General features: G+C 40.6%; 2 protein-coding genes across 5 annotated transcripts in view; both read right to left on the bottom strand.

Moving 5' to 3' along the window:
- Positions 1–37,161: 37,161 nt before the first annotated feature.
- STIM2 (stromal interaction molecule 2) lies at positions 37,162–167,541 on the bottom strand. The gene is made up of 12 exons (XM_067562548.1): positions 166,969–167,541; positions 109,714–109,844; positions 71,242–71,356; positions 54,074–54,185; positions 53,218–53,333; positions 50,176–50,353; positions 48,461–48,638; positions 47,539–47,706; positions 47,175–47,275; positions 46,637–46,875; positions 42,853–43,081; positions 37,162–38,538 (listed from the first exon to the last, which is right to left on the bottom strand). The coding sequence occupies exons 1-12, from the start codon at positions 167,168–167,170 to the stop codon at positions 38,058–38,060; spliced, it is 2,250 nt and encodes a 749-aa protein (XP_067418649.1). The 5' UTR covers positions 167,171–167,541; the 3' UTR covers positions 37,162–38,057.
- Positions 167,542–198,057: 30,516 nt separating this feature from the next.
- Positions 198,058–288,358, bottom strand: part of TBC1D19 (TBC1 domain family member 19) — a 92,996-nt gene continuing 2,695 nt past the window's right edge. The window contains exons 2-21 of one of the 4 annotated variants that reach the window (XM_067562549.1): positions 281,399–281,471; positions 275,909–275,954; positions 272,901–272,976; positions 267,097–267,171; positions 260,603–260,666; positions 259,528–259,574; positions 256,029–256,139; positions 253,942–254,014; positions 253,063–253,101; positions 248,650–248,762; positions 225,400–225,474; positions 219,843–219,905; positions 215,207–215,291; positions 210,539–210,583; positions 209,091–209,123; positions 206,918–207,027; positions 204,835–204,926; positions 202,299–202,414; positions 200,471–200,541; positions 198,058–199,445 (exon numbers count right to left, since the gene is read on the bottom strand). In XM_067562549.1, coding sequence (XP_067418650.1) covers positions 199,371–199,445; positions 200,471–200,541; positions 202,299–202,414; positions 204,835–204,926; positions 206,918–207,027; positions 209,091–209,123; positions 210,539–210,583; positions 215,207–215,291; positions 219,843–219,905; positions 225,400–225,474; positions 248,650–248,762; positions 253,063–253,101; positions 253,942–254,014; positions 256,029–256,139; positions 259,528–259,574; positions 260,603–260,666; positions 267,097–267,171; positions 272,901–272,976; positions 275,909–275,954; positions 281,399–281,471 — 1,482 coding nt within the window. In that variant the 3' untranslated portion in view covers positions 198,058–199,370. Of the gene's footprint in view, positions 199,446–200,470; positions 200,542–202,298; positions 202,415–204,834; positions 204,927–206,917; positions 207,028–209,090; positions 209,124–210,538; positions 210,584–215,206; positions 215,292–219,842; positions 219,906–225,399; positions 225,475–248,649; positions 248,763–253,062; positions 253,102–253,941; positions 254,015–256,028; positions 256,140–259,527; positions 259,575–260,602; positions 260,667–267,096; positions 267,172–272,900; positions 272,977–275,908; positions 275,955–281,398; positions 281,472–288,358 lie in introns of those variants that run through there. The other 3 variants (XM_067562550.1, XM_067562552.1, XM_067562551.1) reach the window with 3 other exon arrangements.

A 288,358-nucleotide genomic window follows, 5' to 3' on the forward strand; every position in this document is an offset into this window, starting at 1 on the left:
ATTTCCCTCAGTAAACACTCTTAGACATGAACAACAGAACACTAAGAGCTAATAAAACCTGTATTGCTCATACAAGCTGTGAAGAAAGAAAGGGAGCCACTTATTGGCATTTTTTTTAACTACTTAGAAAGCACTCAGATACTATGGTGATGTAGGTCAGGTAGACAGATGAAAAATAGCACTAATAAAATGTTTTATATACTTTTTCTGTAAAATACAAGGCAAATACAGAATTCATGGTAACGCTGTGTGGCATAACCTTTTCTTTGACACCTTGTCAGAGGGTAGAGCTCACTGAAAATGAATTTTTTTCCAGATATCTTCATTAACAGAGAAAGGTTCTAAAACATAACCCCCTCTGGCACAAGTAAAGCACCACAGGGACTATAACCTACACCTCCGGAAAACACTATGCATTGTTACTATGCACTATCTAGTCATCCTACATCATACAGAGCAAAATGCCAATGTGTGGAAATTAGGCCCCATAGGAGGGAAGAAGATTGTCAGGAAGGTAAAGCTACCTAATTTTAAAGGAAAAATAGCAATATATATTCTATAATTCTAGAAGAGAAAAAAATACATGAATTATAGTAAGAACCAAAAAAGAGGATCAGGGCTAATAAAATTGTTTTACTACTATCAGAAGTGTTGTTTAAAAATAACAGTAGCCACAAATTAAGAAATATTATTATGTTAAGCAGAATTCAGTCCTGTATGACCTTTCCCATTGATGGCATGGTTTGAGTAATCTAAGGAAACACTAGTCTTGTCATATTAAGTGGTCCATGACAGCATTAGTACTGTAGACCTTCAAGGTTTCCGTAATGATAAATGGTTAGATTGCAGTAGCACTAGTTAGCATGCAGAGTGACAAAATCCCTTGAGTCACAACATTCCCACAACCATATCTCATTGATTACACTGTAGTAAGGCAAACATAACAGATTTCAGTCAAATAAACTGCACAATTGGAAGACAGTTTTAAATTCCATTCAGTAATGAGAGCTGCTTTATTATTTTAGATACTGTAAGAAGACAAATTCACTAGATTTCTGGTCATTAAAAATGCTGCTTTTATAGTCTATAGAAATGCTAAACCTCAGCTTTCGAGGATTTATGTGTAAATCAAGTTAAAGCTCACAATAAGTAAACTGCATTGCTCTGTATTGTTTCTATTTAGAAATATTTATAGGCGTCTTTGAACCAAATCCAACTTCAATGAGTTGACTGGAACATAGAATTTGCATAAATCTATTAAAGATTCAGTTCCCCATTTTTCTAACCTAATATTTTATGCTCAAAAAATTATGTTTATGCCAACTTCCTTTCACTTTCCATGGGAAGAAACTCAGCAGCATGGAACCCCCTACAATTTAAAGTTCTTCTGGGGAAAAAATATAAACAGTATCAAATATACCTGCTTCAAAACTTACAAACTGAGACATTGCTTTAGGACTTCTGTACAGTCTATCCTGGCTTTAGAGAAGCTCAGTACCCTTACACACAGTAAAAGTACTCTAGGAATGGCCCCACTTTATTCAACGAGACCAGTCCATAAGGTGCTACTCAGTATGATTAAAGAATTCAGTCTTAAAGGTCTAGGCACAGTGCACTAAAATTAGCCATAGTGTTTAAAAATGGTTGGGAATTTTCCACATTTTCCACATTTCAAGTTTGCTTAAATACTTTAAAAACTCAGTTTTAAATGGGGAAGAAAACTCTTGGGAGCTTTCAATCAGTTATATAGCTGCTTGAAATTTTTCAAGCAACCAAAAGAATTCATTGACATTTTGAAAAACCAACATGAGATTTAACCAAAGTTTCCCCTTTTTAAAAAAAAATAGTGATATGACCAGCTCTAATTGAGTGTAATACTAACAGTCTTCTCCATACAATTAAAGAGAAAACATAATACTCCAGGGAAGCACTGTACAGTAGTGGAGACTGAAGTCCTATATTTAAACATACAAGAACAGCAGCAGTTCAAAATTCACCACACAGTCTTGTCAAGATGCTCAATCCTTTCCTGAAGAGACGACTTCTAGGACAGGATCCATGCATAATCTTTGGCCTCTATGTTGATACTGTCACTTACACCAGGTGTTTAGTGATATTGTGGTAGTTTGGGGTTTGGGCAACTAAAAATTAGGCGTTGATCAGAGCAATTAACCTCATTAAAACCTCTGGAACCTCACCAGCTGAGAAATCTGGACTGGATTTGAAGGAACTGAGGGACAATCTTTTTGTGTATTGGCAGATCCCTGTATGGAACAGGTTAGTAGGTAGTGGTAACACTCAACTTTCTTCTCCCCACCCCGTTTGTTAATTGGCAAAATATAATAGAGCTGAGACTTTATTAACATTTGAATGGAACTCCCTCCACTCTTAAGTTTTATTCTTTATGTCTTTCAGGGATAGCAGGAAACTGGTCTCAATGATCAAGGAGGCAACGTCCAGGCTTATGTTCCTATGTGCAGCTTCAGGAGAGGAAACCACTGCTAGGGATTCAGTGGAGATGGTATGACAAGGGTCCCCCACCTGGAAGTGCCTTGTCCTTCTATGGAGCCCATGAGGTCTGCGTACTCTGGAGGCTGAAGTCAGTGCTCGTGCCATAAGGTGGAGTGTTGGTGGCCAAGAAGGGGCAGGAAGACTCCCCACCCTACTATAACTCCTGGGAAAAATACACAGGGGAACCTCAGAGGGGAACCCCCTATTCCATCTGTTTCCCCCTTTACTGAAGAGAGAGATGTAATCAAAAAGACCTTGTTAGAGCTTCCCTCTCCTGGAGCTACCTATTGTTTTAACATAAACCAAAGGACAGCAAGGAAATGTAGTTATACCATTGTGAAGATAAATATTAGACACTCATCTGAATCTATGTGTGTCATATACCAAGGCAAATTAAATCCAATGTTCTGTAAAGTGAAATATTTTACTATGCTCTAGAATGGAACTGTTCTCAAAATGTTAATTAATCTAAATTTACACACATCTAACAAAAGGTTGTATAGCAGCTCCACATTTTCCATTTTTACATAATGAAGCTGACAGATCAAACTCATAGTTGCCTTGTTTTTTATATTTTTATCCAAGAGATCTTTCCTTGTCTTACAAATGTTTTTTTCAGCTCTTCTGCTCCCTGCATTTATGGGCAGTATCCATTATCTGTCAGAAATTAATAAATTGTTCCAAATGAAAAGTGTTTGACATTTTAACTTGTTTTAAGTTTCCCTTCCTCCCCCCCAACACACAGAGCAAGCCATATTTGTAGCTGTTTTGTACACCCTCCCAAAAAATATGCTTCAAGAACTAGTGTTATGGCAATTATACTTTACAAAATACGATATGGCTTCTCAAAGTCAGGCAGCACCTATGAACAAAAGATTATTTTTTATTCTTTATTTTTAAAATGTAGCTTATGGATTCTATCGGCTTACTGATACATTTGACACTATTGGAAAAATAAGGCAGCTGATTTAAGAAATAAAAATTATTCACGTTGAGAAAAGTATATATCATGAACCATTTTCTTGTTTTCAAATTCCTTCCTCGTATATTGTACACAACGCAATTGTGCCACCTAACGGCCAACACAGGAATGACGCATCTGACTGTGGTGTGCACTTTTGCTGTACTTATTTACAGAGTCACTAATTGATACTTTTCATGTCAGGTAATTAAATGCAAATATTTTATGATTATATTCATATTTGATGTCATACTACACACTAGATAGTAGGCGGCACAATATTCATGTCAGATAGCTGAACTGCCAGGAGAAAAAAAATATTTTTATATTACATACACACAGTAAATTCTGTGCTGTGATGATTACTTTAATCATGAAGGATCCTAACATACGTCCCATACTCCATACAGTAGAACTTCATTTACCCAAAGGATCTAGTTGAATTCCTACAGACAAGGTTTCAAATTAAGGATTTGTTTAATTTGTGGACATTGGGGGATGTAATCTATTTTCACAGAAGAGGGGTTCTGTATTGTACATACAGATGTGTGAAATGCAGCTGCTTCTGTGGCAGATGGTTACAGCCATTTAGTGCATAAAGCACTACATAGCAGCCTGGGGAAGGGATATTTTGGGTGACTCCATGGCAAGATATTACTTTGGGGAAGTGTGTCATGGGATATAAAATTTCAGAATATAGTAGGAAAGATCTCGGTGTCATCTGAAAATCCACACAAAGTAATCTGCATAGAACTCAAGTTATCCAGCTCACAGAGATGAAAGGCTGATGACTATTATACTGGGATTTGAACCTGTGGTTTCAGGGAGTCTAGGCATATCAAATATTCAGCTTAGACCAATAAGCCATCCCACTCCAGGGGAATAAAACAGTAATGCTGAGTTCTCCCATAAAAAGAAGTGCCGAGATACCAAGGAGGGTATTATAATACATACATTTATTTATTTCAGTATTTGCAGAAAAAAATACCCATCTATTTTCAGAGTCAATAGAACTTAGCCACCATAACTAATAGACTGAATTTACATACTGTTTTCCTCTAGGCCCCCTATTCCCTTTTACACAGGAGAAAACTACAGGGACTGCAACCAGCATTAACCCCTTTGGCTCCCAGCCCACAAAGCTTTCAAGTGCTGCTTGACAAGGCCTGGACAAGAATTCCCTTCCGAGTTTATCAATGCCATTCCTAAAGCATCACTGCTGCACAGCAACAGCCTCACCCTTCTCAGCAGTAAGATACTTTTCACTTAACATGTACAGCAAATTTCTTCCAAAGATCTCTACGTGTTTGGCAAGCATTAATTAAGCTTTGCACAACCCTTATGAAGGCAACTATTATACCTAAGGGATAGTGTGCATGAGAGAGAGGAGACTCAGCCGAAGCACAGAGAAGGTAGTTGAATCCTTGGAAGAAGAAGAAGGTTATTCACCCTGTGAAGTAACTCTAGTTCTTTGAGATTATCTCCCTACAAGTGCTCCACTCATGCTGGGTGCACATGTGCCTCATGCACCCTCGATGGGAGATTTTCATTAGCGGCATCCATTTGGCCTGCACATGCTCTGCGCAGAGTCTATATCAGGCTGCATGGACAAACCACCGTCTGAGTCCCTTCTACGCCATCGAGTGTAAGCAGGAACTCCACAGCAGAGGAGAAGGAGGGCAGGTGATGGAGCACTCATAAGGACACACATCTCAAAGAACTAGTTGCTGCACAGAGTGAGTACCTCTTCTTTGAGTAGTGTTCCAATGAATGCTCCACTCTGCGTGACTCCCAAGCAGCACCTGCAGGAGGAGGAGGAGAAGGGGGCTTTGGAATGTAGTCCATTACCTAAGAAAACTGCATTGCCAACTGCAGCATCAGATGTGGAGGTTTCAACCAAGGCAGAGAGTGTCTAGAGAAAGTGTGTTCCCAAGTCCACATAATGGCCCTGCAGATTTCTGAAATGGAAATATTTTTAAGGAGAACCATAGATATAGATTGTGATCTAGTCGCACGTGTGGAAATGCTGATGGGGGTGAATAGTGACAGCCTAGTAGCGAGCCATAATACAAATCAGAAATCTATGTAGAGAGTCTCTGGGCAGAAATGGCAAAACTCTTAGATCTGTTTGCAATTGAAAGAAATAGTCTATTGGATTTGTGAAATGGTTTAATTCTGTTCAGGTAGCAAGGTAATGCCCTCCTGACATCTAGAGAATGGGGAACAGTCTCCCAGTTGGAAGTATGCAGTTTCAGGAAGAAAACTGGCAAACATATGATCTGATTCAAGTCAAATTCAGAAGTCAATTTAAGAAGAAACTTGGGATGTGGCCATAAGGACACCTTAATCTTTGTGAAACGTTATGAAAGGGGACTTTGCCATTAACATCCCAATCTCTCCAAGCTGAGGTAATGGCCACTAGAAAGGCTGTTTTCCTCAAGAAGTTCAAGAGGGAGTAAATGGCCATTGGTTCGAATGGGGGCTCTTCTAAGGCTTTTGGGAACCAAATTCAGGTCCCAAGTAAGAGTAAGAACCTTCAACTGTGGGAAGAGATTCCCCAAGTCTTTCATAAATCTTGCAGTTGTGGGGTGAGCAAAGAGAGAAACCTTCAATAGTAGTATGAAAGGCTGTCAGGGCTGCCAGGTGAACTTTGATGGAATTGAGGGACAGTCCCAATTTCTTAAACAGTAGCTTACATTAACTGTAGTAAATTCCAGAATGAGGAAGTGCGGTAGATTCAAGAGCAATATTGTGGAGCTCACACCGGTGACCAAATCTTGTCCACTTCTGGAGGTAAGTGGGTCTGGTGGAAACTTTTCTACTATTTAATAGTACATGTTGTACTTCCACAAAGAAGGATGACTCTAGCCCCGTGAACCATCAAAGAACCTTGCCTTGACGTGAAGAACGCTCAAGTTGGGGCTGCGTTAGGAGTCCTGAGACAGGAGTTGAGAGATAGTTGGAAAATCTATCGGAGGATAGAGTACAAACTAAAATAGATAAGGGAACCATGCCTGCCTTGACCACATTGGAGCTCAGAATGACTCTGGCCTTGTCCTGTAATGGAAGAGCTCCCAAAGAATAGGAGGGCAACAGTACAAGGATATAAAGGGATCTAGAGACCAAGAGTACTGAGGTACTGAGAAGTGCTCTGTGCCTGCTAACAACAGAGGCTATGGTTCAGCAGTCACCACCAATTCCCTCTAGTATATGAAGTCCTGCAGTACCATGAGATGTTGCAATGCCCGATGTTTGTCCTTATCGGACAGCAACGGAGCCTCAGGGCAGCGGTTCTCATCCAGGGCCTCAGACCCTTACGGGTCCATGAGCTGGTTTCAGGGAGTCTACAGGGCCGCTGAGCCCCCCTGAGCTGCAGGGCTGAAACCCAGAGCCATGAGCCTGGGCACGCCCCCACATGGGATGAAGCCCAAGCCCAAGCCCTGCCACCCAGGGCTGAAGCCCAAGCCCCACTATCCCAGGCTTCAGCTTCAGCCCTAGGGTGGTGGGGGTCATCTTCAATCCCTTGCAACCTCTCCCAGCCTAGCCTATGTGGGCAGCAGGCACATTCAGCAAGCACAGGTCTTTTCAGTTCACTAGGACAGTGGGGCACAGGGCTTAAGCCCAAGACCATGCCCCAGCTTCAGCCCTTGAAGGTGGGCTCAGATTTCAGCATCAGTCACTGGAGTGAGGGCCACCCAGCCTGTTGGTCAGCCTCAATGCCTTCCAGTCCAGCACAGGCTCCGCCCCCAGAGAGACCATCGCTTGGTGTCTGCCTAGGCCCAGTGAGCCTAACACCTGCAGGTTACCTAGCTCCATGTACTGGGTGTAAAGGAGCTATTTCAGTGGGAGCAGGACAAGTTACACAGCACATGGAAAATTGTTGTAAATATAAACAAGAAATATCCAATATGGATACATTTTTTAATTCGACCATCAGCTTCAAAACAGCAAAACCCACAGAGTGATGATACCAAACTTTCTTCAATAAGTTCAGCCATCCGAAGGGCTGAAGAACACTGAGGAGGTGATGTGAATAGGAAACAAAGCTGTTAATAACCCTGCAAAATTTAGGAAATATAAAGACAGCTATTTGAATTTTGGTTTTATTTGTTCTGGAAGTGGATACATACCTCAACCGCAGTGTGTAATTTGTCCAATGAATGTTTGAAACCGTGCAAATGACAGACATTTAATTACAAAGCATGAAATCTATAAGAACAAGCAAAAGGCCAAGGAACTGCTTGGTACTAAAGCAGTAATGAAATCCACAACTACAGCAGATAAAAAGCTTTTAAGGTCATCCTACATAGTGGTGCAGAAAATTGCTAAAACAAAATAATCACATATGATTGCTCAGACTTTGATAATGCCATGTGTTATTGAAATAACAAAAGGAAATGTTTGGAAAAGAGAACATACTGACAAAAATACCAATATCAAATGACACTGTCAAACGACGGATCACTTCTATGTCAGAAGACAGTTTCGTGACAATGATGTTGCTATACAAGTAGGTGAATCCACAGACGTTTTGAAAATGTCCCATTTACTTGCCTATGTTTGGTATGTGTGGAATAAGGAAATAAAGGAGGACTTTTTGTTTTGCAAAGAGCTCAAGACAACAACAAAGTCGGGTGACATTTTCATAGAATCATAGAATATTAGAGTTGGAAGGGACCTCAGGAGGTCATCTAGTCCAACCCCCTGCTCAAAGCAGGACTAACCTCAGCTATATCATCCCAGCCAGGGCTTTGTCAAGCCTCAGCTTAAAAACCTCTAAAGATGGAGATTCCACCACCTCCCTAGGTAACCCATTCCAGTGCTTCACCACCCTCCTAGTGAAAAACTTTTTCCTCATGTCCAACCTAGACCTCCCCAACTGCAACTTGAGACCGTTGTTCCTTGTTCTGTCATCTGCCACCACCGAGAACAGCCTAGCCCCATCCTCCCTGGATGGTAGTTAAAGGTAGTTAAAGGCTGCTATCAAATCCCCCCTCATTCTTCTCTTTTGCAGACTAAACAAGCCCCGTTCCCTTAGCCTCTCCTCATAAGTCCTGTATTCCAGCCCCCTAATCATTTTTGTTGCCCTCCGCTGGACTCTCTCCAACTTGTCTACATTCTTTTTGTAGTGGGGGGCCCAAAACTGGACACAATACTACAAATGCGGCCTCACCAATGCCGAATAGATGGGAATAATCACTTCCCGTGACCTGCTGGCAATGCCCCTCCTAATGCAGCCCAGTATGCTATTAGCCTTCTTCACGACCAGGGCACACTGCTGACTCATATCCAGCTTCTTATCCACGGTTACCCCCAGGTCCTTTTCTGCAGAACTGCTGCCTAGCTTGTCGGTCCCCAGTCTGTAGCTGTGCTTGGGATTCTTCCTTCCTAAGTGGAGGACTCTGCACTTTTCTTTGTTGAACCTCATTAGATTTCTTTTGGCCCAATCCTCCAGTTTGTTTAGGTCCTTCTGTATCCTATCCCTACCTTCCAGGGTATCTACCACTCCCCCCAGCTTAGTGTCATCCGCAAACTTGCTGAGGGTGCAATCTACCCCATCCTCCAGATCATTAATGAAGATGTTGAACAAAACCGGCCCCAGGACCAACCCCTGGGGCACTCCGCTTGTGACCGGTTGCCAGCTAGACATGGAGCCATTGATCACTACTCGTTGAGCCCTATGCTCTAGCCAGTTCTCTATCCATTTTATAGTCCATTCATCCAACCCATACTTCTTTAACTTGCTGATAAGAATACCGTGAGAGACAGTATCAAAAGCTTTGCTAAAGTCAAGGTATATCACATCCACCGCCTTCCCTACATCCACAGAGCCAGTCACCTGTTAGATGATTTTATGATTTCAACAGAAGCCAGTTGGACTAATTGCATTAGGATCTGCACTGATAGAGCCACAGCAATGACCAGAAAGCATTCTGGGGTTGTGCAAAAAAAAAAAAAAAAAAATTGAAGCCGCTGCACCTTGTGCTATTTGGACATGCTGCTTTTTACATGAAGAGATGCTTGCTGCGAAAGATATTGAACCAGGACTTCACAGTGTTCTGAACACAGTGGTAACGCTCGTTAAATTTATTAAATTCAGAGCAAAAAACTCCAGGTGTTTTGTTGCACTTGTGAGGGAGTTGGTACAGAGTACCATTCCTTTTTCATGCATATAGAGGTGAGATGGCGATCTCAAGGCAGAATGCTTGCCTGTATATTTAATCTCAAGGAAGATTTATGAACTTTCTTAGAGGATCAGAAACCTGAACTTGCCTGCTATGGTGCTGAAAGATGATGTTCGACTGGCAAAACCGGGTTACCTCGCAGACATATTCAGTGAATTGAATAAGATGAATAAAACCATGTAAGGTGGGAGCACTAATTTTATAGCCCAGTGTGAAGGAATTGAAGTATTCAAAAGAAAACTACAACTGGTCTGCTTAACAAATTTAATGCTTTCCCTGAACTCTCAACAGAACAAGTTGCTACCCATGTGTGGACTACAAATCCCTTTAGTAAGAACACTGAAGCTAAACTTCCATCTAATGTCCCATCAAAACCATTAGAAGAGCTCATTGACATTTCATTAGACAGCTACTCAGAACCAGGTTCAAAGAAATGCCGCTGGAGACATTTTGGTGTGTGTGTTCCAATGAATACATCACTGCTTTTTCTGCAGCACTGAAAGTTTTGATCCCCTTTAGTACCACCTACTTATGCAAAGCTGGATTTTCAGCCAGGATAGCAAAGAAAACAAATTACCAAACCAGGATGAATATTGACCATGAGACGTGACACACGTATGCTTGTCAAAGCTACCCCCACATCTTGATAAAATTGTTGTTCACTACCAGCAACATATTTTACACTGAGTAAATTAAAAAAAAAATCAATTTATTTTTGTATCCATATTGTCCTTTTCTTTTTTTATATTCTAGATGTGTGTGTGTGTGTGTGTTTAACTGTATAACTATCCAATTAATACAGCTTTTAATCTACTGGACATGCAAAAAAACAATTGTGGCACAGGTGGTCCATGGAGTTTTTATAGCATGTTGGGGGTCAGCCTCCGAAAGAAAAAGATTGAGAACCTTGGCCTATCCCATACCCGGATATACATACTGAGAAACTTAGGGGTTTTATGGTCAAATTTTACACATTGTTCAAAAGATATTTAACCAAAAAAGTCAACATTTTGCACTTTCATGTACTATAAAACATTTCTATATTAATTTACTCCATCGCCCTCTTTCTGCCATGGTGTCTTTCCTTTTCTGTTATATTTTCCCCCTTTTGGCATTTTCAGCATCTATTTACCTTCAGACTAATTTGTTGTCATACATTTTGTTCTCACTCAGTGTTTTCTCCCCTCCTAACTCCTCCTCCATGGGATGTGGAGGATCCTTCACTTCCTTCAGCGATCATTTGCCTCTCTCTCGTTCCCCATTCTCCTATCTCAATTCCCTATTTCTCCCTTATTTTCTCTTCACCATCTCTTCCTCATTCTTTCCATTACCCTCAATCTCACGTCCTCCACTCTGCTCACACACAACTCACTCTGCCACGAGATTACCCTCAGACACCTATGTGCCTCCCATAACCACTTCCTCATATATCTACACTCACTGTCCCACCCTCCACTCACACCCATGCTCGCACCATTGACTAAAACTCCTTGCTCACCCCCACTACTTCACTCCCTCCCCTCATATACCCATGCACTCAATACGCACTATCTCACTTCTCCTACAAACTCCGTGAACCCACCACTCAGCACCCTCTGGTGCAGTCAGACCTACCATCTTTATCCATTCACATCCATTAACCCACCACTCATCTATCCACACCCCCTATTCTCTCACTTTCTGATCCTTGCAATCACATCTCCTCAGACTCATGTCCCCGCCGCTCATCTGGGCAGCCCCCCAAGTCATACACCCCATTTCTTATGGGTCCCTGAACCAGCCCTTCTGAATATTTCGTGACCTTCCCAAAACCCTTCCCCCTTTTGGGTGCATCACGTTTCCTTCAAACTCTCCCACTCCCAGGTCTTCATGCTCCCCAGGCAGGCATCCCTACCAGACTAATCATTGAAACAAACACACTCCTCCGCAACCACTCCAACCCTTTCCCTGTTTCTCAACCTCAGCCCCCACTGCACACTACCTCACCTCTCGTCCCAGCAGTGTTTTTAGGGAATTGACAGATAAGAGAAAGCAGCTCTGCCACTTTCCCTGCCCACGGCCCCCAGCAAGTGGAAGGAGAGTGTGTTTTAAGAAATACCCTCAATTATGTTTTCCTGTGTTATTTGTTTTTTTGTACTGTAGCTCCTAGGGGCCCCAATCAGGGTCTCTTTGTTGTAGGTGTTATGCAAGTAGGTAACAAAAGGACAGTCTCTGCACCAAAGAGTTTACAAGCTAAGCATGAAAGCCCACAGGTGGATTAACAGATTGGGGAGCACAAAGTAACAATAAGAAATTAGCACTGTTCACAGGTTTTTAAGCCACTTGAGTTCTGAGCTAGAATCAAACCTTAGAGCACTTTTGAAAGGTCAAGTGGTACCAGGGTAGCATTTTGTACCAACGCAGCTTAGCTGTTCTTTTGGAACAGAATGTAGCATCGTTAGTGCCAGCTCCAGGACTGGAAACGTGCCATAGCCTTAACATAATGTGAGTATAATACATGTAAGACGTTCAATACCTTGAGCTAGTTAGCGCTGATGGTGGAAAACCCCAGAAATCCTCCTCTTCTTTCTGCAGTCCTCATTAATTCAGTTGCAGAGGAACAAACACTCAGAAGGAAAACCACAACCAATATAGAATAAATACAACATATCTTTACTGATACCAATTCTTACAACCTTTGGGGTGTTTGACTCATTTATGTTTCATAACCTTCATGCCTTCCTGTTTCATCCATCCCAAACTACCTCCATGTGTCGCATTCTCATCCACTGGCATGGCCCAACCTCCATTTTCTAAAATGTACTGTGCGTTTGTTTTTTAACACACGATTTACTTTTTCTAGTTTCTGTTATCTGTTATACACTGGTTACTTGATTTTAGTTTAGGTGCATTTTCTTGCCTTCTCTCTTTTAATAAGAGAATAAATTTGAAATGCTGCAATTGTGTTGCAGAACACAGAGCAGTCACACAGAGCAGTTTGGACATTAGGACTGGCTTTGTTGAGAGAAAGAGGTTAACCACTGAAAAAGGGTTATCCCCTTGAGTGCTAAGTATCATTACAAAGGCACTTTTACCTACTTCAAGATCTTTATAAACATTCATTTCAGCCTCTGCATCCCTCTGAAGCAATTTTCCCCATTTTACAGGAAACGTAAGAGTCTTGCTCACGGTCACATAGTCAGTCAGTGGCAGCTCCTCCCAGATCTCTGTCATGTGCTTAATTCACCCCCCTATGTTGCCTGTTCTCCAACAGGATGATGAGAGGTCCAGAGGTACTATAATGATAACACTATAATGTAATCGAGGTGCCAATAGATATCCAAGGGCCAGGGATCAGCACAGTGAACCTCAAATTAACATCACACTTTAATGATAACTCCCTTCTAAGCTCCGCTAACACCTTATAATTAAATGTTCTTATTCAATGAGTTCTAGTAGAGTGCCAAGAGCACAGATTGGGTCAAGAAGAAATGTGTCCTCATTACCTCATTATCGCCTACATGTACTAATGGGAGTTTATCCAGGGCTCTGGCACCAGCCAGTTTCAGAGAAGTCTCCTGTGCAAGCTTTAGCAAAATATTTTATAGAAAATTATATGCTTTTACTAAACCTACCATAATGGAACACACAAGATGGCAAGAAGAAACATCTTAGCTCCAGGTGAGGTGGGAGCAGACAGAGGGACATCTGACAATGAAATATGAAAACAAGGTTACTTACCAGTAACTGTTGTTCTTCGAGATGTGCTGTTCATATCCATTCCAATTTAGGTGTGTGCGCGCCCCGTGCACAGATTCCCGGAACCTTTTTCCTTAGCAAGCCCCGCAGGGCCAGCTCAGGCGCCCCCTGGAGTGCCGCGCTCATGTCGCGGTATAAAGGGCGCTGCTGGCCCCGCGGGCCCCCAGTCCCTTCTTTCTGCCGACTCCGACAGCGGGGACGGGGGTGGGTTTGGAATGGATATGAGCAACACATCTCGAAGAACAACAGTTACTGGTAAGTAACTTCGAGTGATTGCTCATATGCATTCCAATTTAGGTGATTAAGTAGCCATACCCTTGGAGGCGGGTAGGAGTCACTGACGAGCGGCTCTACTCAGCACGGCCCTGCCAACCGCCGTGTCATCTCTTGCCTGTTGAACAATGGCATAGTGGGTCATGAAAGTGTGAACTGACGACCAGGTGGCTGCTCTGCAGATATCCTGCAGTGGCACGTTCTCTAGGAAGGTCGCCGATGAGGCCTGAGCTCTGGTCAAATGTGCCGTTACCGCTCCTGGTAATGGCACCTTCACTTGCTCGTAACACACCTTAATACATGACGTGATCCAAGAAGAAATTCACTGGGTGGAGATGGGAGAGACCTTCATACACTCTGCCACTGCTACGAACAGCTGTGTCGACTTTCGGAAGGGTCTGGTTCTTTCCACGTAGTGTGCCAGGGCCCTCCTGACATCCAGCGAATGCCATCTCCGTTCCTCATCCAAACCATGCGGTTTTGGGAAGAACACCGGAAGGAAAATATCTTGGTTACAGTGGAATTGGGACACTACCTTGGGCAGGAAGGCTGGGTGGGGTCTCATCCTGACCTTATCCTTGTAAAAAACAGTATAGGGGGGTTCCGAAGTTAACGCTCTTAACTCAGAGACCCTCCTGGCCGAAGAAATGGCCACCAGGAATGCTACCTTCCAAGAGAGGAGGAGCAGGGAGCATGTAGCCATAGGCTCAAATGGGGGTCCCGTTAACATGGTGAGTACCAGGTTTAAATCTCGAACCTGTGGGAACACTCTCTCCACCCCTTTCAGGAATCTAACCGACATGGGGTGGGAAAACAACGACCTCCCTTCCATCGGCTGGTGAAACACCGATATAGCCGCCAGGTGTACCTTCAAGGAGGCCAAGGTCAGGCCTTGGAGTTTAAGATAGAGAAGGTATTCAAGGATCACCTGTATGGGAGAGCAGGTAGGAGTGATCCCCCTAGTCACCGCCCAACACGTAAAGCGCCTCCACTTTGCCTGGTATGTAACCTGAGTGGAGGGTTTTCTGCTACCGAGCAGAATCTGTTAGACCTGTAAGGAGCAGGCCCTTTCACGCTCTGTCAGCCAGAGAGTCTCCAAGCTGTCAGATGGAGGGAGTCAAGGTCCGGGTGCAGCAGGCGCCCCTGGTCCTGGGAGAGCAAGTCATACTGGTTGGGGAGAGTGAGCGGCGAGGCAATGGATAGGTCGAGCAGCGTACTGTACCAAAACTGCCTCAGTCATGCCGGGGGCGATCAAGATGACCTCCGCCTTGTCCCTCTTGATCTTGAGGAGGATTTGAGGGAGGAGTGGGATGGGGGGAAAGGTTTACATCAGGGACCCCGACCATTCTATTAAGAACGCGTTGGACAGGGAGCCCGGCTCGCGACCTCTGAGCGAGCAGTATCTCGGGCACTTCGTGTTGCATGCGGACGTAAAGAGGTCCAGACGGGGAGTGCCCCACACACGGAAGATTGAAGTCACTAACTCGTGATGAAGGGACCACTCGTGCTGGGGAGAGAACGACCTGCTGAGGCAGTCCGCCTCGTCATTCCTGATCCCCAGGAGGTGAGAGGCAAATAAATGAAAATCGTGTTTCACTGCGAAATCCCACAGGCACGTAGCCTCCTGGCACAAGGCCGTGAAGCGCGCTCCCCCCTGCCTGTTCATGTAGAACATGGCTGCTGTATTGTCCGTAAGGACCCGAACCCCCTTGCCCCTCAGGAATCTGAGGAAGGTCTTGCAGGCCAACCGGACCGCTCTGAGCTCTCGAACGTTGATATGAAGAGCTCTCTCCTCCGGTGACCATAACCCTTGGGTGCTCAGATCTCCGCTGATGTGGGCTCCCCATCCCACATCCGAGGCATCCGTGATAAGGGTCACGGACGGAGTCAGGTCTCTGAATGGAACTCCCTTGAGCACCTCTCCCGGATTCCTCCACCAATTGAGGGAGGACAGCACCTGTGGGGAAACCGTAACCACCTTAGTCAGTGAGTGTCTAGAGGGTGCATAGACCGAAGCTAGCCATGCTTATAAAGGCTTTAGTTTAAGACGGGTCAGCCTTACCATGTACGTGGAGGCTGCCATATGTCCCAACAGTTGCAGACAGCATCTGGCTGTCGTCATGGGGGACGTCTGTAAGTCTGTGATAAGAGAACCCATTGCCTCAAAACACGGGAGAGGTAGGAAGGCTCTGGCCTGTATGGCAACCAGGGTAGCCCCTATAAAGTCTATGTGTTGCACCGGGGCGAGTGTAGACTTCTGCTCATTAATGAGCAGCCCCAGTCTGGTGCATGTGGCACAAACCAGTTACAGGCTGTCCTGCACATGCTCCCATGATCTACCTCTGATGAGCCAGTCATCCAAATAGGGGAAGATTTGTACCCCATTACGGTGCAAGTAGGCCGCTACTACCGCCATACACTTAGGGCTGAGGCATACACTCGGGGCTGAGGACAGACCAAATAGGAGTGCCGCAAATTGGTAGTGGCCTCCTTGTATCCTGAACCTCAAAAACCTCCTATGACCGGGTAAAATGGAGATATGGAAATAGACATCTTTTAGGTCGAGGGCAGCGAATTATGGAAGCAAGGGAAACCATACGGAACCTAGTACGTCTGATATATCTGTTCAGGCGATGGAGGTCCAAGATCGGTCTCAATCCCCCCTTGGCCTTGGGGATCAGAAAGTATCTAGAATAAAACCCCTTTCCCCTTTCCGCTTGCGGAACCTCCTCCACCGCTCCAAGCTCCAGGAGTGAGTGGACCTCCTGTAACAGGAGCTGTTCGTGCGTGGGGTCCCCCATATAGGATGGGGTGGGGAGCGTCTCTGGAGGAGAAGTCGTAAGCTGTAGGGCGTAACCCTTGAGGACAACTCCAAGGACCCAAAGGTCCGTAGTGATTGCTTCCCAAGCATGATAGAATGGCCGAAGCCTATCCGCGAAAGGTTGGTTAGGGCCCAGGGGGAAGAAAAAAGCGCCACCCTCATAATCGCTGACAAAAGCCTTTATTACCAGTCGCTCCGCCGGTCTTTCCACCCGGCTGTGCCCGCACTGAGGAGCCCTGCCGATCCCAGCGGTTGGGCCCTCAAAAACGGTCCCGCCCCCTTCTTTGCTGAGTGGGTCTAAGGGCTGGTCTGGGCGGGGGAGGTGGCTCCCGCTGAGGCTGTGGGCGAGACTGGCGTCTTGCTGCCTGAGGGGTATACAGCCCTAAGGACCTCAGGGTGGACCTCGAGTCCTTAAGGGCATGCAGCTTCTCATCCGTCCTCTCCGAAAAGAGGGCGGAGCCGTCAAAGGGGAGGTGCTGGATGGCTTGCTGGACCTCCAGTGATAGCCCCAAGGCCTGTAGCCAAGAACAGCGGCGCATGACGATGGCCGAAGCCATCACCCTGCTGGCAGTGTCGGCCGCATCACTGGCCGCCTGCAAAGCCGCCTGGGCCACAGCCTCTCCTTCTTGTGCCACCATGGCCAGGTCTGCTGTCTTGTCCGGGGGAAGGGTGGCAGTCAACCGCTGTAGCGAGGCCCATAAATTTTGGTTGTATTTGCCCAAGAGGGCCTGGTGGTTAGTCACCCTCAATTGTAATGCTGCTGTAATGCTTGCGGCCAAACAAATCTAACTCCCCCCCCTCCTTATCTTTAGGGGTACTCCCCTGGCCACCCTGGCGATCCCTCTGATTCACCGCATCGACCACCAGAGTTCCTGGGGCCGGATGGCTGTAGAGGAATTCGAAATTTTCCTTGGGTACATAATATTTCCTCTCCGTTCCCTTGGATGTAGCGGGGACGGAGGAAGGAGTTTGCCATAGGGCCTTGGCAATACTCATGACCCTGTCATGGACCGGGAGGGCCACCCATGAGGGGCCTGAGGACCCCGAAGGGCCAAACAATGGATCGTCCTCCTCGGACATCTCCTTAAGCGGTAGCCCTAGATTATTAGCCACCCGCTTAAGGAGTTCTTGGTGCGCCCTAAAAATCAAAAAGGGGCGTCTTATGGTCCCTGGAAGTCCCTTCATCAGGGGATGAAGAGGAGGACAGGGGGATGGGCCCTGTGGAGGGACCTTCCTCCGGGTCTGATTCCCCCTCAGAGGGAATGTGAGGTGGCAGCTGTGAAGGGGGAGGTGGAGGCTGCACCACACCAGAGTGGAGCAAATCAGCCCCTTGAACCGGCTGAGCTGCCCATGGACCCCAGTATGGCCAGTGCCATGGTCCTTGCTGCCACCCTGGCACAGGCAACTGCAGTGCGTCCCCCTGGCGACCTCGGCGCCCCGAGTCCCAAGACCGTCTCTTACGACGCCTTTGCGGGGAGCGGCTTCGAGACAAGGAGGAAGAGTGGCGTCGATGCCTACGATGCCTCCTGGAGGAGGACCGGCTAGACAAGCTAGTGGACCTCCTTCGTCTGCGGCCCAATCTCTTGTAACTGCATTTCCCGCCCCGGGTGTGGGAGCGATGGCTTCTGCGGCTACTCATCGATGACATGGATCGTGGACGTTGCGCTGGTCCCAGCGCAAAGCTCGGTGCCGAAGCCGTCGGGGCGAGCGGTGCGTGCATCGGTGCCGGTAGGCTCGGTGCCGCATACAACGGTGCCGACAAGGTCTGTACCGGTGGTGCTGGTGTCAGTAGAGTAGGTGCCTGAAGTCCAGGAGTCGACATCTGGGTCAAGAGCGGTCGGGACACCAGAGGAGCCAGAGGCATGGACGGCGTCGACCACGTCAGGGAAGCCTGCTCCTGTTGGTTCTGGCAGAGTTGACAACCCCGGTGTCGGTGCCTCCACTATAGCCACACCAGACGGTGCCGATGTAGTCAGTGCCGTCTTAGGGGAGGTCTCCCAAGCAGCGCTACGGCGCGACCTTTCATGCTCCGGAGAGCTCGAGCCCAACCTTGGGGTACTAGAGTCAGTGCTAACCCCTCTGCACCGGCTTTTCGGGCCTCTGGACCGTCCCTGGTGCCACGGTGCCGAGGCGCTCGACGACCTAGAGTTGGAGCTCGGAGGGAATGCGCTCTCCACCCTCCATGACCGTCTGGGTGAGGGTTGAGAGCGTTGGTCCCTCCACCCACCGGAGCTACCCAGCACGGGTTTGCCCCGAGACTCGGCCGAGGGGGGGACGGAGGCGTGGGCAAGGCCATGAGAGCCCTTGCCGCATCGAACGCCTCCGGCATCGACGGCCCTTGCAGGGGCGCTCCCCCACCCTTCAAAGTCGGAGGAGGCTCCCTGCGAGGAGACACCGGTGCCGGAGGGACCTCCATGGCACATGGCTGGGGTGTCTCCTGCTCCTTCTCCTTGCTTCGATGGTCGGGAGGAGTCTCTGGAGGCGGTGCTGGTCACCTTGGTCTTCTTCGGCACCGAAGCCTTCGGTGCCGGCGGTGCTCTCTGCACCGAGCGTACACTCGGTGCCGGTGATCAGGACGGCTCGGATGCCGGTCGGAGCGCAGCCTCCATGAGGAGTGCCTTCAGTCTCGTGTCCCGTTCTTTCTTGGTGCGGGATTTGAAGGACTTGCAGATCCTGCATCTCTCCTTGCGATGCTGCTCTCCAAGGCAATGGAGGCAGGGATCATGGGGGTCGCTGACAGGAAACTGCTTGGTACAGAGCGAACAGCTCTTGAAGCCCGCGGAGCCTGGCATGACTCCGGTCAAAAGCCCTAAAGGGCCCTTGAACTCAAGTTCAGCGGCTTCACTAACTGTCCTTTTGTCTTGAATAACAATAGCTTGTACTTAACTGATCTGGATAACTCTAGAAGACTGAAAAGGCTAGGGACTGCTGCTTGCAACGGCAAGTGGCAGAAGTTCCAGCAACCGTCAGAGGTGGAAAGAAGGAACTGGGGGCCCGCGGGGCCAGCAGCGCCCTTTATACCGCGACATGAGCGCGGCACTCCAGGGGGCACCTGAGCTGGCCCTGCGGGGCTGGCTAGGGAAAAAGGTTCCGGGAATCTGTGCACGGGGCGCGCACACACCTACATTGGAATGCATATGAGCAATCACTCAAAGAGAGAAGCACGTTGTCACTGCATCATTGTTGTGAAGTTTGCCACGCATATGAAATAGCTGTTTCATTAGGCTCCCTGGTATGGGCTGAGTTACTCTTGGTTGAGTGCTACTGACTAAAGGTCCTAAACGTGGATGAAAAACCACAGTCAATAGCAAATTAGCCAGAATGACCAAAAACAGAATGGGCCCACTGGTAAGGCACAGGCTGAGGAAGATTGCAGTGCCAGTTCCTGTGCTTTATCAGTTCTACAGTAGAGAGACTGGGCTAGAGATTAACTGAATTCTAATGGTTCCTTAGCGCTTGCTAAAATTTCATCTCAGGAAGCAGCCGAGAAAAGCCCTTAGTTAAGCAGCTCATCTCCAGAGTGAAAGCGAAGCCTACCATGTGAAAAGTAGTCATTTGCGTAAAGGTTCATCAAGCAGGCCCATCAGCATTGTATACAGGAGAACATGGACCAGGGGAGAGAAGATACATTTGTTAGGAGGATGAGGCATCCCTATGCATTTTATTGTTTAACCCGCAGCCCAATGCAGCACTTCAGCTCTGTTCAGAGGCATACCACATTTCTTTAGAAAAATCTGCTGGTGGGGAATGTTGTGAAGTGAAAATGAAGTTATACCTTGCACTACAGAAGACACAAAGGAATCGCAGTGCTTAGCCTTGGAACTGAGTGAGTCATTTCCTAAATACTTTTAGATGCTTGATTTTATGGCATTGTTGAGTACACAGAAAACAGGTTGGAAGTTCACATAGTGTAACACTTCTAAAGCAGCATTTTCTGCAGATGTTAAGTGATTCTCAATGGAGTTTGAGATTTTAGTTGGACCTGAAATTACATAGTAACTGAGATGCAGAAAGGAGTTTAATGAAAAAAAATCAGAGTATTGAGAGTGTGGGTAGAGTACGACTTTCCATAAAAATGGGGTGTTCTTCCAAATTTGCAGTGCTGGGCTAGATCCTCAGCTGTGTAAATCAGCATAGATCCATTTAAGTCACTGATATCTGTGGAATTACATTGATTTATAGCAGCTGACAATCTAGTCTTTTTTCTGTAATATTTCTAGTGTCCCAATAATGTATTAAATCCAATGGGCAATCCAAGACTGACAGCATGAAAACCTGAAAATGAGTTTAAGCTCTGATTTCCTTTTACTCCTCCTGATATCCAGAGTTTTACAGAATCATAGAAATGTAGGGCTGGAAGGGACCTCAAGAGGTCATCTAGTCCAGCCCCCTGCACTGAGACAAGATACCTAAACAAACATCTTTCAGTAGTCTAACCTGCTCCTAAAAACATCCAATGATAGGGATTCCACATAATCTCCCTTAGAAACGTTTTCCAATGCTTAACTAACTTTACAGTTAAGAAGCTTTTCCTAATATCTAACCTAAATCTCCCTTGCTGCAGATTCAGCTCATTACTTTTTGTCCTACTTTCCATGGACATGGAGAACAAATCATCATCACAATCTTTATCACAACCCTTAACATATTTGAAGACTTATATGGTGGTCCCCCCTGAATCTTCTTTTCTAAAAGACTAAATCTGCCCAGTTTTGGTTTTTTTAACCTTTCCTCATAGGTCAGGTTTTCTAAACATTTTATCATTTTCGTTGTTCTCCTCTGGACTCTTTCCTATTTGTCCACATCTTTCCTAAAGAGTGGTGCCTAGAACTGAAAACAGCACTCAAGCTGAGGCCTCAGCAGTACTGAGTAGAGTGGGACAGCTACCTCCCATGTCTTGCATATGACACTCCTGTTAATGCATCCCTGAATAATATTAGCCTTTTTCAGAACTGCATCACATTATAGATTCATATTCAATTTGTGATCCACTATACTTAGATCCTTTTAATCAGTATTACCATTTATCCAGTTATTTCCCATTTTGTAGTAGTGCATTTCATTTTTCCTTCCTAAGTGAAGTACTTTGCACTTGTCTTTACTGAATGCATTGAGGTGATTTCAGACAAGTTTTCCGATTTGTCAAGGTCATTTTGAATTCTAATCATGTCCTCCAAAGTACTTGCAACCTGTCCCAGTTTGGTATTATCCATAAATTTTATAAACACACACTGCTTCTCCAAGTCATTAATGAAAATATTGACTAGTATTGGACCCAGGACAGACCCCGGCTGACCCCACTAGATTCGCCCTCCCAGTTTGATAGTGAACCATTAATAACTACTCTTTTAATATGGTCTTTCAACCAGTTGTGCACCCGCCTTATAGTGATTTCAACTAGACTACATGTCCCTACTTTGCTATTGAGAATGTCATGCGGACCTGTATCAAAAGCCTTACTAAAATTGAGATATGTTTACAGTTCCCTGCCCCACAACTCCCATCCACTAGCAAATAACTCAGTCAAAAAAGGAAATCAGAATGGTTTGGCATGATTTGTTCTTGACAAATCCATACCGGCCTATTCTTATAATCCTATTATCCTCTAGGTGCTCACATGTTGATTGTTTAATAATTTGTTCTACTATCTTTCCAGGTATCAAAGTTAGGCTAGCTGATTTATAATTCCCTTTGTTCCCCTTTTTAATGATAGGTACTATGTTTGCCCTTTTGTTCCCATGGCCCTACCAAATCACAGCCAGCTTCTTGGGTGTTACCTTTGAGTTAACAAAGCACGTACCTTTTGCCCCCCTTCTAACTCTCACCAGAGGCCAGCAATTTGATTTCCTTGTTTTCAAAGATTGACCAGAGTGACTAACCCAAGAAATAATCTCAGACTTGCTTTTAGATTCAAAAACCTTGACAAGATGTGACAGTGTGCAGAACTCCTGGGATACAGTCTGGGACCTGTGGGTACCCTTATCAATTATTTAGTTTCAAGTGGGCTCTCCACCATATTCTGGCTGATGACACAGGCACTCCAGACCCTGTTATCACCCAACCCAACATCAGGTGGCACCAAACACTCAACTTAGTTCAATGAATGCAGATCCAGACTTTTAAAATGATACCAAACAAGGCATACCGTGTACAGAACATATTATAATTACATGACATTACATGATTGGCAATCATTACTAGCATTCTACCTATCTGTGTTGAAGTGAGGCCCAACAACACAATGGTCCCCTGAAACTCCAGACTCAGGAGCAGTGTCCAGACCTAGCAGAATGCTGTTCCTCACCAAAGGCAGTTTAGGAGATTTATCAGGAACATTATCTACAATGATGGGTTGCTGAGGTAGAACGATACCAACAGTACTTGGTTCTTAAAATGGCATTGGTGAGGAATAAAGCAAAGAGCTAAAGCAACCTCTGTGTTCATTCCTCAAGATCAAAAGCCAGGCAAAGCCACACCAACCTGGCAGCATTCCACAAAGATCAAGACAATTCATTAAGGCAGGAAAAACAAGGCAATAATTGAAGTTGCTAGGAATTCAAATGATTGGAACCAAACTTCTAGAAGAGTTTGAGCTGGTTCCGATTTTTAACACTTTCTTCCAGCCTTCTCACCACCTATCCTCATTTATTTCTAGCACAGGCCTAGAGAACCTTCTAGCTACCAAATGGCTAGATTTTTTGTCCTCCAGCTGCAGTGCTAATGTACTTCATTTAACCTATTTACAAATAATTTAATCATTTCATTTAATTTAAAAAGTGAAACCATCTTTCCGCCTCGTTTTTAGTATGGAAAATAATCTATTGTTCGAAGACTCCGATTTCCCTAATGCTTTCCTTTCAACAGACTGTGATTACCTTGAATATTGTACATTAGGAGCCTGTAGCATTAAATCAGCAGGTATCTGTAGTGCTTCACTGATGCTACCCACTCAACAATAAAGGGAACAGCTAGTATTTCAAAAGAACTCATACTGCGAGTAAGTGCAGGAATGATTTGTTTAACTTCCAAGTCTTTTTGGTCAAATGAATGTTAGACTTCCCCCAGAGAGGGAATACAGAAAAGAAAAAAAATCTCTCTCACACAAACAATTTGGAAACCAAGCCGTCCCCCTGGTTTACATTATTTTTTGTAAAGAAGCCATCATTAGATGTGCATACTAATTTTCCCTTGAGAAAAGAACAGCAGCATTGTCAACTAAGTTGAACACTTTTAATGTATTTGTGACCCAGCTGTCAAATCCATGTGTGAATTACAGAGCTGCCTCTTCCATTGATGTTCAGAGTTTTGTAATAGATACTGGCATACACAATATTTAGAGACTAGCACCATCTTTAGAAAGAGGGTATGTCCCCCCTCCCTCTGGAGCAAAGGGGGTAAACTGCCCTTTGATTGTAATGCACAAAATCACTCACAGCCTCTTTGATAATGGATTCTTCCAGGGCTACCCTGAACCATAGAACACTGGAGTATTCTTAATTACAGTAGACAGAGGATCTAAATTACTTTTCGCAGCTGTAGCAAGGAAGTTAGTGCAAAGTACAACTGAAGTATTGCCATTAAAAACCTCAGTATGACCATTTGGTGCATCAGGTACAAGGAAACAGCTGGCAGAAGCCAAAGAGAAGCAGAAGCTTGGATGGACATATTGGATGCACTTCTTTCAAGTAGGTATGCCTTTAGTCGGAGCAGCATGGATAAAGAAATAGCTGAAAACCAGACCCCCCGTTTGGTAGGGAGTGAGTATATAAAAATATTTCAGAAAACAGAAAGAGCACACTCTCAGAGAGCTCTTGCAGAAGATGCAAGGAAACTTTCTTCCACATAGCACTAGAAAATGCAGAGGAAGCTAGCCGGAGGAGGGACTGACAAGCAGAGTAGGGAAAGTAATACTGTCTCAGAAAAAGCAAACATCATTCTGGGATGTATTAGCAGGAGTGTCATAAGCAAGAGACAAGAAATAATTCTTCCACTCTATTCAGCACTGAATAGAGGCCTCAGCTAGAGTAATGTGTCCAGTTCAGGAGACCACACTTCAGGAAAGATGCGGACAAATTGAAGAAAGTCCAGAAGAGAGCAACAAAAATGATTAAAGGTCTAGAAAATATCACCTTCAAGGAAAGATTAAAATATGAGTTTGTTTCATCTATTTGTTTAGAAGAGAAGACTGAGGGAGGGGGCATGATAACAGTCTTCAAGTATGTAAAAGGTTGTTATAAAGAAAAGGGTGATAAATTTCTCTCCTTAACCACCGAGGACAGAACAAGTAATGTGCTTAAATTGCAAAAAGGATGATTTAGGTTAGACATTAGGAAAATTTTTCTAACTGTCAGGGTAATTAAGCACTGGAACAAATTACCTCGGTTGTGGAATCTCCATCCTTGGAGGTTTTTAAGAATGGGTTAGACAAACACCTCTCAGGGATGTTCTAGATAATACTTAGTCCTGCCTCAGTGCAGGCGACTGGACTAGATGTCCTACTGAAATCCCTTCCAGTCCTACATTTCTCGGATTTTGTGCTGGAGCTCGTTAAATAGTATAGCAGAGGGGTTTGCCTGTGGTTAGGGAAATGCCACTTTGGTGCTGCTACCGGCAGGCAGCCACTTCTCACCACACTTCAGATGGTGCTTAAAAGACACAGCCTAGCCTTTTACCTTTAAGTAATAACATCTCCCCAAAGACCCCCTTAAAACCTGGCTCTGACTCCTGGCTGTTACTTCAGAAGACTGGATATGTCCAGAGAGGCCTTCTCTCTTCTGTCAATTCCAGTGCCCTTCAAATCAGAATAGTAATTGTGCCAAACTTGTCCTAACAGTGTATTAAAAGAATCGCTTATGATCAGTTTGACATGCGAAAGAAACATTGCCCCTGAGCAATTACCATGACAACTGATGATTATCTTACACCACATCCAGCCTCATCATAGTTTAATATAATAGCATATTTTCCATATTATTCTCAATCCTGTTCTTTATGCATCTTCTAACATCTTGTTTAGTTTTGAGAGTGCCGCTGCACTTTGAGCTGCCCAAAGTGATGTCCACGACCCTTTCCTGAGTTGATTTAGAACACTATCAAGTCTGAATAGCTTAATCTTTTCATTCTAGTGTGCATTACTTTGTATTTATCAACAATGAACTTCATCTCCTATCATATTGCCTATTTATCTACCTTGGTTAGGTCCCTCTGATGTTCCTCACAGTCTTCTCTGGTCCTGATTAACCCAAATAAACTGGGTCATCTGCCAATTTTTGATTCCTCATGCTCACTCCCCTCCACATCATTAATACATTAAACACTAACAGATGTAACACAGAACCTTGAGGTACCCTGGCTGTTAACTTTTTGTGATGATAAATATTGGCCATTTATTCCTGCTCTTAGTTTCCTATCTCAGCCAGTTTTTGATCCAAGACCATACTTTTCCATTCACTCCATGACTACTTAGGTTTGTTGGGGTTATTTTTAGTAGCCTGTAAGGAAGGACCTTTTGTCTAAGTAAATTATGGTTATTGGCTCTCCTTTATCCTCTTCACCAATATCTCCAAGGAATTCTAATATATTAGTGAGATACTGTTTCCCTTTACAGAAGCCATTTTGGTTAGATACTATCATAATATGAGCGAAGACAATAGGGTTGCAGAAGTATCTGAGCTTAACTGAGGCCCCTGGTCTGTATTGCCGGCAGCATGGACAGGAGATATGCAAGCTACATATGAAACTTACATATCCCTGGCAACGTACTGACGTTCCCTTACCGCAGCGTCTCCACTGCACTGCATTGACAGAGAATGCCCTCCGGTCAATGCAGCATTACTCTTTGGGAGGGGTGGGGACGGATTTACTGCCTCAGACAGAGAGCATTTCTGGGATCAATTGTGCGGGTCTCCACTGCCCACTCAATTGATCCCACTGCATCGATCCGTGGAGCCTGATGCAGCCTTGGCAGTGTAGATATACCCTGAGAGAACAGAGATGTAACTAAGGGCATAATTTAACCTGCAGAACCCTTATTGTTGTGCAAATGTTGTGCAAGAGAAGAAAATAAATCAGCTTTAATACCTGAGCCCCATTTGAGGTTGCAGGACTGGTAGGTGATTGGATGGGAGCCTCTCTTTTTCCTATAGGGATTTTACTTCTCCCTATATCACCATGGGATAAGGAAATTATAATTATAATTTTTCTCACAATATACCAAGGAAAGAGGGGAAGTGAAGAAGCAGAAATATTCAGAATTGCAGCATACTGAATTAAAATCTTCAGCTATGACCAAACCCTTGAGCGGTAGGTACATTTTTACAGGCTATCCAGGGATATAGGAGACCTTATTAGAAGAAATTTAGATTCAAAATGATTTTGCCTTGTTACCCATGTAGTCTGCACTAGCTTCTTTTAAAAACTTCAGAGTGATGACCTTCCTTCTTTGTCTTTCCCGCACAATCCTAAACCAAAGCTGTTATAAATTACAGATTATTCGGTCAGTATCTGTGTCAAAGTATACAATTCCTAACCAGGTTGTTGACATATTCTGTGCCTAGATGACAATGAACTAAAAGATACAATCCTAAAAAATGATCACATGCTTGTTTACAGATAAAGGATATTGATCTATTTCAATGCATTTCAGCTGAATATAGATAACATGAAAACTAAGCAGCATTTCTCCATTCGATGCACAGGGCTTTTTTTTTTTTTTTTTTTAACTGCTACAAAAATAAATTTAAAAAACATCTTCCTATAGAGTTTGAGCAAGCAACAGGGAAAGAAGATTCCTTATTCAAAACTACATTTTCATTCATCCTTTAGCTGCTCATTTTTTGAACCGCAAAAGTATGTTATTTCTGGTTGGGTACCAATGATCAAACGTTGGCAATTCTGATGATTAAAAGGCCACCAGTCTTATTCCTGTATTTCTCTGTCACTCACTTCACAGTACAAAGGTAAGCTGTTGTAGTTTATGTTGCATTTCTCCCCAGAATACATACACACTTGTTAAAGAAGCAATCCCCTTCTTTAAAACCCGGCCTTGAAAGGGGGTCAAAAGTACTTGGGTATTCAGTGTTCAAATTCACTATACCTAAAAATATAATTTTGATGTTAATGGGTCGGTACATGCTGTGTAAGTATAGGAATGTGTGTAATACCTTGCAGGACTGGAGGTTAACCAGGTAATTTGAATGAATAGTAATTAACAGTGATACATTTCATCTTTGGGGGTGGGGAGCTGAAAGTATTAGGAGAATAGCAGCCCACTAGCAATTTGTTTTTACATTAATTGAAAGACAAAGCTCCCCAGGTACTGGAAAACAGAAGACTACCAGCTTTTAACAGGGGGTAAGTAGCTGTACTCAGATTTATAAACCAATTGTTTAACTTCACAGCTCGGTAAACAAATAGAACAATAAAGCACTATTTTTTTAAGCACCTAGAAGGGGAAAAAAAGAGGGAGCGAGGAACAAAGTTGGTAAGAAACAAATTATGCTTAATTTAAAATTTCTCTTTGGTTAGGGTAACAAGCTTAGTGGGTAAAGAAATTGACTCCAAATAGCCTACTTCAGTATGGCAATCCATTCAACAATACATCTCTATTCAGTAAAGCATTTAAACACTAAGTCCCATCGGATACTTTGCTGAGAGGGAATGGATTGAATCACATGCTTAAATGCTTTGTTGAATTGGGGCCTCAAGCATTGGCTATAATTTCACTTGCCCATTCTCAGAGACAAAGTAGCTTAGACTGAACTATTATAAAATTGATACGAAACTGGCTAAAAAATTGGAGCACAGTCATTATTTAGGATTCACAGGTGGAATCCTGGAAGTGGTCAGTTCTCTGGATTTAGTTATGTTCAACAACTCTCTTTTGATGGAGCAGGCAGTACACTACTCAATTTCACTAGTCAACACTTTGTCACTTAAATTTAAAAAATAGCATAAACTTGATAAATTAGGGAAACAGGTGGAGGTTCAATAAAGACTAAATTTCAAGCAGACCATGTAGAAATAAAATAAAATACAACTCTCAATTACTGAATCCCAATTTACTGAAATTCTGATTTAATCGAAGTTCAGTTATATCCCCTGGAGCTGTACTCTGCTGCATTCCTCTGGGTTCCCCAAGCCCTGAGTTGAATGAGAAATGTCTAGCCATCTTGCTCAGGTCTAGCTCACAGTCACAGTTAGTAGGAAACTGTACACCAGTGGTGAAATCATGGCCTCCCAACATGCAGTATTGCTTTGCAGGTCAGCCTGCTTTAAAGAGACCATTAACCATCAAACAAGGTATTTATGAGTCCCCCTCATCACCATAGTATCCGAGAAACTCCCAAATATTTAAAGGTTGGGAATAATACCTCTCAGATAGATTGATTTTACTCTGCCATGTGGCCCCTTCAGAAGCCAGCCATGTCTGCAAACTCATCTAGGAGAGGCCGTCTGAATGTTCCCATAGGGTTACTTTCCCTCATTTTCCTTCAGGGGAAACACAAAACAAAAAACTCAGGGCCGTATGGTATTGAAGTACATTAATATAAAAAAATGAAAGCACAATGGCTATGGAAAATGATGGGAATATAGTACAAGGTATCTTGAATATATCAACAAGCTGATCCCCCAAAACAAGTGTCATATTGAGTTGTATTAATAAGCATATCATGTGTAAAATATTCAGTTCTAAGTCACCTTGGCCTCTACAATTATCTTCTAGTTTGATATTTTTCAAACAAGCAACTGGACCAAGTTCAGATGAGAGCAATAAAAATTTTTTAAAAAGTGTGCAAAAATAGTATCTAGGAGGAAAGGTTATGAAAACAGGACATACAGTCACAAGGGTGAAATGCCTTCAAACTGAATGAAGACTGTTTAAAAACACATAATAGAGGCTCAAACTAAATCAATACCCCAAATTTAAAAAAAAGCATACTAAGAGGTCCAAAAAAATGCCACCATGGCTAAATAGCAGAGCAAGAGAGGCAGTAAGAGGCAAAAATGCATTCTTTAAAAATTGGAAGTTACATTCTAATGAAGAAAATAGGAAAAACAGTTACTAACCTTCCATAACTGTTGTACTTTGAGATGTATTGCTCATGTCCATTCCATGTCAGGTGTGTGTGGGCACCACATGCACCGGTGCTGTAGATTTTTCCTCACAGTGGTATCTGTAGGACTGGCTCTAGCACTCTCTGCAGTATGAGGGGTGCTGCTGATCCCACTTCCTCAGTTCCCTCTGCCAGAACTATGACAGAGAGGAAGGAGGGTGGGTCATGGAATGGACATGAGCAACACATCTCAAAGAACAGTTACGGAAGGTTAGTAACCCTTTTTTCTTCTTTGAGTGCTTGCTCATGTCCATTCCATGTCAAGTGACTCAGAAGCAGTGCCACTGGAGGTGGTCCAGGAGTTCATGGACATGCTGATTGCAATACTGCTCTGCCAAAGCCCGCATCATCCTGGGCCTGTTGCGTGATGACAATGGAATGTGAAGGTCTTGATGTTTCAAGTGGAATAAGTACTCCAGAATGGAGTGCAATGGCATCTGGTTTGGGGAGAGGTTGCGTTCAACTGCCCAGTAGGAGAAGTGTTTACACTTTGCCAGATAAGTAGTTCTTGTAGACAGTTTTCTGCTTTCCAGTACGACTTTCTGCACCTAAGTGAAGCAAGCTCGCTCCTCAACATTTAACCATGCAGCATCCACGCCATCAGATGTAAGGAGGCCAGGTTCGGATGTAGCAGCCAACCATAGTCCTGTGAAATCAAGTCTGGACGGTCCATGAATGTCTAAGGGGCTACCACTGCCAGGTCCAGCAACATGCCCAACCAGTGTCGATGGGGCCATGCCGGAGTGATCAGTATCTCCCGCGCTTGGTCTCTCGATCTTTATGAGGACTTTGTTGATGAGAGGGATAGGTGGAAAGGCATACCAGCATTGATCAGGAGGCCTGAGGAGGATTGGGTCAGAAAGTGAGATGTCGATGTTCTGCTTGGTCGCAAAGAGGTCCATATGGGGCGATACCCACTTCTGGAAGATAACTTTGCCTATCTCTGGGTGCAGGGACCACTCATGGCAAGAAGAGAAGGACCTGCTGAGGTGATCTGCCAATATGTTCTTTTGACCCCCATGAGGTGTGAGGCTTCAAAATGGATCACACGTTGCATGCAGAATTTCCAAATGCGGAGTACCTCTTGGCAGAGGATCTTGCTCCTCCTTGCTTGTCGACATAATACATTGCTGCCATATTGTCTGTCAACACCTATACTACCTTTCCTGACACCTGGGAAAGGAATACTTTGCAGGTTAGTCAAATTGCCCTGAGGTCTCTGACATTTGTGTGTAATGTCAGCTCCTCTGCGGACTAAAGACACTAAAGCAAAGTAAGCAGTCATGGAATAAGAAAGAACATCCTCTCCTGGATCAGTAACTGGTTAAAAGTTAGAAAATAAAGGGTCAGTTTTCAGAATGGAGAGAGGTAAATAGAGCGATCCAAGGATCAGTACTGGGGCCTGTGCTGTTCAACATATTCATAAATGATCTAGAAAAGAGGTAAACAGTGAGGTGGCAAAGTTTGCAGATGATAGCTATTTTCAGTAATTTTGTAAGTCCAAAGCTTATGGGTCACAATCCTATATTCCAGGTGTCCCTAAATTTCCGATTGCCAGAAACTGGGACTGGACGACAGGGAATGGGAACAGTGAAAATGGGCCTGTTCTGTTCATTCCTTCTGAAGCACTTGGTACTGTCCATTCCCAAAAGACAGGATACTGGGTGAGGTAATCCATTGGTCTGACCCTGTTTGGCCCTCATGTTCTCTATGATCCTGATTTCTGCACTTGTTACTGAACAATTTGGCCTATGGCATTGGTTGCATGCAAAGCAATCACTGATTTGTTACTTTTAGTGTGTGATTGGTATTTCTCCTCAATTGGAACTACAAACTTAAGACAGGAAAATAAGCAACAAATACGTAAGAATTAAAAATTGAATAGTGAATGCTCATTCACATATGCATAGCCAGTGTGATATCAAAGGGAACATTCACACTCTGAAGTACTGGACTACCCAAATGGCTGTTTAGAAAGGCTTTCCTTTGAATGAGGGGGAAAAAGTCTGCAAAATTTGTGGTGAGAAGCAAAAAACCAGAGACAGTGACTAACTTGCTCAGTCACACAGCAGGTCAGTGGCACAGCTGGCAATGGGACCCAGGATTTCTATTCCCCAACTAGTGCTGGACAAAACTGCCTCAAGGTCCATCTCTCCAGCATTCATGGTATCAGTGAAGCAGAAGAGGGTAAGCAGTGAGGCACTGGCCAAACATTTTAAGCACATCAGTCAGGTCCTTTCATCCTTCACTGGGTTGAAAAGACAAAAAGTTTATACTGTACATATTATGGGGTAACCTAAGAACGCATACAATATTGACAAGTAAAAATATCTGTGTAAAAGTTCAGATTTATTCAGACATTAAATGTGACACCACATTAAAAATCAATACCCACTTACAAAATGAAGCAAAACTGTGTGAATCAAAACAGGAAGACACTGTACAGCAAATCTCCAAGAGTAGCAATTCTCCTCAGTAGACTCTCAAAAAAGAAAGTGACTGTAAACGTGAACAAAGATTTAATTCCCAAAACTCAATTTCTTCCAGGGGTAAACCCATCACACTAATGGGAGACAGAGTAAACTTGTCATGGGGAATGAAATGTGAAATGCTGCACAATGCCAAATAAATAATCCAGCTGCATTTTTTAAAGCAATAGTGACATGCAGTGGATAATGAAGTGAAATACAAGTTCCGTATGTGAATATATATAAGGGGGTGGGGGGAATCTCAGACCTTGTTGCTTGTTTTAACTTAGTGAGTGAAAATTTACAGCCTCCAGGAGCTAAGAGCAAGTACAGTAGCAGCAGTGTTCGCACTTGGTATCTGGAGGGAAACAACAGCCCAGCATGGCAGCGTTCAGAGTATTATGAATTAAAGTGCGTACACAGTTAACTTGTCTAGGGCTTTGTTAGTTGCTATTGCACTGAAAAAAAGATTTATGTTGGGATCCAAGGACTGGCTATGTTTCAGCTTTCCACAAATATTTACATTTTTACAGGGTTGAGATAGGGAACACGGTCAGGCTTTAATGGTGCTTGTCTTCCACTCAGACATTAATACATTTAGATTCAATCCACCATTCAATCTGATTTAGTAAAATACATATATAAATGTGTACACACACACACACTCTCTCTCTCTCTCGCCAAAGAGACTTGCTGAAAATATGTATATCTGCACTGTGCCATTCAGGAGAGTGGGCTGGAAATACACAAGGCAACTAAAGTAATTTACTTCATCCATTCAGAGGTAATAAACAAGCTTTTAAACCAATGGGTGGGATGTATCTGCCTTGGTTCAGGTCAGTTCACAATCTGATAGGTTTTCATCTGTATGTCACTAACAAAACAAAAACTGCTCTTGATTAAGTTTATACATTTCTCCCTCAAGATCCTCCATAGCTCCTATCATAGCAATTGGAAAGCAAGTGTAACACATGGAAAAAATTAAGATTAGGTCTGAATAAGAAAGCCTTTTGGGAGAGGTCTTCCACTCCAAAGATGAAAGCTCAAGGCAATAAATGGGGGTGCATGAACTCTTTGGGGTTTGGTCCACCTGAGAGACCAACTGGACTTGCCTCCCCACCCCCTGCATGTTTGGTTGGGATGTTAAGTTTTTTATCTGAATCACTCTGGAAAGCTCCATACACCTTCGATGTCACCCTAAATCCCTTTCTATTAGTTAACAAGGTCATGAGCATGGTATAAAAATGTCTGGAAAAGCCATGGCCCATCTTACCCATCCCTCCTACAAAAGTTTAGTAGCCCTGTTGAGTTTAGGAGTAATGGACTGATGTTTATAGGATCAAAAAGACCTGCCTGAATTTTGGATGGATTCAGGTTTCTATCCAAACTATTTGCATTAACGCCAAGTACTGAGACACATTATTATAGAGAATGAATATAAATTATATAGATTTTAAGACTAGAAAGAATTATAATATAATCTGACCACATGCGAAAGAGAATTATACCCAGTGGTCCCTGCATTAAGCCCAGTAATTTAAGGTTGAACTACAGCAAATTTTTTAGAAAGGCATTCAACCTTGATTTAAAGACTCCATGTGATCAGAATTTATCATACCCCTTGGTAACCCATATAAGGAGAATTCAATATATTTTAAAAGGCACACATACATGGAATCATTATCAAATATATTAGTGCCCTTACTGCCTCATTTACTACAGTAGATGTATTACTGTGAACTGAGCTGAACTAAGTGAAAGGAATGCCATTTCCAAGTAAAAATGGTCTTCTCTTATTGGTTCAGATCACTTCATCACTTACAAAACTCCAAAAGCAGCCCCAACACACACACACACACACACACACACACACACACACACACACACACACACAGTCACGTTACCCAAAACTACCTCGAGGATTCTGCAACCACAGGTTGTCATAAATATCAATTTCTTTGATGCCAGGTGGAGAAAAGAATAGAAGACCAGGTGGGAGCCCCGCAGAGTACTTCTAAGGCGACTTTTCTTCCGTATGTCCAAGAAGCACAGGTTGATCTAGTTGAGTGTAACAGGAACAGGCCTGTCTCACCCCAGGCAGCATGTACCACTTTAATTCATAAGACCAACTTGGAGACACTTTTGAACCCATTTTTGCCCTCTGGAATGAGAAAGATAGGCAGTTTCTCTCCTCCAACTCTTGTGTTCTACTTATATGCACCTTCATAAGCCCTTTTAACAGCCAAACAGTGTGACTGACTCTCCCACTGCATTAGAGGGACGGGCACACACAACTCTGGTTCTAGCAAAATTCAGTTTCACAGTTGTACAGAAACAATGGAATAGCACGTAAAGCCACCTTGTATTTGTGAAAGATGTCAAGAATGAGCTGACAAACAAGCATTACCATCTTGCTTATCTTGTCTGGCAGACATAAGAGCAACTGGAAACAACACGTTAAAGGTTAATATTGCTAAAGTAACAAAACGCACAGTTTCAAAATAAATCTTATCTCAGATCTAAAGGACTAGGTGCAGCTTCAGATCAGATCTATTTTCATGAGGAGTTTAAAGAGAGGGTCTTAAAAAATGTGCATTAATGGGTGAACGCCTTCTACTGAAACCTCCAAGATTTGAGCCATAACCTCTGAGCATGATAACCACCAGCCCAACATCAACTCCTTGCTAGAGAGAAAGAATTATTTGGAGGTATACCAACAGCAGTGTGTTCTTAGGCTGTCTGTCACCAGTAGAACGTTTTTGTCCATACTATCCATAAGAAGTAACAGAAACTACAGGCTCTCTCAAATTAGCAGGGTATAGCTACCTCTCAGAAACTCCTTTCTCTTGGAGTGTTAAATTCTCATGCAACCAGCTATTGGGAACATAATTTGAGGGATTTGGCCTTGAGTAGGAAGGCACCTGAAGTAGTGGCATAGTCTATCTAGGAACAGTTGGGAAAGGTCGGCAAACTTGTTTGTACTTTTCTTCCAACAACCTTGAACAATAAGGGAAGCAAATACAAATACACAGGTGGTCCCTAGAGAAGTAGATTGAGCAGTTATGTGGCATCAATTGATTCTCTCTATTGGCTCTAGCAATATTTGGAGGTAAGTAGTTCTGAATGCCTCTCCCCATCTAACCACTATTAATTGAAAATGACAGGACAAGGCACAACCTACTGGAAAACAGCATTTTAATGTAACCTGCCTGGCAGATATTTGTGTCTATAAAAATGTATTTAGGACTATAAAATGGCATATATTTGACCTTCTCCCCCACCCTTTATATCTTACTTGAGTTCTTGGATTGTAAACTTTTTAGGAGTGCCTACCTATGTACAGGGCCTAGCGCAATGGGCCCTCAATCCTGATCATGGCCTCTGGGCTCCATCAGAATATAAATATTCCATAAAAAGCCCCTTATCTCCTACTTCAGATAATCCTCAGTCAGAGCATGATTTTAGACAGAAAGCCGAGGAGCCACTCTGATCATTGACACATCGTGGGCTGAGAGATACAGAGTCATTTGCCATTCAAGTGCGACTTTTGGAAACTGTATCTAGGAGGGTGGCAAGTCTCCAAGAGCACTTCAATGGTTGGCTTCCCAGTTGGACTTATTTACTGTCAGCCAATCCAAATAGATGAAGTGGAGAGACATAGTTAGCTGAGCACAGGAAAACCTACAGGTCATTTTAAGTACACCGCACTCCTCTATCTACAGGATGTTGACATATGCCATATCCCGCAACAGGAAGGTTGGATTTGCTGAAGCAGTTTGCCAAGGAGAATCCATCTTGAAAGCCAGTAACCAAAATTGAGCTTTTTCTCCTAGCAAACAACTTCTAAAGTTTGGTTGCATTATCTTGGAGAGCAACCAATGCTCCAAGAGCCACCCATCTGATCAGATATTTAAATTATGAGCTTTAGCAGGATGGCATCATTCAACTTCTTCTTTAGAAGGATCAGGATAACGCCTCCAGAGTAGCCAGGTTAAAGGCACGGGTAAGTCAATTATATTCTGGATAGGTTGGAGATGGCAAGTTGCATAAAAGCAATTTCAAAATGATAAACAACCAGTAACTAAAATCTGAAGTAACTATGCTTATACCTCCAACATAGAAGAGACTCTTCTTTTTTGGACATATTAAATTCAGCTGGTAATTTCGATATTCTTTGTTTATTATTTCAAAAGAAATAGTAAAGGTTTCTGCTAAAAATACCACCACTGCCTCACAAAGGCATATAAACAAACAGAAATCTCATATAGTGGGATCTTGGTGCAAAAATAGGAAAGCTATGTATTGCTTCAAGTTTAAACAAATGGTTAAAGGTTTTGTTAACGTCTCACCAGCAATCTATTTAGGCAGTCAATGAATTCACTGTTTTCTACAGTACAGTGTGTGTGTACTGGCAAGGTTTGAACTCCTAAACACAGAAGTCCAGTCACTGGAGCAGCAGCTACTGAAGCCACTAATGTATCCCCATAGCAGAACTGAAGAGATCTAGTCATCACAGCATAAATTGCTTGTGTTCACTAGAGCAAAAATATTTCTTTGGAATTCACCTCAAAGAAAACTGTTGCTTAGCATTAAATGTTTTCAGACAAACTGAATAAAAAAGGCACTGTTACTCAAGAAGTACATTTCCCCCCCTCTAAACGGGGAAAAAAAAAAAAAGGTGATCGTTTTGAACAACTTAGCCACTGTTTTCCTAAGAAGGCTGCTTTGTTACCCAATGGTAATGTAATGCCTTATGATAAAAGCTTTGTTTAATGTAAAAGCTGCTTTATCTGATGTCTTGATTCTCATTTTAAAATCTTTAAATTACACTAGTTCATAAGTCTATGTACATTGTAAAATTAATAGACCATTTACTTCAACGAAACATGTCTGAACAGCTAACTGCTCAAACTATACAAAAATAAATAGTATGAAATCCTACAAAGGGGCATAAAGACATTGTTAAAAGCTAATAAAAATAATTTATACACTTATAGCATAAGCAATGTAGTCTGTAACAAGTTCAACAAACAGAGCCTCAGGAATATATCTGAAAGGGAATATCAGCTAAAATCAGAACAATCCCAAGCACAAGAATGTCTTCAATTTATTATCTTTACCACAGTACAAATTTTGATAAATCAAACATCCTTTGTCTGTCAAAGTCTGTAAACAAGTGCCCATATTCTCCCCTTCCCCATTGTAAGCATGTGAATGTTTTAAGTCCTTCAATCAAGTTTCACTCCATCGCTTGCATAAGGAATCAAGAGCCTCTTCTCTTGTTAAATTATCTATATATTTTATCATACAGCCTGCAATGCAGTAAAATCACAGTGAAAGCCCTGGGAAAAACATGATCTTTACAGCAGGACTTGAACCGTTCTAATGATAAATGCATCTAATGAAGCCTCCCATAACAAAAGTGTGGGGTTTCCATTTCCAGAAATCAAGTCAATTAGAAATCCTAGGTTCTACTTAAAAACCCTAAAAGATCTAAAAGCGTAAAGACCCATCTCCTCAGTCTTTTATAAATCCTACAGTTTCACTTGCAGAGATACTTTTCCAGTCTGGAAAACAGTAGTGCAATTTAATTAGTTTTACTTCTTTTAAGTTACTTAAGTCCAGTAGGTAAATGTCATAGCTCTGTGGAAAGATAAGAAGATGATCTGGTAAACAAGAAATTTTGGCAAGCCCATGCAGGCTTACTAGTCCATTAAAGCTTGTAAGTCCAAAGTGGCATTTTTAAAAAGTTATATGTAACTAAAAACAAAGCAGAAATAAATAGGCAGAAATGACTGAACTGTCAACTTTTGATTTCTCATTAACAGCTGGCATGATCTTTTAACTTTAGAGTCATTTAAATAGTAGAGAGTTGACCTATCAGGCATTCCACTATGACTTTCAGTCTGGAAGATCCAAATCCAACTACATTCTAAAGTTTAGAAAGCCTAACGCTGCCACTGTTATGGGTTACTTCCGTATGTGTCACTTAGATTTTTTCTTAAAGAGGCTCTTTATTTTTGATGGCTTCTTGTTTTTCTCACCATTCTGGCATAGGTCCTGCGGGATGCTGCTTATCCTAGGGACAGTGGAGACTTCATGAATGGGTTTAGTTTCACTGCTGGCCGAGGAAGAGGAGGTGTGGCGAGGCTTTGGGATTGGGATCCCGCTAGAAAGCTGGTTCATGCTGCAAGACTTCTCCAGGATACCATTGTACACTTTGTTTACAGGACTAAATATCATGCTCTTAGTTTCTGTTAGGCCTGTGCAGTCAGGAGAACCCCTAGAAATATCTGCAGTTAGTGATGAGGAGTCTCCTGTGGATGATTCCTCTAGCGACAGTTCCTCCCGGGATATCTTTTGTGCAGACAGAGTTTGGTACATCTCAAGATTTGAAGGAGGAGACTGTTTCCTCCCAAAGGACGAGTTTAAGGAATCACACTCCGAACCTGCATCCTGAACTTCCCTAGGTAAAAACAAAGAGAGAAGGGCAGAAACTGTAAGATAGAAATTGCCTTAATGCAATTAAGAGGGAGGGGGGAAACAGTTTAAAATCTATGCCATTAGATTGCAACCACCCACTGAACTCATTTCACTAGGAGCGACAGGTAAATAATAAGCTGGTAAAATGTATCAACTAGTCAGCTGAATAGTTTAATTTACAACAACAAACCCAGATAAAAAACCCAGATAAATTCATATCTCAGATCCAAGAATGGCAATTTTATATATGTAACTTTGTAATCTTATGTACTTCTGATACAGGATGAGACAGTAATCTTATGCATGTGTCACACTGCTACCAGCTGGGGGAAAAAGCAGAGTAAAACCATCAGAGACCATAATACAATTGCATTACTTATTTGATTGCCAATAGATAAAAGAAGCCGAATGATTTCAATCTCAGCGAAACATAAGCATCAAGCTCTGTTCAGTCAGTTGCAACTCACTGTAGAAGAGCAACAGCCCGCATCCAAATAAAGCATCAAAATAAGTCTCTTAAAAAAAAGATTGTTCTGGAAGAGTCATAGTGAGGAGTTCCCTAAGACCTACAGAACAAAGCAGAAATCCCCCTTAAGTAGCTCTTTGTTTTACTAAAATCTAAGTGAAGTCTGACTGTAGGGAAAAAAGGATAAAGGGACAAGAGGAAAAAAATAGAATCAATGACAAATGTTAGAAGCAGCAGACACATGCAGTGGTGTTTCTTTCCACCCAAATCAGAATGGATTGATTTAAATCATCAATTTAAATCAAGTGGAAAGTCTTGATTTAAATCATTGATTTTAACCAACCTTTCCATTTGTACTTCAGTTGTTTTCTAAAGAAAAAGTGCATTCTCACTGGTTGATATAACCATTACAATATTTTGATTTACAAATAAATAGAGCCTTTACACTAGATAAGGTACATCGTTTCGCTATTAGGAGGGTACCTTATAACTATATACGTTTAGTTAAGCATTAATATAGCTTACCATTTTAGGATTCTTATTATTTAAACATTTTTAGTATGTTACATAATGGTGAGTGATACATTGCTTATTTACTAGATAATTAACATTTTGCTCATGATTTGTGTCAAGCCATTAGGATGGTAACTGAAATTTAATTGAACACAGAACGGCATAGCTAGTTTTTATTTAAATGTTTTGAGAGATTATAAGTACTTTAGGCCTTAACATATTTTGTACTAAATTTAGATTTTATTTTAAGCAGATTTATTTTTAAAAAGAAAAATGTAAACAAAATATAAAATAAAAATCTGGTTTAAAGAAGAAAGCATCAATTTCTAGCCATCCTGCCCCAATTTCTATTATCGAAGGCACTTGTATGGCCCCATTACTGTAGTAATCTGAAGATATGGCTACAATGCAATTAAACATTCACAGCTGGCCCATGTCAGCTGATTAAGGCTTGTGGAGCTTGGTATTTGTGGCTGTTCAACTGCGGTGTAGATGTTGGGGCTTGGGCTGGAGCCCGAGTTCTGGGACCTTGTGGGGGCGGAGGTTCACAAAGCACAGGCTCCAGCCTGAGCATCTACACTGCAACTAAACAGCTCCATGGCCCAAACCCCACAAGCCTGAGTTGGCTGACATGGGCCAGCCACCTGTGTTTAATTGTAGTAGAGACATACTCTGAGCGCCACACAATCTAAGGTTTTTACCCTCAAATGCTGGCCTTAGGGAAGAGTTGTTATCCCCAGATGGGGCACAAAGACTAAGTCCAGGTCTATGCTACAGACTTCATTCCTTAACTGACACAGCTTTGCAGGCAGATGAGGTGTGATCCCACAGCAAGACAGCTGTGCCAGCAGAAGTCCCTAGTGCAGATGCATCTGTACTGGCAAAGCTGCTATTGTACTGGTATCATTTGTTTTGCTCATGGGGCTGGTTTTACTATACTGGTACAAAACACAGTTTTGCTGGTATAGCTGTGTCTACATCAGGAGCACTCTGCCAGTATAGTACAGGTGTATTCTTATGCTGGGAAAGCACTCCTAGTGTAGATGTGGCCTAAACGATTTTCCTAAGCTTTACCACACAAGAAGTCTGTGGCATAGGAAAGAGATAGATAATAAGACAGAAAACATCATATTGCCTTTTTATAAATCCATGATACACACACATCTTGAACACTGTGTATAGATCTGGTCTCCCCATCTCAAAAAAGATATACTGGAATCAGAAAAAGGCAACAAAAATTATTGGGGTATGGAAAAGCTTCTATATGAAGAGAAATTAATAAGTCTGGGACTTTTCAGCTTGGAAAAGAGACGACTAATGGGGGGATATGATAGAAATCTATAAAATCATGACAAGTGTGGAGAAAGTAAATAAGGAAGTGTTATTTACTCCTCATAACACAAGAACTAGGGGTCACCAAATGAAATTAACAAACAACAGGTTTAAAACAAACAAAAGGATGTATTTCTTCACACAGTCAACCTGTGGAACTCCTTACCAGAGGATATTGTGAAGGCCAAGACTATAACAGGGTTCAAAAAAGAACTAGATAAATTCCTGGAGAAAGATCCATTAATGGCTATTAGCCAGAGTGGGCAGGGATTGTTGTTTGCCAGAAGCTGGGAATAGGCAACGGGATGGATCACTTGGTGATTGCCTGTTCTGTTCATTCCCTCTAAGGCACCTGGCATTGGCCACTGTCAGAGGACAGGGGATTGGGCTGGATAGACCATTGATCTTACCCAGTATGGCCATTCTTATGTTCTGAAAGCAAGGAACCCAGGTCTCCTGATTCCCAGGCCACCACCCTAACCACTGGACCATCATTCTTCTCTATGTAAACCTGTATGTATTGATACAGTACAGCTATACTTTTAAAGAAAACCCCAACACCCTTTTATATGAGAAAACTTTTATCCTTCAGCTCATATTTTACTAGTAGGTTTTTCCAAAAAAGTAATTAATTACAATCAGTGGCCTGAAGTATCTACATTATAAACGGTATTTTCACATTGACATAAGCTTGAAAAAAACATTTGTACAATATGAAATTTACTTGGCCACTGTTGTGTTCTCTTTGCTGTTAATGAAGCCAATGCTTTTGATAACCATAGCCCTTCTCATCGACTCTACATAAATATGCAATTATTCTTTCACTTGCATATTTATGAGGTGATAAGATGATGTCCTCGGAATGGTTGTGATGTTACAAATTATCAATGATTTCACTACAGAAACAAACAGGCAGAGAAGACTGATTGTGAAGGAATAAAACCTCACAACAGAGTAAGTAAAGTTATAAAAGCCACAGAAGAAGCGGATTCAAGTCTAACATGCTTGAAATTTTTCCCCAGGGCAGACATCCCCACCTTTCAATATACAATCTAAGTAGTCCATGTGTTACATTACTAAAGGAACTTATACTTCCTCCTAGGAAAAGTTAGCAACAGCAGTGAGCACTGAAGTCTGCTTTTGGTCCCAGTTGAAGCTATAAGCATACACTATTGCAAGAAGCTGAATTAGCTCAATATACCCAGGATTATGGGAGAACTGAATTAAACCTTTTGCACTTGCTAATCAGATTCTCAGACTTTAAGGCCAGAAGGGACCATGATAATTTAGACTAACCTTCTGCACATTGCAGACCATAGAACTTCACCCACTCACTATTATAATAGAACCATAACTTCTGGCTGAGTTACTGAAGTGCTCCAACCATGATTTAAAGACTTCAAGTTATGGAGAATCCACCATTTACAATAGTTTAAACCTGCAAGTGACCCATGCCTGATGCTGCAGAGGAAGGTGGAAAAACCCCAGAGTCTCTGACAAACTGACCCGGGGGAAAAATTCCTTCCCAATCCCAAATATGACCATCAGTTAGACCCTGAGCATGTGGGCAAGACCAGCAGTCAGGCACCTGGGAAAGAATTTTCTGTAGTAACTCAGAGCCCTCTCCATCTAGCATCCCATCACCAGCCATTGGGGATATTTACTACTAGCAGTTGCAGATGGGCTACATGCCATTTTAGGCACTCTCATCAGACCATCCCCTCCATAAACTTATCAAGCTCAGTCTTGAAGGCAGTTTGGTTTTTTGCCCCCACTGCTCTCCTCGGAAGGTGTTCCAGAACTTCACTCCTTCATGTTCACACAGCAGCATGAACAGACACTTTGGTGTTCCATATGGGTCCAATAATTTAATTTATACTTTTCAGGTAGCTACTCCATTGTTTGGCATAGTTCCACATCTAACACTTCATAATTATTTATAGTAATCCACCCAAAGTTCTCATAACGTTTTGCTGTTCTTCATACCATTGTTTGTCAGCAGTGAAGTAAATAGCCTCTTCCTCCTCCTCAGTACGATAAAGAGCAGGGCAGCTTGACACGGACAGGATGTCAGGGTCAGGGGAGTGCAAGGTATGCTGCGTATGCTGAGCATGTTGAGTATGCTGAGGTTGTGGAGATGATGGCACAATGGTGCGCCTTGAGCGACACAAACTACTACTTCTTGCTAATGTGCTGGGAGGCTTTACAGTGGACCCTGCAGGACAAAAAAACAAATGGTGTTAATTCAAAATTAACATAATCTACTCTGAAAAATCCTATCAGCAGATTCCCTCGCAGAGGACAGGTACACCAGGTTAATGATTCTGAGGGGCAGTCTGCCCAGCCGCAATGATTCTTAAGAGCCAATATAAGGCTACTCAGTGGCTGGAAAAATCAGGGAGCAAGTCCTCAAGGAATCCATTTTGAGGCACTTGGAAGAGAGGAAGGTGATCAGGAACAGTCAGCATGGATTCACCAAGGGCAGGTCATGCCTGACCAACCTGATTGCCTTCTATGATGAGATGACTGGCTCTGTGGATGTAGGGAAAGCAGTGGGCGTGATATATCTTTACTTTAGCAAGGGCAACAAAAATGATTAGGGGGCTGGAGCAGATAGTTTATGAGGAGAGACTGAGGGAACTAGGCTTGTTTAGTCTGCAGAAGAGTGGGGCGGGGATTTGATTTCACCCTTTAACTACATGAAGGGGGGTTCCAGGGAGGATGGAGCTAGGCTGTTCTCAGTGGTGGCAGATGACAGAACAAGGACCAATCGTCTCAACTTGCAGTGGGAGAGGTCTACATTCAAGATCAGGAACAAGATCAGATTTTTCACTAGGAGGGTGGTGAAGCACTAGAATGGGTTAGCTAGGGAGGTGATGGAATCTCCATCCTTAGAGGTCTTTAAAGCCCAGCTTGATAAAGCTCTGGCTGGGATGATTCAGTTGGGGTTGGTCCTGCTTTGAGCAGGGGGTTGGACTAGATGTCCTCCTGAGGTCCCTTCCAACCCTAGTATTCTATGATTCTATGCTCTCAGCTGACTTTTAGGGTATAAATCTATACTACAAAATTAAGGCAACGTAAGTCGACGTACAGCCACAGCATTAGTTAAAGCGGTGTTTCATGTCCATATTATGCTCCTTCTGTCAGCACTGCGCATCCTTTCCAGAAGTGCTTCCACCAACTTAACTCTGTAGTGCATTGTGGGGCTCTGACAGCTGCGTCACTCTAACTACCACGACCTAAGCACTATGCCTCTCCTGGAGGTGGAGTTATTAAGTCGATGCAGTGGGCAACTTACATTGGTGTGAACTACATTTTAGTGTATACGCTTACAGAGCTAGGTCAACGTAGGATGATTTACATCAATGTAAGTGTAGTGTACTCACATATGGCCTCACATATGTAGTGTACTCACATAGGCCTCACGTATGGTCCTTAATGGATGACAGGTGTAACAAAGATCTGCTTTGTTGCACCCTCTATACTGGGACAGGACAGTTAATGCAAGACCCAGCTGCAGCACGGTCATGCCAACGGAGCAGTCCTCTGACCATCTGCATCCAGATTCGGACTTCTGTGCCTCCTGGGCAGCAAAAAGAGGCCAAATCTCATTTAAGAATCTGGCTCTACATGTTTAGAGACCAAAAGTGCTGGTGCTGCATTAGTATGAAGTACATAATTATTCTCATCTATTCTACCTTTATGGTCATTAAAATCTTGCAAAAGTGAGAAGCTTTCTCAATGAATACCAGTTTTTTTAAGATAAGTTCATCTAACCAAAAAGGAAAGTTGGAAGTAAACAATACTAAATTACAACCATGGATGCTACAGTCATTAAATCTTTTTTTTTTCTTTCTAGAATTACATATTACTGCAATCTCTCGGCAGAGGTGCCAACAGCAAAGAAAGCCATTTTTTCTAAATATCAAGCAAAACACAACATTTGACAAACTTCATTTGTAATGGGACATTGTAGTGACATTTCATTTTTCAAGATCTGCTATGCCAGTCCAGATACTTTGGGTACAATTTCTCCCTGCCAGCAGATGGAGAGAGCAAAACAAAAGTTGACTGAAGAAGAGCCTGACAGAAGGCTGCAGACACTGCAGTTTCTGGAAACCTTCCAATCTGGTTTCAGTTTGGAAAGCATGCAGGTTAACAACGCTCTCGTGTGGAAGTGAGCCCTTGGAACTACTTCCAGACTCTCAGTTGTAGACTTCAGAATTTGTAACCTTCCCTTTACCAAGACTACTGTACTTTGCACTGCCTGTCTTGGACAAGAAAGGCCACCCCCAGCCAGGTGTTGTTTGCTTACCCAACTAAAAGAATATGCCAAGAAATCAAAGAATTTTGCAGACAAAAGTCTGGACTGACACCATATGCACTTTTCCTCATGGAATGCTGTGTCAACCTTGGATAAACTATATTCTTCCTTCCTGTGCATGTAACTAGATCGAAGTCTATATATAAACACGTAAGCAAACAAGACAGGCAAGGACAAGGCACATTGACCTCTACTTGCTGGAATCGCACGTTCAGTTTAGTTATCTTACTCTCAGTGGAGAAGGTCATTGAGGAAGTCACAGTTTATGATGCAAGTAGCAGCACATGACCTAACCATAACAAACACATATGCTCCTCGCTGGAAGATGATGACAGCATGCAAGCCAGATGTCAACCCAGACCAGAGAAGCAAGTTTGGGTCGAGAGGTGAAAATGCCCTTGTTCACGACTGACCTGTCTGCAGCACCATGAACAAAGTGAGCGTCAGATAGAACCTACTTTTCATTTCTATCCTCTAACTCCTGTGCAGCTAACTCTATTAGGAACCTTTTAAAAAAACAGTGCTGGTATTTTCAAAGGACATTAGAGTCAACAAGAAATTGTAGAAGTTCTATCCCTTCTTCAATTCTTCAGTTTGAGTTTTGTGTGCGCACGCGCACACACGCCGAAACAATCAGGTGAGAGCTCACCTCAATTCATCTTCACTGCCTAGTTAACTCCAGCTACAATAAGATGGCCTCTCTTGCTGATGCAGTGACTTAAGACATCAGAGTGGGCTGACTCTCCAGTGTATGCATTTCAGCCATAGTTTCATTTAAGCTGGAACTTTTCCATTTTTGGCTCTTATCACCTCTTCACAGACAATCAATTGCATCCCAGCACAAATACTATGTTTGAAAGCTTCCTCGGACAACAATACTTTTTTGTTTCAGGCATTAAAGGATGCTTGGAAAGCTAAGCAGCACACATCCTCCCACGGAAAGACCAAGTGTCATCTTTCTTCCTACCTGCTCCTCTGACCTGACAGAAACTCTGGCCCTTCCATAATGGTAAAGCAATGGGCTAAGAGCAAAGTTATAGGGTAAAATTAGCATTATGGGTATTATGGACAAAAATCTGTAATCTATTTATGATGATCAGACTGAGGTTATTCTTTTTTTCAGTATAAGGAGTAGGAGGAAATAGTTTTTATTGCTTCATGTTACCTTTATTTCAATCCCAGCCCATTTACTGTGCTTTCTATCTAATTAATAGGCAGACTCATGGAGGGGGCTTACTTTGTTTTAAGATGTCCACCAATGAGTATTACCTAATGTTTTGCTCCACTCCTGTCTACTTCCTGCACGCCTCTTTCTGAGTTTCCTTTTGTTCTGAATTTCTGTGCTTTTGGTCTCCTTCCTTCTAAATTTCCCCTTTACTGGTAACTCTTCTCTCCCACTCCTACTTCCCTTTCTCAGTATTTCCCTTTGAAGTACATACCACATACCATGAAACTGTGCAACTATTGGAGGGGTATCTTCATCTAAGTCATCAACTCCCCCAGCAATTGGGTAAGGTGGAATGGAGACTCGGGGCATCACCACCCAACTGTGATCAGAGTAGAGAGAGGAAGTCAGGCTTGGTAACCCTGAGTTGTGTGCTATCTGAAAGCCACAGATCTTTTCAATCTGCTGCCATCGATAGAGACGCTCTCGTAAACATGTTGTCAATTCAGAGAGTGCTTTCCTGGAAAAATAAACACAATATTGAAGTTAGTTATGTCACTGGACTTAAACTTGAATGCTGGACATAGTATGGAAAAGTAACAGTATAATTAATGTAGCATAACAGAAAGCAATCACCTAGTCCTTAGAAGTGTGCAAAAACCTCCCTATTACAATATCTTCTAACAGTGGATTTTTACTTGAAGTTCAATTAAAATTAAAATGCTAAATTCCTTCATATCATTTTCTTAGTGACCTTCATTCATTGTTGCTGTCATAAAAGAAAGCAAGGGACAATATACATCTAGTTGATGCTCTTACTTTGCTTCAAGGATTTTGTGGTCCACCTCATCTAGCGAGGAGCTGTGTGCAACATGTAATGTTCCAAATACAGTGCTTCTCTTCTTTTTAATTTTTTCTGCCTAAAATGCAGGATAAACATGAAGCCAAATGCCGTATAAATAATGCAGATAACAAAAAATAATTTTTGAGAAGACATAAAGGTAATAAGTATCTGAATTAAACAGAACCTTTGTATTCTGACTGTAGAAAAGATAAGTAACCAACATTCTATCCTATCACAATATCCTATATCCTTTGGTTCATTTATCTAGCAACAAAATGGACTGGTCTACGAGTCTTTAGCACATTAATATACTGAAGTAACTCAGAAGTAAATAATTACCTCATCTTTAGCAATCGCTAGTTGCATTTCTGCATTTTGTCTTTTAATATTGTAGTACTGTACTTCAACCTCATGTGTCAACTGGAGCCATTTCTGCAATGCATCAGGAACAGACCAGTTACTTCTCAGCTCAAACTCCTTCTCGGCCTTCTTTAAAGCCATGCGAACCTAGCAGTCAAAAGAGATGCAAAAGTCACTGAGATAATTTTCCTGAGATTGAAGGTAAAAATCAGTCAGTCTCAAATACTGCTTTAATTGCCTCTAAAACTCATTCTTCATAGAACCACACTCTGGGATCATGTAGCTCTGGCATGTGGTTCCATGCTATCAAGTGTAAATTTTGAGAGGTTTCTGAAAATTCATGTTGTGGATTTGCATATACTGTACCAGCCTCAAAATTCTCTGTTCCTATTTTACCTTGGTGACCAAGCTGCAACTAACACTGATGTGCCGCAGCTAATTTCTAATACTATAAATTAGATTACACTAAAGAAAATATAAGCAACAGTCTGGTAAAGACAGCTCCTGTTTCTGTTCTGGTAGCAAGAAAGGGACTGAGGTACGATTATTTCCCTCCTCTATAGGTCTAAGTCTTGCCACTGTTTGGCCCATGTACATTATGTACAGGTACTTAAAATATGAATAATTGTTCTTTTAAGTATGTTTTAGTAGCATTTAATTACGCAGTGTAGCTACACAGCCCACATGTTTCACAAGTTTTAACAGTGGTCAGTGTAAATGCTTTTTCTATGGTCATAAAGAAATGAAATAATCAGAGGCTTATAGGATGCTTCCAGATCAATAAACCTAGCATCACAGAAATGCCACTTTTAAAAAAAATACATCACCCTATTAAAGTAAACCCCAATAAAACCAGGAAATTAAGTTAAGAAAACTGAAATGTCCCCTAGTTCATAAATACCTGTACTAGTTCCTCTTCTGCATATTTGAGTCTGCTCAGTTCACATTCGGCTCCCTCCCTCAACTCCCTTAGTCGATAAGCTTCCCGTTTTGCATCATTAATTTCATCCATCATTTTGCGCTCCAGGTTTTGCTTTTCTACAGCAACATTTCTGTTTTCTTCCTGTGCCTTTTCAAGCCTTCAGAACAGAATTGAACAAAAAGTGAGAAGCTACTCAAAGAACAGTGGTTAATGATGCAGTGTCCTAGTGAAGAATGAAGACTGTATAGACTGTATGTAACACTTCAGTAACAATTTGCAGCATTTACTTTCAAATTTAATCATAAATCAGCCTCAGATCAATACTTCAGATCTAATTTACTAGTTTTAATGATAATCTCCTTCGTATATACTTTAAAGGTGTGAAAGTAGACAAAAATACCAGGCTAATAATAAGAAAGAGTTAGTGCCTTAACTATGGAGAAGGCACTATTTCTCCATAATACTTTAAAAAAAAAAAAAAAAAAAAAAAAAAAAGTGAACAATTTGCAGTGAAGGCTTGTCTTGATGTCATGAGCTCAAAAAGCAATGAGGAAGATGCTACAAATTTTCTTCCAGTTCTGCAGTTTCTCTCTGAAGTCTGTTTTTGAAGTTTTTTTTGTAGAAGTATGGCAATTTTCAAGTCAGCTACAGAGTGTCCTGCAAGACTGAAGTGCTCTCCGAATGGTTTATGGATGTTACCATTTTTTATGTCTGATAGAAACTGCAGAACTGGAACTCATCTGCAAACTTGATACAATCAAACTGGGTCTAAATAGGGACTTGGAATGGTTCTCTCATTACAAGAAGTAATTGTCACTGTTCACATATTCTCACCTCCTAATCAATGGTTGTGAATAGGCCTCAACTACTCTAACTGAATGGACTTTGCTTATACGTAACTTCCCCATTGTTGTTCCTTACCGACCGACTGACCGACCAACCTCCTATCTGATTTCTATTCCTTACATCTGACGAAGTGGGTTACAGCCCACAAAAGCTTTATGCCTGCAGAAATTAAATTTGTTAGTCTTTAAAGCGCTACAGGACTCTCGTTTTTGCAGTAATAAATCTTGTTTCCTACATCAGGAGATAAGGTAACAGACACAGGCTTGGTCTACATTTACCTTGGCGATTTGGTGGCAGTTGACAGGAGTTACGCAAAGTACACAAAAAACTTGCGTAATTCCCGTCGACTTCTGTGCGTCTCTTCTGCGCGCGGTCTTCACTGCACTGTGCCAATGGGAACTGTGTTCCCATCGACACAGCACTATGCCACTTGAGGAGGTGGTTTTAGAACGTCAACTACTGGATCGACTGAGCAGGCCTTTACTGACCACTCAGTCGATCCAGATAAGTCAATCTGACAGCAGTGACTTTGCCGCCGTCAGTGTAGACATAGCCTAACTCAGCCACTGTCCCTTTTATATTCATCTGACTCACCTCTGTATCCACTTCTCTTTCCTTTCCATTGCTCAGCTCTCACATTACCATTTAAATTTTTAAAGAGATATTTCAATGTCATTAAGACTGCCATTAAATGTGTGCAATGAATGGAGAAAGGTGCACAAAACCCAATCCCTGTTATAGTCAACTTATTATCTTTCACTTTATTGCTTTCAATATTAAACATCATTATCTCAAAATATAAAGCTTACACAAATCACTGAACACTTAAAGCTTTTTAGTTCACATACCTCTCCTGCACATCAAGAAGGCTTTGCTCTGCTGTCTGGAGGCTTTCAAGGTCTTTCATCATTTTTGTAATGTGCTCTTTTGAGGTCTTGTTCTGAATATGTGCAAACCAGCAGCCTCCAAAACCAATCACTATAGAAATTGCTAGTACAAAATCCTTCATCCAGTTGTGAGATGGGCCTGTACAGATAGTTATAACCATCAAGTATTATGCAGATTTAAAAGGTGCATTATTGAAATCACTTTTTTTGGGCACATAAAAACAGTGGAATTTGGAGTTCAGAGCGAGATTCCAGATCATTTAACCAGTAAGATCTCTCCCACATCCCCCTTTTGAAATTATTTTGGCGGCAAAATGAACAACTCTGTTGCCAACACCATATTCCATCTACAATTTAAATGCATACTGAAAAGTTAGCAAATCTTCTCCATGACAATTACATATTGAATCTTCATTAAGCATTTCTATTTCACGGGCTACAACACAGCTTAATCCATTATCAAATTATGAAGATCATGAGAGTGTTGGGTCTGATCCTATAGTCCCTCATCTCCATGCAAAACTGTCCTTGATTTCCATAGGAGTCCCTCAAGGTAATGGGTGAGGATGAGGCTCATACTAAAAATTAAACATAAAAATTAAAGTGAATTGTACAAGGACAGTATGAATCTAAACTTCAGTTGCCCAACTAAAATGGTTGCTCAATGGTTGTCAATTTCTTTTACATTAATAAGTATTTAAAATATCCAAAAAAAGCATTTAATAAAATGAATTGATGATGTATGCTGCATCCTCAGGAATAAAGTAGTGATCTAACCTGAATTTTAAAATATTGCATATTAATAGTAATAGACTCGGAATAGTAATAGTAATAGACTCGGAAACAACATTGGGTATCCAGCCAAGGATTCAACAGTGTAAAACACACATTATACCTTTCACTGTATACTCTATACTTCTCACATACACATTTCAATAGGGAAATGTTTCAAACAATTCCTGGGGACACTGTGTGTCCACTTTAAGGCCAAAGATGACAACGAGCCTCCTGCCTCAGTTACCTTGTAAAAAAAATCAACCAACAAGTTCTGACATCCCATACTGCACTTGAGATTGTACATTTAATTTGGCACTCACATTCTTCTGAGTGCAGACTGGGTGCAGCTGCTTCATCAGCATTTCAAAGAAGGAAGTTAGTAAAGTAGCAGGATGGGACAGCAGATCATCTGTTCTTCAGCCATGCTTAGGAGGAAAGACGGGAGTCTAGTTTTCACATGCAGCCTCCTGTCTCAGTTAAGGCACCCAAGATTTTTAACTGCTGGTCAGCAGCTTGCCAATTTGAAGGGAAATAATTAAATTTCACTTGCCCAAACTGAGCTTTGGTGCTTGTGAACAAGAATAATTTTCCTTACCTGGCTGGGTCCTGGGCTTGTGAAGTCCGCTGTATGTGTGTGTAAAATATTTTATATAAGATTTTACAATACCTTTTAAATAATTATGTATGGCATTTCTAATTTGTATTAGTTGTGGTATTGTGCAGGAAGGACAGATATAACTGCATACCTGGAGACTTTGGAGTGTCTTAACAGATGCCCGAGATTCACAGATGAATCTATATGAATGACCGTTCTCTAACACAAACTTGTTCTAGATAGCACCTGGCAGATTACCTTCCCTGGAGGACACTATCCTTCAGAATTGCAGTATCATCCACAAACAGAATGGATAAAAGGATAAGCCTCAGCAGTCAATCCAATGAAGCCTGTATATGTTTCACAGCAAGCAGTAACGTGGTATGTTTAAAAAGATCATCTGCTTACCAGATGGAACCAAAACAAGATTACAGAAAGGTGGAACTCATGCTGGAGAGGAGATATATCTGTACAAATAAAGGAGTTTTGCAATAATTGTTGCTGCACTGGTAGTTAATGTTCCATCTAATCCCACTTTTAAGAATACAATTGCAAGAGTCCTTTATCCATATGCAGTTCTAACATGTCCATCTGGTTAAATGTGCATATTATCTAGTATTTCAGAAAGTGAGCAATCTCAGCACCAATAGGTTGCTGCAATCCTTGCATCAACAGGCAACACAAGAATAAGTGTTTACAGAAGCACAAGACAGGTTCCAGGTAATTTTCTCAAATTTAGGTCTATGACATACCGTGTAAAGAAAATAAGCTTGGGTACTATGATGAAGGCCAAAATGAAACTGATTTTTATTTTTACAAAATGCATAGGAAAATGGATAATAAATCAATAACACTTCTTTTTAAATGAGACACTACCATAAATCTATTGTATTCACTCCTTTCTTAACAATTTTTCTAGGATCCACCAGAAGCAAAGTGTAATGTTTCTATTAACTTAAATTATTAACTTTATTAAAACTTCCCAGACCTGAAGCCTTGGGCTGCATCCATTATCCTATTTGACAATTTAACAGGGCCTACACGCTTTTGAAATGTCAGTGTTTTCACTAGTGGTTTTGTCTTGTCTAAGGAAAGTGGCTGATTTTAAGTCAAGCTTAGCTAACACGTATTAGCTGAGTCCAATTTAAAACTTAACTTTTTTCCAAGTGTTGATTCAGGATAACAATTTTAATTATAACAATTTTAATCATACTGGCTACATTAAGCAAAATATTACCCTGCCTCCCAGCCAGGGAAAAGTCAAGTTTAAGTTGGGCTTAACCAGCACATTAACTAAAATCCAACAAACAAAACCAAAGAAGATTCAGAACACTATCATAAGGTGATCACAAAAAACATTTGAAGAATTTATTAGACCACTGGGTAGCACACTAAAAATAGTGTTCTCGACTACCATATAAAGAAGGCCAGTTAGATTGCCTATTTTGGTGCCTTAATTCTACACTCTTCTGGGTCCCTCAACTTTGAGCCAAATAATGAACCAAGGTGCTGACCAAGTGGAGTGAGGTGTCCCACCTACTGGATATAACCTCATTACTGTCTTTAAATCTAAAAGCAAAAAGGTGTTTGAATTCTTACAACTACAAGGTAAAAAACTAGACAGTACTAACGTGTGAGAGGTCCGAATAAAACAACATCCAACGCCTTTAGCTGAAGTTTCTGTCTGTGGCTCCGTTCAATGATTTTCAGATGAGAGATCATAAAAGCAGGTTCATTTACTGCTATCCTGTTCATAAGACATCAAATGTTATTCTCACATAAATTTTCATGTGAGCTATATGCAGAACTATAGAATTACTGTAGTGTGTTAATCTGTTTGCCATTTATATGGATAATATTTATACGGTTAAACCAGAGATAGCAAGAGATATGACTCATAATTTAAGTCATAAAATATTAGAGGTATCAAAAACATTCCACTATGTAGTAATGGTTTTCCTATTTTCTTTCCACTTTGCAACCACCACTAATTAAATCCATTTGGAAGAAGTTAAATGTGAAGTTTATGTGCAGCCTGATGGCATCAAGTCTCCTAAACATACTTAATATCTGTAAAAATCCAATAGTTAATATTCAAGGGCAAGAGTTCTGCAGAGTCTCCAGGCCCATACTGGCAATGTTAAGCTGAATACATCTGTAGCTTTTCAACAGAAATTAGCCACCACAAAGTTAAGTGATTGTCACCGAAACACTCTGGTAGCACATTATTTGTAAAAGAAGAAAGTAATGAAACTGAGGTAGGGAATATGGGCTGGAGACAGATGATTTTCAGGAATATTTCAGTAAAAGGAAATAGAAATTCTGGTTCCCTGACCTTTCAGAATTGCTCGTGTAAATCAGTTCTCTTATACTAGAGCAAAATTTGTCAGTATTAAATTTAGATAATTACCCTGCACAGACAAGTTAGAGGGGACACTGCCCAAAAGAAAACAGGTATTTTAAACTAATCCAGAAGAAAAGGTTCACCTGGGAAGCGTTGTTCCTTTGACATTACTGTCTTTAAAATTCTTCTCATACTGGGGCAGTTCGACAAATTCTACCAGCCACTGAAGAGTCTCCTCTTGAGTCCAGTTGTGAACTGCAAGACAAAAGATGGACTCTGTCACACACATCTGAGTTTCAGGAATACAAGAGTAAGCAGTACCACAGCTGTAAGTAAAATAAATATAGTAGATTGGCAGGTTACACAGCCAGCATAAGAAAGTTCATCTGGATGGAACCGTAGAGAAATCAGTATTTACATTTACTAAAAAGAATGGTTTCTGGCAGTTTGCCCTTTTCATTATATGCTCATTAGAGACCAAGCTTAAGTAAGTATAAGTAAACATGTGTTTAACCACAGAAACATCTATTAAAAATTCCATAACATAATTTAGAATTTTATATCAGGGCAGCATCTTGTGACCTATTTTAAGTGCTCTCTCAGCCCCAATTCTATTGTCCCTCACTCTTACAGAACTTAACATATGCCAGCTGGTGCAGTAACCATGCAAGGTAATGTACCAAGATTTAGCCCACTGTCCAGGGAGACACCTTTTTTGCTGTAATTGTCATGCAAGCTCATGCCATTCAAATAACAGAAATTGTGGGGGTGGAAGGTTGGGAGGGCATAAAAAGAAAATATGAGGGGCAGAAATGATGTACGATGGGTGAGTGTGTTTTTACCATTTCTTTATTTAGGAAGTTAACAGGTTTACAAATCCTAGCCATGTAAGAATCAGAAACAATACAATAATCATTACAATAATGAGCTTTTGTTTAGAGAAACTATACAGTCATATAATCAGCGGATCTCTCTATTTAACAGGATGATGTTCCAGAGTGAGCATCTTTACATTACCTGTGACTTGTCTAATCTAGTGACATTATTAAATTGAGTGAAATCTTTGATTACGTATATTTAACAAACCACATGTTTACCAAATGTTAATATTAAAAAAAAAACTGGATGAGTGTGCTGGGGTCTTTTGTTTGTTGGTTGGTTGGGTTTTTTTACAGGTGAATTTACATTGTCTGAGTGCTGAATGAATGGTGCACAATTTTTTTTTAAAAAACCTTTCAAATGTTCCTGGGACATCTTGTGCTATGTCGAATTATTTTTCTTATTAAGGAGATTATTGAAGTGAATGTGGACAACAGAAGGTTTAACCCCTCCCTCCCCCCCGCATTTTCCCCTTATATTTATTCACAGTGGCGGTTGTTACTATTGAAGCTGTCAGCCAGCAGTGTGTACATGGTCCTCTGGTAATTAAAGAGGTCTCCGCACACAAAGAAATATACTTCCTGGAGCTTTTAGTTTAGATAAAACTGCTGCCTCAGCCCAGGGCAGAGCTTCAGGCACTGTATGCCACTGCTAGCCAGTTTTGCGACTTGTAAGGCAACCTTTTCCCACTCTAAATGCCCACCTTCACCGTGCTTGCAAAATTTATCAAGACCACTGCTCTATGGAGCAAATCACAAGTAATTATCTTCCTTTGTACATACATAACTTCACACGCACAAACTCTGGCAGGCTTTTCAAGCACTATCACTTGGGCATGGAAGTGATAGACCATTACCTGTATGTGTTTCTCCATGAAATTGTATCTGGATAAGTGTAGGTTGGATTGAGACTCCTTTGAAAAATCTGACACTAAAGGTGCATTCACTGTTGAATTTTGTCAAGGACCCCTTTACAAAAAACTGCAGAAAAATTGCAAATACCTTCCACTTGTAAACCGCAGACATAGCAGAATGTTTTATCGTTTCATCAGTACCCATTTCAGACTATTTAACATATGAGTTGAAGTTTCAACTGGAATACCCATAGATTTACTATTTACATTTAGTACATAACTGAAAATCCAGTTTAAACATTCTTAGATATTTTCATAGCAGTTTATAGACTGTTTCAGTTTTACGCTGCTGTTTTCAATGTCACTAAATTAGCTTTTAAAACAAATAGTATTCAAGCATTAAAAATTCTTTCCACCCTAACTGGATTTTTGTAATGACTGTTCCAAACTCTTTAGTCTTTTAGGGACTAATTTGCCAGTATATAGCACCCTATAGTAATTTATTTTCACCAGTTTTGTCCTTTTCCTCTTACACTATAAATTGTGATAAGGCAAGACTAACTTACACCCAATACCCTGAGACACTTTATAATGAAATAACAAAAGGTTCCCTATTGCAAGGAATTAGAACACAGTGCTTTTTAAAATCCATAAGCTATATACTTTGAAAGGGGTAATGGGAAGAATCACAATTTACAGAAGTAGAACATCTCTAGCATACTCTATTCCATGCACCAGAACCAAATAGAGAGAAAGCTACAGGGGGAAAAAAAAGTTATTTGATCTCATGATTAAAAACAAGACATTTGGCCATTACCAGAGGTGATTTAGATGACCTTCAAGATACATCACCACTTGATAAGGACAGTGAATGCTAAGAGATCTATGAGCTGTTTCCTGTGGGAATGCTTGATGGAAAATGAAGACATTTTAAAATCATTGTGTTATCTACAAATCTCATCTCAATGGCCCGAACTCTGATTCAGACAAATACCATTTTAATGTATTTTGGAAGAATAAAACGATTTGTGAATCACAGAAGTGTAGGACTGGAAGGGACCTCAGTAGGTCATCTAGTCCAGTCCCCTGCATGCAAGGCAGGACTAAATTATTACTAGACCATTCCTGACAGGTGTTTGTCTTAAAAGCCTCCAGTGATGGATATTCTGCAATCTCCCTAGGTAATCTGTTCTTGTGCTTAACTACCTTGACAGTTAAGATGACTTTTCTAATGTCCAATCTAAACTGCCCTTGCTGCAATTTTAGCCCTTTACTTCCTGTCCTATTCTCAGAGGTTAACAACAACAATTTTCACCCTCTTCCTTGCAACAATCTTTTATGTACTTGAAAACTTACTACATCTCCCCACCACCACCCCAGTCTTTTCTCCAAACTAGACAAACTGAATTTTTTCAATTTTTCCTCAAAGGTCATGTTTTTTAGACTTTTAATAATTTTTGTTCTCTCCTCTGGACTTCCTCCCATTTGTCCACATCTTTCTTGAAGCACAATACTCCAGTTGAGGCTGTATCAGAAGATACAGGTCAAGAAAATTTTGATTAGATGTAAGAAGGTAAGTGGATTCAGATAAATACAGATAAAATTGGAAGGACCCTGAGTGGGTTGTACACATTCTCAGCACAGGGCACTTCTGTCTTGAAACTTTCTCACTCATGGATAAGAACAGACAGTGTGATCCAAGAACCTCGATGCCCACTAGCAGAGGGCACAGGGGTACACAGGGCAATAGGGATCTCTTGGGTTCACAAAAAGTGGTCATATAAGATCTCTGTTGAAAGCCTATATCACAATGATCATCATAATCATTGCAAAATATATGTGCAGATAATGTGTAGCAGTTATGCATGTATGCTGAAAATTATTTTCTTAAAGCCCTGTAGTTAAAGGCAGGTAACTTAGAGGTAGCATGCACTGAGACAGATTTCTCTAGACAGGAGATGGGAGACCTTTGTGACCACTGGTTGACCATTGTGTATCTTACTCTTTGCATATTGAGTAAAACTCTAATGAAGCGATTATGAGTGCTACTAGAAGAAAACAAAATCAGCAATGGTTTTCCTATTTACAGATAAAGACAATGAATTTGGAAGGGTTCTGAGCTGCACTGAGGATTCTTCAATCTGGAAAGAAACTGCTGATGGGCTTGATTTTATGAAAGGACGATCTTAGCCATTCTTGTTGAAAACACTGGGAAAAGGACTTGGGGTCTTGTAGGACAGTGGCTCTCAACCTTTCCAGACTTTCAGGAGTTTGTTTCTTCCATGTACCCTCAAATTTCACCTCTCAAAAACTACATGCTTACAAAAATCAGACATAAAATTACAAAAAAATGTCACAGCACACTATTCCTGAAAAAGTCTTACTTTCTCATTTTTACCAAATAAATACAAAATAAATCAATTGGAATAGGAATATTGTACCTACATTTCAGTGTATAGTACAGAGAGAAGTATAAACAAGTCTTTGTATGAAATTTTAGTTTGTACAGACCTCACTAGAGCTTTTTATGTAGTCTGTTGTAAAACTAGGCAAATATGTAGATGAGTTGCTGTACCCCCGGTTAAGAACCACTGCTGCAGGAGACAGGGAAGTGTCTTGTGAGTTACATTTAGGCTCTGGAACAGTGGTTTTCAACCTTTTTTCATTTGTGGATCAACCTTTTTTCATTTTTAAATTAACGTGCAGACCCCTTTGGAAATCCTACACATAAACTGTGGACACCCAGGGCTCTGAGGACCACAGGCTGAAAACCACTGCTCTAGAAAGCATGTTATAATTTTGTTTTATATGTAACCATTTGTTTCCAATGGGTTTACCTACTTTCATTTCCCCCAGCCTCCCTTTACCCAGCTCCCCCAAGCCTCTGACCAGTCTCTCATTATTCTCTACCCTGACCCCACAACCCACCTTCCACTTGTCCGGCCACCCCTGGGACTCTACCTAGCTCTCCCCAGCCACTCATATCCAGTTGCTCCCCCTTTATTTGTCATCCCCTACAGTTCTCCATTACCTTCCTTTACCTGTCCCTGGGTCTCCCACTCTGTCCAATACCTGGTCTCTGTGATAGTGGAATGGGTGACTGGGTCTGGCAGGTGGCTCAGTCAGGATGGCACAGCTGTGGCCCAGATGCTCCCCAGGCTGTGGGGAGGACATCAGGGGAGTCAGCCTAGCATGGGCAGAGCAGCCAGAAATGGGCAGCAGCAGCTGCTTTATATTAGACTCCTCAGGAACTGCTTCCACTTCCACCCCCTGGGCTTATTAATATGCAGAGCGACAGAGACGAGAGGGATGGTGCATAGCCAATGCTGCCACATGTCCACTGGCTACCCTGCTGCTGGAGCAGCAGTTCAGCAACAAACCACATGGAGCGTGAGTCTGGCATGAGTGGATGCCTGCTTCTGCCTCACCCCCACTTCTGCCCCACTGGAAAAAAAACACAGTATTAGGCTATTTTTGCAAACTTCTGTGAAATTGTGGTTGTCTCAGGGCTCAACGTATGAGCAAAGTTTCAAAGAAAGTTTGAAAATTGACAAATAAAACAAGTCAAAATGCATATACAACCTTTTCCTTTGTTTTCAAGTCAAAAGCCCCCAGAACTGTACAATATTACCTCTGTGAATCAGTCAGCATACAAATCTAAATATTTCAGGCTGCAGAACCGGTAATGTTTTCTCATGCCTTTTGGACACATGGGTGCATTTGGCTATGGTCCAACTTAAGGCCCCAAGCATTTGGCAGAAAGTCTGCATCTCTAAAGCTCTGTTCATGCTGCGGGGATTTTAACTCCACTCTAAATACTGTACTGGCCGTGGGTTACCAGTACACCGTTCTCAATGTTAACTGAAACGATCTCACTGGGTTACATTTTTCTTTTACGTTTCAGGAAACAAGTGCTCATCTGTATTTTCAAAAGTTTGCTAATCCAATGCTTTTAGGACAAGTACATTAAGACCAACAAATCTGACAAATCAATACATCATGAACTCTTCTCACTTCAAAATCATTTCAATAATGCATGTCACTTATTCTTTGAAGCCCTAGAAACAGTTAGGCTTGCAGATCAGACAAAAATCTTGTTGATTCAAAGCAATTTGTGCTGAAGGGTTCTTTACTGAAAAATTCCTTACTATAGCCCCCTTGTCATTAAACCAGGAATTCCAAGCTCTGTTTGCCTGTTAGGAAGGACTAGGAAGTGAGAGAAGACATCTAGAACTTTTAATCACCCTGGTGGGTCTCAAAATGAATTCAGTGAAGTTAGTTTGTTCACATTAGTTACAAACCCATTCTGAAAGGGCCTTAGCAACATCTGGGTCTGAAAGAGTCAGCATTTAAACTGAGATCAGCGGGGCTGCCATACAGAGGTCATTACACACAATCTATATGCATCACAGATTAGACTAATCTGTCTTGGCAGATTTATCTTTGAATGCAAGGTCCTAGGCACAAAAGTCCAGTCATTTAAATCTTCCCACTCCACAGCCTTGAGCGTTGCTACATATAATCTACACATCCAAATCAGAGGATCTGGTGAACACAAAAAGTATACCTATAAATTCTAGTTCCTACCTATAAATTGTTCTTCATATAAAGCAATTTGAAAGCCTGAATTTGCTGATCCCTTTCTCCTGCGGTTCTTAAAAGTTTTGGGTATATTGCTGCCTTGTCCAGTTCTCTTGTTACAGTTCATAAATAACTTTAAGTTAGCTACGGAAAAACTCCCAAGTATTCCCTACTGAAACCTAAAGCATCTCCTCTTACTAGGAAGGAAAAGCTTCAACAGCTGTTTGTCTACTTGTCAAAACAAGTGGCAAATGACAAGTCGGTTAAGACTGGAGAACATGATCAGGAGAAAACCAGTTTACAGAGAAGGGAGAAATTACCTTGCTACCACAGACTAGAACCATCTATGAAACACAGCATGCAATATTGGTCACCATATAGTGGAAAGGACAATACCACCTGGAAAAGGTGCAGCAATAAAGAGGATGATGTGTTTGAACAATTTAAACAAAGGAAAGTTTAAAGAGACAGGTTATTCATCTGGAAGTCTCGTTTTCTTATGAACTGAAGTTTTCAAAATTATGAAACTGATTTACATAATTTTTCTCATTTGAGCTTAAAAATTAAGACCGATGTACAAATAGGAAACCAGGAACAAAGAATTTTCAGCAGCAAGAAGGTAAAAAAATGCATGAAATAAGAGAAGGGGGAAATAAGGCATTTAGTCAGAGTATAAATGAGGTCAGACAATTCAGCTTCTAGATAAAGGAAAAGAATGAATATAGGGAAAAAGAAAAAACTCAGAATATAATGAACTAAAAGAAGTCCAGCATTCTGGCTCGGACATTTTATCTTGCTTTTTATAGAATGAGAAACAGGCCCTGTCCTTATCCAGGATGAAGGAGAAAGACTCACAAGAAAGGGCTGTTGCATCTAAACCCTCTACGCACACACAGGTCTTGTATAGATGAGGTAAAAGATGCATTTTTAATTTAAAAAGTGTACTAGCTATTATATTTTAAGTGTTGTTTAAAAGTATGTTAGCACTTAGCATAGACAGGTTCTAACCTTTTAAAATGTGTTGGCAGGCTTCTCTCAATCATCATTTCTTTAAACCCTATGAAATAAGAACATCCTCTGACTAAAGTCCTAGAAACTGGAAATTTTGACCACTTCATTGGGTAACTTTTGAAGACAAAGCCACAATCCTTTGATAAAGAGAAAAAACCCATAATTCATTTCCTATATAGTCTATCTACTATAGATAAACCTTGTATAGCCTAGAAGAAGTCTCCCTTATGGTCACATTAGCTATTTATTAGGAGTTCATGGAGTTCACATTCCTTGGATGACCTGGATAAAAAGTCTAATTCCTTTCACAACCTTTAGATTCTGAAGCAGGTCTGACACAAAACAAAAACCGCAACAAAAACCAATCCTAGGTTATAGAGTTATCCATCATGCTAAGCAACTTAAGGCAAGTCACAAAGTAAGTTGCACAACAAGAGTTTATTAATCAGTAAAACCCCGATGGTTCTATTTACCATAAAATTAATTTTCTGTGGAATCCGCTGGAGACTTTGCAGGGATTACCTATTTGGCACTCATGACAACTAATCCTGCTTCAGTAAAATTCCAAACTCAGGCTGTAAAGAACAGATTTTCCAGTTGGGGCAACACCCCTTTCCTCGAAAAGCCTCCAAGACAGGCTATGGAGTGTGGCCCATGCACAAGATCACATGATCATAACTGAACATTCTTGGATGGAAAACATTTATTAATAAAAGAAAAAGCTTACTGCTTACTGACACCATTGCTGAAAGATAAGTCAAACAACAGTCTGCTCAGTACACAAGCTCATTCTTGCACCTCATATTGCACTCAACTCTTCCTGTAAATTACATTTTTCAGCTAGCACAGAGGGCCAAGCACACTGGAGCATGAGGGGATAAAAGAAGTGACACATACAGGGCTCATCCAGTTCTGTACTGAAAACCAAACAGTGAATGTTGGCTGAAATTCATCTCAGTCTGCTTCACTTGCCATACTACAGTGGCTGCTATTATAACATCAGCATTTACAGACAGTTATCATACCACAGAAGATGAGGTTGTTCACAAATAACAGGGTTTCTCCTATTGCACACTATTTTAGCAACTAGAAGATGTGGACATTAATGGCAACTACTATAAAGAATTAGATAAGCCTTAAGGATATGTTCATAGCACTGAAATATTAATCCTCAGCGTACTGAGCAGCATTATACCAATTTCACAAATGAGGGGGAAAGGATAAGTGATTTGCCCAAGGCTATATGGCAAATCATGGGCAGATGTAAGGTTAGATCTCATGAGTTCTCAACTCCCAGAGTGCTCAGAACCATGCTGGCTGTGAGGTCAACATGTTTGAAGGGGACCATGCTGTGCAAAATGAAACGATGCCTTTATGAGCAACATGTCTCCTATTAGCCAGTCCTAAACATTTGGTATGGTTTCATATGCCAAACAGACTGACAACAGATAAAGAAACATTTGCAGAATACATTAAGAAGCTGGATATGGATAAGAAGCTGGATATGAGTCAGCAGTGTGCCCTGGTTGCCAAGAAGGCTAATAGCATATTGAGCTGCATCAGTAGGAGCATTGCCAGCAGATCCCGGGAAGTGATTATTCCCCTCTATTCAGCATTGGTGAGGCCACATTTGGAGTATTGTGTCCAGTTTTGGGCCCCCCACTACAAAAAGGATGAGGAGAAGTTAGAGAGTCCAGCGGAGGGCAACAAAAATGATTAGGGGGCTGGAGTACAAGACTTATGAGGAGAGGCTGAGGGAACGGGGCTTATTTAGCCTGCAGAAGAGAAGAATGAGCGGGGATTTGATAGCAGCCTTTAACTACCTGAAAGGAGGTTCCAGGGAGGATGGAGCTAGGCTGTTCTCAGTGGTGGAAGATGACAGAACAAGGAGCAACGGTCTCAAGTTGCAGTGGGGGAGGTCTAGGTTGGACATTAGGAAAAAGTTTTTCACTAGGAGGGTGGTGAAGCACTGGAATGGGTTACCTAGGGAGGTGGTGGAATCTCCATCTTTAGAGGTTTTTAGAGGCTTGACAAAGCCCTGGCTGGGATGATTTAGCTGAGGTTAGTCCTGCTTTGAGCAGGGGGTTGGACTAGATGACCTCCTGAGGTCCCTTCCAACTCTATGATTCTATGATTAACTTTCTGCTCTCTTTTGCTTCATCATGTATTTTTGCTCCTTCTAGCTAGCCAAGAATTGTGGCCATTTTCCTCAGGAGCCAGTGCAAAAGTGTCTTGTGTTGTCAACACTAGCGTTTCAAGCCCGACCTGCGTCTTTCCCTCTACTTTCTGGGACAAGACTTTAAACTGGATGGTGTCAGTATGTAGCAAGAGGAGAATGACACCAGAAACATGTGAAGCTTTAAAAAACTGTCTCCCACATCACCCCAAAACTCTAGGCAGAGTACCAGAGAAACATGAACTTAATCTGATATACGCCATGTATATCACAGGACTTTCAGTAGAATTTACAGAGCATGTTTTCATTTAGCAAGCACTGCAATCAAGAGCACCAGTACAGTACATGTTGCTACTACTAGCGTATGTTCTAATACCAAGAGCAAAGAAAATGACACAAAAGGGAGTGGAATGGAGTAATTATTTACTTTAAGTGACCCTGAAATATCATATATTCAATGGCTTAATATTACAAAAGATTGTTCTGTTTCCTCTTCCCGGGAATGGGGTTTTGAAATACTGTATTAGTCCTGTTTGGAATGGAGTTCATTGTCATGTAACATTCTTAGCAATGTTTGGCTTGTGTGCATTTCCACTGTCTGGATATTTAAAACCCAAGACCACCAATGATCAAGAATGTGAAATACAACCATAGCCTCTCTCTGGTATGTCATTTATTCCCAGTTGCTGCAAGAGTCCAAAGTAAGGCAGCCTATCGCAAATCATGACATTTAGCCAGCCCGCCTCTTTACCCTCTAAAAAAAAGCTCTACTACTTACTTCCAGACTTGATATAATCTCTGAGTATCAACAAAAGAGAAAAAATCTAAATGAAGGTTGATTAGAACTGTTGCAATTCCCTATAGTTAAGAATGAAGTCCAATGCCTAGAGGGAATTACAGCTGTTACACAATGCAACAGGTTGCCTGATCACCAGTACAGGTTACCAAGAACATATCACCCTGCACTGCTCAGTGCACCTGGCTCCTCATTAAGCAGTATCCAGTTCAAGGCTGCTGTACTGATTTTCAGAGACCTACTTGGAACTAGCTACGTAAGAGATCACCTCTTTTTCTATGACAATGACCACATACAACAGTAACTTGATTCAATTAGAAAAAAGAAGCTGACAAAGAGGGAAGGATTTATCTGCTGGAGACTTAACTTTCACAGCAATTACACCAAGACTGGAACTCATGGCCAGATAACTTGGTTCAAGCCTACTACAGGCTAATGTTAAATTTCAAACTCCTGAGCAAGCTCAAGGAGAAGCCCGCCAAAGGCCAATTACAAGATCATCTAATTGAAGTTAACGTTCTAGACTTTGAACAATCTGGATTCAGACCAGGATATGGAACTGAAATTACTTTAGTAGCGCTGATGGGTGATCTCCTCCTGTCAACGGATAGAAGTCACACATTCATTCTCATCCTCCTGGATCTCTCTGCAGCGTTTCTCCTGAGGAGGTGGCAAAAATCCAGGGTAACATGCTAAAATGGTATGAGCCGCTCTTAGAGGAACACATCCAATTCCCAGTGATAGGAAACTGCATCTCCACCTTAAGTCCACTGACCTGTGGAGTTCTACAAGGATCAATTTTTTTCCACCAGTCCTATTCAACAGCTACATGCAACTACTAGGTGAACTGATCAGACATGAACTCAAGTGCCACCATATGCAGATGAGACACAGCTCTGCTTACCCTTCACCACATACAACCACACCACTATCACTAAGATGGCCCAGCGCTTGCACGAGGTCAGCTCACGGATGAACAGCAGCTGGCTGAAGCTGAACAGTAAGAGAGAGATGATGGTGGGCAGAGAAATGCATTTTGAGAAGTTTGCTGCCATTGTGTAATTTCCTTTGGCTAAAGGTACACACACACACCTGGTCAATCTCGTCAGAGGTTTAGAAGTAGTCGTGGATTCCTTTTTGACACAAAGCTCTTGCATAGCAATAAGCACAAGTAACACTTGCCATCATCTCTGGTTGGCTTGTGGACTCCATCCCTTCCTTGCAAACAATGACCTGGCCTTGGTTATTCACGCCTTTGCAATGCTGTAGTATGGCAGAGCAGTGACAATGGAAGTTGGTATGAAAACTTCTGCACTTAGGAAATTCCAAATAGTTCAAAATATCACAGTGCATCTCCTCAGCAACGTGGGCTTCTGTGAGCACATCAAACCTGTCCTCCTCTCTACATTGGCTTCCTGTAGGTTACTGAATCAAGTTCAAGGTCTCAGTCTTTAACTTCAAGGCACTCCATTGTCTGATCCCAAGATACTTAAAGGCACAGTTGACAACTTCGCTCCTCTGCCACAAAGGAATTCTCCACAATTAGGGTAAAGTTCATCTGTGCAGGACTGAGAACTTTCTTGGGGACTGGTTTGAGACTGTGAAATGAAGTCCCCTAGCAACTAAGGATTATCACAAACCTCTTCACCTTCTGCTCCAAATGCAAAGTGCATTTCTTTGATCTTATCTTCTCTTCAATTTAGTTTCCCACTAATAACCCTGCAAACATAGTAGCAACTTCACATTTTATATATTTATTTTTTTTAAAAACTCACAACAGTATCTGTCAGCTTGTTCATGCTGCAAGGATTGAAAGAAAAGTTTGTTACATCAGTGGAAGGTGCCCAGACACCACCCGACTGTGAAACCTTAAAAGGTAGAGGGATATTATGCAGGGTCTGTATGAATCCTGCCTGGTGTTTGAGAACAAGGATATGATGGAATAGTATCTTTAGCATGCAACAGAAATATAATGACTTATATAGTGGGGAATTATGTATTTCAAGAAAAGCTGAAAACATACAATGTTACCCACACCCAGATTCGTTTCTGGGGAATAATGCACAAATAATGGGTAAAATGACAGAAGCAACAAGTAGCCTGGGTTCCTGCCTATCCTTAGAGATGTAATATGGTACTGATTTGGATGAATGTCACGGGAAGGTTGTGGTGATCACACAGAAAGGCAGACAGCCTCAACCAGAACTCAAGTTAACCCAAAAGAAAACAGTCTTTTTCTGTTGCCTAGGGCAAGCTATAAAACTGTACAGCAACACCGTCTGTAACTGGATAGCTAGAGATAGCTTACAGCAGCAGCATCCAGCCAGGGTGCGTGTGCTGTGGTCCTTGAGGGAGACTGTTGGGGAAAATAGGTATTTGACAATGAATGGAAAATGTGTTCCCTAAGCAACAGCCTCTGATTTTTCAACTGAAGTGGTAGAATCAGCATTTTAGCACTGGGAGAAGTAGGGATATTGTGATAATTGGGTCTATCAATTTACTCTAATTGTGAAATCAACTATAAAGAGTACACAAGAGCTCATAAAATGTCACAATAACCTACAAGAAATGTTAATGGGAAAAGGTACGAAAGGGAGGCAAAAAACTAAATTAGTCTAAACAAAAAGGCCTACTGATAAAAAATTCAAGTACTACATTAAAATCATGCTTGATAAAATCAGAAGACGTGGAACCAGAAATTAATGAACCAAAATTGGTGTGTTGGATATCAGGCCCATTTGATGAACAAAATAACTAAGGGATGGGCTATTCCACCCTCCGCTCCCTTTGTAAGTCCTTAAAGACAGACTTTGAGGGAAGACTATGAAAGACCAGACAGACACTACTGAAGTGATCTTCACCATCTTGGCTGCCACCCCACCATCACCCAGGACCCCAGGACTTCATCGCCCTAATCCTAAAACGTCCTGGCCAGATCAGACCTGAGAGTGGGATCCAGATGACACTGCCACCACTACCATATCCAGCCAAATCCGCAACACCAACACCACCTTTAATGGTAGCGACAGCTCATCTCAACTAACTTCTCTTTTGCCCAAAAGAACAGTTATCACCATCTGTGATACTGTCTAAGAGACTATCAAACAAGGAGGTTTCTCCATCTAAAAACTCTCTCCAGCTAAAGGGAAAGGGAACAAAAAAACCACTGTTAAAATGAAAGCTTCAAATGCTTTAACTGTTTTTTTCTTCTCTCTATCTTTAATAAAAGGTTAAAAGGATTTTTAGTGGGTGTGTTTGCCAAGCAGGCTGAGGTCTCTGTGTAACAAATCCAGACCCTGTTTAACACTATTTAATGTTGGATGGTGACTGAGTTATGTTAACACCTTTGCTGATATATTTCACTAAATCAATACAATAGGGTAAACATACCTGTAGGAATGCCAGGGGACAGTAAGATGGGAGCCTGACTGGCTCTGCTTGAACATAGGGGGTGGCTAGCAAAGGTGGTTCTCTATCACCACACAGCCATCCAAGGCATCTCAAGGTAAGAGAGAGAAACAGGAGAAGTGGTGAATTACCAACCCATTATGGTTCTCTGGTGCTCTGCCCCAACCCAAGCAGACTGGGGTTGTACTGGGTGACAATGGTTTCCCAAGGACTATACCGCCAGCTGAGGATACCGAAAGCACATCATGGGACAACCATATCCAGTATACTCCCGATTACCCAAATAGCACAGAGGACATGGATTTTATTCAGATAATCAGGGGTTTGGACAATCGAGTGGGTAGAAGCCATTCAGCAGTGGGGTGGCCTCCCCCACACCTGGGGGCTCATATGCATTGTCCTCCTCACCGACCTGGCTGGGAGTCTCTGCTCTGCCCTGAGAGGACCATAGTCTCCCCCGCCACACCTTGGGCCTTCTTCCCCCATGGCCGGGGATCCGTCATCCTCCTCCTCGAAGTCCTGGCTAGGCATCTCTGCTCTATTAGCCAAATCTCCACAGCACATATCATGCTGGAAGGGATTTAGATAATGCAGAAATTTGGATATCAGGGTCTTGGCTGAACTAGAGTATACCATGCCTCCCCACCTTTGACAGGCCTTTCATGCCAGGGACTTTGGGAATGGATGTGCTACAGTTCCCAAAGTAATGTACCTTAATTTCCTTTGTGGACTTCTTGAGGGCACCCCACTCAGGTTCCAGGCCTCCAGCAATCACCTTTCTCAACATGGGATCCCACAACCCTCTCCCTCAAGCATACATATTTAGGGTGCAGACTCCTGGAATTCTCTTTGGTTAACTCAGGTCTAACCTTAGGTCAGCACCTGCAGTCCCATTTACTCAGTGCTACTGACAGGTTTAACCAGTGACCAGCCAGCTTCCATAAAGCAAAGTACTATTTATTCAGAACGAAAGCATTGCAGAGCAAATAAATAGAAAGCCATAAGCAGCTTATATACATGGCTGCCTTACCAAGTGTCATCCATATTCCTTACAAAGACCCTGGCAGGTTTCAAAGTACTTCATGCCCTTTCTGCAGGGTCTGTCTTTGAGACAGTTTATCAGTTCCTGGACTGAGTAAAAGTGACCTCTCTCTCTTCATGTCAGGGTGGTCACTTTATACACAGTTAACAGTTCTGTGTGTGCCAAGCCCTTTGAACCAGGTCAAACTAGCATATGCAATTCCAGGGGCTGAGACCTCTCCAGATGTGTTAACTGCCTATGGATTTGTATTAATTACCCCTCAGCAATTTTAGTCCCTGAAACTTCTCCATTGAGTCAGGAATACAAACACTAGTCCATGTAAAGGTGCATATAAACATTTATAAATCTGATACCATAGTACCTGAAAATTCCATGTGTCCACAGCATCTATCACAGAAGCTTGCTGTACCTATTCTAGCCTCCACCCAAAAGAAAAGAATCACATCTTTGTGACTGATGCAATCCTTCATACATCCTCTGTGTAGACAGCACATTCTTCACTAAACCCTGATTAAAGAAGCCAGACCTGATGAAGAGCTCTGTCAGCTCAAAAGCTTGTTTCTCTCACCAACAGAAGTTGTTCCAAGAAAAGATATTACCTCAGCCACTTTGTGTCTTCAACTAAAGAACAGCATCTAACAGGAGACAGCATAACACAGCAAAGGAGTGCTTCGTACTCCATAAAATGTTAGCACTTCATCAAAATTGTTTGTATTCTTAGGCAAGCCGAACTTCTAGGAAAATTAGAATTCCTACTGTCCAACAGAGCAGCATCCTAGTATCTCTACAAGAGAGAAAAACTAATTGTGATGTTTTCTATATTCACAAATGTAACATCAACTAATAAGTAATTTCAGCTGTACTTTAGGATTTACAGTTTAAGATGAGGTTCCAAGATCTGCCTTAACTAATGGATTCAAGCAGAAAACCCTAAAGCAGAGCACCATCATGGAGAATGCATGAGAATTAAAAACCCTGAATTTGCTTCATTTTTTGTTTTATTGCGAATTATTTTTAAGTTTACATCTATATTCCAAAACAAAGAACTATTTTACGTGGAGTACAAGTCAAAGTATGTATCAGTAATTTAAGGGGCTGCAATTATAATAAAAGTATTACAAGCCCAAGAATTCAGAGTTACGGTTACGCCTAAAAGAATCCAACTAATTAAGATGTGGAAATTGACAATGAAAATATCCAAACAACATTGACTTTGTCCTGTAGTGACACCATGAGAGGATAAAAAGGCAAGAAAAAAACCTAACGAGTCCTTTAAAAAGATCATTTAATCTAATCTGGGACCACAAAGACAAAAATGCCTTAATCGTAAGCACATTATCATCATAGGGCATTCATCAAACCACAGGTTACAGTGAAGGTTGTTTGAGTACCTCATTTTTAAGGGATTCCTTATGCTTGTTCCCTGGCAGGGCTGTCTCAGTGCACAGAGGAACTATGACAGTAGTACAATGGGGAGCTTTTCACGCACTGATGCCTGTATTGGAATATAGCAACTTTTGGGCTAAGTAATCTACCGGTGATATCTCTTTGCACACATTTCCAGTCTTGTTCAGACCTCTGATTTGTTATAATCAAAAGATTTGTTTTCAATAATATGGCCCTACTTAGCTATTAATATCAATAGTGACTAGTGTCACCATAATTTTGTTACTGATTTGACAACTGTGTTTTTTAAATGTATTTTTGTAAAGGTCTTTTTGAGTTCACCATTAACATTTCAATGGCCAGAAGAGGCCAGAAGAGGGGTGAGATTGTTTTAATTTTTATTCTAGTAGTCTGAGCTGTTTTCTAATATCCTGCTTCCATTCAGTGTATTTGTCATCATACATATTGATATGTATACTTTCAATTGTATATAAATATCACTATCAGTAAAAATTACTAATACTGTAATGCTCATGTAGCAGAGTCCTTTAGTACTTATGGGTATTTACATCAGAGTACTGACTCAGATTAGTTTGAACTTCCTACTCAAAGCTAGGAAAAAAATGGAGCAGCTACTATTCCAATATCCTTTAACCCTCAATAGAGAGAAATTAATCCCAGTGTTTAAGAAATATATTCCTTTACACTACAAACAAAATAAGTTTTGAATTAAAAAAAATCAGAATGAATTGGTCTTTCCCATTTTAATACACTGCACACAGAATGCTTATGACTACAGTAAAACTTGGTTTCAAGGTTTAATCAATCAAAATCATGCAGTGCAACAATGATTGTGTAATTGTAAGTAAACACTTTAAAAAATTAGAACACTATTATTTTAATTGGCAGTGTAAATTGACACCATTTACACAGAACTACCTGATTATGCCAAGCGGAAGTCATAACTAGCTGAATTTAATGAACCTTTAGTTACACTTACAGGTTAATCTGTAAACAAGAGTTGCCACAGGTGTTCAAAACAGGTCATCTTTCAAGTACCGCATGTCATTTAATGCCAATAGTTGCACCACATTTACTTCAAGCAAGCCCGGATTTAGTACTGGGCCATCTGAAAAACCATGACATGGATCTGGAAATGGTATATTTCCTGATTCCTACCTTCAGAGGTTTTCCAGCGTTTCCACAGGTCCTCAATGGTGATATGTTTGTCTTCTCTGTGCAGATGACTGTGTTTATTGGAAGCATCTTTATATTTCATGTCTTCTCTGATGAACTGAGGAAGACAAAGAACATTCAGTTAAATACTATCAGCAAACAAGCCAATTTCTTAACATGAAAGTTGGAAGTAGATCAGCACCGATGCTCTTTACATATGCCCTGAACAAATGGCTTAATTTAGTTAAGAGTCTAAAGTAGTCAACCTACATAATGAATTCAACATTCTTATACATTTTCAATTGGAACATAATAAACCTGGAAAAACTATGTTGCACTTGTGAGGCTATTTAACAGTGTGGCTAACACACTCCAAAGATTAACAACTATTCACCATAAACATCCCAAACAAGTTGTATCACATGCTTCTACATTCTATGGACATTTAAACAGCTTCACCTGCTTGAAGGCAACCCTACATGATAGGGTTTGAAAGTGTGCCAGTGCTTTATAAATCAGCAATTATTTGTCAGTCTTGAATCTGGCTACACCAGTTAAATGAAACTGCTTGAGGGATGGGAGAAAGGTGAAGGTGGCTAACTACTGAAGACTTCTGGACTAGATAGCAAAAGGTCAAGTTCTGCCTCATTAAAACTAGTTATTGTTAACACAAAACTGATTCTCAGCCTTGGGGTTTGTTATTTTTTTGCGATGCCTCATCAAGAGCACAAATAGTACATAATAAACCTACAATTTGCAATAACATACAGGAAGCTTTTGGCAAAATCCAAAAATGTGAATGTTAATAAGCACATAAAATTGATTAAAAAAGTGGAATCATGTGTATCAGTGTATTTTGCTCATTTATATGTACCACAGTAATTTAGTTTAATACTTCAAAGTCACTAGTAAAAAGGTACTGAAAACATTTACCAGATATCTACAAGCCAGAAAAATTAAGGTGAGGGCTGTTGTATAATTGGACCTATACATTTACCCTAATCGTAGGCTCATCTTTAAAAGTATATGAAAGTTCATAAAATGTTACTATAATCTACAACAACAAATGCTAATGGGAAAATGTATGAAAGGGAGACAGAAAGACTAAAGTAGTCAAAACAAGAAGAGCCATGTTAATGATTCAAGGACTATGTTAAAATCATGCTTATTGAAAACAGAAGATATAGAAAATTAAATCAATGAGCCAAAATTGCTGTGTTGAATATTAGGCCTAATTGGTGCACAAAATAATGCAGGGATGAGCTATTCCAACCTCTGTTCCCTTTATGGGTCCTTAAAGAAAGACTAAGGGGGAAGAACAAGGGGGAAGAAGAGACAGAGGCTACTGAAGCAAGCTTCACCATCTTGGTTGTTTTGAATGGGACATTTGTCCTCTTCCAAAAGTGCTGACGAAAGTGAAGGAGCACAAGGCAGAGGTGATTGTTGAACTCCAAATCAAAACCCATAGCTATATTATGTATCAAAGTAAAAACTAAGCGGCTTTATTTTTAAAGCACAAAAGCCTACAGCAGTTTTATATTTAAGGAATAAAAAAAATGTTCTTTAGAAATGTGCCATGATGTAGCAAGTACCTAATGGCAGCTGCCTTCAGGAGGTCAGTTGTTTCAGCCTGAACTACACTAAGCTCAGTGACAGATTGTTTAAGACAGGTTGTCAAACGTTTGCCTTTTGTTAACAACTTCTTAAGGGCAGCTATCCTCCTGTGGAATCCTCCTTTCCCAATCTTCTAACCACTACCCCACAGCTTCCATGAGAAAAATACAATGCTTGATTAGACAAACATGTAACCTTTGGTAAACTGTACAGAGAAAATAAACTGGCATTATTAATGTGAAGGGTGCGGCTGCTTGGATAAATCCTCAGTTTTCCATTTGGGCTGTTTATTTCTTCTCCTAGGGTGAGAGGACTTTACTTCAGTACTTATTCCCCACACCTTGCCTGCAGCAGCCTGTGCTTTAATCTGCTATTTTGTAGGTTGCTTCTGCCTTGGGTGTTTAGTACTACTCCAATTTGGTGCCACCCACAAAATATAAACACAGTTGATCTAAAAAGGACAAAGGCAGCTGCATGAAGAGTAGAGAGTGGCCTGGTGTGTTGGCCTGTTAGGGTTCTACGTTGTGTTTGTGGGTTGAGACAGATTTTGTTTTTGCATGTGACAGTCGAGAGGACAGATGGGTTTGTGGGGACTATTTTTAAAGTGTGGTTGATCAAAAGAGCTACTGGGTAAGGAGCCAGGAGAGAGTGACAAAGTTCATGATTGCTCTGAGCTCCAGTATGAAACTGGAGATAAGCCAGTTGAGAGTCTCTGGGTTAAGCTTAGAAGCAAGAACAAAAAGGGTGATGTCGTGGTGGGTGTCTGTTATAGACCACCAGACCAGGAGGATGAGGTAGATGAGGCTTTCTTCAGTCAATTAGGGAAAGTTTCCAGTTCACAGGACCTGGTTCTCATGGAGGACTTCAATCACCCTGACATCTGCTGGAAGAGCAATACAACAAAACACAAACAATCCAGGAAGTTTTTGGAGAGTGTTGCAGACAACTTCCTGGTGCAAGTGCTGGAGCAACCAACTAGGGGCTATGCTCCTCTTGACCTGCTGCTCACAAACTTGGATGATTTGGTAGGGGAAGTAGAAGTGGGTGGCAACCTAGGCAGCAGTGACCATGAGCTGGTCGAATTCAGGATCCTAACAAAAGGAAGAAAGGAGAACAGAAGGATACGGATCATAGACTCAGAAAAGCAAACAGACTCCCGAAGGGAGCTAGTAGGCAATATCCCCTGGAAGGCTTGTATGAGGGGAAAAGGAATCCAAGAGAGCTGGCTGTATTTTAAAGAAACCTTATTGAGGGCACAGGAACAAACCATCCCGATGTGCAGAAAGAATAGCAAATATGGTAGGTGCCTGGCTTGGCTTAACAAAGAAGTCTTTGGTGAGCTTAAACACAAAAAAGAAGCTTACAGCTATTATCTCTGAAAGCACGTGGCAACTGCGGGAGGTCCCTGATGATTGGAAAAAGGCAAATATAGTGCTCATCTTCAAGAAAGGGAAGAAAGAGGATTCAGGAAACTACAGACCAGTCAGCCTCACCTCAATCCCTGGAAAAATCATGGAGCAGGTCTTCAAGGAATCCATTTTAAGACACTTGGAAGAGAGGAAGGTGATCAGGAACAGTCAATATGGATTCATGAAGGGCAAGTCATGCCTGACCAACCTGATTGCCTTCTATGAAGAGGTGACTGGCTCTGTGGATGTGGGGAAAGCGGTGGACATGATATACCTTGACTTTAGAAAAGCTTTTGATAAAGTCTCCCACAGTATTCTTATCAGCAAGTTAAAGTATAGGTTGGATGAATGGACAGACAACTGGCTAGATCATTGGGCTCAATGGGTAGTTATCAACGGCTCCATGTTTAGCTGGCAGCCGGTCACAAGCGGAGTGCCCCAGAGGTCGGTCCTGGGGCTGGTTTTGTTCAACATCTTCATTAATGATCTGAAGGATGGGGTAGATTGCACCCTCAGCAAGTTTGCAGATGACACTAAGCTTGGGAGAGTGGTAGATACCCTGGAAGGTAGGGATAGGATACAGAGGGACCTAGACAAATTGGATGATTGGGCCAAAAGAAATCTAATGAGGTTCAACAAGGACAAGTGCAGAGTCCTCCACTTGGGACGGAAGAATCCCATGGAAAGCTACAGACTGGGGACCAACATGCTGGGCAGCAGTCCTGAAAAAAAGGACCTGGGGGTTACAGTGGATAAGAAGCTGGATATGAATCAGCAGTGTGCCCTGGTTGCCAAGAAGGCTAATAGCATATTGGGCAGCATTGCCAACATATTGAAGAAGTGACTATTCCCCTCTATTTGGCATTGGTGAGGCTGCATTTGGAGTAGTGTGCCCAGTTTTGGGTCCCCCATTACAAAAAAGAAGTGGAGAAGTTGGAGAGAGTTCAGCAGAGAGCAACAAAAATGATTAGGGGGCTGGAGCAGAAGACTTAGGAGGAGCGGCTGAGGGAACGAGGCTTGTTTAGTCTGCAAAAGAGAAAAACGATGGAGGATTTGATAGCAGCCTTTAACTACCTGAAAAGGGGTTCCAGGGAGGATGGAGCTAGGCTGTTCTCAATGGTGTAAATGACAGAACAAGGAGCAATGGTCTCAAGTTGCAGTGGGGGAGGTCTAGGTTAGATATTAGGAAAAGGTTTTTCACTAGGAGGGTGGTGAAGCAGTGGAATGGGTTACCTAGAGAGGTAGGGGAATCTCCATCTTTAGAGGTTTTTAAGCTGCGGCTTGACAAAGCCCTGGCTGGGATGATATAGCTGAGGTCTGCTCTGCTTTGAGCAAGGGGTTGGACTAGATAACCTCGTGAGGTCCCTTCCAAATCTAATACTCTCTGTTTCTTTTTTTTTTTTTTTTTTTTTTTTAAACAGCCAGAATTTTTAAAAGAAATTGTTTCTAGGGATATTCTTACACATACTTTTAAAAACTAAAGCTTGAATTTACAGGCATGTGTGTCACCATAAACTATAGTTATTTAAAAATATGGATGTTTGTCTTCCCCAGCCAGTTCAATTTACTGAGAACATACCCAGCACTGCTCATGAATATCACTCATCACAGCATGATTATTGTATACTTTACAGAATTACAGCCTATTTTACAGACAACTACAAATTAAGTTTAAAAATCTCATATCCTGGATATAAGGCCACTAAGAAACAATTTTGAGAAAAATTTCGAACTGGATACTAGAAAGAATAGGGAGCGAATGGAAATGTTTGAAGTGGAGAGAGACGTTATCAGGCTACTTGAGAGAACCAAACACCTCTCTACATGTCATGGAGTACTGAGGTCTAATGGAAGCAAGCTGCATTAAACCACCAGGGGATAGTAAAAACTGATGAGGATTTCGGAGGTACTGAGACAATGACTTCAACAAAAAGAATTACACCATGCCAAAAATACAGAACTGGTGACTGGCACATATGCAGATGACAGTGCAGGCAAGTGCAAACTATCAGCTGAGAAGGGAAACAGATAAAGTTAGGGGCTGACGTGCAATCGGTTTCTCAAATTTATTTCAGGAGGCTGACCTACAACTTTCACCAGTTCACGGGTTATGTTTACTTTAGGAAGTCAGCACTAAATGCATGCTTTTGCAATGGTTCTGCAGTAGCCCTGAAATGGATTATGGGTGCTATGACAGATGAATAACGAAAAGATGCCTATGTCAAAGCCACATCTGCCTCTCTAGTAGTTAACATTTCTTCTCTCATGTTAATCTGCTAGCCCTGATTTATTGAAGAAACTCCATCTCAGTGAACATTTTACCAATTTAAAATGCTCTCTCTAATTTCAACTGGGGAAGTTATTTTTTCTCTACTTCCCCTTCTTTACAACACAACAGAGCCTTGTATGGTGCTGCTAATGTGCAATCAGTGCTACACCCCAAACCTAGAGATCGCTACATTTCAGTGCTTAATGAGTGATCCCAATACAGCAAGTATACAGTTCTCTGGGAAACCTCCTTGAAAGGAAAGTGTTGTATAGTTATTTGCACCTACATTCATGACTTTAAATCCCCCATACAACTGTGCAGATTTTGCTGCTTCCCCCCCGAAAGCCCCGCAATTCTTGATCTCCCCAAATGGCAGAGTCCCCCTCAGAGAAAATAGCCTGGAGGCAACAGTGAGTAAACTCTGCCACTTCTCCAGTCAATTCAGTTCATGGATAACCAAGGTGAGAGGCATCTTTTAAAATACACAGAGAGCTGGAAATGCTGGCCTGAGGAAGCTGTTGGGGCAGGAGCAGCTTCAGAAGGTCTCTTCCAGCATCAATGCCCAGCCATTCTAAGGGGAAGTTACCAATGATTTCTCTATTCCACTGTATCTATATCCACACAGAAAATCTGCCTATGATCTAGGCACCTTTTACAAAAAAATACATAACAAATACAGGGGGAAAAAAGATTCAGCAGCTGTTCTCCCCTCCCCCCATAATCAATCAAAGAATTAAAAACACAACCCACCCTTCCCATATACATATTAGCCCTCAAGCGTCCTTGGCCTCAATGGCACCGCAAACTTGTGCCATGTCACAGTAACAAAAAAGGGTGAAAAGCATTCTTGCCATTTCACTGACAAGGCTGAAACATTTAGGGCTCAAGCACTGCAGGCAGAGAATAGAACTCTGTCCCCTCTACATCACCACCCAGTAGCTTGTATAGCCTATCTTCAAAGTGCAAGCGTTCCGCTGATCCACTAGGTTCTGGGCAACAGCGTCTTAACTCTTTGTGCCATAACATCAAGCTTCCCCATCACTAGAAGTCTATCCTCCTCTCATCCCTCAATCCTTAACCTACGATGACTATTAACCAAAACATCTAATTCTGTTACTTCCACCTCTCTTCAGAAGGCAACGGTGTGAATCGTCTGTCCCCGCAAGGCACCCAATTCTACAGATGAGGATTCAAGTGATCTAGATACAAGGAGGATCCATGGAGAAGGTGACAGGAGTAAGATATCATGCAGAGCCCTCCATTTAAAATGACCCATTAGCAGAAATTAAGCTAGAACACTTTACTTATATTGCTTGCCACTTCTGCCTCAGTAATAGTCCAAAAGATAACCCTACCTGTTGAATTCAAGTTGCAGTGGATTTAAACAAGTAAAATGTAAGTAATTTTAAAGCTCCATTGGTCTTTCGCAAAGAAAACCAACTAAGATTTCTTTTTATTAAAGACTAAAGCTCAAATAGTTACACATTCTTTTCGTAGGTAGATCAAGAAATATAGTATTATGCAAAAACCACTACACTCAGTTTCAGTACAGCAAAGCCTAAGAGCAGTAAATCTCTTCAGGCTGGTATCTGGTTTCTACTGAAATGGGTACAGTAGGTTCTTCCTTCTATAGCAAGTCTAAAACAACCATTATATTGTATTATGAAATGTCCCTGTTCGACGCAAGCAATCATCTCAATTTTCAGTTTTGTTTTTTCAGACAAAGTAATCAAATATACACAAACTAAGTAGCTTGATTTCAGGACAGTAGTTTAAATGAAAAATGCTCAAATATACAACTTGCTCAAAGGTGTACAAAAACAGCATTACCTTTTAAAGAAGTTATTAAAGTTCACTGGTGAATAGTTTTGAAAGAGTACATGAATCTGTGTGCACTCACTGACTCCCTATATTCTTTGTGCATCATTTCCAAAATGACACAAATATTTACCCAGAGCTGCCTCTAGCAAGCATCATCCTAAAACAAAGGTGAGCTAGAACTGCAGGGCATGCAATCTCAGAAGAGAAATTTACAAGGAAAGGGGACAAATTTCTAATTTTCAAAAAAGAGCATGTCTGCAGTCCTTGAGAATGGAATTAACTATTAAGAGAAAGGAAAGAAGAGAAAATCTACTAGAAGTATAAAGAGTAGAACAGTGAAATTCCACACTCTCCAGATATGACCCACATTTGGGATATTTTTGTTCCTCTAATCAGCGTTGGGAGATTGAAAGGTAAGATTCTGTGAGACCTAAAATACCAACCAGTTGCCCAAGAAAGCTAGTTTAATCGCTGCAGGAACGATTATTTCAGGGGACTCAATCCTCAGAAACAAATACAAATCCAGGGAGCCGGTCTAGTAGGCTTGAAGTCTACACTGTGAAGTGCATATGTTAAAGGTTTCAGGGTCAGCATTCTCTCTCCACTTCCTTAAGTCCTTCTAGTACCAAGACAGCTTAAATGGGCTACACTTTAAAGCCAGCTACCATTGAGGAGGTTCTCTAGCCCTAGGAAACTTACAGGGCAACAAACAGAGAAAATAAGTTGGCCCATACTAAGCCTAGCACAATGGGATCCTGGTCTGTCAAGTGGGGCTCCTAGGTGCTCCAGTAATACAAATCCAGGCTATATCTACACTTACCGCAGAGTAGAGAGTACAGACACTGCATGCCCCCTAGGATGGGATATAAGTAGTATAAACAGTGAGGCTTGGCTTAGGTGAAAAAAGACACACCTGAATCTTGTGGATAAGTACTCTACACGGCGCTCTGCATATCCAAACAGTGCCATCTTCACTGCTATTAGTATCCTGCTGCCTGCCTGCTTCTGGAGCCTTTCCTTGCCACAGTGAAAGGCTCTGGCAAGGGGAGGCAGCAGGGAAAGGCTCTCGCAGTTCCTAGCTACTGAAGACTTTCCCTGCCACAGGTCGCTGCTAGAACCTTTCCCCCCTGCAGGTAAACGCCCTAGCAGCAAGTAAACATTCTTGCAGCTCCCCACTGCCAGGACATTTCCCTGCTGCCACCCTGCTGCCAGAGACTTTCACTATCACATGTAGCTACACACCACAGTGTGGACACAGCCTGGTTTTCAATTCAGAGTGTAGATACATGTACCCTACATGCCGTGCAAGTGTAGACAACTAATTTTATTGTTCAAGCCCTCCACTTATCTCAAACTCTTCTTCCCATCAAAACAAGTTGGGATGTACACTTGTTTGGGTACCTCGCTCATGTTTCTGAAGAATAAGAACAGCACCATATACAAGAACTTTGTATATCCTTGTGTTACTAGGCAAAAATGCAAAACTAGGCAAAAAAATCTTCATGGTGCAGGTGCTCACATGAACTACACTGTAATTATAGAGAAGTCCTTGAGTGAAATCCAACTCTTGTTTTCCTTTCACTTTAGATTACATGCAAAGTAGGGAAATGTTTGCAGCCTTTATTCTTCTGATGTATCAAGGAGACCTAAAAGGTTTGCCTAAAATAAAGTGGGATAGGGGAGAAGAGATCCTAATTTTTTCCACTAGAAATATCTGCTCTACATTCCTTGTTTTTTCTACAGGACTTGTTAGATTATAACAATTTGAGAAAATGAAATCTGAACAAGGCAAAGAGACAATTAGTTGAATTAAAGGTTATTTAGGAGGAAAAAGCAGGAGCTCAATTTCAGCCATATTAGCTTCAAATGGTAAGTGAGTCTTCTAAAAAGAACAGTTAGGATAAAACGTAGGACTTGACAGAGAGACACAGGTCAGACAGAGATCGGTAACTCTTAAATCTACCAAAACAAAGAGGATAATTGAAACGATGCAAGTGAATGAAGTCACCCAAGGACAAGACGCAGAGTGAGAGGAACAGATAGAGGAGAGTGCTTCGAGGGATCTTCACAGAGTGAAGTGGAAGAAAGATTAAAAACGAGACACACTGAAGGATTGATCAGAAGGTGATGCTGGACTACAGACTGCACAGTAGATGTTCCATTCTGGCATGGCAGTTACTATGTCCCACTCACATAAGTGAATCAGAAAAAGTAACTATTAGTCTACTATACAGATTTGCATGGCACTGTGTCAGTTTACACTTTACGATATTAACAGGTAAATAATATTTTAAAAGGTTTAAGACAAAGCAGGAAGAAGATTTGAAAATATTTTTTAAATTTTATAATTGATTGTTCAGCCTTATGCCCTAAACATCTGCAATGTTCTTTTAAAGCAACTGTTTGGGCCAAAAGGGAGTAATTAAGGTTCATTTTCAAGTTCTGCTTTTTGGAACTAAGCTCTTACACCCATACAGACTGTTTTCAAAATTCTCTCATGGGTCAAGACCATGCCTGCTACACTTCTAGCATAAAGTTCGAGTTTTATGGTCATGTTTAACAGCAAAATAAGTTTCAGTGCTCCAAGTGCTCCACAGAATGATTACACACTTTTAAAAAGATTTTCATTCATAGCAGGAACTGTTCAAATTGAGGAATGAATCTGAGGAAGTATGTTACTATGGTGATAGGAACAAATAAACCGTGTTCCCAATGTTCCTTCACACCCACCCTGTCAGGATAGTCTGGTTTTTAAAAACAAAACAGCCATACTGCTACATGCAACAGCAATTAAGTGCAGTGCAATTTGCTAATAGCTATTCAAAACTAAAACCAATTGCAAAGGTACAGAATTCTGGAATAGCCATGGACTTTAAAAGTTGCAAAGTTTTACAAACACATATACCAACTTTTTCTCTGCTCTAAATCCATCCCTCTGAAAGCTCGTCTTTGCACATCTATCCCACACCACTGAAATCATTTATACTACCTATGAAGCAGAGCTGCAAATTGTGACCCCAGTGTTTCTACTTTGTTCCTTTGTACTGTGTGCACAATTAGTGCAAAATTAAATTTAGAATTTCGTAACTGCAAAGCCACTTCACACAATTCAACTGACTACAGTAATGTGGAAGTCAAGGTGAGGGAAGCCTGAAAGTTATGAATATATGTATTCCAGTAAGGCCTGTAGGTCCCATTATGCTAGAAACTGCATAGAGTAAGATGGCCTCTGCCCTAAAGAGCTTATAGTATAAATACACAAGCCAGATAAGAACAGGAGAAAATTATGTAACATACAAGCAAGGCAAACAAGTTGGTTTCCAAAAGTCATTAATTTTACAGGGTTTTTTAAATTTTATTTGAGGGGTATTTTACTTTCTTTTTATTTATTCTGACATCCCGAGCACCACGCATCCAGTGGCAGCAGTGAATCCCTCCCACATCTCAGAAAAAATTCTTGTATGAGACACAGACACATTCTCCACAGAATACTGTCTGTCCTATGGCGAGTGTACTGGGCTGGTACACAATAAGCCCATATATTTTCATCCTGCCTCTTCTACTGGATACAGCTAATATTGCTGTGCAGTTCACAATTCTTCTTACTGTCCAAGTCGTCATCTCCCTATCTCAGAAGGCAGATGACTATCATTTCCTTAATTTTAAAAGAAATACAAAAACTGCATCTGAATATAAATGGTACAAATATAAAACTAAGCAAGCCATCTACTCCAGGAAGCAGGGCCTGTCATCTAGCAGCTTAAAATTCCTTCTGTCTTTATTTCTCTAGATTCTCTCTCTTAACTTGCTATGTCCAATTCAACAGAATTAAGAGAGATGGAAGGAACAGTGGAATGTGTTAAACTTATCAAAACATTTCTTTTCTGGATTCCCCTGTCTTCTCATCCTGCCAATCCTTACCATGCTTTGGCACTGCAGGCTCCATCTACCTGGATTTTAATGATTCAGGTGTATTATAAGAGTGATGTATATCATACAGTTGTTACCTTTTACATGAATTTATATTATTTTCCACAAGATAATGTCTTGAAAAATTTGGAAAAATTCTTCTGAAATAGCCAACTGGTCATTACTTAGCTCCTGAGGGCCATCCAACAGCACTGAATTGCCCTGGTCTACAAGCAGGAAGGAAGGCAACCCATTCAACAGGATTAGCAGAGATGACAGTCAGGGAAAGAGAATTATCAACTATTACACAAATATCAATGTAAAATTTATTTCTATATAACTTACATTATTTAGAAAGACTAAGCAAATATTTATAGTGATGGTGCACTAGTGGTGCGCAGCAAATATTTATAGTGATGGTGCACTAGTGGTATGCCAGTTAAAGTTGTACCAGAATTTCCTTTTAATAGGACCCTTCTAACCTTCTAGTTCTGCTCTGATTTGATAATTTCTGGAGGAAATAATGGAAATGAAAAATTTGAGCGTGTATGAAATTCCTTAAATGCTTTTGGGTTCCAAAGTTATTGGAAAGTCAAAGTTTCCAACTCCCTCCCTCCTCCACCCCCGCCGATATCCACCTTTTCCAGAAGACTTTTGGTGAAAAACGACAAAAAATATAATCCAGAAAATACAAATCAATTAAAAAACGTTATTCTCTGATATTATTGAAAAAAGTAAAAATTATTAACAATTAACTAGTTAATTCAGTGATGTTTGATCAGTTTGCAATAGTATAGCAAAACTGACACGGGTGGATAGAATCTACATAAACATTTCCTAGCCTCCTCAGTTTCCTAGCCTCCTACGGCCCCTCAGTCCCTTCTTTCTGCCAACTCCGACACCAGGAACGGAGAGTGGGTGTGGAATGGACATGAGCAAACAAACAACAGTTACTGGTAAGTAACCTTGTTTTCTCCTTCAATTGATTGCTCATGTCCATTCCAATATAGGTGATTAAAAAGCAATACCTCGGAGGTGGGTAGGAGTTACCGGTGAGCTGTCCTCAGCATGGCTCTGCCGAATCCCGCATCCTCTCTCACCTGCTGAACGATGGCATAGTGGGACATGAAGGTGTGCACTGACGACCAGGTGGCGGCCTTGCAGATGTCCTGCAGGGGCATTCCATCCAGGAAGGCCACAGAGGAGGCCTGAGCTCTGGTTGAGTGCGCTGTGATGACACCCAGAAGCGGCACATTCGCCTGCTCATAGCGGCACTTGATGCAGGATGTCCTCCATGCGGAGATGCGCTGGATGGAGACAGATGATCCTTTCATTCTGTCCGCCACTGCGACGAAGAGCTGCATAGATTTCCGGAGCAGCTTTGTATGCGTGATGTAGAATGCCAGTGCTCGTCTCATGTCCAGCGAATGCCACCCCCTCTCCTTCTCCAACTTGTGCAGTTTGGGAGAAACATGGGAAGAAAATTATCTTGGTTACAATGAAACTGGGAAACCCCATTTGGCAGGAGGGCTGGATGCAGCCTCAACTGTACTTTATCCTTATAGAATACTGTATAAGGGGGCTCCGCGTTTAAGGTCCTAATTTTGGAGACCCTCCTGTCCGAGGTAATGGCCATCAGGAAAGCTAACTTCCATGAAAGCATGAGCAGAGGGCATGAAGCCCTGGGTTCAAAGGGGGCCCCATGAGTCTCGAGAGGACCAGGTTGAGATCCCAGGAAGGCACCGGGTCGCGGACCTGCAGATAAAGCCTCTTCACCCCCTTGAGTAACCTGACCGATATGGGATGGCAGAACAGGAATCTCCCCTCTAGCAGCTGATGGAAGGCTGAAATGGCCACCAAGTGAACCTTCAACGAGGTTAGCGCCCAACCCTGGCGCCTTAGTTGGAGCAGGTATTCCAGGATCGCCTGCAGAGTCAAGAAGCAGGGCGGAATGCCCCAGGACTCCGCCTAACAGGTAAACTCTCTCTACTTAGCCCGATACACGACCTGTGCAGAAGGTTTTCTGCTGCCCAGCAGGACTTGTTGGATCTGCACCAAGCAGGCTCTCTCTCCCTCCATCAGCCACAGGGCCTCCAGGCCGTGAGGTGCAGGGAGTCCAGGTCCGGGTGCAACAGGTGACCATGGTCCTGGGAGAGAAGGTCGTGCCACCTAGGGAGCTCAATGGGCGGGCGATCGAGAGGTCCAGCAGCATGCTGAACCAGTGCTGTCTCGGCCAGGCCGGAGCGATGAGTATGATGTCCGCTCTGTCCCTCTTTATTTCCAGTAGGACCTTGGGCAGGAGTGGAATGGGTGGGAGCACGTACATGAGGGTCCCAGCCCAGTCAGTGAGGAATGCATCAGAAATCAACTCGGTCTCATGAGCCCGGAACGAGCAGAACCTCGGGCACTTCGTGTTCCAGGCCGACACTAATAGGGCCATTTCGGGAACACCCCACTTTTGGAGGATCGTAGTCACCACCTCTAGGTGCTGCGACCAGTCGTGGCAGGGTAGAAATGACCTGCTGAGGTGATCCACCTCATTGTTCTTCACTCCCGGGAAGTGAGAGGCAGTCAAGTGGAAGTTGTGCTTCATGGCAAAATCTCGCAGACAGGGAGCTTCCTCGCAGAGAGCCGAGGAGTGCGCCCCTCCTTGCCTGTTTTATATAAAACATAGCTGCGGTATTGTCCGTCAGCACCTGCACCACTCTGTCAGGAATCGGAGGAAAACCCTTCACGCTAGGCAAATAGCTCTCAGCTCCTTTACGTTGATGTGCAGGCGCCTGTCCTCCCCCCAACCAGAACCCGAGTGCTCAGGTTGGCGCTGATGTGGGCTCCCCATCCCACATCCGAGGCGTCAGAAATTAGGGTGACCGACAGGACCAGTTCCCTGAACGGAACACCCTTCAACACTGCCCTGGAAGATCTGCACCACTCTCGAGGAGCTCGGACAGCCGGGGGAAACTGTGATCACCCAATTTAGTGGATGTCTGCTCGGCACATACATCGAGGCCGACCACTACGTACAGGCCACCATATGGCCTAACACTCTAGGCGGTGCCTGGCTATTGTCGTAGGGCATCAGTGCAGCTGGGAGATGATAGAGACCATTGCCTTGAAACGTGGCTGAGGCTGGAAGGCTGTGGCCTGGGAAGCGTCCAGGGTTACCCCAATGGATTCTATGCATTGCACTGGGTTTAGTGTAGTCTTCTGCTTGTTTATGAGCAGTCCCAGCCTGCTGCACGTGGAGCAAGTGAGGGTCACGCTCCCCTGCACTTGGAACCTGGACTGCATGTGGTGAACACCCTTGGAGCTGAAGATAGGCCAAAGGGCAGGGCTGTAAATTGGTAGTGGGATCTGTGATATATGATGAACTGCAAAGCTACTATGATGTAATGGTGACCTGCAAAGCAAAGCATGGTTGTACCCTTCACTGCTTCTATGTTACTTCTGAAGATAACCTCAAAGTTTTGACTTCCATATTTATTGTAAAAAACACACAGTAAAACATAGACATGTTATGTCCCAGCTTCTCTCTCTCTCTTTGCTGACTGGCTTTGGTGATTTTTCAGAAGACATGAATGATTTCATTTTAAATAGTCATAATCGCCCTGATTTTCAGGAATGCTTAATACTCACAACTCCACTTGAAATCAGTGAAAATTGCAGATACTCAGCATCTCTGAAAATCAGGGCGTAAACTTGTATATTGGGAGTGATTATTTACTGGCCATTATGCGCCAAAACTTGTAACAAGACTGGAATGCAACAGAACAAGTACTTTTAACTTTATCCCAAAGTGAATCCCTACTACAGAAGTTTACCAGAAATAACAATTTATAGACCTCACTCTTGGTGCACAGATGAGTTCGGTGCACAGATGAGTTTGTGGAGAAATTACCACATTGGCACAACTACTGCGATGCTGGAAAATCGTCACAACAAATATGCGGCAATATGTGCACAGACTTGGGCCAAATCTCTCATTCTCGTCCATCCCATTCCATCCCACTTTTAATGAACAAATTATTGTAACAAGAGAAACAACAACAGGAAACATTTTGCTCTCTACCACCACCAATGTCTTCTTAATTCTAGACAAGATTATATGAAATGGCCTCATATTCTGGAGTAGTGTGGCCTTCTTAGTCTAATATCAGCCCCTCAAAGCTTGCTTTCCTCCTGTTGGCAACAAATATATTATTTTATATATTATATATTTATAATTTCACACACACACACACACACACACACACACACACACACACACACACACACACTTACTTTTAATTCTCTTGAAAACAATAATCAAGGACATTTTTCTGTATGGTCACCAAAAGTAACTACTGTAAAAAAGTAGCAAAACTACAGGAAAAATACATCTAAGTGCCTTATAATACTACAGTAATTTGGTGAAAATTGACACCATGGGCAAATGTAATTGGCATGCTAATGTTATTTTCTAAACAATCAGCACCTAGTTTGGCAGCCTCTGCAAAGAGAAGGGCACTAAAAGAACATGGAGGCAAATGATCAGTACCTGCCTTCTTCCACCTAGAGATAGCGTGTCCCCCAGACAAAGGCACAGGTTAAAAATCTACTCACTAACTTGACACTGGGAAGTGGAGAGCTAGGAGAGTGGAGACCCAAGACATCAATTTATGCAGAATCATTTAAAAATGCAGGATTTCTAGGCCCTTATGACTGTGATAACCTTTTAAACATGAATCAAATATAAACCAATCCAGTGTCACATTCCTGAGTCTGAAGACAGCGCCGGCATGTCTGCCACAGCTCATAGTTTTCTCAAACAGCTGTAGAGAAAAAGAAACAAGTCTCTGATCAGCCTCTTTGCTGCTATTCAGAACCTTGTGGACAGCAAACTGACAAGAATATCTACATATCTATTTCATGATGCTCCTTTAAAAAAGTACAGTGCAGCCACAAAGGGAGACACTGGAATTATCCAGTAGAAAGGCTCAATCAATATACCTCTATGCACATCCATGCACACACAGTCTTTGTATAGGGGGAGAAAAAGCTCAAATTGCTAAGAAACTCAATGAGCATGTGGTCAAGTGCACTGAGATCCTGCAAGTCTGTATTCTTGTACTATTTTTAAGCTAATCACTGTTCGGCTGCCTTGTGCAGATCTGGTTTGTTTTTAGTCAAACAGAATCCAGACCACAATACTCAGGGAAGAAGAAACTAACTGTGACATAGTATGGTACTAGTTAGAAAGCACAGCCTCAGGTGTACACTCATCTTGGTTCACATCGATCTATATACAAATGAGACTATAGCCTAAAAGATGCAGTATAAATAACAGGGAACCTTCCAATTCCATCCATGGAACTACCATCCCTCTACTTTATTCTTAAGGAAAAAAGAGATGCCAAGTCAGTTAAAGAGAAACATAAGAACTTCTGGTTCAAAGTCTTGCCCTACAATACTTTAGTTCACTACAAGGGAATGCTCTCCTGATTCTAAACACTTACAATAAACCACTTGGCTCATCAAAAAACGTGGAGAGTTTGAGACCTAAAATATTTTTGCTTTGCTGTTGCAGAGCCAGCAGAGGGAGCAGAAGTTAAATTATATTCCCAGAAATTTGCTGAAAACATGGACAATGCTAACACACAAAGGAGAAAATGAGCAGGAAAGCCAGATTAATTTCCATTATAATTAGAGGAAATAAATTTGACAAATGAATAAAAATGAGTAGGGAAAAAACTAATTTATTTTGAGAGACTATTACAAATAATCAGGAGTACTGGGCTGCACTCTTTTACAAAGGAAATAGTGTATCAGCACAGAGAAGAGCCTTTTGAACAAACTACTTAAATTTATTTACCTTTCATATTTTCAATTTAAATAAGTGTTATTACTGTTTACTAACTAGATATGTTTAAATAAGGGCTTTAAATAATATATGATATAATTTAAATAAAATATGCTTAAATAAAAACACATGCAAATCCCACTTACTCTGATCCTATATAATACTGTCCTCATATTGATTGAGAGATATAATGACCTTCATAGCAAAAGTATATTAAACCCAGGATTGTCAGATAAGTACATAATGAAACCTGGAGTACTATTTAGCCTAGGAAGAAAGACCTAACACACAAGTACATTCATTAACAACAGAACAAAACATACGGTGAAAGTACATTTGTTTAAAGTACTCTTGTTTCCAAGTTGGCTCCACTATGGAAATTCTTCTTGAGAGCGGGAGACACTGGTATCCTAAAAAAGGCTCTGATTAAAAATAAACCAACAGAAAAAAAAAAGATATTTTTGTTCCTTGCTATGGTAGCTAACCTCTCTCCTTTGTTGCCCTGGTCATTATGTACATCTGGAAGAGGTTAAGAGAATAACTCTAAATAAGGAGGTAGAAAGAGTAAGGTCTAACAGACTAAGCATTATCATCTTAGCCAATGCAATTGCTCAACAGAAATAATGTCTTCTAAGATGTTACTAGATTTGCCCGTCACCTTGAGGTATACTCATTTATTAGGGTTACCTTCCTGGAAGGAGGGTGTGAGATTCTATTAATGTACTGCTTGTGTTACTTGTGTGTTCATATGGCTACATAGCTCATAGTCCCAATGGAGCTATCCCTGCAGGACCTAAGGTTTCCAGGACTGGGTTCCTCCAGCCCCAGATTCAAATAAACCCCCCACAGATGCACACACACATTCCAGATTAACCGAGTGCGTCTGAGCGGACCAGGCTATCAGCACTCTCAGCTGATCCCTTATATGTCCCTGAACTCAGCAAGCTGGGTGACAGCACTTTCAGCGGCCACCCTTATATGCCCCTTTACAACACACCAGAATAGAGCACACTCTTTGAGCAGGCTGGGTCCAAACAGCACTTTTCAGCTGCACCCTTATTTGCCCCTGGACTCCATAGGCTAGGCAGAGCAGCACTTCTCAGCTGCCTCCCCCCCTTCACTCTACAATTGTTCTAGCAGTAACCCCCTTGATGAGCAAATCCCATAGGATTTTTGGACACTCCAGGGATCTTTGGTTTAGATAAAAGAAGCGTTGCTGCACAGCAAGATAGGGAAGCCAAGAACACAAAGGAGTAAATGCAGTTTGGGGAGAGAGAGAGAGGCAACCAGCTTGATTATAACAATTATTTTATTGCCAAGTATATAAAACTTATGATACTAATAGTGATACCATGCAAGGAGAGAAAAACAACCAAACGCTTACAATACTACATAATTACAGTTGGGGTATTGGAGAGAGCTATCCCAGGTTTGATTATAAAAGTAGAAAGTTATGGCTGGACTAAAAGAGAGAGAGAGAGAGAGAGAGTTGGGGGCAGGGTGCCCTGGTTCCCCAAGAATACAGAGCTGCCGGGTAACAAAGACCATGAAACTGAGATGGGAAGGGGGGGAGGAGGGGGGAAAGAAATTGACAACTCACAAAAAAATTCAATGTGAAAACCAAAGAGAAAGAAAACTAGTCAACTGGGAACTGCAAGCAAAGAGATCAGGTATCATACCTGTGATCAAGCCCCAGCTATAAACGAAATTTTCATCTATGATCTACTTAAAGACCTACGTTCCTCTGGGACAATGCAGATCACAAACCCCACGCTGATGCATGTGACAGCAGAGGGCAAAGCATTTTCTGTTGAGGGCATCCCGCTAGGGGAAAATCTTCTAGAAGACATCAAGTGAATCCACAGTTGTTAGTACTGCAGAACTTTCCTCTTTGAAAAGGCTTTTCACCACAAGAATGACATCAAATTCTAGCCAACAAACCCCAAATAAACAAAAAAATGGACACAAATCAACCAAAAAAGTAAATTAATAAAGAAATTGCCAAAGGAATTGAAAAATAAACATTTCCTACTAACTGTAGAACAGTGGTTCTTAACCTTTCCAAACTACTGTACCCCTGAAGCCTGAGTCCCACCCCCACGGGGCTGAGGCATGTAACTTAGTTTCATGGCGCCCCTGTGGCTCCAGGCAATTGCCTTTCTTGCCACCCCCAATACCAGCTCTGCACTTGTGACCCATCTAAAACCCCAGGTTAAGAAACACTGCTGTAGAAGCTGGCAATTCTCATACGTAATATTGTATTGGCCCAAGGCTTTTAAATCCAAGATTTACAGCTTCATATAAACCTGCAAGGTAAAACAACAAACCCTTATAGTGATATGATCACCTTTAAGAGCAGTTGATAATAGCAACGTTAAATCCTTTATATTATTCCATGCATTTTAAAATTGATCCTTAAGTGGTTTTCAATTTCTTTCTAATGGACTATTTCTTTAATTCAAACAGTTGCAACAACGGATATTTAAAAGGGATAGTGTCTTTTAAGTCTCTTGCACCTCATGTGGCCACACACCTTGTCAGACTCATAATGGTCACTATTAAAAGATCATCATTTACCATGTTACCATTCATTGGTTTCAAAGAACAGGTTTGGTGGCAATTTCTGTCAGCAAATACTGACTTTTTAATACCAATCACACCATGTCAGGAGAAAGCTCACACACAGAGGTTTACAGACATTAAGCAAAAATAGTCTGGCTTTTGTTTTCATTTCTTGCTGCTGTAATTATATTTAAAGTTTTTAAAAGCAGCACACTGGGACCTGAAACTAAAACCCATAAAAAAGTAACATCTAGAAAGCATGTCAGTGTTTAAATATCCCTTTCAAGAATTGGTTTTAAGTATGCCACATACTAAAATAAGATACCATATTTAGATATCATTCAAGATGTATTACTAGAAAATGTAAATGTCTCTGAAAATGGTGTTTAAGATTTATCTTTAGGAGCATACAGATTCTATTGTTCTGAAAGACCACGTTCATATGGCATGGCATGAGACAATTTCCTTCTCTCAATCTGGCCTTTTCCACATAAAATATTTGGTTACCAGGTCATTCATTAATTTTGGAGCATTTAGAAAAACTCCTATCTGGATTAGGTAGCATAATGGAATAACTTTGTAGATCTTCAACCTCTGAAGACTAACTAAAAGTTGAAGTGGACATTTTATTGTAGCACTGGAGTCCAACAATGCTGCAAGTAGCAGTCTGCCTCTTGAACTAGCCTTAGCCCTCTCATTGGCATCATAAATACAACTTTCCTCAAAAATGTTTTCATAAGTTAAAAATACAACTAACATTCAACCTTGACTACAACATGGAGTTCGAAGCACAGAACATCAGAGTTCTAGTCCTGCCCCAACTTGCTGTGTGGCCTTAAGCAGTGGGATAAGAATACTATTTCATTGGAATGCCAAGCACTGATTAACGTTACAGCACTGGGTAGTTCTATTCAGTGTTTTAAAAGTACAAAATGCTACACATGATTGCTCCTCACAACTTTTGGTACAGAAGATCAGAGAAAAACTCAGGAAAGTGCTCCTTTAAAAGTAGATGCACTCGCATGTAAAAAAAACTAACAACTTGTGCCTATAAGACAACTCCCACCAAGCACCTGATGTGTATGGCAGCTATGAGTAATATTTGAATGCTTCAGATTATCTTTCATTTCCAAACAAACCAAAAATTTGTATTAAAATTCAAAAATGAGGGAAAACAGGTATATTAGCTGGTTAATCAGAATTAAGTAGACTATGCAATAGCCATTGACATAGCAATTGATGTCAGCAATTTGAAACCATTAGTGTCTGAGCCATCAGCGCAGACATAAGTAGGTACTATAACAAACAAGTTCAGCTGGCAGGGTATTTCATCAGGAACATTTACTTGTCATGGGCAAAAGCTGTAGTGTTTATAATGAAGTCAAGTACCCCTATAAAATGTAACTTACAAAATTTGGGATATGGCAGGAGTTTAAAGACATGAGTATGTGAAACTACACATAGAACACAAAGAACAAAACATTGAGTCTAGTGATGTTCAGTGCAAACAACACATCTTTTGTGAAGAGCAGAGATGAAAAATCTTTTCATTTACAGCCCTTAAATTCTAAGAGAACATGTAGCAGTTTACCTTGCCAAAAAAAAATCCAGAGATCAGAGTCCAATCTTAAAAGAATGTCATTATTTCATCTTAATACTCTAGCACATCAAAAGAGATTTATAACAACCTTACATTAACATGATTACAGAAAAAACACTGGTACTTTAATGCAATACAGTATGTTTGTGTAAAGAGTTCATTGCATTGGGTGGAAAATAATTCAACCTTTTAAATTCTTAAAAGAGTCAAGGAGTGAATATTAACAGAAATTTCTTTGGCACCATACTGTAGAATGGAACCAAAGATCTGTTAAAAAACTATGCACAACAAATTAGTGCTACAATACTAAACCCTCTTAAACAGCGAAGTAAATCTGTCTACCATACTTTAGAAAAATTCTGTGTAACAGATTTTTATTGACACTAGGTCGTAGCATGTGGGCTTTGGATCAGACGTGCCGTGAAAGGGAACAGGAAAAAAAAATCAATAGTCCAATGAAATATAGAAAATACGGCATTTTTAAAGATCCTGTAAGAATCATGTTAACTTATCAAATTCCAATAGCAAATTTCTTATGAAACTAAACACCCTCTTGAAATCCCTCTAAGGCAGAAATACTTGTAATTTAAACCTTTCACTGAAATCTTCCAGTTCTATGTCCCAATTTGGGCTGAACTCCTAACCCAAACTAAGTTTCTCAACAGTGGAATAAGGTCCTAAAGTTAAGGTTCTGAGCTAAGCTAACTCCAAGCCTAGAGCTATGCCACATGCCCAAGCTAAAGCAAGTTCCTGAGCTATAATAAACTCCCATGTTGGAATAAGCACCTCAGGGCTGAAGTAAACTTCTGACCAAGCTTTGCAATCTTTATCCGCAGCCTTATAAATTCTAACCTACCAGCCCCTCCACTTGCATAAAATGAAATCTCAGCTAGAATCAAACACTGCAGCTCCTCCCAGCACTAAAGAAACACCACCACGAAAATACTGTCCCCCAGATACATTTACCTCAATCTTTATTCTTTCAAAACATGAACAATTAGAAAGAGGAAAAGAGAAGCCAACCCTGTAATGTATATGCCCTGCAGTTGGGTTGTATGTGCGATCAAAAACTGAGCAAGATTCAAAGAGGGATTGAACATTTACATGGATAAATATAGCCAAAATTGTTATAATTTATAACAAATTTTGGAAGGGATATTAAACCTCGTATTACAATCTAACTATTGGGGATTAGAATGAGACCTTATCCCACATCCTGTTACTGTGGAGGTTCTGTAGCATCTGGTGTTGACGACTGTCTGAGACAGGATCCTGAACTAAATGGACTTCTGGTATGATCCAATGTGGCAATTCCTATGTTCCCAAGTCCCACCCTCCATTTCTCCTCATGACTCACTAAGAAATAAAGAATAAACTTAATATAAAGAATAAACAACCACTATAATCCTATCATAAACATACCTCCATACACTGACCAGCTGCCTTGTCATAGAGAGCTACTCCATTTTGAAAAATTATGTTGTCTCTTTAATGGCAATAAAGAGACAACAATTATTGATTTTAAAGGTTAATTAACTGAAATACTAGAAACAGCTAGGTTGTGGTAAAGATTATAACTATTTCTCATTCATTTTCATTGCTAACAGATTACAAAGGAAGAGGAAATAACCAAACAGTTTACATACACGAAGAAGGGAGCATGAACTGGTCTCTTCCACCATAAAAACCAACCTTGATCCTGTTGGGGTGCCCCAAGAATTCAGTTTGACTCCAGTCTCATCACTCAGGTTCCTTTATTTGGCATACAGCAAAGCTTTGCTAAGTCCATCTAACACAAGCATAGGGAGGTGGGTATAGAGTGTACCTACCACACCCGAAGTTACAAAGCAAACCTCCTTCTTTATATACATCCACACATTACATTGTTTACACTTTATATATTGCACCACAAGTTTTGGGATTGGCTTGGTCACTTTGTGGAAACCGATCCCTGTACAACACGCACTGTCCATGCACAACTTACTCTTTACCTCATTTTATGTTCCAGGTTTATCTATTCCATTGTAAATGATTACTTGGGTGTTTTCTTTATCTTCGCTAGTACAGACAGTCTGTTTCCAGCCTGCTGATCTTTTTACCTCCCTAATCCTCTCTCCCATGTCCAACTATTCATATCAAGCCAGGCCTACATTCCACTTCTTTTTTAAAAATAAATAAATACATAAATTACACACACACTTACTTGTTATATTTGCATTATATTTTTGATTTTTGTGCTTTCTTTTCTAAGTTTACTACCCAGCAACACATTCCAAAGACCACAGTAGTTGTGATTATCTGAACTACCATTAATACCAGGCTCCAAGTACAAACAAGGGCAGGGAGGCTAGCACACCTGCTCCAGTACAGCCCACCAAGGTGTAATTTCACATTATAAACTTGCTCTGCCTTTAAAGCATCCTTCTGTAATTTTAACTTTGCTTTTATTTTAATTACATTATTAAAAAACTGGTACAAAATATAAAATCTTTCTATTTATCATCACAGGAAATTTAGGTGTGAAACAGAACACAGACCAATTAAAACAACATTCCCTGGGTCTAAACCAGAAGTAGTACTCTTTAGCAACAACACAATATTCATCATCACTAGCACAAGTAGCTTATACTTTACCAACATCCCAACTGCACTATGCAGTTTGGAGACTGTTCCCCTAGAGCAGTGTTTCTCAATTAAATTTGGCCACGGAACCCTTTTGAACTCGAATAAATAATTGCGGAACCCCCCAAACTCTTAACGGTATTTTTACACATGGGGCCAAAAAAAATGTCGAAATAAGCAAATTATATACAAACAACTAGGTCAGCGTTTCTCAGTTAAATTACACTTAAATTACACTTACACTCAATACCTTCCGCCGAAAAATCCAGGACATCTTCCCTTTTTCGGTGGTGCGGAGAACAGCTGCTCGCGAAACCATAACAGTGTTCCCACGGAACCTTGGGGTTCCGTGGAACACCAATCGAGAAACTCTGCCCTAGAGTGAACCCACATGCTAGCAACTCTGGTAAAACATTACACCTGCCATATAAGTGTCTCCTAGGTGCAAATAATGGTACAAGTCTGGGGCTTTCCAGACCTTATATTGTCTTGCAACAGAACAGTATGAGAGATGGGGAACCAAATTTCTTCCACACCACATGAGTTGTAGTGGTTTCACATTTAACTTCATGGTACTGGACTTCGTTAATTTTCTTACTCTGAATCAACTGCTGTCACTCCTCTTGTACCAAATTGTTAACTTTTCTGTGGTGATTAAAAGAGGGCTACTTTTCTTGCTTCATTATACATAAATTTGTTTTTACTTTGAATGCCCACACATTGGCTCTTGACATTGTCCTGGGATGGATTCTGCAATCCATGTCCTTCAGTCATTGTCTTTACCTTGGCCTTGCCTCATCAATCAGAGGTGGCAGCTGTTGTTCTTCGTCTCCAAGTATTCTTGTAAAGCTTACACCAATCTCCCTCGTGTCCACCTTCAGCATCTCAAACCTCCTTTTTCTAGATTTTCCTCCCATGGTCTTTGTCCTATAACTACTAGTGCTTCTACCCTCTGGCCAACATATCCCACATCTGGTCATCTCACATGAACAAACCATCTCAGTAGCTATTCCCTCAACTTTTCCATGATAGGGGCTACCTGCATCATGGCTCATACCATTTCATTGTGCAGTTTATAAGTTCTTGTCTCATTCTGGATCCACTTGAACATTCTCTTTTTGGTAGTGTGAAGTAGTCGCTCTTCTCTCTTCCCCATTGGTTAGCATTCCGACCCATACGACATGGCTGGCTTAATCATGCTCTTATACACTTTGTTCTTTAAGTTACTTAGCATATATTTATCACAGAATTCCCATCAATCCATTCCCTTCAATATCTTTTCTAATTCCATTACAGAACACCTTCCAATCTGGCTTCCACACACTATACCTCTCCTTGAACAGTTCTCACCAAGCTCTCCAGCGATCTCTTCCTGACCAAATATTTGAGCTGGTACTCCATCCTCATCCTCCTTGACCTGTTGACTTACATTTGACATGTTGACCATACTCTCAAAAAACAGGGTTACTTACCAGTAACTGTTGTTCTTCGAGATGCGTTGCTCATATCCATTCCATTATAGGTGTGTGTGCGCTCCGTGCACAGTTTCCTGGAACTTTTTTCCCCTTAGCAGTCCCTGTAGGGTAGGCTCAGGCGCCGGCTCAGGCGCCCCCTGGAGTACCGCGCCCATGCCATGGTACATAGGGCACTGCCGACCCCACGGGCCCTCAATCCCTTCTTTCTGCCGACTCCGACAGTGGGGACGGAGGGTGGGTGTGGAATGGATATGAGCAACACATCTCGAAGAACAACAGTTACTGGTAAGTAACCCTGTTTTCTATCTCCGAGTGACTGCTCATATCCATTCCAATATAGGTGATTAAATAGCCATACCTGGAGGTGGGTAGGAGTTAGCGTTGCGCCGCCCTTGCCAGGACGGCTCTGCCGAACCCCGCGTCCTCTCTCGCCTGCTGCACGATGGCGTAGTGGGACGTAAAGGTGTGAACCGATGACCAGGTCACTGTTCTGCAGATGTCCTGCAGGGGCACTCTTCCCAGGAAAGCCGCCGATGAGGCCTGGGCCCTGGTTGAGTGCGCTGTTACAGCCCCTGGAAGCGGTACCTTTGCCTGCTCATAACAGGTCTTGATGTAGGCGGTGATCCAGGTGGAGATGCGCTGGGTGGAGACAGGTGAGCCTTTCATTCGGTCCGCCACTGCCACGAACAGCTGCGTTGACTTCCGGAGCAGCTTGGTCCTCTCGATGTAGAAGGCCAAGGCTCGTCTGACATCCAGGGAGTGCCATCTCCGCTCCTCCTCCGAACAGTGTGGTTTGGGAAAAAACACGGGGAGGAAGATATCCTGGTTATAATGAAACTGGGACACCACCTTCGGCAGGAAGGCCAGGTGGGGTCTCAGTCGGACCTTATCCTTGTAAAAGACTGTATAGGGGGGCTCTGAGGTTAAGGCCCTTATCTCAGAGACCCTTCTGGCTGATGTAATGGCCACTAGGAAGGACACCTTCCAGGAGAGTAAGAGCAATGGGCATGTCGCCAAGGGCTCAAAGGGGGGTCCTGTCAACATGGCGAGGACCAGGTTCAAATCCCAGGGAGGCACCGGGTCACGGACCTGGGGATATAGCCTCTCCACCCCCTTAAGGAATCTAGATGACATGGGGTGTGAAAACAGGGATCTGCTCTCCATTGGCTGGTGGAAAGCCGAGATAGCCGCCAGTTGCACCCGAAGAGAGGCCAGGGCTAAGCCCTGCAGCTTCAGGTGAAGGAGGTACTCCAAAATCGCCTGAATTGGCAAGGAGCACGATAGGATGCCCCGGGACTGAGCCCAACAGGTAAACCACTTCCACTTGGCTCGGTAGACCACCTGGGTGGAAGGTTCCTGCTACTAAGTAGGACTTGCTGTACTTGCATGGAGCAGGATCTCTCTCCCTCCGTTAGCCACAGAGTCTCCATGCTGTCAGGTGGAGAGAGTCCAGGTCCGGGTGGAGCAGGCGACCCTGGTCCTGGGAGAGCAGGTCGTGATGCCTCGGGAGCGGCCAGGGCGTGGCTATGGACAGGTCCAGCAATATGCTGAACCAGTGCTGTCTCGGCCATGCTGGGGCGATCAATATGATGTCTGCCTTGTCTCTCTTGATTTTCAAGAGAACTCTGGGTAGCAAGGGAATGGGGGGAAACGCATACATGAGGGTCCCCGCCCAGTCTATCAGGAATGCATCGGAAATGGAGCCCGGTTCGCGACCTTGGAGCGAACAAAATCTCGGGCATTTCCTGTTCCAGGCTGATGAGAACAGGTCCAGATGGGGAACCCCCCACCTGTGGAAGATGGAAGTCACCACCTCTGGGTGCAGTGACCAGTCGTGCCGGTGAAGGAACGACCTGCTGAGGCGGTCCGCCTCGTCGTTCCTGACCCCCGGGAGGTGAGAGGCAGATATGTGGAAGTTGTGCCTCACCGCCAAGTCCCAAAGTAATGTAGCCTCCTGGCATAGGGCCAAGAAGTGCGCTCTGCCTTGCCTGTTCATATAGAACACGGCTGCCGTGTTGTCTGTTCAGACCTGTACCACTCTGCCCCTGAGAAATCGGAGGAAGACCTTGCACGCAAGGCAGACTGCTCTGAGTTCCCTGACATTGATATGCAGGGATATCTCGCTTGGTGACCAGCGCCCTTGGGTGCTGAGGCTGCCCGTGATGTGCGCTCCCCACCCCACATCGGAGGCGTCCGTGATCAGGGTCACTGACAGTATTACCTCCCTGAAGGGAACTCCCTTCAACACCTCCCTTGGGTCCTTCCACCAGAGGAGGGAAGTTAGTATTGGGGTGGGTAACGTGACTATCCTGTGGAGAGGATGTCTGATTGGGGTGTACACTGAGGCTAGCCACATCTGAAGAGGCCTGAGTCTGAGGCGAGCCAACCTGACCACATACGTGCTGGCTGCCATATGTCCCAACAGCTGGAAGCACCGCCTGGCTGTCGTCATGGGGGACCTGTGAAGGTCGTCTATTATGGCAGCTATCGCCTCGAAGCGAGGCCTCGGGAGGAAGGCTCTGGCCTGGGTGGCATCTAGCGTGGCCCCAATGAACTCAATGCGCTGCACCGGGGTGAGAATGGATTTCTGCTCGTTGATGAGCAGCCCCAAGTTGGTGCACGCTGCACACGTGAGTTCCAGGCTGTTCCTGACATGGGCCCGGGCCCTGGACCTGTCCCGGATCAGCCAGTCGTCCAGGTATGGGAATATCTGGACTCCCTTTCGGCGCCAGTGTGCCACCACTACCGCCATACATTTCGTAAAAACCCTGGGGGCAGACGAAAGGCCAAACGGCAGGGCTGTAAATTGGTAGTGTGCACCAGCTACCATAAACCTTAGGAACCTTCTGTGTCCTGGGAGGATAGAAATATGAAAGTATGCGTCCTTGAGATCAAGGGCAGCATGCCAGTCCCCTGGGTCTAGGGTAGGAATAATAGAGGCTAGGGAGACCATCCAAAACTTGAGGCGTCTGATGAACTTGTTCAGACGGCGGAGGTCTAGAATGGGCCTCAGGCTCCCCTTGGCCTTGGGGATTAGGAAATACCGGGAGTAAAACCTGTGTCCCCTTTCCCCTGGAGGAACTTCCTCCACCGCTCCCAGCTCGAGGAGGAAGCACACTTCCTGAGTGAGGAGGTGCTCGTGCGAGGGGTCCCTGAAGAGGGACTGTATAGGAGGGGAGTCCGGAGGGAAGGCTGTCAACTGTAAGGCATAGCCCCTGTGGACTATACCAAGGACTCATTGGTCCGAAGTGATACTTTGCCAGTGGGCCTAATACGGCCGCAGTCTGTGAGCAAAGGGTCGGTTGAGAGGCAGGTGGTAAGTAAGAGTACCACCCCCTTGCGCACCGTCAAAAAGACTTATTATTTTGGCCCTTATTCGAGCCTTGCTGGGTATCCGCCGAAGACCCTGAGCGGTTGCGGCGGTTAGGGCCTCGGAACCTCTCCCGACCCCTCCTGGGTTGAGCGGGTCTGGGGTTTTGCCTCGGAGGTGGCTGAGGCTGCAGCTGGGCCTGAGGCCGAGGCTGTCGCCTCAAGGAGTGAGAGGTGTAGATCCCTAGGGACCGCAGCGTGGCCCTTGAGTCTTTCAGGGTGTGCAGTTTGTCAGTTTTGTCTGAGAAGAGGCCTGCACCATCGAAGGGAAGATCCTGGATGGTGTGCTGGGCCTCCTGAGATAAACCCGATGACTGAAGCCACGAGGCCCGTCTCATTGTGATGGCCGATGCCATGGCCCGTCTAGCGGCGTCCGCCGCGTCACTGGAGGAATTCAGTGCTGCTCCTGCCACTGCAGCACCCTCCTCATTCACCGCCATAAAATTCGCCGTCTTGTCCTGAGGTAGGACCTGCGGAAGGATCTCGGCAAGCCTCTGCAGCGAGGACCACAGGTTGAGATTGTACCTCCCCAGGAGCGCCTGATGGTTGGCGATCCTCAGCTGAAGCGAGGCCGTCATGTAGACCTTTCAGCCAAAAAGGTCTAACTTTTTGGCCTCCTTGTTTTTGGGGGTGTTTCCCTGACCCCCCTGTCTCTCTCTCTCGTTGACTGCATCCACAACCAAGGAGCATGGTGCAGGGTGATTATATAGGTACTCCACCCCTTCAGCAGGGACAGAGTACTTCTTCTCGGCTCCCTTGGCAGTAGGTGGAACCGAGGCTGGAGTCTGCCAAAGGGACTTTGCCACCTTGAGCACCCTCTCATGGATGGGGAGGGCTACTCTCGATGGGCCTACGGTCCCCGAGACCCCGAATAGTGGATCCTCCTCCTCCGAGAGCTCTTTCAGGTCCAAGCCCAGGTTGCCTGCAACTCTCTTAAGCATGTCCTGGTGAGCTCTGAAGTCTGGCCATGGGCCCTTGTGACCCCAGGAGGTGACATCGTCCGGGGATGAGGAGGAGGAGGACTGAGGAAGAGGCCCTGTGGAGGGGCCTTCCTCTGGATCAGATCCTTCATCCGAGGGATGATCCTTCCCCAGGTGGGGCACCGGAGGAGGTGGCGGCTGGGCCGCAGAAGACTGGAGCGAAGCAGTCGCCTGTCCCACCTGTGTGCCCCAGGGGCCCCAATAAGGCCACTGCTAATGTTCCTGGGGCCACGCTGGAGCTGGCATCGGTGCCGAGTGGGCCCCCCGGTGCCGCGATCTAGAGCCGGGGCCACTAGATCTATGCTTGCTCCTGGTCTTAGGGGAGCGGCTTCGGGAGGAAGACGTCGACGATGAACATCGGTGCCGACGGGAACGGTGCTGGCGCGGAGAGGAGCTGCTCAAGCCCGAGCGTCTCCTTCCCCGTGAAGACTTTCGTCGACGTTTGCCCCCAGGAGATCTGGAGCGGTACCGTCGGTGCCGGCGGGAGGATCGGGACCAACCGCGGGATGGAGCGCGTGTCGGTGCCAAAGCCCCTGGCGGTGGCGGTGTCAGTAGCAGTGCCGCCGTGGAGTGCACCGGGATCCGCGCCGGGCTAGATGCTGGGGATCGAGACTGGTGCAGAGAGCTGCGGTGCCGAGCCGGGCTGTCGACAGAGGACGGAGTTGTGGTCCTCCGCGAACTCCTCAACCTCCCGCGGTGTCGAGGAGCTGGACTCGGTGCCAGAGCTGGGAGGGAAGCCCGCACTCTCAACCCTCCTTGACCGTCTGGGGGGGAGACTTGGACTCCTATCTCGTCCACCCAGCGCAGGTTTACCCCGGGACGCAGGTCCCCTAGCCCTTGGCCGAGAGGGGGACGGAGGCGTGGGCAGGCCCATGAAAGCGCGTGCCGCGGCGAACGCCTCCGGTGTCGACGGTCCTTGCAAGGGCTCTGCCCCACTCCGGGGAGTCGGGGAGGGCTCCTTGCGTGGAGACGCCGGTGCCGGAGTATTCTCGACGGCACGTGGCTGGGGCATCTCCTGATTCCCCCGGTGCCGGGTCGGCGGTGCGGAGGAGTCTCGGTGCGCGGTGTCCTTGCGGCGCTTCGGTGCCGGGCCCTTGGTGGAAGACATCGGTGCCGGTGGAGCGCTCTGCACCAAGGAGATGCTCGGTGCCGCAGATGACCACGCCGGCTCAGAGTCCGGATGGAGAGCGGACTCCATCAAGATAGCCTTCAGGCACGCTTCTCTCTCCTTCTGGGTATGCGGCTTGAAGGCTCTGCAGATCTTACACTTGTCCCTGAGGTGCTGCTCCCCGAGACATCGGAGGCAGCGAGAGTGAGGGTCACTCACAGGGACAGGCTTAGCACACTCGATGCAGGGCTTGAAACCGGTTGAGCCAGGCATGTCCCAATGCGGAGAAAAAACCCCTGAGGGTTTCTAAACTAAACTAATTACTGACTGTTTTGTATAACAAACGACTACTAAGGGTCTGCGACTTGCAAAGCAAGAGGCAATGTTCCAGCAACCGTCAACGGGCGGAAAGAAGGAACTGGGGGCCCGTGGGGTCGGCAGTGCCCTATGTACAACGGCATGGGCGCGGTACTCCAGGGTGCGCCTGAGACGACCCTACGGGGACTGCTAAGAGGAAAAAAGTTCCGGGAAACTGTGCACGGAGCGCGCACATACCTATATTGGAATGGATATGAGCAATCACTCGAAGATAGAATCCGCTCTTCTCTGGTCTCTCAGGATTCCATCCTCTTCTGGCTCTCCTATCTTTTAGTTGCCTCATTTGGTTGGTCTTGCTTCTCCTCCTCCTTCTCCTTTCTGTGGGTACTCCCCCTTAAAGGATCTATCCTCTGCCCCCTCCTCTTCTCCTTTCATATTCTACCGCTGGGCAACCTCAGTTTCAAACACGGGCTTGAATACCATCTTTATGCTGATGACTCAAAACTGTCCATCTACTCTGGACCATCTAACTAAAATCGGAGCCTGTTGTTCTGACACCTCCTCATGGCTCATCAGTCATCAACTGAAACTTAATATGACCAAAATTGAACTCTTGATCTTTCTTCCTAAGGCCACCTCCTTTCCCCCATTTTTCTATCATGATGGACAACTATCCTCCCTGTTACTCAAGTAACACTGGCTTCATCTTTGACCTGGCCCTCTCCTTTGACCCACACCTCCCAAAAAGTGTTAAAGTCTTGCCACTTCCTTCTACACAACATCTCCATAAAGCACCTTTCTTCTCTGTCCAAACTTCCAGAAACTCTTGTCCAACTCCTGATCAAATTTGTGCCTTGCCTACTGCAAAGTACTTCCTCTGAGGTCAATGTCTGCAACCCCGAATCACACCCTTCAAGTAATATTCAAAATACTGCTGCTAAAATAATCTTGTTAATTCATCACTGACCACATCAACCCCTCTAAGACCTTCCATTGGCTCCCCTTCTAACACCAATTTATTTTCTTATTTTCAAAACTCATCACAATTTAGCCCCACCTTACCCTCCCAAACTATTATCTTATTGCAAAGTCAACTACCACCTGTCCAGAGTTGGTCAGCCAATTTTCTATTTCTTCAACAAACCCTTTTGAACTTTCTTCCAAACTGCCCCTTAAAATGGCAAAAAACTCCAAGTCAAAATTCATAAGCCACCCCCTTATCATCCTTCAAGTCAGTAATCAAAACTCATCACGTTCATAAAACATAACCTGATAATAGCTAGGTATGTGAAGAGTTGTGAACACTACTACTGACTGGTGAAGAATCTGCACATTTTATTATATTACCCCATCTCTCTCACCTTAACCTTGTTACTGTTTGCCCCAACTACCTGTTAAATCTTGTCTTAGATCATAAGCTCTTTGGGACAGTGACTGTCATTTATTATATCGATTGTATGGCAATCACCAAAAGGAACCCAAACCTAGTTGTGGTTGTTAGGCACTGCTACAAACTAAACATTAAACTATCAACAACTATTACTACTCCGATAAAAGACTTGGTTAAAGGGGGATGGACGGACGGACAGACACGTTATTTAGCATCCAAATTTTACATGCTACACAAGTTGTACATAAGTTTGAAAGTACATTTGAAAGAACCAAAACAAATCATTGCATTAAGTGATTCACTTGAAGTTCCTATACATAGAACAGTAGTTAGCGTGACGAGGCACGTAGGGCACAGGGGTTTTTTTAATTAAATGTTTTGGAATTAAAAAAAAAAAATCAATAAGAAGTTGTCAGCGTTCTTGATTGACTGATGGAATACGAGATTCCATCAGGAATTTTCTCCCAGGTCAGATTGGCTGAGACCTTGGGGTTTTTCAGCTTCCTCTGCAGCGAGAGGCATGGGTCACTTGCAGGTTTAAACTAGTGTAAATTATGAATTCTCTGTAAACTTGAAGTCTTTAAACCATGATTTGAGAACTTCAGTAACTCAGCCAGAGGTTAGGGGTCTATTTCAGGAGTGGGTGAGGTTCTGTGGCCTATAATGTGCAGGAGCTCAGATTAGATGACCACAATGATCCGTTCTGACCTTAAAGTCTATGAGTCTTTATGAGATATTGAGGGGCATTTCTATTCAGAGATTTTCAGGAAGCCAAGAAAACTAAAATTAAACAATATGCAAAAGAGCAAATCTATGTGTTTCTTACTGTCTGTGCCTCTCCATCATAAATGAAGTATGCAATCAGGGGTAACAGACATGCTGTTTGAGGTGCAAAATCTGTTTCATTTTATGGCTGGAATCATCTTATTAACTCCATCCACTAAGCATCAACCTCTCCTTTAAGTTTTTTTTCCACAGCCTGCATCTTTAGAGAGAGAGAGTGCAAGAGACACTACAATTGGCTAACAGATTTAACAGGAAAAACAAAAACTATTGAAGCTAAATCTGGTATGTCGCTAAAGCACAGACAGGAAATACACACTAATCTGCCCAAGTGACTGCATACTCATATTGTGCTCTCCCATATCCTGCCTCTCTCCTACCCCCTCCTCTGTATTATCATCTCCCTGTTCTCATTTTAATTTAGAATGATACGCTGCCCCCAAAGAACTTACTTTCTGTATTTGTAAAGCACCATGCCCTTCTGCTATTACAGAAGTTTTTATTCATTAGATGTGCGAAGAACCACACATCTCTGCTACCATTTTATAACCAGCAAAACTCAGCGTGATACTTCAGTAGCATGATGCCATACACTGAAAGAGGATTCAAACACATGAACAGTTACTCAAATAAGAACTCAAAACACAGAATGTCTATTAAATACTGAAGAGGTGTTAAAAATTTCAGAGATTTTAAGGCTAGAAAGGACTATATGATCACAATCTGACTTCCTGCATAACTGGCCACAGATTTCACCCAGTGATTCCAACATCTAGCCCATCTCTTTTGGAAATACATACATAATCTGAATTTGAAGACTCAGTGATGGAGAATTCATTACATCCCCTTGGTAATCTGTTCGAGTGGTTTGATTACTCTCTGTTAAAAAATTGCAATTTATTTCCAGTATGAACTTTGAGGACTTTAAATTCCAGGCACTGCATTTTGTGTTTTGCCTAGGCCTGATAGATTAAAGAGCCCTTTAGTATCAGACAGCTTCTTCACATGTGATCCCCTCCCCCCCCGAAGAGTTTATGCTAAATTTCTTCCTATTACAAATGTTAGGGTTCAATTTTTAATCCCTGAAAAATAAAGTTTATACTAGAAATGTTGAAAAGGTTTTACCTCTGTATAGTGTAAGAGTAATCAAATTAACCTTTTCTCGGTTTACTAAGGGAAAAAAGCAGGAACTTGAATACAGGAACATCCCCTACTCTGAGACTTGGTGTACCTAAAGAAAAGCAAACAACTACAGCGGAAAGTGTGTGAAAGCAGGAGATAAACAGTAAAACATGATCCACAGACTGGTAAACCGAAGCCCCAGAATCCTTACAAAAGGTGTTCTTTCTAAATCCAGGACTGTTTCCGTAAGTTAGAAAGAAAATATAGTATTAACAACAACCTTTCTACTTTAAACCCTTTTACCCTGCCTCCTTTAAAAATAACCTCATTCAAACCCTATTTATTTTTTAACTGACAATGTTTTCTTGCTGAAAAACTTTTATGTTTTATTATCAGAAAAATTAGCAAATAGCAGAAAATTACTATTCAACATTAAATTTTTCCACTTCCTGATAAAAAGCTACTGTCAGTGGCTTTTTTGTAAACAGAATGTAATCTATCATTCTGCTGTTTAGTCAAATCCCTTGTGTGCAGCCTTGCAGCTTTCAATCAAATATAGCTTCTGACAGTGAGGTTCTATTAACATTAATACATAGGCTTCCTCATGACAGGAAGTGTTAAAGAGAAAAGGGTTATGATGTATGTCTATGTAGTCAGTGTGGATAAAGAATTTCAAACATACAATCTACTGCAATTTCAATGGGGTTAAATGAATGGCTAACTAAAGTTTAAAAAACTATAAATATTTCTGTAAATTAAGCTGGGAGCAATTGACCAGATTTTACAGCTTCTCACTGCCACAAAGAAACCCACTGAACTATAGCTTATTTTTATTTACTTCGTTGCAATTTTGGTTAAACTTCCTTGTACATATTATTTTACAAAGAGCTTTTTCCCAGTTTTCTGCTCAACATGTTAACATCTCTCAGAAGAAACTGGTTATGCTAGTAAATATTTGCACAGGTGTATTTTATCCAGTCTGTCATGCACACAAAAAATGTCAGAGAACAGAAAGGCTTATTTTTAACCCTTACAGTAGTTAAAAGCAACATCTTAGATTACTGAAATAAAGAAAAATGCATTTTTCTGCCTGCTTTGTGCAGTTGACAGCACTTGTTGTATAGCAAGTTTCACTTCTGTGTAGAGAATTTCACTTCCATTCCCATACCCATACCCTAGCTATCATAACCATCATGCACTGTTCTTTACCACGGATAGTTCTGAGAAGACCTCATGTTTTTTCTTCCCCAGTCACTACAACAGACAGAATAGAGCAGCTGCTGTGGTTTGGTTTGACACTTCTGTGGAAAAAGAAATTATCTGAATTTGTGAATCTTGGAACAATGAAAATTCTCCATTGGTTCCCAGGATGGTTCGTTTGATTATCTATGATGCAGAAGATTCTGCTGCTTTCCCACCAACAAATATTTCTGTATTTTCTTTATTCTTCAGCAGCTTCACATACCACAAGCACAATGGAAGTCAGGAATGAATTCCAACAGTACTGGAATGCATTTTAAAAGTCTCATAATGTGCCACCTACACTCTGGTTTACAGACCAACACATACAACATAATTAAATGTATGTTATAATATAAAATAGAAAACCTTGACTATACATAATGGTACAAAATAGACTATTCCTTTCACTATACTCTGTGCCTTTGTGAAATCAAAGTCCTGGCTTCAGATACCAGGTGGTATGGATATTCCTCATACACTAATGAATCAAGAAATGTTTTAAAAAATGAAATTTCTAAAATTTAAAATTGTATCATATTAAGCTTAAATAATTGTCATGGGTAATTATGTACTCAGGAGCTAATGAAAGTAAAAAATGGTTACTAACCTTCCGTAATTCCTATTCTTAGAGATGTATTGCTCATGTCTATTCCATGTCAAGTGTGTGTGTGCACCACATGCACCGGTGTCAGAAATTTTTCCGTAGGGACAGCTTTAACACCTTCGGCAGTGTCATGCGTTTGCGCCAGTATAAGGGCGCTGCCAGCAATCCCACCCTCTCAATTCCTTCTTTCTAGAACTCCAACAGAGGGGAACTAACTTTTGAGATGTGCTGCTCAAGTCCATTCCATGTTAGGTGACTCACAAGCAGTACCTCTGGAAGTGGGCCAGGAGTTCACAGATGTGCCGATTGCAATACTGCTCTCCATTGTCCCACTATGCATTGCATAATGGCATGGTGGGATGTGAAGTTATGAACAGAAGACTAAGTCATGGCCTTGCAAATATCCTGTATTGGAACCTGGCAAAGAAAGCTGCTAATGAACCCTGTGCTCTTGTTGGGCTGTCAGAGTGGCAGGAAGTGCAACCTTTGCCTGCTCATAACAAGTTCGGGAGCAGGCGATGATCCAGGAGGAAATCCTCTGTGATGAGACTGGCAAGCCCTTCATTTGCTCAGCGATGGTGATGAAGAGCTGTGTGGATTTTTGGAGGGACTTAGTTCTTTCAATGTAGAAAGCAATCGCTCGCCTGACGTTCAAGGTGTGCAAGTGTCTCACTTCGCTAGAGCTATGAGGCTTTGGAAAAAAGATTGGCAGGAAGATGTCCTGGTTGATACCACCTTTGGTAGAAATGCAGGTTGAGGGCACAGCTGAACTTTATCTTTGCAAAACACAATATAGGGAGGTTCTGACATTATCACCTTGATTATGGAGACTGGCCTCAATGATGTAATTGGCCCCAGAAAGGCAACTTTCCACAATAAGAGAAGCAGCAAACAGGACGCGATGGGATCAAAGGGAGGCCCAGTGAGTCTGGACAAAACTAGGATGAAATCCCATGAGGGACCGGGTCTATGACCTGCAGAAAGAGTCTGTCAGAAATATGGCTGTCATCTCATGGGAGAAGACCAATCTGCCCTGGACAGGTGGGTGAAAGGTTGAGAGGGCCGCCAAGAGTACCCTGATTGATGTTAACGCCAGACCTTGATGTTTCAGATAGAGTAAATACTCCAGAATGGAGTGGAACGGTACCTGGGCTGAGGAAAAGCTCTGTTCCACCATCCCCCAGAGAAGGGTTTCCACTTCGCCAGGTAAGTTGCTTTAGTAGAAAGGTTTCTATTTTGCAGCAGGACTTTCTGAATCTAAGTGGAGCAATTCTGCTTCTCAGGGCTTAATCATGCAGCATCCATGCCGTCAGATGTAAGGAGGAAAGGACCAGATGTAACAGCTGACTGTGACCCTGTGAAATCAAGTCTGGACGGTCCAGGAGTGTCCAAGGAGCTGCCACCGCCAGCTCCAGCAACATGCAGAACTAGTGTAATCATTATGACCTGTGCTTTGTCCCCCTTGATCTTTATGAGGACTTTGTGGATGAGAGGGATCAGTGGAAAGGCATACATCAGGCCTCTTGACCACTGCAGGAGGACTGCAATATGAAGCAGGCTGCTGTCAGGTCCTTGCAGGGAACATGGAACTAAGTTCCCGCTGGACTAGCTAACTACTAAACTAACTAACTAAACCTATCTAACAAACTATGCACACTAAATCTACAGATGACACCACTGGTAGAAGGCTTGCCAAGGTAAGGACATTGCAGCACCATTACTGGCTGAGAGGTAGGGGGAGCAGCAGCATCCTTATACCCAGGGCATACACACACCATTGCTGAAGGTGCTAAAGCCGGGCCTAGGGATACCACTGAGGGAAAAAATCTCTGGTACCGGCGCATGTGGCGCACCCACACACCTGACACAGAATGGACATGAGCAAGCACACAAAGAATAGAGGGTTACAGGGAAAATGAAAAAAACCCAGGACCACTGACTGGTGACTACCCCTCATCCCCTGCTTAAGCCCCTGCACAGAGCCAATAGAAAGATGGAAGGTGATCTGGACAAGGAACAGCTTGGGTAGGGGCAGGTCCTCTCAGTCCATAATGATCAAGCCTTGGTAGCCTTTCATGAAGCAAGAGCAGCAAGTGGCTTCTTTCCACTGATACACAAACATGGAAGCAAAGATGCATTGGGAATTGGTGGTAAGAAGAGAGGAAACGTGACGTCTTCTCAAACCCCTCTATGACTTCCATTGACTTCACAGCCATAAGAATTGAGACCTCTTGCCTCACATGATTTTTCCCATCCCTGACATTTTGGATAATGTGGCTGTTCCTTTTACTTACTTTATAATGTCAGACTGCTCTAGAAACAAGGCTTCATTTTCAAACTATGTCATAGAGAAGTTTTACTTCAAAAGGCACTATTTCCAGTCTATTTCAAATTGAGACGAAAATACATCAGTGGAAAGAATTGAGGCCTCCCACCTACCTCATCACTTTCATCTACTTCAATACCACCATCTTTGTCATCATCCATTTGCTTATGGATTGTGCGGAGAGCTTCCAGACTGAATCGGTCCTCCTCGGTAAAGCATGGTGGACTCAATGAACTGCAGGGATCTGAAAGACAGGAAACAAGCATTAGTGTAGTGTCTTGCGGTATCATTTCCCCTCTTTGGGGAAAGAGAGCACAAGTGACTCCTTCAATTTTAAATGTTAAATTATAAAGGCGTACATTTAGTTTAATACAGAAATTCAGTGCAGCTTGACAGTACGTACCTCTGGTCATAGCTACTGAGTTTTAGGAGCTACCTGAGTGATATTTCTTGCTGGGAAAAGAAAGTGAAAATGTGTGAGCTTCTGTAAGGAGGAGAGGGAAAGAGGAAGGACTTAGTTCTCTGATTGGAAAAGGGCAGTTTGTTTCCCTTCGACCAATACTCCTTTCTTCTCTAAGTACACTCCCACCTTTTTCTCCTCTCCCACCCTCACGTAGATCATTGCAACAGCCAGTGGAGTCACGGCCCCCTCTTCCTCACCCAATTTTCTGCCAGCCAGCATGGCAAAAAGGAGGAAGAGGAGAAGGAAGAGAAGCAACTAAGCTTAATTCTGCAGTTATGGCTTCACATCCGTTCCTGGCATCCAAAAAAAGGTCAAGTAAACAGGAAAGTGTGCTCAATATCCACAGCCCTACTGGATGTAGGCTGTTTCAGAAGGGCTGCAAGGAGAGGAAACTAGACATGGAATGTCAGGGAGAAAACAAGTCACACCCTGTGCACAACATTTGGTAGCCCTGTACAGTCATTTCAGAAACAATTTGTTGTGGAGAAAAACATTTATAAATCACTTTAGTTTTCTCTGTCACTACTTCAATAGTCATGTTGAAGACACAGGGTGCTCTGCACTCCTTGTGTGAGGTGTAGGGCAAGGATTAGAAAGGGCAGAGATTCAAATGCCTGAATGAAGCCATACCAACAGCCCCTGTTCTAAAAATCCATGTCTCATAGCAACTGGCCAACTATTAGGTAGGTGTATGATACTAGATCCTTTATGTACATCTGTATCAGCTGGTAGCTAATACTCCATACATTTAAATGCACCCATCACTGCATTATCTAGGCACCAAAATGTATAGGAGGAAGAGCACACACTTGTGGAAAACTCCACTTGAACAAAAAGACAAGTGAAGCACCCTCTCTCCCACCATCAAAAATACAATGAAGAGCTATGTTGGGTTGAAGGATCCTGTGTACAGAGCAGCTGGGCACTCATTTCCTTGAGCACTATAAATGACAGACTTCGGTCTAAATTGGGGCATCAAGTGAACATTTTTGCCAAATGATTTCTTAAAGAACTACAAAACTTTCCACAGCTACCAAGAAGCCAGTACATATTCATTTGCTTGAATGTCAAGGATGATATACAAATACACCCATAGGTGACAACTGTCCATGAGAGGAAGAATTGACTAACTTTCTAACATCCAAACCGACCTCCTCATATAAATTACAAAAGCCTCTATTTCCAAGTTCTATGGTAACATTGCTAGAAAGATAGGAGCATCAAAGTGAACCACAAAAGCTGCTGAAAAGGCTTAATGCATTACAGAGCTATATAGCAAAAGAGAAGGGAATGGATTTAGGATTGAACAATTTACCTTATCAGGACTGTGATTAGGAAAGCACCAATATCTCCCCCCTTTGTAGGTCATGTGTGTCCAAACTGTCCTGCATCCCACTAATAATTGTGCACCTCTGTTCTGGAATTCCAGACAAGGAGTGAGATTATATACAATCGCTATCAAATTCCCAACAATGATGGTAAATGAAGAGGATCCATTGAAGTCACAGTGAAATTCAACACTAAATGCATTAACTAGGTCACAACTGACTGCTCAGCATCAATTTTAAACAAGGAGAAATCACTTTTTAACTCTCAGTAACAGGACAACCCGATTTACCAATTTACTAATGCTCAGTTTTGCTGTTTGTACCTTCAGAGAATGAAAAGCTGGTCAGAATAACCTGCTCCTTTTTAAAAAACAAAAAAAACCCAGATTTTATTTGGTAGCCTTTGTCTCACTGAAGAATAAGTTTTGTTTATATAACAATGGACAGCCTTGAAACCTTCGCCTTACAATGTTCTAACAATGACATTTATGAAATATAAAGAAGTTATGCAGAGTACTTAATGTAAAAACTTACCTTCCAAAATCTAAGAACCACCTTGAAAGATTTTGCTACAAATATTAAGAGAAGATATTTTCATTCTTGCTCCCATCCGCCATCCCTCCCCTTCAAAAAGACAGGCAAAAAGACTGCAGTGTTTCAGTCAGACAGCCAGGCAACAGAGCAAAACAATTTTTTTGCATATTCCCACAAATGCACCTTCACTTCTTTTACCTACCTCAGATAAAAAGACAAATCTAGTCGATCAGAATAATTGTTTTTGCACTACAATATTACATCTACTGGGTGTGTCTTTTCTTCTGACAGTAAAAAAAAAAAAAAAAAAAAAAAGAGAAAACAGAACAGGTAAAAAGCAAATAAGCAGTGCAGAAGTGTGTTTGAGTGACAGATCTATATTTAATTACACCTGCTAGTCTTCTCTGACATGTAGAAACAAACCAAGCCTAGACCAATATTGGTCACACAGTTATCAGTTTCTACCCATAAAGCATTTTTAATATTTTGTTGGTTAGATCAAAAAAAAAAAAAAATCTTTTCATTTTAGAAAGCCTTACTCTGATCATGAGGTTTTCTCACTCAGTTTGATTAGTTTCTTAATATCTATGAAAATGTAATGAGTGCAAATTTGCCTATGATAAAATTTGTCTTTAAAACATACTTTAAGAGACATAACTTTTATTGAGAGAGAAAAACAAATAGATGATCTGTGTTTCACATGTCCTGAGCTCTGATTGAGGCAACACTTGATACCTCCCTCAGATTAAAGAGCAGATCATGTTCCTGTTTGCTTTTGGGAGTGAGGAATGTGAAGTCAAACCACATCTTGGTTGAAATGAAAAGACATATAATATTCTGAACAAAATCAGTCTGATCTCTGTTTATTTTCATACAGTGAAGTTAGAAGTACCATTCCCTGACAGTATACTTCAGCTCGCTTTAGACACACATCACTCACCTAAACACTATTCTGGACACAGATAAAAGAACAATTTCAAAAGAATTTTCAGATTTGCTTCAGACCTTGTGTAAAGCCATTCATTTGAAAAAACTGAGTAATCAGGTACAGCTTTGAAAATTTTTTAGTATGCACATGGATAAGCTCTACTTTGGTGCTGGTTTGCAATGCAGAAATTTAACCTCAAATTAATATCAAGTGACTTATTGCCAGGAGCTTATCGAACTTCTAAGAAATGGAGATTTTCTTCCTCATTTATCTTAAAGTATGGCAAAAACCCTAAAAAATGTTGTAGACTGCAATAAAGTGTTGGAAAGCTGGTTTTAAATCTTTCATATTTGGATCCAGAGTGTCAAAGGTGGAATTGTCTGCATTCTAAGAGCTTCCATTGCCCTTTAGTGATAATGCTGGCTTTGTGTGTGGACCAATTTCTCTGGTCTAGTATGATGTGCAGTCATGTTTCTACAATATCATCTATGATTTTAATTCCAAACTGTACTAATGTGAAGAAAAGGGAACGGTGTCAAATATTTTAAGTTGATGGTTTTCAACCTATGGTCCTGGAACCCTGAGGATCCGCAAACAATGTCTAAGATTTCCAAAGGGGTCCACACCTTCATTTGAAATTTTTTAGGGATCTGCAAATGAAAAAAAGATTAAAAACCACTGTTTCAGGTAGTAAACTATAGTCGACTTTGAAGTTGAATTTGCCATTAACAAATAACCTTCTGGTACTGCCAGTGTAAACATAAGTAAAACTGTACTCACATGATGTAATGTGGAGGGCCATACATGTACAACTGCATAAAAAAGTGTGCTTACAGCTTAGGCGCTCCCACACAGTTGTGGTATTTTTTGGTGGAGAAATTTTAAAAGGAACATATGGCCATCGCCAGAGGAAATCTGTTAATGAAAGATTAAACTTTAATCTATTGCAATTTATGGCTCAGTGAGTCAACATACTTGGCAGAAGCCTTTTGAAATGATCCCTCCACCTGCCACAAGTAACTGAGTAACTAAGTCTTCTATCTCTGGGCCAGTAGGAAACATACCATACAGCCAACTTCCTACCATAGGGAATTCTTCAGGCAAATGGACTCCTCACTGGCCATTCTCACAGTAATAGGTCTGGTAATAAATTAGGAGTGTTAATCTAGTATTTGGATTTACTTCAAGAAGAGGCAGGCAGACCTTGTGTACACTGAACTAATTTTAATCTTTACTGTAATTTAGGCAGTTTTTTTTTTGTTTTTTTTTTTAAAGAAGAGTTAAACTAAAGTGAAATCAGGCAGGTAGCCCTGGGTTTCTATTAGGCTCTCGCTCTCTCTACACTCCTTGCACTCTTTTCCTTCCAAAAAGCAACAAACTGAACTTCTGAAGCCATGATGTCAGTGCAGATAAGAAATCAGGTAGAACAAGTTCACCTTCCAATGGTTAGTTTCAAATATCTGTGATTATCGTTTTTGAAAGCTTTATCAACCTGTACTTACACAGCCCCTATCACCACAGTATATGAGTGCCTCACAAGCTGTAGTGTATTTATCTTCATAACATGCCTGTGGGGTAGGGACAGTAACACTTCACCATTGAACAGATGGGGAACTAAGACACAGAAACAGCCAAGTGACTTGCTCAAGGTCATGCAGGAAGTCTGTAGCACAGCACAAACTTGAAGCCAGGTCTCCCAAGTTCCACACCAGTGCCCTAAGCACTGGACTATCCTCTCTAACATTTTAAGGAGTCATGTATAATGTGCATGCTTGTGCGTGCTCTCACACACACGTGCACACAATCTATCCTTCACAGTTTTCAATTTCTACCACCAAAAGAACAGGTCTCATATTATTGTGGCTCCATAAAATATTCCCTAATGCATTTTTAAAAACATTTAGAAAACATGCTTTTGATATCTGGCTTTTCATTTTCCGGAGTATGGTAAACTGGGTTTCTGCAGAATACAAACACAAAGGCCTACTCCAAACTGAGCCAGTTACAAACTCCACTCATTCTTTACCTCTTGGGGCAGTGTTTCCTAGCGCTTAGAACAAATTCCACAAAATGTAAAGAGGGCTTCAGGAACCTGCCCAATGGAGAGAGACTGATCGGTGAGGTTTTTAAAGCCAACTCTATAAAAGCAGGACTATAGTGATTGCTGGCTCAGTATGAAATCAGTCATCCTGCTGTGGAATGGGTAGGGTCCCACTTCTGCGAAGAACTCCTCTTCAGACAAAGACAAGAAGCAGGACAACTTTGCACAGCTCAAAAGGGGGAAGAAAGCCAGCCATTCCAACTCTTCTCACACAAACAATAGAGTTAAGACTGTCACTCTCTCCTCACCTCCTCTTTTGGCAGAACCTAAAGGCATTCAGTTTAAGAGAGCCTCTTTATCCAATGGGTAGACTCTTACGACCCCAACACAGGGGTTAAGAATCTTGCGGTCCACTTCCCTCAAGCTGTTTAAAGGTCCTCAGCAGGGAACTCTTGCTTCCTCTTACCCTCCCTGGCTCTTAGAGGATAGACAATTGAGATACTAAAATAAAATTGCATAGTCAATCATGTCAAACATTGTGGAGAAGTCCAACAATAGGAATATGATGCACATGGCCCAGGGGAGCTCATCCATCATTGCCATCTCTGTTCCATGTCTTGTACTGAAGCCTAATTGAAAGGGGGTCAAGATATGGACAGACAAGCTTCTCAATCAGTTGGCTTATCAGTGGGAAGTTCAGTATTAAGCAGCATTTGGAGAGAATGGCTGCATTAAACAATGCTTTCTTAAGTACTGGCTGGTTTATGGCCCTGTTTTTGTGGGCATACACATGGAGGGAAAGGGCAAAGACAGGGCATGTATCAGGGTCACAGAGGGTGGCTTGGTTTCCCTGTAGAGTTTCTAGGACATCCTATTCTACTAATAGGCTAAATTCAGAGAGTAAAGGTATCATGTTATCAGGTTTGTCAGTTTTATGCTCCAGGTTCCTGGAGAAGCAATCGGGGATGTGGGTGATTTTTTCCATGAAATAGGCTGGATATTCTTCACAGTGAAAAGTGCCAAATTCTGGAGCTGAGTGCAGGCATTCTGGGTTAAAGCAAACCAAGCTCTAGAACAATTCAGGAGGGCATAATTTACAGGTGACTGGAAATGGAAGTGGAATTAGAAGTGGAATTTCTTTGCTTCTTCTACAGCCAGGGTATAGGTTCACAAGAATACCTGGTGCCAAAGCCTGTCTGCATCTTCATATGTTTTCTGCTACTGACACTCCCATTTTCTTCCCCTGCTTCAGTTCCATGGATTGCACTTTAAAATACTATAATACAGCACCACCTAAACACTACAATACCTCCATCTAGCAATTAAAACAGACTAAAAAAGACAATACAAAAGCTGAACAGAAAAATGCTACAGCAGAAAATGATTCTGAAGATAAAAGGATACCAGCTGAAAAGCCCAGATATTCTGGCACAATATTGGTTATTTAATATTACTGAAGAAAGCTGTTCTGCTTTTAAAAATCCACCATGTGGCACTTGAAACCGTTATTCAAAGTAGCAATTCAACAAAAATATATTCTTATGCCCCTTACCTCAAATCCTCACATGATAAAGTGTGACATTAAAACCTTTACTAAGTATTTCAAGAAAAACTGTCATATGAACTTCAGTCATTCTCTCAATTAAAGACTTATAAAAGCAATCACTCCTACACCTAATTATTAAACACCCGCTTATGGCAAGTAGGCTGCACAGAATATGGTTTTAACTTGACAATAGTGTTATTTATGGCACCTATTTAAATGACAAATGAGAAAGTCAGTAATGTAGCAACATGTCTTTTCGTTTAAAAATATAAAAGCAACCAGGCAGTTAAGGTTTTGGGGGAAAAAAGCACAAACAATTACAGAAATCATTTGTATCTTCCTGATCAATACATGTAAGATTCCTTACAATGACAAGAAACGGAAAAACATTTGGGTTCGTGCCCTATTTTCTGTCTATTATGTAGTAATAGACACACTAAGGTTGTCAGTCTTTGTTTTACATTAGAAATTAATCTCCATTCAGGAATTTTATTAACAAACTAGTGGAATTATGACATCATGAGAGACTGAAAGATGAGCAACTGAAAGGGGATTTTTAGGATGATATTTTAAATTAACAATTGAAATGATGAAAAAAAGAAAAAAGTAATCTCTAATACTGACTTTAAATACAGATACAGACACTGAGATGAACACACTAAGAGGGGTTCACTTGCTGCTGGTTTTGATCCCTGTTCAAGGCCAGAGGCACAGGTAGGGACTGACAGTTAAGTAAGAAAAGATTTTTAAAATACATCATAGCTCAGACTTATTTCTCCTGGAGAAAGAGACAAATGCCAATTTTTAAGTTTTTCTGTACAACTGTTTGAGTTACTGATGAGCACAGAAAATCAGATTTTTTTTCATATTGACATAATTCAAACAGGTGAGTGGATTTTTCTCAAACTTTTGAAAGAAAAATTCATCTCTGGGCTAAGAGCAAGTATGGACAAGATCTACCTCAAAATACACACTTTGAGAATCTGAGTGAAACAGGGTGTATGCTAGGAGTTCACATACAAACCAACAAGAGTTAGGAATTCTACAATACTATTAAAACTAAAACCAAAACATTAAAAAAAACACAAGTAAATCTGACATTTTGATCTTAATAAAGAACATATTCACTGACTATACTGAAATAATTTCTGAAATTCATTCATTTTGCTGATTGAGCAGCAATATTTTTGTACTGTATTGCATACATTGTAGAAGATGGCTCTGTAGTGGGAGGATAAAAGGTTTTGAATTCAGTCTGGGATCTCTGGTGTTCTTTGAGAGCTACACGCCATCGGCTAAACTGTTCAAGTGAATCATAGCCTTGTATTCACTCCAATGATCTGACCCTGTGCAATCCTCCTAGCATTCACTACCACTTTATAGAACTGATTACTGATGAATGCATGCTATGGAGAGGCGTGGATGAAGCATGTCAAGGAAATTTTTACTTTACGTCCTTTTAAAAAAAGGAAACAAAAACCTCTTAACTAACTGGTTATTCCTCTGATACTTGATCATTACTGGTTCCCTTCTCATCCCATGGAATCAAAAATGATTTAGGACAGGCAAGCCTAAAACTGTTCTATGGCACACACAAACATAAAAGATAACAAGAAAAAAAGGTGTGGTATTTTAAACTACTTGCTTAACACAATTAAGCTTAATTTAGTCAGGAAAGCACAAATGATTTATAGGTGACCTCCGGATGCCTGAAAATATGTCCATGGGATTTGCCAAGCAAGCCTCCTCATAATTACTATTGTGTTTCTAGATAGAACATATCAATTTCCTGGTTAGAAATGTGTATGGTTTGGCACAACTGAAATGCAAAAGATTACATATGGCTCTGGAGATCTGACCTCTAGCCTTACTGAACAGAAGCCCACATAAAAAAAAAAAATTGCATCACATGTGGCCAGTCCCCACCCTCCCTCATAAAGCCCAGGAGTTAGAAAGTATGTGGGCCTTTAACTATCTTTTGGGAAGAGAAGCTCCCAGAATAAGGTAGAAATGCTATAGTAATGAGGGAGAATTTCTCTCTCTCTCTCTTTTTATTAAAGTTTTCAGCATAAAAAATTGTAACGTTAATGCACAATTACTTAACGTGAACAAAAAATCTAGAATGATTTAATTCTTTAAAACCAACTTGAGTGTTGAAAATTCACTTCACTGAGTAAGATATGATCCAGTTTTATAAACTGAATTTTAACTTTTAATAGAATTTATAGGCAGTATAATCATATCATTTCAATTATGAAACTTTTCACAAAAACTAAATTATTTTAAACAAACTTTTAGAGGCATATATAAAAAGAGCCACTATGAAAAAATGGCAAAAATTATCTGTGGAATTATCAGAGTTAACTCAAGATATCTTTAGCAATTTAAGTCATGTATTAATAGCAACATTTTCACATGAAATTATAACAATTCCCATTCTGAAGGTTATACTTTTAATTACCTGTTTATTTTTCCTGATACGTTACTTTTCACACGATTCATAATCATATCCTATGTCAAAGAATAAGGCATGAAATCATTGGCATTACTAAATTACTTTAGTCTTCTAACACCAGTGGATCTAGTGCACATATTATTAACCGTCCCGACACCAGGGAATCAAATTTCATCCTCTACAAACACCACTTGTAATATTGCAGACCTCTCAGAATTCCGGTAACGAGACAATGTCAGAATGCATTTTTACTTTTGGTTTTGAAGAGGACAAATCCAAACAGCTATTTGATGAAAACCCAAACTAAGAATGGTAACATAGTGATAGATCTAATCCACACATCCGTGCGAAGACATTTTACATATTTGCTTTCATTAGCATTACATCATATGTGCACAGACCAGAAAATGTACTTTAATATTTACAGTAAAATTGCTATGTCCATGCCTTCATAAATATAGTTCACATATTCAGAACGCCTCTGAAATATTCTTTGTACTGCCATTCAACATTAGTATGTTTTAATTGTGATTCTTAACTAAAATACTGTTATTTGTATAGGCAGTTTAATAGGAGAATAAATATTCAAAGATTTAGTATTTCACATCATCAGCAGCTAAGAAGATACCACTACCATTCCTCTTCCAAAGGACACATGAACCATCCTGCAGTTAACACAAATCCAGCTCTCTGAATTACACAACTGACATTTTTGCTCCTACTAATATGCTGCTAGGTATTTTTCTAGTGATAAACTTGGCTGACAGACTTGCTGTCGGCAGGGGTGGAGGTGTCCCAGTTCACCTTGTCTCACTGGATAATCATCATCAAATATTTCTTGAGTACCTGGGAGCATCCAGGACCTTAGAAAAGTGAGGTGTTCAGATGTACCTCAGGAAATCATATTTCAGTTATTTTATTACCATATATTTGTAACATTTAGACAGTGATTCATTTTTTACAATATCGGTATCTTAGAGTGCATTGTAGACCTAATATGCATATTTTTAAAATAAATGATGCTTCATCACTGTAACTTATTTTCTAGAAAAGCAGGAGTCTCAGCTGCCAAACAGGATGGATTGATTTAAATCGCTGTTTTAATCATGATTTAAATCACCAAACAGGAAAGCTTGTTTTAAATAACTGATTTTAATCTTGTTTTGCATTTATACTTTAATTATATTTTCCAAAAAATGGTTGAGTCTCATTTGTAGTAGCCACTAAAAACATGCTGTTTTGCAGCTATCACTTTTACACTAAATTTGGTACCTTTTTGCTAGCCAGAAAGATGCAATTATATAGCTTCACTTGCATTTATTCAGATTCTTAATTTTTTCTTTTATTAAGAAATGCATCGTTCACCATTTTCCAAATACTACATGATTAATTTTTTAACTTGTGATTTGTGTCAAGCTCTATTTGGATGGAAATTCAAATTCAATTAAAATGCACAAAAATAGTATTTAAATTTTTTTTAACTAACTAAAGCTACCTTAAATATGCTAGATACATAACAGTTTATCAAAACTTGTTTTGCACTGAAAGCTAACTGATTTATTACACAAAGGAAGTATTATCTGAGGTTCATGAACTGAACTGATTGTTTCTGGTCATCCATCTTCAAGATTTTTAGAGTTAGTAAATCTCATCCTCTCACGTGTAGTTTTTATTCATAGATTGGAAGAGGAAAACAAGCTTTCCTGCACTTTCAACATCCCAATTAGTTTCTTAACTTTGAACCAACTAGTCATTGAACTAGTTGAATACACAGAAGTAAAGAAAATAGTCTTTTCCCACCTGCAGTAGTGGCTACTGCGGTCAAAAGCTGATTTAGCACTTCAACAAACTCCAGTTCCAGGTGCTTAGCTAGTGACTTCCACGCAGCAGCTGAGCAGTTTGACTTTCTTTAAAACTTGGCAACAAACATGTACTGCTTAATATTATTTTTTTGTAATTTGAATGACTAACAGAATTATATTAACTTTAGGCTTTCACATTGGTTGCAATTTAAAATTTAATTTTAAAATGTTTTTAAAATAAATATTTAATTTAAATTTTAAAACTTCAAAATAAACAAGCACTCTTTGCAAAGTCCACTTCTTAAAAATGTCTAATACTTCTTTATTTTTAATATTCACTTTACATTGAAGAAGAATAGTCCAGTTCTCTTAGTAAGTATGATAAGTTGACATGTTAGGAAAAAGTCAATGACTTCAGTATATAAGTCAGACAGTAGAGTCACTATCTCTGGTGTCCAGAGCAACGGATATTAATGTAATAATAAATTGTTCACTTAAACATACATCCTAGGATATGGTGAGTCATATAAAACTGGAATTGATTAGCAAAAAGTGAAGCTCTTTAAAGAAGGATTCAGACTAAAAATAAATATACAGTTCTTTAAATCAAATAATGGTTGGGGACAGCATGCACACAGGCTTAATGCACTAGCTATCTTTCACTTCCAGATACTTCAATGAAATCTTGAGAGATCACAAATGAGAGAGAGAGAGAGAGAGAGAGAGAGAGTTGGACAATTTCTTAAGATCCCCCTTCCATCTGTCTAAAGGATAAACACCACTATTAAAAAAAAAACAAAAACCCTAATACAGTGTGGCGTGACTACCATCAATTTAAGGCCAAAAAAAACCTCTCTGGGGTTGCATGTCAGGACTAAGGTGCATTTGCATGGTGCCTGCATGAGCTACACCGGAATCTAGCGACAGTCCAATTCACAAACAATAAGTTGACCCATAAAATGAAGGTTTTACAATACACAGTAATGAAACCTATGCTAAACTGTTCCTTTTTAAATAAATACTTGATTCTTTACTTACAAAGCATTGAAAAAATTATTCCTCAGAAGAGTGTTGAGAATCGATGATGTTTGTGTTTTTCCCATTTTCCAGATGGGGAGGCACATACTAAATGACTTTCCCAAAGCAACAGAGCAAGTCATTGTCAGAACCTGGATTAGAATTGAGCACTTCCTGACTGCCACTACTGTGCTCAAACTGTTTCTCTTCTTAAAGAAAAAATATTTGTGAACATACAAAAATATAATTCACGGGTTGTCTCAATGACTGAATACTTTTACTGAAAACAAATAAGCACAAGATAGCCACTTGCAGGTTCTTTGGCAGATCAGGACGGTCATCTTGTGATCATCTCAGACAGAGTCCAGTTACTCCATCCAGTTAAACCAGTGTTTCTCAGACTGGGGATCCTGACCCAAAGGAAGTTGCAAGACTATTGGCGGGTGGGGGGCAACGAGAACAGCGGCTGCTGGCTGAGGTGCTCAACTCTAAAGGTAACACTGCTGCCAGCAGCAGTGCAGAAGTAAGGGTGGCAATGGGGAGAGGCTCATCACAGCCTGAAATATTTTCAAAGGGGCACCAGCAAAATGAAGTTTGAGAACCACTGAGTTAAACCAAATCTGTAACACAGGTACTTGAGAAGTAAAGATGACCAGTGAAAATACGCGCATATATACTTAAAAAAAAACAAAAACCATAACACTAATTAAAGGCAGCTTCCATCAGGACACCAGAAGTGGGTTAAGACTGTCTGTCCTTCCCTCCAGATTCTCCTCACGGGGCAACAAAAGTAATGAGCTTCAGCCATAACTGCTGCAGTCCATATTAGAACCACAGGGCACTTAGGGCTATATGCCTGCAGACACCTGTTCCTTACAAGTTCATTCTGCCAAGCCACGTCTCTCAACACTAAATGTGTCACCATGCCCCCTGAGTTATCCTATCACTTATCTGTTTTCCTCCTCCTCTCATCATACATTATCCCACTCCTTCACCTTCAGTCTCACCCTCATATTCTCTCATATTCCCCACCATCTCCCTTTCTTTGCCCCTCCTGTTCTCAAGACCAGCCATTCATCTATCCACATGTGAGGAAAAAAAGCCACACCTTTTGGTATAAGACTTTCAAGAGATCAATAAGAGACATTTAAAGACCCATCAAACATCTTTTATTAGTGACCCTTTTTGCCATCCCTCCTTTGTCTTCCCTAACATCATCTTGGAAATATATATACTTTAAGATACAAGTTAGGGACCATGGCTTTTTACTGATTTGTTTGTAAAAATCCTACCACCTTCTGAGCACTAAATAAACTATAATACTTTGGTCTTTTTAAATATTGTTTGTTTGAATTTCAGTGCAACATTGAAAGGATTTTCTCCCTCCCTCCGTTTTTAAGCACCCATTATTACAATGTCTTTAGGGGCATCTAACCATATTTAAATCATATTCACATTTACCAGAGAGGGCACTTGCGAGGTCTTTAAAGTTAAAGCAGTGAAGGAAACAGCTATCAGATATTTAAGTCTGCTTGGATATATCCTGTAAATGGAACTGGAGACCTCAGATATCTGGAATTACAAACCTCCAGTTGCAAGATGTTCTGTATAACATTCAGAACTAGGAAAATGGGCACAGTGCCATATTTGACCAGAAACATAAGTGTTTCCGCTATACTACCTTTTCATACAAGTGACAACACGTACAGACTGTTTGTCTTTTGATACATTTTCCAAAGGATTTAATTGTATGCTTTTTAAAAAGAAAAAAGGAAAAAAAAAAAAAAACCCCAAACACCTGGCCTTTATTAAATAAGTAAATTTAAGCAAACACGTATATGTAAGATGGGGCTAAAGTGATTTGACTTGCCATGCTCAATTAGATCTCATTTTCATTTGAAAACATACAAGAATTAAATTGTCTAAGAGCTCATCATTTCAGAAATATTACAGTTAGAATCCATGTAAAAGCAACAAGTGAAAATACAGTTGGATTTTTTAAGAGTTACATGTAGAGTTGCTTACATATTTTGTTAAAAAGTACAACACTGAATAAGATCATGATGGTCTTTATTTTTCTTATTTTAGTGTCTGTTACTGTTACACGTGGTGCTAGGGCTTTAATAATGTTTGTTGACATTGCCAAAATGTTCACATCATTACAAAGTGATGTTATACGCTCATTTGTCTTTCATCAAGCAAACACACTTTCTTATAAATGCACTATTTTGTAGTTACATCTATTAAACTCTCCCTCTACCTATGTAAAATAGCTTAAGAGGACATATGATCTGTCAAAATAAGATCTGTTAAGTCTACAATAATGTTCTAATGGCAATTCCTGACAAAACTGGCTTCCAGAAGTTCAGGTACTTTGAACACAATTTTAAAACGTGCTAGCTTTCAGAGAATTTAATTTACATCAAGACTAACACACCATGTAACCTAACAATTGCCATTGTCATTAAGCCATTGTAATTTGACAGTTAAGTAAATAATGCATCAGATATACTGTCAGCTGTAGTTTAATTTTAATTAAAATATAGTAATATTTCATAGCTAATAAGTGTTGATTTTGAAAAATCCTTCAATGTTAGTACAAGATTTCATTACAGTACCTATTAATCTGTGCTTTATAGTGAAGAGAACCAATTTTTGTGCCGATTCTAAAAATCTGAACTCAGTTCCACTGTAGAACCGTATGATTTTAGCACAGCAATAATTACAGCTTCATATCACTGCAAGAGGAAGAAACCTCCACAGTTTGCTCTTTCAGCAATAAGTGTGGGGCAACTAAAAATGCAGATACATTTTATGGACTAAAACTCTGCAGTGACAGCCAGTTTTATAATTAAATATTCAAAAGCAACATTTTATGCACTGCATGCAATGGTGGATACTGGGATAGAAAAGCAACTGGCCGTAAAGAGTTGCTGGGCTGGGGAATGAGGTCAACAAAAAAACCCAAGAATTAAAGTCACCTGCAGCCCTGTCCAAATAAGGGAGAGGAAGAGCAGATTCATTCCCTTCACTTTGGGCAAAAGCTTTAACCACTTTGTGGGTACTTAAAATTACCACAACTATCCCATACCAGCTGTCCAAACCTCCTGGACAAATCTTCAGTGCAACTAAATCTTTTCAGTACAAAATTCTGCAGCACAGTTAATATCTAAGGGGAAGAATAAAATTGAATTTAACATTCAAATAATTAACGCAGGGAATAGTGATTAAATTGAATTAAATATGAAAATGAACAACATCAATTTTAAATTTACCCACAGATGCTATATCATTTCTAGTTTGATACTAGAAATTGGCATTGCCAAAAAGTTAGGTCCAGCTTACTGTAAAATGCACAGAGCCCTTCCTAAATAGTTAGGCTCCCAAAATTTAAGGGAAAAGTCCATTTCATTTTCTCATAACTTTCTGAAACAACTTTTACATCAAAGTCATTGAGGCTTACACTGTCTCGGAGCATGACTGATTTATTTTAGAGTACAAGCAGCAAAAGCAGTTCAGTTGGTTTTTAGCATGAAGTTGAGGTCAACAGACATTTTCTTCAACAGCTCTAGCATCTTAGCTGCTTGGGACAGAAACTTGAGAAGATAATTCCTAGTGATAGGTGAATGAATGTCTTTTGCTTGTTTGATGAAAGTGTTTTGTTTGACAGAACTAAGGTTTTAAAAAATGGATTTTGCACATACACATTTTTATTGAATGACAGGGGGTTTGATTGAGGGGAAAAAATTAAGAGCTTTTTATTGGTTAATTGCATATGAGTGTGCAAACAGAGGGAATTCTGCCATATTCCAAATGACCACTGGGGCAGCTAGATGTGTAACAAACAGTTCCAAAGGATGGTAATTGGTCCGTGTTTGTTTTTTTTAAGTAGGAAATATGGCAAAGTTGCAAAGTTCCTGCAGGACCCTTGCTTCACTCACTGTGCAGTGAACGAGGCAATGATACACAGTGAGTAGAACAGAGGTCCTGCTTGCAGATGTGGAATTTAAGCTTCCATTTAAAACCAAGCCTGCCAAACTTATTTAAGACAAGATGGATAGGAGGGGATGTGTAAAGACAGTGCTGTGAGTGATCTAAATATTCAACAGCTGCCTCATTCATTGCAGATCCTCCACCCTGTGCACTCAATGAGGTAGGGCTAAGCAGAAAACATGACATGTGATTATAACTATTCCCTGAACCAAGCCTACAGTCCTTTCTCTCCTATTAAAATACAAAGGAGAAAAGGTTTCCTTCCTGTTGTCAGATTCACTTCCGCCACAATAAATGAATTTACCATTACAGACCGGCACAGCAAACTTTCAGTTTAACATGAATACATCATCTATATAAATACAACCTGACAAAATTCAACCTGTTCTGTGAATTTTTGCTTACAACATAATACTCTCTGAAGAAGATCCACATAAATTCTGGCATCACACCAAATCAAAGATGCACAGTGTAATGTTTAACAATACCTCTGTGGTAGATTAACCCATCTGCCTACTATGGCAGCATTGCTGCTCTCTAGACAATCCTAGCCCAGTATTTGTGGTGTAAGTGGTGGGATATCTACCATCTAATGACTGTTTTCTCCTCCCTTTTCACCTTCCTCCCATTATGGTATCAAACATACTCAGCCTGCACCAATTGCAATAAGTATTCAGGGTTCCAATAAATAATTTCTATTTTTTCTTTATTGCTGACCTTCAAAATAGAAATCTGTGGTACTGAATAGTAAACATTTTTATTTTTCTCCACCTCTGTTTCTAGTACATCAGTTTCTTTGAAAATAATCTGTGCCCCATTGTATCTTTTAAAGCAAAATATTTCAATTTATACAAAATCATTCCTCTACAATATCTCCATTACGCATATTCTTATACCTTCAACAGTCACAAGAATTACCATATAAAAATTAGCAGTACCTACTGTGTTTTAGTTTCTCCTTCAGTATTTAATTCATTGTATCTTAAGCAAGGCATAATATTCACTCACAAAAACCAATCCAACTGTGGGTTGTGGGGTGCTAAATTTTCAGTTTACCCCATCTCAGTTTATAGGGTTCACAAATCCTCTACTGAACTCAATCAGATGAAAAGGCTGCTCTATATGTAGATGATTTCTGCTCCTCTCATCACTTAATGATTAGTTTAGAGAACATCTGTAAAGTTCTGAAATTATTTATTATTTATTATATCATTTATGAATAATCTCTGAAGAGCAACATTCTTTCAAATCTTAAAATTATAATGCAGTTTAAGACTATGGTAATGCATACACAAGGACAAAGCTACGGTTGGCTGGACCAATAATTGCCATTATCTTACTTATGAGTACTTCAACATTCTTTTAATGTAGGTTTTTGTAAAGTGTGACAGATTAGGGATAAAGTGTATGGATCTGTGACAATTTGGGGGAATCTCTCTATTTATAGTTTATGTATTCCAGTCTGATTTTATGAACTGTCTGTATTCTTATGTCTGTCTCTTACATCATAGCCCTTGTTCTGAGGAAGGAAGACGCACCAGTGTATCTGGCTTTGAATAGGATGCTCATTAAAGGTTATTACCACCTGAATAGCCCTAAAGAACAATGAGGTAACTGCAATCTGCATCGAACCACTTCCACCCCCACTTGTCTACAGAGTTATGATTTTAGAGTGGAATTTCTGTAGCAGAAGGAAGAAGAACCGAGGTGGTGACACGCCTTTAAAGTCCTAGAGACTTGGTGGGTCAGGAATTGAGACACACAGGAAAGTCGGGCAGGAGAGCAGAGGAGACCTTTTAACTACAGGACCAGCCAGTGCCTAATTTGTAATGAAAGGTGCCGGGGCTCAAGCAATTTTTTTTACTTTAATAACTGATATGGCAAGTCCAGAGGTGCAAGAGCTATGAACTGCCAAGCCTAGAGGTGCCGGGGCTCAGCCCTGGGACAAATTAAGTACTGGGACCAGCTGAGGAAGAAGGAAACTGGAATAATGATAAAGATGAGATATTATAATCTGGAGGATCCTGGATTTCCTAGTGAGGACTCTAACATGAACCCAAAGAATGTTCAAGAGTGTTGAGGAAAGAGAGGGAAATGTGTATAGGCATATTTTATCTATATCTACATATTTTTATGCTAGTAAAGCCATTCATCTTTGGAATCCTTTGCAAAGCCAGTGTGTCTGTTTGTTCATTATCGTATATCCCAGAAATCTGTGCCCACAAAGTTGTTGCTCTGGGAAAGGAAACTACTGCAGATTTTGAAAGAGGCAACTCTGGTCCTGGGGGCATGAGGCAGTTGTGCTTTACAGTCCCATTTTCACAGAGAGGTAACAGGGCCTGTGGCCTGGAAGCATGCCCAAAAGGCCAAAGAAAGAGACAGTGATGCAGCATATTCAGATCAAGGAAAACTTAACATCACGTGGGTCTATACAGTGGTATTCAAACACAGAAGCCTACTGAGTGTCCAGTTGAGACTGTGACGATACCCATATCAAACTACAAACTCCATTTTGTGTTGTAAGAACCATTTTAATTTTAAGACAGTATTGTGCCTACACTTTTCCCTTTTACCCTCCACTCTGCGCTGAAACATCCAAGGAGCTGCCAGAAGAAATTCTTGCACTTTAACAGAAAAACAGGGTTACTTACCAGTAACTGTTGTTCTTTGAGATGTGTTGCTCATATCCATTCCATTATAGGTGTGTGCGTGCCCCGTGCACAGATTCCTGGAAATTTTTTCCCTTAGCTAGCTCCACAGGGTCGGCTCAGGCACCCCCTGGAGTACCACTCTCATGCCGCGGTACATAGGGCGCTGCCGATCCTGCGGCCCCTCAGTCCCTTCTTTCTGCCGACTCCGACAGTGGGGACGAAGGGTGGGTGGGGAATGGATATGAGCAACACATCTCGAAGAACAACAGTTACTGGTAAGTAACCCTGTTTTCTCTCTTCGAGTGATTGCTCATATCCATTCCATTATAGGTGATTAAATAGCCATACCTTGGAGGTGGGTAGGAGTCAATGGTGAGTTGCTCTCATCAGCACAACCCTGCCGAAGCCCGCATCCTCTCTCGCCTGCTGCACTATGGCATAGTGGAACGTGAAGGTGTGAACCGATGACCAGGTCGCTGCTCTGCACATGTCCTGCAGGGGCATTCTTCCCAGGAAGGCCGCCGATGAGACCTGGGCTCTGATTGAATGCGCTGTCACAGCTCCTGGAAGCAGCACCTTCGCCCGCTCGTAACAGGTTCTGATGCAGGCGGTGATCCAGGTGGAGATGCGCTGGGTGGAGACAGGTGAGTCTTTCATCTGGTCCGCCACTGCCACGAACAGCTGTGTTGACTTCCAGAACGGCCTGGTCCGCTCTATGTAGTAGGCCAAGGCTCGTCTGACATCCAGGGAGTGCCATCTCCGCTCCTCCTCCCAACCGTGCAGTTTAGGAAAAAACACGGGGAGGAAGATATTCTGGTTATAATGAAACTGAGACACCACCTTAGGCAGGAACGCCGGGTGGGATCTCAATCGGACCTTATCTTTGTAGAAGACAGTGTAGGGGGGCTCCGAGGTCAAAGCTCTTATCTCGGAAACCCTCCTAGCCGATGTAATGGCCACCAGGAAGCCAGTGGAGCGCTCCGCACCGACGAGACACTCGGTGCCGCAGGAGAACGCGACGGCTTGGACTCCGGCCGGAGCGCGGACTCCATCAGGATCGCCTTCAGTCTCGCATCCCTCTCCTTCTGGGTCCTTAGCTTGAAGGACCTACAGATCCTGCATTTTTCTTTTCTGTGTTGCTCCCCGAGGCATCGGAGGCAACGGTCGTGAGGGTCACTCACGGGGAAGGATTTTGCACACGCGGTGCAGGTTTTAAAGCTGGTGAAGCCAGGCATGGCTCAGCTCTAGCCCCTAAGGGCACTATCTACTTTACTTACTAACCACTATTAGAAAAACAATGAACTAGAACAATAAAGCTATAGCACTAAGGGATGCTACTTACGTTTGTATGCAAGAGGCAGACGTTCCAGTAACCGTCACAGGTGGAAAGAAAGAACTGAGGGGCCGCAGGGTCGGCAGCGCTCTATATACCGCGGCATGAGCACGGTACTCCAGGGGGGGCCTGAGCCAACTCTCCGAAGCTAGCTAAGGGGAAAAAGTTCCGGGAATCCGTGCACAGGGCGTGCACACACCTATAATGGAATGGATCTGAGCAATCACTCGAAGAGAGAAGCTAACAATGCAGAGCTATCAAGGGTAGTTAACCTGAATCATCTCCCATTGAAATGCTGGCACCATAAGAAAAATGAGCTAGTTACCAACTGAAAAACCAATTCAACTAAGTGAGCTTGTAAGCAAGTAATGCATCAACTGAGGAGCATCATCTAAACCCAAGGGAGGGAAAGTGGCTCTAATAAGAGAGATTCACACTTCAGCTATTTTCAGAGAGGAAAACAGACCAGGACCAGACACACACAAGGCTGAACAGCAGAAAAGAAGGAGGAAGCCTGGATATCCTGAAGAAACACTGAGTAAATCCCAACAGGCTCTTGGAATGATGAGGAAACTGAGGCAGGATCTCCTTGTTTTTCCTTAGATCTGTATATCCCGTGCCCTTGTCTAAGGCTATGTCTACAATGCAGCACTAATTTGAATTAGCTTAATTCAAATTAAAGAAAGTGATTTATAGAAAGCGCTGCAGACTGTCCACACTACAGTGTTTGTGCTGGTTTCTTGCATCCACACTGGCCAGCCTTAAATCGAATTAGAAAGCAGTTCAATGTGGGAAGCTATCCCACAGTGTAACTAACCATAGAGGCTGTTGTGACGAGTGTCATCATCCCAGAATGCAGCGCTGCTTCCCCCACTCTCTTTCCCCACCCCCAAACAAACAGGAAAAGGATTTTCATGCTGTTTTTTTACTCCCCCCATCGCCATTACTGCAGGCACATGGAGCCAGCTGAACTACGCTCTCATTTTGACCCTGACAAATACATCGCAGCTTATCCTGGATTACTTTAGAACTGTATGCTGTTTGCCTTTTATGCTCCCCCCACAACCCCCTGTATATTGCCTGCCTTTGATTTTGATTCTATAGGTGTCTGTAGAATGTAAGATAAATAACAACAGAGTCAGTTAGTATATTAATACAGTAATACAAATGTTTCCATTTCACAGATGGAAAGCATGATATAATGTATCCACATGTAGCACTGTGAATAAACTCTTAAGAAAGTATCAATTTCCATGATTGGCCACTGAAACAATGTAGCAAAGTATTTCCTCTCACTGCTGGCATTCACCACAAGGGGAGGGGGATGAAATCTTTCAAAGGGACAAACTGCAAAGGGCTTGCTGGGCATTTAAAACGCATTCACCACACGGGGAGAGGGGTGGTGAAATCTTTCAAACCCTTAGAGACAAACTTCAAAGGGCTTGTTGTGTGTGGGGGCGGGGGTGATCGCAGCTTGGATTTTAAACCCATTCACTGCAGGAAATGAAGATTTAAATCTTCCCGGGGCTGCTCTGGGGGTGGGTATTGAAATGGGGCATCATGGGATACAGTCTGGAGGCCAATTAATTCGAATTAAGTCCCGTTGTGTCTACACTCACACTAATACGAATTAACTGATGCGCTTCAGGTGCTAATCCACTTGCAGAGGTGGTCTTATTAACTCGATTTTAAAGGCTCCTGAATTCGAATTAACAATGCCCAAGTGTAGACGCGGGAGTAATTAATTCGAATGAAGGGACTTTAATTCGAATTAAGCCACCAGTGTAGACCAGGCCTAAGAGTGAAGTGTGACTACATTTAGAAATTCGTTTGCAAAAGATGCATTACTTTCCTTACACTGTCATACAATGCCTCAAGAGGTAACTGTAAACAAGAGGTCCACAACTTCAGTGAAACACCATGTGCAACAGCTACTGGAGTGGCCTGGAGAGCTGGCACTAGTTTCAGGGCCTAAACAATTGGACAACAGGGTTCCTACTGCCAAGAGAAGAGTGAAACATGGAGTCTGCAACTAGAGCCAGAACTTAAATACTGCCCAGCCCCAACAAATGAACAGCATATGGAAACCAAGTTTGGTTCTGGAATAGAAGCATGGTCTGCATCCAGGAAGGGGAGCTGATCAAGGGTTGTCACATAAGTAATCCATATAGTGAGTGGTATGGCTCCATATTTTTTGCAACTCCCCCACTTCCTCCCCCCCCCCCCACCCACATGCATATACATGCACACTCTCCCCCACCCTTAAAAACAATGTTGTTGTTCTTTATGCAATCTTACAAGAGCCACCTTTATTAGAGAAAAAAGAAATGCTGAAATTTTAACATACTTCCATGGAGATATTTAGTAGACAAAAGTATAGTGAATCATAGTATGCCTAGCCCATAGTAAGTGACAAAAGAATAAACTGACACCCAAACCGCACCTGTACATATTCCTAGCAGTGAAGTGCCTTTGCCATACAGAAGCTACAGCTTTGCTTGAGTGAGCTCAAATGCCACTGGTAATGTAAGTTTCTGAGAGATAGTAAGGCCCACCTAGGAAGGTGAATTTGAGAAAAGTTTGGCCCTTCCTTTCACCCCAGCATAACCAAAGAGCTTTTAAGATCTTTCCTACTTCTGACATCCAGACAGTATAATTTGTTTTGATTTTAAACAACAATTTTCTGGTTTGGTGAGCACAAGGAAGAGGATACTTTAAAAACGGTTATTTGCCTAAAGTTACTGCTGAGTACAACTTAATCTTGATAAAATACAAGATAGCAACTGCAGCTCTCACTCAAAGCAAATAACTACCAGGATATGAGGAGGAAGAAGAGGAGATAGTGAGAGAAAGTAAGCAATCAGAAAAGTTCTGGGCTTTTCAGAGAAAGAATCTTAAAAAAAAAAAATGCAAATCTCCAAAGAGGTGTGACAGGGCCTGTTAAAAGCTGCAGTGTCCCTTCTGCAATAAAACAAACCTTGCTGTATGCAGGATGATTAAATAAGGAGACACAGTCTACCCAAATTAGTAGCAGAAATCCTAGGTGGATTTTCAAAAGAGTTATTTTTCTATAATGAATATCAACACTTACTAATGTGTTTAGATGAGCATTTATCAGGAATTCCCATTCAGTATCAGTTATTTCCTTTCCACATGAATACACCACTTAGGTTTGGAGTTTAATAAAAACTAGTTTCTATCTTAAAATTCTTTTACTTTCTAAAAACAAGATTTGTCTTTAAAAACTGAGAAAAGCACATTTCTAAATGTTAAACTTTTAATATCCTGGGAGTCTGAAATGGAAAACTGAAGATCAGTTATTTACATCAGGTAATATGTTTTTAGAATTTCTATCAGTTCTAAAGCTATAAAAGTGAAGCAAAATGAAAGGAACTGGCAGAGTTCAACCCCATTCACCTCCTTGAAAGAATGTGCACGTCTAATCCGAGAAAATTCAGTCTTTTTATTTGGAGGCGAGAGGGAAAGGGGAGAAAGAGTCTAAGGAGACCTCAGTTTGGAGACCGAGCCCTTTCTATGTAAATACCTAAGAAGCAAGTGACAAGGAAATGATGAATACAACATGTAAGCAGAATTGTTTCTAAATAGAATGTTTTGCCAACTTTTTCTATACAGAATCAGCTGCTCTATGAAACTGTACAAACTGTGCGCCTGAGTATTAATCTATTAAAACCTAGCTTTTCAATAAACACTGAAAGTTAAAATCCTTCCCTTGTACTTGCCAGAAATAGCTTACATAGTAAGCACAGTAAAGCTATTAAAATTCTTCTGAAGTAACCATATTTAATGAAATCAATCTCAAACAGGAAATTGACATTTAAATAATGTTTGACATATTTCATAAGTTTACTACACCAAAAAGTTATCCACCTACAAAGGACTAAGTTTTTTTTTTTAATAATCTTCTGCAAATTTTAAAAACAGAAGTTAGCCAGTAACATACAGTGTTATTTACAGTCTAATCCCTGTACAATATAAAAGGGTTCTTTGTTTTGTTTTGGGTTTTTTTGGTGGGGATAGTGGGGGTTAATGCAATAATTATTTTCTGAATGCAGTTTTAATAAAAAGAAACTTGAGACACTGGAATCCTTGAATTCCCTTCTCTTTTTTCATACAAGATCACATGAACTGATCTACTGCAAAGGATTCATCATCTACCTGTAGATAACTAGATTAATAGAATTGGTTTCATCACCCAATCACAGTGAATGCTAAACCCACATTCTTAAAGGCACAGTAGACTAGACTGCAATATTTCTAAAACTGGATAACAAATTTGAGTAGATGTGTCTTAGTACAGGATGTCAAAGAGATAATAATTTGGCAAGCGATTATACTCATTGCCTATCTATAATTAACGTTTTCTTCATCAACAATGGTCACATTCTAAATACCAATTTCAGTTCTGCACAGCTATGACACTGAAAATATCTGCGAAGAAAATGGAAATTCTAAATTAAAGAAGTTTAAATGCAGTGCCTTATTTCTATACCAAGACAATGCTTCAGACAAGCAGCATTTTCTATACCACATTTTGCTACATTTTTATCTATGAAGGTCAAGGAAGCCAAAGAACGTGAACAGACAAGTAACATGTGAGGTAAATACTGTACATTGTGAAAAACCCAACTGCTGGCCACATTCAATCATCTCCTGTAGATTCAGCACACAGATCATTCCCGCCCACTCTCTATGATAAACTGACAAGGACCCTTCAATATGTAATTTAAATTTTCACTAAATGGACAGACAACTATTTGCAGTCTACTTTGAAGGGAAGTAGATATACAAATGAAACTGCAGAGTTCAATCCTGCTCATTTTTCTGAAAGGACTGCCCACCTGCAAAGCCACTGAAATATTACAAAAGGAAAAGGGTAACAAATTAAGCTAACTCTTTAGAGTTGACACATTTTCAGAAGCAGATGTGTGCTTTTGACAGAAATATAATTTTACCCATGCACAAAACCAGCACATCAAAGCTCCCCCTCCCCCAAGTACATGCAAAATCATTGACCATGGAGTTGGGGAAGTGTGCACACAATCGCAAACACCCAGTCATGCAGACGCAATTCTTAGTTGGTGAAAATTGCTAGATGTTTACACACTTTCTATAGTTACACAAAGGCACATCTTACAACAAGTACCTTCCAAGTAGCATCACCAAGAATAAGGGCATCTAACAGGGTGATTTAAAACATCTATGTGTCAATCATTTTAGATATTGTAAGGTGCAGCTCCATCCACACTGAGCATATTAGTTTATAAATGATTGGCATATACCAATGCATGGACACGCAAATCTACCTTTTTAAGGAGCCACCCTGAAGCAGTCTGGTGACATTTAAATTTAGAGGAGGAAATGTAAAAGGAGAGGAATAACTGTAAAGGGAGAAGAGGTCTACAGGTGAAACTGAACTTCAGTCATCACGAGTTCTCCCTCCAGAGAGCATACTTCTTGGGAACACTGAGGAATTCAACAAAGATTCGGAAGGAAGGATCCAGGAGGGAATTGCTGGGAAAGTCAGGCTACATACAATATAACCAGACTTAATATACTTGAACTGTATTTGGAGAATGTCTTTCTGGGAATTGGTTTTAAGACCAGACTGAAATTTCCCTATATAGGAGTTTAGGGATAGAGTAACCATGTCACTGTCATTAACCAGAACATGAAGGGAAAGCCTTTGGCCTTTTATTTAAGAGGCTTACCTTTGGTAAATTGTAATATTAAAGTTTAAATGCATGGACTATTATTAAGTATATATGGTACAGTTTAACTATTAATCCAAAACTCCCTGCTATGTCCTGTCATGACTGGCATCTCTGGGTGCTACCACACTAACCATAAATAGTCCCAAGCATGCAGTAAGTCCTGTCATGATCATAGGTATCAGAAAGCGACATACAGAGCAGAAGTGTTTTAACTCATTTAAATTACAGGTGGTTTTGGCTTTGATAGGTGTAACTCTAGATGTATCTGATGGTCCATCTGTTTTTCACCGGTTTGGTAATTGTGCAAGTCATGCTATTATCAGATGAATTAGGTACATCACTTGCATGGGGACTGCTTAGGCTTATGCCAAGGTCAATGTTAAGCAAATAGGGGTGAAAGCCCACACAAGTTATTTTCAGACTTGTGCACTCCTAATTAAGATGTGTGCAAATTGAGCTTGATATTTGCACAGATAGAAAGGTAGCCAGCTGGATTTCATACAATCAATTCCCTATTGGTTGCCTGGTCAGCCACTGCCACACTAAAGAGGCAGCAACAAAACAGGTCTCATGCTTCACTTGAGTTAGGCATGGGTTAAGAACACATGCCAGAAAGTTTGGCATAGAGGAGTGCGGAGACATGGGTGAGAGCAGGGAAGAAGCTAACAGACAGATAGAAATTCTGGACCTGTTGGTACTCAGGCAGATGACAGACAGGGCAATAAGATGCGTAAGGAGCTGGAAAGAGACCAGTTGCGGTCAAGTGACTATAACCCTGGAATTCTTGGCAATGTGGTTGCTCTTGAGACCCCTCTAAGATACCACTGGGGACAGCTATTCTCTTTAGTGAACTTTTTGGGAGCACTAATTGCTACCTGTTTTCTGAGGGAATGACAGAACTAACAGACCATGCAGAAGTTCTGAGAACTAGCACAGTTTCCATATACACTGCGTATTGTGGACTATACATTCCACCATATCTCTGTGGCTACTGAGACAAATAATGCAGCTTATAGGAACAGGAAATCTTACTCCATTAACATGCTAATCTGCAGTGTTAATCAAGCAGTGTTTTGAAAATGTTGAATCAAACAATTTTGGCATTTCTAAACAATTAAGTTTTCTTTGGCCAAAACTATTGGCCAAATTCAACTCAAATTCACAAATAGTTTTTGGGTTAAAAATGCATTTTTTGGCAAATTTACTATTGCCAAAAAATATTTCATCCAACTCTACTGGTGATGTTGTAGGGGTTCATCACCCTTGATTGGTTTTGTTTTCATAACAATTATAGTGGTTGCTATATGTGGCCTGAGCAATGTTTGTGTCCAGTCTATGTTGTAGTAAATACAGAGTGTGTTAACCCAGGCAGAATTTTTCCACAAGTTACCTATCTAACTGATGCAATGCAAACGAAAAAAAAATAGATTCTTCAGAAGAGCAGAGATCTAGAGATAAAAGCCAACTCAGATAGTACTAACCCACCTCTCTATCCAGAAAAGAGCATGAACCACCAGAGGTAGAAAGTCTCATTCTCACACAAATTCAAAAGTACGGGTTTGCACAGACAGTGCAAAGATACAACCACCATTAAAAACTCAAAATTTACAGAGACCATTCAGCATGAAACCTAAGTTATATTCTATAACTAGAAAAGGAAGTTACCTTGTTCTCACAGATTACTTTAGGCAAATGATCCTTTTTATGGTCCCAAAACATGCACTATATACACTACTACATCTATAAACATTTTATTGAATTTTAAAAGTAAAAAAAAAAAAAAAGATTACAAATTAAGATAGAGACAAGAATAAAGGCAGGCAAAGAAGCAATTGTTCAAGTGCCTGTTTCTGTTCCAGGGCTGAACGTAATGCAGGTGCAGGAATACAAAGATGCCTACAGAACCACTGCCCTTTACAAAGGCACAAACCCCACTTTTAAGAATACCTTGCTTAACAACTATTCATTCACGCTCCTGTATTCTTCCAGCGCATTCAATCCATTACACATTTAATGATGTATCAAAGATATCTTTTCTATGTATGGTACTTTCTAGTTGAATTTCTCAAGCATACATTATTTTGATTTGCATTCACTCATCTTCACTCACCATTTCAACTTGAATATCTATTTTAACTTCTATTAGATAACAGACTCTTTCCTCTAATTTGTGGTCACAAGGATTGTTAAGTAATGTGTTGTACAATTCAGGTGTTTGTTAAAAATACATTGTTTAAATTACCTTAAAATAGATTACCATTCATTGTAAACCAAGATTGTGTTATTAACTCTCTAGAACGCACACAATTTCCCTAGTTATAATATTTGTGTTCTTTTGTTTAGTTTTAAGATCTATTTTTTTAAAATTATGTAGTATTTAAAGATGCTAGGAATGTTCTTTATTAAAACAGATCACAGAACTCTTAATACTTCAGTCCCTCCCTGCATTGTACTAGCAAGGCTTACAAATGTAAACAAATATTTTTCCCAGATTAGTTTACCTCATATATTTATCAATGCTTTGAGTATACAGCAGAACAGTGAAACTTACTCATCAACAAGTCTTTTACTCACCAACAGAGGAGACAACAGCATAGAAAAAAATGTAATTGTAAAAACACAAAAGCTGATTAGAGACCTGGAACTAAGTAACTAATTTTTAACTGACTAGATTTTTAATTAACCGTGTCCCTTTAAATTAAACTTTACATATTATGTGACATGAATGAAAGCACCCCATTTACTCAGTATAATGATCTTCTGGGGAAAAAGGGGGTAGAAGGAGGGTGACAGAAACCCATGTCAAGGATTTGTAGCAACATACACTCTCTCAATAGCCGGGGAGGAAGGGAGGGGGGGCAAATGATTTTATGACTATTTTATTGGTCATATATAGAAAAACATACTATTTCACTGCAACCTACCGTGTGTCTTATTTTACTACATCAGTCTGGAAAGTGGGATGTGTTTGTTTTTTTTTTTTTTTTTTTTTTTTTTTTTTAAAAGACAAGCTACTTCAATTTGAATGCAAGATAGCCAGCATTTGACTGCGATATCAAGTACTCTGAAACCTGTTCTGCTATTGGTTAAGAGCCTAATTAACCAAACAAATGGAAATGTTATTCCCATACTTACATAACCACCTGCAGACTCCTAGAATCTAAGCAATAATAACCAACAAAAATAGTATATATTACAGATTTCTTCCTGATATAACAATCCTTCCAGAAAAGTAGGTAGATTTCATTTACTACATTTACCCCCACAGTAGTAGAAAGCAAGAAAAATTCCAGTAATATTCTTTGCATTTTGATTCCTACAATAAATATATAAAAATCCTCAGTCAGATTACATATCATGAATGAGTCAAATCCCCTGTATTAGATCAGGGTGTCCTGGGGAGATAGCATGCCAACAAATTTTATGAAAACAATGGAAGATTATAGTTGCTCTTAATCTCCTTCTCAGTCCACTATCATGCCTCTCTTTATTTATTTTAAATCAAGATATTAAATATGTCACAATACATTTCTATTAGAAAAGTAGCTGTGTTTTTTTCCTTCTAAAGTGCTCTGTCTAAGCAGCTGAAACAAAATCTCTTCTCTCTTATGTCTCTCTATTCAGTGCAGAACACATGGTATTCACCAATGCCTTCCATCTTTGCCAGACTCATGCTGCAATCTTAGCTTTTTCCCATATCATTCTGAAGGCTTTCAATTCTTTTTCTGTTGTGCATTTCCATGTTTTCCCTGGTTTACCTCATCGTCTCCTGCCCTTGGGGTTCCTGGCCAACATCTGTCTTACTATGTTATTTGAATCTTTCGTCCATGTATGTCCTCTCCATTTCCGTTCTGTAATTTCCTGTCTTATCAGTTTCTGTTTTGTTCTGCTCCAGAGTTCTTAGCCAGTAAAAGAAAAAAAAAAACCCAGACTACCTGCTTTTGAGGCAGCTGTTTATGAAAACTTGGAATTTAGACAGTAAGGTCTTGAATCTACAATTTTAGCACCATATAGTAAAGCTGGTCTTACAATGGTGTTAAATATCCCAAGTTTGGTTTGGAATGCAAGATTTCTGTTTCTCCAGCTTGGCTTTAGATAGTTACAAAGGCACATCAGGCTTTTGCTATTCTAGCTTTAACGTCTTTGTCCATTCTACCTGTTGTAGTTAAGTTGCCAAGATAGGTGAAATATCGGACCTCTTGTATGTCAGTCCCAGAAAGCGTTATTGGTGTTTCTTGTGTTTTGATTCTCATGCTTTTAGTTTCTTCAGTGTTGATGTTCAACCCTACTAATTGTGCATAAGCATGGATATCATTTGTTTTGGATTGCATGTCTCCATGGCTATGGGATAGCAAACTGATGTCATCTGCAAAGTCAAGGTCCTCTAATTTCTTGGTAAAAGTTCATTGCATGTCCCTTGATTGTCCTGTGGTTTCTTTCATTACCCAATCCACTACCAGTAGAAAGATCATGAGTGCATAAGACATCATTGTCTGACATCAACAACAACTTTAAATGGCTTAGTCAGTTCACTGATAGGTATTAATTGGTATGTACAATTTTCATTGAAGCTTTCAGTATGTTCATAAATTTGAAGGATTCCACAGTAGCATAACAACTTACAGTAGATGGAACATTTTTATGGATGAAAGGCTTTTTGGAAGACTAAAATTCATATGAAGCAGTGACTGCCATTAGATCAACAGTTCTAAGATGATGCATACAGTATATGATTTGATCTACATAGGATTTCTCCTGTCTGAACCCTGCCTGTTCTTGTTTTAACTTTGAATCTATCACTTTCTTTTTTCTGCCTAGAATAATGTGTATAAATACTTTACTTGGGATAGAAAGCAATTAAATGGTCTTCTAGTTTTCACACTCACTGAGGTCTCCTTATTCTGGTAGCTTCACTATGATCTTTTTCCACTTGTTTGGTATTTTTTCCTCCTTCTCCTCATATTTTTTGTAAGAGGCCTATCAAAATGTCTACTGTGTTCTTCAAGTCTGCCTCAAGAATCTCCGACGGAATGGTAACCAGAGCTAGTGCCTTTCCACTGCTGCTGAAACAAAAGTATCTATTTCAAATTTGATCCCCCCCACTCCCTCTCCCTAATTAATGGGGGATATTACCTAGTTATTATACACCGCTATTACAGTTCGTTCATTTTATGTTCTATTGCTTTTAATACTTAGATGCAAGATAGATAAAAGTCAATGATTTTTTAAAAAGTAAAATCAGATTTTTTATTTAAATTAAATATGTTTATTTTTTTAAAATAAACTTATTTAAAATTAATTTTTAAATTGACAACCAATGTTAAGGCCTAAACTTAATATAATCTATAAAAAATCATTTAAATTAAGTATTAAATGAATTAAATAATATAAAGTTGTGCATGTCTGCTGCTAACTTTTAAAGTCAAAGCACTGAACTGGTGGAAGTGACTGACTAAGCACCCGGAATCAGAGTTCACTGAAATGCTAAACCAGCTTTTGACAGCAGTAGCCTTTTCTGAAGATGGAGAGAGACTATTTTCTTCATTTCAGTTTATTCAATTAGTTCAGTTCAATGTCTAGTTCATTCAAAGTTAAGAAACCACTTGGGAGTTAAAAAAAGCAGGAAAACTTGTTTTCCTTCTCCAACCTATGAATAAAAACTGGGTATTAGAGGATGAAATACAAATTATAAAAACTTGAAGGACATGGTGACCGTTGTTTAATAAATCTCAATGCAAAAATGTTTGGGTAATGTTTTTTTTAAGGTACCCAGCGCATTTAATTTTAAAAAATGTAAAATGCTGTTTTATACGTCTTTAATTTAATTTGAGTTTCCATCCACAAACAGCTTGATGCAAATCACAAGTGAAAAAATTATCTAGTTACTAAGAAACAAATCATTCACCATTTTCTAATATAATAAAATTGTACAAATCAAGAGTGAATAAATGTAAGATAAGCTATATAACTGCTTGAATAAATGTGAATATAGCATATCTTCATAGTCAGCAAAAAGAACCACAAAGTTTAGTGTAAAAAAAAAAAAAAAAATATAGGTTTAGCTGCAAATCAGCATGTTTTAATAGTTACCAACCAACAGGAATCATCCTTCCCTTCAGAAGCTAACTAAAAAGTGCATATGCAGAACATGATCAGAATTGACTGATTTAAACTGGTGAATAAAATTCACTGATTTTAATGATTTAAATCAGCAAGCAAGAAATCTTGATTAAAATAATCTGCTTTAGATACTTGAAATGAAACATTTCAAGATAGATCCTGTCCCTCCTCTTTAGCCCCTCTATGTCAGTACAGCGATGTATCAGAGACCTAAAGGCCATGGGGCAGAGGGAATTTCTGAAGTGCCAGCACAGCGTAGTTATAATTGCCTGCATACTGTCACCCATGCAGCCCCACCAAAGGCAGTAAGCCAAGAGTGCTGTGTGCTATATGAATCCCAGAGTGCACTGCAAGGCAGACAGCCTGGGACAGACTGAAGTATATTTTACAGCAGCCCTAACCTGTTCTAATTTACACTGGGGGCCATTCTGGTCACAGGACCGGAACAAAATACTGAGGGTGTAAAGGTGGTGTAATGACACCTTTGATTCCCCTCTCCTACTTAACTGTACCTTCCGCTTTTGCACTTCCTGGCAGCACAGCCCAGAACTAGACCCTTCTCTTTCTACTGATTCTTTTCCCCTGACAAACATTCCTCCCTCCACTCTGCATTTCCCTCCCACACCTCAGCTCAAAACCACAAGCCATGCTTCTATTTCCTCCACTTCATTTGTTTCCTTGTTTGTGCCCCATCATCATAATCTAGGTTAGCAGAAACATGAACTTACACAACACCAGAAACAGTGCTTAGGTTACTGCAGCCTCACAGCCTACTGACAAGCCAGACTTATGGTACTAGAACTGCCACCAAACAGAAAGGTTCCACTAACCTAGGGGAGCTCCTCTCCCAGCCTGAACACAGAAGACTACAGCTCTGATTTGAGAAGAGACCAACAAAGAATAAGAAGAATTACACATAAGAATTATTCTGGTAAATCAATAGAGATAACATAAAATATATCGTGTAACTGTCCTAAAAATGGGACACTGGTATACACACAGAGCAGAATTACACAGCAAAAATACATCACATACTAGAATTCCTTCAAGACTGTCTCACTCTAGGTTCAAAGGCATCCAAGCAACCAAGGTATGTGCATCAACTATGTCCAGAAAGAAGAAAATATCACTTCATACAGACACAGACTTCTCCAAGCAGCGTCTCTGATACCCTGCGTAGATGCTGAAGATGTTCAACCTTGGGATATCAACCAAATGTTCTCACACAACTTTTTAAACCTCTAATGAAAGTATCATTATATTCCACACTCAACAACTAATTTCGGCTATGTCTTCACTACACACTAATCAGAGGATAAGTTAACCTGCGGTGGCCTCACCCACAAAAGCTCAACTATATTATCGTGCTGTTGTGCGCCGCATCTGCACTGGTGCCACACCTGACCATGACAAGCAATAAGCTATCTGGGCACAGATCCCAAGAGTCTCAGTGTGACCCGTCCGTGCCCAGGGCAGCCAACTGATAATGCCAACGTCAGGGCAGGCTGCAAAAGGAGAGCGGATTCTCCCCGCACTGGTGGGTGACACTGAAGCCCGACTTCCCAACCAGCCACAAACTGCTTCTGATTTCCCCACACTGGATATCAAGAAGCCAGTCCACAAATGCCCACAGCCCCCTTTACTGCATTCCAGCTCCAGGCTCCCAAATCAGCACTAGGTCCAGTAAAGAGACCAGTTATTTAAACTCTATGATCTTTACTAAAAAGGTTCCCTCTGACCCCAAGGGGTCATCCACTGCACAGGTCCAATATAAGTTTGGATCTTACCTAAAATACCACATTGCCAGCCAATCCTTCAGTAATTAAGCTAAAGGTTTATTGTAAAAAGAAAGAAAGAAACCATGAGAGAAATGTTAAAAGATTAGAGCAATCACAGATATACAAATGATTAAAAGTGCATACACATCAGGTTTCTGGAAGAATTGTGGAGTTGCAGGCTTGTACAGTTCCCTCTGGTTCACATCCAGTACTTGGATGGGTCTGAGTCCTTCAGTTCAATTGCAAGATGAATTGATCCAGAGGTAGGTGTGCGTCTGCAGCTGGACAAGAGCAAAGACCAAAATGGATCATCTGGTTTGATCTTATAAACCCCCTTTGTCCTGGCCATGCATCCTGGGGAAAGTCACAAGAGTTAAAATGGAGTCCAGAGTCACGTGGGCCAATCCTGGTAACTCTTCAGGTGTGCCTGGGGTTTCTCCCTGGGCCCCTTACATCTGAGAGTGTCTTAATGGGCCATTAAATGGGCTATTGTCTTGCAGCCATCCTATCTGAGATGTTGCCCAGGCAGCACACTTTGAAATACAGATGTCTCTAATATACCGTATTCCCCCATGTATAAGACACACCTTTTTCCGAAAAATTTGGGGTCTAAAAACTGGGTGCGTCTTATACAGTGGTTGTAGATTTTTTTACTTGCATTTATGATGAATAAAACTTGAGTTCAATAACATTTTTTTTCAAATTTCGGGCCCCAAAATTAAGGTGCGTCTTATACATGGGAGCGTCTTATACATGGGGAAATACGGTATCCAACTTCCTTTTCACCCATTACACATGAACATAAGTATTATCATCTGACTTAGCACATTACAACCTTTCTAACAGTACCCGACATGGCACATCTTACGTGAATATTTGTGATTTAGACACACTGATGTTAACCCACATGACAAACGCTCCCCCTCCCCCCCCCCGCAATGTGCCCAGCATGACACAGTGCCACAACTCACTGCGCCCACATTGACAGAGTGTTATGAAACAAATGCTCTGCCCATTTGGGGATTGTGGGAGGAAACTGTAGACCCACAAAATTCATTTCCTGGCACACCTTCTCTAGAAGTCTGTCTCGAACTATGGGCTGTGTGTGCAAGAGAAAAACATCTCCCTTCTTTGGGTATCCCTGCGTTTTCTCCCCAAGCACAGATTCCTTTCTGCCCCACCTCCATGTCGGCTGTGAGTCAAGGTCCCTTGACTGAGGACTCCCACAACATCCATGGCCACTCTCTGAAAAGAGTCTTCTATTATAGGCAGCTGCCTATAATAACTTGGGCTTTTTGCTATCCTCAGGGAGACATCACACATTATGCAGCTGTCCTTAACTGCTTCACAGCACCCTCATTTTCAGCTGGGTTCTGAGCCAGCAAGACTGGGCTGTGTGTGAAACCAGAGAAACTGCAACCAGGAAGTGGAAGAGAAGCAGACTGAAAGCCTGCTTCCGGACAAGGGGCTTATGGAAAGGAATTGGAGGACCAACATGTCTCAACTGCTGTGGCTGTCTGCAGCTGCACATCTTCATTGCAGTTACCTCAGGAGAGCAGTTCATTTTAACAGCTACCTCAAGGTCTGCCCATACGCCCTGAGAGACAAAACACAGAGCATACAGAATGAGCCGGAATTAAGTCTGCAGCAAAGACAACCCCCTTGCCGTAGTTAAACCAGCTAGAGAACTGCTTTGAGCAGAGGTTGGACTAGATGACCTCCTGAGGTCCCTTACAGCCTTAATTTTCTATGATTCTATGATTTAGGCTCCGTTCATGGAACACCACTACTGCATTTTCTTATTGACTGAGTGGTCTTGGAACCGACATTGCATTCACCCAATATCCAACAAGTCACAGAATATCTCTGCATGAAACCATTCTACCCAACAGAGAAGATATGGCACAACTTGCGTGTCAATACAGAGGTAAAAATACACAAAAGAAACAAATTAAAGTAGGTAAGAGATAGCACACAAATATTGAACTTCATCACGTGTCTGAAAGGGACTGGCTTCAACACCTCTCATATGAAGATGGATTTGTTGGTATGCATCTGAGGTGCATAAAGCAGCATGTAAAAAACGTCAGTTTCAAAAAGTAAAAAAGAAAGAATAAAGAGCCACAAGTTCCATATTGGGACTGATACTTAGCAAACTGATCTGGAATTAGGAAGACGTGTAAAGTGGCAACACTTGCCAGTGACAAATTACAACTATCAGGATCAAATGAAGGCCATGATGAACTCCAGCATAATAAACCCTAAGGTGGTGGCACAGACAACTCAGAGACCTTTGTTCAGCATGTATTGGGGAGCAACAATGCAAACAAGATATTAGGATAAACAAAGAATGATATAATATTAGAAATAAATGGAACTATTATATAAATCAATGGTACACCCTCATCTTGATTGCTATGCTCAGTTCTGTTCTCCCCATCTCAAAAAAGCTACAACAGAAATATAAAGAGGTCCAAAGACAGTTAAGAAGAGTTACTGGAAGTAGACAGTCTTCCATACAAGGGAAAGATTAAGCCTGTTCAGTTTGGAAAAATAGGAGATTGAGAGGGGGCATGAAAAAGGCACATAAAGCAATGTATGGTAAATCAGAGGATCTTGTTGACTGTCTGCTAATGATGCCTTCAATGAAATTGAAAGGCAACAAATTTTAAAAAGTGATAAAAATTTTTTTTACATCATGTATAATTTATCTGTGGAACTCACTGTCACAGGTTAAGAGCGTCAAATTTAAAAATGTACTCCTGCAGATTTCCAGAAGTTCACACTGTCGCCCAGGCACTGGACTGTGCTTAAAAGCAAATAGAAAGACAGAAAGCACAAAATCTTCAGCACATGTTTGGGTTTTGGCTTCTACTCTGCACTACCAAGAAGTTCTAAGCAGAATTCTATGGTAGCCCCAAGTAGAGCATATTAACCCAAGAAGCCTATACTACAGCCTTGAAAATTTCTGCATGGTCCTCTTGAGAGGAGAACAGCCATAGCTTCCTGACAAGATGCCAATGACAGACAACAGGACAGTACTCATTCTTGAAAAAGCAGAGTTCTTTTGGATCTCCTTGAGTGAATCAGTTACTTTGATGAAGGGCAGGAAAATCTTAACACTTGGGAGAGGAAACCAATTCCACCCATCACCCATGTCCTTTGAAGTCTACATCAGTCTCACTGACAAATCAAAGCTGACTAGTATTGCAAGAATTAGAAAAATTGCAACACAGCATTAGTTTGCAGAGTGTGGAAAGAACCATATTTTATCACTTGTGACTAAACCAAACAATTCCATGATGCTGAACAATCGTGGGTGACGATATCACAATTTACAATTTTGCACTATGTCCTTCTCTGAAGTACAAAATGTTATTCACAGTTTTCAGATGCAACGAATTCATGTGGTAATAACGACAGTTCTCGGAGCCTGAAAGCACAGCTAGAGTGCTGACTTCCACAAGCTACTCCTGTTAGAGTTTCAGAACCAGATGGACTGATGACAGTCCATTCTTTGCTTCTCGGACTCTATGGGTACGTCTACACTCCAATAAAACACCTGTGGCTAGCCTGGGTTAGCTGACTCTGGCTCATGGAGCTACACAAATCACAGCACAGGCACTTGGTCTGGAGCCCAGCCTCTGGCACCTCAAGACGGGGAAGGGTCCCAGCACCCAGGCTCCAGCCTGAGCCCAAATGTCTACACTGAAATTATATAGTTCCACAGCCCAAGGCCAAGAAGCCTGATTCACCTGACACAGGCCAGTCCCAGATGTTTTATTGTATCCTTTATGCACACAGCTCTAAACAAAGCCTCTCTCACATATACTGCATCTCTCATTGTAGGTTGCATGGGAATTTAGATACCCATCTGAAACCTATTCAGCATTTGTCCAATCAAAAATTCAAGTAGATTCATTATGAGGTGTGTGCTTGATGTTATAGATGACACAAAGGCAAATCCTGCACAAGAGAGTTTGCAGAAGGAAAACCACACATTAATAAGATGTAGAAAAGATCTAAAGGAAGTTATGTTATTTTTTATTGACTCACTTTAATTGTTGAGATGGACAAGGCAATTGTTTGGTGTGGGTCACTGTCTGGATCACATAGTAGTAAGTCTTTGGTGATAAATTGAATGTGAGGCTAGGAAGCCTATTGAACAGGGTTTGAAACATTCATGTATGAAGGCAGAATAGAAAAGCACTAAGATAATATTTGGGAAAAAAGACACTGGGGTGGGGAGCACCACAGGGTCTCCAGGTTGGCTGTTATCAAGTCATCCAAGAGAACCCTACATAAGATATTCTGAAGAAAATCGCTACAAAATGTATAAATTGCAAACCAATTTTTCAGTTAAAAACTGTATAGAAATCTAGCGTAAACTTCTTTAAAATTTAAAATAACTTAAGGCATAACTTCATAACAGATTTCCACATCCTTTTTTAGGCAAACTTCAACTTTTTCAGATCTATTTTATCCTCTTTTTCTGCTTCTGCCTTTAAGTCCCCATACATTTCAAGAGTAAATTATGGATGACAACACCAGAAAGGGAGGGCAAGAGTTACCCCCACCTACCTACCTCTGAGTAATGTATTAATTATAGTTGCATTACTAATCAATTTAAACCCAATCCTGTAACATTTTAAAGCTAACTAACAGAAGAAACAAGACATACTCAGATGCCCACAGCACTTTCTAAAAGTAGTTGACAATCTCAAACAGATTCTATAGCCACTCTACAAGAACAATGAATCATAATTTGCTTAGCGCACTTTTGGGTGTTATAAAACACCTTGCAAAAACATCTAAGACGACAGTACCTGCCCCAACAGACTTACTGTCTAAAAAGTGTTGTAACAAGTGAAAGAAGCAAAGATAAGGAAATAGGGGATGGAGCTATAGAATAATGTCACTGAGTATATTATGCATACTTCTCATTCCATGATGCTCTGGAGGCCACACAGTTTAGTGGACCAGGCACCGTACCAAATGCGAAGAGACTTACATTCCAGCCCAGCTCTGCCAATAACCTGCTATGGCCTTGCATAAGCCACTTCAGCTCTGTGCCTAAGTTTCTCCTCTCAACCCTTTGTTGTGCATCTGGGGCATAAGCTGGATCCTCCTGCCCTTATTTGAAAAAAAATAAAGGAGACCTAGAGAATCCCTGCAGGTGAAGAAAATCCTGCATAGTACACTCTGATGTCACTGGGGTGCTGGACTATGAAAGCCTGGCTGAAGCCAAGAATCTGAAGTTTTACTCCATAGGCTCCCATAGTTTCCAGTGAGCCTAGTTAGAGACACAATATAAAATCATTTTGATGATATGAAAAAGTAATTAGTAATCAGAAAGTAATTAAAACATGTTTCCCCCTTCTAGTTTTAGCTGCTGGACAGCTGTGAATTTAAGCACAACATGGCTTATCAACAATAAGAACATTAGGCATTCCATAAATATTCTCAACTTTCACTTCTGTAAAATGAAGTCATTAAGTTTCAGCTCAGACCTAAGCAGTTAGAACGGTTTGAAATATAGTTTCCAATATATGAGAAAATAGTCAGTTGCCTGTGAGCATGAAATACAGCCTTAAGAGACTAACAAAATTCCTGATATTTTGGATTTTTGGAGCAAACTATTTACAATTATTCTCACTATATTGCAGAAAACTGGTTTATTACAGTAGATCTACTACTAGATGAAAGCTTTTTGCTTTTGTGAGAGGCTCATCATAAACAGAGGACATATAGATAGTTCACGTTTCATGTAGAACACTGAGTAAACAACGTGGGAGGCTGACGGGATCATAGAATCATAGAATATTAGAGTTGGAAGGGACCTCAGGAGGTCATCTAGTCCAACCCACTGCTCAAAGCAGGGCCAAACCCAGCTAAATCATCCCAGCCAGGGCTTTGTCAAGCCACAGCTTAAAAACCTCTAAAGATGGAGATTCCACCACCTCCCTAGGTAACCCATTCCAATGTTTTACCACCCTCCTAGTGAAAATTTTTTTCCTAATGTCCAGCCTAGACCTCTCCCACTGCAACTTGAGACCGTTGCTCCTTGTTCTGTCATCTGCCACCACCGAGAACAGCCTAGCCCCATCCTCCCTGGAACCCCCTTTCAGGTAGTTAAAGGCTGCTATCAAATCCCCCCTCATTCTTCTCTTCTGAAGACTAAACAAGCCTAGTTCCCTCAGCCTCTCCTCATAAGTCTTGTGCTCCAGCCCCCTAATCATTTTTGTTGCCCTCCGCTGGACTCTTTCCAACTTCTCCACATCCTTTTTGTAGTGAGGGGCCCAAAACTGGGCACAATACTCCAAATGCGGCCTCACCAATGCCGAATAGAGGGGACTAATCACTTCCCTTGATCTGCTGGCAATGCTCCTACTAATGCAGCCCAATATGCTATTAGCCTTCTTGGCAACCAGGGCACACTGCTGACTCATATCCAGCTTCCTATCCACTGTAACCCCTAGGTCCTTTTCTGCAGAAATGCTGCCTAGCTCGTCAGTCCCCACATGCACAGAGTCAGTCACCTCTTCATAGAAAGCAATCAGGTTGGTCAGGCATGACTTTCCCTTGGTGAATCCATGTTGACTGTTCCTGATCACCTTCCTCTCTTCCAAGTGCCTTAAAAGGGATTCCTTAAAGACCTGCTCCATGATTTTTCCAGTGATTGATGTGAGGCTGACCAGTCTGTAGTTCCCTGGATCCTCTTTCCTCCCTTTCTTGAAGATGGGCACTATATTTGCTTTTTTCCAGTCATCAGGGACCTCTCCCCCTGTTGCCACGAGCTTTCAAAGATAATAGCCAATGATTTTTAAATAAAAATGATTCAATTTAAATTTGAGGGGTTTTTTCCATTTCAGTTATAATATGCTTTTCTTTTTAAAAAAAAGAACGGCTTAAAATTAAATTCGAAATCACAACCAATGTTAAGACCCAATCTATTAAAATCGTTTAAATAAAAGATATACTGAATCAGTAAGTCCTCCTAAAAAGAAGTAATGCACTACAGGCTATTTTTCTATATACCGAATGAACACAAAGACAGCTTTAACATACTTTTAAAAATGGCACGTCACATACTGTATTAAGTATCTATATCATTTTTCAGTCTTTACTATGAGTCAACACTAGTATTCATCTATTGCCTCCCCCACCCCAAGTATCAGTACTTTCACTATGTTGAACAGAAACACTTTTAGTTTCACTTTCCCTCCATTTAAGGTAGTTTTATTTAATAAAAAACTTTTAAAATGTTTTGTGTATTTTTAATTCTAATTTCCATACAAATGCAGTTTGACACAAAGCATCGGTATACTTAATCATCTAATAAATAAGAAACATTTAACAATAAAAAATGTAGAAATTAAGAATATGACTATATGTTAAAACATATGATTGGTTAAGTAATTGTGTATAGTTACAGCATATCCTCCTGGTTAGCAAAAATCACCAAAACTAGTTTACAAGCTTTATTTAGTTATGTTTTGATTATTTATATTTCAATGGTTATGCCAGCCAATGAGAAAATCATTTTCCTAAAGTAAGAGTCTAAAGTGCAAATGGGAATTATAATTAAAATTAATGTTTCCTGGCTGCTGAGTGGATTGATTTAAAACACTAATGTTGATCAAATACAGGGCAGGTCCTGTTCTGAAGGAACTTGTGTTTGAGAAACTGATGACAAAGATTGATAAAAGTTTGCAATGGCCATGCAGGTGAGCAGGTGTTGCCTTATTTTTTTTTTTAAAGCCTGAAATGTTTGGATCTGCCAAGCTTTTTGTTCCATAAAATTGCAAGTGGTCATGCCAGGTGGAGAGAAAGCTCATAATCACCAGTGTGCATAACAGGGCGTTTTAACTTTTGGACAAGATGTGTTGGTCAAGCTACAATGCTTGCTTATTCTGGAAAGTCCTTGTACTAACAGTTACACGGCCTTCAGATCTTCAGTAGGTGGAAGATACAGATGGCCTGAACTGTTGCATGCACTTATCATGATTTAAGCTATTTATTCTATTAATTTCCAGTACTTTAGTGCACTCAATTTGCATAACAGAGTTAAGGAAATAACAGATATGGAAGAGTATTTTTGCCTAACATTCAATATCCCAGTCTTAAAGAAAACCAGACCAAAGCTAAGGAGCAGTAATGAACTAAAGATAAGATAAGCTATAGGTAACAATGATCATACTGCATAACAATATGGTAAGTTTTTAATCTATAAATGAGGATTTACTGAAAATGCTTTTTGCTATTAAAGGGTGTCCTCTATTCAAATATCAGAGCAGAAGACCACCAACCAGATACATAAAAAACCAAACCTGAAAAATCCAAATCAGTGGCAAATAGCCTCCCTGACGATTTTGGGACTTAATGACATCAATGCTGAATAACTTAAGGTTTTTAATATTAAAAAAAATCCAAGTTTCTAGCCATTGTGTCTGCAAACATTCCAAATGTGAATAGAAGTGTAGATGGACAGCTTTGTCCTCCCGGTCTGTAGTCAGACGTCTCAAAAACTCTAATGTTGACCATAGCATTGCCAAGCAGAGAGAAATTCATTTGCTGTGAAATTCATTTGCTGTGAAAGGTGACTGCAAATGAATGCAGTTTTTTGCTCAGTCTGTTCCTGTGTCTGCTTATTTTACTAACCAATGCAAGTTTTGACACCTTTTTAGTCTGTTAGCACAGCAGAGCCAATACAGCTCCAGGACCGTAAGGTGGTTTTCCTCAGCCTCACACTTCAGACTTACTAACCAAACTGCCATGTACAGAATATTCATCATTATGAGGCATAAAAAAAAAAGTTTCACTTCCAGATTCCATGTTTACTTTACCGGACTAAAAACAATTTGTGCAGCCTGAAAAAGTTTAGTTACTGACATATTCAGGGAATACACAATGTCAATTTCACACTGCTGGGGCTTGGGAAAGTTCTAAGCAGAGGCAGACATTAGATCTATTAATAAGGGTGGACCACACAAATTAGAGTCTGGAAAACAATAGCTGTTTTCCCCTGTCCTTCAATGCTCAGATCCTAGCAGTCAGAAGGCTCTGGGAGGAGTTTTGTGTTTTAGAGTAATAAAACCTCCCTCTGGGCACTAGAGTAACTTGACCTTCAGATTTTTCAGACAACTACTAGTCGGATGCTACTGACATATGAAAAATGGAGCCACCATCCTGCTCAGTCTAGATCCAGAAGAAATGAGGTCCAATATCCTTGTCCCTTCTAGTAGATAGCAGCAGTACGAGACTTCTTACTAGGTTATAACAACAGCTAAACCTTACTCGTGGTGCCTCCACGTTTATTATTCATACATACCTCTCCCTAGTTGTTGGGTTTAGATCTCTGGTAATTTTTTTCATACCACAAGGAAAGCAACATTGGAACAAGAATTGACAAGAACTAAACAGTCATAAGATTATTTATATAAACTCTGCTCTGGCACTTAAATATTCTTTGATCAATAGATATTGCTGCTCTCCTATCTAATAAGGTAACTTGAATAAATGGACAAAAGTGATCTTGTTCATGGTGGCTTTTGTAAGCACCTTTATCCACTGCTGAAATACAATTTTTCAGCTTTCTACACTGATGGTGGCAAAGTCACCACCGTCAGATCAACTTATCTGGATCGACCGAGTGGTCAGTAAAGACCCGCTCAGTCAATCCAGAAGTCAACGCTATTAATCCACCCCCGCTAGCGGCGTAGTGCTGCATCGAAGGGAATGTGGTTCCCGTCCGCGCAGTGCAATGAAGACGGTGGGCAGAAGAGAGGCACAGCAGTCGATGGGAATTATTCAAGTTTTCTGCATAGTTTGCGTAACTCCCGTCAACTGCTGCCGAATCGCCGGAGTAAGTGTAGACCAAGCCTAAGTGAGCAAGAACACACTAACGTAACAGCACTTGGGACCAAAAATTAGCCATAGTTCACCACTTAGAAGTGTAGCAGGACTGCCTATCCCCTCTGGCTTCATGCTAGTCACTGTCTCAGTTGCCCCCACGTGGGTTCCACAACCACCGCTACATAGGATTTCATATTTTGAGAAACACCCTTCTTGGGGTCTGGGTTTATTAACAAAGTTCACAAGTAAACACAAGAACTCCCCCTCTGGCTTCCTAGATGGCTCACAACCCTTTGGTCTTTGTGCAGGGTTCTTAGTCCTGTCCCCTACTGAGGCTTTCCTCCTGCAGACTTGCTCTGCACATTCCAGCCTTCCTAGCTGGCCCCAACTCCCTGCAGGCTTGCCCCACTAGGCACTCTGCCTGGGTGCTAGGGAGCACGGCTCAGTGTAGAACAACTCATGGAGTCCTCTTGCTCCTTTGGAGTCTCTCCCTATTCTCTATCAAGGAACAACCCTCAGGGCTTCCTACCTGAATTTTTGCTTCAGCTCTCCACAGGTTGCTTCTTTTATCTCCACCCTAGAAGGCCTGATTTGCTACATGACCTGCCTGTCACTCATTTTCTCCACTTGGAGAGGCAAGCTATGCTTGTCACAGGTGAGGCTTGACCCAGCTGCCCTTAGTTTCCTTGTAACAGGGTGACTGGCCCTTTATCGGTTTATTTAGATTTGTTTAAAATGTGCCAAACACTAAGCAAATGCACAAAATTTGAGAACATTAGATAAACCAAATCACACTTACAAAATTACTGGTGCCACTGAATGACTTTGCCAACCATCTATTCCACAACTCCAGTCAATTAGCGATGACACCCAAAAACCGTTCATCACAGCATACAAGTTACAGCGCAAGACATTGTCACAGCGATTTACTGCACCGTTTTGGCATTCCCCTATGTATTCCTCCACATTCACAGTTACTCAGTACAAAAGAGTGCTGAGGAAGGAAAACAGAAGAGTCAGGAAGTGAATGCTAGTCTTTTGTGCCAAGTAAACTCCGCAATTATAGAGATGATGAATGGATCCTGAAGACTGTTTTTCTATAGAACTTTGACATTAAAATACATGTGCTTGTACAGAAAATATATGGGCATATATTAGTGTAAACATGCAGTAACAGTTCTGAAGAGTTCAGGGGAATCGTCTTAGGACACTAACAGTATTTTCCTTTAGCAACAACTTTCTCAATGAGTACTTAACAATTTGAGATTTTGAAACACAACTACCACCCATCCCACTGTCAAACAATATTGGTGTTTTGGGGTGAATAGGTAGCTGGTATAACTGGAACACAAGATGTGTTCCTTTAGTCCTACAGCGGATGGTCAACTGCTTGAGGAAAAATACTGGGGGGCATGTTTTCATTAGATGATTGGGGGGAGGCAGGAGTTTTTTCAAAAGCAGAAACAATTTTTGTAACAATTAAATGGCATTTACTCAGTCTTATTTTATCATTAAAGCTGTTCTTTTGTCCCATCAAGAATTTTCACATTTTGGAACAGGAATCTCACCTTCATGGACTAACATATTACTTCCCTTATATAGCTTCCCTGTGATAACTGCTGAGAAACTGTCTTAAATCTTGAAGCATGAGCATATTAATCCAAAGCTAGTTGGTTGGGGTTTTTTTTTTTTGGTTTTGTTTTTTTTTTTGGGGGGGGAAAAAAAAACATAAATCAGATACTGTTTTGCACACAACCGCCTAGCTCTTTTTTAAAAAATTCTGCTGAACTCCTGGCCTTGTTAGCACAAAGAGCCCATTGGCACAGGATAAGTGCATTGTGTGGAATAGTACTTCCTTCTACCAGTTTTGAATGCCACTTTTCAGTTTCATGTCAGATGAAGTGTTATGAATGTACCCTTGTTCTTTTAAAAGACAACAAGTAACTAGCATTCCAGTTATTTTATATACTTTTATCATGTCCCCTTGAATTTGTCTAAATCAAACAATCCTACTCATTCTTGTTGCCATTCTCTGCACCTCCATTATTCCTGCTAGAACCTTTTTGACACTAGATAACCAGAACTGAAGACTGCCTCCAAATGGGGTCGTACCACTGATTTAGAGTGGAATTATAATATTTTCTTTCCATCCCATTCTTATACATCCTAATATTGATTATTTTATACCACTGCTACACAGAGCATTCCACAAGCAGCTGACAATTAATTTAGCAGCTAGAAAGGTGTCTGGGTAGTTCAAATTATTCTCAACATCCATTATTTTGCATGTGCCAACACTAAACTGTATCCGCCAAAGTTGTGTCTATTCACCTACCTTTGTTAAGTCCCTCAGGAGTTCTTCAGTTCTCTGTGGTCTTGATAAATCTAATTCTGTCCTCTGCAAGTTTAGACACCTCAGTATTCACTCCTTTTTCCAGAATCAATATATTAAAACACCAGTCCTAATACAGAAGCTCGTGAGCACCATGATTTAACTTTCTGCCATGATCAGAAGTGACCTTTTTACTCCTTAACTTTTTCTCTCAGCAAGATTCCCTCCCATGTTTTCTCTTCCGACTTCTAACACCTTCGTATGTTACCTGGTCCTACTCTCCCCATGCATGTGCCCAATTCTGCCCCTAAACAGACAGAGGCAAGCGAAGAGACAGTGGAACTACATCACACATCATTTCCAGTAACACGACCAAAATAAGGCTCAGTATGGTTTCAGAAAATGTTTGTTTTTAAACAAACACATGCACTTACTTGAAATTCACCAAAGTAAAATAAAACTCACAGATAATGTAACAAACAAACAAACTGCTTAGGAAGCAGTGGAATTTTATGCATGCTTCAGTCAATCAGATTAGGTTAAAAACAGCTCAGAACCTACAGTACCCTCTCTGGCTGTACAGCTTCACTTTGGTGAGTTCAAGTAGTAAATTTGAACTGGGCAGGAGATAAGAGATCTGGTAGATGGCAATGTTCCACAAGGTAATTGCTAAATTACATGCCTCGAAAGACAAATACTAATTAAAAGTGTACACTGGCCAAGTGTCACCTGCTCCAGTGCCCCTAAATTAATATGATTTTAGTTCCAAAGTCACAAGGCTTCTGCTATACCTCATGATGTAGCAAGACAAAAAATAAGACACTCCAAGACACAAACCATTAATTAAGATAGATCATTATTAGTTCTTGTCAATTCTTGTTCCAGTGTTGCTTTCCTTATCTAGAAACAGCAAGCCATGCTTCACAATCAAACCATTTATTTTGCCTAATGAATTCACAGTTCTCAGTTTTATCCCCTCCCCATCATCTCTGTAACTCAAATAAAAGCTGCAAGTTAGAAGTAATAAAGCAATTGTCTTGCAGGCCTTTTGATAGCAAACAGAGAATAATTATAAAGCTACAGGAAAAGAGAACTCCTTTTTCAAAATTATTTTGTAACCAATGTCAAGCTAATCAACAAACTAGCTTTAGTTTGTTTACATGAACAGTATAATTTCTTGCATGTCATTTTTGCTCTTCCTTTTACTAATACACAAAACTGAAATAAGTGAGAATGTCACAATGTCATGGGTAACTGCACTTGCATCTTCCCTCGATGGCACTCTCTTAAGGTTTCAGACTAGTAGTCATCACCTCTCTCAGGCACAGTCCCCATGTCTTTCTCCTTCCAGACTGGGGGTTTGGGCTTGCAGTCCCGCTGCATATCATCATGATTTCCCCACAGTAGGTCTGCCTGGGTCCAGCACCTGTGATTAACCTTTTCTCCAGGGGCTATAACACTTACCAACCAACTTTCACAAAGCAAGATCCATTTATTATCAGGGCAAGTATGCTAAAAGCATACAAGGGACCCCTGATCAGTCTAATGGGGTCCTAGGAATACAAAGACTTCATAATCCTTCCACAAAGACTGGGGCCCCCCATGGGTAGAAGGTTCTGGCCACTGAATCAAAAAAAGGCTCTGAGTTCATTCAAATTCAGCCTTTGTATACCAAAAAGGCTTTGTCTCTTGGCCATTAAAAACCCAGTTTAAACTAGGAATGTAAAAATTAGTTGAATTAAAAATCCATGTAAACGTTCTAGAAATAGAACTGCCCCTTCCCCGCCCAGTGTTAAATGGTAATCAGCTGTTTAAAAGGTTTAAACAGGGAATGAACAGAACTGGTAATCATCAAGTGATCCATCCCATCACCCGTTCCCAGCTTCTGGCAAATAGTGGATAGGGACACTTCACAGTATGGTTTTGCATCCATGGTCATCCTGGCTAATAGCCATTGATTGACCTATCCCTCCATAAACTTATCTAGTTCTTTTCTGAATGCTATTATAGTCTTGGCCTTCACAACATCCACTGGAAAAGAGTTCCACTAGTTGACTGTGCGTTGTGTGAAGAAATACCTCCTGTTTGTTTTATTCATTTATCTAAGTGACACCCTAATTCTTGTGTTATGAGAAGGAGTAAATAACACTTCCTTATTTACTTTCTCCACACCAGTCATGATTTTATAGACTTCTATCATATCCCTTCATAGTCCAAGCTGAGAAGTCCCAGTTTTAGTAGTTTTTCCTCATATAGAAGCTGTTCCATATCCCTAATCATTTCTGTTGCCCTTTTCTCTACCTTTTCCAATTCCAATATGTCTTTTTTGAGATGGGGTGACCAGATCTGCACACGTTATTCAAGATGTGGGCGTACCATGGATTTATATAGAGGCAATATGATATTTTCTGTCTTATTATCTATCCCTTTCCTATTGATTCTCAACATTCCGGTAGCTTTTTTTGACTGTTGCTGCACCTGAGCGAATCTTGTCAGAGAACTACACACAATGACTCCAAAATCTCTTTCTTGAGTGGTAACAGCTGATTTAGATTCCATCATTTTATAGGTGTAATTTGAATTATGTTTTCCAATGTGCATTACTTTGCATTTATTAACATGCAATTTCATTTGCCATTTTTGTTGCCCAGTAACCCAGTTTTGTGAGATCCCTTTGTAACTCTTCACAGCCTGCTTTGGACTTAACTACCTTTAGTAGTTTTATATTGTTGCAGATTTTGCCGCCTCACTGTTTACCCCTTTTTCCAGATCATTTATGAATATATTGAACAGTATTGGTCCCCATACAGACTGCTGGGGGACACTGGAACCATTCTCCATTCTGAAAACTGACCATTTATTCTTACCCTTTGTTTCCTATCTTTTAACCAGTTACTGATCCAATAGACAACTTTTCCTCTTATTCCATGACTGCTTACTTTGCTTAAGAGCCTTTGGTGAGGGACCTTGTCCAAAGTTTTCTGAAAAATCTAAGTACACTACTACCCTTGTTCACATGCTTGTTGACCCACTCAAAGCATTCTGGTAGATTGGTGAGACATGATTTCCCTTTACAAAACCATGTTGACTCTTCCCCAACAAATTGTATTCATCTACATGCCTGATAATTCTGTTCTTTACTACAGTTTCAACCAATCGGCATGGTACTGAAGTGCCACACTTTAAGAAGGACATGGACCAACTGAAGAAAATCCAGAGGAGAGCAAGAGAAATGATAAATAGGTCAAATTTTGCAAACTATGAGGAAAGGTTAAAAAAATGGCCATGGCTAGTCTTGAGAAAAGAAGACTCGGACGGTACCTTAGTTTTAAGCATACAGTCTTCAAACATATTAAAGAGGACAGTGATCAATTGTTCTCACTGTACGTTGTAAGTTGTAGCCTTGTCGGTCTCAGGATATTAGAGAAACAAGGTGGGTGGGGTGATATTTATTGGACTGAAGAAGAGCTCAGTGTGTCCTGAAAGCTTGTCTCTCTCACAAATAGAAGTTGGTCCAATAAAAGATATTACCTCACCCACCTTGTCTCTCTAATTGTTCTCAACTGAAGTTGTCCACTGAAGGTAGGACAAATAATAATAAACTTAATCTGCAGACAAGGAGGTTTAGTTAGATATTAGGAAAAGCTTTCTAACTATAATAGAGAAGTACTGGAAAAGGCTTCCGAGGGAGGCTGTGGAATCCCCATCTTTGGAGACTTTTAGAACAGGTTGGACAAACACCTTTCAGGGATGGTCTAGGTTTACTTGGTTCTGCCTCAATGTAGGGGGATGGACTAGATGAAATCTCGAGATCCCTTCCAGCCCTACACTTATATGATTCTATAGCACAGACGCAAGACTGCCTTTTTAGAACACATTGCATTAACAGTCTCAGAAAATGCATCATCTTTCCCTCAGTTTCAGAGGGTGAGTGGATGACAGAAAAGCCATTTTCTTACAAGTGATTAACCATGGAGATCAAAAACACAAAAACACACAATTCAGCTGTTAATTTTAATTGGAAAGATTACAAAGGATTTTTTTTTTTTAAACATTCCTTAAGTGACAGAGCAGGAAGCACAGCAGAGAAGTCACAACCCGGAGGAAAAGAGGGGGCCAAAGTAGGTTTAAGTTTTCTTTGCACCCTCTAAATTCTGGGCTGGTGAGTAGGCTGAATCAGCCTTGGTGAATACTTTAAAATTTTGCCACATCAGCGAGAATGGTCAGTGGTATGCACCACAGCCAGACCCCTTCCACCTTCAGCTTCACTTCCTACTGCCAGGGCTTGCTGGGAGACCAGCAAAGGTCCACCTATAGAGGCCCAGTGCAGAATCTGCATTGGATAAATTCTCCCAGGCACATTGTGGGCTGTTATAGCCCTTATACACTACTGTAAACAGGCTACGGAAGGAAATAAATTCCCCTGCCCATCCTCTTTTTTTAATCAATATTCAACCTAACTCTGACAACACTGCCTCCCACTTCATAAACACAGATTTTATTCTAAACCAAAAAAAGTAGCTTCCTTTCCTTTGTACACAATTTTAATTATTCCTTTCACATTCACCTATGCGGTACAGTACTGCCTTTTGAGGAGCAATGGGACAGGGGAAGAAAGTACCAGGAAAGAGGAAAAAGTAATGAGAAAGAACTGAAAATGGGATATTGTGGGAAGAAATAGTTATTGCCATGAGTTGGGGGCATCATTCCATAAGGGCGGAATCATAAATGAATCATACAATAAAAAACTTTATAGTACCCCAACACCACCACATTGTTTATGCCACAAGCAATTTGAATAATGTTTTTTCATTATATTCAGTTCCCCCCTTTTTCTATCGCTCTGAAATATGCTAGTTACTATGGAAACAATGTTACCTTTGGTATGAGAGAGGCTTAGTAACATCCACAAACCTAAAATAAAGTCAATTTATATAACCTGAAACTTACATCCTAGTTTGTAGACTATAGAAGTTATTTTGTTTTTAAGGACTGTATATAGCGTTTATGTACTTATGCCATATGCTACAAACATTACATAGATTCCTATATTTTAAAAAGAAACTTAGAGTTTTTACATAACACTGACTTTATGCCACAGTTGTGGAAGTCGCTAAACTCCTTTCAGACCATGATGGTATTATTCCCATAGTAATTTATTTAAAAAGGAGAAAACCAAAAGGACACACAAGAAAGTTTTATTCAATATTTGTCCTAAGACTGTTAGATTCAACAAATGTGGCATAAACCAAATTTTATGTAGAGTATTACACTTTTTTTTTCTGGCCTCTTAAGTTTGGAATCATTCACTCATGATTCCATCCCTAATTCATGGCAATAAAAACTGCATAAGCTTGCAAACCATCATTTTTCTGCCTCATCTCTTGTACAGTAACTGCTTATATGTAATAACTCATCTTTTTCCCAAAAAAGTATGTACAGAACAGAGAGGTGCTAAGTAAAAAAGGCACAGAGGATTACAGCTCAGGCAATGAAACTGATCAAAAGAACACCATCAACTTTTAACAACACTACTGTCTAATAATAGTTTGCCTATTATTTTCAATATGCACGGGCAATATTAAAGAACAAGACTGTCTTCCACAGTGTTGACCACAGCTAAATATGCAGGTAGCGTTGCAGACATTTCCTCTCTCATTCAAGATAACATAGATCACCCTACTCCCATTTTTGACTGAAACCACTTTCCTGTGCAAGTCAAGCAATTCTTTAAATACTCTCACACCACCACTTTCCAGGCAATGTATCTTCATCTCTCTGGAATGAAATGCAACACAAGGAAACAAAAGTCAGCACTGTGTCACTAGCCAATGTTCACTGATCACCAGTGGTCCCTAAAGAAAACCTCTGGATCAAACAAAGCTTTCCTCAACCAGGGGTATTGCATGTACAGTACCATTACGATAAAAACAGTAGAGACTCAAGATACGGAACATTTGAAAGAGAGTCTTAGGAAATGCTCAACTATGGACAAAGAAGCCTTCATGTAATTCTATATTCGAGCTCTGATCTATAGTTGGGATTCAGCAGTTGCTAGCCAGCAACCAGTGTAGCTGTATCAGGGAAAACCCCAGGCATAGACAACTGTAGCCATGACTTGCACTAATTGAGCTTACCTCTGTACCAGGCAAGGAAAAATTCAACCAGTGCAAATTACACCTGTCATTGTCTATGCATTGTCTTTGCAATGGTGTAACTAAACCGATTTGCTGGTCACTGATTGCTCAATCCAAAACATAGACACAGGCCTGAAACACCTAGTTTAACAAGGTATATGTTTCCTCACACTCATCACGAGCTAAACTGCAGGGATAAGCAGCACATTAAAAAAATTAAAAGATAAACAACATTATCTAAGTGACAGTATGGGGGAAAGCTGACTGGTTCACAGGAAGACACAGATGAGATAGGCGCATCCCTTAAGGGAGGATTTATCCTAGTAAACAGGAGAGAATAGAAGGTAGGATCTGAAGAGAAACAGTCAAATGAAAAAAAAATCCCAATCAATTACATCACATGAAGGCAGACAACTAAATATTACCAAATTTTATAGGTGGCTGTATGGAATTACTAGAAGTCTAAATACTAAGCTGGGTGAACTTGAGTGCCTGGTATTAAATGAGGATACTGATATAATAAGTACCACAGAAACCTGGTGGAGCAATGATAACAAATGGGACAGTAATACTAGGGTACAAAAATATGCAGGAATTACAGAGTAGGTTGCACTGGTGAGGGGTTGCAATATATATGAAAGATGCATAGACTCAAAGACAATAAAAATCTTACATGAATCAGACTATACCACAGAATCTCTATGGACAGAAATTCCATGTTTGAATAATAAGAGTATAGCAGTTGGAATATACTACCGACCACCTGACCTGGATGTTGACAGTGATTGTGAAATGCTCAGGGAGATTAGAGAGGCTACAAAAAACAGAAAATTCAATAATAATGGAAGATTTCAACTATCCCCATATTGACTGGGTACACTCAGGACAGGATGCAGATTAAAAGGTCTAGACAACATTATGACTGCTTCCTGGAGGAGCTAGTCATGGAACCCTCAATGGGATAGGCAATTCTTGATTTAGTCCTAAATGGCAGGATCTAGTCCAACAGGGGAAGACAGCTTAACTGCTCCATAACAGAGGCCATAATGTAATTAAATTTAACATCCCTGTTAGGGGGGGAAATAGAAAAGAAATCCACCACAGGAACATTTAACTTCAAAAAGGGGAACTACACAAAAATGAGGAAGCTAGTTAAAAGGAAATTAAACAGAATAGTCACAAGAGTGAAATGCCTGCAAGCTGCATGTAAACTATTGAAAAACACCATAACAGAGGCTCAAACTAAATGCATACCCCAAATTAAAAAGAAAAACACAAAACAAAAAAACAAAATAAAAAACAGTAAACGGATCAAAAAAGCCACTACACAGTAAAAGATGATGTCAGAGACAAAAAGCCATCCTTTAAAATTGGAAGTCAAATCTTACTTAGGAAAATAGAAAGGAAGATAAACTCTGACAAGTCAAGTGCAAACTTGAAGAACAATTAGCAAAAGACAAAAACTAACAGCAAAATTGTTTTTCAAAACATCACAAGTAAGTAGCTTGCCAAACAATCAGAGGGGACTGGGGTGCAAGGAATACAAGGCCACTGTAGAGAAGCTAAATGAATTCTTTGCAGTGGTCTTCACCACAGAGGACGTGATGGAGATTCCCACACCTGAGCCAGTAATAAGTTACCAGGACCAGATGATATTCACCAAAGTGTTCTGGAGGAAGTCAAATATGAAACTGCAGAACTACTAACTGTGGTATGTAACCTCTCTCTAAAATCAGCCTCAGTATCTGACGACTAGACGTAACTAACGTAACATCAATTTTTAAAAAGGCTCCAAAGGCCTTCCTGGCAATTTCAAGATTCTCATCTGTAGGCTGTATCCACTCGTTGAGTTATACTTGGTATGTAAGCTCTTCATGACAGGGACTATCCCTCCTCTGTGTTAATAAAGGGCAGCACTGATCCTTGATTGGTGTCATAAGATATTACCACCATTCAAACAAAAGACATTAGAAAATGTAGCACAGTAAACAACTTGGCACTGACAGGGATATCTTTCCATATCTAGCTTCTATTCTACAATTCCCTACAAAAAAATTAGCTGAAGGAATCCTTTCAAGCACTGGTGTGCAGTAAGCAACTGTTTCTCAAGAAGAATGAGATTCTTGGAATGCTCTAATTTTGAATCCCTCACTTCAGATTAATGGTTCATTTTCAAGACCTCTACAAATCATAACAGGACTAAAGTGTTAATGATATTTTTGCAGGGATGCTCTAAGACAGATAGAAGACCTCAGTAATTTTTCCAAATATTCTGGAAGACAGGAAACAAGAAGTCTTTTCAATAATTCTCAAGGTTGAGGAGTTAAATTATAGGTACTGTAAAAGTAAATGAATAAATCAGCACAGTCTAGTTTGATAGCACTTTTCTGTAGAATATTCAGAACCTGCAGAATGCTTTGGAATCATGTGTTTTAAGGAGAAACTTATAGAACAAGGACAAAGCCATGATAAACAGGATCAGAGATGCATTCCAAGTGTAGGGAGTCTCAAACAAGAAGGCTGGGGACGCAGGACAAAGTAGTAAGGAAGATGTACATTTTTTGCAAAAAGAAACAGAATAGAAAGAAACATGAGGAGAAAAGGTAAGTGGGGCCAGACTGTGTAGGGCCTTGAAGGGAAGGACAAGGAACTTGAATCTGATGCTAAACAGTTAAATGATTTGAAGAACTGCTGGAGATAAAGTAGCAAGACACGGAATTATGCATATGGCAGTATTTTGGACAGACTGAATGAAGGACAGCGAGGTGGGTGTCCACAAAGCCATCCACATATATAATGATGCTTTAAAAAATACATAATTGGCAAGTATAGCAGCTTGAACTTTGCCTTAGATTTTGGAATGTGGAACACTCAAACGAAAAACCTATTAAAAATCACTCAGAGCACCTTACATATACATAGTGCTATGAAGTAAGATTTCTTGCCCCATGAGAGAAAAATCTGTAAAGATGCAATAAAGATATTAAAATGTATGTTTAAAGATAGCATTTTACAATCCACATAAAATCCCAACAGCTCTCTGTAGGTATATTTCATATAAATCCACACTTTAAAAAGCAACTAATCTGGTCTGTAAAGATGATTAAATATAGGCAGTGGCGTCAATATAAATCGTAGTACCCTATACCTAAACAGCTTACTAACACCAACCACCACCACTACTCTACAAACACCAAATCCTCACAACACCCTTTTGAGGTATGCTTCCAAATTTAATGATAGGGAAAAAGATAAAGTGACGTGCTCAGTGCTACACAGCAAGTCAACAAGATTGCAATTCAGGAGTGCCCATCTCCCAAATCCAAGATGAGTTCACTAGACTATGCTGCCTCACTTCCCTGTATTGTAGGAGTCACTCACGATATCAATTTGAGATTTCAAACATTAGATGAGTCTGTATTTCCTAACCCTCAAGTCATTCTTATCATTAAGAGATACACATGAGACTTTACACACAGATATTTAACAATTTTAGCTCAGGGCACCAAGAATACTGTTTCATTTAATATTAACAGTCTTTTACACTGGTAAGTAATGTGAACTCTTGACTTACAAGCTTACCTCTTACTCCTTTTCCGGATTAGACTTTTCTAAACCTGGTAACCCCACAGCAAAGCTCCACACTACTTTTAACCACATCTATGTATAAATCCCGTCCTATTGCAATTAAGTACCCAACAGTTAAAGGATTTTCTGTTATAAGCATCCTATCATTAAAAAGTATTAGAATAGTTCATTTAAATGCACACAAGCACCTCTCAACAGATGTACTTTGTAACTTTAATTGATATCGTATCTCTACATTCAAGAAAAATGCATACTAAGTTAAAAGAGCTGTTTACTGACACTCCTTTTAAATGTTTCATTATAATCTGGGTTTTCAAATGTAATGGTACCAACATTTTACTCACGAGAGAGATAAAACTGCATATGTGCTTTAACATTTTCAAAAATATTAAATGAACGCAAAAGTTTTCTATGCAAGCATATCTTCTTCTTCTCTAGATAACCATCATCCTTCCCAGGACTCAGGGAGGACATGCTTCTTATTGCAGCATCTGACTCCTTAGCAGCTTTATGGGCAGCTGTGTTCGCAATATTGGAAATAGTGGCAAGTTTGTCAGTTAGGCTTCTGAGGGGCATCTCATTTTCCCAAAGCTGTTTTGCTGCTTTACTGAGTCATTCACTGCCACATTTTTGTTATGAGACTAATAGACCCATGCAGATTTCATGATACACCTTTAAAGGGTGGGTGTGAGTGTTAAAAAGTAGGTTATGGGTCCTTTCACAGCATGTGAACAGACATTTGCTCATGATTGTTCTGTTAAAGACAGCCACATTTTGACCCATCACCTGCACACCACTGTTGCATGCATTTTGTGGGAATTAAATTAACAGTTTCTCTGAAAATCTTCCCACCTCTCTCTATATGTATTTTTTAAGATGAGTATTTCTTTGTGCAAGTCTCCTCCACCCTCTGAAAGATGCCAGGAATGTGCCTTTTTGTTCAGGATACACCAACTCATTAAATACAAGCCACATACTGGGAGCAAGGCACATAAGTGGTTGAGGGATATCTCATACACCTGAAGAAAGCATCTAAGCCAGCCAACCTCCAAAACACCCTCTGCAGTCACACAAACACAACCCACCACAGGAGACTAACACTGGAGAAGGGACTCCTCCAGATCTTGACGAGTCCATTAATTCAACAGGATCTAGCAGAGATTCACTCTCAAACTCTTTTCCGGCGGAGGGGGGCCTCGCTCGTGTAAGGAGTGGGCAGCCTGAGACTGCCAGCTAAGCTCTCGCAGCAGAGTCAATACCGCATTGCTGCTGATGCTGCTCATTTCCACAAGCAACAGCATCCAAAAAAGCAGCCCCAGTCCCCTGCAGACCCGGCTGGCTCCTCTGCAGCGAGCAGCAGCTCCGCAGTGACGGATCCATCCCCGCTGGGGAGAAGGAAGGTTCAGCAGAGCCCGGGGTGGGACCCGCAAGCGCAGCCAAGGGCTGGCAGTTTCCCACTCCAGGGGGAGACGGGGGCCGCAGTGGGCAGAGCAGCCGAGAGACACTCACACAGCCGCCCCCAGCCCGCCGGGCTGGCTGGGCTCTGCACGCTGGATGGGACGGGGTTTAGCTGGTGCCCCGCGGGTCTCAGCGGGGGTGGGACAGGGCTCGGCGCGGCAGGTCAGCACCAGGCTCCGCCGGGGGACCCCAGGGGCAGCCCGTCGCGGGTCCCCCTCTCCAGGCCTCTCACAGGGGACCCGCGGGGGGACGGTCCCACTCCCTGCCCCGCGGTTACCTGTCCCCATCACCGGGGTCTCTGCCGCGGAAGCGCCGCCTCTTCGCCTGCCTCCGGCCACGTCCCCGGACCCCAGCTCGCATCCCGCGGCGGCGGCGGAGGCCAGGAGCAGCCCCAGCTGCAGCAGCAGCAGCAGGACGGGGGCGCCTGCTGGCCGCGGCCGCCTCCGGGCGGCGCCGCTCCGGCACCGGACCCCGCTCATCGGTGCCGCTGCTGCAGCGACTGCGACCGGCTCCGATGTGGCGCTTCCAGCCGCCGCCGCCACCCCCGCCCGGCTCCAGCAGCAGCAGCAGCATCGGCCGCCGCTCCGCCCGCCCCCCTGCGCCCCACGCCGCGCGCGCTGCCGCCTCGCTTCCGGGGCTCCGCGCCTGCGCAGGGAGACGTCACCGCGCAACTGTGCAGCCGGCTGATTGATTGACTCCAGGGGGAAGGAGGCGGGACGACGGGAGGGCTGGGCTCGCGCGGACTCGGGCCAGCCGGGGAGAGGAGCCGGTGGACTGGGCGGGGGTACCCCCCCAGCAGGGGGCTAGCGGGGCAGCGGCTCCTGCTCCTGCTCCTGGCCCTAGGCCGGCCCGCCCGGCGTGTAAGAGACGCAGAAGGGGAAGTGGGGCTCGGGGCTGCCCCCATCCCGCGGGACAAGCAGCTGGGGGGCGAGGAGCTGGGCCGCCTGGGGAAGGAGGAGGGAGCAGCGCAGGTGGCCAGCACGGAGCTGTTCGGGGAAGCACGAGGGAGGAAAGGAAAACAAGGGAGTAGCCCGGCGGAGGCGGAGGAGGCCAGATGGAAGATGCGGGAGGGGGCAGGGGAAAAGAAGAAGAAGTTACTCACTTTTTTCCCCAGAAAGGACAAGTCGCCAGTCGCATTCAAGGCAGCTGAAATAAATAAATAAATGAATACATGCCGTAACATTTCGCTCCGGGCAAACTGCCACAGGGGCACAGTGCGATCACACACAAGTAGCAAGGCAGGCCACACAGTATCCCTCGGTTCAGATGTGGCTCACACCCTGAAAGAGTTGGAGACCCTCTGCACTGGGTTTGCCGATGTGATCTTGGAACTAAAGCACACGCACTAGACTCCAGCCGCCTCGGTTCTACTCATGGTTCGGCCGCGCAGTACTAAGGGTAGCGTCCTTTTACTAGTGGGATGAATCGCAAGAAGCGGTTCGTTTCAATCGAACCGTTCTGTCACAGGTAGTTAGTTAGTTCGTTGTATGAGTGAGATTTAAAATCTCTCTGTGAACAATTGCTCTACTGAGCTATATATTTTTTTAAATGCCTTACTGCAAACTAGTAAGAGAAACTTGATCCTACCGCACTTACACTGCCTTTTTTTGGAACCTATAAATAAGTAGTATTTGAAAAGATTTTTCTTAATTCTCTCATCAAAATACCCTGAAAGAGGAACAGCAGGCTAAGAAGAACTATTCTGAAAAATCAGTAAATCCTAGGGCCATTGATTAAGCTGCAGATCCACCCATAAATGTCACCAAAAAAACAAAACAAAACAAAAAAACGTTCCTTGTAAATACCTTGCCACAGTTTCCTTTGGTGGTAAATACCACCAAATTACAGAAGTAGATAACTTGTCCATGTGGCCCTGATAAATAGCTAATAAAATCCTCCTTTTGCTATATTTAGCTACTTGCTTATCCCTCCTACTCTGTGGTATTTGGGGAAGAGTACATTTGGCTAATCCTGTATGTGCTCTCCCCAAAGAGCAGTATATAGAGTTGAAATTGCTACCTAGTATTTTACAAAAAATTGAGCCACACAGTCAAGCTTATGTTAAATCAACTCACGGTGGGTTTTTAAATGTACATAATATCAGCAACTTTTCACTGAGAAAGGGAAATAAAAGGAGAGTTTTCTGCTCAGGGAAAGAGGAACTCAGACATATTTTACAAAAAAATGCTGGAAGTTATGTATGTATAGACTGTTCTAAATTAATATAGCTTAAATGGTATTTGAGTCCTGATTACACAAAACCTAATATTTAAAACAAAACTGAACTCTACTTATTGTGCTAATAGCTAAAATTTTACTAACAGTAGTCATTGGAGTGTCCATATACCTCCCTTCACTCTCCCCTCACTGAACTCTGGATGTTCTAGGAAAGTGTTTAAAAGGAGCATGCTGTTCTACCATCACAGATCCTTCAATCATTTGGTAAGTAGGACTCCAAGGGAAAGGTGGATGTGGAGTGTGAATATGCAGAGTCCATCTTAAGGAATCTTAATTACAGGTCAGTAATCTTCATTTTTTCCTTTGAGTGTCCTTTGCATATTCCAATTCATGGGATACATTAATAAGCAGTATTCTGACCCAGGATGGTGAGACCCAGAGTTCTAGTTAAACAAGAGTGCAAGACTGGCCTCACCAAACTTTTCATCTACTCTAGAGTCTGAGTCTAAAAAATAATGTTGAGTAAAAGTGTGACCAGAACTCCAGGTTGCTGCACTATATATTTCTACTAGAGAAATATGTCTACGAAAAGCCATACAAACTGCCTTTGATCTAGTTGAATGAGTTCTGTTGCCTTGAGGAGTGGATAATCCCTTCAGTTTATAAAATTCATAAATACCTAATTAAACCCATCTAGAGAGTCTGTACAGAAATGCCTTTTCCTTTTTTAAATTTTGTGCACAAGCTATAAACAGCCTTGAAGATTGTCTAAACTGGTTAGTTCTGTCTAAATAAAAAGATAACACTCTTTTCACATCTAATGTGTGTAATATAGCTTCCCCATCATTGAGTATGGGGTTTGGGAAAGAAGATTGGTAAAATAATAGATTGATTCATGTGAAAATTAGAGACTAGTTTTGATAAAAATTTAGGATGAGTGCAAAGAACCATTTAATCCTTATGAAATAGTGAATGGTGGAAAAGCATTTAATGCATACAATTCATTTATGCATTTGCAGAAGTGATTGCTATCAAAAACATTGTTTTTACTGATTGATGAAATAAAGAACAGTTCTTCAAAGATTCAAAGGAAGATCTCATTAATTGTGCTAGTACTACAGTCAGATCCCAGGAGGGCATGAAAGTTCTTATTGGAGGATACAAATTATTAAGGTCTTTTAAAAACATCTTAATTGTATCATTAATAAAATTTGATTTCCCCACTGCAGGTACATGATATGGTTGAGAGATGAACCTTCTCTAAATCTAATAAAAGAGGTGTCTTAAGATACAATACTCTAATATAAAATTAATTGGTGCCATATAAGGATCCATATTATACATGGAACTCCACAATAAAAACCTTTTTCATTTAAAGCTATAACACTTTCATGTAGATTGTTTTCCAGAATGTGATAGTACATGCTGTACTTGTAATGAAAGACTTTCTTCTAGCCCAGCAGTTCCCAAACTGTGGTACACAGGCCACCTCCTGATGGTATGCGTCCACTAATTAAGATTGCAAAACGTGGGTCTGGCTCCACCAATCTCTCTGTGCTGCTGGGGGGCCAGCTGCAGAGCCTCCAGTGGCATTCGGCCATGCAGGGGCAGAGCGCAGTGGCCCTCAGCACCCAGGGTGGCCCAGCTGTTCTAACCTCCTCCTCCTTCCAGACGCACAGCGGCTGGCCAGGAGCCGTTCCAGCGCTGGCCATGCCTCCAAGCAGTGTGGTGGCTGCTCCCCTTTCCCAGCTCCGCTCTTTCCTCCTATCCGTCTCCCACATGGGCCAAGTGCCCTGTCCAGGAGCCGTTCCTGCCCCAAGCAGCACAGCAACCACCCCCACCTTCCAAGATTTCACCAGATATCCACCAACCAAGATATCCACCAACTTTGCTCTGTCAAGCAAGCACATCCCTCTCATTAAAGGCATACCAAAAATCTCAGATGGAGTAAGTTTACAATGCTTTTATTAATATTTAGCAAGACCCACAGCATTTTATATACATAGCTATGCTATTGATACATTGTGTTTTAACACCACTTAGGTTTTAAGATGGTTTTCATGCATAGTCTGTATATAAAAAATTGGTGGTGGTACCACAGGTGGTGGCGTTTTATGTTGGTTGTGCGCAACGTGGCAGAGTTTGGGAACTGCTGTTCTAGCCCATCTTAAAATCTATTCCTTATGCAGTCAAGTGAAGGGACCGAAGGAGTGGATGATAGACCTTCCCTGTTTGTTGCGACATATCCAATGTCAGTGGTAGAGTTCAACTAATCTTTTTGACAGATGTATCAAATTTGGATACTACTGTTGTTTAAGCCATGCTGGTGCTATTAAAATTACCCTAGTTTTGTCCTGTTTTATCACTCTGAATAAGGGGAAATCATACATTAGAGCCTGATCCCAGTGTATTAGAAAAGCATCCAATATTGATCCCTTGTCTCTGCTGCCCTGGAACAATATCTATGGCATTTTCTGTAGTTGCTGGATGAAAAAAGGTCTATTTTTGGGTTCCCCCATAAATTGAAGAGGCGATTCCCTACTTTATACTTCACAGACATTTGTACATCTAACCTGATGACCCGCTCAGGTGACCTGCAAGGGTGCTCTGTTTTTCCACTATGTGAATTGCTACTGGATGAATATTGTGTTCCATACAGTAGTTTCAAAGACTCTTGGCCTCCCTGCATAATTTCAGAGTCCCCTAATGCTGTCATATTGTCTGTTTCTACCTGAACTGCTTTGTTTTTGAGTTGAGGTAGAAAAGATCCTAGACCTAGTCTGATTGCTGTTAATTCTAAAATATTTATCTATAAATTCCTTTCCTTTAGTGACCAATGATCTGACCCACAATTAATTTCTTTAAAAAAGAGGTTCAATTTCTACTACAGTTAGGTGCAACAGAGGTGTTTCCATGAGATTGCAGAGGGAATGGGTTTTATTTGTTATTTTCTAATCCCAAAAAAGTAAGCGGGCCTTTGCCTTATTTTGGATTTAGGAAGATTAAACACTTATATAAATAAATTATGCTTCCATATGTTGTCTGTAACTTCTATAATACATTTGGTTTGTGCCTCCGGACTTAAAAGATGAATTCTTCCACATTTCTGTAAAATCATGTCATTGGATGTACCTGCCTTTCATTGTTGGAGAGGACCATTTTCAGAACAACATCCTCCTTTTTGAGTTGTGCACAGCACTCAGGGTGTTTACAAAATGCCTGTCCGTTGTAGCAGCATAGCAAAGAAAGCAGGGGATGTACGTATCCAGCACCTAGAGGACTGGCTAATAAAAATGTCATCCAGGGAAGAGACCTTATAACATGTAAGTCAAATATGTTCACCATTTGTTAGTCTGGAGTACAGATAAATTGGGAAAAGTACTGTCTAAACCCACTCAATGGAGTCTTTTTATAGGAGCCATATCAGATTCAACTGTGGAGAGAGCTTTTCTCCCAGAGGAGAGAGAGATCAAAATAAAAAGAATGTGTATATCTCCTCCATCAGTTACCAAGACAATCAATTATTTTCATCCTTCGATTGTTGGGTCTGCTGGCATCAACCACAGCAGTGACTCCTCTTCTTTGTCTTCAGATGAGAGACCTTTGGTACTGGTTAGCAAAGAATTACATACCAGGTTTAGACAGCATGAATCAAAAATATTAATTCCATAACAAGTGTTAATGTCATTAATGTGGTGGACAGACAATCAAAATGCAATGAAAGGTACATGTTTCAGTCCCCCTACAGCACCAGTAATACTGACCACAGATGCGTCAACCCTAGGATGAGGACTTTAATCTCTGCCCAGATATGAAGCTGATGGTTGTTAAGGGAAAAGGTTTCCAATTAAATTGTGTAACTACATGAAATTACTTCTAAAATTCATCCGTCCAATGTTATTAACGCCACTGATAATCAAAATGGGACTACTGATTCCCAGACTGTGGATAAATAAAGTTCAAGTGGAACTTTGAAGCTTTCTGTCAAATCTGATGTCTTGGAGGACCCATAGAAGATTAAAATTAAACTTTTCCTTTATTATTGCATGGTTTACATTTCTTCTTCTGTTATAGTTGGCGTTGTGGGGTATAATGTTGAGGGTGGAAATGATATGACCTTCTTTACTAATTGTAATGAAGTGAAGGACATGAAGGAGGTGGGGATTGCATTTGATACTTATGTAATGTAGTCAAACTAAAGGAATAAAGAAGGAGTTGAGCTTACATTTTTCATCTTCTCCAGTACTTCATCAGTCTGAATACTAAACAGTATAACGTCCTCAATCCTACTTTTTGTCTTGTGAAGGAGTCCCACTGATGTTAATCTATGCATGTCTCCTTGGTGAGACAGCCAAAGCTACTGATCTTGTTGAAGTATCTGAGGTGTCAAAAGCTGCTCTCATCTGTTGCTTAGCAACATTCAGTCCTTCAGCTAAAACAGTATTTCATAACTTTTTCGTGTTTCTCTGGAAGAGCATTAAAAAAAGAGGACATTTTGCTCTAGAGATGGTATTTGTACCTAGTCATGACAGCTTCATAATTGGAAATGCACATGTTTAATGTATCTGAAGAAAATATGTGTCTTAATACATCCAGCCTCTTCCCTTCTTTATTGATGCAGTAGAGTGATCTTGGGCACCTTTTTATTTGTAAAGTGCCACTTCAGCCACCAACTAATTAGGAGGCAGATGTGTATGAAGCAAGTCCTTCTCGAGGAAAATAATGTAATTTGTCTGCCTTCTTAGATAGAGGCTGAGTGGTTAGGGCAGTTTTCCAAACTGTCTTTGCTGGCTGAAGCAAATCCTCTAACAATGGAAGTGTGGCTCATTATCTAGCCTTTGCACCCAAAATATAGACTATAGGGTGTGATGATTCCTCTACAAAAACAGAAGGAAGCCTAACCTCTTTGACACTTAGGATACTAACTCATGAAAAGCTGGAGCATCTTCTGATAGTGTATATCCCCCACATTTTCATCTGGAGAATGCACATTTCTTAATTCTGTATCAGACTCTGCCAACTCCAGTTCCTCCACATAAGATAATATTTCACCTGTTTCCACAGATGACTTGTTCTGAGTAAGCAGTAAAGCCTGGACCTTAGCTACAGAATCTGATAAATGAATGTCCTCCTGATACTGTCTTGCTGAAGGTCTGTCCTCATACATCAATCCTTCCTGATAAGACGTCAGAAATGGCCAGTGATACCACCTTACCTAAGGAGATACCTGCCACCCTGGCCAAAACCCCAGTGATGGATCGGGCTAGAAACATCTCTGTGCCTGTGGATTCAGTGGGGCTGCATTGAATTGATAATAATTATTGCTAGTTCTATTATGTGATCCACATCTCTCTTCTGGGCCCAATACATTCATGGCTCAAATGGGACCAGACCCAACAACCTCCTTGAACAGGAGAGCAGAGAGAAGTTCTTCTGCATGTATCCCAAAGTGGTTGTAGGAAAAGGCAGCAGCGGAGAGCTCTTGGACCTTTCCTGTCCTTTGCTGACTCATGCATAAGAAGTCAGCCTGTCTGTAGTGACGCACATGACGTGTCCTGAGATGCAGTTCCTGGCTCAACTGACAGCAGAACCATACACCAATCCGCCTGATGAACTATTGCTTTAACAGTAATACTATGCGGTGCCATGCTAGTTAACAAACCCTTATCAGTTCTCTTATTTGGATCCTTAGATCTCACTCTCAGGACAGATATTGTCAGATCCATAGAGGGACAACTCCTAACTCTGCGCTGAGCATTTGATTAGAGCCTTACTCCATAATGAGATTCTGTCCCTGTAAGTCCTGCTCTCTTGGGTTGGCTCTTTGTAATGAGGCCAACACTGAGAAGGCGTGCAAATTTTTTCTCAGTACCAGAACCAGCCTCTCTGAAAGGAGCAGCTCCGGGAACAGAGTCAGTCACTGATCCAAACCTTCTCTTCTTTTTTGGATCCTTAATTTTCTTGGATCCTCTGCCTCACACAGAAGCTGAATTTTGCTTCTTTCCAGTTGGATTTGTTGGAGCTGAAGCCAGTCTCTAAGAACCAGCAACCGCTGTCAACACTTCAGGCAATTTTATTGCAGGTAGACTCTTTTGTCTCTCTTTCTCTGCCCTTGTGGTATTGTTGAGCAGATTGGACAGTTAGAGAGGTTATACTGCTCATGAGGCAACCTGTTCCCTAGGCTGCTGGACTTTTATAAATAGGAGACAAGAGAGACTCCTCCCCCATCCCCATGCCAGAGTATGTTTTGAAGGCCAAAACTATAATGGGGTTCAAGAAAGAACCAGATAAGTTCATGGAGGATAGGTCCATCAGTGACTATTAGCCAAGATGGTCAGGGATGTAACCGCATGTTCTGGGTGTCCCTAACCTCTGACTGCCAGAAGCTGAGAGTGGACATCAGGGGATGAATGATTACCTGTTTTGTTCATTCCCTCTGAAGCACCTGGCATTGGCCACTGTCGGAAGACAGGATATTGGACTAGATGGACCATTGGTTTAACCCAATATGTTCATATCCCACCTTTTTCTCAGTGGATGCTTCAAGGATACCTGAATGACTCTGAATCTGGTTTGCCTTTCTGTTCTGCTCCAAAAAAGACACAGCAATATTTCAAAGTAAAGATGGTTGAGACATGGATTGGAAGTGGATGAGACTTATGTTTGCCATAGCTGAGACCTGTTCTGCTAGAAGTGGCCATCTGTAAAATGGGGAGGAATGATACCTGCATAGCCCCTAGAGTGGGAAGGTAGGAGGTCTTGCTCAACAAAATAGATTGTAAAGAAAAAAGAATAATTAACAACTGTCAGTGACAGAGTTTAAGAATGCAGAAAAGAGAAATAGAGAGGCAAGGCAGAGAAACAAACACTGAGGGAACAAAGGAAGAAGAAACAATCCTCAGGCAGTCAAGAGTGAGAAGGAAGAAAAAGAGAAAAAAAGGCAGATGAAAAAGAGAAAAGTAAATAATTAAATGAAAATACCTAGAAAAGACACAGCCGTAAGTTTAGTAAAACCAATTTTTATTCAATACACATTTTATTGCAGCATTCAGAGAATACAAATTGACAGCAAATTCATGTAAACTAATGTAAATATAAATACAAATCAGCTATGCCCATTGGACTTTTGAGAAGTTGCCAATGTGGTACTTAGTGCTGCAAAGGTTGTGACCTACTGAAGAGAAATATAATCAAACACATCTGAACAGGTCTGACAATGAAATCAACACCTGCAGGTAGTGTTTGAACAGTCATACATGCAAATGTAATGTATACAAAATATATAGTCCTTATCAGAACCTTCATAGCAACTTGATTTCACATCCTCATAACTTTCTGGAAAAGTCCTCACTGAGTCTGAAAAGTTTCAACATCAGTCTCATTCCAGAGGTGATTTGTTTGAGGAAATCTTAGGAAAATTTGTTTAATTGCTATTGAGTTACTGAAGAGAGCAAGCAATAGAGAGAGAATGGTAGGGGAGAATCACGTTAAATATTTAAAGTGTTGCTGTATTCCTGATTCTTACCGCTGCAAAAAAACAAGGGCTAAGGATCTTATCTGAGTCTAACTGAAGAGAAAAAACTGAGGTGATGGCAGTGGATTAGGATCCTTGGCAAGGCCCTTCTTTTGACCAAAGTAAGTCCTACACCTGCTAATTATGTCCAAGAGGGAGCCTAGATATCCTTCACATCAGCAGTAGAAATCTTGTAGTAGGAGACAGCTGTTAGAATGTTAAAAGCCCCTGCAAGCAATGGGCAGGAGCATTATGAACTGAGGAAATATCAGCAGCTCTACCCTGAGATCCAGACTAGGGATGGGGTGCTGGGAGAATAGTATAGGATTGTTAGGATGGTATATGCAGTAAAATGGTCATGGTAGAGTTAACTAGGTTACCCAGATGGATGGAGCCATGCTCAACCCCTCCCTTACCTCCACAAATTGTTTTATCCACTGGGAGATTTTCCCTACCACTCTGTGATACAGTTGAATAAAGTTGAATAAAGCAGCAGGTTCCCACCCTGCAATCCTGTGAGTAGATTTTTGTTGCATGGAGCAGCAGTTCCTTTACAAAACTGGAAGAAAGACCATAATAATGGGAATTTATGGAAAAATTAAGGAGTTTAATGCACAAAGTAAGGATTTGCAGAAATACTTGGAAAGATTGGGCCACTATTTTCTTGCAAATGAGATTATAAATAAGGACAAACAGAAAGCAATTTTCCTCAGTTCTTCTGCGGCAGTAAAATATCCTCTTGAGTGTTTAATAATGAGAGAATACAAATATAATTGCTGGCAGAAGGGAACTTAACCTGGCCGAAAGCAGTAGAATTAGCAACACCAATGGAAGCAGCAGTGAAAAGCTTACATGATTTGCACTGAGAATACAGGCATGATCAAACTGACTCAGTAAACAAAATGCAAAACCAGCTGACAGGGATTCAGGCTATTGAGGAGTTTCCGCTGTAGAGCTCATTTTACATCAGTTTATAAATACCAGTGTCACAAATGCCTCAAGATTGGACATGTAGCCAGAAAATCAATCAGCATCTCAAGCCCAGGAAGCTAGACTTTAAAATACCAGAGGAAAAAGAATAAAGCAGGAGGCATTTTACCTTGAGGGGAAGGAAGACACAAAGGAGGGAATATGGACTAAGTACTGTCTAAAAGGGAAGAACGTGGGACCTTACAAAGTAACAGTAGAGTTAAACAACCAGTCAGTACAAATGTAAGTGGATACAGCTACTGTGATCCACGAATCTATGTATCAACAGTGCAAGATTAGACTACTAGATGACCCTTGTGGTCCCTATGATTCTAAAACAGGACCGAGCCTACTAGCAAATGCAGGAGTAACCCGGTGTACCTACACAGGAGAACCCCTCCAAGTTGTAGATTCTGTGCTTGTCCTATAAAAGATAAAAAACAGTTACCAGTCACAGTGACCTGTAGTAGGAAGAGATTGGTTACAAGAATTAAAACAGAAATGGAAGGAAATTTTCAAATTGGACCTTACCAACACACAAACTCTCCAGCAAGGCCTGGATGCTCACCATTTACTCCTCAGTGTTTTTGTCTTTTTTTTTTTTTTTTCCTGCCACAACATTAACAGTAATTTGTGTTCAGGATTTTGTTGTGCATTGTGTATCACCCAAGAAGGCTTTTTTTATAAAAAAATATTTAATACATGTAAAAACTGAAACAAAAGAAAAAAATTACATGTAAAACAAAAGTGTTGATTGTAACTATTTCCCTTATAGCCTCCCTTATTCGCATAGAGCTTTGTGGTTGTACATGGTTTCTTTTAATACTTGATTGGCAGTTTTTCAAATAGCGTTAAATGTCCTTTTGGGAAACAGAGTCAGTTTTAGGTGGTAGATGTTAGCTCTCGTGTGTTATTGTTAAAGTCTGAGTCTGTTTCTTAAGAAAAAAACCCCACACATCTGGAAGAGAAAAACAAAGAGGAGGAGAAAATGCAGCTTTAAGTCTTCTGTTCAGTTGCTGGAAGACCACGGGTACAACACACAAGTGAACTGATTAGCTACTTCTGATCCCCAAGATTTACTTCTCCTGGCTGTGAGCAATATTTAATTCAATTGCCCTTATCTTCCTCTCAGCAGGACATGCCACCATATTAGCCATTCCAGGCCCTGTTGAGCTTTTACAAGAATCAGAACGTTAAGGCACCATATTTAGCATGTCTTTCCCCTCCCTCCCTCCCCTCATCACAGTAAAGTATTGCAATGTTTGATTTGTCCTGGCTGGCTACGTAGACTCTTTTTTGGTAAAGACAGAAAGGAAATGCAGTGGTGGTGGTGGAAATTAATATATAAGGGATTGGATGGTGGTAGGTACTTTAGAAGTTTCCCAGCCTTAATCAGGGGTGAGGGAAAAAAATTCCAAACAGCCACACACTAAGATTTTTTATGCTTAGCAATATATAAAAAAGCTCTGACAAAACAGGGGGCTTGGAGGGCCAGTCAGCCTAGTGGTTGGAGTACTGGACTTCCTGCCCCCTGCTTCTGTAGTTGAGGTATCTCAGTCTTTAAGGCGGGGGCGGGCGTAGGGGGAACCAAGCCTTCCCACTCCACCGGGTCCCAGCCTAGGATCCTGTGTAAATCAACCCCAGAATAGGGTACCTTCCAGCAGGGAATCTTCATCCACTACCCTGGGCTATTTCCTACTGTTGCCCCTTCAGTTTGGGGGCATGGCCCCTATAGTCCAAGTTCCTGTGGTGGCTTATCTCTAGTAGTGCCCCCCTCATGGACCTTGGTGTAAGGTTGGAGGGCTTGTTTTAACTAAGCTTGGCCTTGTTCTTGGGCTAAGCAGTAGCAGCCATATTAGGAGAGACAGCAGCCACAAGCTAAGTAGCAGGTGGTCACATCTTCACATTCCTGAAATTACTTCAAGACACTAATATCAGGCTGTTAAGGTGATACTATCCTAATAGTACCTACCACCACCAGACAAAGAAATGTTAAAATGCTTAACGAAAACTTTTTTTAAAAATTGCATTCTGTCTGGAAAGGAATCACTTATCAATGGTTGTGTTTGTAAAACCTACACTTCTTATTGTTTTTATGGTACACAACTCCATCTGAAAGATTTCCATCTGGTTCTTTGATTGTTTTGGTCTGTTGCATAACTAAGTGTGTACTATTTAAATCAAGGTGGTGGGATATGATTGGTTATGTTTCGTAATCGGCTAGGATTGGTGTTTTGTAGTACTTTAGTTTAAAATGATTGATTAAGGTACAACTAAGCAAGTTTTAACTATATAAACTGAGGTCCAAAAGGAAGTTCTTTGGAACCTAGCTCCAGAACACAGGCCAAGAAGATCAGGGCTGCCAAACCTCAACACTCTGCCAACTATATTTACAGAAGCTAGAGTCCCCAGATGATCTAATTCTGATTGGCCACCAGGAGAAGTTTACCTTATTCGGAGTGGTGAGCATTGTATGCTTAGCGTGTGTATTCTGTTTTGGTAAAGTTAAGAAATAGAGAATAAAGGTATTACCGTGTAAGGCTCCTTCACTGGTAAAAGATCATGCAAACCTACAGAGAATTACATCCGGATCCCTACGGATTGGGGTAAAGGTAAGGTGCCATAGTGTGTGGCTAACACTGGGCAGTGTCCTGCTGCTGTCCCAGGTTCTTCCAGTCAGGGTAGCCATAAATTTGGCGGGGTCAGAACTCCCTCAAGGTCTCCGTGATTCAATCACCTGGGTTTCCTTTAGGCGGGGCTTGCAGGCCTTTTTCTATGTCTCTTTGGCCAGGAAGACAGTGCTTGGTTCCTGGTGGCTGCCTCAGCTTACCGGCTAGTGATCCTTCCCTCATGTAGGGCAGCAGTTAGCTCCTACCTCTTTGCCAGTCAGCCCCGAACTGAGCCAGGCTCCCTCCTTCGCACTCCCCTCCAGGCCTGGTGTTGGTTGCTGGTATAACTACTGGGCCCACAGGCTCTCTTTAACCCCCTGTGCGCAGTTTCTCTGCTTCATTACAGCTTTCCTCAATTGTATGCAACTAGCCCTAATTTCAGAGCAGGCTCTTTAGTTGGGTATGGGGAAAAATTACAATGAAAGTTACAATTAACTAAAAAGTCACTTTTGAACATGTTCATTTGGCATTTGCCAAGATTTTATCAGAGCCTAAGGAGCCCCAAGGGAATGAGGCTTCAGTTTCAGATGGTTACTCACCTGTAACCAGAGTTCTCTGAGATGGATTCTGTGCATTCACAATCATGGGGATGTGCCAGCAGTTCAGTTCTGATGGTGGAACATTTTATAACAGTGCTCGTTAGAGTGTTCTAGTGCCCTGTCTCGCCTCTCTTCACTGTTCCTGCACATTCAGAGGAACAGGCTATAAGGTGGAGATTCAGGCACCTCCATTCAGCCACTTCAGTTCTCTCTAAACACAGCCTTAGGTCCAAGATTGTAATTAGAACTTCAAAGAAATGGGGAAGGAGGAAAGGGAGTGGTCTCTGCACATTTGCACTCATGGGACAGTTTGATAAGCAATATTGTCATCAGAGGAAGATAGGACAAGGATCACCCTATTTTCGCTGTGAGAAGGCCTCTGTCATGCTGCTGACCAACATCCTCTCTGCTTTTCAGCTGTGTGGCTAAATGCTGTCTCTGGTGCTGATTTTCTTATATGGACTGGAGCAGCTTAAACATCTCTTATCAGTCCCCACCTCGTTGGGTGATATACACTTATTGATTTGGTGAATTTATTGGATGTTTGGTTTTGTCCAATATTGGCTCAAGCCTCTCTCTTGCGACCAAGCAGATACCTCCTTTTATTGGCACAATTCCTCACCATCCTTGATTCTCACCAACGCTACACTTTCTTGTTCATGTTTCTTTTAATACTTGTGGATGATATATGTCTTAGTTGCCTGAATTTTTGTTTGATCCAGCAAACCAGGACAATAAGCATCATTGCCATCACAATCTGAAATGCTAAGACTATTACAATGGGATGTAGAATTGTATTAAAGAATTCTGTTGCCGTAGTCTTTCTCAACCTTTTTGGTGCCAGGGACCAGCAGTCTGCCTTCCTAAACTGTTATGGACCTGGTAAGGCTTTTTGTCTAATTTTATTGTTATATTTGTGCATGTAACTCTATTGCCTTTTAGTATTAGTGAAACATAAATACTGTAAAATAGAACCACACCCACTGGATTTAAATTAAAAGAAAATATTTTAAAAGAGTTTAAACATGAAGCGAGCATGTTCATCAAAAGATGAGGGTAGATGTACTTTTCATTCATAAATACTCATGCACATACATGTTTACAATAAATATATAATAAAAACTATACAAATTACAAACACATTCCACAGGAACGTCACTTTAGCATGAAAAATAAACTTATTCACTCACCAGAATCTTAATGGAATTTCTGTGCCTGCCGTGCAGACACGAGGCTTTCAATCTGGGCATGAATGTTAGATAAAGACACTCGGAGCATCTTTCCAATGTTCAGTCTGTTCTGGTATTTCGTTTTAGTAGCAGTCATTGCTGAAAATCCATTTTCGCAAGGATAAGTTGAATGGAATGGCAATAATGTTTTTACTGTGAGTTTGCTGAGTAGTGGATATTCTTTACTGATTTTAATCCAAAAACAGGAAAGATCAGTTTTTGAAATTGTAATTTCACTCTCTCATCACTTGACAACTCAAGCAACTTATCCTCCAGTAATGGCAACAGGTAAATCTCAGTCTCTGCAGATGAAAGGGTCACGAACCCACTACATTCCTTTCCATGGATCAGAGTCAGCGGGGAAGTACTCTTCAAATTTCTGTAGAGTCGACAATAGATAAAATGAAATGATTTTGTGCAATTTGGCAAGATCAGCATCTTCGCTGTCATCCATAGCCATGAATACAAAAGAAGGGAACATGTCATAGCAATCTCACCCAACGTTTTCTTTCCAAATCTTTCTTTCCAAATTTTAAAAGCTGTTGTTTTATCTGCCATTTCAAACAAACTGGGTATGCTTCCCTGCATTGACAGATTTAGGTGGCTGAAGTGATCAAATATATCTGCCAGATATGCAAGCTTGCTGATCCATTGCAAATCTGCCAAATTAGACTTCTTTAGAGTCAGAAAAGCTTCCAATTGGTGTCGGCAGTTTGTACACTCAGTTCAGTACTTAATCATGGGACAACCATCGCACTTCAGCATGTAAAAGTAAGACATATGTCAGCAAAGATGCGTGAACTCAGTGCATTTGCTTTTGCATAATTCACTATTTTAATTACTGTACTGAGGACATCATTAAGTTCTGGAGACATTTTTTTGGATGCCAATACCTTCCTGTGTATAATGGAGTGTGTTGCTTGAACTTCTGGTGCAACTTCTTTCACTCTGGCCACTACACTGGAATGTCAGCCTATCATTGCTGCTGCTATGACAGTGCAAATTCCAATGCAACGGTATCACTTGAGTTCATGTACCATGATGAAATCATTTAAAATGTGAAAGATTTCAGCACCAGTTGTATATTTTCCTGCAGTTCTTCACAACAAAGTAGATCTTTGTGAAATTCCCCTTCATAGACAGTGCACATAAACAAGAAGAACCACAGCATTGGATATGTCATTTGACTCATCCAACTGAATTGCAAGCCAGTCTGAAGCTTTCACTCCATCAATGAGCTGAGATTCAATATTTTCTGCAGTATCAGTAATTCTACGTGTGACAGTATCGTTTCACAAAGGAATCCTGCTGACTTTTTTGGTGGCAGCGTCACCCAGGACTTCCTGACAGGCATCTGTTATTGAGGGCATTATTCATTCTTCCCTTATTGTAAATGGTAATTTGCATTTTGCTATTCTCAGGGCCAGCAGGTATGATGCTTTTAATATACCTTCATTTGTTGTGGTTGTAGCCTGCAATAAGTTTCTGTTGAGACTTCACTTCATCACGCTTTCCTTGGAAAAATTCCACTGGTTTTTCTTTTAAGTTTGGATGTTTGGTTTCAAGATGACAAATCAATTTTGATGGTTTCATTGCATCATTGCTCAAAATCACACCACACACAACACACTGAGGCTTTGGGCACTCTTCATCCCACCCATGGAATAAAGCCATATTTAATATATGCACCATCACACTTTCTGTTAAAGGCTGAGTGTTTTTTCATCTTTTCAGTTGTTTCTTCCCATTCACAACTTTCTGCAGCACATTCCTCATCCCTGTTACGTTTACCTGAACATTTACTAGTTCCAAAAAAAACTATCTAAAACCACCTGCTTTGACATTATGTACAAATCAAAAAAACTCACTTTGCTAACGTTATTCTTGCCTGTCACTACTGGTACATCGCACTCCAATATCATGGTCGGGTGAGTCCAACAGCACTGGACTCAATGGATCCCTTTGTGGGGCTCAACTGGATGGTGCTGGCCCAGATAGAGAGGATGCCGAATCTCCCATTTCCCTGTGGACTTTTATGTTTTTTCTGTGGCATCATGGAATGGGGGTGGTGCCGAGTCTCTGATGCCAGAGAATATCAGTGCTGGCATGCTCTTGGCACCAAGTTCTCTTTGGCACTGTAACCTCTGTTATAGAGGCTGGAGCACTCCACACTGATGTGCTGGCTGCCAAGTTGGAACTCGGTTGGGGGCAGAGCGTTGCCTCCATAAGGAGGTGTTTAAGTCTGATGCCCCTGTCCTTTTTAGTGCTCGGCTGGAAGCCCCTGCAGATCTTACACCTATTAGCTTGATGTGTTTCTCCAAGGCATTTTAGACAGGATTCATGTGGGTCTCCCCTCAGCATGTGCTTTTGGCAGGCCCTGCACGGTTTAAATCCTTGGGACTGAAGCATGCCCCAGTCCCAGGAAGAAGATCAGGGGGTGGAAGGACCCCCAAAGGAAACTTAACTACAACTAAGAACTAACAACAACTATTTACAACTTTTCTTTTCTAAAGGAATACTTGCCAGACAGAGAGGCAAGAAGCTCCAATGGCCGTCATGTGATCCATTAACCTTTATTAACCTGATTTGCAGCAGAGTGCAAGCTAAATATACTTCAATCTTTACCTCTTGTGTTTTCATATTCCTGCCAGAATAGTTTATTTCTTTCTTAAATCAGCTCTCCATATTGATTATTTGTCCTAATAGTGTGTCAAAATTGCTATCTAATACAGTGATGGATTGATTTGAACCCTTGCAACTTCTTCCAGGGCAGAGCCTTTTAATTTTATTCTGTGTTTCCCTCATATAGATGGCATCCCTTTGAGAAGAAGTGGCTTTCCTAAAATGTTCTGTGGGCAAGATTTATATTTTCTTTAATCTATGGTTTGCACAGTCAGGATTTATGAAATCCAAATGGATTGAACAAAATTATGTAAAAGTGCTGAATATACAAAGAAAGGAGAAGAAGACACGACTTCTAGCTGCATGCAGAAGCCAACTCCTTGAGGCAGGAAGTAGCCAAAGACGCACCCAAAAGTCGCTAAATCAACATTCAATACCTGTCACTATCAAAATATCCATAAATCATCCTTAACTATATACCGCTATATATTACACATGCAAATCTTTTACTAAAATACACATTTCATGTTATAATTAATGGATTCACAAAATAGCTCAGAACTGTGAAGTGAACAAATTGTTAATAACATACCTATATCTCCATCATGTCTATCTCCCACTCGTGTGCTTCAGACTCAGTACTTGGCTCTTGATTACTGGCGCTGGGCTCCATTTGCTCCTCACTGTGAAAGGGTTGCTTCTCCTTGAACAAATGGGCTGCGTTTGTCTTATGGCAGGGGGCTTGGTGGCCAGCAGGGTTTCTTTCCACACCCCTGGGTCACATATCCCCCCCCCTTTCCAGGGGCATGAACGATTGTGTGCAGCAAAGTCAGAGGCAGTGGGTGCTTCCCCCTCCTCCTGCTCCCCCCCGTGTCTGGGCTCAGGAGAGGAGGTGGAGGAGGAAGAGGAAGATGACGAGCCAATGCAATTAGCCTAGCAAGGGATGAGTGGCAGCGGCAACTTTACCCACGCTCTGACACATCTCCTCTCTCTGTCTCACCAGCCCTAAAGGGGAAAGCCGGGGAGTCCAGCTGAAGTCCGGTGGGATTGTCCTGCCCTTCAGGAAGGGAAACAGAGTGCACTGTTTTTTTTTGATTGGGTGCTTAACAAATACACTGATTATATGATTATGAATGTTAGCTACTTCTTTCTCAGGATGGCGCTGTGAACAGCTGTGAATGTCGCTAGATTTGTCACTGGGCGCTTTGACACTTTTTGTCACCACCTAAATTAATAAACAGTCAAATCTAGCAATAAAATCGCCACGTTGACAACACTCTCACAGTTCAATTTTTCTTTTATTTGGCATTATCCTCTTAGGAGACTGAAAATGCTATTTCTTTTCCTTGCAATTTTTTACCTTTGCCGTTACCTATCTACTGATTTTCTTCACAACTTATGGAAGAAAAACTTCACATGGTAAAAAGCTGATGTTCAAAACACATACAAAAATGGCATCGTCTTTCATGTTGAAGCAAGCCTGAGTCAAGCTTTTAAAATATGAACTGACAGCACACATGGCTGTTTTACCTGTTTATTGAGGTAGAAGCCACAACAACAGGACGAAGCAGTGCTGTAAGGCCAGTAGTGAGAACTGTTCTTCATTTAGACAACCTAACAGCCGGTAGCCCCTTTCTATGGCACTAAGTAGGCGAAAAGTGTTCCACAGGATTAGGGCACTATCCAGCTTGTTACTATCACTTGAGAATCAGTTTCCACATGGTAACTGAAATAGATTCTGGGATATAGGGAGAAGGTGGGGTCCTCTTGCTTGAATATGAAAAGTGTGTGTTGGGGGAGGGATGTTAATATCACTCTTCATGCATGCCATTTTTAACTATAACTGTCTTTGGAAGTTGGCTTTGGGAAGGGTTAATATTTAGAATACATTTTAACTTAAAGTGTTTGTGTTTGTCTGGTGAGTTCGAAGTATCATGAACCAAAATTAAATATTTAATCATATGTCTCTCAAGTTGGTGAAATGAAATTTTTCACTAGTAACGTGAATACAGAAAAAAACAACTGTAACTTCCTTTGTAAGTCATAACAATGCCAGTTTTCCACAGTCTGACCTTGACATCACTGTCCATGAACCAGAATCAGCCTTAAAAGGAATTTTTTTTTTTTTTTTTTTTTTTTTGTAACCTAGAAGCATTTAAAGAAAGTGGAAAGAGGAAAAATATCATGTCATTAGAGTTACAAAGAAGTTAGGATACAATTCTGTACAGATAGAAAACAATTAAATACCACTATTGTCTACAGTTCATCAGTACTGATTTAACATTAGCAAGTGGTCTTGGGAACAGTATAACTAATCCCAGTTTGAGATTTTCAGCTGAAAAGTGCTATATATATACAAAATGTTTCTTTCTATGAACCATCCAAATTGCTGGATATAACTAATAATACTCAGTAACAAACCCCACAGCTTACATTGAGTCCTTGATTGTCAAACTCTAATTTGCAGCCTAATATGTAGGTCTATAAAGAGATCCATCTTATTTGTTAAAAAAATAAAAAATAAAAAGCATAAAAAAATTAGCCACACTCTTTATCTTGCACAAATTGTGTTTATTCCTCTCCATTTAAAAATACAGTCAGCTCTCAGTCCACATGCCAAGTCCTAGTCTTCTGCGATATTATTTTAAAATAGGTTTGTAATTAACTCTTTTGTTAGATGTTTTATTTGTTTTGAGATTGACCACTTGGCCATACTCATGAGAGAAGTGTCAATTTACTCAAACTGGTATCAGCAAAAGCCATTTGAATTGGCAAAGCACCATGGCCTGCACAACGCCAATCTCTAGAGATAAGTGTTAGACTACTGAAGTAGGGTAAGAAATGTAAATAGACCTATTTGTTTTCCACACTTTAACAACTGCGGTTTTCAGTGGCCATGAAGGTGCTAGATCCTTGAACCCTGAGGCACTTTCATGGCCACTGAATGCCTCCTTTTGCAACCAGCATTCGCAGGGGCATGCATGGGGGAGGGGGCGCAGACCTCCTCCAGCCCCAGGGCTGTGATGAGGGGGGCAAAGAGCGAGCAGCTACTAGGCCGGGGAAAAGAGCAAGCTCCTACTGAGGTAGGGGAAGATTGAGCTCCCCCCAGGGCTGGGGTAGGGAGTAAGGGTACAGCGAGCACCTGCTAGGGCAGAGGCAGGAAAAGCGAACTCCTTCCGGGGCCAGAGTGGGGGTGGGGAGGAAGAGAGTGAGCTCCTGCCAGGGAGGGGAGAAAGCAAGCTCCTTGTGGGGAAGGGGGAGGGGGGGAAATCACAGGTGCCCCTGCAAAAGGGGTCAGATTTAAATTCCTGCATACACCCCTGAGCATCTGTAACATCTCCCAGACTAAATGTTAGCTTCTCTGGGCCTGATCCAAGGCTCAGCAAGAGTTTGGTTGGCAAGGGAAGTACATCAGATACTTCAAACTCTTCCTTCAGACTCCTATTGAATTCAACAGATGTGGATTAGACACTACAATAAATTTCATAAAGAATGTTAAAATAGTTTGACAAATTACTAGAGGCACATGATGCTGCCGAGAAATAGAAGTGCATTTTGTTGGCTGTAAATTAAGTGGCTCCTAATAGGAGAAGTCAGTCATTTTATTTTCTAAAAAATATTTGAAACAAGTTATTGAACTGTGGGTACTGGAAAGAGTTCTTTAGGAAATGGGTTTTTTTTTGGTCAACCTTTGAACTGTAGTATCCTGTGGGACCTAAAAGGAGGAAGAGGAATGAAAATAAAAAACAATAGGGAATAAAAAGTTTAGCCAAGCTTTTTCAAACCTCAGGAACTAGTTCAAATCGGGTTTGCTTAAAGTTCTGAGCAAAGGTTCAAGTCAGTTTTTATTTTATTCGAACGAGTTTAATAATTTCTAGTCTCTGCATTTGCACTGTACTTACATTTTCTGATGTTTTTCATGTTTTAGAAAAGGTTGTGAAGGACAAGAAACAACACCCCTAAAACTTAAAACCTCAAAATGCAAGGTCAAAATTTCAGTCATTCCCAAACTGATATTGCCTTTCCATACCCAATCTCTCAGATTTATAAAACGGCAAAATATTGTGTTTTTAGATGTCATTTTGCATTGTATAGTGACTATAGAGAGGAAGTATGGTCTTGTAGTTAAGACACAACTTACCATTCTGCAAGTATAAACAGGAACTCAGGAGATCTGAGTTCTCTTATCTCTTGTAAGGACTTTCTGTGTGACCATTGGCAAGTCAGTTATTTTCTTTCTGCCTCTGTTCTTCTTCCATAAAATTGGAATAATACTCTATCTTGCAAGGGTGTTCTGAAGATAAATATCTTCATATATGTAAGGTACTCAAAAACTATGGTGTTTAGTGCCATAGAATAGCCAATAGATAAAATAATATGTACCGTTACTACTATGGCACACAGATATTTATGAAAGGATTTAATTTTTGAATTTTTTGTTATCTAAAATAAACTGTTGAAAATGCTTGCTTCCAGTATCAGTCACCTCTATTACGAGTGGAGTTCCTTATGTGAGGAATGGCTATACTCAGTTCAAATAAACTAAATTTTATTCAAATTTATCCTTATAAATTAATAAAATTCTAATATTTATAAACAGTGTATAATTAGTATGTTATCTACATAGAGACTGCTACTATTTCTTGAAGGTAAGATCATGAGCCAAATCTGAAACTGTATGGTAAATCACTTGTCAAATAATGCACTGAATTCAACTCCTAGTGGTCTAGGAGGAGTTAGAATTGAAGGGTGTGTCTGCACAGCAATGGAAGCCTAGTGTTAGTGGGATTCATGTCAACTGACCTGTGACAGGAAACCCTGGGCTTGAGCACGTACACTGCATTTTAACCCTAGGTTAAGGATTTTCCCAAACCCTAAGGATTTGAACCTAGGGCTCTGGCATCAACTCTGCAGTGCACAAACCAGAGTAAAAGTAACCCTATCCCAGAGTGCCTAGTGCCACCTTCCCCCAGCATTGACACTCTAGCCCCACAAATGTGTTGCAATGTGGGAAAAATCTATTGCCCACCCTGTTTCCTAACTGTGGAGTGCTATTGATGGGACTCATGTGCCCATAAGGATCACATAATCTGTATAATTAACTCCTTTGGTGGCTGTCTCAGTAGAATGACTGCAGTTAGAGAAAGCTTTATACTGAATTACCATCTAATCTGACAACTAGGCTCTCCACCTCTAGGCTAAATCACATTGACAGGAAAATGACCATGTGCACCTGTTCTGAGGAGAATTAGGACATCAGTCTCCAGGACTGTCAAATTATTAAAATGAAATTTTGCAATTCTTAATTTGTACAATGGGATGTTCAATGAAGGTGTTTTCGTTTGGTTGGTTTTTTATTTATTTTTGTCTGTTTTGAAGTTTCACATAAAAGAGGTCACTCACCTTCTGCAGTAACTGAGGTCCTTCGAGATGTGTGTCCCTGTGGGTGCTCCGCTCTAGGTGTTGGTGCACCCTGGCATTCTTGATTGGAGATTTGACAGCAATGCTCGTCCAGGTTGTGCATTGCGACCCCTGTCTCATGGAGCCATTGGTGCCTCTTTTGGCACATACACAACCCAACCCCCTCGGTTTGTTCTCTACTGTAGAGTCCCTTGTTTGAACTCTGAAGTAGAGGGGAGGAGGATGGGTAATAGAGCACCCACAGGGACACACATCTTGAAGAACTTCAGCTACTGCACAAGATGAGTGACCTTCTCTATTTCTTTGAGTGGTGTCCCTGTGAGGGCTCCACTCTAGGTGACTCTAAAGCAGTGCCCCTCATTTGGTGGAGGGACTTTGGAGTTAATCCGTTGAATGGAGGAGAGTACTGTTAGGCCCATTGACACTTTCATAGACGTGGATAAGGGAACATGTTGCTAAGGGCTTGAACGGGGGCTTAATAATGATTTGGAGGACAAGGTTTAGGTCCCATGGTATTGTGGGAGTGCATGTCTTTGGGTATACATTTTGGGTGCCCGTGATGAAGTGTTTCACTGTTGGATGTGCGAACAATATTTTGCAGGCTCACATTGTCCAACACCCACTTGTGGTTTCAACTGAACTGTCTGCTGAGAGTATCTGCCAGGGTGTTCTGACTCCCTGGTAGGTACGCCGCTGATATATTGATGTTGTGTCGAATGCACCAATTCCAGAGTTTCATAGCTTTGGTGCATAGGGAGTGGGACCTTGCTCCTCCCTATCAATTTATATAAAACACGCGTGTGATATTGTCCATCATTATCATCTTGTTTTCTATAAGTGGGAGGAAGTAGTAACATGTGTTATGGACTGCTCAGAGTTAAATAGGTGCATATGTAACCCTGTTTTGGTTTTTGACTACTGGCCTGGATCATATACTTCTGTAGGTGTGCTCCCCACTCCAGGAGGGACACATCTGTGGTAACCATAACCGAAGGTGGTTCCTGTAAGAATAGGATCCCTGTCATCATGTTGGCGGGATGGGTCCACCATAGTAGGGATTTTTTTACCCGATTTGGCACCTCTAGTATTTTATTTAGTCCGTGCTTGTATGGCTTGTAGGTGGTTGATTGCCACCCTTGTAGGCAGCACGTGTGTAGACGAGCATATTGCACCACAAAGGTAGTGGCTGCCATGTGCCCTAGCAATTGTAGGCACGTGCATGTGATTTACATTGGACTCTTTCTTATGAATGCCGTTAAGTCTATTATGGTATGAAACATGGTGGCCGGTAGTGATGCCCTGGCTGTTATTGAGTCCAGGTGTACAACAATGAATTCCAATTGTTGTACTGGATGTGACGCTTGCTGGATTAGGGGGAACCATTTATGATATTATTGAACATCGATATGTAAAAATTACAATGATTCATATAAGATATGCCATGTCAGGTACCGTTATAAAGGTTATAATTTGTTAAGTATGATGATATTGTTTGTGTATGTGTCATATTTGTAATGTAGGTTATAAATATGTAAAGCATATCAGTATTTCAACTTGTGCTGTGTTTCTTGGCAATATCCCACACGATGGCTGCAGCACTAATCTACTTAATGGCCGATCAAGGAAACTCACAAATACAATGAGCCCAGGGAGAGAAGCCAGGGCTACACCTGATGAGTCTTCAGGACATGTAAAAACATGTCCTATGGACACGGGACTCTCTTTGACTGTGAGGCTTTTCCATGCCCTGTGCTGAGGGCTTCTGTTTGAAACAAGCCCCATGGCAATCCACTATAAAAGGCAGCTGCATCGCATCCAAATTGTCTTTAGTCAGTCTTCAGCCTTCCTTCAATCTTCAGCCTTCACCTACCTCTGGATCAACTCATCTACAACTGAAGCTGTGAAACAAAGGTCTGAGACCCAACCAGGTACTGGATGTACACCAGAGGGACTACACAAGCCTGCAAACTCCATAATTCTAATGAAATCCTGATATATATGGACTTTCACATAATTTTATGTATCTGATTGCTTTAATCCTTCAACATTTCTCTTATAGTTTGTTTCTTTCCTTTTCTAATAAACCTTTAGTTTTAGTTTCTAAAGGATTGACTGGCAGTGTGGTATTTTGGGTAAGATCCAAACTTACATTGATTTGGTAATGTGGCTGACCCTTTAGGGATCAGGAGAACCTTTTTGGTAAAGAGCATAGTTTTAAATAACATCTCATTACTGGACTTAGTGGCTGATTGGGATCCAGAGACTGAAATGCAGTAAAGGGGGCTCTGTGGATCTTTAATTGTAGCTTCTTGATAACCAGTGACGGGAATCAGAAGCACTGTTTGTGGCTGGTTGGGGAATCTGACTTCAGTGTCACCCACCAATGGGAGAATCTGCTCTCCTTTTGCAGCCTTCCCTGCCCTTGGCATTTTCAGGTGGTCTACCTTAGGCACGGATGGACCACACTGGGATCAAAGTGGACGTTTGTTTGTTTTTCATGAGTCCTAAGTTTCGACACAGCAATCTTGTTTTTTGGGTAACTTGTGTGGCTAAAGGTTGGCTGTGTGCCTTTATTAGGCAGTCATCTAAGTAGGGAAATATTATAATCCTTTTCTGCGCAAATGTGCCACCCACTATGGTGAGTATCTTGGAAAAAAACCCTTGGTGCTGTAGAAAGGTCAAAGGGTTGTACCTTGTACTGGTAATGTTGTCTTCCACTGTGAATCTGAGAAAGCATCTGTGCACTAAGTGGATAAGTGACATGAAAAGCATCTTAGAGGTCAAGGGCTGAAAACTGGACCCCCTTTTCCAGTGCTGGTATTATAATGGACAGTGTGACCATTCTGAATCTTTGTAATTTTACAAACTTGTTTGGTCTTCTGAGATCCAAGATGGGCAACCACCCTCCGTTTTTCTTTTGAGTTAAAAAGTAGTGGGAATAGAAACCTTCCCTCTGTGCTATTGGGGAACATATTCTATTCCACCTAGAAATAGTAGATGATTTAATTCTTGTTGTAATAGGTGGTCGTGAGATGGGTCCCTGAATAGGGCAGGGAAAGGGGTTGGATAGGAGGGATAGAAGTAAAGGGGATGGTATATCCTGACTGTATGATCTCCAAGACCCGTTTGTTTATTGTAATCGCTGCCTAGTTGTGATGGGAAGGGTCATAGCTGATGGTTGAAATATATGGTTGTTGTTATTGGCACTGGGTGTGAGGGAGGTTCTTCAGACCCTTGACTCAGACTCCAAAATTGTTTCGAAAATGATGCTTGAGATGTCAATGGTTGTTGGTGGGTCTGTCATAGTCTTGTGGTCTCTGCTTGTTTCTTTGTGGGTTGTAGTGTCTTTGATGTGAGCATTGTTGGTATCTCATGGATATGGTTGGCGCCTGTACTGTTTCCTCCGCGTTGCAGGTACACAGATGCTGAGGGTGCGCAGAGTGGCTCATGAGTTCTTCATAGTATGAAGTACCTCATAATTTTTTCTGAAAAGATTTTGACCTTGTCGAAAGGAAGATCCTCTATTTTGGACTGAAACTCTTTGGGTAGATCTGCGGAGTGAAGCCACTGTAGCAGTTGTCCTGGTGGCTGTATCAGCAACATCGAGGGAGGCCTATAGAGCAGTTCCTGTAACCAGTTGGCCTTCATTAATGAGCAATCTAAATTGCTCTCTTTTGCTATTCTCTCATTAATTCCAGAATTTTGATGCAATTGTTGTAATCGTAATTTGATAACAATACCACATAGAAGCTGTAGTTGTAATGTGGCAGATGAGTACACTTTTCTGCCGAATAACTCTAAATGTTTCCATTCCTTGTTGTGGGGTGTAGACTTACATGTGGTCTGTTTGGCTCCTTGGTTTGCCGCCTCTATAATAAGAGAGTTGGAGGGGGATGTGTAAAAAGAAATTCCATCCCTTTGGCGGGAACATAATATTTCTCATCTGCCCTCTTGCAGGTTGGTGGGATGGTGGCTGGTGTTTGCCAGATGTTGTTAGCCAGGTCCATTAATGCTTTCTTGATTGATAGGGCAATTTTTGACAAAGCCGAAGTATGTAGGATGTGTAGCAATTTGTGGTGGGTCTCTGTAACTTCCTCGAGTGGGATTTCTAAATTATCAACCATTCTCTTGAAGAGTTCGTATAACTGCCTGAAGTCATCAGCAGTAGTAGGAAGAGGAGGTATTATTGCCTCATTAGATGAGGAAGATGAATTGTGTACTGGAGGTAATGTATCTCATTTGATGCTCTCCTCCCTTTCTTGAAGGGTTTCTGGTGTTGGTTCAGAAACTGTTGGAACAGATCGTGTGGAGGATCTGTGTTTGTCCTTAAAGGGGCTGGGACTAGGTCTACTGTGACTCCTAGTATAAGTTGACCATGTATCCCAGCTGGGCCATTGCATAGGTGGGACGTTCCGCTCTGCAATCTGGACTGGTGCATCACCCCATTTCCCTCACTCCTACGGCCCAACTAGCACTTGCTCCACTGTGTGAACACCCCACTCCTGGGTCATCTCACGCACAGTCTTATCTGCAAGCCAGTGGCTCTTACTTAAGTGAGCGAGTGCTTCTGGCCAGCCACTCATGGGATTATGCAATAGAATGACCCCAGCAAACACCACCAGTCCCAGATGCAACCCTAGGAACTGTCGTTTTGCAGAGTTCAGTGCTGCCCACTGAACTCTGAAAGCTCATATGTTTATCAATTTATCAAAGAAATTAATATGCACCAGCTCTGTCACTTTAAATTAAGTCTCTACACACACCCATACCACAAGCACTGCTTTAGAAAAAAAACAAACAAATAAGTTTATTAAGTACAGAAAGATTTTAAGGTGATTATAAGCCAGAGAAAAGCAGGTCACATTTAAACAAAAGTAAACAAAGGCAAATCACAGTCTAAACTAACACTTTCAGCAACCTTACAGTCTTAGATGGTTCTCACCACAGGCTGGTTGGTCAGCCTCCAATCAGGTTCTTCCCTGTGGTCAGTGCTTCAGTTGCTTGATGTTGTTCATAGTTGGGTTGCAAGAGAGAGAGAGACCAAAATGTCCCCCCTTTTCAAATGTTCCTGTGCTCCCCTCTGGGGCCTCACCTCCCCCCTTCAGGGTCAGGTGACCAACTGTGTTCCTGCATGGTCTTCTCCACATCCTGACTCAATGTTCATCACCTTATAAGATGCTTAAGCTAGCCCATTGTTCCCGGAAGAGCTGGGTTATTTTATGCATGCCTTAGTAAGGCATGAACTACCTCTCTGCTTTTAGTGTTGGCTTGAGGCAGATCCAGGCAATGAGAGACACATATTTGGGAATTCTACATAGTAGAGCTTCATAACTACACATGACATTGCAACAAACATATTACTATAACAATAATGTTCAGCATGTCATGAGCATTCCAAAAACACCTTAAATGACATACTTTGCATAAAACAATACAGTTACACTCTAAGGATGAACATGAATGATATACAATCACACCATAATGGTGTACCTGGGGTGCAGTGTGTCACAAGGGGATAAGGCATGAGTAGTCCAAACCATGGTGGTCCATACTATGGCTGTGTGGGGCGTCTGGTGTATGATCTCTGTCTTGACGATTCCGGGATTGGTCTAGTAGGACAGTAATGGTGTGAGGACAATACACCTTTTTCTTCCTCCCTTGTCGGTGCTTGAGAATGGAACTGGGGAGAGGGACCTGTCATGTGTAAAGTCATGTGTAAACTGGAGAGAGATCTGTGCCAAACTGTGGGGACTAAGGTGAGGATGTTATTGTCATGTCTCCCTGTTGGCATTGGTGTTTTTTGGTGTGTTTGAGAACCGGTGCTGACAATCGGTATCATACTAAGTGTCAGCACCAAAAGAGGGATTTGGTGGTGAGATCACAGTAAGCGCCGCCATCAGTGTCAGTGCCAGAGACGCCTTCAGTGCCACAACCGAGATTGGTGTCGGTGCCACAACCGAGGTTGCCGTCAGTGCTGCAACCGCCATCAGTGCCATAGTTGGTGTTGTAACCGCTGTCAGTGCCATAACCGAGGTTGGTGCCGTAGCTGTCGTTAAGGTGCTTGATGGTGGTTTGACCTGTGCCTTAGTTGAGGAGGTTGTTTTGTTTTACCTCCGGACTCCACATTGGGCTGATGGGAGTCCTTCGGTGTCTTGGCACGAATTGTACCAGAAGAACCTGGTGCTTCGTAGGTTCTTAGCCTGTGCCGAAGATGCCACTAGAAAAGATTTGTCAGTGGGCTCTTCTTCTTTGCTGGGTGTTTGGTAAGCGATGTTGAAGCTCTTTTACAGGGGGCCTTTTCAGTGGTTTTATCTGAAGAATTGTCTAGTCCAGGGTCAGAGGATGGTCTCTGTGATCCGTCTGTGCCCAGGGCAGCCACCTGAGAATGCCAAGATGAGGGCAGGCTGCAAAAGGAAAGCAGATTCTCCCAGCGCTGGTGGGTGACACTGAAGCCCGGCTTCCCAACCAGCCACAAACTGCTTCTGATTTCCCCACACTGGGTATCAAGAAGCCAGTCCACAAATGCCCACAGCCCCCTTTACTGCATTCCAGTTCCTGGCTCCCAAATCAGCACTAGGTCCAGTAAAGAGACCAGTTACTTAAACTCTATGCTCTTTACTAAAAAGGTTCTCTCTCACCCCAAGGGATCAGCCACAGTACCAGTTCAATATAAGTTTGGATCTTACCTAAAACACCACACTGCCAGCCAATCCTTTAGTAACTAAAACTAAAGGTTTATTGTAATAAGGAAGAAATAAACCACGAGAGAAATGTTAAAAGATTAGCACAATCACATACATACAAATGATTGAAAGTCCATATACAACAGGTTTCTGGAAGAAATGCGGAGTTGCAGGCTTGTATAGTTCCCTCTGGTGAACATCCAGTAGCTGGATGGGTCTAAGTCCTTCGGTTCAGTTGAAAGATGAATAGATCCAGAGGTAGGTGTGTGTCTGCAGCTGGACAGGAACATAGACAAAATGGATTCTGTGGTTTGATCTTATATACCCTCTGTCCTGGACCATGCAGCCCGTGGAAAGTCACAAGAACTAAAATGGAGTCCAGAGTCACAGGGGCCAATCCTGATAACTCTTCAGGTATGCCTGGGGTTTCTTCCTGGGCCCCTTGCCTCTGAGTGTTTATTAATGGGCCATTAAGCAGGCTATTGTCTTGCCGCCTCTCTGTCTGGGGTGTGTCCCAGCCAGTCCAAATTGACATACAGAAATATTAACTACATCCATAACTTCCATTTTGCATAAAATACATGAACATAAGTATTATCATCTTACTCAGCACGATATATCCTTTCTAACAGTACCAGACATGATGTATCTCACATGAATTATCATGATTCTGCCATAGTGATATCAGACAATATAATAAATGCCCCCCCCCTCCCCCCACTCAAGCCAGCCCACTTGACAGTCTCAACGACTTTTTTCATCAGGATGAGTTTGAGTCGGAGATCCCTGTCCCTTCTCGCTCTGGCTTTGAGGTTTTGCAGTGGGCACATTTTTGGAGTACGTGCCCCTCACACAATTCACTTAAAATTATTATTTACTTAAAAAAAATATTCACTTAAAATATCTGGCAGTACCCAGTAATGAATTGTACAGTGCAGGTCATCATTTCCTTAATTATTTCCATGTAACCCTCAACCTGGTCCCAGCCATCCCATTGCTGGAATCCAGCCACCCTCCCCTTGTATGAGGAGAAAGTGGGAGGGGGGGCTATAAAAGAAGGGGAGTCGGCTCCTAACTGTTCCAGACATAGGAGACCCAAGCCCTCTTCCTCACTTGGGGCTAGGAAAAGAAGGTCCCCTTAATAGGGCTAGGAAAAGAAGGGTCAGCTCCTCACCATAGGAGACGTATGGGCCCCAAAACCCCCTTAGAGGATGCTTTCCTTCAAATCCTTTTCCAAATCTCTTTATCTGATAACAACAACGAGAGTCCTGTAGCACTTTAAAGACTAACAAATTTAATTTCTGCAGGCATAAGCTTTCGTGGACTGCAACCCACTTCGTCAGATGCAAAAAATAGAAATCAGATAGGGGGTATATATATACATCCAAGGGTAAGAAACAACACCACCTACCCTCCCTATTGTTGTTCCTATCTGATTTCTATTCCTTGCAGCTGACGAAGTGGGTTGCAGCCCACGAAAGCTTATGCCTGCAGAAATTAAATTTGTTAGTCTTTAAAGTGCTACAGGACTCTCGTTGTTTTTGCTGTAAACAGACTAACACGGCTACCGCTCTGGAACTTTTTATCTGATGATATCCCTTCCGTAACAAGTACCTGCACTGCACATCTGTGATGAGTTTTACATGCTAAGTTGCAACATTAATAACCTAACCCCCCTGCTTCACCCCACTGGGTCCCAGACTAGCTGTGGGAAGGCAAAAAACAAAAAAACAAAAAAACACACACAACACCCTGCTTTCGCCAATCCAGCAGAGAGGGAAAAATTCCTTCCTAGCTCCTAAGGAAAAAGGTAACTACCATAATGCCCAAGAGGCTTGCTGAGTTCATAGGGGGGTAGGTGCTGTCGGCCTGATCCTGGTAAAAGGCCGCCTCTCCATGGCTGAATGGGGAATAAACACCCCCCCCCACCTCAACTCTTCCGATCAGCAGGAAGGACAGTGAAGTGACCTTCTCTAGACTTGTCCCTGCCCTTCCTGTCCATCCCTGTAAGCTTTCCCCTTCCTCTCTACCCATTATAAGGGAGTTCTTAGCGGGACAATGCCCCTTTTTTCCAGCTAGCCAGCCCCAAATGGAAGGTTGTGGTGGGCACATTCTCTAGCAACGACTCTGTCTCACTTAAAGATAGCTTTCTTCAGAACTTGTCAAAGCCTATGTCCAGCCTTTCTTGCAAGGCAGGACTCTCTTAAGCACTTATGAAATTCTCCTCCTTTGATACTTAATGATAGACATTTTAGAAAGGCTGTGGATCAATAGATTAAATAGAAAGAAGTAAAATGGGGAAGAATATGAAGAGGACTCCTGGAAAATAGAAAATGGAACAAAAGCATTTCCCTGACTTCTCTTAGAAAATGAGATAATGTTCCCATAAGTTAAAGCATGCTTTCAAGTGTTACTGTACTCTTGAAGTTGACATTCTTATAGCAGAGGGCCTGAATAAGTTATAATCAGATGAAAGACAGTTTTCTCCAATCTGTTATTAGTGAAACTGTCATGGCACACGTTAAATCAAGAATTTTATTACATTAACTTTGTTTTATTGCATTTTACATGCATTTGATACATTGATTTGTATTATTTATATGCATAAGTAATCATTCTCATATCTCACCAGTTATATCTATTGCTGTTACGTTGAAATACAGCAGCATGCAAATGTACAGGTTAGTGTGTAAAGTTACTATTTTATATGTTGACTTAGACTTAACTGTAAAGAGAACATGATCTGTAAGTGGCATATACATACAGTTTAATTTTGGTTTTATGCAGACGTTGCATAGTTCATTATTAGTTTCTAATGAAAGACTAGATGTGTGGTGTCAGTGACCTTGAAGCAGATCAAGTGACAGTGGCAAACAGGAAGATCTGAAGAAGAGGCATAACCTTCAGGGTTGAAAGGTCAGCAAGTACAGCCTGGGAGAAAGAACAAAAATGATTTGCTAAACTTGAAAACTGAATCAAATTTCTCTGAAGTAGTATCTAAGAAATCAGAAAAAATTGCAGAAAACTTGACTGTAGAATGTGACAATAATTACCTTTTCTGACTTGCCTACAGACAAACTTTGTTATTTTATATCAGTCTGTAGAGGTTTCTTTTTTCCAGATTTTTCCATCTAACGTTTCAAATTTGAAAAAAAAAAGTGCCTATATGTATAGACCACAAGTAAAGTCACTTTATTTTACCCTTTAGACTTACTTCAAATATACACCCATGATACCATGCACAAGAGGTCTAACATTTCAACTCGCTTCTAAAAATAACTGTACATTACAAATCCTTATCCTGTGTCTTGGGTAGTACTTGTAAGATAAGTCTGTGACTTTAATGATGACAAAGTGAGTCATCATCCGAGGGAAGCACATTTTTAAAAAATATAATTAGTCATCACCAATATTACATAATATAAAAACAGAAGCTTATCAGCTTCTTGAGGATAAAAATTAAAATACTGCTTAGTAACAATAACCACCTTCACTCTGACTAGTTTTCACATAATTTACCATTGTGACATTTATGAAGATGAAATTTCAAATTCATTATTTGATAAAAGCAACTTTTTAAAAATCTATGTAGTATCAATCGGCATAGAAGCAATTCGCTTTTTATATTTATTAATATTAAATTGTAATATGCTTTAATATGATTAAATTTAGACCATATACTAAAATAGTGAAAAAACTCATATCAGACACAGAAAGAACTCAGTGGGACTGTGTTGTTTATAACAAACATAAGACTTTACATGCTTTTGTCAGATATGCCAGAAAAGGAATTTTATGCGCTATATTCTTGTTACTCCCTCTGAGTTTTCACCTAAGGTAAGACTTTAAGCAGAGAGCTTTGTATTGCATGTCATGTGCATCTAAAGCTTAAATTGTTCTGGTTGGCAATGCATCAAGAACTATTTCAATCTCTTCTAAATGAAACTTATCCTTACTTCAGCTGCAGCCAGTGATGTCACCTCCATCAGATTCACTGCTCGGAAAGCAAACACAGAGGCTGCCAGGACTGAAAAAGAATGCACAATATTTCAACTGCTGACCTACTAATTAGTTGTTAGAATTAATCTTGATCTAAAAATATTAACACTCTCTCTGTAGCAATCATTGTTTTTGAAGGATAGTAAGTAGTAGATTTCAGTGCTCTAGTTCTTGCCATGTGACTACTCCTTCATAAAAATGAATAAGTGTGTGACTATGTTCTTTGAAAAAGTTGAGTAATAATGTGTTTGAGTTTAAGGTGACTAAGTTTTAACTGTGTGAAAGACATGATTAAATAATAACATTTTAATTTGGTTCTTTTCTAAGCAAAGTATATTCATTTATTTAAACAGCTAAATTTCAATTCATAATGTGAACAAAGAGGTCATTTGTTCATTTATGTTGCTTTTGGGCTGTAAAATTAGTGTCTCTCAGAAAAGGAGATATCCTTTCACTGCAAACATTGTACAGGTGCAAATGTAACTAAAAGGCTAATCATCTATTCTTGGGGCAAGAGCTTTTTGTTTTATTGAGTTTCTGTATCAGGCTAGCTTCTTGCTAGCCTCTGTAATAAACAGATGTGTGATATTTTCAATTTTGAAAAAACAAGCTTTTAATTCCATTTTAAATTATTTTGATTCTGTCCTTTAAAAATAGCTTGAATTCTCAGTTACACTACGGTCCTTTACACCACTTTGAGAATGTAAAAGGGGCTGAAAGTGGGTATTCATTACATTTATGCCCTTTATATTGCCAACATGGTATGAAGGAACTTTAAATGTAACTAGGGATCTGACCCAATAGCAATTCTACCATTTCCTTTTAATATTTTAAATGACCTCCTGCATCAACTCCCATCAGTTTTCCATTACTCTATCAACATGCTGAGGTGTGTTTTTACGGCTTCACATTGCTTTTGAGGCCTTATATCATCGTTCAGGACTGCTTTATTAAGGAAGAATGGTAACCATCATGAGCTGGTCTTCATGAGCGCTGGAGGAATTTAAAGGGGGATCTTCAGCATGCCAATAGAACAACAGTGGATTAATTGGTAGGATATGATAGTAGATGATGTCTGCTAAAATATTATGAAGAAATAGTGGAGTAACTATGTTTCATATTTTTAAGACTTGAGTCTGTTGAAAATATCCATCTCCTTCTACATTACATCTCAGGTCTTGCCTTGCCAACAGATATACATGTTTACACTGAGGGAGAAAGCTCAATAAAAGGAAAAGTGAGAAACTCTACTGAGATGTCCTTTACAGTGTTAAGTATGCAACAGTCCTACTCTCTCAAAAGGCTGGGCCTTGAAGGCAGCGGTATAACGTAGTAAAAAATAAGAAGGAGTTTCAGGACTCCTATTGATAGTAAAGGAGTCATCTTTCCCTCGGTGAGGGGCAGGGAGAACTACGTCTTTTGTATAGCAGTGACAAACTAATGTAAACTATATTATGTACACTATCTTTGGGGCAGGGAACATACACATCTTCTTTTATGTTCAGAAAGAACCTACCACTTTTTGAATGCTACCAAAAGAAAATACTAATCATAATAATAATGGAGAAGTAGCAGTCACAATAAAACCAGTTTAACTCGCTGACAATTCCTGTAAAAGCGGGAAAATTTTTACATTACTGCTTTACCTATGTAATATATACTGACTTTCAGCAAATCTGTTTTCCACAGTCATATAAAAAGAATTGAATTTTCCTCTCTTGGTAACATCTATTTTAATTTGCATGTAATATCTTTAAAATTATCTACAAATAAAATTTTAATTACCAGCAAGAATTTCTAGAGAGTTGTATCCTAGGATTCTGTCCCACAAAAGCAGAAGTTGGTCTGTAGCTAAGTAACCAGAGAATGCTCGTACCATCCATTTGAATGATATTCGTAGCCTATATACAATTGGAAAACAAGGACGTATTAATATTTCTCTCACAAATTATAATTCCAGACACACCTTTTCAAAAAGAATTCTCTGACCTGCAAGTTTTTTTATTTATTATTATTAATATTTATATTGCAGTAGTGCCCAGAAATCCTAATCAAGGCTTGTAGAGAAATTCTCGGTATCTTCTATAACTGGGCTCTAAATGAATTTTAACAATATAAAAATTTCTGAACCCACAAAATCCACTGGCAGTGTTCTAAGTAATCTCCACCCAAAGCCCTAACCCAAGGGCACCCCTTCTGGACATTCCAGTCTTAAAAATCTGGGGAAAAGCTATTACTATTGAACATTTATATTATAGTAGCATCTAGCGAGGAACCTGATTGTGGTCCCATTATAGCAGGTGCTATACAAACATTTCAGAAAATGACTGTCTTTGGCCCCAAGAGTTTATATTGGTAAATGCCAAATCACAGAAATGTATGGCTGGAAGGGACCTAGTGAGGTCATCTAGTTCAGCCCTCTGTACTGAGGCAGGACTAAGTACACCTATACAATTCCTGAAAGGCATTTGTCTAACCATTCTTAAAAACCAGGGATGGAGATTCTGCAACCCACTTTGGAAGTCTATTCCAGTGCTTGATTACCCCTTATAGTTAAGAGCTCTGCATGGATACAAAATATGTATCCACATCTGATCTGTGATCCGCAAAAATGGTCTGCAGATACGGATATCTGCAGATATAAAGCAGATATCCGTGGATTTTCATGGCTCTACTTATAGTTAGAAAGTTTTTCCTAATATCTAACCTAAATCTCACTTGCTGCAGGTTAAGCCCATTACGTCTTGTCCTACCTTCAGTGGACATAGAGAACAATTGATCACTGTCTTCTTTCTAGCAGCCCTTAAGACTGTTGAAGACTGTTCATCAGTCCCCGCCAGTCTTCTTTTCTCAAGTTTTATTTAAACATGGCCTTCTTTTTTATACCTTTCCTCATAAGTCGTTTTTTTCTAAGGCTATGTCTACACTGACGGTGGCAAAGTCACCGCCGTCAGATTGACTTATCTGGAGCAACTGAGTTGTCAGTGAAAACCCACTCAGTTGATCCAGAAGTCGACACTGTTAATCCACCCCCGCAAGTGGCGCAGTGCAGTGACGACGGCGCACAGAAGAGAAGCTCAGCAGAAGACTGGAGTTATACAAATTTTTTGCATAGTTCGCGTAACTCCCATCAACTGCCACCGAATCGCCAGGGTATGTGTAGACCAAGCCTCAAACTATGTGTGGGGTCCATGAGCAGAAAATTCAAGACAGTGAGCTAGCCTTCCTGAGGGGAAGCTTTCTCCCTGCTGCCCATGGCCTGGGCCCCTTTTGAAAATCACTGGGCCCCCTTAAAAATCGCTGGCTACTGGGCAATTGCCCCTTTCCCGCCTCCCCTTCCCCCCATTAGTGGGCCTGGTTCACTGTTGCTGCTTTAATATTGTCTCTTTCAGAAGCTGCCAGCTCTGTATCACATTATAATCCAACCATCTGTTCTATAAGCAATAAACTGAAATAGTCCTAGCAGATCTGGCAGGAATTATTGAGACCCGTGTGGAAAAATCAGAACCTAATTTCAGTGAGTTGGTTCCTATGTGTTAATTTTTCAGTAATTCAGTCAAAAATGGAATATAAAGAAAGCATAAGTCTGTTTAACATCTAGTCTTAAGTGTAGAAATTAGCCTTTGGTTAAAATCACATGTTATAAGGATTTGGCATTTATATGCAAGGCAGTATAGAGCTTAAGGATTTTCCTGATATACTAACTACCTTGTAGGTCAGGGAAATTCTTGTGAAGTTCCTTTTGGCTGTGATATTGGAATTCCCACGAGCTCTTATTCTCAGGGATTTTATTGTTTGGTACGAGAAGGACTCTGATCCATTTACTTTGAAATTTGGGTAGCTAATGGTTTAACTGAAAGAGACTTGTTTTTGTTAATTATAAAGCAGCATATATGTAAGAATAAGACATAAGATAGTTTTATTTTACAAAAGGCAAAACTAGATAAAATTTTTAAAACAACAACATGTCAGCACAGGCCTCTGAGGTGAAAAAGTAGCCTGACTTAAATGATCTAAGATAGCCCACTCCCTTCAACTATCAATGAGGGAAGTACAGTGCTTCATGTCGGAATTAAAAAAGATACAAGTCCATTTTCTATTTGAAAGTCTTTCCCAACGTGTCATAAAAGGAACCTATGGAAGTTAGGCAACACGCTCCAGTTGACTTTCAATGCTTGTTGGATACCTATCTGACCTTTGTGCTTTTAAAAAAAATCTCCCATAATTGTTAAGTTACAGTATCATAGAACAGCATTTCTAGAACAATGTGAGTTACAGTTATTTTCATGAGCAAGTGGTGAAACAGGGAAAAAGTACTTACGGTTGCGCCCCAATTTCTCGAAGATGATAGAAGAGCTGAGGGAGATGGGTTTGAAGAAGTGCCTCAAACAGCAAACACAGTGACACAATGCCCTAGCAAAACAACAACACCACACCCTGAAAACATATATTCACTATTATTCATTCACTGAAGTGTGAGACTACAATTTGAGAAAATATTCAAATATAAATATTACTATATTTTAATGTAAGCATTAAAACAATCCATTAATAAATCAGTGATTACATAACTAGAGTAACATGAGCAAACCAAATATCTTCAGTCTCTAAGGCCTTGATCCTACAAGCACTTCCACTCCTGAGTAACTTTATATATAATAAGTAGTCGCATTCAACTCCAAGTGACTCGTGTAGTATCTGTAGGGTTGAAGTCTAAAGGCCAGATTTTTATAAGTATATAAGCACCGAAAGATACAAATAGGTGCCTAAGTAGGATTTTCAAAAGCCCTTAGGTGACTTAAGTCCCATTGATTTCAATAGTAGTTAGGTGACTAGATACTTTTGAAAATCTCACTTAAGCACCTATCTGCATTTTAGATGCCTAAATACCTTTACAAAATCTCTATCTTTAAGTCTATTAAAAGTCCAGTACTACATGACCTCCACGGACTTACTTTTATTCTGATATAATAGACTCCAGTTATTCTACACGGACACCGACAAAAACAGGGCTTTTTGTATAATCTTTTATAATTAGAAGTGAAAAATTAAATTATTACAAAAAAGGGCAAGTTAAGTGGTCTAAAGTGGGGAGTAACATTTAAAAATGTTCCCCATTTTAAAAATTTCTTTTAAAAATCATTATAGAAACTAGTATACATTTTTGTACACTGGGTTATCATGCTGCTAATGTCCCAAAGCATAGGCCCAATCCTGCAAATGTTTATTACCAGGCAGAATGTCTACCATTGTGATGTTTGTTTATTTATTTGACCAACAATGTGACTATTCACAGTACTAAGTACTCCCAAGAGTAAGTGTTTGCAGGATCAGCCCTAAGTCACCTTTTAACAAAATAGTCCCCCAGCTGTAGCAAATGAACTCTAAATGGCCATTACGTTTTAATTTTAATGGACATTCTTATTTGCTGTTCACATAATTCATAATACATTGTTACATAAATGGAAATATTATTGCTCCCTTCATTTATAAAGCCTCTTACTGGAAAAGTCTTGTTTCAAACGTTTTGATAGCTTATGTAGAGCAAAAGGAACTTGTAATCATGGGAATTTTCAAAATTATATGCTTAGCAAAATGGATACCATTTTATTTTAAATAAAAGCATCTCATTAAAATGTAAATAACATCCAGATACTATGTGAAAGAGAGAAAAAAATGTTATACTTTAATAGTCAATGCTGTAAACAGCATAAACAAAAAATAAGGCAACCAAAACTTTTAAAAATTGACTTGCATTTGTACAGGCAACTCTGCATGCTTTGCACTTGCAAGTGATAGAATTTACACAAATTTTATCACCTACTTATAATAGTACTTTTAAAGGTGTGTTCAAGAATTTTTATACATAAAGATGCATGAATAAAAAGAGACTAAGTTGAGACGCCTTTGAAAAGTTGGCCAATAATGACTACACCTATAACCTATATTGCTTAATTCTCATAACAGTCTTCATAATAGAGGTACCCAAATGTAATTCTAGCACAGAGTAACTCAAACTACACCGAAGTCCACCTTCTACTATCTCTGGATCAAACACATCTAACTGGCCTCATTCAGGAAGGCTCTTAAACACACGCTTAATTGTTGTTCTGAATTGAGGCCTATATTATACAAAAGCTTTGGCTCCCCCCAAAGCCTGACAATATAACCACTGTATTATTAAGTATGTCTTTGCCAGAGAATTTTACTATTACTGTGGTATAAAATTATGGGATTTCAAATAGAGTTACATAATGTTACTTCAGCCTTGCGTGACATTTTTATCATAGTTAAAGGGACATAACTCAGTCATGTACACTTAAGAAAACCATACTACTCTGCATTATTGTTCCATATCACATAGAAATATAAACTGATCGGATCTTATTTCCTAATTAACTTACAGAGGGATGAGAAGAGATGGAATGGAGTCTGAAGAAAAAACGCACATACATCTCACGGAATATCTGATACAATTTGGAAGGTTCATGGTACAGAAAACAAAGTGGAGCAACTGAAAGGATAAAAGAATTTAATTGACTCAATGCTGTAAACTGCTAAAATAGTTCAATGAGCAAGTGCATGAAGTATGAGGAAAAACAAGCCAATAATATCTTTAGAATAATACAATTTGTAAATTAATTCTGAATTAATTATTTAGAAAGGTGTATTTATTTTTCATATTAAGTCCTAGAATTAAAATAAATAGCAAGCAAAGGTGAATATTATAGTCCACGTAACAATCCTATAGATTTCAAGAGGCAGAACGAACTGGATCCTGCCTATTCTATAGACTTGGCCCTACATAAGCACCAAAAATGTGTTTTGAGGATGGATGGTCCAGTGGTTCAGTTGCTAGCTTGAGACTCAGGAGACCTGGGTTCAATTTCATACTCCACCACAGATTCCCTGTGTGACACTGGGCAAGTTACTTTGTCTCTTTCTGTCTCAATTCCCCATCTGTAAAATGGGAATAATAGTACTTTCCTACCTTGGGGGGCTGCAGTGAGGGTAAATACATGAAAAACTGTGAGGTACTCAGATACAACAGTAATTAAGACCATATAAGTACAGTTAGTCAAAGGATATATGGACACTTGTTTACTCATTCAAAGATCTGGATGAAGTTTACATTTACTGAGCAACCATTGAATACTAGCTTGAATACTAGCTGATCAAAAAAAATTACTATCTAATGAAACTAAGCTGTGTGGATTTCTGAAGGGTTGTTTCAACTCTAAACACTACCATTTTTAAGGAGCCAGTTTTTAAAACAGGTAGAGAAAGTGAAGGACTCTTGGTTGGTGACTTCAACATTATCAACTGTGAGAACTTTAGAAGGAGTTTGTAACCAAACAGTTCAGTACTTAGAAGACCCAGATTCTCTCTGCCAATCTGGATTCAACCTGGATTTCATATTCAAATGACTCTCCATCTTTTGTAGCTCAAATAGTGGAGTGAATAATAATAATAAAACCTGTGTTGTTGATGGTAGGGAAATGCCACTTCCTAAGTAGGAATAAGAAGTACCTCTTGAGGTTCTCTCCTATTGTGACATCCCAGGCTACTTATACACTTCACAACAGTAAAACTGTTGATTTATCAGAAAAAGCAGAAACTTAACTAAACAAAAATATTCTCTTATCATCTGAGGCAGGACCAGTTTTAAATTAGTACATTTACACTATCTGCCTTGTCAGTTCTGAGTGCTAATGGATTTTTCACAAAATACAGAATTCATTTGTTTCTTGAATTCTTGTTGGCATAATGACACATTCATTTAATCTAAACTTTTTTTTAAAATCAGATGATCTGGATTTCCAGAAAAGACATTTTAATGCAGTAATGGAAGAGAGCCCAAACCATCCAGTATTAACAAGCTATTAAAGTTCATTTGTTAATTAGTCATTGTATTCATGAAAGACATTTTTGTAATTTTCCCTCTTTAGCAGTTAAGTCATGAACATTCCATTATATGATGCCACTCATTATCTGTCCCAGTCAAGTGCTTGAGCCTTTCATTTCCCCCTCCCAACAATTCACTTTTGATAGGGTTGCCAACCTTCCAGGATTGTCCTGGATACTCCAGGAATTAAAGATTAATCTTTAATTAAAGATTGTCATGTAATGAAACCTCCATGAATATGTCCAACCAAAATTGGCAAGCCTACTAAGAAACCAACCTTCACACATATTTCTTGTCTACTCAGAAAACGTAGCACAAAGATAACACAATCTGGCAAGATATACTCTCTCCCCATTTGTAAACAATGAAATTCAGTTACTATGAATGAAGCTAGCTTCTGACCTGGAGACCAGCTGCTCAAATAATAATTCTCTGTACAAGGACTCCCACATGTTAGCAAGTTACAACATGAACAAGTGAGATTAGTCTTGAAATTTCTGTAATTATACATATACACTTTGGGTATACAAACAAGTGGAATACATAAATGTTTAAAAACTACAGAGCAGTTTACCAAAAATATGTGGATGGTGTGATATAAACTGTAGTTTATTTACAAAATGTATGCAGAATTGTTACTTAAAATGTTAATATTTGAAAGTCACACTTACCATACATTGAAAAGCCATGAAAAGGGATTACACCTACAAAATAAGGAGGGTTCTTTTATTTTTATCCATTTATCCATATTAGATTAATGTTTATTGCTTTTTCAAATTCCCAAACTGAGCTTTGTGCTTCACAGGAACAAGTGAAGACATGTTTGATATCCTGAAGAGCTTAGAGTCTTAGACCCTGATCTTGCAAACACTTTCACACATGCTTGATCTAAACAAGGGGTAGTCCCACTGATTTTAATGGAACTATTCACATGCTTAAAATTAAGCTTAAAATTAAGCATGTACTTACATGTTTGTAAGATCGAAGTAAGGACCTGATTTAGCAAAGAACATAAGCACATGTTTAACTTTAAGCATGCACTTATGTGTTTTCCTGAAATCAGGGTCCAACTTCAGATATGACACAACCAGCCAGGGCCATAAACTGACAAGAAGGATGAAACAGGAAAAGAAAGAAAAAGTGTTACAATAATGAGCTCATACAGTATCCAATAAAGACATGTAGACGTCTTAGCAGTTGCATTGTCTCAATTTTCCTCTCCTTTCCAAATCATCTCATTTCCCATAGGTGACATGACTGAAATGAGTGTTCAAAAGGAAGTTGAATGAGGAGAGGGAGGTGTTTTGGCAAATAGGTTTAAGGAAGATGCTTCATTCTTAGGGGGCTGCATAAAAGAATACATGAAGACAGAAGTGGGAAAAGGGGCAGAGGATGTGCCAAGACTGATATCATCGCTGGAACAGAGAAGATGCAAAAGGAGGCAAGGTTAGAGATACAGACATAAGATCAAGGACAGAGGACCTTGAAAGAAAAGATTAAGAACATGAACTTGTTATAAAGTGCAATGAAAAGTCAGTGGCAGGACTCAAAGAGGAGGGGGCTTGATATGGACAAAATGACCAGTGAGAAAAAAAGACCATAACAACGTAGTATGAGTAACATTAATAGCATTAGCATGAGAAATATATTCAGACATTTGTGTCTAAATAAAAATAAAGACCAAATGCTTAAAAAGTGGGAACCTAAATTTAGTTAGACATCTCAATGGCATAGTTTCTAGAAGTACTGAGCAGCTGGGGATTGGCTGGATTCAGCAGTGTTTCAGCCAGGCTCCCTAAACAAGAATCACGAAGAGTGAAGTATGAGCTGCTACCCCTGCCCTATGCCATCAGAATATTCCCACACATAGAGAATCCTCAAGTGGCTAATAAAGCTAAGTTTAACATGGTTTTGCAGGGGCGCAAAGCAACCTAACCCAGCATGAGGATTTGGCCCAATGACTTTAATCTCAATATACTACTGCCTAAGGTTCACTCTGATTCTGCCTGATTTGTTAAGTATATTTTATAAAAGGAGACAAAGATGTCCACATTTTTCCATTGCAGAAAGGAGTAATTTTCCCATCTCCCACTAGAGGAGGCAATAGTATAACTCTTACCATTTGGTGGATAAAAAACAGCATATTCTTCCACTCCGAGTTTTCCTGTAAACAAACAGACATGGGTTTAACACACTCAAAATGGTAAAATATCTCTTTAGAAATGCAAACTTTATTTACTTTTAAAGTCATATCATTAAATAAGTTAATTAATTATGAATGTTGTATTATTTTATATTGACCACAAAAGCAAGCAAAGCATTTCACAAGAGAGAATGTGTACATGTACGTACATATATTTTGGAGATTCTATTACGCTTTGGGTTTTGTTAAATAAAAATTAAGAAAGTATTATTGACTCACTCATTGCGGGCACTGCAGACAAAAGTGAGTTTTCAGAAGGGATTTAAATGAAGAGGAGATTGCCTTGGCAGACCAGAACAGAGAGAATGTTCTATCCATAGAAACAGAACTTCCAAAGGTGCAGAAATGTTAGTGAGAGGAAATGGAAATTGTTCCATTAAGGCTGGATCATTGGAGGAGTGGAGGGTTACCGTAACTTATTTTTTCATTCAAATCTTAAAAACCACCCTGCTCCAACAAGCCTTTTTCTAATCTAATACCAGTGCCAACAACAAAAAATGTACACACAATTTCTTCTATTTCCTATGCAAAATGAGGATGTGCTAATACTATAGGATATTATTTTTTTAGACACACAATAAAATATTGAGTCAATTTTGAGACATAATTCAGTGCTTTTTTTTAAACACACAACTGCACCTATTTTAAAAGATATTTTCAATTTATTTTCTGTAGTTTTAAAATAACAGAAAATATTCAACTAGAACAGAGTTATAGCCATAGCTAATTATTTAAATTCATCTTTTAAAAATCTTAAATAAATGATTATTTGTTATACAAAAAATGATCTCTTTGAATATGATGTTTTCATCTCTTGCTCACTGTATGTTGTAAAGGCTATAGAGTAGAATCCTCTGCAATGAAAGATGGATAGATTTTGCCAAATCCAGCAGGAAAACAAGAAAATCTGCAGTGCAATACGTAATTTTCTGTACTAAGGAACCAACAGAATTAGATTTAAAACTGCCCTATTTAGCTATTGCCAACTGTATATACATACGCACGTGACCTGTGGGAAAAGAAAGTCTGTCTACTTAATGGAAGATTTAGTTACAACTAATTTGATTTTTAGATTTAATACTATCATATAAAGAAGAAATTGTACCACAAACACATTAAAATATGACTATTTGAATATAATGAGGTTATATACACACACAAAATATATAAGTATACACAACACATACATAGTGGCGATATACCTGGGATATTTTTCAGGGACATGTGATAGGTTGCATTATCATGTACATTCTATCCACTAATTCACCAAAACCAGAACTTGTTCTAGACCTCTAAGCAAGTTCAAACAGATGCCGTTTTTTAAAATAACTCTGTTAAACAACTATCTCTTCCTTTACCAAACTGTGGCGTTTCTCACTAAAATTACACTGAATGGAAATCCAAGATGGTCAATATTCAGTTTTGCACCAATGCTAATTTAATCTAGTATCTGATGAATGGAATAGCAATGAGAGTATAACATTGCTAAAGGAAAGATTCACAGCTTTCAATACTACATACAGCACTTGCTCTGGGTCCTCCTGGCACTTGAAGGCCCAGAGATATTGGACTAAAGTTGCATAAGTTTATAAAATGTATTCGTTATATTTTTCTGTCCTTCCAAAGACCATGCAGTGAAACTCAAGGGGTGAAATCCTGACTCTACTGAAGTCAATGTGAGTTTTTCTTTTATAAAATAAGCAGCATATACAGAATACATGATAGTTTGGCAGGGTAAAAGATTTTATTGACACTCAATTAGGGTGTCTAAAGTAACTAACTCATGATTTTACCATTCATGAGTAATCTAGTTCATTATCACAAATTTATTTCAGTAAAACTTTACACAATATAATGTTTGTGTGTGTGTGTGTGTGTATATATATATATCACCAGAGAGAGAATACCAGTACATTTCACATTGGTCAGTTTCACCACTACTATTTATCCCCTAGTGGATAGCAGCAAAACTGACAAGAATTTTGTCAATTTCACTCAGCCCTGGATGCCACAGCAGCCTTGGATGCCAGGATCAAGCATGCCCCAGTACCCCAAAGCCACAGCCCTAGAAGCCCAAGCTCCCCAGCAGACCATCAGGCAAAGCGACCCAAACCATTTTCACAAAACATTTTGGATTTGCTGAATTGACATTTTTAATCAGAACATTTCCAACCAGGTCTACTAACATTGGCAGAATTCTCTGCATCTGGGATACCCATCCCTACTGAATGGGGAAGTAGTAGTTGCCCCTCACTGTATAGTTTGCCTGAAAATATGCAGAACAAGGCCAAAGGCTGAGGAAGACCGTAATCTCCTAGAAATGTATTGGATTTCTTACTGTTATCCAGAAATAGAAAGGATTTAACAAAAAATTAACAGACAGAGATGGCACTGCATATTTTGTCTTAGTAACATGAAAAAGCCAGAATGACTGATTGAAAAAAATATTGCCAATCTTTTCTTTGAAAAGTTCTAGCATCCCTCCCTTTTGAGCAGGGACTTGAAATTTGGCAAGGGGTGGCCTTTCTATCAGGAGCTTGCCTTTAGCTATCCCCAAGCGAATCCGTCCAAATTTGGCCAAGTTATAAGTTTCTGAAAAATCACAGTTCATACATGCTCGGTAGAGACTTAGATTTTAGCAGCTAAATTCCACAATGATTCTGTCCATGCTGAGCAGGATGTTTCCTGCAATTGCAGCTGTGGGTTATTCTGGTCATGCTGGGTCTGGAACCTGAACCAAGAACAGGGAGCACTACATTACTCCGAGTATCCCCCAGCTCCGCTAGGTATTGGGCAGCATTAAGGAGGAATCTGCCTGATTTCAATATAGAGGAAACAAGAACTGGACCTGCAGGATAGAGGGGAAAGTATAAGGAATTATGCCAAGGAGCATAGGAGGGGAGACTTGAGATTGGAAGCTGGTGTTGGAGGAGGGAAGATTGAGACTGATAGTTGGGAGAGCCCTGGGACTGAGAAAGGGAGATGGGGACTAACTGGGTGTCAGGAAGGGAAACTAGGTTGGGTGGACTGGGAGCCAGTAAGTGGGGGTGAGGGAATGACTGATATTGGATGAGAAGCCAGTGGGATGGAGGAATGGCACAAAAGGAGAAGACATATCTGACGAGGAGTCAAGATGTGGGGGACTGGCTGGGTAAAGAGATTGGGACAGGTAGCTGGGAGGGAGACAACACTGAGATTAGACAAGGAGCCCAAGGAGGGAGGGTAGGTCTGGAAGCCAATGCAGATGGGGATTGTTGACAGGGAAGCTGGGAGAGAGAGACAGATTGGATGAGGAACTGGCGGGGGCTGGAAATGGCTAGGCAAGGAGATTGGGGCTGTGAGTGTGGACGAGAGACTGAGAGCGGGACAGAGAGGGCAGAGGATAAGCGTAGGATTTTCTGGGCAAGGAGACTGGGATGGGGACGAGACAGGTCAGGGATAAGTTGGAGGGGATGGGGCAATGGGTCAAGTTTTGAGGTGGGGAAATGGGTAGAAGAGCACTCTCCTTTCCAGAACCTGGAATGGAACCCAGATTCCTGAATCCTCTGCTGTCAGCAAATATCAAAGTGTCCCATCTCCCTGTATTACTTGTTCACATAAAGGATAACAAATTGCTAATGCAATCAATCAGTTATTCCATTAGCACAAGTGGCAGAGCTCTGTATAGCGGACCTCAAGATTACAGCCCTGCTGATGATCCATGTAGGTGTCAAAATGATGACATATGATGGAATTTGGGTTTATTCAGTTTGCTTTGTTAAAAACCTAGGCAATTACATATAAAAAAAACTAAGTTAAAACAACATTAAGGACAAGCACTCCAAAGTCAGGAAATGTAAGAGTTAAGAATGCCTGTGCATATGCATATTCATTATGATATAGTCTTTAATTACATGATCATATACTTTATGCTTTCTCTAATGCTGACTCATGCGTAGAAGCTGCTCCCTTTGAACATCTGCAAAACTAACATTAGCCTCCTTCAAAACCCTCCATAAAACTCTCCTTTGCCTATCGGCCTACATAACATTAACAAAAGCTATGCTGCTGGTGTGCTGAGACCGCAGCCTGTCATGCTGATCAATATATTGTCTCACTGTTTCCTTGTACTCGCCCGTTGGTCTGTCTGTATCCTTCTGCAGTCTGTCAGACTGTAAATTCTTTGGGACAGAGACTGCCTTTTTGTTCTGTGTTTGTACATGACCTAGCACAATGGTGTCATGGTCCATAACTGGGGACCGTAGGTGCTGTGATAATACCAATAAAATAATAATAATGCTAGCATTTTTCCACAGCACCCCTGCCTCAGCAGGCCTGTGTATTGAATAAAGTCCTGTGGAAACTATGTGATCATGTAATTAAAGACTGTATCATAATGAACATACATAAGCAACTTTAATTCCGGCATTTCCTAACTTCTGAGTGCTTGACTTTGCGATCCGAATTACATTCTTCTAATGTGGTTTTTTTGTGTGTGTCTCTAATACGCCATATTAAGTCCATATGGGTTTGCTTTTTTGGTATACTATATGCGGCAATCAACACAACTCTTCATATTATCTCTTGCAATGCTTTTTTCTTTACCTCGTATGTATGACTTGGGTGGAGTAGCGCTATTGTAAGAAAAGTGCACCAGTACTGACGTATCTCGGGAAAAACAGAGTAATACCTGCAAAAGCAATGTAAAAAACATCAGCTGACTTGCTGGATGAACAAAAGAGTATCAAACACAGAACTATGTACTGGCAGTTGTTTCATTTAAAGATATTCTGTACTGAATGCTATAGAACTAATGGGAGAGAAAATTCTCATGAGACTATTTTAATTTTTGAAACATCATGATCCAAGATTTCTAGATTTATATTTTCAGACCTGTGTATGCCGAGATGTAAACAATTTGTGTATGCACTTATATGTAACTGTGCATGTAACTGACCACTTACATGTCTAGCAGGCCATTTCCATACCCAATTATCATGATTGACAGCCATCATAATAACTGCATAAACAAATGAAGCGTCTGCATTTTTGTGTATGTGCACTTCTGAAATTGCCTGGTCCCTAACATTCTCCATTAGTCAGAGAGCCTTTACAGAATATCTTCATATTGTATATTCTCAACATTCACTTTATTATGAAACAACAGAATGGGAAAATACCAGATTAGGAAGACTGTGTTCTTATCCTAAACTATTTAACACTAAATATGCTTTTTGACAGAGGCTGATTCAAAACTAACATAATTATATAGGGGAGATCATTCTAGATTCTGAAGAAGAAAATCGACTATAAGAAAAGAGGCTAGCACATTGTGAGCAATCCTGCAATAGATATAACAATAATAAAAGATGCAATATATGTACCTGAAGTTATAGAAAAAATGGTGTCATATTAAATTGTACAATATTTGAAGATCTGAATGTTATCATGCAATCAAAGACTGCACCTCATAAACATACACAAGGTGGCAGAGTTAAGTTTGAGTCTGCTGTTTCCTGAGTGCTTATCTCCACAACCTTAAACATTCTTTAATGTAGTTTTTAATAGGGAATATTTTAAATCTAGACTACAATTTAAAAAAAATAATAATGTGTTGTAGTGCTGTTTCATTACATATTTTCTACTTAATAAAATAAACTGTTTTTCCTTGAATAAATTATTGTGAATAGTTTTCAGATAATATTTGTCAAAAAACAAACATGTAAAATTGTGACTTTGAAAACCACTTGTACTTCTATTTGAAAATAGATAATATTCTCTTTGTGATAACATTTTACTTTTTTAAGTCCCTAACTATTTCTCAAATTTTAACATCTTTTTAAAAATAAACAGTTTATCTTAAACAAACATTCTACATTATTGTTATTGAATAACTCACAATCATCTTCAAACTGTAGCAACACACAGGCAAAGTTAATATTCTAACAACGTTCCCCAGTAGGAAAAGAATGTATCCTGAATCTGCAGCCCTCTCCTAGAAATTCTGGTGTCTGGAAGTTTTTAAATCAAGACTGGATATTTTTCTAAAAAGTATGCTGTAGCTCAAACAATGTTATGGATTGATATGGAAATTACTAGGTGAAGTACTTTGGCCTTGTTCAGCAGGGAGCCAGACTAGATGATCATCATGGTCCCTTCTGGTCTTAAAATCTATTAATCTATTAATTCTGTGCCTCATACACAAGAGTAATAAAGTCAAAAGAAAACCATGATTACACAAGCTATTTTTAAAGTATACAAATATTTGACAAACTAACAAGGTGTTTAATTTTCTTCTTAATTTTGGACTGATATTATAACCACTAAATTCAGAGGACAAACCTAAAGTAATAAAATCATGGGGCATGTGATAAAGAGGAATTTTACAATGGATGTCAGTGGAGTTGAATTATAATGTAGGAAATTCTTATAAAGTAGTAAGACTGTAATATAGAAATCACACTAATGCAAATAACTGAAAATGAGCAAATTTATCTCATTATATCCTTCATACAAACGAATATTTATGACTGGAGGGGGGTCTACCAAATTCGCAGTTGTGAAAATTACATCACGGACTGTGAAATCTGGGCTCTGGCCGCCCAGTTCTGAAGGCAGAGCAGAGAGCGGTGGCTGCTGGACAGGCACCCAACTCCGAAGGCAGTGCTGCCACCAACAGCAGCACAGAAATAATATATCACCCTGACTTCTGTGCCTCGGCTGATGGCACTGCCTTCAGAATTGGGCGCCCGGGTAGCAGCCACCACTCTCCCACCTCCCAGCTTCAGGCAGCACCGTTGCCAGTAGAAGCAGAGAAGTAAGGGCTTGTGATCCCCTTTTGGGTCAGGGCCCCAATTTGAGAAACACTGCAGAGAAATCACACATTTTTTGTGGGTTGGTCATGGCATAAGTAGCAAATTTCTATTTATGATGTTATCAAACCGTGAAAAATGTGTGATTTTTCCGCAATTTAAGTAGACCCCCTATTTATGACCAACTGAGTACCAATGGTACAATTCAATATTATTATTATAATTATTAATAATCCTTATATTATTGTAAGCCCAGATGCCACAGGCAGGATCAGGGCCCCGCTTTGGGTGCTGTACAAACCTAAGAGGAAGATATCATCCTTTTCCAAAGGGCTTGCAATCTAAGTAGTAATAACTAATTCTGACAATAAAGTGAAGTAATAGTCAGACAACTGATTTCTATATCCCATTTAAACTGTAATTTTCAGTGTTCAAATTCTAGAATTCTCTTACTTAACCAACATTTTCCCCTCAATTATCATTTGCAATTAGCAAATATGACATAGCAGAGTGGTTTTTAAACTATGGTGTGTAGAGCCCCTTCTTGGTGGTCTACAGAATGAAACAATTTGAGAACTATTTGAAGCTGAAGATTAGACAGGGAACAAAGCTATACTTTGGGAGCTATACTTCTTTTACAAAGTGGTTTGCAGAATCAAATAAAGTACTAAATGGAATTAGACACAAGGAGCGACCAGAAGCTGAGGGTTGATTGGTTTTTTCAAATCTTAGAATGTAATTGTGCACTTTTTAAAAGAGCACACATGAATGCGTGACTAGGTGACTTTTGTTGAAGTCACTGGGGATTATGTGGCTAAAACCCAATACTTTCTGATGTTTTTGTTTCTTTGAATTCCTACAATCAATGACATTCATCTTTATAACTCAGTTAAGACTTAAATGTTGAAACAAAAATAAAACCTTCAAATTTGGTTATGTACTGAGAAAGGACTTGCAAAAATGTCATCAGATTTAGCATATCTGCTGTCTTATGTCACTGAGTGAATATGCTTCCTAGCACTGAAAGAGTCAAGCTTTTATTTCTGTCATCACTGTAGCGCCAACACAGAAATTATTCTTTCTTCTTCATGATTGTCAGGTAACTACAAATTGTTAGCATATTTATTGAGCTAAAAGAACAGTTTGATTTCACCTCCCAAGCTGAGAGGCTAGGACTGACAATTAGAAAAATTATCTTCGAACTCCTAAACAGAAAAAAATATACATAGAAGTATTTGAGACTGAATAAATATGGATACGTAGGATGTTAATTTTATGAAGTCTCTTTTCAGAATATAAATCACATTTTAATTCAGATATATTTTTATTTGAAAGCTGCAATTGTACTTTTAACTGCAATGAAATAGGGATATTATTTCAACTGGACACTTAAAAGAATGCTTAAAGTTATATATACACAGATATTTTTAAATAAATATATTAAATGTGTATATATTCTACATATAGGAACAAGTTAATTTTTCCTCCACACTGAAAGCACAGACTTACATACACACTAACTTCAAAAAGGGCACACATTTAGTTTCATGTAGCTATAAAAAACAAAATTAAACAAGCCCACCCTAACAGCTGTGACTAATCAAGCTGAAAGTGCTGTGCAAATGGTAAGTTTGCTCCATGACATTTATGTTGACACTGCAATCAAATACACATTAGGAAATTTATTAACGTAATCTCCTTCCATTTAAAGAGATTTAAAGTGAAGTAATCTAGATAATTCCATATAAATTAGCTTTCCATTTCCTAGAAATAATTTTAGAAATGAGGGAAATAACATAGCTGCATCCACACATAATACTATATTTATAATAAATATTTTAAAAATAAAAAAATAGTAAACTACTTCATTATCTGTTACAGTAGGCCATTGTCAAGCACTATTTTTATTTTTAATATAAGATTTTGATTATTCTCCTCAAGACAGTTTAAAAAAGAAAAAAGTTGACTAACATATGACTACTGGAAAAATAAAGAACCATTTGGCTTCATCCCTTATATGTTACTGTACTGAAAAAACAAATATGTAGAATCATTTCCAATTTGGGGGCATCTGAATAAGACTGTCTCCTCCAATACACTTCCATTCAAGAATCTTGCTCAACTTCTAGTCTTGTTCAAATTCAGAAATATTCTATTTGATAATACAAAGGACTTCAGAAAGTCAAAGGCATTTAAACAGCGAGTGAGTGACCCTGATCTTTCTATAACAAATAGGTTATTTTATCTAACCTATATCCACAAAGTGAAGTTATTATTTGCATTGCAATAGAACCAAGGGCCCTCAGATAGGGGCCCCATTACCCTAGGTGCAGTTCAAACATGTATAAAAACACAGTTCCTGTCCCAAAGACGTTACAATCCAATAAGTGTATACTTTCATCTTTTCTAAAACAGAACTAGTTACTTACCTGATATAAATAATCCTCAAATACAAAATAGTAGTCATCATTGCTTGCTGTCAGCTTTACATCCTACAATTAAAAATTAGAGCAGTTTGGAGCTGAAAGATAACTTTTCCATTTGGGAGATGCCTGAAGAATCTAGGCTTAGCATAGTGGTTAAGGAAATTGTTTCAGCATTAATGAGTTTCCCTTCACTTATGAGCTTATGTCAAACATAGACTTCATATTTATAGGTCCAACACAAAAAACACTACAATAGCTTGATTACAACCGTATTCTGGAGTAAAACTCAGAGACCAAAAGCTCTCCTCTTGGTGTTTGTTCAGACCAGGACCAAACAAAAAGCACCACTGTGTCATCATTAACTACCCACCCCAAACAGCAGCAGTTTAGGGCTCAATCCTGCAGAATGTATTCAGACAACAAGTCCTCTGAGTTCTTGTGGGAATTTTGAAATAAGAACTGCAGGACTGGGGTCTACAATTGTAATTCATGCTAAATGGAGGTTACTTACTTGTAACTGGAATACTTCAAGATGGACTCCGTACATTCACACTGATGGGATGCACTGGGCTGGTGCAGCTTGGATTATGGAACCTTCTCACAGCAGTGCTTGTTAGGAGGCTCACACACCTCTACTGCAGCTCCTGCCCCTCTAAAGTGTTTGTGAATATTCTGAGGGCAAGACTATAAAAGGGGACATGGTGTCCCCTGCCTCAGTTCCTTCTAGCCCACTGCAGAGTCAATATTTCATTAGGACTCTAAAGAGGGGAAGGTGGGCAGGGAGTGTGAATGTACAGAAGCCCTCTTGCAATATTCCAGTTACAAGTAAGTAACCTCCATTTCTTCTTCAAGTGTCCTCTTCACATTCCGAGTCATGAGATAGTTTTGCGAGCAGCACCTCATGACTGGATGGTGTGACTCAGTGTCCTAACTGAATAAGGATTGTAGTATGGCCCTACTGAAATGAGCATCGGATCTAGATACTGGATCTAATAAATAGTATTTTGCAAAGGTATGACTAGAGCCTCAAAGTAGCATCATGATATATTTCAATCAGAACATGTCTGGACATGCTAGAGAAGTAGCCACTGTGCTAGTCAAGTGTGTCTATAAAAGTTATGTACCATCCCTGTGTGGCCCCTTGTGTCCAGCTGCAGCAGTGCAGGTGCATCCTTCCTTAATTTCCCACATTGGGTTGTCAATAAATTCGCTGGGACTTTTTTGTACCAAACAGCCTCCCCAACCCCATACCACCTTCTTAGGGTCTGATTTATTAATAGGAAGTTTCAGCAGAAACAAAAGAAAGACCTTCACCCAGGCTTATTAGCAGGGAAGCAAACTCTGTTTCTCAGTCCCATCTGAGTCTAACAATCTCATATCCAAGCCCTTTACCCACTTGGCACTCTGGACCCCGATTCCTTCCCAATAACTAAGGCCTCTGCAGGGCTTTCATACTAACTGCAGCTCTTCTCCCCACAGCTCCTCACAGATCCGGCCTTCTGCAGCTATCTACGAGGTCCCTCCCTAGAGTTTCTTTTACTGACGATTCTATTGCTCTGTTCCCCGGGAGCTCCTCTTCTTTACAAGCCTCCTAGGAGCCCCCTCCTCCAACTGAGCACTGGTAGCTCTTTATCAGATGCAGGTGTTTGTTAGCTAATTAACTGCTAACCAGCTACGTAGGCACTTAGCTATTGACAATTGGCTGACACAGGCTTATTCTCCTTTACAAAACCCATCACAGGTAGACTGGATCCTGACATCCCTTAAAAGGGCCAAGTCACCCTATGTCAGTGCCCTAACCTCTGCAGGAGGAGGAACTGTATATCCGTTCTATATACTTTCTAACCCACATAGATAATAGTACGACCCTTATAGTTGTCAGCATAAGAAATAAAAAGTTTAGGAGACTTCTGAAATTCTCTCATCCTATTCAGATAGTGAGCTAGAACTCTTTTAGCATCTAAAGTATTCTAAAGTAGTTTACATTCTTTTTTTATAAGCATGAGATCTTGGAAAGGAAACCAGCAAATTAACTGATTGATATGAAATCCAGACACAACCTTTGGAAGGATTCTAGAGGAGGTCTAAGGACAATTTTATCTTTGTGAAAAACAGTGAATGGTCAGGTCAGCCATGAGAGCATGCAACTCACTCACTCACCTTGCTGATGTAATGACTATTATAACAGCTGCTTAAATAGACAAATGAAATAAAGAACAATCCACCATGGGTTCAAAAGTAGGATTCATGAGCTGGGTCAAGACCAAATTAATTTCTTATGATGGATTTGGGTCTTTCACTAGTGGGTACATATTAACTAGACCTTTCATAAATATTTTAATTGTGTCATGTGCAAAGACAGATTTATCATCTCTGGGTACATGATGTGCTGCTATTGCTGTTAAGTGTACTGTGAGACAGGTATAGAGACTTTACATGCAGTAAATATTAATACACTGAATTGGTGCCCACACAGAATCTACACACTTGTCAGGTCATGAATTTATACTACCTAAACTCCATATTTTCTGTTGATTGCTTCCTGGAATTAACCTTCTAAAGTGCAAGAATTTTTCAAGGTCCACTGAAGTCCTATAATCCATGCAGCTAAACGTAGAGAAAGAGAATCTGGGAGATGAACCTTCATGTTCTCTTGTGAAAACAGTCTTTGCTGCCATCACTGGCAGAAAATTGTAAGCCTCCTCAGAGAAGTGAAGAAGATCCAAATACCACCGTTGTCTCAGCCAGGTGGAAGTTATTAGAATTACTCAAGCCTCATCGTATCTTATCTTTATGACCCTTTGTACAAGAGGAAAGGGAGGAAAGCATATAAACAGGCCCATCCCCCAATTCAGAAGAAAAGCATCCAGTATGAACAGTCTGTCTCTGTCCATTTTGAGCAGAAACAAGGGCACTTTATATTGTCTGATGGCAGAGAGATCTACTTCCAGAAACTGCCAGAGATTGAATATGTTCTTAATTACTGAATCCTTTACAGACCATTCTTGCAACTGCATCACAGCACTGATCTATTATGTCACTGTCCTTGCCACCTACATTTAGAAAAATTGGGTAGATGTTGTCATGGATACACCAGGACCATACCTGGATTGCCTTCTTGAACAGCAGAGATAAGTGAGCTCCTCCCTGCTCATTCTGGTAATACTTTTTGCTGTTAATTTAAAAAAATACCAAATAAATACCAAAAATACCAAATAAATAAAAAAATTTAAAAAAAAAAAAAAAAAAAACTACTTTTTGCTGGTACTATTTCTGGTAATACTAATTGCTTTTATGCTGTCTCTGACAATTTACATTACTTCGTTCTAGATGTGAGACAAACAATTTTGAGAGCTAGACAGATAAACTGGAGATGAGCGTTATGTATAATCCCTTTTCTCAATGACTCTAATGGTCCTGAATTAACAGATTGCGAAGGTGCGCTCTCATCTGCTCTTATACCTATCCGAAGTGACTGTCAGTGATGGAGTTGGGAAAATTGAATGACATTGTGACAAAGTGGAGATATTCTTGGAGTTTTCTCTAAGTGCTGAAGGCGCTATGTGCCTCAGTTTCCCCCCATATGTTACTCATGTATTTCAGTGATGGGACCCAGGTATGTGATCATTGCAGAGACCACTAGAGGGTGAATGGGCCTTCCCCAGTCACACATATGTAGACCTAGACAGGATCCCTGCCCTGGACTAACAAGTTGTAATAGGCTATGGCAGGTGGAGATCAAGAGGAGTGGCCACCTTGCCCGGGAAGGTAGACAAAGGACTGGGAAGGGGCAAGGGGATGGCTCGGTGAGGTGGCTGGAGGAAAGATGCAAATTCCCTGTGAGGGGCCTGCGGGGAGCCCTGAGAATGGAGCATCCCAGGTGATTGTTGCTGTAACTCCTAATTAAGCTGCTAGTAAGGTCTTTCTACACTGTGATCCTGAGAACTAACAAATCCTTCTGACTTCCACCCTGGCTGTGAATCACTTTGGATTGCAAGGTGAGAGGCATGTAGGCCTCCCCAGAGTCCTGAAAAGGGGGCTCATAGGAGCAGCTCAGGCAGAGCAGGGGTGCTGAATGCTGCGAGGCTAGAGTCAGGAGGTGGCTCCACTAGTGTGTGGAGACCCGAGGTGGCAGACTCCAAAGCATTAGAGTCCTGACTGTCCGTGTCCCGAGGGGTTCAAGAGCACTGTTCCTGGGGACTCCGTCACAGATACCCCTTTCAGAACGTTCTCCTGGAGTGTCCACCATGATGAAATTGAAAGAATTTCCTTCAGGAAAGACAACACTCTGAACACAGGGTATGTCTATACAGCAGCTAGGAGGGAGCTTCCCACCACGGGTAGACAGATATGCACTAGCTCTGCCCAACCTCACATACTAAAAATAACAGTATGGCTGTGGTGGAAGAGCAGCAGCTTGTGCTAGCTTCCCGAGTACATACCCAGGGGGTCAGGCAGGACAGTCGCATCTAAAACTGGAAGACATACTTTACTCCGAGTTAGAACTGAAAATATCAAAAACTAGGTGAGAAGTCTCCTCTAAAGCAACTGACAGGAGTGTTAATTTTGTAAACATTCTACCCATGAGATTTAAATTGAAATCCTCCAAAAGGTGAAGAGACTGCAGCCATACCAACATTCTCATCAAGAGAAGAATCATTCTCAAGCTCTGGATATAACTGCTGATATTTCATTTGAACTACAGGCTCCTCTTCTTCAGATAGTGGGAGAGTACTCTCTATAAGTAGATACAATTCTGGATCCAAGCATCTTGGATCTGAGATGCGAGCCTTTAACTAATTGCTAGCCTGAGATGAGTGCCTACAATGACAAGGCTGAAGAAGGTCTTTGTGATACCTAAGCAATGGGCAATGTGACCATGCAGCGCAAGGTGGCACTTGCCAATCCTACCATTAACCCAACTATGGCAACATCTCATAGGACAAGATGATCTACACAGATTATACCTATTATGTCAAAAGAGAAGTGGCCAGGGAATACCAAGACAGACCCTCTTATCTTTTCCGCTCATCTGATGTAGAAGGATGACTCACAGTAGCTTTCTTCGTCTCTCCCATAAGAGATGAATCATTCAGATCTCCTCAAACGGCGGATCTGTGCACCTGAGCCACAACCATGACTATAGGAACCAGATGTACTGGCAACAACAGTTACGGACACTAAAGCTAGACTAGATTAAGTAAAACTAAATCTTACCGAGAGAAGGATCTGGATTAAAAGCACCTGAGGAGATTCACATCTGCCTGCCACTGTGGCTAGAAGGATATACGGCAGCAGGGAGCACCATGCCCCCTTTCATAGCCCTACCCTCAAAAAAGTTCAGAAACTCTTAGGGAGGGCCATGTGAACACTCCAAAGGGCACAGTTATGAAAAGTTTTCACCATCCAGAATATCCCATGAGTAGGAATATGCAGAGGACACTCAAAGAAGAGCAAGCTTTATTCCCTAGCTCCATATGACCAGAACATTTGTATTTTATTTTATATAGAGAGTTATTGCTTTGATCAGTAAATACTCACTATTTAATTAATTACTCACTTTGTAAATCAGGCTGTCCACTAAAAGGTCATGCTGAATCACATTGGACTTAAGCTGTTCGTAGTACAAAATGTCCTAGAATGAGATGAATATTATTAATCATTCTTCAGTCTGAGATAAAGCCCTGATTTATACTTATATAAGTAAAATAAATACTGATAGCTACATAGGAGGGCATAGTACTGAAAGGAAGGAAAATTATAAGAAGAGATCCATATCACCTGTAAATACCATTTGAAATATCCTTCCCCCTATTGTCAAGATACACATAACATTGTTCATCCTAACTTTCTCCATAAAACAAGAAGAACGTGGGTAGATGCATGAGGATCCACATAATACAATATTTTTGCTTAGTCATACATTACAGGACACAAAAAAAATTGAGAATGAAGGGATGAGTTCGGCCAAAATAGCAATATCTCAGTCTTCCAAACCTCTGCTCTCTTTAGAGCCACACAGACTCAAAAGTTCTGAAAGAACTGTTCCGATTCTTTTCTCCAGTTCCTTCTATTTTCATACACCTCTGTATTTATGGGTTCTGTCAAATCTTGTCTAATATCAGAAATCAGTAATTTCATTAGAAGTTAGAACTAGGTCAGTCAGGCATTTAGATATAATTTGAATATCCAAATAATTAACGAACAAAATGCCAGTCTAAATGGTAGAAATGACAAAAGGAGATCACAGGAGTACACTGAGGAAAAGCTCAGACTTTTCCATATTCATCTTAAATCACCTGGTTACTCCCTAAATGTCTGTGGAGAATACAATGGGGTGAACCAAAGAAGTATCCAATAAGGAATCACTCTTCTGCTTTTACCCATGGTGCCCCTTATGATTGGGAGGAGCTCCCTGCAAAAATCCACAAAGCCACTTTTTTAATTCCCTCCTTAAAAAACTTACCTCTGCCATGATGTCTACAAATAAATACTATGGGTTTACACTGTTTTACATGGATTTTAAAAAAAAATCCAGCTGCTCTCAGCCCCTTCCCTTCCACAGAACCCTTCTACCTTCAGTGGGACTCCAGAGGACACACTCAAAGAGCCTGAATGATAAAGGCGCAACACAATATTAGCTGGCCGATTTCTTGTAAGTGCTGCAGCAAAAGTGGTTCTTTCAAGAGAGGGATTTGAAGAGTGAATGGATAGTGGCTTTACGGGTAAGTTTGGGAATAGCATTTGTAAAGGGCAGCATGGAAGAAAGTACAAAGGTTGTAGGAAATGGTGGTTATTCTTTTCATATGAGTATTAACATGGGGTATGAGGATGTGGAGAACACTATGCTCAACTAAATCAATTCCATAAATTGAGGAACCAATTAGAATTAGTAAACTCTGAAACTAGGAAAAAGACCGTACCCATTTCATGTTCACTGAAAATAGCTCAGGGGAAAATATATTTTTCTTTCCAATAAAGAGCAAATAAGGGTAATAAATCAGAACTTTGTTAAATATTTCCTTTAAACAAGTTCAGACATAAAATGTTCACAAAATGTAAATAATTCAGGATATGTATTAATTGTGATTTTTTTAATATTTGTGTTTAAAGCACTCTTTTGAGGCAGATACTGTAGTCTAATTAAGGAACACAGTCAAATTAAAAATCACTATCTGAATTTTTTGTTACTACTATTACAAACAATGAACTACACTTATCATAAAATAGAAGGATTTAAGAAAAAAGTACCTATCTTTTCAGTTTACTTTGTGCATTTGAAAGCAGGTTATCTTTTTCCACTGTTTCCTCTTGTATAGGCAGACAGTCTCTGTCAATGGGCCACCCCACTATACGTCCCTTTGTGGCCTCAAATTGCTCTATGTTCAGCCGGCCTCAGTTTCCTCTTAAACGGACTTCTCAAATAAACTCCACAAAGGCTTTTTTGTTCAATACTGCCTCATCTCCCAGCATCTAATTTACTGACATAAAGAGAAAACAAAATCCAGTCCTGGGGCTTCTCTTTTTCCCACAAGGCTGCTCTTGCAGCTCTTTTCTGCCTTTGTGAGCTATTCTCACCCCTACCTGGCTGCAGTCTTTTCTTACTCTCATGGAGTCTGCTTTCTTTCCATTCAATACCACCCCTCTTTGCGGACTGATTTGTTTTTTTTTAAAGTTCAAAATAAAGTCTCTTCAAGTCCATCCATTTACCCTCTTATCAGAGATTCTTCTAGGCTTTTGCTGTCTATAATCTCACTCCCAAATCCCAGGTGTCACTCCTAGAGCCCACTCACTCCCAGCAGCCTCCGTATTCCACTCTGGTTTCCCTGAGCATTCCCCCTTCACTGCAGCTTCCTACTACTCTTTATAGGGGAATCACCTGATCCCTGCTCAGGTGTGCTTCCTTAGTAACTAGTGCTAGATGGCCTCAGACTCTGAAAGTGGCAAGCCACCCTGTTACAGGCCCCAATCCTACAAATACTTATGCATGTGCTAAGGACAAAAATAGCCCTGTTTAAATCAGTGGGACCATTCACATACTTCAAATTAACCATGTGAATAATTGTTTGCAGGACTTACCGTATTTCCCCATGTATAAGATGCACCTTTTTTCGAAAAATTTGGGGGGGTCTAAAAACTGGGTGCGTCTTATACAGTGGTACTTACCGGTGATGTAACGTAATACATTTATTTTCAAATTTCGGGCCCCAAAATTAAGGTGCGTCTTATACATGAGAGTGTCTTATACATGGGGAAATACGGTAGGTTTTTTTGCTGGTTAGTCGGTTTTTCTTGTCTGGGTGAGTCTTTCACAAAGCAAAATAAAAAACATTTTTAAAATATGAAAATGTGATTAAAACCCACTAAAATAGGCAAAAAGACTCAGGCTGATTTCAAGTTAAAATTTCCCTTTAAAAAAAATCAAGTTCCCATAGAATTCTAAAATGTGGATCTACAAAGCATGTACAATGTGTTCTCACAGCAACCTGATGTGGTTGGTAAAAGACTATACACTAGTAGATATCTACGGACCCTAACTGCAATGAGAGCTCCATCCTGATACACACAATGAGACAGTTGCTCCAAAGAGCTTGCAATCTAAATAGACAAGACCAGCACAGAGTGGAAGACTGGAAGTATTCTATCCATTTTCCAGATGGAAAACGAAAACATTAAGGTCACATACGAAGTCTGTGGCAGAGACAGGACTGAACCCAGATCTGCCGACTTCATCTACAGCTTTAACCGAAAGACTGATCCTTCCTCAGTTATATGTTCATTATGTACATTATTACATAACACAGTGGTTGATCCAGAGATTACATGAACGGGAGACAAGAGACAAGTTTTCTTCACAGGTCTGCTATTAACATACTGTGCAATCATAGGCAAGTCACAACTTCTCTGCTTTAGCTCCCACACATATGAAATGGGGATTATATTGTTTACCTAACAATCTCAGATCTGTGAGGCTTAATTTATTATTGTTTGTATGGGAGTTTGAGCTCCTAAATTGGAAGGTGATGTATATATAAAAACACTTTGCATTGTAAGTATGTGTATTTAATTATACTTAGAAATAGCAATTTTGGCATATCTGAAACTCATTTGAAAGACCTAAAACCTTTATCAGAACTATGCCTTATAATTATTTGAAATTCAATAGAACTAATAGATATATCTGATATTTCTGATGACTCTGTGCAACATAGCATTTTAATATTTCATTATCTTAAAAAACACTGATGCTAGGGATCACTACATTTTCTTAACAAATGAAATGTGTTACACATAGCTTTTGATCTACCAAGTTCAAAGAATGTCTAAAGAATTAAACATTTCTGCTGTCAACATAATCCAAAATCTGAAAATTGTACTGTATGGCAGTATTTCTCCTCAAAGAAGCCTATATTATTAGTGATTGTCTCCAACACAGAAATTCAATTAGACAGTTTAGCAGAACCTCACTAATTTGTATTTCAGGAGCCTGAAAACTCAAAAATTCACACGTCGTAATTCATTTGCTGTTTATCTGTGGTTACCCAACTTGCAAAGTTGTTGCTGTATCAGAATGGTCAATATGTGACAAGGAGCTTGGATATTTGGTCAGTGATAAGTCACTGTCACAAACACCATACCAGCACAGTACAATGTCCTGAAACAGGGGTCACATCAAATTCCTGTTGCTGCTCTTTCTAGCAGGCCATTCCACAAGTGTCCCCCACAGCAATCCTGAGTGCAGAAGAAAAGAGAGAACTGACAGTTGACCTCAGAAGAGTGATATTTTAGAAAGGCCACTGTCCCTCCTTTTCTTTTCAGAGGTGCCACCTGTGAACACATTCAGCTGGGCCAGATGTTAAGAGGAAGAGGTTAGCTGGAAAGCAGCCATCATTTGTGGCTACACTATGTTGTTTTGGGCATTTTCTAACACCAACTCCACCCCATTCTCCCTCATCTAGGTTTAATTTACAAAAAAGGGAAGATGCAGAGATGACATTAGGGATTGCTCCTCAACAACACAGCAGGGGTTCAGAGCTGGTTGCTCGGCAACTGAACGTGCTCCTGCAACATATACCATAACTATGGGAGAACACAGATAGTAGTGACTTTCTCAGATACCCTCTGAAGAAAAAAGGTTAGCAGTTTTTCTAAAGGAGTTCCCTACTATACTCCAGTGACCAATCCAGGCTGCCTTTATACCAGTTTCGTCTTCATCAGAAGTGATGGAGCACTGTCTAGTGATGGAGCAGTGAACAGGAGCTAGGAGAGGAGAATTAGCAGCAACAAAAATTGCAATAAACCTGTAAATCGCTGTCATGGTTACACGGCTGGCTGCACCTCTATTCCTTTATCTCTCTCCAAGTGCACACCCCTTAAGTGTCAGGTCTTGTGTCTTTTATCTCTACGGGAATAGAATTCCTCAATTCTCCCACTCTTAGACTAGACTGTCAGCTACAGTAGCCTGTATATCAACAGTGCCTACCTGGGTTTGGCACCTGTGGTTCTTCCCCTTGGGAGTCTGTGACCAGTGGTGTACATATCATTTATGCTAACAGTAGGACAAAGCACAAGAGAAAAAAGGATTTTGAAACAACAGCCTACAAGCATGTCTATCTTACCTAAAGTCCTACCATACCGTTGATAAACCAGGCAGGCCTAACTTTGTCAGACATTCCTAGTAAGCGTCTGTGTGTCAGTCTTCTTCCCCTGAATAACTGTTTGACCAGCCATCTGAGAGACAGTCCCTTTTAATAAACCCAGAGCTCCTTTGCTCTTGTCAATTCCCAGGTTTTGACCTTGCTTGTCAAAACTAATTCTGTAAGATGGCTGAAGACAGGAGGTGGAATCTTCAAAGCTAACACTTTGGGCTTTGTCTCTTAAGAACCTTTAAGTGTTTAACAAGGTGGCTTACCTTGAGCTATTGTTTCACTTCCTGCTTGTTTTTATTACAAGCCCCATATTAAACTAAACCAAAATATTTATAGAGTAAACATCCCAATAACCAGGTCACATATAGTATTAATAAATTATTACAGAGTAGCTCCTTTTTCATCACAATCACCATACTTTATCAGGCAGGATCAACATGGATGGACCGTGTTCCTTGACTGGCCAATGACCATCACATCTCATATACACACAGGCACACAGTCACTCACACTTCACATATGGTTTCTTGGTCTGTGTGAATTAGTGTGGTTTTATCATATTAAACAGGTACACATTATTATTCATTATTTTACTGCATGGTACTCACAAATGTGCTTTGCCGAAAACACTAAAAGACAGATCCCTGTCACAAGAGTTTACACTCCAGATGACCTTATGGCATTGCATCTCTGTTACGAAACTCTGGAGTTTTTTTGTTAGGCAATAAAAGAGGAAAACTTCAATAATGGGGCACACTGAAGGATGCAGCTTGTGAGAGCTTAAGATGAGGTAACCTTAGTATGAGCCCCATATCACTGAAATTTGCTTCCACCAGAAACATTCTTCAATGTGAAATAGTTGCAAGAGGCATTAATCTGTTAACAATGGCTTTTTCAGGGAACTTAGTTGATTGGCCATATAGTTCTCTAGCTAAACAGTGAAGGCAGCAGGAGAACATGGTATTTTGCTACTTTGCAGGCAATATTAATGACTCAACTTTAGCCAGGCAAGATGTGGCCAGTTACCACCATAATGGGTGTTCTATAAATCTGTGTAATAAAATCATAAACAAGCATTTAGGAAACTAAGGAAGCAGAGATTATTAAGGACCTAATTATTTAAAAAATATGTAGTGCAGCAGTGGGCTACAATATTTTTTTCTGCTTTCCGCAGAGGGGAGAGAGAAAGGCTGTGACTTAGTTTTCTTTCACAACAAAGAACAAACTGCAAGAGAGCAGTCCTAGGGATATATGAGGCCAAAGAGCCAGTGAAACATTTCTGAGATAGCAGGCTGAAAGGTAACAATCACTTTTTCCATAACTAAGCACATCACTTAGCTCTTCAGAAAAAATATAATGCAGAAACATAGCATTAGATAGAGTCTTCACAAACAAATTTAAAATGAAATCTAGGTGAAAGCAGACTCGAGTCAAGTGAAACTTTTAGAGGCTATTTTAGAGCCAAAAACAGCTAATATGGATCATGTCAAGATGACAGATACCACAGTTGGAAGAATAAAATTAATGACTTGGCTTTCAAATGTCATATCAGCTAGCAATGTTCTGTAGGTGGTCATTGTAACTATTTCTGTGCAACATACAAATAAGGAAAAAGAATAGGATGAACAATGTGATTCTCTTAACATGTTCTATTTTTTTTTAATTGTATATGAAATTTAATATTTGTAAAATATAAATATTATGGTCCCTCTGTATAGTGCTTTAAGGAACATTGTCAGCTTTTTCCATTTTACAATTTTAAGATCATGCACAACATATATTAATCCACAAAGGATGGCCGAACATTTAAACAAAATTAAATCCAATCAAAAGCAGTAAAAGAGAAACATATGGCCACAGATTATTTACTGAACAAGAACTAGATAATTTAGAACATATAAATAAACCAGTTGTAAAATATACAGAGACCATGTAATATCCAATTAGGAAAAGAGAGGTAAAAACAACTATTCAGACACTGGGAGTTGGATTTATATTTAAATATTGACTTCTGGAAAAGGCCATCCTTTGCTACAATGCATGCAGAGCACATTTTCAACTCAATCAAAAACAAATTTTCTTCTGAACACAATCACACTCTAAGATCACAAGTGGCTCCAGGCCACAGATTCGACACCCCTTGTCTAGTTCTTGTAATTATTTTATATTTTCTTATTTTAAGCAACTGGTTTGGGGTTTTTCCCCACATCTGTTCAGCAGCTGTATTATAATTATTTTTATTAAAATATTATAAAATTGTAGCTAAAAATGTAATAATTTAAAAACAAATTTTCTATTCAACTTCATAGTCAAAACAATGTTACATTTCCATTATTATTATTTCATTCATACGTACAATAAGGCGATATGATGGTGCAAACAGACATTTCACTCAAAAGGATAGATATTCTTTATGCAAGAGAAAAAAGTTTATAATTTACACCTGAATTTAACAGACAACATGAGTTGCATAGCACTGTTTTAAACTTTCTTTATGCCATTATATTGCATCATGATCAGAATGTTAATGGTTTACTTTTAATTAAAATGTGTATTAGCTTCCTATCTCTGGACTCAAAGGTCAGCTTGTTTTATTAATTAAGCACAGCAAACTCCAGTTCTGAATAAATTACAGTTTAGAATAGATACTAAGAAACCTTCATGGGTAGCTAACCAGTCTATGCTATAGAAAGCTCTGAATATAAAATAATCTAAATGGAAGTTTCACTTAAACTAATTAGCTACTCCTTAATCTTAAAGGTAACAAATATCTTTAATATAATTTTGTAATGTTTGTTTTTAATTTTTTAAATTTGAAGAAATCAATAATACCAATTTAAATAAAATCACAGCCTTTTGTGATTATTAAAATTATCATCTTCCTTTCCAGAATATAATTAATTTTAACCATGTTTCAGACATAGTATACAAAAGAGGAGGATTTTAAACCTCCTTTGAGGAAAGAAACAGATACTCTAATGAAAAATTGTATTAGACATTATCTGGTCCAGAACCAGACATGCTCACTATTAAAACACCGGAGATTAAATTAAAAATCAACATTATGGGTTTTTAAAACAATTAAATTAAAACAAAATTAGACCTCTAAATTAAGAAACAAAGCATAGTTCCAACCTTCTCAGTGTGAAGCAAAATCATGTAAAACTGTTACTTTACCCAGTTTTTCCCCTAATTAACTTTTCTAGAGCACCTTCCATTAAAGAATCTCCAAGAACTTTACAATCATAAAATAACTTAGTTTTCAACCTAGACAATTTACACATTTTGGACTTTATGATGCAACCACAAGAATACTGATAATTACTTAATTTTTAAGAGCACATATAAACAGTCTGATAAATCTCTGTTAAAGTGAAACACAAAGAAGACAGAATAGGAAGACAGTATTCCAATAAAGGTAAATATCATTTTAACAACTGAATTACTACTATAAAGACCATGGGACTGACTGCCTCTTTCCATTGAAAAAAAACTCACAGGAGCATGTTTGGGGGACAAAGTGAAGGAGAGAAAAGAGTAGAAAAAAAATCTCTGCAAGGCTTCTTCTTCATACTCCAAATTGTTCCTTGCATTAAAGGCCAAATATATCAAACATGAGAATTTCTTTCCTTGTGTCCACAGGCATCATATCTAGACAAAGTTTTATGGGCAAGGTTTTTAGCAGTTTTCTAGTACAAAATTAGTGGTTCTAAACACTGGGACGTAACAAAGAATTTTCCAGCAAACAAAGTAATAAAATATATTCCTTAGGATATAAATGCAAAAATTGACTCATTGAAGGATTTCAACTATATATTTTATATTTTTCCTATTTTTCCTCCTGTTCTAGAATGATCCTATCCACTCTAGGAATGGTATTTCTGATTCTTCATTGATCATGAATTCTCTCTTCTGCAAGGCTGAGGTACAAAATAAAGTCAGTTCTTTTGATATCACTTGCAGGCTTATCTGTAACTAGCTATAATGTGATTGGAGCTGAAACTTCGCTAAGACTCTCAGCAGGTAGAGCATTTCTGCTCTAGGCTGTGGTGTCATGGGCCAATCTTTTACCAATTTATTCCTTTGATTTCTCACAGTGCACTAGGTCATGTACTTTTCACCTACTATAGTTGTTAGAAAACAGTGAGATCAGTAAGCAAAGAGAAGGAACTATGTAAGATCTTGCCAGGCACTTAAAGTATTGGGGAATAAGGAATTTATGTAGGGTATGTCTACACTGCAATTAAACTGGGCAATTACCACTGTGGCTGGTCTATGTCAGCTGACTCAGGCTCACAGAGCTTGGGTTATGGGTCTGTTTAATTGTGGGAGGGTGGATGTTTGGGCTCAGGCTGTAGTCCAGGCTCTAGGACCCTCCCTCCTTGGAGGGACCAACTGTGGGTGTTTAATTGCAGTGTAAACATACCCTTAGAGCTAGTCTACACTACAAAGGCATTTCCAGTACTATCCAGGTATAGCTATACTGGCACAGAACCATGAAGGAACTGCAGCATATACCAGAAAAAGGAGTTCTCTTGCTGTTATAGTTAAGTCACCTTTCTGAGCTCTTTGGCCACTGTAATAGCTTGTGTCCTTCAGGAACGTGGTTTAACTACACGGGCAAAAGACTTCTGCCATTATACACTGCATCTATACTGGGGATTTTGCCCACTTAGCTATGTTGGTTAGAGTAATGTAGATAATGTAGATCTGGTCTGAGATACTGAGTAACTTCCCAGAATCTGTTTGTAACAATGTCCTCTCATCCTTTTTCAAAATAAAAGTTATGTTTTCTCACTGAAGTCAATGGCAAAACTCCCACTGGCATAAAGGGAGGCAGAATCAGGTCCCATATCTTCCACATAAACTTTCAAAGGCATTGGCAGACTTACAAAGGACTTAGACATTACTCAGAGGTTCAAAGAATCTATGCCACTTCACTACAGGAATAAATATAAAGAGGTAATCTTTATGAATTGCTGTTTGTATGTATAGACTCAATAGAAAAATCGAGAACATTGATGGGAAATCATGTAAAATAACACATGGGAGCAAAATAAAGACTAAAGATTTTAGTCATTTTAAACATCTATTGTTGTTTCTTTCACCTTTCCTTTTATGACATAATTTTAAGGACTAATCACACTGAAAATTCTAATTGTAACTAGTTGCCACTCTGAAACAGATTTCAACTACTTCCTGGATTAGTATATTACAGGAAAAGAACGGAGAGGCATTCAGTGGTCCATCAGTCCACTTTAGAATGATACAACTTGGTATTCCTGACCTATGAAGATCCAAAGGAAACAGAAGTACAGTTCTCACAGAAGTAAAATGCTGGTTGAATTGTGCAAACAACAAATTCAATAGTTATATTTTCTTCTGCACACTTATTTATGCCAAAGAACACAATGAGAAGTATCATTTTCTATACTAGGACTTGCAGTACAGCCACCAGGTGTGTGTGTATGAACTTCCTGATATAGCTCTTCAAGATGTACAACAACATTCTGCTTACAATTCCAATGTCAGACGTATTTGTAATAAGTTGATTCAGGCGTCACGAAATGGAGAAGTAAAATATATTACAAACAGGGCTGGAAGCACTGCCTATTATTAGGGTTGCCCTATACTTCCCATTACAAGACCCTGTTTTCAGTTGCTTACAACTCTGCCAAATTTAACTGTTTGGACTGAAGTTATCAATGCTAGGTTGATGCCTCTGACTGAATTCTTTTGCAAATTTCACCCAAAATGGTGCCACAGTTTCAGAGAATGAGGCTAGGGTAAAATACGTTGTTTTCCACGTTAAAATTTTTTGGCAACCTTTTCTTTGAAAAGCTCTATTTCTTCCGTGCTTTGGAGCAGGAACCTGGAATTTGGAAGGGTGGTGGCATTTGTATCAGCGAAGTGCACCAAATTTGGCAAACTTATAGGCATCTGAAATAACAAAAACAAACACACAGTCCAGACATGCTCAGGAGAGGCTCTTATATTTTAGCTAATAAATTCCATGAGAACTCTGTTTGCACTGAGCATGCTCCAGCCTGATGATGAGCAGAACTTTCCCTGCAATTGCAGCTCTGGACTGCTGCAGGCCAGGCCCAGGCATCTGAGTTGAAAGCAGGGAACCTGTTTCTCATATGTTGTCAATGAGACTCTCCCTCCCCCCCGCTGGGTTCAGGTTACATGAGGAGGAAGCTATCTGATTCTAATGCAGAGAGGATAAGTGTCTGAGATATGGTAGGGGCAGGAAGAGTAGATTGTGACAAAGAAAACAAGATTACTTACCAGTAACTGTTGTTCTTCGAGATGTGTTGCTCATATCCATTCCAATATAGGTGTATGCGCACCCCGTGCACAGATTCCCGGAACTTTTTTCCCTAGCAAGCACCGCAGGGCCAGCTCAGGCGCCCCCTGGAGTGCCGCGCTCATGTCGCAGTATAAAGCGCGCTGCTGGCCCCGCGGGTCCCCAGTCCCTTCTTTCTGCCTACTCCGACAATGGGGATGGGGGGTGGGTTTGGAATGGATATGAGCAACACATCTCGAAGAACAACAGTTACTGGTAAGTAACCTTGTTTTCTATCTTCGAGTGACTGCTCATATCCATTCCAATATAGGTGATTAATTAGCCATACCTTGGAAGTGGGTAGGAGTTATCGGTAACCTGCTCTTGACAGCACGGCTCTGCCGAAACTCGCATCTTCCCTCGCCTGCTCCACGATGGCGTAGTGCGACGTGAATGTATGAACCGACGACCCAGTCGCTGCTCTGCAGATGTCCTGCAGGGGCACCCGCTCCAGGAAAGCCACGGACGAGGCCTGGGCTCTAGTTAAGCGTGCCCTCACTGCACCTGGAAGGGGCACCCCTGCCTGCTCGTAACAGGCTTTGATGCAGGTGGTAATCCAATTGGAGATTCGCTGGGTGGAGACCGGTGAGCCTTTCATCTGGTCTGCCGCTGCCATAAACAGTTGTGATGATTTCCGGAAAGGTTTGGTCCGCTCAATGTAGTACGCCAAGGCTCGTCTGACATCCAGCGAATGCCCCCTCCTCTCCTCCTCGGAACCGTGTGGTTTAGGGAAGAACATGGGAAGAAAGATATCTTGGTTACAGTGGAACTGAGACACCACCTTAGGCAAGAAAGCTGGGTGGGGCCTCAGCCGAACCTTATCTTTATAAAACCACTGTGTATGGGGGCTCCGAGGTCAAAGCCCTTATCTCGGAGACCCTCCTAGCCGATGTAATGGCCACCAGGAAGGCTACCTTCCAAGACAGGAGGAGTAGGGAGCATGTGGCCATGGGTTCGAAGGGGTGTCTCATCAACATGGTAAGCACCAAGTTGAGATCCCAGGGGGGTACCGGGTCCCGGACCTGAGAGAAGGTCCTCTTCACCCCCTTAAGGAACCTAACTGACATAGGGTGGGAAAATAGGGACCGCCCTTCCATCGGCTGGTAGAAGGCCGAAATGGCTGCCAAGTGTACCTTCAGGGAAGCCAGAGCTAGGCCCTGAAGCTTAAGGTGCAACAGGTATTCCAAGATCGCCTGTATAGGTGAAAAACTTGGCGGTATACCCCTAGACTCCGCCCAACAGGAGAACCGCCTCCACTTGGCCCTGTACGTAATCTGTGTGGACGGTTTCCTGCTACCCAGCAGAACCTGTTGGACTTGCAAGGAGCAGGCTCTTTCTCCATCCGTCAGCCACAGAGTCTCCATGCCGTCAGTTGGAGGGAATCCAGGTCCGGGTGCAGCAGGCGCCCCTGGTCCTGGGAGAGCAAGTCGTATCGCCTGGGTAGTGGAATCGGCTCGGAGATAGAGAGGTCGAGCAGCATGCTGTACCAATGCTGCCTCAGCCACGCTGGAGCAATCAGAATGATGTTCGCTCTGTCCCTCTTGATTTTGAGGGAGGACTTGGGGCAGGAGCGGGATGGGGGGAAATGCGTATATCAGACCCCCCGCCCAGCTTATAAGAAACACGTCGGACAGGGAGCCCGGTTCGCGACCCCTGAGCGAGCAAAACCTTGGGCACTTCCTGTTCCAGGCTGATGCAAACAGGTCTAGTTGGGGAACACCCCACTCTTGCAAGATTGAAGTCACTATGTCCTGGTGTAGTGACCAGTCGTGTCGGGGTGAAAACGACCTGCCGAGGCAGTCCGCCTCGTCGTTCCTGACCCCGGGGAGGTGAGAGGCCGACAAATGAAAATCGTGCCTCACAGCAAAGTCCCAGAGGCGAATGGTTTCCTGGCAAAGGGCCGAGGAGCGCACCCCCCCTTGTCTGTTCACATAAAACATGGCCACCGTATTGTCCGTGAGGACCTGGACCACCCTGCCCTTCAGGAAACTGACGAAAGCCTTGCAGGCCAACCGGACTGCTCTCAGCTCGCGTACATTGATGTGCAGAGCTCTCTCCTCGGGTGACCATAGCCCTTGAGTGCCCCGGTTGCAACTGATGTGGGCTCCCCATCCCACATCGGATGCATCAGTGATGAGAGTCACTGACGGGGCCAAGTCTCTGAATGGGACTCCTTTCATCACTTCCCTTGGGTCCCTCCACCAATTGAGGGATGACAGCACCTGTGGGGGAACCATGACCACTCTAGTCAGAGAATGCCTGTTTGGCGCATATACCGAGGCCAACCACGCCTGAAGAGGTCTAAGCCTGAGGCGAGCCAGCCTCACCACATACGTGGAGGCTGCCAAATGTCCAAACAGCTGCAGACAGCGTCTGGTCGTCGTCGTGGGGGACCTGTGGAGATCAGATATAATGGCGGCCATTGCCTCAAACCGAGTCTGTGGGAGGAAGGCCCTGGCCTGTACAGCATCCAATGTAGCCCCAATAAAATCTGTGCGCTGCACCGGGGTGAGTATGGATTTCTGTTAATTAATAAGCAGCCCCAGTCTGGTGCATGTTGCCCAGGTGAGCCATAGACTGTTTCTCACATGGGCCCTGGACTTTCCACGGATCAACCAGTCATCTAGGTAGGGGAAAACCTGTATCCCACTGCTCCGCAGGTGGGCTACCACCACCGCCATGCATTTTGTAAAAACTCTTGGTGCTGAGGAAAGACCAAAGGGCAGGGCCCGAAACTGGTAGTGGCGCCCCGCTACCATGAATCGTAGGAACCTCCTATGGGCAGGTAATATGGAGATGTGGAAGTACGCGTCTTTTAGATCAAGGGCAGAGTACCAGTCGTCCCCTGGATCTAGGACCGGAATGATGGTGGCGAGGGAGACCATGCGGAACCTACTGTGTCTGATATACTTATTCAGACGGCGTAGGTCTAGAATGGGTCTGAGCCCCCCCTTTGCCATGGGGATCAGAAAATACCTGGAATAGAATCCCCGCCCCTCCTCAGTCACTGGGACTTCTTCCACTGCCCCAAGCTCCAGGAGGGAATCAACCTCCTGTACCAGGAGCTGCTCGTGGGCAGGGTCCCCGAGGGGGAACATCCTAGGGGGGAAGGCTGTAAGTTGGAGGGTATAACCCTTAGCGATCACCTCCAGGACCCACCGGTCCGTAGTAATGGCTTCCCATTCTATATAAAAGGTCGGAGCCTTTCTGCAAACGGTCAGTTAAGATCCAGGGGAAAAGAAAGAGTGCTACCCTCGTGCACAACATCAAAAACATATATTTGAATTACCCCCTTTGGAAGGCCCCTGCTGGCCCCCAGCAGAGGACCCTTGCCGGCCTCCTCTGTTGGGCCCACGGTAGCGCTCCTGACCTCTCCTCGGTTGGGCGGGTCGGGGGCTTGTCTCGGTGGGGGCGGCGGCTGCCTCTGGGCTTGAGGCCAGGACTGCCGTCTCGTGGCCTGGGGGGTATATAGCCCTAGGGATTTCAGAGTAGCCCGTGAATCCTTTAGGGCATGCAGTTTCTCGTCTGTCTTTTCCGAGAACAGCCCGGAGCCATCAAAGGGGAGGTCCTGTATGGCCTGTTGGACCTCTTGGGACAGGCCTGACGCTTGAAGCAAGGAGCAGCGGCACATGACGACAGCTGAAGCCATAGCCCTGCTAGCTGTCACTGGCAGACTGCAAGGCCGCAGTCGCCACAGCCTCCCCCTCCTGTGTCACTGTGGCAAAATCCGCCGCTTGGTTAGGCGGTAAGGTTGACACAAACCTCTGCAGCAAGACCCAGAGGTTAAGATTATATTTTCCTAATAAGGCCTGGTGGTTAGCTACTCTAAACTGCAAGGCTGCAGTAGAGTAGATTTTCCTCCCGAATAAGTCTAGCTTCCTCCCATCCTTATCCCTGGGAGTATTCCCCTGGCGGTCTCTTTGATTGGCTGCATCAACCACCAAAGAGCCTGGTGTAGGGTGGTTGTAAAGGAACTCAAAGGGTTCTTTGGGTACATAGTACTTCCTTTCTACCCCTTTAGATGTAGGATGTACTGAGGAAGGGGTCTGCCAGAGGTTCCTGGTGATCTTCATGACCCTGTCATGTACTGGGAGGGTCGCTCGTGAAGGGCCCGCAGACCCTGAGGGTCCAAAGAGGGGGTCCTTCTCCTCGGACATGAGTTTAAACTCCATGCCCAAGTTCTCAGCGGCCCTCTTCAGGAGGTCCTGATGGGCGCGGAAAATCGAACAGGGGGGCCCTGTGATCCCTGGCCGCAACATCGTCCGGAGACGAGAAGGAGGATGGAGGCATGGGTCCCATAGAGGGTCCTTCCTCCGGATCAGAATCACCCTCTGAGTCATGCCCCTGTGTTGTTTTAGGTAATAGGGGTGCTGGTGGGGCCACCGCAGACTGTAGAGATGCCGAGCCTTGGGCCACTGGAGCATTCCATGGTCCCCAATATGGCCATTGCCACGGACCTTGGCCCCATCCTGGTGCCTGGACAGGTAGTGGCTGATGCACTGTAGCATGCCGGCCACCTGAACCCCCAGAGCGTCGCTTGCCACCCCAGTATGGAGAGCGGCTGCGCGATGAGGATGTCGACCGGCGCCGACGTCTCCGGTGCCGGCAGGAGGACGAGGCTGGAGAAGAGGATGATGAAGTCGTGGACCTGCCCCTGCGTCGAGACGACTTGCGGTGCCGCTTACCCCCTCGGGAGCGGCGTCGGTGATGGCTGCGTGGAGCAGATCTGGACCACATCACCATCGGCGTCGGGCCCATTGGTGCCGGAAGAGGCAGTGGGACCGCGAACGGTACCGGTGCCATAGTTTCTGGGACCAGCGTGGAGGGCGGTTCCCGGATCACCAGTGCCCTCAGTGCTGATGGTCGCGGGCTGCTGTCCCTTGATCGACTGCGGCTGCAGGATAGGGATCTGGATCGGTGCTGAAGCGGGCTCCGCACCGGAGTCTGCGAGCCCGAACTGCGGCCCTTGCCGGGGTCGGAGCTGGATCTTTGACGACCCCGGCGGCTGCCTCGGGCCCGCCCACGGTGCCGTGGTGCCGAGGCGCTCAACGACCTAGAGTCGGAGCTCGGAGGGGAGCGGACACTCTCCACCCTCCGCGACCGCCTGGATGGAGACTTAGATTGAGGACGTCTCCACCCACCAGGGCCACCCAGCGCAGGTTTGCCCCGAGACGCAGGTCCCTTAGCCCTTGGCCGAGGGGGGGACGGAGGCGTAGGCATGGCAATGAGGGCGCGTGCCGCGATGAACGCCTCTGGTGTCGACGGCCCTTGCAGGTGCACTCCCCCACCCCCAGGAGTTGGGGGAGGCTCCCTGCGTGGAGACACCGGTGCCAGAGTAATCTCCACAGCACATGGCTGGGGTGTCTCCTTGTTCACTCCCTGCTGTCCCGGTGGCAGAGAGGAGTCCCTGGGTGCAGCCTGGGGCCGTACCTTCTTCTTCGGCACCTTCGTCTTCGGTGCCGGTATCGGTGGGGTGCTCCGTACCGACGATACACTCAGTGCCGTTGGAGACCGCGATGGTTCGGACGCTGGCCGGAGCGCGGACTCCATCAATATAGCCTTCAGCCTGGCGTCTCTCTCCTTTTGTGTCCGGGGCTTGAAGGCATTACAAATCCGGCACTTGTCTCGTCTGTGCTGCTCTCCGCGTCAGGGGTACTTATTCTAACAACTTAACTACTATTAACACCTACTTAACACTAAAACTACAAAAACCAGTTGAACAACAAGCTAGGGTACGAATGCTACTTGCAGACAGCAAGAGGCAGTAGTTCCAGCAACCGTCACAGGTGGAAAGAAGGAACTGGGAACCCACGGGGCCAGCTGTGCCCTTTATACCGCGACATGAGCACGGCACTCCAGGGGGCGCCTGAGCTGGCCCTGCGGGGTTTGCTAGGGGAAAAAAGTTCTGGGAATCTGTGCACGGGGCGTGCACACACCTATATTGGAATGCATATGAGCAATCACTCGAAGATAGAACCTGGGATGTGTGGAAAGACTGGTGGGCGGAGAAGAAGGAGGAAACTGAAAGTTAGGAAGGAAACTGGGAGCAGGACCACAGAATGGAACTGGTTGGACAAGGAGACTAGCACTGGGGAAGGGAAAGGGAAGAACATGATCCCACTAGGCAAGGAGACTGGGACAAGGAGTCGGAAGAGAAGAGATGGGGAGACATACTGAGATTGGACAAAGAGCCTCAGGAGAAGCATTTGGACTGGGAGCCATTGGGGACAGTGAGCAGTGGCTATGGGCGACTGTAGTCTATGGTGAGGAAGAGAGTCAGCTCAGATGAGGAGCCAAGAAGGTGGGTACTGGGACTGTCTGGGCAAAAACACTTGAGAAAAGGAGCTGGGAAGAACTGTGCAAAGAAACTGGAACTGGAAGTGGGGGAATCTGAGGTGAGACTAGGACTTGCTGGGTAAGAAGGCTGGGACTGGAATGAGATGTATGATGAATGGAGAATGAGATTGGCTAGGTGAGGAGAATGGGACTGGCACAAGGAACTGGGGTGGGAAAGAAACAGGAATGGGATAATGACAGAACAGGGTAGAAGTTACTTTGCCGCCACTGATCAATGATGTATAACAGCTGCGTATTAATTATTATTAAAGGGGGAATGGGCAAAAAAAAAAAAAAGGTCTATAGTATATTCCTCACCAGAGCCCACTCCTCTCCAGAACTTGGAATGGGCGCAAGATTCTGGAGTCTCACCATTCCTCCCTCTGCTGTCAGCTAATATCTGTAAAAACCATTGGGGTCAAGTATTCCAGCCCTCTCTTGCAATGGTCCACAGAACATGACAACACTACTGCTATCAGTTACTCTGTTAGTTTAAGTGGCAAAGGTCTAAGTGGGGGAAGTTAATAACAGTTTCAACATTGCTGATGATGCACCTGGATGTCAATATGATGCCACATGACTGAAGTTCTGCTTTTTCAGTTTACTTTCTTAAAAACCTAGGAAACTGCACATACCAGACTACATTAAAAGAACATTAAGATTGCAAAGTCAAGCTGTCAAAAGTTAGGAAATGTAGAACTGAGGTTCCTCATGCACCCTAAATTTGGATCTTCATATTCATTATGATACAGTCTGCTTCATTTGTTGCAAAAGTTGGAAGGTATATCGTGAATGAGGCAGAGGATTGCAGGAAAACAAAGGAGGATCTCATGGTTAAGGCATTTGAATGCTGCCCCAGAGAAGCAGATTCTACCCCTGCCTCTACACACAGTTGCTACATGATGCTAGTCAAATCACTTAAACCAAACATCTCATTGGTTATTGATTTTGCATTCCTCATTTTGTGGATGCTTGGCTTGAGATCCTGGGGTTTGACATGCAAAATGCTGAGCACTTTCAGCTACAACTAAAGTCAACGGGTGCTGCACTTTGAATATAAAATGGTCTACATAATTCTTAAGTCTCTGAAAAATCAAGTCCTTGGTATTTCAAATTGGGCATCCAAAATTAGTAGATCCTTTTGGCCCTAATATTTCTGTGTCTCAGTTCCCAATTTGTAAAATGGGGATAAAAAAGGGTGTTGTGAAAATAAATTCATTAATGTTAAACTCATACTATAGTGATGAGCACCACAGAAAAAGCCCATGAGAACATCAGTAATTCTGTGTTCAGTCCAGGGTTTGAGTCGTGTGCAGTAAATAATGCATGGGGCCACACATTGCACAATGAAGAGAAAACAGTATTTGCTTATGTAAATTAAAGACTGTATCATAATGCATACACATAAGGGAGCCAAATTAAGGCTGCACAGGCAACATTACTTCTGGCATTTCCTAACTTTTGAGAGCTTGACTTTGCAACCTGAATAACGTTCTTTTTAAGAGTTTGTGTGAGTGCAGTTCTCTAGGTTTTTAAAAAAGCAAACTGAAACAAACCCCGGAGATTCCATAAACTACCATCATACTGAGACTCCCCTGGGTCATCAGCAGGATTGAAAGCTTTGCCACCTTAATAATATTCTTTTAATATAGGGATTTTTTTGTGTAATTTCCTGTACAACTCAACATAAAAGACTAATAAGCAATTCATTGCCAGACAGTGTACTTATATATTCCTAAACAATTCTGCAGCATAGAGCCAACAGTTTATTACTCTGCGCCATCACGTAAACATACTGCTTGATTCTTTGTGTATGACACTGTAGATTGGTTTTTTTAACTGCACTTTATTGAACACAATCTTTTAAACTATCATATCTTGATACTCCCACACACACTGCCCAATTCCCCCACCCATTCCTTTCAACTTCTAACAAGGGAAATTTACTGTCCTATATTAGATTTATAAGCTTATACAGACAATTGTAAATTTGTAAATCTAGAAAAGTGTAAACTCCCAATAACATGCATCACAGAGGAAAAACTACTGCAGCCATATAAATCAGTGTTATGTAATGAACAAACAGAGAAAGAGAAAGTAGTGCTGGATAAACCATCTTATACAAAATATACAGATATTCTTTGTGATCTGCTACTTGAAAACTGCACAGTTTTACTAAACACCTTATTTCACCTTTGCACAATATATGCCAATGGGCAACCACATAAACATTTTTTACAGTAATAAAGGTATAAAGAATCTTGGACTCCCACAAGTCATTATACCGTTAAGTCTGTGTTTATTAAAGATTGCATATGATTAATATTTCAGTTTATGATATGCACTTCAAAACTTTGTACTGTTGTAACACACTGATTAATGTGTGTTGTGTGTCATTCTTTGTGACCAATCCACAGATATGGGTCTGTTACAACTGTCTGTTTGAGAGCTTGGCTGTTAAAGCTAAAATTATATCTACTCATGCTCTCAGCTGTCAGGGTTCAATTCTTGGTGCACTAGTCAAGATGGTAGCCATCACATTAGGATACAAAAATGCTTATTATTCATTCAACAAAAAAGAAAATAAACCTCCAGAAAGCTATTTGATCATAAAATAATAGTTTTAAGTTTAGTGCACTAGAAAAATCATGATCTGGAATGCACACTATTTAGCATCAGAAGTAGTAATATTAAGACTAAAGTAATCTGTTTTGCTAATTGATTTGATCATTTCAGTTCCATCTCCCAATCTGTTAATGCAACAAATTTAAGCTTCCAGTCTGCGCCTTCAAAGCTCTGCATAACTTTATGACTCCCTACTTATCCTCCTATCTCAAGGTTACAACCCTCTTCCTAAGCCCTGCCATCCACAGCTACACCAGTGTTCCCAGCCACACACAGTCAGCCATTTGTTAGCTTCTTTCATCATCATCATCACAGTGCCTTCTTCCACTCAGCACCATATGCATGCATGGTCTGACCTCCATTAGCTCATCTGCAAGTCTCCAACCCTCTCTACTTTTAAGTATCTCTTAAAGACCAACTTCAACTGCATGGTGAATCAAATTATCTTGTATACCTATTATCTATTGTTTTCTTTCCCCTAAACTTTGTCTACAAATCTATCTATCATTAGATTGAGTGCCTCAGAGCAAGGACCATCCCTTTCAGAATCCAATTAGCACTTTGTAGATGCTACTACAAACAGGTATTAATATTAATAATCAAATAAACTATGACAATTTTTTTTAGGAAAATACTAACGTGGCTTTCATAAGTTATAAGGACCTGAAATACTTTATTATTTTATTTAAAGAGACACATTTGAGCATTTTTCTAACTGGGTTGGAACTTGTTTTCTAAAGAGTCAGTTTTCAAAGTATCATGTTCAATTTGAATATAAATACATGAAATATTTTACTATTCCTTTTTTTTAATAAATGTCTTGCCCTTCATTTATCAAAATAGAAGTGTTTATCTTTAATTCAGTTATTTTACTTTGTATATTAAGACAATATACCTTTAAAATAGGAAGTGCTCAAGAGAATGTAGACAGAGGTGCAATGAAGCCAACAAAATGAATTTCATATTTCTAATCTGGTCACTGTCATAAAGAGAGAAACCTCTGAGATTTCAGCTGTCAGAATAATTTAGAAGAACTTAAATTTAGCATTAAGCATCACAAATATGTTGTATAATATTTTTATTATTACTTTAGCAAGGCTTTTTTATCTAAAGGGAATTTAATCTGTTATTCACTATAAACAAATCCCTAAACTATTTCTTCATGAAGGTCTGAATTAAGTGTTTCTATCACTAAACCAAACATCTGTAGTTGGATTTAGGATAGTACATTTGTCAAGACTGTTTTTCTTAGCATTAATGTTCCTAAGGTTTGCTGCCAATGTAAAACTTACAGTTTCTGAAAATATAAAAAAGTTTACATTTCATTAACAATGGCTAAGATCTCATAAATGAAGTAGTTTTCTAATGGTCAGTCCCTCAATTATAACAATATGAATGCATATCTTCAAAGATACAAAAATATAACATTACATTATTAATAATTTTGAATATAATAATTGTGAATAGATATGCATGATTCCTGTCCCAAGGAGTTTACAATATAAGGCTCCAATCCTGCAAAGACTAATTCATGTTCTTAACTTTATGTGAATAGCCCTATTGACTTAAATGGGACTATTCATATGGCATAAAGTTAAGGTCATGCATATGTATTTCTTAGTTTCAGGGCCCAAGTTAAATAAGACACACCCAGGGTGCTATGGGAAATAATGTTAGGCAAAGGGATAAGAGAACAGTACATATCATGTTGGTTCATTAAAAAAAACATACATGTATGGTATATGAAATGTATAAAATTAATTTAGAATTATAGATATATAAATTTAAAAAAAAAACAAATGGTCATATTGTGTCTTACAAAGTGATTGCCACAAGACTAGAATATCCATGCTAGCATTCAAACTAGGGTATTAATAAATATATTTTGGTAACTCATAAGTAAAATAAAAATCTATATATATTTATATGTAAATTAAATTAATCTATATAGTTAAGCTCACAAAGACCTACATTAAATTTTATGAAGTTTGCTAATTATCAGTTAGGAAGTCTTTGTCTACATTGTGACTACTCTAAAAACCAACATGGAAAATTCTTTTTGAACCTCAGCTCTGTGTTTAAAACCTTAACTTTGCTTCACAGCTACAGCATGCAGAACTTATACAAGATACCTAACACCATTCTGTAATTCCTTCTCTCTATCAGCTGTCTAACTTTTCATCCCATGCCTATTATGCAGATTAAAATACATCATCCCTACCCCATCCTGCTATTCTGAGAAGAAAATTGCAACATCTCAAATTGGACAAAGGCTATAAACAGAAACATTTGATACCCACCACCTGGATTAAACCAGATTGTGGCCTAGAACACCCAATTTCTATAATACACCACCGACCTTGTCTAAACAGACTGATTCTCCACTATGCTTACCTTACTTCCTCTTTCCCACCAACCATAATTTTATATAATGATTAAGGAGAATTAATTATATTATAATTTTGGGGCTTAACCCACATGCACATTCATCAAGACCTATCTATTTACTGCACAATACTTCTGCCCTGATTGGTTACACAATCAGTTTTGGTGGAAGTGTGAATGATTGTATCCATGCATGTATGCTTTTGTTTTGCAGGCATGCTAACCACCCACCCACCCACCCACCCCGACACACAGATTTAAGTCTATAAATATAATTCTTATAAAATGGCAAACTAACCTTATAAATCTAAACATCTGAAAATCAATATGGCAGTTTTTAAATGTTTACTTCTGTGACCAAGCAGCAGACTAATTGGCAAAACATCACTAGCAAATAAATATACATGTATTTTTTTCAATAGACATTTGTATTTTAATCTAATTTTAAACCTGTTTTGCCCCTTACCTCAGGCTGATTAGAAATATTCAGAATAAGTGCCCACAATTCAGCTCGGAGTGCTGTTGGGCATCCCTGACGCACATACTGTTGGGCTGCAGCACTATCTTGTTCTGTTAATACTGCAAGACATGTAGATGCCAAGAATTTTACATGACATGCTCAATTATACATTTCCAGAAATTGTAATGTAATTTTTGAAGTTTTAACTACACACATTTTTTTAAATCCTGAAAGTGATGGAGGACAGACAACTACAACCCAGGCCAAGTCTCTGCATCAAACAGAAAGATTCTACCAACTGAACTTTCCAAGTCTTTATCTCCGTTCACAAACATCTGTCTTCTTGCACTACATGCAAATATCAAAGGGACATTATAAAATATGAAAATATATTTCAACAAACATCTACAATCACTGTATTTAATTTGACTCTAGCATCCATTTATTTTATCTTACTTCCCCTTCAGCAAATATGCTTGTTCCTTATTATACACCTACTCATGAGCAATGAGTTGCTAATACTTGTTTGACGCAGTCTTTCTTATACAAAAAGCAAGCACTAGGACAGTTATTTTGAAACATGAACACAAAAAACCAGGAGGACTTTGTAAATAGGACTGTGCTTCTTGTTGCGAATTTACACATAGATGATTACTGGCCCAATGACTACAATAGGGCCAGGATTTCACATAGGGTGTAGCACCCATTGCCTTCTCTTCATGTTTTACCTTGCATCTTATTGGGCAACACTCAGCAATTTAACCAATGAAGGTCTTCCATGTGAAGGGTGTGAAATATCCTTTTCTATCCCTAAGCCACAGTCAACAAGCAAATCAAGAGAGACTGAGGCTGTGCATCTGAAATGCTCAATGCACCACTCTGACAACTGACCTAAGAACATAATTCTAATGTAAATAAAAGGACTAGCAATGTAGCAATTTGATTGGGATGAGGCTGCAGTTTAGGCTTGATGACTTTACTACCCAGCATGATATCGTAGGGTGGAGCCTGAAGGGCAGTGTACACCTCCCCGATGCAACAGTCCGCCAATGGGACAGTACCTCTCAAAGGAGGGTTCTCACTGGGAGGCTGCTGGTTAGCTGCCTGGTGTGCAGGACAGTTGATACTAGTAAACAAAGCTAAAGAGGGACCTTCTTGCGCCACACTCTACTGTACAGTCAATTCTTTGTTCTTCATGCTTCCCTTTAGTTTGACAGAAGCTATTGATGTATTGTCAATTTTTAGCAGAATGTGATGCATTGCTGTTGGCAGACAAGCTTCAGGCTTTGCTGGGAGCCTCAGCTTGAAGATATTAACATGCACAACTTTGAACAGGTTATCAATTTTCCCACTCAGGCTTCCCAACTGTGACTGGAGTCACTTGTTAGCTATTCTATACCTTAAATGGGTGATCCCTACAGAGGATATGTGCGTAGTTGCATCCCCAGTTTAGGAATGTCTTTCATGGGAGTAGTGGGGACTGAAGAGCATTTATGTCAGATCATCAGGCTGAATGCCCTTTGGAAAGCATCAGACATCCTGGAAAGACATCAATAATTTCAAGAAGCAAATCAGCAATTACACTGATGAATGGTTTGGTTGCAACACTGCTTTTGCAAGGACTTCTCAACTTTATTATTAGGTCTCTGACTGGTCGACCCAATTGTAATATACAATTACCTGGTGATGTATTAAGTATGCCAACTTCTGCGACAGAGTGAATATACTTTTATGATTTATCACAGAAGACAAGTTGACTGCCTCCTGTAACTTCTTTGTCCAGACCATTAAGCACAGAACTACCCAAATACTACTGCTGAATTCTGCCACCAATATCATTACCAGTTTGATAATGATATGTAAAAATCATAACTAAGCCAAAGGGTAGGGACTGGTACTGAAGTGGTCCAGACCAAGAAAAGCCTGAGATGTCTTGATGGCTAGAAAAATGTGTAGGTGGGAAATTCTCTCAATAATAAATGCTAAAAACTCTTCAGCAGATTGTGGCCATGGTGGAATACAGGGTTTTCACATTGTATCGTTTGTATAGATGAATAAATAAGATGTAATTGGGGGGGAAGGTGTTAGAGGAAAGGTGGAGTCTTAGAAAAGTAAAGCACCTTCTTGCTTTTTCTAAATTTTACTGAATCTGACATTCATGATAGGTTTGTAAATATTCCCATACATGCTGTGTGAGATAGTGGGAGAAATCAGGATGAAGATTTGTATCCTAAACCTAAAGAATACTCCTTCCCTCTTCTAATTGTGACGAGACCAAGGATGCTGGAATAGCCCAAGATGTTGAGGGTCTCCACAGGAAACCTAGGGAACCTAACAGTGCTTCATGAACTCTGCCTGGTTCACCTCAATAGGTGGGGTGATGCGACAGGAGAAGAGAAAAAGATCCCGTTCAGAATCCTGGTATGAAGCTGGAAAAGTCTGGTTCAGCTGTAGTCATCTCAGGAGTCAGAGAATCAGACCTACCAGACTTCACATTCACTGGCTGGACTGTTTCCCAATCTTCTTCAAATTCTTGCTTAGATAAAGTATCTTGTTCAAGAAGAGGCCATCTGACCAAAAGTGAATAATGGGTCATCTGTTCCAGCATTATTGGAAGTCTCTCTGTTTTACCAAAGATTTTCCTGGCCTGTAGAATTCTATAATAGATGGTGCACTCATGGCTTTGGGGTTTTTGTTTTCCACCTTTTTAGCTTCCTGAACACTGAGGTAGACAAGGAAAAATAAAACACTGCCACACTACATGGGAAACTTGAGAAAAGAAGACAGCCTCAGCAGAGAACAGAACAATATATATGACTGAGGTGTTTCCATCTTACTGCTTCTTGCAGAGGCAAGAAACAACCTACCTAACAAACTGGAATGAGTTACGCTGGCTGTTGGAAAGAAAAATTCTCAGCACATCAGCACAACTAACATGAAGGTAAGGACTATCCATCAGTAGCAACCAAGTCAGATGGTAATCAAAAGCCTGATCCAAAGCCTACTGGAGTCCATAAAAAGGACTCCTACTGAATACAATCTGTGCCTAAGTACACAGTGCATTGGTGGCAAACAAGCCTTTTTCAAGAAGCCTACTACAATGAAGTAAAAAATATAAATACAGCATAGGCTGCATATAAAGCAGATCTGCCTAATTTCCATTTCTTAGGTAGAGGAACAAGCCTTCTTCAGTCCTACATGTGTACTTCAAGCTTTTCTGGCCAACTGCAATATGTTGTTGGGGTTCTTTTTATTGTTTTTATAATAAAGAAGGCTTTACCTCTCATGTAGCAGCCAGCCACAGTTGCTACTAGAAAGCAAGCAGGTCAGTGGCCCAGACTCCACTTCACAGCTGCTCAAGGCTCTGTCTCAGGCTTCATGTCACTCTGCCATCCTGTAGAAACAGGACATACAAGAGGAGCTGGGAGATAGAGGATGCTCTGAATGGTCAAGAGATGGGGAGCAGTGAATATATAGTAGAGATACAGGGTTAACTCAGGAAGTCTGTTTTGCAGGGGACAGGAATCCACTGAAAAAATACAGGGAAGGGGGGATGAGAGGGATGGTACTTCATTTGGTTACACAAAGACAGATGGACTGAGTGAGGAAAAAAGAAAGAGATGAAGGACCTCAGAAAAAGAGAGAAGGGAGAGATGCTGCTGTCTCCTTAGCCCCAGCAGCAGAAGAGGAAAATGGACATGCCTGAAAATGACATAGGGGTGCACCTGACCTGCTGTCTGCCCCTTGAAGATGTTGGCTGGGGACAATAATAATGAGCATCTATCATCTACCTCTGAAGGAAGATGTGGAAAGTAAGAGACAATGCGTGTTTCTACTCTAGGAAGGCTTCATCTAATGAAGGATTTTTAATCTTTTTTAAATCAAAGATAACTTCTCATCCTACAGATAAAAAAGAAGATATAACTCAGAAAGGGATACATGTGTGGAAAAATGAGTGAAAATCATCCATAATGGCTTAGAATTGCAGTATTTATCAGGTTCTACAATTATGAATAATCATCAAAAGAAAATTAGAGTTATGTTCTTTTCAGATGCATGGGCATAAATCCCATTAGCACTAATGAGAACTGTGTGCGCACAGATGGGAGAACAGACTCCTTTGATTTTAAAATGAAATTCAGAAGTAGCATGGGTTAAGATATTACCATAAAGGTGTGTGTCTATGCTTGCTATTTTGCTTTTATCAAACCAGCTGTAGAGCTATTTATCTGGCACATATTGGTAGATGTAAATGCTACGTTTTCTACCTCTATATAAATGTCCATGGCATTATCCACTATGCTTTGTGTTACTACAGGTGAAATATTAAAATGCTCAAGAATGGTTATTTGAGGGAGACAGTTATTTAGGATATTCTTAATTCCTCACAGTTTATTACAACTGAAATCAAATCATTACCTGTTTGTCCAACACGTACATGTTCATTTTCAAAGAGTTCTAAAAAATAAAGTATGAATAAAAGGCAAAAATAATGAAGAAAAAAATGGCAAAAAATACATCAGCTATTAGAGTGGCAACATTTTGTATTTTTGATTAACAGAAGAAAAACACACATCTGCAAAATAATACGTGTCATATTTAACTAAATTTTTTTTACTGCTAATGTTACTATAATTAAAACAGCATCAGCAGCAATATTCTGTAATTTAAAACTGAAGGATAGGAATACAAAAAGCAGCAGAACACTTTCCATGTGAAAAATCTCACTCTATCCTGTAATTTTCCATTCTTTCAGACCCTAGAGTTGTTTCTACAGAAATAATAATAATGTGCATACAAGAAATAAAATACCTTTATGTATTATTTAAACCACAGAATATTAACACAGTTTTTTCTGTAATATTTCCTTGAGGATAGACATCGAAATGGTGCCTCTGTATTCCCAATACTCCTGTGTTGTCATAGCTACACAACTGCTTTAATCAAAGCAGTTTTGTTTTGAAACTTTTTGAGACTTTCTAAATTTTTTTTTTTTTTTTTTTTGGAGACACAGGCCTGATCCTGAAAACGGTTTAAAGACCTGCAGCTCCATCTGAACCCAACATGAATCTCAGGCACTCCACATCTTTCAAATCAAGCCCTTCAGATTTGTAATGTTATCCACTACCAATTCAAATATGTTGCACAAGAACCACTGGAGTTATAACTGTGGGACAAATACTTATGATTATTATGGAAAAATTATGAGTTACTTTACAATTACACAATATTCCATGAAAACATATACTTTAATCATTACTGTCCTAATTAAATTACTGAAGCACAGCATCCACTAACCTGGAGGCACTTGTGTAGAATCATCAATACCCAGCTGTCCTGTATTCAAGCCTAGTTCACTGAAATAGTCTCTCTAAAAAAAATAGAAATAGAGAATGAAAGCATGTTACTAATAGCTAGCAGAGAGATTCTCTCTTTAAAAGTTTAGGGTTATTTTTAAAAAAATAATTGAATTCAATATGATTCCTTCTATCCTACAAACTTTATACACATAGAAAGTTAATGATTTTTAAAAAGAGAAAGAATAAGAATCAGTACAAGATTTTTCTAACACAGAAAAACAGTTTGACTTACAGGCCCTGATTCTCAATTATATGTAAGCTACACTTGGACGAAACAGAGAGTGGAGGTTGCAGGGAGCTGATTATGGCTCCCTGATTCACTGCTGCCCTGGGTGCAAGTTAGGTCTGCCCGGGGAAGCCCTATCTCTCTTCACTAGCATAAAGTCCCTCAAGGACCTTGTATGTGTAGAGAATCAGGTACAGCAGAGATCTGATAAACCACAACCCCTTCCTTCCCTGTCTGGCTTACATCCTGTTCCCAGAATGCACCTGACACATGCTGTCCTTGCCTGTGAAGGCAGAAACAGGGAATGGTTTGTGTAGTTGGTGTCAGAGTCACTTCCACCAGCTGTATACTAGCAAAGTTCCTCTGCACAAATTGGCTATGTCTGGTCACAATTATACCATTTTGCACTGTTTACACTTATGTGGCACAAGTGACCTTACAATCTGGTCCATAGTGTTTGCTTCCAAAATCACCACCACTTAACATTTCTACTTACCCTCCTTCACAATCCAAAAAGGGCATCCAATGAAATGGAAAGGCAAATTTAACACTGATAAAAGGTAATGATTTTTTTTTTTATTTTACACAATATATATATCTGTGGAACCAGAGTAGATTGATTTAAATCAAATGAAATCAGTGATTTAAATCAGCAAACAGGAAACCTTGATTTAAATAATTGATATTAAGATGTACTTTTTATTTAATTTTCCTAAAGAAAAGTGGATCCTTATTAGTTGATAACCATTAAAACATGTTGATTTACAACTAAATATAATCTTTATACTAAATTTGGTGCTTCTTTTGCTAACCAGGAGAATACACTACATCTATACACATTTATTTAAGCAATTGATTTAAGCAGTTTAACCTTTTACTAGATTATTAATTTTTTACTTGTATTCAGCTTTATCGGGTTGGGAATTCAAATAAATTACAAATATATAAAAATGGCATTTTAGTTTCTTTTATTAAGCAAAACTACCTTAAATGTGCTGGATACATAAACTTTTTTCTCATCACAACATGTCTTATATTTAAAATAAACTGCTTTATTAAAAAAAGAAGCAATAACTGTATTGAACTGAAATAATTGTTGTTTCTGGTCACCATGTCCTTCAAGATTTTTTGAACTAGAAGATCTCATCCTCTCTCACATATACTACTTAATATTATTTTTGTATTTAAATTAAATTAGTTTGGTAGATATTACAAGTTTAGGCCTTAACATAGATTGTCAATTGAAAATTAAATTTTAAATGTTTTTTTTTAAATTAACCTGTATTTAATTTAAATTTTAAAAAATCAGATTTAAATAAAATCTGACTTTTAATTTTTTAATTTTTTTTTTGAAATCATTGATTTTTGTCCATCCTGTGTAGAAATCATTGCCAGAAAGTATAAGTGAGGTTAAGAGCGTAGAGGGATTCAAAAAAGAAGTAGTCATTTATATAGACAATGTAAACACAGTTCTATTAAGTAGGGAAAATGCATCTAAAGAAAATATACTGTCATGCTTCAAGGTGCAAATCAACCACTAACTAACTGGCGTAGGAGAAACGTCTCCTTTTCAATTCCGTATTTCTTTTTCATTAAGAAGCTGCTTTCATAAATCTTTTCCATGTCTTACATTTTATTTACTGACCTACTGTAGATCATGATTGACTTTTTTTAAATGAACCTATTATCTAATTAAGATTCCTTTTTATTGTCTAGTATCTTATTGATTAATCAGCCAAAACAGTTCTTACAGAAACTCTCTTTTAAATTCAGATTTATTTTAATACAACTATACTTACCAGTTCAGGGATGTCTTTAACTTTCAGAGGAACCTGAATTAGACCCAGGTGATTTCTGAAACTAGGCTGATCCCCATTTTCATAATTTGGGTTGCGAAGATTCATCAGTACCTTTTTAAAAAGAATACAATCTATCATACTCTGTGCATATACCTCTACTTACAACATGAGACTGTGGCCATGTGTGCTTAGACATAAATGTAGTGCTATCTCCTGCAGCAATGCAACTCCCAGGTATAGGCCTAAATTTTCAAAGCAACTAGTAATTCTGGGCAGCCAACTTCAAAATCCATAAAAGGGGTCTGATTTGGAGAAAGTGCTTAGCTCCCACTCTGAAAACCAAAACTGAGTCACTGAAAAATAATTAGTCATTCTGAACACATACGCCATACTATATGTCCTAATTAACAATACTATCAAAAAGTACCTGAAAGCCAACAGTACAGGGGTGGCCAAACCGCAGCTCACGAGCTACGTGCGTCTCTTTTACAGTTAAAGTGCAGTGCACAGAGCCCCCCAGACTCTCCCTATTCTCCGCCTACTAGGCTGGGGGGGGGGGGAGCCAGATTTCAGGGCTTCTGCCATTCAACAGGGTGGTGGGGCTCAGGACTTCAGCCCTATGAAGGTGTAGGAGGTGCCTGCCCTGGGGCTGAAACCCCAAGCCCTGGCAGGCATGCCCAGCTCACAGACTTCTGAAGATCATAGAATCATAGAATTTTAGAGTTGGAAGGGACCTCAGGAGGTCATCTAGTCCAACCCCCTGCTCAAAGCAGGACTAATCTCAGCTATATGATTACATATATAGATTATCATATTTGGCTCAGCAGATCAGTAAGTTTGGCCAGCCCTGTAATAATACCTTCCTCAATGGCTCTGAATTCTAGGACACTGATCTGCACTCTTTTCTTTTAAAAGTGCTATTCTATTGATGTTCTTATACCCAGCAACACAAGCATTCTACAATTCCACTGTTAAAGGATTTGCCACAGACTTTACCTCTTGCCACAAAATTCTGCCCTAGAATCTCACCTTTCATTTAAAAAAGGTATTTCTAGTCCTTATGGTTGTGACTATAACACTAAAAATATAAAACAAGAAACAAACCAATGAGTGCCTACATCTACAGGGTCTAAAACCACAGCTTTGAGAGCTGTAAACTGCCCTATTAATCTCAGTCAGGATCCCGCATATTCTGTGGCCATGGAATTTGGCATTTTAATGGTCAACTGGCAAGGAACCTTTGTTCTTTCCCAGCTTAGCTCCTGGTTCGCTGAAGAGAGATTCCCCCACCGTACTGAAGGGACATGAGCCTGAATTTAGTAAAGTGTTGCCCCATTTTTTCCAAAGTGTAGCCAGAGGACTTTGAGGGAAAAAAAAGTATACATGAAACTTTACAAATAAGTCAAGCTCCCAGCCCTAAGGGCTTGTCTATACCTGCGTATGATTTCTAAAGCAGACTAAAGTGTTGCACATTAACTGGTCCATGTAGACACGGCTGGTGCACACTAAAGGTTCCCAGGTGTGCTTTAATGCAGTTGCACACCTAAAAGGTGCACCAGCAATGGACCAATTAATGCATAACATGTTAGTGCTCTTGAGCAACCACACCCCCATAAGTCACACTTCCCCACTATACAGACAAGCCCTAAGGAAATTCCTTCTTAAAATCCTAAATCTGCAACCCTCACTCATCTGATTAATCCAAATTCATGTGAATAGTCCCTCTTGATGTCTATGGGACTACTCACTGGGTCAGGCCCTAAATTAATATGTTAACATGAGAAATGACACAGACTATGGGAATGAGAGGACAAAGGAAGAAGAACAGAAAACAAGGGGGAAAAAAACACACTACATTATGAGTAGTTAAAATAAGGTCACAATACAAGTCAGATTTAATTAGACAATTACAGATAAGTGTTACATTCATAATTAGTACAACTATGGCATCCAGAAGCCCCTAAATTTAAGAAATGTATAGTTTGGTATCACCAGTTATACAAATGAAAATAAGTGGTTTGTGTGTTAAATGAATCTCACTTGCATATGTAAATTAGAATACTTCACTTTTAACATTCACAATTCTAAAGCATAACCGTTCTTATTTACCAAGCAAAAGATACAAATATGATACATCTCATACCACTGCAAAAGACATTCCATTAAATTCATATTAAATCCTTTTAAATACTAAATTTGCTGATTATTATTCAGATTGTTGTTTGACTTTTAAATTTAATTTTGTAAATTAACAGACTATTTTATTTCTATGCTCCCTACTTACATTGTCAAAAGTTCTAGACAAATTTATTTAATCAACAGCTGACAGTATATTATACAGATATTGGTTTTTTATTATATTTTCATAAGCAATAGCATTCTACATATTGTCATTATTAACAAGTCATCAGTGATATCTACTGTACAACAGACCCTGGACATATTTTTGTTATGGCCTTCAGTTTTATGAACTATGTAAAACAGCAAGTAAAACTGAGTAATTCTGGCCTTAAAGATATAACAATGAGTTAGATTTATTTTTTGGCTTTTTGTTTTGGTCACAGACAAAAGCCTTAAGTATTTCTACCTATGAGGAGACTCCCCATGTTCCATCTTAGGTTCTGTATTGCTTTCTGTTTTTATAAATGATTTGAATAATCTTTGTAGATTTAGAATTTCATCTTTACTTGACACTCTTATTTACCACAGGGAACATACTTCAAGTAATATTACACCAATCTACAATTTGAAATTAATCATGAAATAAGGAACTGTTCATATTAATAAAGTGGGCAGGAGTTAGCCCCACAGGATTCTTCCTGTAATATTTAAAAGGACAAACCAGCAATATCTCCTCCATAATAAGTGCAATTCAGCTTGTTTCCCCTTCCACGCATCCATAAGACTAGTTTGTCAAAGCAACAGAGAATCTGTTCACATTCTAAAGACCACTTTTTTTTTTTTTTTTTTAAATAAAGTTAGATAATTTAGTTTATACAAGCTTAAATTCTGAGATACAGAGCAAAAAAGTAAGACACCCTAATTCAGCGATATCTGAAATTATTTTATATGCCCCGAAGACCTGATTAGTAAGCCAAATTACACCTTTTTAGCTGACTTTTTTTTTTTTTTAAATACAAAATACTCCTTTGCTTAGCAGGAACTGAAAAAGTTTTAGGAAAGTTTTCAGTGACCAACATGAGATTAAATGTAATACACTGGCAGTTAAAAGTTAATTTTATCAGAACATTAGATTTTATAATTTCTTAAAGATTTAGGAAAGGATCTAAATATACCATCAATTCTTTAAAGCAGCTTTGTACCTCATTATTTAATGGACAATGATTTGTGTGTTGATTAAGTTTACCTTATTTGGAAGAAAATTAATTTCTATTTCCTATCCATCTGTTGAAGACTTACAATTCACACGTCCCACTTTACATAGCTAACTATAAAGGATGTAACTCAATGGCTGGTTGGTTATTTCATGAATACTTACCTCAAGAAAATCTTTAGGTGCATAAACAGGTCGGAAGAGACTTAGATCTGAAATTAACAAGATTTCAAGAATGCTTTATTTAAATTAAAAAAATTTTTAAAAATTGGCAATACATACGAAGTTTTATCCAATTCTGACACAATGTAATTGTTCCTATAATAAATTATGATGACAAGATTTTATGAACTATTATATTAAAAAAGTTTGCATCAGTATATGAAAGAATCACTACTTGATGACATGCACAGCAACCATAATCAAGTAGTTCATAAAACTACTACTACATTACCACTGGATTACAAAGAGACAAATTGGTGCAATATAAAAACACATCCGTGTTATTCTGCCAACTCTAGAATAAAACGTAAGCACAAACGATATACTTTGAATTTTCTTAAATTATAGACGTTTAAACAACTTCAAAGCCAAAGTGAAATAAAAATACACCATCCCTTTCTTTTCTTCTGCCCCAGGCAGTACATCTATCAATTAATGTGCCATGAAACTGCAGTTCAGACTATGAAAATTCTCAAGTCATTATCCAGTCTTATTCACAGTGCACGAAAATACATGTATTTGACGTTTCCAAATTTGCTTCAAGTCCTGTTTGGTCCTAACTGTATAGAACGTAATTCCTAGATATTGATTAGCTGTGTCACTTTTAGCTATTGAAAAAAATACATTATGTAGATAAGAGAAAACTGTAAAGAGTTAAAATGACATTAAAAGTAAATTTCATGATGTCTTTCTTTCAATTAGTGCACTGCTCCCATTACTATTATCTTAAGCTACCTGTCTAAATTCCCAAGGTATTGGTATGAAAGAGAATACATACACAGACTGCCGGTGTAGATTCTAAAATCAAACAGTAACGCTTCACATAAATAAATAATACAGTGAATATGTACTTGTGAATTATCAAGCACTGCAAATGCAGGGGTGGGAAGGGGAGAACAAAACACAAAACAGGAATTAGTTGCCTTTAAAATGGATACTACTTTAATCTCGACTCATAAATAAGGAGATAAATATACATGTTTTGCTGCTATGTAAAAAGACATTTTATTTAACATACCTGGCTCATCAGTTCCCATTTCATTCCATTTATTAAGAAGTTCTTTTTGCCCTCCTATAGGTCTCTGTAAGTTATAAGAAAAGAAGTTGTCTTTTTTAATTAACCAACTAAAAATCTAAAATACACCCATTACCAGTATGGATGAAAATTAGTCTTTTAAAAAATAGCATGCACTAGACTATTATTTCTCTCTTGGTTAAGTTAGCATTAGCCTTGGGCCATATTCTCTCTACTGCACCAAGCCCAAATAATAGATACACCAGAGGGAATGGAACCTCCCCCACTCCTCAGGTCATGGAGTAGTTTTGGCACACTGTATTGAAGCCTTAGCTGTGTTTAGTTGGTAGTTCCATGTATTTAAGGATTCACTGGCCACTCCCCTGAATCACCCACATACTGCCATCAAATTCCCCCTTCAAGCTTCTAGGAGCCCTGAAAGGTATAGTTCAGTTGCACAAAGAAGGTGTAGATTCTGCTGCATTTCTTTCTCTGTTCCTCCCCACAGCCTTCTCCTCTGCTTTGTACAATAAACCACTGCCAAGCCTTAGGGGATGTGAGGCCTGTGAGGAATGACAATACTGCTCTGTTTATGTTTCATATCTCTGTAAATTAATAAAAACGTCAGTGAGGAATGGATGACAAAGGGAAGTGATAGTGGTATACTGAGCCTTTCATTCCAAGGTCACAAGTTTAACTCTGGCCCCAATCAGCAATGAAAGAATGTCAATGTCATCTATTGGTTGTTCAGTGGCCGAAGTGAAGGGAGTCAGTGGTCTCAATCCAGTCTGTGTGTACTATTGTCCACATCATGCAAAAAAACCCCATCATTTGGCTCCCAACACAGTATTCCCAGAAGAGGCCAATGATTGCAAGAGCATGGAGAAAGACTAGCCAACATCCATCACGCCCAAGGTTGTCCTTCCAGAGTACAATTAAGGCACACTGGTGGAGATACTCTCACACTGCCACTATCTGTGCTATTTGTTTCTCCTAGAATTTTAGGGCCTAATCCTGCCATCAGTGGAACTACTCATGTATAGAGATATGTGTAAGAGGAAGTTACTCACCTTGTGCAGTAATGATGATTCTTCGAGATGGTGTGTCCCTATGGATGCTCCACTGTAGATGGATCTATGACCCTGTGCTGCTGATCAGAGAACTTTGGTAGCAGCCCATCCCACCCACGCATACAATGCTCCCTGACTGCCCCAAGGCCAGCCAGCATGCGCGGGTATTTCCTCCTCAGTTCTTTCTGTACCGCAGAATCAACTACTAGAACTCTGAAGTAGAGGGGAGGAGAGCAAGTCATGTAGTGCTATAGGGGTACACATCTCGAAGGTCATTGTACAAAGTGAGTGACTTCCTCTTCTTCTTGGAGTAATGTCACTATGGGTTCTCCACTGTAGCTGACTCCCAAACAGTACCCACCACTGTAGGCCAGGACTTCAGAGTCAAATTTGATACAAATGATAGTACTGCTACATGGACTTTTGTGTCTGCAGCCAAATCCCCCAGGATGGCATAATGTTTTACAAAGGTATGCACAGATGCCCAGGTAGCTGCTCTGCAGTTTTGGAGAAGGGGACGGACGAGGAGACAGACCTCGTAGAATGCATGTGTACTGAAGATGGGGGAGTTACCTTACACAATTTGTAACAGAGCTTAATACAGCTGGAGACCCACTTAAAGAGTCTCTGAGCTGAGATTGCTATGCCTTTTGACGTAACTGCAATGGATAGGAAAAGTCTCGGGAATTTCCTGAAAGCCCTTGTCCTGTCAAATAAAAGGCCTAGGTTCTTCTCACACCAAGTGTATGGAGGATGGCTTCCCTATTATCCTCATGAGATTTGGGATAAAAGACTGAAAGCTGAATAAGCTGATTTATGTGAAATGCAGAAGTCACCTTGGGAATGAACTTTGGATGTGGTCGGAGTGTGACCTTTTCTGGGAAGAACACAGTAAAAGGGGGATGTGCCATCAAAGTCACTATCTCCCATATCCTTTTGGCAGAGGTGATAGTGATGAGAAACACCTTCTTCATGGAAAGATGAGTTAGTTTACAGGTGGTTATGGGTTCAAATGGTGGTCTAGTCCTTTTAACACTAGGTTGAGATCCCACTGGGACCGCAACTGGGTTGTGGGAAGAGGTTTGCTATGCCCTTAAGAAATCTCTTTGTAGTCAGGTGGGAGAAGACTGAGTATCCTTCTACCTACTGCTGGAAGATTGCAACTCCTGCCAGATGAACCCTCAGCAAACTAATAGAGAGTCCCGACTTCTTTAAAACTAACAGGTAATACAAGACAACCAGTAAGGTGGCTGCAAATGGGATGACACGCTTTGGCTGGGACCAGATCTGGAACCTCTTCCTTTTCTGAAGGTAGGTACTTCAAGTGGTTCCCTTTCTACTGTGTAACAGCACCTCCTGTACCTACATAAAGCAAGATATTTCTATGTGCTGGAACCCTGAAGGAGCAAAGCTTTGAGTCACAGAATCCGCAAATTGGGATGGAGAGTACGTCTCTCATTCTGCAACAGGAGGTAAGAAGTGATCAGGAGAGTCATTAGTGGACATAATCCCAGCTGTGACAGGTAAGGATTCCATGTCTGTCATGACCGTTGTGTGCATGTCTTTAATCAGCAGGAGGAAGTGAGCACGTGTGTTTCTGATCACTCTGAGTTTAAGCATGTTGATGTGAAGGCATGGCTCTCTTGAGGACCGTTTTCCCCCCATATTGTGGGACCATTGAGATGCACACCCCATCCTATGAGATGCCTCGGTGGCCAGAAGCAGGGATGGGGAAGACTGAGCAAAGGAGATTCCCATATGGATATTTGCCAGGTCCTTCTAACAGTCCAAGGATTGCGTAAGCCTGGTGGGCATTGATAAAAGTTTGTTTATATTGTCTCTGTTTGGCTGTAAACCAAACTGAACCATGCTTGGAGAAATCTCATGCATAATCTGCCATGAGCAATAACCAATGTGCCTGCAGCCACGTGCCCCAGAAGCTGGAGGCAGTGTCTGCCTGAAATTTATGGACTGGATCTATTGCCTCTATCAGCGAGGAGAGTGAGCAATCTATGATATGGTAGGAGTGCTTTTGTCTGAGTGGAATCAAGGTCAGCTCCTATCAATTCTATGCTCTGTACTGGTGTAGGTCTATTTTTGTTCATAGATCTGTAGGCCCAGATTCAGAAACAGGTCCTGTGTGACTTGAATGACTCACTGCACCTCTGTGAAGGACCGTGCCCTAAAAAGGCAATCATGCAGGTAAGGATAAATCATGATGCCTTGAGAGTGTAAGTGGGCCACCACTACTGAAAGGACCTTGGAGAATACCCTGGGAGCTAATAAGTGGCTGAAAGGGAGTATCCTGTACTGGTAGTGGTCCTGGCCAAGCGTGAATCTGAGATAATGCCTGTGACTCAGTATGATGGAAACGTGGAAGTGTGCATTTTGAAGGTTGAGGGCTGAAAACAAATCTCCTTCCTCCAGCGATGAAATGATTGCTGATAGGGTGACCATCTTGAATTTCTGCGCTTTGACATGTATCTGTTGAGCACTCTGAAGTCCAATATGGGTCTCCAACCTCCCTTTTCCTTTGGTATCAGAAAGTAGCAAGAGAAGAAGCCTTTGCCTCTGAGATGTACGGGCACAGGTTCTATAGCTCCTACGCTGAAGAGATGGTTTACCTCTTGATGTAGTAGACTCTCTTAAGAAGGATCACTGAAGAGGGATGAGGAAAAAGGGGTTTGGGAGAGGGGAGAGAGGAGAAATGGATGGCATATCCATTCTGGATCATCTCCGGTACCCACTTATCAGAAATTATCCATTTCCAGATGCTGTGGAACAGGGTTAGGTGGTCTCGGAAAGGGCGGGCAAGGTCTTCCAGCATAACGTTGCAAAGAGAGTGTTCTACTGGTGCCTCGACCACCCCTTCAAAAATGTTGCTTCAAGGTGGAGGGCTGAGATGTAGTTGGTTGGGGTCCTGATTGCTTTCACTTAGGGAACCTTGGTTTCTTCCTCTGCGGCTGGTATGCTCTTTATGATAGTACTGAGATGTGATGACTGGGGCTTAAACAGTGGCTGGGCTGTATTTGCTCTTGTAGGTTGGCAAGTATATCCCCAGTGAACAAAGAGTCGCTCACGAATCATTCAATGTGTGAAGAGACACGTTGGTCTTGTCGGCGAATAACTTCGTCCCTTCAAAAAGGTCGGTCCTCCACCATGATTTGGACCTCTTTAAGGAAGCCAAATGAATGCAGCTATAAAGCCCATCTCATAATAATGGCTGTGAAAATAAAACGTGCCACTGTGTCGCCCACGTCTAATGCGGACTGAAGAAACGTTTTAGCACCAGCTAGCTCTTGTTGATTATAGACCTGAATTGGTCTTTATAGGAATCCAGTCGCTGTTCAATAAAGGGACCAAGTTTCGTATAATTCTTCTAGTCTTATTTCGCTAGCAAGGCCTAGTAATTTGCTATGTGGAACTGGAGGGTGGCTGATGAATATGCCTTCCTGACAAACAGGTCGAGATGTTTCCCATCTCAGTCATACAGGGTGGATTTAGATAGGTGCTGGAGGCCCCTAGAATTAACCACATCCACAAAGATGGAATTGGGAGGTGGGTAGAATAATAGAAATTCTGTGTCCTTTATTGGCACGTAATACTTTTTGCCCACCACTTCCATGTTGGTGGGATGAATGCAGAGGTCTGCCAATTGACTTTGGCAGGGTCCAGGAGTGCCTCATTAACAGGGAGGGCCATTTTGGCAAAGGTGGAAGAGTGTTAAGTTTCCACCAATTTGTGGTGAGGCTCAGTCATTTCCAGCAATTGTATTTGCAGGGCTTCTGCCACCCTCTGAGCTCGGTCCTGGAATGATTTAAAAATCATCAGCCACGGATGGCAGGCAGAACACCACCACCTCGTTTGGTGAGGACGACAAGAAATGAGCTTGAGAAATGTCTTCTTCCTATGCCTCCCCCACAACTTCCTCCCCCGGCTATTCAAGTGGAGGAAGCTGCAGCTGAAGAAGGGTGCCTCATTGCCTGTTGGTATGCCAAAATAGGGGCTTGGGAGGCTTGCTCCCTCTGAGCTGGCAAGGTTCCCAGTGAGGATAGGGGGCTGATGGCTAGTACTATGGAAGTGGAGTCGAGTGCACGATACACCTAATGACCCATAGTGAGATTGTGTCCCATTTCGTGGGTAAGAAGAGTCCTCTCGCTCACTTTCTGGCTCAGACAATAAGAAAGGTGGTGCGCAGCACAGACGTTGGTGAGTCCAATGCTCTGGGAGAACTCGGTTCTGGGGCCCCGGTACTGAGTAGGGGTGAGTCTGATGCATTGGACACTGAGAGATCCATTGTGCACCAAAATCCAGCGGTGCAGGTAGCATCGGTACCAGTGGTGAATGTCAGTACTAAGAGACTTGCACCAATGGAGTCGGAGATGCGGACCTGGCCATGTGGTCTGTCGGTGCCATGTGTACCAGGGTCAGTGCCAGTGCTGATGTCCATGCCGATGTAGTTTTCCCCAGGGCAGATCTTCTATGCTTTTACACCCATGTGGTACTGGTACTTCTTTGCCCATGCCTATCGGGTCTCTGGGCAGACCAACTTGCTCTGTTGGCTTAGAACTGCGCATGCCTCGGTTATCAGCGGCTTTGGTACCATCGGTATTGATGGAGCTGGAGACCGTTTCCGACTTAATGGGGGCTTACTGCTGGGACTCACAGACTTTTTCTTAGCAGCCTTAAGTAGTGGCTCATCTCTTTGGGATCACCTGCCTTCAAAGTATAAGGTTGTGGTGAGCGTTCTCGCCGGGGTTGAAGGGCCAACTCCATGAGCAGGAGTTTGAGCTTTAACTCTCTGTCTTTCCTGGACCTGGGTTTTAGTTGCTGGCACCAATCACTCCTTTGTGGATTGTGCTTCTCTCGCAGGCAGTGAATGCACTTCAAGTGCCCATCAGTCACTGGGATAGATTCCTTGTAACGGAGGCACTTTTTTAAGCCTGGAGCCCGGCATACCTTTGTCCAGGGGCAGTCCCCCCATCACCATGGTTGGTAGGTGGGAAACCCCTTCTTTTTCTTTTTGGCATAGCCAACAAAAAACAAATGAGATAACGAAGGAAAAAAGCTTCAAGGGAAGCCAAAATTAACAAAACTAAAGGGAGTTAACGATCTGTGACTGGACAGCTCTGAGCTGATTCCAGCAAGGGATGGTTGAGAAGGAACTGAGGACGGAGTGCCCCCACACACTGGCTGACCTCGTGGTAGGTGGGGAACAACGCGTGGCGGGTGGGACAGACTGTTACCAAAGTTATCTAAACAGCAGCACGGGAGCACAGACACACCTATAGTGGAGAATGCGTAGAGATGTTACTCAAAGAAAAAGCTAAGTTTTCACAGGATCAGGATCAGGATCAGTTTCCAAAGATGTCAATGTGGCACAAGCTCTACATTCCCTTTAAAAATATAAATTAATAAATACAGTACCTTCCGTGCTAATGGGATACTGAGTTCTGTGCACATACTATTTAGACTCTTCAGAATTCGCTTCTCCCAGCTTCCCTGTAACACATGAACACTTAAATCAACGTAGAACTTCTTTCCCCCCATATTTATAAGCAAAACCACAGCCTCGTCAATGAATAAGTTTTAAAGAAAAGATGACTAGAGTCACTGACACCTGCCAGAATTTTACATGATTACTTAAAGATGTGAACAAAGGAGTGTATTTTTTATTACACAATGAAAAACTGCTTTATAGAGCAAAATGACAAAGTAGCAGCAAGTTGCTCACCGTACTGTAAGTTCTCCAAAAAGTATCTGCTTTACAGATACTCATTCTTGGAAGGAAGTCTAGTGCCCAAGCTACCTTTGATATTGGTAGCAATTAATTTTACATTTTACAGCTGTACAAAACAAGGGAGGTGAGTTGTGTAAAAATAATGCCCCATCCAGCCTTTAGAACATGAAGAGAAAGTAAGTAAGTCTCTTTTCTCTAAAGATATTGCATAAAGATATTGCTACCCATTTTGAGAGAGACTAAAAAGTTCCAGGGATTTGGAATTATTGCATCTAAAGTAAAGGCACAGATAGGTTTGGCAGAATTCAGTTTTATATATATATAAATATATAATTTTAACAGATGTTGATGTTTATTTTTAAGCATTTTTAAAGATTTATATCTATTTAAATTTCCACAATTCTGGGAAATTATCCCAGGGTCAGACAATAATTGCTTAATGACAGTAGATGCGGAGATTCAAAAAGTTAAGAGTTTATAACCGTTAAAACACAAACCGTCAACATCATATGCCAAAATATGCAAAATAAACCATCTTAAATCAAACTCTAACATGTTTTCAAGCAGTATTTTTCTTACTCTGCCTATCTAAAAATTTTGATTAATCAATGGAAATATTTTTTATTTAGTTTGTGTATGGTGAAATCGATGTTTATCGACATTTACCAATAAAAATCCAGTCCTTCCTATGCATAGACAAACAGTTCTTAAATGAGAGATTAAAAATAAAAGCGGGCAATATCTTAATAACAGAGAGAACAAATAACTTTTCGAGAAATCAGATTCCACTCACAAATATAGCATATTTTCAAATTTTTCAAACAAGGACAGATCCTCAGTTGGTGTAAATTGGCATAGTTCCACTGAAATCAATAGAGCAGTGCCAATTTACATCAGTTGAGGATCTAGACCATAAGGTTCACTAATACAGTGACAGTTCTGAGTTTATTTATATTTGATTTGTATTAATTTACTGCCAAATTAGTTATTTTCTTTCTTCTCTGCCACCTGCTGTATTTCAAATGTTGTTTTAATACTTTTATTAATACCTGATAATGTTATAGCGATATTGCATATGAAGAATTTCACTGAGGATATACCCAATTTAGGGATTTTAAGAAAGCTGATTCAAAACCTACTCAAGTAAATGGAAAGACTCCCACTAACTCCACTGGCCTCTGGTTCAGGTCCCTGATTTCCATTTTGAATAATATATTTCATAATTTTTTATTATTTGTATTCTACAGCACCCACAACATGCTAGCTTTTGTCCATGCACAGGAAAACAAAGTCCCTGATTTGAAGAGCTTGCAATTTAAGATGACAAGCAACAGATGAAGGATGGGGAGAAATGAATAAAACACACATACATAATATCAAAATTTTGTTTTGTTTTGTTTTTTAAATCCATAGTCTAGTTAGTGTTAACAGTATATGTGTACAAGAAATTAGCCGGCTGTGTAAATGAACACCAATAAACTCCTCCAAATTTAACACTGGGAAAAAACTGTTTTTAAACAGTAAAATACCTCCATCCTAAGACAGAACTGATTTTTTAGGTTTTAAGGACAGAAGGGACCATTATGATCATCTAGTCTGACCTCATGCATAACACAGGACATAGAACCTCACCCAGTAACTACTGCATCAATCCTATATCTTTTGTTGTTGTTCCAATGATTAATTACCAGCACTGTTAACAGTTTGCACTTTATTTCTAGTCTAAATTTGCTTAGACTCTACTTCCATGGATTTCATTATGACTTTTTCTGCTAGCTTAAAGAGATATCTACTATCAGAAATCTCTTCCACAGGTAGGTATTTATAGAGTATGATCGAGTCACGTCTTAACATTCTCTTGGATAAAGTACATAGGCTGAGCTTCTTAAGTCTCTCACTCCAAGCCTAAGGCATGTTTTCCCAACATTCAAATAATTCTTGTAACTAACTCTTTTATGAATACTTCCCAATTTGCCAACATTCTTTTTCAAGTGTGGATACCAGAACTGAACACTGTATTCCAGTAATGGTATCATTAATGTCAAATGCAGACATTAATGTCAAACCTCCCTCTCAGCTACAGCACTGCACTGGGAATTCATGTTCAAGTATATATTTATCATGACCCCTATGTCCATTTCAGCATCCAGGCATTCCATGATACAAGCCTCCACCTTGTAAGTGTGACATACAGTCTTCATTTCTAGATATAAGTTCTTGAGCTTTGTTGCATTTCTTAATACAAATCTGAAATTCACACCTAGGCAAGCCTGCACATTACTTTAGGATACAGACACCCTCACACTCAGCAGAGGTTGTCCTTACTCAATGCCTAGAAGTCTTCAGTCCTTCACTGTTCCAGTATCTGGAGGAGAGAAGTGCTGTTGTGACTTTCACCATCTTGGCCAACACCATGGATTGAACCATAGACCTCCAGAGCTAAAAAGCATGGGTCTACAGCTTGAGCTAAAAAGTTAGTCTGTGTAGCTGGAGGCTAATACAGACCCACATCCTGTTGGTCAGGCACAGAGGGGATAGCATGCACTAACCAGTGGGACTTTCTACAGTTGGAATGATGGAGTTGGGTGCTAAGTCATACAGTTTCATGGGCAGTGAGGGAGAAAAGAAAAGGTGGCTTTTCTTGGCTTCTATTCTCTCTCCACTATTTTCTTTCCCAGGCCAGTATGCAGAAGATTGTACTGTATATAAATCAGTATCATTTCTACTTCTGGAGCAGGTTTCAAAACTATTGATACTACTGTATCAACAAAACTGAAATGAAAGAACAGCTACCTGTCACAATGCAGCCACTATACCCACAATGCTTGGAGTCCTAAGTAATCTTTTCTTGCTTAATACACACTGCACTGAGATCATCAAAACTACTCACCCTGTCTTTTACAATGGGTTCCACAAAACACATATCCCATGCAGTTGTGCCCCATATCCTCAGGTAGTTTTGCCTGCTCAAAGAGGCTAATGTCAGGTTTGTTGTTTGTAAAGGGCTCAAAAACATTCCCAAGGGGGAAGAGAACAGATTAGAAAGAAAACTGATCACCTCTTCTGTAGACATAACTGTTTTCAAGAAGCTCCATTGTGCCTCACCTCTGCATTGGCACCACAGCAGATATGTAGCGAAACTCCACAGCTCTCTTCAATATCTTAATGCTCAATCAACGAGAGTTCTCTAGCACTTTAAAGACTAACAAATTTAATTTCAGCAGGCATAAGCTTTCATGGGCTTCAGCCCACTTCCTCAGATGCAGTTGGTAGAAATAATACAGCAAATATTGGCAACATATATAGGAGGCAACCTTTGTTAGTCTTTAAAGTGCTACAGGACTCTTGTTGTTTTTGCTGTACACAGACTAACAAGGCTACCCCTCTGGAAATCAATGCTCAATGTTACTCTTCAAGTCTGCCATTTCAATTCTTCAGCATATTCAAAGAAACAATTTAAAGGAGTTGATCAAGCTGAAACTGAGAACTTTTAAATAGTTTCAGAGAATCTTCACTCCAAATAAAGGAAAATTTCACTCCTTAGAAGCCTTTCTATGCTTGTTAGAGACCTATCACACATACTTTGTTTCAGACCCAGAGAAGGTATTAAGGATATCGGAAGCAGCAAAAACTGCTCTTCTTAGCCCAATGCATTATCCCCAAATAGATTTCTTATCCAACGGTGTCAGGAGGATTTTCCCTCAGGCAGAAAAACACAGCAATCATGTTTACTGTTTATAGACACCATTGGGTATATCACAGCTGTGCTTAAAGCTGTTTTGACAGAGTTCTCAACATTTTCTTGTCTCCAACTACACACTTAAAACAAAAAACAGGAACATTAAAATAAAACTCTCAGAAAAAAAACAGATCAGGAAGAGAAAAAAAAACCCTTTTTGTGAACATTTTGTCATAACAAAGGATATGTTTTCACTGCCGAGTTAACTCGAATGATCAGAATCTGGAGTTAGCCTAGCTCAGCTGAAAGGAGCCACAGTGAAAGGCCATACTCAATTTACTGTCACTGATGCCACACTCAGTCAGATTAGATGGTATTGCTAAGGCTTCTGGGGCATATCCCATGATTGTTAGTGCTGCAGTAAGCTGAACTACTCTATGGTTCTTTCCCAGTGAACTGTGGGAGAACTAATCTGTCCTTCTGGGCACAGGGAAATTTTGGGAAAGCACTGCTGGACTACCACCACTCACGCAGTTTAGCTTGCATCCTCACCGCAGCCTGAGTGAAAGCAGCACATGAGTTCTCACCTATACCCAGAGCTGAGCCAGCTAGCCCTGGTTTAAAGCGCCACCAAACTTGGGTTGGTGGGTTTTGTGTGTGGATGGGAGCCAGGTTAGGGGCAACAACCAAGAAAGACCCTGAGTTAACTGGGCAGTGAAAACTTACTCAAAGCTTATGCCTGAAGAAATTAAATTTGTTAGTCTTTAAAGTGCTACAGAACTCTCATTGTTTTTACTCAAAAACATTCCCCAGTTAGGGCAACTGCTGGGTAAGATTCTCACACTGTTAAAGCAGCAAGTTCTGGAGCCATCTGCAGTAATTAGAAATAGAATGCAGCATCCTTCACTCCACTAAAACGCTTTCAAAGCAGCAGATAATTCTGTAGATGGACAACAAGAATCTTTGGTGAGTTCCATCAATCTTTGCAGAAATTTAGCTTTAATTTAAATTAAAAAAAAATAATAATAAAAAAAAAATCTAGTCATTATGACTGCAAAAATAATCTTTAAAATGTGAACTGAATGTAAACCAATGCAGTGCTGTCTTCCTCTGCTGCAACTCAAAACTCCCTCTGCATGCTATTTTCAAAATTGCCCATTATTAGGAAGCATCTGGTACTACCAAAGATAGGAGACTGGACACCTGACTAGATGGAACACTGGTCTGAGCCTGTATGGCAATTCCTATATTCCCTTAAGTCTACTGATGAAAGAAAATAATGTTAAGAATTGTTTAAAATAAAGTTTCCATCCAGAATCTTGCACTGTTAAAAAGAATATCTTAGTTGAAAGTTCAAAGAGTGGATGTACTGAAACAGAAGATAACTGTCAAAAAAGATATATGAAGTTCCGTATTAATATGCCTAGTAAGGAATTTATTTGTCAAAAAACATTTCCTGAATTTTGTTTGTTGTCTGTATTGTTACAGCTATACTTGCTGACATGTATTTTGAAATAAAATTACCAAAATAATTGAAATGAGCATGGATTATATTGTGTTTTGACAAAATTTGCAGAATTTTAGGATATTGTGCGCAGAATTTTTATTTTTTTGGTACAGAATTTTGGTGCAGAATCTATGGAGGCTGCCATAATGAAATACAACATATATACATTTTTATACCTTAGCACCTATAATTAAAAAGGTATATTCTTAAATATACAAAGATATAAAAAAATTGTACTGTAGACATCTATAGCATAAATTTAAAATGTTATAGTGGAAAACAGAGACAAACTAATGATAACCAACCTGTGCTTTCCTCATGTAAACTAAAGGTTCCTTCATGTGCTCAGGGGGTGCTGCTGGATGACAGGGTGAAGGGAACCTTAAACAAAATTATGTTTTGAATGTTCAGATTATTAATAGATACATCAACGTCTTTTGCTCTTCAGAGCAATCTTTGAACATTAAATGTTCTCATCTCCATAATTATTTTTAGAACCAGTAATAATCCTAAACCCATGGTCAAACCCCAACATTAAAAAAAAAAAATAGATCAGTATCAATAAGTGAAATCCCATTTCCTGTCTTTGCATTACAGGCATTCACACTCTTAATTAGAAAAGAAATAGCAAAGGGTACTGTAAATCTCAGGCATATTGAAATGTGCACAATCATAAAATGAAACAATTTGTCTTTTGGATAAAAAACGAATAATAATGTTGTAGATGGTAATCTAAACCTGAAAGATGTAATTAAAAGCATTCTCTTCTCATCCTCTTACTATGCATGTAGAGTACTTCAAGGACATTTTTTCTTTCCAGGAAATGGTATTCCTCTAAAACACAAGTTTAGTCTATAACTTGATTAGTTTTCACTTAAACTCACAACATGTTCACAGTAACTACAGAATTTTGGAGCGCCAATCTCAGCGAGCTTGAATCTCAAGCCATAAATTGCATCGCAATAAAAACATGAAAGCTGAAGGAAGAGAAGTAGCTAGTTGGAATGAAAAACTGTCTAAAACAAAATGCAAAATATGAACACCAAGAGATGCATTTCAGAAATCATACCGACAAGCAAGTCCTGCAAAAAATTAGTAAAGAAATAAAAGATAAATTGTAGGGATATTAGATAAATAACATTCATAGATAAGAAAAAATGTCTGTGCTTTACATGGAAAACCACCAGGTGGAAAAGTTGCTGTGACTGAATGTGACCCTGGGACCCCTTGGTGCCAAAAGGCAGAGGGCACAGGGGATGCACAGCATTTTACAGGGATCTCCTGGGTTGAATATATGCATGATCATTTTACCGAAGCATGGCATTCGAGGTCTCTACTGAGAGCCACTAGCCCACTGGTTGTCATAATCAATGCAAAATGTATGTAAAGATAATATTTAAAGAATTATGTATCTATCCCAAAAATTACATTCTTAAGATCTTGAAGTTAAGGCAGCTAACCAGAAGTGACATATCTCTGAAGTGTTCCTTTCAGGCAGAAGATAACAGACATCTATCTCCCTGTCTGACAATTTGTGTATTTATGCCTCCCAATGAATGCCTATTCGTCTACCGAGCCACAGGTAAAAGAAGAAGAGACTGCAAAACATACAAGAGATGAAATATATGGGAATAAACAAACAGCAGGGTGGGTGCCTTGTTTATGAACAAAGATAAAGGATTGTTCTGCTATATCTTGAAGTGCAAAGCGACAAACTGAATCCTTAACCAAGGGAGGCAAATTAACAGCATGCTTGTGTCTCATGAAAGAAGGATCACAACTAAGTTGTCTGTAAAGCACTGCAAGGATCTGGGGTGAGTAATACTCTACAAAACATGTGAATACATTGTTAATTAAATCTAGGCTCTAGAATGCATGTTATGATTTATATTTTATACTTCTATTTGCTACTACTACTTGAATCTCTACACTTTATTAAATAAACTTGTATTTGATTTCACTATAAACATATCTAAAGGTTGTGTGTCAAGTGAAGCAATGATCTGAGGTGAGGTGTGTTGTTTCTTTGGAAATAGCGAATCTGTGAATACTGAGACTGTTCAGTGAACCAGAATCTGTACACTCCAGGGAGATTCTTGGAGGGCTTGAGGGTTCGAGCGTGCCAATCACTGGCCTGTAAAGAGAGGGCAGGGCCTGCAAAACTTGAGAGGTGGGATGGAGTTGGGATCTGACCAACAGTAGGCACACATGAAGCTTCCTCATGCTAAGGGCAGGTAGTAGTGAGGCACCGCACAGGAAGTCTCATACTGAAACAAGAACAAGTCAGCTGAATGTAGGTACAAGTGTATTCAAGTGCGTTGAAAGCAGCACTCAACAAATTAGAAACTGACTTTGTCCGCTTGGAGAAATATTTACATCTTAACACTAGAGCTTTTATCATGGCTCTAGAAGATGCAGGGAAAAAGAAAATCAAACATATATGTCCTTTTTCTGCTGCTTTGGCCCTAATGTAATGTAATGTAACCTAATGTAACCTAATGTAATGTAACCTAATGTAATGTAACCACAATTTTTATTTCAGCAGTGCCTTGAGGTGCCCCAAACATCCCAGGGTACCAGTGTGCTAGGTAATGTAAATGCACTTAAGAGAAATCCTTGTTCCAAAGAACATACAATCTAAAGACAAACAGTATGAGAAAGGAAGTAATATTACTCCATTTTACAGATGGGGAGCTGAGGCACAGAAAGATTAAGTGACTTGCCTAAGGTCACACAGGAAGTCTTTGGTGGAGTCAGGAATTTAAACAAGGTCTCCTGAGTCCCACTTCAGTGCCATAACTAAAAGACCATCCTTTTTCCCCCCAATATTTCAAGTACACTTATGGAAATGACTCAACATGTTTTCATAAAAGAAAACTAGAAAGCAAAAAAGGGACACTAGCTTTTTTTTCCTCCCTTTTCCCAGGCAAGCAGATTTCTTTTCTGTGGTTTTTATGACCCATAATCCAAAAATTGTATTTACTTCCTTCTTGTCTTCAAAGGCATCAGTATAGATCTTGCAGAAGATGATCTTGGTGAAATATTTTAATATATTTAAGTGACTTAGAAGCCTACAGCCTATTTTAAAAAGTAACTTTAGCACTTAGGAGCCTAAGTCTCATTGAAAGTCATCTGTTCTTGGGGGGGAGGGGGTGGGTAGAAAAGAAGTCTCTGATACACTAAAATAAATAGGCATATATTAGACGCTGCTAGTGTGACATATATGCAATGGACTTGCAAATACAAATATATCATCCAGTCAGATATAAATGTACATAAAGTATACATAATAAAAATACTGAATGAAACTCACACATTGAGTTCACTATAAACAGCATTCTGAAGCTTCTTTTCCCATCCTGTTTAAATAAAAATAGAAGTTGACAATCACTTTATATACAAATGAACCTTTAAATGTCTTATCTGAAGTATGACTCAAAAGGAACGTTTCAGATTCAATAAAATGTGTTGTCTTCAATTCAATTTCACATCTAAGTTTTCTTCATATCTTTCAGGTTCTTCCTCAAGGCACCAGGGGAAAGAAATAAACTACACTAAGAGACAGTTAAGACAGAGAAGACCAAAGTTAAATGTTGCATGTGATTCTTTCTCTCTGCCCCCTAGTTCAAAGCATTACAATACAATCTTCAGTTATCCTTTCACATGCTTTTCTCAAATAAAATATAAATTTTCAAATGCAACCTTAGATAAACAAATATTATCTTGTAATATGTTAACTATTGTATTCTTCAGGGCAAATGAACTCAAGTTCTTAGCATATGTAGGGGACAACTTTCTGATTCAGAAAGCTGAGGAAACATCAAAGGAGTCATCCATTTTGAATCTGATTTTGATCAACAGGGATGAATTAGCTGCAAACACAAAGGTAGTCGGGAACTAGGGAGGAAGTAATCATGATCTGATAGAACTCAAGATCCTAAGGAAAGGAGGACATTGTCACGCTGGCTGGATTGGTGGCGGGGCGGGGGCATTTAGTATATTGTTTGACATCAGTGTGTCAAAATCATAATAATTCATGTGAGATATGCCATGTCAGGTACTGTTAGAAAGGCTATAATGTGCTAAGTAAGATGATGATGTTTATGTTCATGTGTTATATGTGAGATGGAAGTTATGGATATGTTGATATATCAGCATTTCAAATTGTGCTGTTTGGGTAACAACTCAGACAGGATTGCTGCAAAACAACGATCTGCTTAATGGCCATTAAGACATTCCCAGGTGCAAGGGGCCCAGGGGAGAAGCCAAGGATATACCTGATAAGTCACCAGGACTTGCCCAGATGACTCTGGTATACTTGCTCATGTGACTCTGGACTCCATTTTGATTCCTGTAAAACTCCACAAGACAGCATGGCCAGGGCTAGGGAGTATATAAGGTGGTGGCCTGGGAAACCATTTTGTCTTTTGTTCCTCTTCAGCTACAGACACATAACTGCCTCTGGATCAATTCACCTGCAACTGAATCAAGGACTAAGACCCATCCAGATACTGGATGTATACCAAAGGAACTCTACAAGCCTACAAACTTCACAATTCTTCTAGAAACCTGATGTGTATGGACTTTTAATCATTTGTATGTATCTGATTACTTTAAGCCTTTAACATTTCTCTTATTGTTTATTTCTTATAATAACCCTTTTTATAATATATAAAATATATTTATATATATATTTTTATATATATAATATATAAATTATATATATAACTTTTTTTTTTTTTTTTAATAACCCTTTAGTTACTAAAGGATTGGCTGGCAGCATGCTATTTTGGGTGAGATCCAAACTTATATTGATCTGGTACTATGGCTGACCCTTTGGGTCAGAGGGAACCTTTTTAATGAAGAGCACAGAGTTTAAACAACTGGTCTCTTTACTGGACCTAGTGGCTGATTGGGAGCCAGCGACTGTAATGCAGTAAAAGGAGCTGTGTGTATTAGTGGACTGGCTTTTTGATAACCGGTTTGGGGGAAATCAGAAGCACAGTTTGTGGCTGGTTGGGAAGTCTGGCTTCAGTGCCACCCACCAGTGCTGGGAGAATCTGCTCTCCGTTTACAGCCTGCCCTGACCTTGGCATTCTCAGGTGGCTGCCTAGGCACAGAAGGGTCACAGACATGAAAACAGCAAAACAAGGACAATGGACTTCAAAAAGGTAGATTTCAATCAACTCAGAGAAATAGTAGGTAAGGTCCTATGGAAAGATCAATTAGGAAGAAAAAGAGTGAATGGGGCTAGCAGTTTCTAAAACATGTAATACAGAGGCTCAATAACAAGTTAATCTAATGCAAAGGAAAGATACCAAAAGGAATACATGCAGGAAACGGAAGGAGGGGCATGTCACCATGGAAGTATATATGGGAATAGGGACAAAAATCAGGAAAGACAAGGCAAGGAATGAGTTACAGCTGGCAAGAAATATTAGAGACAACAAGAAAGGGTTCTACAAATATATCAGACAAAAAAAATGATTAGGGGTATGTGGGTCCACTGCTCAACGGAAAAGTAAGTTGGTAATGGAAGATGATAGAAAGGCAGAGTTGCTCAATGCCTACTTTGCTTCAGTCTTCACACAAAGTAACATGTGACAGGATGACTAGCAAAGTTATAATAGACAATAAAGGGGAAGAGAAGCAGTTCAGGATAAGTAAAGAACATGGCAGAGATCTTCTGACTAATCTAAATGAATTTAAGTCTGCGGAGCCTGATGCTATTAACCCCAGGGTCCTGAAAGAATCATCTGAAGAAATCTCAGAGCCACTAGAAATAATATTTGCAAATTCATGGATGACAGAAATGGTTCCGGGAGACTAGAAAAGGACTGTGGTAGTGCCCATCTTTAAAAAGGAGGAAAAGGAGGAGCTGGGGAACTAAAAACAAGTCAGCCTGATGTCGATACCTGGGAAATTACTAGAGCAATTTATAAAACATTCAATATTCAAATACCTGGAGGATGGAAAAGTGATCACTAGCTGCCAACATGGATTTATTAAGAACAAGGTAACTAGTTTGCCAGATAGAAAGAATGTCTTTCCTGATTTTGTCCCTATTCTCATGTATCGACCTCGACTTTAGCAAGGCTTTTGACACAGGCCACATGACATTCTGATAAATAAGCTGGAGAAACTACCATTAAGTGGATACATAATTGGTTAAACAACCACAAACAAAGAATATCTATTAATGGAATGATGTCAGATTGGAAGGAGTTTTCAAGTGGGGTTCCAGAGGGATCTGTTCTGGGTCTGGTGTTATTTAATATCTTTATTAATGACCTGGATGTAAAAAGAGAGAATACACTGATCACATTTCCAGATGATAAAAAGATGGCAGGGAAGGTTGCAAACACTTTGAAGGATAGAGCTAAAGTTCAAAGGGATCTTGATAAATTGGAGAACTTGGCTACAATAAAATCAAAGTCAACAAAGACAAATGTAAGGTACTACACATAGGGAACTAAAACCAAATGCACAAATACAGGGATAACTGGCTTGACAGGAGCACTGCTAAAAAGGATCTGGGAGTTGTGGTGGATCAGAACCTCAACATGAGTCAACAATGTGATGCTGTTGCAAAGAAAGCAAATGTAATTTTGGATTGCATTAACAGACACATAGCATGCAAGCCACAGAAGATGATAGTACCACTCGGTGATGGTTAGGCCTCAGATGGAGTACTGTGTCCAATTTTGTTTACCAATGTACAGAAAGGATGTAGAGAAACTTGAAAGGATCCAGAGGTGAGTGACAAAGATGATCAAAGGGATGGAGCCATACGAGGAAAGGTTGAAGACACTGGTATGTTTAGATTGGAAAAAGAGCACATTAAGGGCGGGGGGATAGCGGTCTTCAAATATTTGAAATGCTGCCATAAAAAAGAAGAAGAAAAGTTGTTCTCTCTTGCCACAGAGGGCAGGACAAGAGGCAATGGGTTCAAACTACAGCATAACAGATTTAGATTAAATCCCAGGAAAAACTTCCTAACTGTAAGAACAGTAGGACAATGGAACAAACTGCCTAGGGAAGCCCTGGAAGCTCCTTCACTGGAGGTTTTCAAAAAGAGGTTGGATAGCCATCTGTCTTGGATGGTTTAGACAACAAATCCCGCATCTAGAACAGTGTTTCTCAAGAATGGTCCATGGACTGAAGCCAATCCCTGAGACCTCCCTAACACAGTTTAGGAAGACAGCAAGCCAGTCCCTGATATCAAGAAGATTGAGACACACTGGACTAGATGATCCTTGTGGTCCCTTCTAACCCTATGGTTCTATGATTCCATGTTCTTGGCTTTATGGCCCAGCACATCTTAAATGACTTAACAAATCTTGAGACTTTCCAAGCAGCTACCAATAACTTCATTGACTTCAATGGGAATTGTAAGTGTTCAGCAACTAAGAGTTTTGGAAAAGTGCCTAAATGACTTAGGAGCCCCATTCCCATTTTCAAAAGGGAGTTAGGTACTTAAGTCACTTCGGCACTTTTGGAAATTTTACCCCTACACTTCAAAAATGGTAAGATCCCTTCTCTGTAAAGTATGTATTTTAAGATTAAGTATCCAAGAATATTTTTTCCTTTTGCAGCTAGACTTCTGAAGAGTAATTATTGTAGAATGTCAAGTTGTTTCTTAGAGAAATTCATAGGCATTGTGCTTATTAACAGCGTATTTTAAAATGACTTTTCATATGACTTTTTCTTATTTGAACTCTTTTATATTTTGTATGGGACTATCCTTAAACTGTCTTAATAAAGTTCAAATATTGCTTTCTCCAGTTAGTGAATGTACTTTTAAAAAATATTGTTAAAGGGTTTCTTTAAATTTGTTGAGATTTTATAAAATATAAATAAATTCTTCCATAATTTGCATAGTTTTACAGAACTTAAAATGACAAATAATTCAAAAATTAAATTCCACAAAATGGGCTTTAATAAATAAATAAATTTAATAAATATATTTAATAAATTCTCACCAACATTTTTATTTACTATTATTATCTATTGAATTCCCATAACTGTGCCTTACATAACACAAAATAGACACAGTCCCTTGCAGAGTTTACAATGTACTTCAGTAAGGTACTTAAGTACATGCCTAACTTCAGTGGGACTACTCACATGCTTAAAATTCACCACATGCTTAAGTACCTTGCTAAATCACAAACTAAAACCCCAATAATGTCTTTGGACCATTACAGCTGCTGGATGTCTTAATGACTTTAGTGGGACTCCTCCTGGGCACAAGATTCTGCCCCTACTGATCCCTTTGCAGCATCAGAACCTAAATGAACTGACATTGCAAGCAAAGACATGGCATGACAAGCATGGACAAATACTGAGGGCAAGGAAGTGTAACAAAAGTCAGAGTCACAAGTTAATAAGGTTCTTCAATGTGTGACATAATGATCCGTTTCTTCTATCCCTCAGCACATACCAAAGACATTAATAAAGCCACACCAATTTTTGTATAGACTTTATGCATGGAAAATAGTGATTTGAGGTTGTATCTGCACAACTTCAACTTTGTCCATTTCTTGAGTAATTAAATTCTTGAGTAATTAAATCATGCAGTCTTAACATAAGAAACAAATTAAATGTCCTATTTTTGTTTTTAAAAGAAGACAGAAGGAGCCTTAGTCTGCAAGGCTTTCAAAGTTTACCAGTTTGCAAACTTTTTAAATAGAGCATGTAAATTCCTTAATCTGAAATTACAGAATATTGGATCTATATTTAATCACAGAAGTATTTATACTTTTACAGACTCACCAATTGAATTAAATTAACTATTACAAACCTGAGGTCTTCAGAAATTCCTTAATATCTTCCTTTAGTGATTCAAGTTTAATTTCTGGTTTGTGTAGACTAATCTAATAAATAAAATAAAAGCAAACAGGAGAGTAAACTTTCTATTTTTAATTATGATGTAAGAAACATTCTTAGGACAGGTAGAAGTAATATGCAGAAGAGGAATGAGTTGTAACTGTTGTGGAAACCATGCTCTTAAATTTTCTGAGTTCAGGGCGTATGGTGTGTCAGCCATAACACTGCATTTGGAAAATAATAATGTAAGTTTGTCATACAAAGATTTAATACAGGGATGGCCAACCCACAGCTCGCAAGCCGCATGCGGCTCTTTGCTCAGACAAATGCAGAGCTGGGGAGAAGGGGGGAGTGAAATTGACGAGCTGCTGCCGAAATTGACAGATCAGTGGGAACTGTCACTGTAGGTGGCAGGTAGAGAGACAAGGAGTGAAATTGACGCGCTGCCAGAGGGCAAGGTAACTGCGACGCTCTGTCTCTCACTGGTTGGCCACCCCTGATTTAATACATGGAAACTGAGCTGTAGACTCAGATATCATAGAAGAGAAAGGAGCATAAAAATACTCTGAAGCATTAAAATATAGGAAAAAAATAGTTTGTGTTTTTTAGGCTCTACAGAAACCGAAAGGGCTTTTTATAAAAATTCCCATAGCAACTCCATAATAATATAGCTCCCACCTAAATTAAAAGAAAAAAAAATCAAGAGTTTGAATAAGATTTGTCCAGACTAAACGAATATTTTAAGGGCTGGAGTAGGCCACTGCCAAACTTCAAGGCTAAAATCAAGCCTGATTTCAACACAAAGTTGTACCAGTAAAATGGAATAATTTGATATCAATATAATTAAACCATCGCAATTTTTTGTGAGGACTCTCTTTTGTATCAGTTTAAACCGGACATATTAATATAGCATAAACCTATAAATTTGGTGCTGGCTAAACTAATATAAATAATTTTAAATTGTTATAAAAGAGTCCATACACAAAAGTTGCACTGGTTTAATTAAACCAATTTAAGTTACACCATTACAATGTCTATGTAGAAAAAAAGTCAATCTTAAGGATGAAACAAGCCTCTACCTGAGTCAGACTAACTTCAGTCCCAGCCTAAGCCTCTAAAAGCTAGATCTGGCCTTTACCAAAATGAAGCTTACAAACTAACAATCTTTCAAGACCAGAGGTGGCTTTACAATGTGTTAGCTCCAGCCCTAGTAGGGTCTACCCAATCACCCCTCCACCTGACTCAAAAAGGAGTTACCCAGTGGGCAACAAACATTCCTGTGCAGTTTTCCAAGGTAAATTTATTAGCTCAGTGGAAAGGAGAAACTAACCCTGCAGAGCATACCCTGTAGTTGGTTTCTAACTTCAATACCAAGGGAAATGCAAAAGGAAATTAGTCCCAATTGCCTATTAAGGCTATGTCTATACTGATAGTGGCAAATTCAGCACCACCAGATCGATTCTACAGGATCGGAGTGGAAATGGAGACCCACTCAATTGATGCAGAAGTCAACCAAATAAATCCACCCCCGGAAAAAGAGTAATGCTGCATTGAAGGGAAGGCATTTCCTGTCAGCGCAGCATAGTGGGGACTCCGGGCTATTTAGAATCTGGAAGTTGCCGGGAGATATGCAAGCTACTCTACGTAGCTTGTGTATCTCCTGTTGACTGCCACCGAATTTCACAGTAAGCGTAGACCAGGCCTTAATCTTGTACCAACCAACCCCCTATTCCCAGTAACAGACAATTTTTTGCTATAGGTATCCTCTTCTATACATAATGGAATGACTTTACTCTGTAGTTATTTGGATGTATATTTAATTAGGTGTATTACCTAACTGGAATAACTACATACATTTAGAACACAATCTTAAATGTACATAAAAATTAAATGATAGAATAACTTCAAGTAAATTAAAGTAATAGGAAATACATGAACCAATAAGATCAGGAAAATGAGGTACAAAAAATTCTTTAATCCAAATCTTATTTTGAATTACTATCAGATTAGAATCTGATGGCACATTCTGTGACAATTACTAATTAAGAACAAATTCTGAATGACATCAAAGTTTCCATTCTGAATAATGTTGTTTATTTGGTTGTTCCATTCATGTATTAGTTCTTCAGTGCGATTGAGGGAGGGAGGCTCTCTTTTTCTTAAATTTTCATTTCTGTCCTTTACTGAAACCCTTGGACTGTTCAGAATACTATGGTTTGGAGTGTGTACACACTTTGTTCTCATAGCTCATATTTTTTAGTCCTGAGATCAACCTGCTTTTGTGTTTCCGGAGTGGAGATCCTACTCTCCCCAGAACCTTTTTCAGATTTGACTATATAAAGTAATAATTTGACTATAATAAATTTGACCATATAAAGTAATAATGTGTTGACCACTTAATAGTTCTACAAACTGTCTAAATATTTTCAGACTTCCATTTAAAGTCTTTTCTTCTTAGATAAGTGCCATTACTTTATATGTGTTTATTACTGTTAATCGGTCTAGTTTCACACAAGTGCCAAATGTTTTTAGCTTTAGTTGCTATTATCTCCCTAATCATAACACTGTCTCAAAATGGTCATAAGAAAATGTTCACAGTTGTGCTTGCTAAGTAATTTATATTACCAAAACCCAGAAAAGTCCAAGTTTTGATTTTGGTTGGATTTTAATTTATACCCCCGTTAAGGTTTTAAAAAAAAAAAAAAAAAAAAAAAAGTTATGAACATGTTTGAGTATAGTATATTATATAGAAATCTAATTGACATTGACACCAATAAGCTTCTCTATATTTGAGCATTTCTACATTAATGTATGTTTGATAGTTTTCAGCACTTAGTGCTAGGGAACAACATGGGGTAAAGTGAAATGCTGTTCATTTACGAGTACAAATAATCTAGCAATTGAAAGAGAAAATAACTGAGAGCAAGGAACAATTAGTGTCAGCTTTTAGGCAGAAGTAGGTAATTTAAATTTTGCACACTCCTGTGGGAATGCTGGATAGGTTTTGTAAATTATATTTGCAGTTTTAATCAAGTTACCTAAGTTTCATTTGAAGACAGAAATTTACTGCTGCAAATAGGGTACAAAACTGCAAGGTAATTCATGTATACCTACATTACTAATAAAGATCTTATGTGAATCAAACTTATGTTGTTTCTGAACTCCTTAATCTGTTGAACGAATTCATAACTGTATTCAATTTAAGATTCCTCATACTGTAAATGTCACTGCTGAACAATAGGTTGCAAGCTCTATTAATACAAGGAAAGCTCAGTAAGCCCTTTATTAAACATGATACATAAAAATAAATGTATTAATTATCTGATGAAGAATAATGAGCCTACTATTATTTGATAGCTTTTGTTATATAATGTTGCGTTTTACAGAAGCGATCACTTGCTAATTTGAACTTTCATATCGGCAAAGCTCAGTATCAATAATTCTTTTAGCACTGAAGAAAAATTTCATCAAAATAGTTGCCTAGATTATCTCACAATCTATTATAATGTCCATCAGCTCTCCCGCTAGCAACAGGATCCAGGCAGTGTCAATATATTGCCACTTACTCCTTGAGTCTAAAACATTCCCAAAAGCAGCTCTCTCTCACTACCCACACCACTAAAACTCTTGTCCAGGCCCTTATTTCCCATTTAATTAATACAACCTTCTTCTACTGACAGTGACACCCACCTCAGGTCCATCAAAAGGCTGCTGATAAGGTCATCTTCCTAGGCAGTCATTCTGATCATGTCACTCCCTTCCTCTTCTTTAGCTCCCTCAAGCGGCTCCCTTTCACCACCACATCAGATATACCTTCTTGTCCACACTTTAAGATCCCTCATGATCCTTTCTATCTTATCAAAGTGTGCTCTGCCTTCTCCACTTGGCCAACCTTTATCACCCAACAGTCTGCTTCTTCTATAAGCACCCTCACACATTCTTCTATGCTGATTGTTATGCATGAAACTCCCTCTCAATTTATTTATAAAGCCACTACCCTGTCTTCTTTGAAATCTCTTCTCAAGACCCATTTCTGCAGAGGTGCCAACAATTAACTACAAGCTAAAAATGGTCATACAGGTGGCAACAGGGAATACAGGGATGTTTTAAAAAATGATTGTGCTTCATTCTTTATCTCTTCTTTTACTTCATTTCCCCCCTTTATGTCTAATGTCTGGATATAGTTTATCTATGTCAGAAGGCCCACCTATGAATCTTCTGCCTCAGTGAAATGCTGGGGCCTAATTTTTTAATTATCTATCCATCCATCCATCCAGGTATTTTTAGGCTCTTGCACAGTAGGATCTGAGTGACTCACAATTGTTAACACATTTTTATTAGAACTCAGTGGAGGTGGCAATTTCATTTCACAAAGGTTTACAAAATTTCAATATTTGGCTTCATTTCACATAGAAAGAAAATTCTGAAACAAATTATTTCAGACCAAAACTTTATTTTATAAATAATATCATATAAAATTAAAAATTAAAAAAAAAAAAAAAAAAAGCCATTTCAAAATGAAAAATCAAAACATTTCATTCCAAAAATGTCAAAATGGAATTTCAACATTGTTGGAACTTTTGCCCCCCAATTTTTCTCCTAAACAAATTTTTTTTGCAAATTTGACACAACGTCACAGAGCATTTTATTTCAATGGAACTGTATTTTTCCAGTGGATTCAGACTGCACAAAAGATAACAGGGGCAGACAGGCAAGTGTGTTTGTCCCCTCTCTATTCAAAAGCCCAGTGCACTTACCTGGGATGTGGGAGAGCCAGGTCTGAATCTCAGCTTTGCCTAAATTGGAGAAGAGAACTGAAACCAGGTCTCTTACATCCCAGGTGAGTGCCCTAATCACCAGAACATAGGGTTTCTCTCTCTCTCTCTGATCCAATGAATATTTAATTATTTATATACAGTGGAACAGTTCTGACAGAAGAGATTGTGAGAGACCCACTCCATTACAGCCAAAAGTCTGGTGGTCAGGCACTCACTCAGGATATGGGAAACCTGGGTCCACATCCCTGTTCCAAATCAGGTAGAGCAGGGATTTGAATGTGGGTCTCCTACATCCCAAGTGAGTATCCTGACCACTTGGGCTATTGGCTGTGGGAAGGGAGGGGCTCTCTCTCATTTTTTGTGAAGAAGAGACTGATGTGGCTTAAGCATCTAACTCCAGGAAAGGGTTCATGGCTGAAAATCACATGTAGTGCCCTCCAGCCTTTCAGTCAGGCATCTAAGCATCTTTGAGGATCTGAACCCTAAGACTTGCCCCTTTCCTCTGCATTTCACTTGTAGCTACCACAGACAGCTGCCCATTCAGTTTGCTGGCTTCAGAGAATCCCTTTCTTAAGCACCTAACTCTCCCATGCATTGTATGGGAAGGCTCAGTGCCTAACTGTGGGCTGTGAATTCCAGTGGGCAGGAGGGGCACTTAAGAGTTAGTTTAAATCCCATTAGTCAATCTAGCCTTCTGTCCCTACCCTGTAATTACCTATGGCTCAGAGATATATTCAAACCTTTTTAATACTCCTGGATTAGAGCTAATCTGATCTGCCATCAGAGTGAACCATCAAAAATAACTCTGAATCTTTATGCAGGGTTCTAGCATCTGTCATCACCTGGATGCAAAACAGCCTGTAATCTTAGAGGTGTATTGCTAAAATAAGTTGCTGTTTACATTACATATTTGACAACTTAATTATCCTAAATGTTACCATAAGTAACATCTCTCATGAAAATTCGAGAAATAAAGGAGAAGTCTCATCTCATTTAAAATTTCCATTTCCTTCTTGCACCCCAAACATAATTGACTGATATCTCTACTCAAAGACTCAACATTCAGAAATGTCAGTCTTAAGAAACCTCGTTTTTTCAAAAGTTCTGCAGCTGACAACAGAAACTGTTTTGTGAGCTCTGCCTGCTAGAACTAAAAAAAAAATAATTAAAAAAAAAACAGATACTAATGATTATAGCAAGAATTTTGTTATTTTAAATATTAGTTCCCCACTATTTTAATTAGGCTCAGTAAATATCACTAACTTTAAAAATATTCTGAATACTAATTGTAAGGGGGCATTATATGGGCACACAAATCTTGACTTACATCCTGATATTTGTTAGGTACTGTACACGCACATATGTGTGCACACAAAATTTTGAAGAGTGGATTTTGAGTGATTTGCGGGTTTACAATGTTATTTACAGAGCACTTTAAAAGTGATTTATGTTATAGTAGTGTAAACATTAAAAACAAATATGAGCTAAAAAACTAACTAAAATAAAGTTTTATGTTTTCTCTTGGATGAATTTAGATCAACAGCAAAATGGAGATTTATCTAAAATGGGGCTTCATGTAGGGATGTTCAATATTGCAGTTGGTACAGATTTATTTATACCACAACATTCAAGTCAGAAACTGAATGTAACTAACAAGCAGACCAGAACACATATCATGTTCCAGAGATGAATAAGAGTTGAGCTGTCTCGCATAAGAATAGCAAGATTTTGTATATAATCTGCAGCTTCCAAGGTAGTCAATGTAATGGCCTGAATTAAGTAGTAATTGGAGGCTAACAACAACAAAATTCAACAAATCACAAAAACCAAAACAGAGAAGGCAGGGATCCCTCCCAAAAAGACATTACAACCGTTCAATATAGAGAAAACTTGAACATGGATCAGAGTTTTGGCAGAATTAAAAAAAAATACAAATAGTAAAAGATAAAACAAGTGAGACCTATATTGTTTGTAAGAGGAAGGTAACTGTGAGATACACAAATTAACTCAGGATCACACATATACCTGGAAAAATACAGGATCCAAATGCAACCTCTTAAAAAGCAAGAATATATGATAGAACAATAGCAGTAAGGGCCAAGAAACATTACTTCAGCTTTGTCCAGAGTCATGTAAGCTACAAATTCAAAATACTG

The sequence above is a fragment of the Emydura macquarii genome, unplaced genomic scaffold (genome assembly GCF_026122565.2).
Source record: "Emydura macquarii macquarii isolate MOO-44397 ecotype Brisbane River unplaced genomic scaffold, CSIRO-AGI_Emac_v2 contig_2448, whole genome shotgun sequence".
In the NCBI taxonomy this organism is placed as follows: Eukaryota; Metazoa; Chordata; order Testudines; family Chelidae; genus Emydura; species Emydura macquarii.

Bases quoted from the DNA above. Each gene is read 5' to 3' on its own strand.
- STIM2 (XM_067562548.1), bottom strand. From the start codon at position 167,170: ATGAGCGGGGTCCGGTGCCGGAGCGGCGCCGCCCGGAGGCGGCCGCGG. The intron at 48,639-50,175 runs GTATGTGAACTA...TCTGTTCTGAAG, and splicing joins CTTCTTGATGTGCAGGAGAG to GCTTGAAAAGGCACAGGAAG. The intron at 46,876-47,174 runs GTAAGAGCATCA...TTATTTTTCCAG, and splicing joins CACAAAATCCTTGAAGCAAA to GAAAGCACTCTCTGAATTGA.